Genomic DNA, 251,446 nt, shown 5'->3' with positions numbered 1-251,446 from the left:
CAGAATAAAGGCGCACAAATATCTAAGTCAACTTCAAGAAAGAAAGGGTGGAGAAGAGGACTTTCCTTACCAGCTATGAAGACATACTGCAAAGACATGGTAATTTTTTAAAAAGCGTGTGGGTGCAGAACCAGAAAAGTGGACCCGTGGAGCAGAATGGAAATCCCAGAGGCACAGCCAGGACTTTATGTACCTTAGCATCCCATAAAGGCCGCCCCACGAGGCATTGTAGAAAGGAGAGACTGCTGAGGAGATGGAAGGACTGAGTCTCCATACAGAGAGAAATAAACTGTATCCCTGTCCAATGTCACATTCTAGAGGAGATTCCAAATTCTCCAACACCTTTTATAAAAGCCACCTATGGCAGGAATAGAGGAGAGAGTCTTTATGAGCTGAGGATGCGATGAACTTCTTAAAACTTCAAAAGCATAAGCCACAAGAGAAAGAAATGAGGGGTTTCACTAGGTCAAAATAAATATTTTTGTTCAATGAAGGGCAATGTAGACAATATATAGTCTTTAAATGTCAGAAGAGGAGCAGTTATTTGCATAAAAATGATGAGGGGTAGGACTTAGAATATACAAGAAACTTTCAGAAATCAATAAGAAAAAGAGAGGAATCCCATCTGAGAAATGGCCAAAGGACAGGAATAGATAATTTGCAGAAGAGGAAACCCAAAGACTGACAAGAATATAAAGAGAGATGCCCAAACCCATTCATAACCAGATCATGGAAACTGAACAATAAAATGTATCACTTTACCTCTATTAGATTGGCAAAAATTGGGAAGTTGAGTAAAGTCAAGTGGGCCACAGAGCATTGTCATGCACGAGTGGTGGGAGCATGGGTTCCTGTAGCTGTTCCAGAGAATAGCATGGCACTACCTGGCTAATCTAAGTAAACGTACACCCGATGGCCTGGCAATTACATGGCTGGGTGTATTTCCCCAGGAAATCCACGCGTAGATCCAACAGTGCACACATTCGAGAGTGTTCTCACAGCGTTTGATGGGGGGGATTTGGGTGCCATCTGTGTGCCCATGGTTGGAGGGGGCTAGGTAAAACATTGGTTTGCAGACAAAGGGACACCATGCAGCAGTCAGAAACAAAGGAAGCTTCTACAGCCAGCAGCATAAGGCTGAGTGACCTAAGAAAGAGACAGAGTAAGACCTATAGCATAATATTACTTATATAAAATAAAAATCTGTGCACAGAAAACAATACACCTTCCAAAAGAATCCATCAAACCAAACATTAGAAATTAAATATATTTCAATGATTGTCTTTGGTAGGGGGAATGGAGTACGCAGACAAAAGGGAATATACTTTAAAGATAAAACAAGAGAAGGTACTTGTACAGATAAGCAAGAATATGCCATGAACATAAGAGTATGATTATCTTTATCTTCTGCACTTGAGGCACCGAAACAATAACAAAATAAGCCTATGTCTTCAGGTATGGCTTGATCCAGGCTCTCAATTATGTTCTAAGGGCTCCGTCGCTCTTTTTCCCTCTAGCACCCGTTCTGCTTTCCTCTGTATTGACTTCACTCTCAGGCAGGCTCCCTTCATGTGGTGGTCCCCAGGGATTCCAGGCTTATAGCCCACATGCTCAGCCACCCCAGCAAGAGGGTCAAGTGTCAGCAAAAGTCCCAAGGCTGATACCCATTGGACCAATCTGGATTACCTACATATCTCTGAACCAATCAGTTACTGGATCAAGGAGAATGGAATCAGCTGATTGGCTAAGCCTGGCTCAAGTCCCACCCCTGGAGATGGGGAGCGGGACCTAACCTCCTGAACCCCATGATCTGAAAATAGGGGAGGTTCAGTTCCACAAACATATGTATCAGGGCTCTGCTGTGGAGAGATGGGGAATCGGAGACTGGGCAGGAACAAGCAACAGGTCAGTACTTCCAACAACCTCCCGACCCGCATCTGGGAGGCTGGGCGTAGTTTGAGGAAGCCCCAGAGTTGTGCCCGCTGGAGCCACTGCAAGCGCCTGCTGTCAGCAGCGACCTGCCCTGGGCCTCCTGCCGACCCTCGACCCTCTCCTCAAGACCCTTGTCCAGGTCCCCGAACTCCTCACTGATGGGGAAGCCTGGACTCACGTCAAGACAGGTGAGACCTTCGGGGATCAGTAACTCTCCAAGTTCTCCCCTCTCCCCACGGCTCCACACCACACCACTCGTGCCTGCCCCTCTGTCTGACCGTCCTCGTGACCCAGCCCTACTCGGTTCAATAAACTCCTAAAACATCTTCCCCGTTAGCAGATTGAGGAGGGGATGCGAGGGAGGCAGTAGAGACAGTAGCTTTGGAGATGATGGAACGTTCTAGATCTTCATTATGGCTGAGGTTATAGGACTGTACACATTTGTCAAAGTCACAGAACCACACACCAAAAAGGGTGACTTTTACTACATGTAAATGACACCGCGATAAAACTGACAAATACAAATACGCAAAAATTTAAAATAAATTGTTCCCATCCAACCACGGCCACTTTCTTTTTCAAACACCTCCTCATCCTACACATCACACATCAGGAACCACTGACGTAAAAGACGACGAACATAAATATTTCTCTCCTGCTCCATTTTCCTTTTCTCTGTTCACCAATTTTCTTCTCATTTCCCCTCAGCACACATTTTCTTCTCTTCCCTTAATAGCCTCAAGCCTATAATTAGTCCGCTCCGATAATTCTTTTATCACGTGTGTTTTATTTGTAAAACATCCACTCCCACGGCAGCCACACAATGCCTTAATTCCCAAGTCACTGATCACCACTTTCACAGTTGTACAGTATTAATAATATCTTCTATTTTGGTAGTGATTTTTTTTTTTTTTTTTTTTTGGTCTGAGGAACAAAAAGTACTTTGCAGGCATTTTATATCCCTGTGAGGTAGTTAGGGAAGGAAAAGAGATTTTGCAGATGGAAAAACATAGGCACAGAATATACCCATTCACAGGGGGCCCTCCTGAAAATCTGCAGAATTCTGTATCCAACAAGAGGGGTCTCTTGGTATCTGGCCTCAGGAGCACCCACCCCCCACTTCTGCCTGCTCAGACCCCACCCCCTCCAAGCTTGAGCGGATCTAGGGTCTCCCCAGGCCCAGTCCTGGTGGGTGAAGGGCCAAGACGGGCATCTCTTTACGAGGCTGAATGCAAGATCTGCGCCTGCCCCCCACTCGGACACAAGAGGCTCTTCCTGGCAGTCGGGTGGGAAAGGACCAAAAATGACAGAGTAATGAGCACACATGGTGGATGGATCGATGGGCTTCTTTAAACCCAGGTGCTACCCTCCCTACATCCCCTGAGGTTGGTTTTCTAAACACACAGGACACCCCAACCAGGGGTACCCCGAGCCACACCCACCCCACCAGGTCGCCCTCCAGCACAAGGCATCCATCACCAGCACCCAGAGGCACTCACTGGGCCCAAGACGTAGAGCAGGGCAGAGTCTCCCAGCCAACCCTGAGCTCCCGGGCTCGTGGTCTTTCCCTTGGAAATAGGAGCGTTGCAGATGGAATGGGGCCATACTTGGGGAGGGAAGGCCCTCCTGCAATGCAGCCAGTGTCCTCATAAGAAGGGGGAGTTCTGGACACAGGGACAGGTGGACGCAGGAGAAGATGTGACAACAGAGGCAGAGAGCGGAGCGATGTGGACACAGGGGAGAAGATGTGACAACAGAGGCAGAGAGCAGAGCGATGCGGCCACAAGCCAAGGAGCGCCAAGGACAGCGGGCAAACACCCGAAGCTGGAAAAGGCAGGAAGGGCCTCCCCTGGAATCTTCAGAGGGGCACGGCCCTGCCCACACCTGGTTTTGGGACTTCTGGGCCCCAGAAGTGGCGATGATAGATGCCTGTTGTCTTAAATCCCCCAGTTTGTGGTACTTTGTTATGGCCGCCTGGGACTATATCATACCAGGTTGATAGCACCGGTCTGGTTTGCAGTGGCCCAAACCTCTGGTCGACAACTATAAATGTCAATGATAAGTAAAATGTGGAAGAGGAAAATTGCCTTTTAATTAGCAAAAGCAGTATGGCACCCCAAATCTTTCAAAATATGGATTCCAAGAAGTAATAATAATAAAAGTCATCTTTGATGCTGAATTCACTTTTATCGGACAACTAGATTTCATTTATTCCTTCATTTCTTTACAAGTATTTATTGAGCATCAACTATGTGCCTGGCACTCGCCCACTTCTAATACTTAAGACTCTCCATTTAGTTTTTTTTAATTTTATTGTGGTGACATATACGCAGTGTCAAAGTTGCCACTTTGTCCATTTTTAAGTGTACAATTCAGTGGCGTTAATTACATTAATTGGGCTGCCATTACCACCTTCCATTTCCAAGACATTTCCATCCCCCAGAGACTCTGTCCCCATTATGCAATAACTCCCCATTCCCCTTCCCCCAGGCCCCTGGGAGGCTCTAGTCTACTTTCTGATTCTATCAATTTGTTTGTTCTAGATTTTTCATGTAAGTGGAATCATACAATATCTGTCCTTTTGACTCTGGCTTTATTTCACTCAATGCAATGCCTTGAAGTTCCAGCCATGTTGTAGTGGTGCCAGCACTACATTCCTTTTTATGGCTGAATAATATTCCATCGTGTGGAGCCCAGAACACGAAGGAGACGCTGCACGTCACGGACTCCTCCTCTGGTGGCACAGGAGCCAGGCTGCCCCCAGCTCCTTGCATCAAGCTGGGGGTCAAAGAGGCATTTGTTGGTTTTTTAATGCATGCCCTCCGTGTTCCTTTCTCACGTCATCTCTCGCTTACATCATAACCCAGCACAGGAGGCTTCCAGCTGGAAGGGAGCTTGGGACACGGCCCCTTTTTGAGTAATTGTGTTTCTGGTTGACAGGGAGCTGCACAGAAGCCATCGTGCTCGAAGGCCCGGGGCTGAGAAGCTCTGCTCGTCCGACTCGGTGAGCGCCAGCTGGTCACCACAGCTGGGTCCCTGCGCTTGACAAGACTCTCAGGGTATCTGGAAGCCACCATTTCCAAATTAGGTAGGTGACTTGGGGTTTCAAGTTTCCACCCCAGCCAGAGGGGATTTTTATCATCGGGACTCAAGAGTAAGGAGTTGAGGCTCCAGGATGAGCAGGAGCCAGGGATGGGGCTCCCCGGGGACCCAGCCTCGGTGCTGCCCTCTCGGCGTGCCTGGGGACGCGGGAGAGGTGACCTCTGCCAGAAGCAGGCAGGGTTTGTCCCTGCTGTGCTCGCAAGGGCGGCTGACTGAGCTGGGGCCTCCTGGGACCAGCTCCACCTGCCTCGGGGAGAGCCCCCGCTTGGACGGCTTTCCCCACTCGCCTCCCAGGGCAAAGGCCTGTGCCAAGGACAGACATCGGACAGACACGGCTGCTCCCACTCGGCCATGAGATGGAGGGTTCCAAAAGCGAGTCGATGTCCGCTGCGTCTTGAAGGTGGCTGGCACACAGCCCCAAAGGCAGCCTGGAAACACGATTTTAGCTAAAGCCTCGATACTGCATGTCCTCGTTTGCTAATGCTGCAGAATGCAAAACACCAGAGATGGATAGGCTTTTATAAAAAGGGGGTTTATTTGGGTATACAGTTACAGTCTTAAGGCCATAAAGTGTCCAAGGTAACACATGAGTAATCGAGTACCTTCACTGGAGGATGGCCAATGGTGTCCGGAAAACCTCTGTTAGCTGGGAAGGCACGTGGCTGGGTCTGCTCCAAAGTTCTGGTTTCAAAATGGCTTTCTCCCAGGACATTCCTCTCTAGCAAGCTTGCTCTTCTTCAAAATGTCACTCACAGCTGCACTCTGTTTCCTCTCCTTGAGCCAGCTCATTTATATGGTTCCACTGATCAAGGTCCACCCTGAATGGGTGGGGCCACGCCTCCATGGAAATATCCCATCAGTTATCATCTACAGTTGGGTGGGGCACATCTCGAAGCAAACAACCTAATTCAAACGTTCCAACTTATTCCCCACTATTCTGTCTGCCCCACAAGATTGCATCAAAGAATATGGCTTTTTCTGGGGGACATAATACATTCAAACCACCACACTGCACATACGTCTTGTCATCACCATGGTCTCCTAACAGTAGCGGACGGGAAAACGCTTCTGTTTCCTTGGCACTGGTAGTCAGTGTCCTAATCTGGGTTTCTCTAGAAGCAGCACTGAGGCATGGTGTGCTGGTTTGAATGTATTATGTCCCCCAGAAAAAGCCATATTCTTTGATGCAATCTTGTGGGGCAGACATAATAGTGGGGAATAAGTTGGAACGTTTGGATTAGGTTGTTTGCATAGAGATGTGCCCCACCCAACTGTAGATGATAACTGATGGGATATTCCCGTGGAGGCGTGGCCCCACCCATTCAGGGTGGGCCTTGATCAGTGGAGCCATATAAATGAGCTGATTCAAAGAGAAGGAACTCAGTGCAGCTGTGAGTGACGTTTTGAAGAGGAGCAAGCTTGCTAGAGAGGAATGTCCTGGGAGAAAGCCATTTTGAAACCAGAACTTTGGAGCAGACCCAGCCACGTGCCTTCCCAGCTAGCAGAAGTTTTCCGGACACCATTGGCCATTGTCCAGTGAAGGTACCCGAGTACTGATGTGTTACCTTGGACGCTTTATGGCCTTAAGACTGTAACTGTGTAGCCAAATAAATCCCCTTTTTATAAAAGCCAATCCGTCTCTGGTGTTTTGCATTCCTCAGCATTAGCAAACTAGAACACATGGATTTGAGGGCTACACGAGGAGGGAGAGCGAGTTATCCTTCCATTTCCCAGCCAAGCAGACTGAGCCTCCAGGAAACAGAAGACGCTGCCCAAGGGCCCAGCACGTGTGTCAGCTACAGGCCTTCGTCCATAGGACCAGCTCGGCCCAGGGGTGACCACCCTGTCCTTGGACCTGCCCTGTCCCCCATCCTGGGGGCCACGAAGACCCCTGCCTCTTACCACAAATCCCAAAATGCACTTGCTTCCCCGAAACTTCCAGAATATTCCACATGCAGATAAAATACATGGCTCCTGAGATCACTTCTTCAAAGTCACTTTGACACAGTCAGGGCTTTATCTGGAGATGGAAGGCAGCCACCAAAACAGAGGACGTGTATTTTATGCAAGTAAGAGTAAGACCATGGCGTATGTCGAATGTACAAATCCCAAATAACCTATCTTCAACTCTTAGGGCAGTAAACTGCTGACTCATTTACTGTTACCCTTGTTGAAATATACCAAACCTGTGGATTAGAAGCAATGCTGGAATTTGTTGTCCATGGTTTTCCCCACTTCCCTAAAGCTTAGCATTTCAGACATTTAGGGGTCACATCACCAAACTGGCCTCTGTAAGGTTCACGTCCATTAACAGTCCCGCAGGGGCTCTGGAGGCCGGCTCAACGCATGGGACATACTTGGTAAATGTGTTTTTTAATGAGGGAAAACTGAATAAACTCGCCCAGCCTGTTTTGCCTTCTGTGCCAGGAGGGTTTCACACGCGTGACCACTCCCAGCCCGTCCCCTGCCTCCCTCCGGGGCTGGCCCTCTCTGGTTGTCCTACAATGACAGGTGCCACAGCGTCTCTTCATTTCCTTCTTCAGAGAGAAGTTTCTCATTCTCACAGATGGCTGCTCCCACATAATGCAAATAGTCACCTCTTCATGGCCTAAGAAGAGCATTTATTTAATCCAGCTGGCAGATGTTTTACATGGAAGTTTCCAGTGCAAACACGAGGACGGAGCCAACAGGTCGGGGACTGAACTGCTCCTTTACTGGGTGTTCACGTAACCCGGCGAGCCCCCACTGCACCGGAGGAGTGAAAAGGAGAGGGGTCAGGCTCAGGACCCAGGCTCAGAGGGAAAATATGAAGCCACCTGCCACTGCCTCCTTCCCGCCTGCCTTCCCACCACCATGATAATAACCACGATCCGTGTTTGCCCAGCATCTTGCTTCTTTTCAAAACACTTCCATATCCAAATCTCACCTGATCCTTACCACACCTCTGTGTGGGTAGAACACAGATCTGATAATCCCACGACATCCTGGCTCAGCCCCCTCAGCGAGGGCAGGGCTGAGCTTCTCCAGGCAAGCGAGCCGGCCGGGCTGCCTCTGGTGGCAGCCAGAATGCGAGGGTGTGCGGGGGTCCCCAGGCAGGGGGGCTATTTAGGAACGCCACATGCTGGCAGCAGCCGAGCTGAGATAGGCCTCTCCGGGCAGGGAGGTGGCCCGCATCCTGCAGGTGGGAATGGAAATTGGTTCAAGCTTTCTAAAACACCGTGTGTCCCCAGACCTGCTGGATTTGGAAACCCTGGGACAATCCAGTCGGTGGGAAAAATCAGCAGTTACATCACTGGATCCCAATTCCGGTTCTGCCACCCGCGGGCCTGGCGACCTTGTGTGGAGTGTCAGACGGCTCTCCGATCCCCGTGTTTTTCGTCTGTGGCTGGACTTTGGTGGTTTTCAGCCTTTAAGGTCTCAGGGCTTGTGATACAAAGACCAAGAGATCCACAGTCCTGAGAAAGATGTTTCCAGGTTCACAGACACGTACGGACACATTTGCAAATATTACAAAGCACTGGTTTGAGCCTAAATTTTATCTGGCACCAGTTAAGAGGTTCTGCTCCTAAACCACATGGTATCTGGTAGAAGAGCAGAAGGGTCCAATGCTTGAACCCTGCAATCAGGTAGACCTGGGTTCAAACCCAGCCTCGCTCGTCGTGTGATCTTGGACGAGTTGTTTAATCTCTTTAGGCTCCGTTTTACTCTACGTCTGTAAAATGGAACTAATAATACTATCTACTTTGGGAAACATGGGGTCATTGCGAAGATTAGATGAAATGAGACAGTCAGTCCCCATAAACATCAGTGTTATTGGGATCGTTCTCATTTAATGATGAAAACATTTACTCCCTGGCTAGTTAACTTAGTTACTGGATGCAAAAAAAAAATTGCCAAAACGTGAAAAATCCTTGGGCTAATCAAGAGACTATTTTAGAACTATATAACCTACAGATTTGGAATTTTCTATTCATTTTTAGCCCCACAATTTGTTAAGCTGCCTCCCCGAGCCCCAGCCCCTGGAAACACTAAGGGATTCCGAGTGAGCACCAGATGCACCTTCCTCATCCTCACCTGCCCAGCCCAGCCCCTCCTGCCCCGTCACATTCTCTCGGGTTGACAGTTTCTTGGCCACCAGCTCGTGGAGCACCAAGCCCTGTGTGTGGGGCCTGCCAGGAAACTCGAAACTCTAACCGTATGACTTATAATTCCACAGAACCCTGACAGGTGAGTTTTTGCTCCACAAAAAGGAGATGGGAGCTGTTTTGTCTTGCGATCCTATGATCCACTTGGAGTTTTTCCCCTTATCAATGTCAAGGCTAGTAGGCACGAACTCGAATGCTTACAGCAGCAAGGCAGCTAGCGTATCAGTGGAGACTCTGGGAGAAGGAATTATCCTCAGGTTTCAGTTTTGCGACTGCCCTTGACAGAGGCCTTGTGGTTGGGGACAGTGGGGCATGGTGGAGACTGAGGCTAACTAGTGACATGTGCTATGTTATAATTGGGAATGAGAGCCCAATTTTTCCGGATTCTCTGGGTTGTTTTTTGTTTTTTGTTGTTTGTTTGTTTGTTTTCAGAAATCCCCTAAATTTTAAAATATCAGCTTGATTTTTTTTTTTTTTAACACTGTGGGGTAAATAGAACATAAACTGCGGCCGGATTTGGCCATTGAACCATCATTTTCGTTGCGCCTGCTCCCCTCAGTCCTCACCATCACCTCCAGTGTGTGTGGACAGGGCAGAGTGGCCACAGCCACCGTGTGGTTGTCCAGGTGGTGCCCGGCCCAAGGGCACCCCATCTAGGAGACTGCCCTTTCTGTGGCAGGCACCCCAAGATCCACACTGTGACTTTCAGCAGTCGTGCAGCAGAAGGCAGTAGCAGGCCATGCGCTCCCAAAGCCGGGGTATCACAAAGCTTCCAGCAGATGAAGTAAACTGTCCTGAGGACTAGGGTGTCCCTTCCTCATTCTCACAGAGTTGTCGGAAGTGGCAGCAGCCCTGAAGGTGCAGAATATTGAAATCAATGACCCCATGCTTTCTGATGAGACTGCAAAATGGAAGTTCAAAATACAGAGTATCAGTGTGGTTAAAAAACAACCAGCATTCCTGCACTGCTGGTGAGGGTGTCAAGTGGTGCACCCCACCATGGAGACTGTTTGGCAGCACCTAATAAAGCTGAGCATGCAAATACCCGTGACCCAGCAATTCTTCTAGGTATATACTCAACAGCATGTATTTGCCTACGTGCACCAAAAAGCATGTACTACACCCAAGGGAACTGAAAACAGGGACTCAGATAGACACTTGTACACAAACGTTCTCAGCAGAACCCAAAGGTGGAAGCAGCCCAAGTGTCCGTGGACCGATGATGGATAAACAAAACATGGTCTATCCATGCAACGGGACATTGACCCCTGGAAAAAGGAATGACATTCTGATCCGTGCTACCCCATGGGTGAACCTCAACAACATGCCGAGTGAAAGAAGCCAGACCCAGCAGGACAAATATCATATGATCCTACTTACATGAAATATCTAGAATAAGCACACCCATGGAGACAGAGAGTAAATTAAAGGTTAGCAGAGGCTGGAGGGAATTGCTTAATGTGGACAGAGCTTCTGTTTGGGGTAATGAAAAAAAGTATTGGTGATGGATGGCAATGAGGGTAGCACGATATTGTGAATATAACTAATGCCACTGAATTGTGCACTTCGAAATTGTTTAAATGGCAAATGTTGTGATTATACATGTCTACAACCACAATATAAAAACAAGAGAGAGAGGAAAGAAAACCATCGCAGGCAAGAGGGCTGAATAACAGTGCAAGTGTCAGGAAAGAAAATAGTGGCCAAGAATAGGAACTCTAACATCAGGACACTTGGATGGATGCCGGACCCAAGCTCCACCACACACACGCACACACGCACACACACACTCACACACATGTTTACACTCAGGCACACACTTGCAGACACACACACACGTACCAGAAGATTCACAGGCTCACTGTAATAGCCCAGACTGGAAAAAGCTCACATGTCCATCAGTACAAGATAGACAATTGTGGTGTATTCACATAGCGGCAAAGCAGCTGAACAAAGAGCCTCTCCACACGCCGACAGGAACGGATCTCGTAAAAGTAACAGAGATCAAATGAAGCCTGGTGTGAAAGCAAACATCCTGTATGATTCACTTACATAAAATGTAAACAACACACAAAGCCAATCTCTGGTGTCCGAAGTCGGGCCAGCAGTTTCCCTGGGGGTGAGCGGGTCGTGGCTGAAAGGGGAGCACGAGAGTCTTCTAGGGGCCAGTCAGGCTGTTTCTTGGCCACACAGGAGGGTTCACCATGGGGAAATCCACCGAGCTGGGCACTGTGCGTGGTGCACTTACTGTGTGCATGTTATACTCCAACAAGCAAAGGTCAAAAGCAAGCGTCACGAGAGAGAGGGAGAGCAAACCACCAGGCCCTGGCACCCCCGCTGGGCGCAGCGCCCACGGCAGCGTGGCCGGAATCTGGCATGCTGTGCTTCTTGCAGTGGAGAAGCAGCTCCTTGGCATGGCCACGTCAACAGCAGACCGCCAGGATTTGGTGACGGGAATTCTTGTTTCTGCTTGCTGCCAGGCCAGGCTGGCATTTGCAATTAGAAAGCATGATCGGCCTCTTGTTTCCCAGAGGAAATGGAAATGCTAAAAGTTATCAGCCCATCGTTTAACAATTTATGACCATGGTGGGAGGTAGACGAGGTTGATTTATGATTCCACCCAGATGGAGCAGCCACCCGTCTCCCCAGTGCAGAAAGGGAGATGCTCGGTGGGTCCTGGGGGGCAGAGGGGCAACAGGCAGGAACCCCTTGGGGTCAACGGGCAGAGACTGGACGTCCCGTCTGCCATGGGATGACTGAGCGGACAGTGGGGGCTGTGGGGATCCCGTGGTCTCTGTCTCCTCCCCTGGTCATGGGGTGCTTTGCTTTTGCAGCACCTGCAACCCGCTTTCACGTTCCTTTGCCCACACAGCAGAAATGGAGAAAGGCCTGCAGTTCTCTGCCTCCTCTCCACTCGGCAGGGCCTCAGCCAGCGACTAAAGCCCAGCACCCTGGGGCCTAACTCGCTCTCCGGAGTCCCCCCCGGCTCAGGATGAGCCCCCTCTGAGGGACGGGGCCCCAAATCTCCCCCTTGTTCGCCTCCTTGGCCTCGTACTCCTGACGGACCTCCACGGGCAGCACGTCCTTCACTAGGACCTGCACGCAAACCCTCACCTTGGGGTCTGTTTCCGGAAAACCTGACCTAAACCTGAGTGGGGAAAATGGATTCCAGCATCTGGGAGACTTAGAAAGGTGAAGCGCACGTGGCGAGGCCTCCTGCAGGGGTCTGCAAGCTCCAGCAGGCAGCGTGCAACCACCGTCATCGTTTCCAGGATCTGCTGTTACTCGGGTTGTGGTGTTTTCTTTTGGGACACGGGCATACGTCCTCCCACCCGCCCTACACAGGGCTCCTGCCTCCACCGGGGCCTGGAACTCGGAGAATGCTCTTTCCGTAAAAGCAGCAGCAACAGCGGACATCAGTGCAGCACGGGGCAGCTGGCAAAGCAGTTCCCGGGAACACCTTCTGAGCCCGCGTGTTTCCAAACAATCGTTCTCAAAGTCCTCCGGGTCCTGGCAGTCTTCGTCCCATTTGGTCAGAGCTCACCCTTCGCAATCCAGGAGGCCCGGTTCAAATTCGGCACACCGCTTCACAACCTTGTGCTCACAAACGGGTTCCTGAAACCAAACGCTCTGCCCTCCGAATGTCCTCATCTCCTGAATGGAAACAAGAATGCCAACCCCTCAGGATTCTAGAGAGAATTACGAAAGATAATATTAAATGGCAAATATGCATTTGGGGAGGTGCCCAGCTGCATTAACCGTTAGAAAAATACACATTAAAATGACAAGATATCAATAACTCCACGTGCCCACTGGATTGCACAAAATAAAGTCTGCTGGTTTGTCCGATGTAGAGCAGCTGGTACAGTGTTAGGTTGCTGGTGGGTGCAAAAAGTGGAACCCCTACCTGGAAAAATATTTGGCAGCACCCACAAAAGCCAACCGTGCATATACCCTGTGCCTCGGAAGTTCCACTTCCCAGGAGGAATGAGGCTGTGGGCATCATCACCCACAGACATGCCCAAGAATGTCCACAGGACCTTGATTTGTAATAGGCAAAAGCTGGAAACTGCCCGCACGTCTGTCAACAGCCAATGGGTAGTTAATATGCGATATGGTCAGACAGTGAGGAGGGTGAGCACGCTTCTCCAGCCATAGGTGACTCTCACAGAGACACTGAGCAAAGATGCCAAAAAGAAAAGCATACACAGGTATGATTCCATTTAGACGAAATTCAAAAACAGGCAAAGCTAACCTGGGGTGATGGACGTTAGAGTGGAGGTGTGCCTTCGCCCGTGGGCTTCTGGGAAGGGGCTCCCTGGGAGTGGGTCAGGCGGGGCTCCCAGGTAAACAGGGAGGCAAGGGCTTTGTGAAGCTCTGATTCAGATGTGGTGTCTTCGCGACTGTAAGTTACCCCTCGATAGGAAAGTCGAGAGAACTCAAGTGTCCATCAACAGAAGGCTGGACAAACAAAATGCTGTCTATCCGTACAGTGGAATATTACTCAGCCATAAAAAGGAATGGAGTTCAGAGCCACGCTACAACACAGACAAACCTCCAGAGAAGCCGGACACAAAAGGACAAATAGTGTATGATTCCACTTATGTGAAACATCCAGAGTGAGCAAATTCACAGGAATAGAAAGTAGATTTGGGGTTCCCAGAAGCAGAGGGAGGGTGAATGGGGAACTATTGCTTGATGGGCACGGTTTCTGTTTGAGGAGATGAAAAAAATTGGAAAATGGGTGTGATGGTGGCTGCACAACATTGTAAATGTAATTAATGGCACTGAATTGTACACTTAAAAACAGTTAAAATGGCAAATTTTACATTATGTGTATGTGTGTAATGTTACTGCAATAAAAATAAAAGAGAGAGAGCGAGAGAGAGAGGAGAGCGAACTCCATCACAGTTGAGGGGGCTGAGTAACAGGGCAAGAGTTATTACAAGGAAATAAAATAATGACAAAAAACAGGGGTTCTAAAATCAGGACACCTGGGTGGATTCTGGGTTCTGAGCTCCACCAGAAAATGAAAATCTTTGTTAGGTAGAGAGACAGACAGAAAGACAGACAGACGGAGAGAGAGATAGAGATATATAACCACCATACATTCCTGGTTCTTTTTTCCTTCAAGGATTATTTATTTAAAAAGCGAAACAACCCCTCTGGCAGCCCTGCTGGGCACTGCAGGGAGGCCGGACCTCGCCCCGAGCCAGCAGCATGGCCACGTCGGTGCGCACTGGCTCCACGTGATGCCAGGGGACCTGTCACATGAGCCGGGGGGGCGTGTCCCTGGGGGATGCATCGGAAAACGTTCGTGCTTCTAGAGATCAGCTTCCTCGGTGGTGAGGAAGGCAAGGCCGGCTCGATTCCCAAACCCCCTCACTTCTCCGAGGCCACCAGGGAGCTCCAAGGAGGAAGGCAGCCAGGTTGAATGGAAGGACGAGTTCCGAGAGCACACCTCACAAGCTGTGTCTGTACCCACGGAAACATGGTAACAACCTAAGTGTCCATCAGTAGGGGACTGGTAAATAAATTAGGGTGGATCCACATGGTGGCCACTGGGTAGCCTCTTAAAATGGTTGTTTGCAAGTGAATTCTAAATTCATTTAGACAGAGAGGGATCTGTGCCTCCCATCCCAGTGTCATGAAAGCAGCTCCGTTTTTACCTATTTCATGAAGCAAGCATTCCTTTAAGATTTCTTTTATTTTAAAAAATCCAGAAAACTACTAGTTAGTTAAATATTCACTGTTATGAATAGATTATTAATGATAGTTCTCTCTAGGGAGTGGGATTACAGGTGATTTTGATTTTTCTTTTTTTTTTTTTCTCCTTATGCATATCCCCCCCCACTTTTTGAGCACAATAAATTTAAATGCATTGTTTTTGTAATAAGGAAAAAATAAATTATGGTATCAGTCTTCCTTGGTTGCAAGCCACAGAAAGTAAAAAACTAATCTAAGCGAAAAGAAATCATAGGAAGGCTCTTAGGGGTTGGGGTAGAGAACACAACTTGCCCACCCAATATCCATTCTCTCCCCCTTCCTTCCTAATAGAAGCCTGATTTTAGAGAGGAAATGAGTCCAGTTAAACTGCACTTCTCATCTTTCCTTTAAACTCTGGGTTATCAAGTGATATTTATTATGATAAGATATAAATAGAAGATTGAAATTCTGGGAAAGCTTTTTTTAAGTGACTGTCTACAATGACAATATCCTTTTGACTCTCCTCCCTTCCTCCTTTCTCCTGTCTGGAAGCTGGAATATCAACATGATGGCTGGTGCTGCAGCAGCAATCCTGTGGCTACTAGTTGGCCTTGAGAATGGAAGCCATATGCTGAGGACTGTAGAGCAGAAAGACAGGAAGATCCTGGGACACTGATGACATCATGGAGCCACCGGCCAGATGTGGGCTGTCTGGCTCTGATATTTAAGCCACTGTTGTTGTTTTTTTCTGCATGCAAATTCATCCATAATCGATCCAAGACTCACTGGATAAAGAAGAATCTGGAGAACCACACTTAGAAATGGGCAGCTTGAGACTCAAGAAGCACGAGCCAACCTTGAAGTTACAGATGGTGGCTCTCTTTCTTGAGGGTACAGCTGTGTTAATAAACTGTCACCAGTGTCCCAAAGCAAGCCACTCCCTTTCCTGGAAGCTAAGTTACATTAAAGGAGAAGAACAAACAAGTATGCAAATTTCCCTACTAAAAGTCACTCTTTGGAGATTTTGCTTGTTCCTCTTCTGATGATTCCACAGAGAAACTTACCCTCTCAGTGTCTCAAAATGAGACAGTTATGAGTAGCTGTGTCCCCATTCTCCATCACGAAGGAGAAACTGTCCACACCTCCACCAGGTGAGCAGCCCCAAGGTCCAAGATGTTCAGACAAGCCATGAAGCCCACCTCAGGCAGAAAGCTGGACACACAGTGGAAAATATCTAAATATGGCTTAACATAGTGTTTGCTAGGGAATAAAAAGATTGCAAAGCCCTTTGGAGTCCTGGAATCTCCATCTTATTCTAGTTTCCACAATCTAATTATTACCTACCCCTGCAGGGGGGGTGAACCCCTAATATTGGCATGTCCTAAAACAAAAGGTCTGAGAGAGAAACCGGTGAGGATGGAAAAATCTTCACTGTTCGCTCGCCTCTTTGTTCTTTTGCCCCACATTCAGCTTCCAGAGAAAAAGCATCCAGTTGGGTCTAGCTTGGTCTATCCGACTCCCCGTTGGCTTGGGGAGGGCAGAGCCACGATTATAACCCCTGCCTCCCTCCACTGGGCTGTATCCAGCGGGAAAGGGCTAGGCGGTTCCGCAAGGAATGGACAAATGGGGGAACCGAATGAAAGTTCCATTCCAGTTAGTCAAAAACTTGTTTTAGAAAGAACACTGAAGCTCCAGATAAGCAAGGCGACACCAAAGAAACACAGCCCTATTTTAAAAGTGTTCGAGTTTCCCGGCCGAGATGGATTACATGCTGAAATCAACCTGGAAAACAATGTGATTCTCTCGAGTCAGACAAAGATGAATGAAAGCACCCCTGACAGGAGTGAGTCCACTGTCGAAGGGAGGATGCAAGATGCGTATGTAACAAACAATGAAATGGTTGGTAAGGACTGTCAGAGACACATAGCCAGAGCACCAGGGGAGAACGGAGAAGGGGGCTATCAATTTTGACAGTAAAGATCCAGGCTTCCTGGAGGAGGTGCCATTTGAGTAGGACCTTTGGTAACGGCAGGTAATGAGGATGGAAATAGAGATTTGGGCCAAAGGGTGCAGAGCTTTGAATGCAATGCTGGATTTTTCTGTAGAAAATGGAGTGTTGTGGAAGGTGTTTGAGCAGTGGGATAATATGGCCTTATCTCAGCAGCGTAGAGATTACATTGCCCCAGTGGGAGGGATTAAAGGTTAGGAGACTGATAAGAATGTTATTGCAAAAATTCAGATAAGGGACACTAAGGGGCTGCTTTGGAGTGGGGGCAGCTGGGTAATGGGGAGGCAGGGCGGGCCCTTAGGAGCAGTTGGATGTCGGGGTCAGGAGGAAGGTGACCCAAGATTTGTGTCCTGGGCGGTCTCAGGTGAACTGGGGAATTCAGGAGCCGTGTGAAGGGGGAAGATGGGGAGGTCGATCCGGGTCAGGGAGAGCTTGGGATGTCTGAGAGACACCCAGCTGGAGATATCCTACAGGCAGATGGAAATCTGGGTCCAAAGCTCAGGAAGGAAATGTCACCAGTCGTTACCTTTGAGCACTGGAATTGTGGGTGTTTGTGCTTGATTACTTTCAGGATCCTTAATGAGCATGTGTTACTTGTATAGTCAGAGGAAAAAATACGCTATTTTTAAGAATAACTAAAGAGGAGACAGGTTAGGACGCCGGAGTGATGCCCGGCAGGGTGGGATTTGTGAACGGGATCGCAGAATGGGTCAGTTCAGCTCAGTCGGACCCACACAGTTAGACAGAACCGCCTTGCCAGGCTCCGGAGACCCTGCAGGACGTGGCTGCATCTGTGGCCCCAGCCCCAGAGAGCCCCAAGGAATGGGAAAGTGCCGGGAGAGGAGAAGAACAGATGTCCCATTTTTCAAAAAGCAAGGAAGGTACATCCATACAATGCAGTATTGTTCTGTGATAAAAAGGAATGAGCTATCAAGCCACAAAAAAAAAAAAAAAAATAGAGGGATCTTGAATGCAGACTGCTAAGTAAAAGAAGTCAGCCTGAATAGGCTGCATAATGCATGATTCCAACTAGATGGCATTCTGGAAAAGGCAAAACTATAGAGACAAGAAAAAGCTCCGTGGTTGCCAGGGGGAGGGCGGGGGGGAGGAAAGGTGGAGCACGGGGCAGTTTTTAGGGCAGTCAAACTGTTCTGTGTGATACTGCAGTGGGGATACATGACATGATGCATGTCAAATCCCACAGGACAAAGAGTGGGCCCTAAAGCAACATAACCAGGGACTTCAGTTACCAGTAACGTGGGACATTGGCTCATCAATTGTAACAAATGGACCACACGAAGGCAAGATGTTAACAGCAGAGGAAACTGGGTGGGAGAGCAGGAGGGGGAACTCAGTACTTTCTGCACAATTTTTCTCTAAACCAAAACTGCTTTTTTTTAAAATGCACTTTTATATATTTCAATTTTATTGAAATATATTCACATACCATATAAGATTGCTTTTAAAAATAAAGTCTATTAATTTTAAAAAAATCAAAGAAGGGCAGAACTCTACATCTATGTAGAAAAGGAAATTCATTTCCCTTACTGAGAGGGGAAGAAAGACTGAAGAGTGGTGTGTCTGGGTTTCAGCCAGACATTTGACAAAGTCCTCCTGGTCGTCCATGGACAAGTTAGACAAATACGGGCTGGAGGACGGTCAAGTGAGACGGATCCCCAAGAGGCCAGATGCCAAATGCAAAGCTTTGATTCACGGATCGATGTCAACCCAGAGAAAGGTCTTGAGACCTCGTAGTCCTCTCCTTGGCTCTGTCCTGTTTATCATTTTGTTTACCAGGGAAACAGATATTGGTTCCAGACAAGAGAGAATGGAAACCATCAAAACTCTCTGAACAAATAACTGGTATGTCTTCAGCGGTGGGAAGCTCCCCTCCCTGGGAACGTTTGGCAGGACCCCGGGGGCTCTCTTCCGTGGAAACTGAAGCCAACCAGGATGCACGGTTGTAGTAACGCCTCACTGCCCTTTCCAACTCCGAGAGGCTGTAAGTGCCCTTTGGATGGGACACGCCTAGAAGCGCCACCATCTTGCAGACTCAACATGTCTACAGCTGACCTCATTCTCTTATGCTGAAGACGGTTTGGTTTTGTGGAAGGTACAGATTCTTTACAGCCAGTCAAAACTGGGTTCCCTTCCCCACCCACCACAGTCCAGGGGTGCATTTGAAACGTGTCCCTGTTCCTCTTCCTCAGCCTGTAAAAGGCAGATTACACCTGCTTCACAGAGATGCGAGGGTTAATTAAGGACCTGTCTTGTAGTATTTCCAGCGTCTGGATCCACAGACACAAAGACAAATAAGTATTAAGCATCGATCAGGTTGCAAGCGTTTTGCTAGGAGCTGCATACACAACAGACAGTTCCATGCGTTGGTGGAGTTGACTATCTGAGAGATGGTCAACAATCCAAAAGACAATTAAAACCGGACTGACTAAAAGCAAAGAATATAAAATCACAAAGTAAGGGAGAGCCCTAGGAAAGAGGGAGAGTCAGAGGATGGTGTCTCTCCGAGCTGAGAAAAAGCTGTCCATACCGAGAGCCCTTCCACCTGCCACCCCATCGGTGATTGATTCCACTAACTCAAAGAGTTCAAACCCGTTTGCTCCGAGAGGGCATCTGCATCTCAGGATTCGTGCGCCAGTTTTCATTGGCACATGAGCACATTGACACAAACACCTGGTCCCCTTCGCCAGGGACCCCTCCCTGACCCTGCCAGCTGCCTCGCGGGGTGACACGGCTCTCCTTCCCCAGGTCACACGGGCACGTCACACTGGCATTTGGCTCCACGGCACCAACAGAAGCAGCCCACGCCCAACTGGGGGGCTTGGCAGTGTCTGGCACCTGAAACGAAGGGCTGTGCTTCTTCTCAGAGTCTCCATCTGTCTTGAAGAGTTGAGAATCCAGAGTCTGATAGTTCAACTAGCAAGTCAGAACGTTACTCTTGTGCTGAACATGCCGATATGCTGGAGGAGAACACAGAATCCCTGCGCGTTTATCAGGGTGAAGCTGGACACTCTGGGGTGGGGTTTGGGGGTTCAGCTGAGTTGGCCCTGGGGGCCTTCATTCTCTTATCTCCTGGAAGACTCGGGTGGACACGCTCCGGAAGGCCTGGCTTCTGCTGAATGAGCCCCTGCCCCAGCACCAGCCTTGCATCCCCCTCCTCATCCTCCTGCCACATGGGGCTCCCACCTGGCCTGCCCCCTCATACTATTTACAGGGACCCCACTCTCCTGAGAGCACCCCTCCCTCTTGCCGCAGCATTCCCTCTGCACCCACCCCCCAGCCCCCACCACATACGCCAGTTTGTAAACCGCCTTTCATGCCCGTTTTCATGGCTAGGTTCCAGTGTCCCCAATAAAAGTGGTGGCCTTTTGCGGGCAGGAGCCCAGCTACTGCTTCCCAGAGAGACTCAGGGTCCCCAGAGCCACCTCTCGCTCGTGGGAGACGCTTCATGGCAGAGGCCCCCATGGTTTGGGGCCATACCTACCGGAAGGTTTATAGCACTTTCCGAGTGACGTGATGTCCCATAAATTCCAGCTTTTATTGGCAAAAACTAGTTTGTTACGAGGGAGGGGGAAACAATAAAGAAACCCGTCATTTGTTCAGACGGGCATAGCCGTTTTCTTTCCACAAGTCACTGTTTTGGGTTGAATCGTGTCCCCCAAAAAGATAAGTCGCGGTCCTGAGCCTAGCACCTGTGAAAGTCACCTTGTTTGGAAATAGGGTCTTTGCAGACGCAACCAAGTCAAGACGAGGCCTCCTGGAGCAAGGTGGGCCTGGATCCAACACACCGGCCTCCTTGTAAGAAGGGGGCGTCCGACACAGATGGAGGGCGCCGGGTGGCCGCAGAGGCAGAGGCTCAAGTGCCGCAGCCGCTAGCCAAGGAGCGCCAAGGATGGAGGGCGGGCGACCGCACACGAGGGGGCGAGGAGGGCTTCCCCAGATCCTTCGAGGGGGCCGCGCCCTGCTGACACCTTGATTCGGGACGTCTGGCCTCCAGAAGGTGAGAGACAAGCCCCCTGGTTCGTGGAGCTTGTGACAGCAGCCCCAGGAGGTTCCCGAGCCGCCTGCTGCTTGTCCTTTATGTCACCCCCAACAAGGTCAGGCCCCCCTTCTCTCTGAGCTCGGCGCCAGATCCCCCACCCCTCGGCAGCGCGTCTTCCCAGGGTGGGGGCATCTGGGTGACCCGTCACCGTTTGTTTCATTTGCACTGTGGCCAGGTCCCCAGCCCTTGACACGTCACCAGCCACACAGGGGCTAATCAGTAAATGTCCCGAGAATGACTTCCCAGGCTGGCCGGTGGACGTGAGCCCCCAGCCACAGCGGTCCCCATCGCTGGCCGCGTCTCGCCTGGCTCAGGGCGGGAACCCCTGGGAGAGCCGCGGTGGCCCTGGACCCTGCTCACCTCCCGTCCTGCACTGCCACCTCCAGGGCGCTGGCTCTCCGGGAGAGATGCCAGCTCAGCCTCAGGAGCAGGGCTTCTGACCCGGCAAAGGCCAGGCCCTTTGGAATCGCTCCCTCAGTATCACCCAGGGAAAAGCCCTTTATTCCAAGCCCAGGTGCCCCCTGCGGGTCCCTGCTGTTGGCTGGCGAGGTCCCGGGGCCCAGAACGAGGCTGCGAGTGCCCGAGACGGCTGGGAGCCCTCAGTCCGAGGCCCAGCGAGAACCTGCTGCCACAGCTCCCGGGGCTGCAAACAGAGCAGCACAAGTGGCAGAAATTTGTCCTCTCACCGCTCGGGAGGCCAGGAGTCTAAAATCGGGGTGTTTTCTGTAGGAAAGAATCTTTCCCGGGCTCTTCCGGCTTTAGGTGTTTGCCGGCCATCCTTGGCTTCCTTGGCTCGAGGTGCATTGCTGCAATCCCTGCCTCCCCCTCTTCCCAGAGCCTTCTCCCGCTGTCTGTGCACCCACGTGCCCCCTTTAAAGGTTGTGTTGGATCAGGGCCCACCCTGCTCCGTTCTGGCCCAGCCGCATCTTCAAAGACCCTATTTCCGAAGAAGGTCACCTTCATGAGCCCAGGAATTCGGGGTTGAACATGCCTTTTTTGGGGGGGCAGAGGGCACGATTCACCCCATAACACCTGGGACCTTGTAAAATGCAGATTCCAATGCAGCAGGCTGAGGTGGGACCTGAGATTCTGCAGAAAGTTTGAGAAGCTCTGCTCTAGAACTCTAGTTCTCAAACCTGTCTACACCTGGGAACCACCAGGGAGCTTTAGAAATCCTGAGGTGGGACTCCCCAGAGAGCTTTAGTCTGAGCTGGGGGCGAGCTGGACAGCAGGGATGTCTAAAACTCCCCAGGTGATTCTAATAAAAAGCAAACTTTGAAAACCACAGTTCTAGAGCCTGAATCTACGTTATTTCCTACCCACTATTGCTAGAGTAAAATTAGAAGGCCTTCTCCTAGAGGTGTTTGGGGTGCCCATGCCGTAGGATTTAAATTCATGCTAACATTCGGACTGATGGACTCTCCTGTCCACTCTTCAACTCGTGTGGGACCCCCCAGTAGAAGGTTTTTAACAAATACGTCTTAATCTGATTCCTAAATCCACATGCTGACAACTGCTAAGCGCAGACCTCCAGGGCAGGATTCTCCTGGATTCCGACTCTGCTGTGACTGCCCCCTGGCGACTCCTCTGGGCTGTTTCACGGACAATCAAATCTCTCTCAGCCTCCTCAACCTGCAGATTTCATCGCTGCCCTTCAGCTGCTCAGGCCAAAACGCTGGCAGTCACCTTGGTCCCGGGCTCTCTCACAGCACCCCACATGCAGCACAACGGGTACCTGCAAAATGTGGTCCAAACTCTGGCTCACCTGGCCATATGGCACCCCTAGTCTCCCATCTGGGGGGCTGTGGCAGCCTCCTAGGGGCCTCCTGCTTCTGCCCTGGTCCCACAATCTGTTTCAACGAAACGGTCCAAGTCGTCTTTTCGAAAAAATAAGTCAGATCGTATCACAGCTTTGATAAAGCCCTGCAGTGGCTGCCCGCTTCTGTCAGAGTCAAAGGCGAAGCCCCTTGCCAGGGCCGGGGAACCCCTAGGGATCTGCGTGACGGCCCTCCGGCCAGCTCCCCGCCTCCTTCCCGCGTCAGCGCGAATCTCCATGCTCAGTTCTCCTTCAGGGGTGGCTGCAGCCCTCCAGACCCTTCGTCCCGCTCTGTTTTCTCTTCTCCAAGGCCTTAGCCCCTCCTCACGCAGCATTCGATTTACTTCTCTCAGGATGGGCTATTTGCTGTTTTGCTCCCCTAAGAGCTTGTTGGCTCTCAAGGGTGAGGCCCTCAGTTTGCTTTGCTCAAAAGACGAACCCCCGGCGTCCGGCCCTGTGCCCCGGCTCCTACTACATCGTTGTAAACATTTATTTATTTACTGTTTATCAACTGAACGGATTCCAGTTCACAGGCTCGTGGAGGTCAAATGCCCGGGCCACGTCGATTAAACAGTCTCCAGGAGTTAATAAAAAGTCTGCCTACGTGATGGTAGGACTGTGAGCTGGAGGCCTGGGTTCGAGTTCTGCCGTTATCGTTAATGAGCTAGATCTTGTGAATAAAACTGCTGAACTTCTATGGTCCCCATGTTCTCATTATTAAAATAAGAAGACTAAACTAGGAGATATGGTTCTTTTTAAATTAATTTTCTTGAATGAGTAATATTTGCCCATGGAACAAAATTCAAAGGGAACAAAACCCTGAACAGTGAAATTTCGGGCTCCCTCCCAGCCCTCTCCCCACAAACGACTGTCACCGCTCTCCTGAGTAGCCTTCCAGAGGGGCCCAGGATCTATGGCCACACGTGTACATCCTACCGTTCCTGGAAACGCTCGTGGAGGACGGCAAAGCCTGAGAACTCTTCTCCAAGTTTCCTTCCCAGGCAGAGATTCGAGTCCCTGAGTCAGAGATTTCTCAGCCAACACCGGCGTCTCTGCCAAATCTCGGATGCCCTGGCTTTCTCCTCCACTCGAGAGACGGAGGATCTGGCCACAAAGCTCTTCAAGAAGCCACAAGCTCCTGGGACCACACCCAGGCCTTCTTGGAAGCAGTTCCTATTGCAGAATGAGTCAGGATCTTTCTAAACTGCCGAAAACACCCTGATTTCAAGAGAGTTTCTTGTGTCTTCTAGTTCTTAAATCACTCATACAGATTTTGCACATTTTTTACTGAGCTTATTCCAGGGAATTTTCAGCTTCTAGCGTAAAAGGGACCTTTTCTTCCATTATATTATCTAAGGAGCTTTATTTGCATATAGGAATCCTACTATTTTTTTTTAAATATCGTGTCTCCAACTGCCTAATTGAGCTCTCTTATTGTTCATAACAGTTTTGCAGTTGACCGTTGGGTTTCTAGGTACAGATCATTAGGTGGGTCCTTTGTCCCAGGGCTTTTCAAACTGTCTGGGGTCTGGGACCACACTTTGGTCTCCTTCCCAGTCTGTTTGGTAAAACAGGTGACAAGTCCACTGAATCCACTCTTGGATGTTGTTAAAATGTTAAATTGCTGAAAATGTTCCTAGATGCTTGTTTGTGTTTTCTGTCCTTACCTCATTGCAGACGAAGAAACCGCTGGCAATCCAGGAGGGGCCTGCAGACCCCACTTTAGATCTCTTCTAGCTCTGAAGTTATCAGATGCCGGGATTCTAACCTACTCTGCCTGGCCGCATGTGCAGCTACCAAACTCTTACTACCGCAAGATTCTCTAATGTGATTTTGAAGCGAGGAGAAACCAGGACCAATGATTACATAGTACTTGGTTGTGTGTGTGCATATGCATGTGTGTGTGTTTACACACTTTTAATATCTAAAACCATGAGAAGGGCAAGAGTTTCCTCTTGTAATATTCCAGGACTATAGATTGATGGGCAAGGGGTTAAAAGGATTTTCTCCAAACTTGGGGGCTGAGCAAATTACAATTTGGTGGGGAGGAAACACTAAGTTTTTAAAAGTAGATGGCTTCTCTTACCACCCACGAGCGTCACACGTTACGTTAACGGCCTTATCGTTCCGTTCCTGCAGGAGAACAGCCTTCAGCCACCAAGGCTGGAGTCCCATAATTACCCGCTGCCCCACTGGCACGTGGCTCACCCAGCACGAGCAGAGCCTGGGACTCCACCGGTGAGGCCACCAGCAGGCCGACAAGCCCCTTGCAGCTCGGAGCCGGGTTTTCCTGTCAGAGCCTCAAGGTCCACAAGTCCTGGCTGGGCCTCCCAACCTGTGGGCCAGTGGTGCGAGACCCCTCGTGATATCTCTGGAGCACTTCCCAGGGGTCTTCATTCTAAAATCAACCATCAGTGCCCAGGAGGACAGGGGATGCCACCGAGGCCTGGCTGGCCACGTCCCCAGGGCCCTTGCAAGATTCTCACGGGCAAGCAGGCAGCACCGCTCGCCCCAGAGACAACTGTATCATAAATTGCCTCTCTTGTTTAAGTCCTCCTCTTATTTTTTTCCTTTCTTTCCCAATCTCCATCCTCCTGCCTAATTATTAGGCTTCATTCTGACAGTTTGTGATCAACACACATCCATTTAGCTCCTTTCAAGAAACTGAGGTATGGTATAAACACACACAATGTTTTGGCAGGAATTCTCTGCAGTGGTAGTGGTGGGGCTCCACCGTGGACTAAACCCTTGCACATACCACTTCCTTAACCCACAACGAGTTTGGGGGTTGAGGGGAGAGGGCTGTTGTCAGTGGAAAAATAATCCAGCCTTGGCTTGAGTTGTGGCTCTGCCGAACAAGCTGCTCCCCGTTTTTGCGCCTCTGTCTTCTCTCTGCTCCTCTGTAATATGCCTGGCATGTAGCTGGCATGTAGCGGGAGCACAGCGGTGGTGGTTAGGAACACTGAGTGCTTTCCATAGAGTCAGCGAACAAGGATTCATGGAATGCTGCCAGCGGGCCAAGACCTGGCCCGGGTGCGGCGAATACAGCCGTGAACGAGACGAGCAGGGTCCTCCAGAGCGGGGGAGACGGTAGAGACACATGCGAACCACAGACAACCGATTCCCTTTAGGCATCACCGTCATGTTCTACAAAGTCACACAAGGCTCAACAGGCAAATACTGAACGGTTGCTTCCCTGGGACACACGGTTAGGTTCCCGGGAGCCTCTGGTCACATTTTCATCAACCAGTCAAGACATAACCTTGCTCCAGGTGTGTCTGTACTGAAAGACAACTTATTTAATATGCATTGTTAGTTCATTGACAGTGACTCATGGCCAACAGCCCCATAACTTGAGCCTGAACGAGGCTAGTCTGACACACGTTTCCTCTGTCAGGCACGTCGCAGCTTTCTTGTGCTTAGAATGCTAGACAGCTCCTCGGCACTACACTCACGGGCCATTTCAGACAGCGAAATCACCCACCAAAAGCACAAAAATGCAAAAAACGGGGCAGTAACTAGACTGAGCAAAGGACACTTGTTGACAGCACATTGCCAAAATAAGGCAGAGCTCTGCCTGCCTCCACCTCACTTGGGAACCTGTGCATCGGGCGACTCACATTTTTCACGGCTCTGTGCTGTCTGAGAATGACTACGAAGCGCTATGAGTGTCGATTCGAGGGCTGCAAATCCATGCTAGCATTCGGCAAATTCGCAAATAACAGAACCCATGAATGACGAGGACCGACTGGAATACGAGCCAGTGATAAGGGCTGTGGAGACACGAAGCAGGGTCTGAAGTCGAGGAGGGTGTCCTGCTCCAGGTGGGACTGTAAAGAAAGGCCTCTCTGAGGGACGTTTCAGCCAAAGCCAGCAGGTCACGGGGCACCTAATCCTGTAGCTTCCGTCCATGTGGTGGGAGCAGAGCCGGGTAAGAAAGATACGGAAGTAAAAGGACCGGGCCTGCTACTTCATGAGGGTTGAGTCCCAGCACCTGCTCTGCTGTGTAACCTGGGAAAGTCCTTCTGCCTGTAAGTATCATTTTCTCCATCTGTTTAGCGGAGCTAAGATCACCTCTTAGTGACTTTAAAACATGGCTCCAAAAAATCTTTGACCTGCCTCCCCTCTCCTTGAACCTGGGCAGGTTTCTGATTGGTCCAACCAACAGAGTTTGACAAAAGTGATGCCACATGACTTCTGAAGACAAGCCTTGAAAGACCAGGTAGCTTCTGCCTGGCTCTCTTGGGAGATTATTTAAGAAGTCCAACTACACGCAGCCACCGTGGATAACCATATGGCAGTCCCTCGAGAAGTTACACATAGAATTACCATATGCCCAGCAATTCTGCTCCTAGATATACACCCCAAAGAATTGAAAGCAGGGTCTCAAACAGATACTTGTACCCCAATGTTCATAGCAGCATTATTCACAAGAGCCAAAAGGTGGAAGCCACCCCAGTGGATAAACAAATGTGGTCTGTCCATACAGTGGAATAGTATTCAGCTTCTAAGGAATGAAGTGCTGATCCACACCACAGCATGGATGAACCCTGAAGACATCACGCTGAGTGAAAGAAACTAGACCGAAAAGGACACACGTTAGATTCCCCTTGTATGAAATATCTAGAATAGGCAAATTCATAGAGAGAGAAAGCAGATTAGAGGTTCCCAGGGGCTGGAGGGGGGTGGGGTGGAGGGTTATTACTTAATGGGGACACAGTGTTTGTTTGGAGTGACGACAAACTTTGGGTCATGGATGGTGGTGATGGTAGCACAACATTGTAAATGTAATCAATCTCAATGAATTGTATATTTGAAAATAAAAATGGTTAATGGAAAATTTTAGGATCTATATATATATATATATATATATACATATATATATATATATTCATATATATGTACAGATCCACAATTTAAAAAATAATATAAAGGATGTCCAACTTCCCCAAGACCACCATGCCAGAAGGCCACAGGGGAACAGTCCCAGGGACAGCCCAGGACAGAGCTGACCGGCACATCCAGGTCGTGCAGTCCCCACCAACGTCTGGCAGCAACTACAGAAGACCCCCCCGCACCCCCTAGCAAGAACTGCCGAGCCCTAAACAATTCCTGGCCCACAAAATTGTGAGCCAAATAAGATGACTGCTGCTTTACCCTAGCAGATTGGGGACTGTTTGTTACACGGCTGTAGCAGTGGGCGTCCCTATCTCTCTGCCCTCCTGTCTTAGAACCTTCTCTTACTCCCTTGCTCCTGGCCTCAGGTCTTCTTTGCACCAAGCTGGTTCCTGCCTCCGGATTTTTGCACTGGCTGCTCGCTCTCCCCCTGGAAATTCCACTTGCCTCCTTCCCAATCTGTCTCCTTATCAGGCAGGTCTCAGTTCAAATGTCATCCCTGGGTGGTTCTTCAGGATCATCTGACCTGGATAAGACACCCGAACCCTGTATTTGCTTTACAGCAGTTACCACCATCTGATATTTTTTCTGTTTGTGTTTATTGACTGTGTCCTCTGCCAGAATATAAAGTCTGAGAGAGGAGGGCCCTTACCTGTTTTGATCACCGGGGTACCCCTGCTCCCAGTGTGATGCCTAGCACGCAGCAAGCAGCCATAAGTGCTCATGCCCCAGACCCAACAGCCATGAGGAGGGAGAAGGGCAACATCCTGCCAGTGAGAGCAGCGAGGAAAAGCCCCGAGGCCACAGGGGCTGGAGGAGTTCAAGATGACAGGGCTAGGGTGAGATAAGGTGGGGCCTTTTAGAAGAATATTGTACTTTTCTCCCAGTGTGATGGGAAGGGAACGAGCTCTGATTTGGGTTTGGTTTTGTTTGTTTATTAGTGAAGTTGTGGATTTACGGTATTCTCCTGTACCACACCACCATCATCTTGCAAGGTGTGGAACATTTGTCACAATTGATGAAAGCACATTTATGATTGTACTATTAACTACAGTCCATGGTTTAATTTAGGGTTCACAGTGTAGTGTAGCTCCGCGGATCTCTTTATTTTTATGTTTATTGTTACTATATAGATAGACTCTAACATTTCCCCTTTTAATCCCATTCAGATGGACACTTCGGTGCTAAGCGACCCGGTTTTAAAGGGTCTCTCCGGCTGCTACGTGCAGCCCGCCCGGGGGGCGTCCCGGGCCGAGGGGGGCAGGGAGGGGAGCGAGCCGCTCTCGGGCAAGTCCTGTATTCAACCTTCACAACCACCTTGAGCGCCCACGTTATCGGGGAGGCCCCCGGGCTCAGGGCGACGACAGGGCTTGTCCGAGGTCACAGCCGCGAAGCCTGGGGCAGGGCCGGGAAGCGGGGCTGGGGCGCGGGGTCTCGGGGAGCCCCCCGAAGCCGCCCCTCCCACCCGGACCCGGGTGCCCGCCGTGCGCAAGCGCAGAAGAGCCCGACGACGCGGCTGCAACGCGCACGCGCGGAAGATTCCGCTCCTCCGGGCGCGAATCCACCGACCCGGGGTTTGGGTCCCGCCGGGAACTGTTTATAAACACAGCGCGCGGCCGCCGGCAAGAGAGCCTGAAGGTAGTGGGGTCAGAGGTCAGGGGTCGGCGGTGACGGGGTCGCTGGTGCGGAGGCCGGCCCCACCGGGCTCGCGGGCTGGGGGCTGCGCGGCGTGGCGGGTCCCGCGGCCCCACGGCGGACCGGGGCTGGCGGGGGCGCCACGTGGTGCGCACGTGGTCCGTTCTCGGCGCGCCGGCGCTCCCCTCCCCCATGGGCCGGCGCCCTCCCGCGCCCCCTGGCGGCGCCTGCCTGCCCTGCACTTCGCGCGTGCGCACTCGGGCCAGCGCCGCCCCTGGGCCCTTCCGGTTTCCGGAGGGCCCCGCCTAGGTCAGTTGCCTCCTGGGGACAGCAGCTCGTTAGCCACGTTGTGGGGGTGGGACCCCGAGGTCATAGCTGCAGATAACTGGACGGGGCTGGACTTGAGCTGAGTTTCCGTGACTCCAAGGGCACGGGGAGGAGGGGAAGGGGCCTCCAGAAAACTACGTGGGTCTTGAAGCTGGGTTTGCCCAGCAAGCGGTTGTTTCGATGTCATTAGATACAGATTTGTCTGGTGTGGCTTGAGGGGCTGCACCGCTGCTTCCCGCTCCAACTTGATTTTAAGGATTTTAAGTTCCTTGAAGGCAGAGACCACTGATCCTAAGTCGGTGTCTGTATAAAATGCTCAATGCATATTTAATGATTGAATGAATGAATGCGCAGGTCAATGATTGTTAAAATGGTCAAGAAGTGTTTGGGCTTGTTATGAGCTTCTCCCTGATAAACGCTGCTGGGCACATCACGGCACTCAGTGAATGGTAGTTGTCATGGTTGTTGCTGTTACTATTTTTTAAACTTTGTACTCTTTTCATTCTAAGAAGATTCGGGGAGACTTACAGAAATTAAAAAAAGACAAGCAAACTTCTTCCTGACTTTTTCTGCCATTTTAGCTTAAAGGCCCAGAATCACATTTCCACTTCTGGTTGCTCTGAAAACTTAGTATTCTTAGGAATTTAACCACTCCAGCAACATCTTTTAAATACCTGCTGTGTGCCAGACACTGCTGCACGCTCTAAGCTGTCCGTGTCACATCTAGGTCAGAGGAAAATCTGAAAGTGGTTATACTATAAAGGAAAGCACGGAAGTTGTTACCCTAAAGGTCAGGCTGGTGGTAAATGTGCTGTGGGGCAGAAGTGGTGCATATGTATATATATTTATTATAATGTTTCATGGATATAGAGAATGTGTAGCATACCATTTACAAATAATGATAAACATACGTTAGTCTTTCTCGTAAATTCTGTGCAGCCAACTGAAGCATTCTTAACTTGAACAAGGGCTAAATTTGACTTTCAAGCCCTGGACTTTCGCATTTGCAGTTTTCCGAAGTGTAACTATTTCTTTAATTGCAGGTTTCAAACTACTGATGTGGAATCTCTTCCAGTTGAGAAGAGATACACAGTAATAATAATATAGAGTATTTCCAGCATATAGATACAATACATGTAAACAACCTCAAGGACATGGATGATAGTAAAATACTTAAGAAGTGATGACTTTTGAGACTTTGTTTTAAATTAATGTATTTCACTCTAAATTTATATAATTTAATTTTTAATTATGTCTATGTTTGCAGCCATTAAAATAAAATTCCTGAAAATCTAACATTTGGCTCTTGTGAGCCAGTTCTAATTCGTGACTCCCCTAAGTGGAGAGTGTATGTGTGTAAAATAGGCTCCTGGGCTGGTAGAGAACGTTCTGTTTCTTAGCCTGGGTTACGTTTAGGCAGACACACGCTAAGATGACCCGTTAGTCCTGCCTCTTGAATAATCCACCCTCTCCTTGAGTGCCGACAGACTTGTGACTTACTTCTAACCAGGAGAATACGGTGAAGTTGAAGGAATATCGCTCCCTTAACTGGGTTACGTTATATGACAGAAGTGCTGGGATGTCGCTTCCATGGTTACGTGCTGTTGTGTAAGACTCCGTCACGGCAGACGGGAGGCAGAGCCTCTCCTGCTGGCCTTGCAGAAGCAGACAGCCCTGGTGTGGGCTCCTATGGAAAGGGCCCCATGGAGGAAACCATGGGTGCCTCTGGGGGGCCTCCAGCCAATAGCAGGTAAAGAGCCAGCACCCGCAAGAAGAGAATCCTTCCGCCAACCGGGACGAGCTTGGCAGTGGACTCTTCTTCCCCGGCTGAGCCTCCAGGTGAGAGCACAGCCCAGCCTGCGGCCCAGAGAGCCCGAGCGGAACCCCAGCTCGGCCACACTCTGATGGAAGCCAGGAAAGCCCAAGAGGAGCCCCAGCTCAGCTGCAGCCTGACACAGCCCAGGGAGCCCCGAGCAGAGCCCCAGCTCGGCCGTACCGGATGGCAGCCTGGAGATCCCAAGCAGAGCCCCAGCTCAGCCGCACCTGGACTCTCAGACCACAGAAGCTGCAAGACGATAAGTGTGTATTGTTTTAGCCACTAAGTTGGTGACAATTTGTTATGCAACACTAGAAAACTGATACATAATTATTCACTAGATTTATGCTTTGCGCATCTCTCTGTATGTGTGTTACATTTCTCAATTTTTAAAATTTGGGGGGAAACTGTAAACATTAAAAATAAAAAGGGCAGGAAAGAACTGCACCAAAATGTTGGCAAGAATGCTTTCAGAGACTCTGGTGGGTTTTTTGGTTCACTTGTTGGCCCCAGATGAGCTCACTCTCCTGGCTGTTGGCTCCCTGGACTGGGATGAGGCTGTGGTCGGGAACCCGTTTTGAGGCCTAGGATTTTACCCCAGCTCTAACGCTCCTGCCTGTGTGTGCTGGTGAACGTCCATCTCATCTTTGCATTAGAGATGGTGGGGTGTGATGACAACCTCCTTGAAGTAGGCCTTGTTACATGGCCGGCATCCCCAGAAGCCCTCACTCATCCTGGAGCCGTCATGGGGTGGAGGCTGACCCCAGCCCCAGGGATGGGCCCGGGTGGGTCTACACAACACATGGTGAGCCCCTCTCCTTGCCAGTGAGTGGTTCAGGAATCTAAGTCAATTGCCGTACACCATTTCCCCATACCATTTGTGGAGGGCCGTGCATCCAGTTTGAAGGGGGATTTGGTAGGAGTTTCCAAAAAAGGTTTCCTGTCTCCGAAGAGAGAACCACGAGAAGAGACAGCCTTGCTTTTCTGGGTGGTGAGTGAGCGGGTGAGCTGTGAGAGGCCACTTTGCTCCCGGGCATCCACAGGAGGAGAGGGTCAAGCCATCCTGAAATCCTGCCTACACCCTGATCCCAGCTGTGTGGACTGGTCCACGTGGTCAAACCATGTGGAGATGCATTTTCTGTTATTTGTAGGGCTAAACTTGCATCCTGATTGGTGGGCCACGTAAAACCCTTAGCCAGGGCTGAAAAACTCGGGGTGGGTGTTGCACCGGGCATTGGATTCCACGTCTGAGCACCCCCGGAGTTGGGCGAGGTGGGGATGGCCCAGCAGCTGGCATTTTCCACATAGCTAGGACCTTGGGTGTCAGCTCCACGTGAGCCGCGGCTGCTTCCCAAGATTGAGCCATTTCTCACAACAGCCCCAGGAGGCTGACGCTGTCACCCCCGCCTGCCACTGGGCCGCAGAGGACACTGAGGCTCAGGGAGTCAGTCCTTCGCACAAGGCCACCCGGAAAATCAGGGGCAGGGTCAGGCCTCACACCCAGCTCGTCCACTTCCCCACGTCGGCCGCTGCTCCTGATAACCTATCAGTCAACACTTAAAGGCTAAGCTTGAAATTGCCGGGTGGTTATTTGCCTTCCATATTGTGTCTAAGAAGGTACTGGAGCCTAGGAGAGCCTCGAGACGTGCTGCCAAGCATCTGACTTTTAAACGTGCCTGGGACGCTTCTGTCCTGGAAGGCCCTCGGCCACTGTCGGGGCCAGGAATGCGCAGAAGGGCCTGGGCTGCAGGAAGGGGGACTTGCTGGGCTGGGTTGACCTGTGACCCCCCAAAAAGGCCTGTCCAAGCCCTGCCCCTGGTACCAGGCGAATGTGACCTTGTTCGGAAATGGGGGCTTGCAGGTGTAGTTGAGAATCCCGAGGTGAGCGCACCTAGATGCCAGGTGGGCCCTGATTCCTTATCAGGAAGGGGAGGGGATTTGAGACACAGAGACTCGAGGACGAGGTCACCTGAGGAGGGCGGCCGAGGTGGAGGGACAAAGCCAGGGAGCCAGAAGAGGCAGGAAGGAGTCCCCAGAGCCTCCGGAGGGCGCGGGCCCCCCACATCTGGGGCTTGTGAGAGAATGAACTTCTGTGTTTTAAGCCCCCCAGTTCAGCGGCCTAGGAAACTAACACACCCCCCGCTGGATTCTTACTCAGATGTGACCCGAACAGCCCTCGAACCCAGGGATAGATGCAGCCAAAGGAAGCTTCTCCGGGCCTTCGGGGAGCCCCATGGTGGTGGTTTCCAGGCCTGGGCAGCTGCCCATTGCTTTCCTTCCTCTTTTCACTCCCCTGGGCCTTGGCGACTTCCTCTCTCTTCCAAAGCCTCTTCTGTGGTCCTGGGAGTCCTGTTTACCTTCCCAGCGGGTCCCTGTTTGCAGGCCCCCTCTCCACGGAGCCCTCTGTCCACCCCTTCCCTGGACATTGCCGGCCCTGCCTCCTGCACCTTTGCCCTCGTTTGTGGGACATCACGAAAGAAAGCAAGTCTCTGGGCCCAGGTTCCCTGACCCCAGCCCAGAGCATGCAGCTGAGGCCTGGTGTCCCCCTGGGCCTGCCGGGCCCACAGGCTCTCCCTGGAGGTGAGCAGCCCCTGCCAGTCAGGCCACCCCCCCTGCAGGCAGACGAAGCCCCCAGACCGTGGCTGGTGTCATGAGGCTGGACCCATCTTAGGCCTGGGAGCTGGACCACGGGGGCACCTGTCAGGGCATTCTGGTCCTTTTCTGCCACACAAAGGCCTGGCTGGGTCCTGAGCTCTGCTGAAATCTCGAAGTGGCTCCGTATCCATCAGTGCCCTTGGCACCACGGAGGCCGGAGAGGGACTCACACAAAACCTCTTTCTAAGCAGGAAGAGCTTCCCAAGGCCAGAGCAGAAAGCTCCCACCCACCCCTCTCGCCAGAATCACAGAAACAAGATGCTTTTTTGCCCCCCAGACTCACACGAGTCAACTAGAAGAGCTCCTGGCTGCAAGGACAGGGAGGTGGCAGGGGGGGACAGCTCGGCGCGGACGGCAGGGTGGGCGGGAGGGGGCTTCGCCGTCACGCAGACCCTCCCTCATGTCATCCCAGAAACCAGAAAGACCCGAGGAGATGATTTTCATAAAGCAGACGTCTACCAGGAGGAGGGGAGGGAGAAAACCCAAATCACATTTCCTCTCCTCTTCAGGCAGAGCCTCCATCCCAACTTCTTTGTCCCTCTTTTTTCCTGACGTTTCCATTCGGCTCCAGCTAGTGACGGATCTGGCCTTGCTCGTTAGTCTGTGCACAGGAAGGGCGGCTTCCATGGCCAGAGCACCAGGCGGTCACTCCCCTGGGCCCGGGCCCCGCTGAACGGAGCAGCCGCCTCTCGTCCCTGCGCTGGCACTCCTCCCGGCCTCCTGATTTCTGTCCCTTTGAGTGGAATCACTTTCTTTTTCACATAATTTTGTTTTTCAAAGGCAGAGGGATCACTGATGAAATGAGTGCTCGCGTGCCAGCCTTGTTCGGAAATTCACGTTTCGGGGCAGAAGTTCATCCAGAGCAAGTGTGTCACGTCAGCTTGGCAAAAGCGATGAGTGAAGAGACAGTGATTCACGGAGCAGGCGGTGTCCTCGGCCTGGCTAGGCAGGGTGTGCGCCAGAGGACCCGCTGTGGCCTGCCCGGGACGAGGTGGGTGCTGTGGGCGCAGATGTGGCGCAGGTGGCTGGGAGGACGGAGGACGGAGAGCAGAAGCCGGGACTGCAGCGAGAGAGCGTCGCGCGGGAGCTCGGTGGCCGTGTGTGTCTGTTTGGGTTTTTTTACTCCTTGTTTGTGGACACTTGCGATGCTATTGTACACAGGTATCATTTTAAAAATTAAATTTTATTTTTGTTTGTTTCTGCTTATCATTTATTTTGTATAGTAGCAATCCAGTAAGTTTATTAAATTGACCGATCAATTTTATTATTTGTCAACAGAGTCTTGGATGTTTTAGAGGCACATTCAGATTGTCCATGAAAAATGGCAGCCGATACGCTAGTCTGATATCCGTGACTGCTGTATCGCATTGTTGTGCTGGCGAAGATCTCCAGGACGATGTTGAACAGAAACGGTGTTTGATGGGTGTCCTTGTGTCCTCCCTTCTGCCAGAGGAAAATATTTTAATAGATTTGTTTTTCTATTAATTTGGTGAAGTACAGTCTAATAGTCAAATGTTAAAAAATGCCTTTTTAAATCATTATTTCTTTTTAACCACAGTGCAATTACAGATGTCACATCGTCTACATTTAGGAATTATTTAAATAATACGTGGTAGATTGCACTGTTGTTCCCACCCCTTCACTGCCCTGTTTTAAAATTATACATCTCTGCATTCAGATGTTTAAAAAAACAGATAAATAGATGGGTCGGTAGGTAGACGATAGAATGACAGGACAAATGCAGCAATATATAAGTTGGTAAATCTGCATATCTGCAGAGGAAATATATTGGCATTCTCTGTATGGGTTTTCTACTATTTATGTAACTGTCCTGTAAGTTTGGAATTATTTCCAAATATAAGGTTTAAAAAAAAGACTGTGCATCCCCACCTTTTGTCACAGCTTTGCAGCTGCCAGGGGACGAGGTAGCGTGTACCCCACCTCGATGTCTGGGGCCTGGCCCTGACACCCACCCTCACAACCAGAGGATCCAGAAAAAGAGAAGCAAACTGAACCCAAAGCAAGCAGAAGGAAGGAAATAACAAAGATTAGAATGGAGATAAATAAAATAGAGAATTAAAAAAGCAAGTAGAGGGAATCAACAAAACCAAGAGTTGGTTCTTCCAAAAGATTATTGAAATTGACAAAACATGAACTAGATTGAGAAAGCATTCTAATAACTAAAATCAGAAATGAAGGGGGGATTACTACCAACCCCACAGAAATAAAAAGGATTATAAGATGATGCTTTGAACAATTGTACGCCAACAAATTGGATAACCCAGATGAAGTGGACAAATTACTGAAGCACACAAACTACCTACACTGACTCAAGAAGACATAGAAGATCTCAACAGACAAACAATAAAGAGACTAAATCAGCATCCAGTGGCTTCACCAGTGAATTTTACTGAATGGTTCAAGAAGAATTAACACCAATCCTGCTAAAACTCTTCCAAAAAAATTGAAGAGGAAGGAATACTTCCTAACTCATTCTATGAGGCCAACATCACCCTAGTACGAAAGCAGAAAAAGATACAATAGGAAAAGAAAATTATAGACAAACATCGTTAATGAATATAGATGCAAAACTCCTCAACAAAATACTAGCAAACTGAATCCAACAACATATTAAAAGAATTATACAGCATGATCAAGTGGGATTTATCCCTGGTATGCAAGGTTGGTTCAATATAAGAAAATCAATTAAAGTAAATACACCACATTATCAGAAAGAAGCAATAAAAACCACACAATCGTCTCAATTGATGTGAAAGAGGAATTTGACAAAATCTAGCACGTCTTCTTGATGAAAACACTTACAAAACTAGATGTAGAAGGAAACATCCTCAACACAATAAAGGGCATGTATGAAAAACCCACAGCTAGCACCGTGATCAGTGGTGAAAGACTGACCACTTTTCCTCTGAGATGAGGAACAGGACTAGGATGCCCCTGTTGCCAATGTTATTCACCATTGCACTGGAAGTTCTAGCCAGAGCACTTGAGCAAGAAAAAGAAATAACAGGCAGCCAATTTGGAAAGGAAGAAATAAGACATCCCCTATTTGCAGATTACATGATCCCACATATAGAAGATCCTAAAAAATCCACAACAAAGCTACTAGATTAATAAACAAATTCAGAAAACTGGTGGGGTACAAGATCAAAAAATCAGTGGCCAGTTGATTTTTGACAAGGGTGCCGAATCTACTCAATGGGGAAAGAATAGTCTCTTTGACAAATGGTTCTGGGAAAACTGGATCTCCATATGCAAAAAATGGCAGTAGACTCCTACCTTATACCATAAACAAAAATGAACTGAAATGAATCAAAGACCTAAACGTAAGAACTGAAACTATAAAACTCCTAGAAAGAAATGTAGGGAAGTATCTTCAGGACCTCGTGTTAGACAGTGGTTTCTTAAACTTAACACTGACAGCATGAGTAACAACAGAAAAAAGAGATAAATGGGACTTGTTCAAATTAAAGACTTTTGTGCATCAGAGGACTTCATCGTGAAAGTAAAAAGACAGCCTACAGAATGGGAGAAAATATTTGGAAACCACATGTCCAACAAGGGTTTAATATCCAGAAAATATAAAGAAATCCTGCAACTCAACAACAAAAGACAAACAGTCCAATTAAAAAATGGGTAAAAGACTTGCATAAACATTTCTCCAAAGATAAACAAATAGCCAAAAGGCACATAAAAAGATGCTGAACATAATTAGCCATTAGGGAAATGCAAATCAAAACCACAGTGAGATACCATTTCACACCCACTAGAATAGCTACTATATATAAAAAAACAGAAAACAAGTGCTGGAGAGGATGTGGAGAAACAGGAACACACATTCATTGTTGGTGCAGCCGCTGTGGAAGACAGTTTGGCGATTCCTCAGAAAGTTAGAGAATTACTTTATGACCCACCAATCCCATTTCTAGTTACATACCTCAAAGAATTGAAAGCAGGTACTCGAACAGATATTTGCACACCATTGTTCATAACAAATTCACAAGAACCAAAAGCTGAGAGCAATCCAAGTGTCCATCCACAGACGAAAGGATAAACAAAAGGTGATCTATCCGTTCGAAGGAATATTATTTAGCCATAAAAAGGAACCAAGTTCTGATACATGCGACAACATGGATGAACCTTGAAGACATCATGTTGAGTAAAATAAGCCAGATACAAAAGGACAAATATTGTATGATCTCAATGATACAAAATAATTATAAAAACTTAATTTATAGAGTCAGAAACTAGAATACAAGTTACCAAGGGGCTGGGTGGGGGTAGGGAATGGGGAGTTAATGCTTCATTGATGCAGTTTCTCTTTGGTGTGATTGAAGAGTTTTGATAATGGATGGTGGTGATGGGAGCACAAAATTGTGAGGTAATTAACACCACTGAATTATATATTTGAATGTGGTAAAGGGGTAATTTTAGATTGTATATGTTACTAAAATTAAAATTTAGACAAAAAACCCTAGGAGTGCACGATACAAGCAGTGAACACTAATCTAAACTATTGGCTATAGTTAATAGAATAATTATAATAATATTATTTGATCAGTTGTAACAAAGGTACCACACTAATGTGAGGTGTTAACAATGGGAAATCTGTATGTGTGAGGGGAGTGTATAAGAACTCTATTTTCTGCATGATTTTCCAGAGTTCTCTGAGAGCCTGGGCGCCATCCGGCTGCTTGGAGAGGGCTGCCCTCTGCTCGGGGAGCGTGTCCTCTGGGCACACACTTGGAAGGGATGTAGCTGCCCCTGCAGGAGGCTGGAGGACACATGTCTGTCCACGGTTGACCCTCAGACCTTGAGATCTAATGGCGTTTTCCCTGCTGCTTTTTGGACTCGTTTGGGACCCTGACCTCTATTTTCCCTTCGGTTTCTCCCTTCTGTGATGGGAGCATCTATCCTACGCTAGCCCCACCATTGTATGTTGGAATCAGATCACTTGTTTTCCGGGTTTCTTGGGGCCACAGTCAGAGGAATTTTGCCCCAGGATGGGCCACACCTGTAACTGATATCCGATGAGAACTTGTACTTAGCATTGCCGTGAAAATGACTTACGGCTTTGGGCATGTTGTGAAAGACTGCATGCATTTTGCCTGTGGGAAGAGCTGGCTCCCGGGGTTCAGAGGGTGGACTGTGGTGGAGTACCTTGCGGACCGCAGGTTGGACGTGGTCGTGGTCTTGCTGCACGTTCTGGTGTGCGTGGCCCCGTGGGGTCAGGGTGGGCGTCCGTCCAGATCACCGGAGCCTTTGCATGTAGAGCGAGAGCTGGACAGAGCAAGCAGCCACGCGAAGAGGAAGCTGGAAGAGCCCGAGGACATCGCCGTCGCATCACCAAGGCCACCGGCAGACAGCCCCAGAATGCTCGGTGTTCAGGGAGAAAGCACCGCCTTGCTGACCTACCTCAAAACCAGGGGCCAGTAAGTCTCGTTGTTTGAGCACCGCATCTCTGGTGTTTGTGATCACAGTCGGAAACGAAGACAGAAGGCAAGCCACTGAGCCAAGGGGTGACTTGCATTTTGAAGGAACTGCCCTGGATGCCGTGTGGAGATTAAACAGAAGGAGGGCAGGGAGAGAAACGAGTCCAGCCAGGAGACTGGCTATGTTGTGGCTTGAACTATGTCCCCCAAAAGGTGTGTTCAAGTCCGGAGCCCCAGAACCCCAGAACGTGACCTTATTTGGAAATAGCACCCTTGCAGATGCTACTGAAGTGAAGATGAGGTCCTGCTACTGTACGTCAGCCCTGATCCTCTAGGACAGGTGCTCGGGGAAGAAAAGGAAAGTTCAGACACAGAGCGAGACGACCCGGTGACAGCAGGAGGCAGAAACTGGAACCAGCCGGGGAACAAGCCCTGGGGCCATGAGAAGCTGGAACAGTGGGAGGTAATTCTTCCCTGGAGGCTCTGCAGGCAGCCCGGCCACACACACACACACACACACACGCACACACACGCACACGCACCTTGATTTCCAACTTCTGACCTCCAGAACTGTGAGAAAGTGAATTTCCGTTGTGATGGTAATTGGCTGGTGTGGAGTGGTGGGTTTCTCCTGTAGAGAGAGCCTGGCCCTTCCTTCTGCCCGCACCCTCGCCACTCCCCGATGTCTCCCTGATGTCAGTTCTCAAGCATCCTTACACTGTTGTTTTTCTCAGAGTGCCGTTAAGAGAGGAGGGAGGTATTTCTTCTACCCATGTGCATTAATCAGCTCCCACTAGGGTTATGGTGCGCAATCAGACTCGTTATTGGAGGATTCCGGATTTGCAATTCCACTTACTCACAAAAATGTATTTGCAAACCCCTCCGCCCCAGTTGATACGTGCGGTGCTTTCACAGTCATTTGCAGATGTGTGCAGAGAGGAGAGAAATCTGAGTCACCCGGCGCACCTTCCCAGCTGAGCTGGAGCCGGGCATGCTCAGCGCCTTCTTTCAGCCCTCCTACCATGGACGTGTGTCCTTCTCGTGGTCCGTTCATTGTCCTGCTCTTCACACTTTTTGTGCTTCTTGTGGGTGATTTCACAGTTTAAAACGGCCCCCAGAGTGGTGCTGAGGGGCTGTCTAGCATTCCTGAGCCCAAGAAGGCAGTGACGTGCCTCACAGAGAAAATCCGTGTTAGGTGAGCTTCGTCCGGGAGTGAGTTCCATCTTAATGAATCAACACCATCCACTAAATAAGGCGTCTGTAAACGGAAACCACCTAGAACAGGATTGTGCATTGATTTGGTTGATGAAAATATTGTTTCAGAGGCTCCTGGGAGCCTGACCCTGTGTTTCCCCCCCAGGCAGTGGTGCAGTGTTGGCCAATTCCGTGTTTGTGGTGACTTGATCAAATATAACGATTATGAATCCTGAGACTTGACTGTAGTAACAGAACCCTCCAAATGGTGGAGGCTTCCGAAATACAGAGGTTCACTTCTCACTCACGTTGCACGTTCTCCTGGGTCGGTTTCTGGCCAAGGGGTGGCCCCGGTCTGGGCTGCCGTGGGCACCGAGAGCCAGGAGAGGAGGGCGGTGGACCTCGGCATCTTCACACGGCTTCTGCTCGCACGGACATGCCCCCCCGCCCATGGCGCCGGCCACCGTAGACGACCTAGCGTCGCTGGACTTCGGTGGCACAGGGAGGCCGGCCTTCCCACGGGGAACACTTGGACGATAAATGTGACGTACCAAGTCAGGCCTCTTTAAGAGTGGGAACGTGAAAGACAAAGCAGGAGGCTTGAAGAAAAATGGTGTATTTAATTGGGACTCTCATTTGCCCCAGTGTGGGTCAAGCAAAACACGTGTGGAGGCTGCAGTGGGCCCACGGGTTCCATTTTGCAAGCTCCAGTTTAGTTGGACCCGCTCCTTTCCTTTGGATTTCTTAAACCATTGTTTGGGGGCCCCTCGCATTCCCCCACAAGAACCTGAGGCCAGAGCACAGAGGAGGTCTGAGTTCCAGCTCCAGCATGTGACAGGCTTGTCTCCGAGCCTGTTCCCCCACCTCTAAGTGGGGTTCTAGGGTCCCTGGAACCGGGAGATCCATTTCATGGCCAAACTGAGGTCCAGAGTTGGCTCTGCCCCAAGCAGGGCCAGCCCGTGACCCCAAGGGCCCCACCCTGCTCTGGGCGGTGTAGACCCTGCTCTCGCCACTCATCACTCGCAGCCAGCATGTTGGAAATGGGGAGATCAAATGTGGACCAGCCCCTCGGACGCGGCGTCTGGTGTCCAGTGATGGCCCTGTTCTATCTGGGGCCATTCTAGCCTCGTGGTCCCTGCCCTGTTGTGGTCGCTGAGTTTCTGGGTTTTTCCATTTCTCTAGAACACGTGCCCAGGCCCGGTGCACTTTCCGTTCTCACCACGTGTGAGGTGTGTCCTTGGGTTCCAGGCGTTGTCCCGTGACCTTGACCCGGGGGTGCCCACAGGCTGGGCCCTGGGCGCTTGGCAGCAGAGGCCAGTCTCCTCTTTCACAGACAAGGACGCCGAGGCTCTCGGAGCACAGGCGAAGCTGAGGCCGTACGGACAGACAGCTCCCGAGGGTGCAGCCGGGCTTGGAGTCGGGGCTGCCCTGCTCCAGAGTCCGTGCTCTTCCCTCTGAACGTGGCCCCTTCGCCGTGGCCGGGAACCCGCGGGAACCTGGGAGCACGTGCGATGCCCCTGCCACAGCCCATCCCACCGGGCCAGGCGCTCCTCTCCCGGAGGAGTGAGACCTGAGAGACGAGTTCCAGTCTCTGATTTGGGGCTGGCCGTGCCCACTCATTCTTCAAAGGTTAACAAAATTGAAATCTGGAATTTCTCATCATCAGACGTATCAAGAGTCCCACTTAGCATGTGGCGTGATCCAAGAGCAGTGGAGTCCCGCTGAGGTTACAAAACACCTCTAGAGCTCTGCTATTGCGAGATTTTCTTTTAATTAAAAAACAAATAACACTGTAATAGGAGAGGTGATTAAAAAAATGGCTCCACGGTGCGTCCCACAGAGGCGCTTTAAAAAAAAAAGCCACTAATGATCAGAAAGCTTCATTATTTTGCTCTATGGCTTGAAGCAAAAATCAGTGCCCTGAGAAGCCCCTCTCCACCCCAGTCTCAGCACAGGCTTTTATTTTTCCCAAACCGATGAGAGGATTGGGGGCAGGCTAAACCTCCAGCCTAACGTCAAAATTCAACAAGTGAAAATAGTGAGGGAGATTTGCCCTCCCTTCTCCCCTTGTACTCTCTTAATATCTCTTTCAAAGCACAATTTACAGTGCTTTGCAAAGAGTAATTGCTGAATGCATGCACTATACAGGTATTAAAAATGGTGTCCACTAAGAATTTTTAATATCGAATGCTTACCATGCCAAATGAGGTGCAGAAAGCCAGATGTCACCCTGAGTGTGAGCGTGTGTCCTGAAGGAAACGTGCAAAATATCCAGAGTAGTCCCAGATGAGGCTGTGCCTGGGTCGAGTTTTTTTCTCATGTATAGATCTTCCTACTTTTTAACAATGAACCTAAGTTGCATTTCTGATCAGAAAAAGTGTAGTTTTAAAAATGAAATTAACAGAAACTGGAACAATCTAATATTCTTTCTTGCCCGATGATTGGCTTCTGTGGCCGTGGGAGCTCCTTCCATGCAGTCCTTTCCTGCCTGCTTGTTGCCCGGTAACCGTCATTTTTGACCCGGCCCTTTCCTCGCTGGGACCCCGTAGCCGTGCTGCGCTGTGGGGCGATCTGGTGTGAAGTGATTTCAGACCAGGCAGTAATGAAACTACCGACCCCCCGCTTTATGAGGCCAGCACATTCCATTTCACAAGCGTTCTAGAAAGAGTCACACTTTGCAGATGCGCGTCCTCGCTTTGCCTCCTGCACCCAGCCGTGACACCGCTCCTTCTGCCTCTCTCGCCCGCGGCCATCCCCCAGCCTTCTGCTCCTTTCCCGGGTGTGGCGGATCCATCCGGGTGGCTGTGGGGGTGGGGCTGTGTCCCCCAGAAGGACACGTGGACGTCCCAACCCCAGTGCCTCCGATGAGGACCTGCTGGGAAACGGGGTCCTCACGGATGGATTTGGGCAGGTTAAGATGAGGTCATCCCGGAGCAGGGTGGGCCCCACATCCAACACGACTGGTGTCCTTGAACAAGGGGAGCGGAGTCACAGACAGACAGACAGACAGAGAGAAGACCCCTGTGAGGAAGGAGGCACCTGCTCCGGGACTGCCAGCCGCCGCCGGAAGCTGGGAGAGAGGTGGCCTCTGCCCTCCAGGCCGCAGGTGGAGCCGACACTGTTTCAGCCTCTGGCCTTCGCGACGTGAGACCACGCATGTCTGTCGTTATAACCCCGTTTGGGGAACTTTGTATGGCAGCTGTAGGAGACCCTCATCCTTTTTCCAGCCAGGAGATTCCGGTTTGTAGGGACATGGAGCCTGACACCCCCGGAGCTCACTGGTTCACCGGACAGAGGAGCAGAAGGAGGGACCCGCATCCTCGAAGGCACCGTCGGCCTACCCTGGACTGCCCCCCTCCTTTCCCGTCGGGTCCCAAGCCCTCTTCATGCCCCCACCAGGTCAAGTTGGGTTTTCTGTGACTTGCTGTTGAAAGCCTCCTAACGGCGTCCGTGCTTAGGTGATGAGCTTGCAGATACGAATTCCCTGTCTCCAGGCCGGGCGACCCGCGTGTACCGGGTTATTCAGAATGCACAGCTCACACCTGGGCACCTGGCGTGATTCCAACCAGTGCCCCGTTTGACTCTCAAAAGCGTCCCCGTTTCAGACGGTAAACGATACAGTCGTCCAACCTACAGGCTGCATCTGAGGAAGACTGGGGCTCTTCGGCTGCGGGGCACCAAGGTGAGGACGTTCGAGGTGAGCCTCGAAGGACAGGTAGGATTTCCCAGGCAGGTAAGTCGTGTGGGCAGAGGGCATCAAACGCTGTGGGGAACCGTGGGCAGTGGGCAGATTTATGGACAACCCTGTCAACCTGTCCTGCCTGCAAGGAAATGGGAGCAAGCGGACAGCTCACCCTGAAGGTCCCTGAAACTCCTCTGAGCGGAGCTATCAGAGGAGCTGCGGCAGAAGGGTGATGAGGCGTCTGTCTTCACTGTCCTCCACAGTCAGGTGAAAGCCCTGGAGGGCCCCCAGCCCCCGGACCCAAACACGTCATTTGGCAGCACAGGGTGGTGCTCCGAGTTACGGGAAGCACACGGGATGGGAGCTCTGCAGCACGCACCACCGTCAGCTGTGCTCAGCGCCCAGGGGTACTTGCAGCTCTTGCTGGCTTTTCAGCCGAGCAAAACAACTGCTGATGGGAACATAAGCAGAACCAGATTGGAGTCTTAAGCGATGTGAAAGTAACTGCTTTTTCTTAAAGCGAGGCTTCTTATATTGTGCATTAGACGTGACAGATTTTTGCTTTTCTTTGTCCATCTAGCAGACATGACGTTTGCTATAGGATAGCTGCAAGGCCCTCCGGCACGGATCATACTGGATGATAAAATACTGAAAATGTTCCTTTTAGATCAGGAACTTCTGAAGGATGCGTTTCTGTAAAAATTTTACTAGCGGTCCTAAGCACTATAAGGCAAGAAAAATAAGTAAATAAAGATATAAGAACCTGAAAATTAAAAACATAACTCTTTATTTGCAAATTGTGACTATGTATGTAGGAAATGCAAAAGAATCATGAGAATTGAACGAGGTTGCCAGATACAAAACTGGTTGTATTCTTATATGCCAGCCACAAACAGGAAATGATGTTTAAGAAAAGATGACATTTAAAGTAGCATCAAATATATGAAGTACCTAGAAATAAATGTAAGAAAAGTTAGGCAGTCTCTACAGCGAAAATTATAAAATCTCATTGAGAGACATTAAAAAGGACTAAATAAATGGAGAGATAAGCCCTTTTCCATGGATTGGAAAACTCAGTGTTATAAGGATGTCAAGTTCTTCCCAAATTGATGTATAGATCTAATGCAATCCTAATCAAAATCTCTCAGTGTTTTTGTTAAGGAACTGACGAGCTGTTTCTAACATTTACATGGAAACACAAAGTATGAATAATAGCCAAGACAGTGCCAAGAAGAACAAGGTGGGAGGACTTGCTCTACAGGATTTTAAGATTTATTTTAATACTATAAAATTTAATACAGTGTAGTCCTGATTCAAATATACATGAATATACCAATGGAACAGAATAGAAAGCTCAGCAACTGGTCTAGGTACATATGAACATTTAATTTATGACAAAGGTGGCACTGGAGAGCAGTGGGGGAAAGATAGATTTTTCAATAAATGCTGCTAAAACAATTTGATATTCATAAAAAAAAAATTTGAACCTCTAACGTATGCCTTTTGCAAAATCAATTCCAGGTGGATTAAGGAATTAAATGGGAAAGGTAAAGCTACAGAATTTAAAAAAGACATTAAAGGAGCGTGTCTTCATGAGCTTGGCGTAGGGGATGGTCTCTGAAGCCATTGAGACCACTAATCATGAAGGAAAACAATGACTGTGTTAAAATTAAGTTGTTCATCAGACTACTGCGAAAAAAGAAAATGAGAGTAAAAGGCCAAAGTGGTAGAAGAGACCCATCACGTTAACCAACAAGGATGAGTTTTCCAAGCATTTAAAGAACTTCATACCAGTAAGAAAAATCTGAGGACCCAGTAGAAAGTGGACAAAAGATGAGAACAAGCACTTGACAAAAGAGACCATTCAGTGAGCAGTAAGCATCTGAGAAGGTGTTCAACCTCCAAGTCATGCAACCACCTATTAAAACTATACTGAGACATCTTTATACCCTCCAGACTGCAGGAATGAAAAGATCTTGCAGAGTCCAGTGATGGCAAAGATGTGGAGTGGCAGGGACTCAAAAACCTCAGGTTGGGGTGAGGATTAGTACAATGGCTTTGGAAAATAATTAAGCTTTATGTAGAAAAGCTGAACTTGACATATCCTATGACGCAGCAAATCAACTTCTAGATCTACCATCTAGAGCAGTGGTTCTCCCACTTCAGCACGCATCAGAATCTCCGGGAGGGCTCCTCAGAACACAGATTTTTGGATTCCGTCCCCAGAGTGAGTCGGAAGCTCTGGGCTGTGAACTAGAGTCTGATTTCTAATGTATTCCTGGGTGATACTCATGCTTCTGGCCTGGGGTCCACAGTTAGAGAACCACCACCCTGGAGAAACTTGTGCTCATGGTACACCAGGATTCACGCACAGGAATATCCTAGAGTGATAGCTAAAAATTCCCACCAAGAGTCAGATGACAATCACAGTATAGTCACACAATGGCAACAAATGAACGATAGCCACATCGATGAATCTCCCGAGCAATTTGCATGGAAAAAGCCAGACACAAAAGACCACAGAATTCCAATCATGTAAAGTTTGAAAGCAGATATAATCAAATCCTATTATTCAGGGCTGCATGCATTGACGGAAAACTAAGGAAAAGCAAGGAAATAGTTATCACAGAAGTCGGAATAGTGGTTTCCTCCCGGGGGTTGGGGGTGGTGTGGTCAGGGGGACAGCGAGCCGGTTATTAAGTCATGGCCTCTCGGCCCCAAACCCACCCCACCATAAACTCTGCTTTGCAATGTTGGGGCGGGTGCACCCCACTTTGTTCTGCCAGCCGGCTCTTGCTGGACTCCTCCAGTGGGAGCACTAGAGGAGGCTGCCCAGCTGGGGGAGGAAGGAGGGCTTTCTCCTCCCGGCATCTTCCCGGTGGCCCTCGGCCTGCGTCCTGGTCCTGGGACTCGGCTGGCAAAGCTGCTCCCCCTCGGCAGCCTCACTTCCTTTCTGGAGCAGCAGCTAGAGCTCGTTTCCTGGTTTCCTGATGCTTCCAGAAACAGCCTCCTTGTGACCCCGGGGAATCACCAGGCTAGCCCCAGCGCAGAGGATGGATATTCCCATGGGAAGCAGCTGGCGGTTCTTTCCCACCTGCTCCTTGGAGTCCAGCCTATAACCGTCAGCCACGTGCAGCGATGCCGGAGGTCAGGCGACTGGCATCGCGGCTGTGACCATAAGCCAGGTCTGACCGTGGCCTCCCTTAGGACACGCCTGATTTTCTCATCTGAACAGTGATTCACTTCTGGCGGCCTGGAGAGAAGCATCGTGTCCGGTTGTTAGTGTTTTAAGGCTTCGATGGCTGATAGTATTTCTAAGCGTCAGTTGTATGCAGTGACCCTTCCCTCCAGGGGGCCAGTAGGCCCTGAGAGGTGGTCACCAAAGGGGCAGCTTTTTGCAAGCTCCACTTTTCCTTCTGTGTTTACAGGCGGGCCTGGACAGCTCTTTCTGAACAGGAATCAGGGTTTTAAGTTCCTAGTTTTGAGAGGGGTTCAGGATTCCTGTGCTTCGCCCTCCGGTTTTATTTTGTATTTATTTGGTGAGTTCCTCAAATATTAATTATTGTTTTATCCAAGGGTTCTTTATTCTAGGAGATTGCTTGGTGCCTGCATTGACTGTTATTGACTTGGAAGGAAAACGCTTGCAAGGGAGGATTTTGAATCTAGTGCATCAATGTGCGGACTTGCTCCAGTTTTAACAGTGAGCAGTTTATGCTTGATGTCATTAATATACATGAAAACTGGGAAGCAAAATTATGTTTTATCGATTTAAATCTGTGATTAACTTGCATGTTGTAAGGCTGTCGCAGCCAGATGGTTTTTTCCTTTGAAGCATTAATAGGTTAAACTGTATAGGAAAATACGATCAATAAATATTAGAAAACCAAGGGATGCTGGGCCATGCACATTTCACGTTTGCCTTGTGGCCTCACGGCTCCGCAGCGTGGCTGGAGGCCGCGTCTCTGCCAACTGCACACGCAGCAGCGGGCGGCTTCTCATCTGCTTCCAATCACCCCGGCAATGCGTGTTTAGAACTTCACTTCTTACAAAGGGCTGAGAGTTGGGCCATAAGCCAGGGCTTCTCGAATTCCATTTCCTTCTCTAGGATGTGAATTTCTGCATAGATGTGGGAAGCTTCATTTGTTTTTTCCTTTCCTCCCACTTGAAAACAGGGAATATGTTAATATGTATTTAGAACAGAGCAAGAAACAAGCAGTTTCTACATCCGACATGTAATTCACTGAAGCACGATTTGATTTTCTTTCATCGTCTGTATTTAATTCCATCTTCTTCCCTATCTAGAGCACTGAAGATTTCCAGCTGAACTCCTACGCTAGGGCCTTTTTTTAAAAATTTGTTTTAATTATAATATTAGTTTCAACCATGTGAAGTTAATGATAATTGACATTTGGCCATTTTGAATAGTGGTTGCAAATGATTCAACCTAATGATAAATCGCATATGCTAAGCTCTTGCTTCCTTGCCAGACCTTGCACCAAGCCCTTTATACACGTTATCCCCATTTTGTCGGGAGGTTTACATGAAGTGGGGAACTGAGGCACGTGGAGAGATGAAGTACCTTGTCCAGTTCGTAGTGAGCAGCAGAGCTGTGATTGGCACACGGGGTCTAGTAAACATCCGTATTCCAGCAGCTCTCCTGATCTCAAGGACAGAACCGTATTATCATCTGCGTAGGTGACAAAGCACTTTATAGAAAAGCACCAAGGGAGGGTGTTGGGGGTGACAAGTGTCCCCCCATCCGTGTCCACCTGGAACCTCAGAATGTGACCTCATTTGGAAACGGGGCCTTGGCAGCGGGAATCCAGTTATGATGCGGTCATAGTGGCTCAGGGTGGGCCCCAAAGGCAATGGCCGGTGTCTTCTAAGGAGAGTGGCAGAGGCGGGTGGGGAGAGGCCAGTCCTCAGCAGGAGCCGAGGTGAACCCGGGCCGCGTCAGAGGCTGGACGCTGCACCTGCACCCCTGCCTCTCCAGACGGGCCCAGAGCCCCGTCCCCACTCCCACCCGGGCCTGGGTCTTTCCCCCTGCCCCTGCCTTCTGTCCCCGTGAGGTGGGCAGAGGGCCTCTCCTTATCCCGGCTCCTGCAGGGGCCCAGCAGCTCACATAGGCTGTAGGTTAAAAAACAACCAGACAGAAGTAAATACCCGAAACCGTTGAACTGCAACCCAGTAGCCTTGACTCTTGAAGAGGATTGTATAACTAAGTAGCTTACAAGGGGTGACAGTGTGATTGTGAAAACCTTGTGGATCGCACTCCCTTTATCCAGTGTGTGGTTGGATGAGTAGAAAAATGGGGACAAAAACTGGGTGAAAAATAGGGTGGGATGGGGGGGATGATTTGGATGTTCTTTTTTACTTTTATTTTTTATTCTTATTCTTGCTTTTTCTGGTATAAGGAAAATGTTCAAAAAATAGATTGGGGTGATGAATGCACAACTACATGATGGTGCTGTCAACAGCTGATTGCACACCACGGATGATTATATGATATGTGAATATATCTCAATAAAGCCAAATTTTAAAAAAACAAGAAAAGAACCAGGCGACTTGCAGAGGCAGAGCCTCCCGCTCCTTTGCGCCTGGCTCTTCCTTTCACAGTCCCCGAGTCCTACCTGATTTTCGGGGCCAGCTGTCGGGCCCTTGCTGCACACCCGCCGCGGCCTGGGTGCCTGGTGTCCGCGAGGGAGCCCTCTGACGGCCCGGGAAGGGCGGGATCGCGAGCCCCGCTGCGCAGCGCGGGAAGGCGAAACTGAACGTCGAGGGTGGGACAACTGGCCCGAGAGCCCTGGAGGTGGCCGGGCTGGGGCTCGGCCCGGGGCCTTCGACGCTGCCCTAGCTCTCCAACCACCTGCTCTTTGCAGATGGCTGGAAATTATTAACCGAAGAGACGTTACTAAACACATCACAAGAAAAGCTTTCTGGATTCACTTCCTAGGGCCGTGGCAACAAATGACCACAAACCGGAGGGGGGCTTAAAACGGCAGAATTATATGGTCTCCCCATGCTGGAGGACAGACGTCTGCAATCCAGGTGTGGCAGGGCCAGGCTCCCCCCGAAACCTGGAGGGGTGAGTCCTTCCCGCCTCGTCCAGCTTCTGGTGGTCCCGGCCCTCCTGGCTTCTGGTTGTGTCGCCCCCGTCTCTTTGCAAGAAGCACTGCCGGGACCAAACACCTCCTTCACTGGGGCAGCCCTCCCAGGGGCTCCTATATGGGGGAGGCCGCTCCATCGTGGGGGACGCTGGTGGCCCCCTCCAAGCGGCTGTGAGAATCCCTGTCCCCTTCCACTCAAATGCTGGCTGCCTGTCACTTCACAATCAGGGGATGACACGGCCCAGAAGTCCTGAAGGACGGAGAATTCCCGTGAATCCACTTAAAACAGGAAGCAGAATGTTACAGAATATCATGAAAAAGGTATGATTCAGACTTTACCTAGAAAGATGACTAAACTAAGTTGTTTAACTTATACTTAACTGAATTTGGTTTACAAACACAGACCCGTGCTGATTGTTAACAGTTGTACTGAGATATAATTCACCCACCAGGTAATTCACCCATACGAAGTGTATAGTTCAGTGGTTTTTAGGATCTTCACAAAGTTTGCATCCATTACCACAATCGACGTTAGAACATTTTCCTTACCCCAGAAGGAAAGCCTGCACCCCTTAGCTCTCACCCCCACTATTTCCCCCAGCTCCCCAGACCTAGGCATGCACTCATCTACTTTCTGTCTTTATAGATTTGCCCATCCTGGACATTTCATGAAGTGGAATCATAAGGTGTTTGTCTTTATGTGTCTGACCCTTTCACTCAGCACAAGGTTTTCAAGTTTCCTCATGTTGTAATAGCTGTCAGAACCTCATTCCTTTTTATTGGCCAATACCATTCCATCGTATGGATTTCCCACATTTTGTTTATCCAAGGAAGGACATTTGGGTTGTTTCCACTTTGGGCCTATTATGAATAATACTGCTCTGAAATGTGTGTACAAGTTTTTGAGCGGGCGTATGTTTTCAGTGCTCTTGCATAAATATCTAGGAATGGAAACGTGGCTGATTCTTAGAATTACAATGAATTAACTGCATTTTGCTCTGTTTTCTGGTGTGCATGTGTTGGTACAGACCTGAAAAGGCAGCTAATGTTAGCAGTGCTTTGTTAGGTTTAATTTTTAGGTTATAACAACATTTCTTTTCCTTCACAGCTACAGAATGATGGGGTTTGGATAATGACTACTCAAAAGTGAGGACCCTGCAGCATTGCAAGAAGTTACCAGCTTTGATTTGGGAATGAAGGTCTGACTTTTTCTGTTCTCTCAACCCACTGCCATTTCCCTCGCTGGAGCCAGGCAGCGAGCTCGGCGGGGCCCTGGCTCGGCCCCTACGGAAGCAGTGCCCGTCCCAGTTTCCCACCGTGTCTAATAAAGAGGTGGGATGAATGGTAGAAATTTCTCTGCCGTCTCTGTCATGGGCTGTGTGTCCCCCAGGAACTTAGGTCTGCGTTCCAGCCCGGCTCCTGGAAATAGGGTCTCTATGGCTGTCATCAAGGAGTAGGTGGGCCCTAGATCCAACATGACTGGGTCCTCATAGGGAGTGGGGAGTTTGGGCAGACAGACACACGCACAGAGAAGACGGCCACATGAAGACAGAAGGAGAGACGGTGATGCTGTGAGAAGCCAGAGGACGCCCAGGCCACCGGACACCAGGTGACAGCACGGAACCAGCTCTTCCCAAGGATTTCAGAGGCAGCCCCGCCTTGCCGACACCTGGATTTCAGACGTCTGCCCTCCAGAACTGTGAGACAACACATTCCTGTTGTTTTAAACCACCAGTTTATGGAACTTTGCTAAGACGGCCCTGGGAAGACTAACATAGTCTCTTCCAAACAAGATGCCTTCCACTGAACAATTGGCTTGATTTTACTAGGGACAGTGAATCTGGTAACTGAACTTGTTTCCTTCTTTGTGTGGGCTGTTAGGAAGCTCAGAACTAAAACTGGAATCAGTCTCTACCACCTCTGTTAGACTTCGGTGGTGGGACCATACCCATGGCTTACTTCCATCTTTTCAGTCACTTCTTTCCCTGTTTTCCAGTTTCCTTATTTACTGATATATTTTTATTTTGATACGTTTATATTTGAGTAAGCCATCAGAAATGGTTTGTTTTTTAGTTCAGATGAACTTATCACAAGATACAATCAGCAAGAGTCAGACAGACTAGAGAACTCTATAATTAACAAATGACTCACTTTCATAAATAAAAGGAAAAAAGGGGGAGATGGAAGGGAAATATATAAATTAAGTGGGATTAAGGGAACCCTCATCTGTCGTTGTTAGAATGTAAAATTGTGCACCGCTTGGAATAACAGTTTGGTGATTCCTTTAAAAGTGAAACGTACCCTTAGTGTGTAGCCCAGCCCTCCACACCGAGGAGTCTCCCGGAGAGGAATGAAAACACATGTCAAAGACTACATGTGAAGGTTCCTACAGCATTATTCATAGAACCTAAACTGAAAACAACCCGTATGTCCACCAGTGATTGAACTGGTTTCAAAAAAGCAGCGGTGGTACATTCTTACAAGAAAGCATCGTCAGTAACAGAAAGGAACGATTTGCCGTTTCATGCACCAAGCCTGGAGGAACCCCAAAACCTTAGGTGAAGAGAAAGAAGTCAGACACAAAAGGCCACATATTTTATGATTCTATTTATAGGAAATCGATTTTTTAAAAAGAAGAAGGAACTCCAGAGACAGAAAGCTGCCCGTGGTTCCCTGGGGCTGAGCTGGGGGCGGGAACCGGCTGTAGATGGCACGAGGGAGCTTTGTGGGGTGACGAAAGTGTCCAGTACTGGATCGCAGTGAAGACTGAGCAACTGTCCACTGACGGTGTCTGCATTTTATGGTACATAAACTGCACCTCAATAAAGTTCTTTAAAAATGGAGACTTAAAACTGCCTGGAAATTTGATCATATTGTGGCATCTTTATTAAGAATGTTTTTAGGTGTGATGATGGCATCGTGGTTATGTTTTTACGAATGAACCCCTATCTTTTAGAGATACACATTGAATTGTACAAAATGAGATGATGCCTGGGATTTGTTTCAAAGCAATATGGGAGGGTTTGGGTGGAGGAAGGGGGAAACATGAAAGGACAGCAGTGGGTGACTGTTGGAGCTGAGTGATGGGTATGTGCAGATTTATTCCAGCATTCTTTCTTCTTTTGTATATGCTTAAAATGTTTCCATAGTTAAAACTTTAAAAAGATGAAGTTCAAGTCTTTAAAGAAAAATAAAGCAAAAAAAAAACAGTGACTCGGCCAAGCTCTCCACGGTCACTGGCTGGACTCAGCTGGACCAGATGTTTCCCCTCCCCTTCTGCCAACAGTGGGCAGCCTTTGTGTGCCACCAGCCGGAGTCTGCCTGGCACAGACCCAGCCTAAGCATGAACCCGCACCCTGCTGATCCGCCTCTCTGTCCCAGGGATTCCAATCCTGTAGAATGATGCAAGAAAGGGAAAAGATTGGAGCATCCTGGGAGAGCAGCTTTTGTGGCTGTCATCGGGGTTTTCTCACGCAAGGTGAGAGTTTATGCAGCTAACTGGAGCTGCCATTAAAGTCTTCTCATTGTGCCAGGGGAGGGGAGGTGGTCTCCCCATGAGGCGACCCATGAGGGAGATAAAAAGTCAAAAAGGCTGGTCAAAGTGGTAAATTTCTTCCACGCTTCTCTTTGCCATATTGGTCATTCCGTTGCTGTCTGCGTAGAAGAAATTAATTAAGCCCAGGGCTTTCTCAGCAATCTAGCTGTTTCCTGAATTTTGCCCCTTTACCTCCCAAATCAATATAGGTAATAATTACAAGTGAGCTCCATTGGGGGTTGAATTGGGTCCCCCCAAAAGATAGGATGAAGCTCTCATCTCGGTCCTGGTGAATGTGGCCTTATTTGGAAATAGGGTCATTGCAAATGGAATTAGAATAAGTTAAAAAGAGGTTGCCCTGGAGTAGGGGGCCCTTAATCCAGTCTGCCTGGGGTCCCTGTAACGGGGGGGGGGGGGTCCCAAACCCGAAGAGGAGATGGCCACGTGACGTGGTGGCGGAGAGTGGAGCAACACAGCTGCCAACCAGGGGGGCCGAGGATGCCAGCACCGCTGGGAGCCGGGAAGGAGGCAGGGGGCAGCGTCTCCCCCAGAGCCTTCCGGGGGAGCTGGGCCCCGCCGACACCCCGAACTCAGACTTCCAGGCCCCAGAGCTGGGAGGTGATAACTTCCTGTTGCTTCAGGCCACCCAGCTGGCGGTCCTCAGTGGCAGCAGCCCCGGACACCGAGAGGTGCATTTCCGAGTTGTCGGTGCCAGTCTGAGTACTTATCTGTAAGTATTAATTCGTTTAGTCCTTATAACAGCCCCACGCAGTATTATTATTCCCCTTTAACAGATAAGGGAGCTGAGCCACTTGCTCTGGACGCACCGTCGGGGAGCAGCGCAGCTTGGGTTTACACCAGCCGATGCGTCTGCAGGGGCCCGAGCCGTCAGCCGCCGGGTGAGTTTTCTCTCGGGTGAGTCCACCAGGGCCTGGCCGGGCCTTCCGGCTTCTTTTTCTGGTCGTGCTCAGCACAGAGAGGGAGCAGGCTGCGGGGGTGCCCTCCCTGTGGCCGGGTTACAGCTGAACCCACTGGGTCGAGAGCGTGACCTTCTCCCTCCAATGTTTTTCTCCAAGGCTGGAGCAGCTCCTTCTCTTTTTTAAAAAATCATTTCTTGAGGTGAAATTCACGTAACACAGAGTTAACCACGTTACGGTGCTCAGTTCATTGGCACTTGGTCCATTCACGATGCTGTGCAACCGCCGTCCCCATCGGGTTCCAGAGCCTTGGTTGCCTTTGGGTCTTGCTGCCAAATCCCCAAACAGCCCCGACTCCTGCGCTGTCTGGGACCTGGATCTCAGCTTTCTCTGGTTCTGCGAACCACCTGGTATCATTCCAGTAAATTCCCTTCTTGTTTAAGGTGGCCAGAGTTGGCTGCTGTGGCTTGAAACCGAAGTGCTCCATGGCAGAGCCTTGTTCACCAAATAATTACTGTTCTCCTTACACTTCCCAGCCCTGTGAGGTGAGAGCCATGGGCTCCAAACCCTTTGGACAGGAAATCTTACACCACTTCATCTGGGAGGTAAAAAGAGGAATAAAAATTACACCAAGACAACCAAGTGATAATTCTGCTGAAATTCAAAGACAAAAACACCTATTGGGATGGAAGACGTTTCATTGATTATAACAGTGCTGGCCAATCTGAACATGACGCGAGCCACAAATGTCATTTCATGTCTTCTAGTAGCTGCATTAAAACAGTAAAAAGGAGCAGGCAAAATTACTTTTAACAATGTATTTTATTTAACCCAATATATCCAAAATATTATCATTTCAAGCTGTCATCAGTATAACAATTATTGAGATATTTTGCATTCTTTTTTTTTTTTTTTCTGTACCACGTCTTCAAAATCCCACATGTATTTTGCCCTTACAGCACATCTCACATTGGACTAGCGACACTTCAGGTGCTCAGTGGCCACAAGCACTTGAAACCCAGGTGTGTCAGATATCCTTCAGGCATTTCCAAATGTATTTTCCTGAATTGCCAGCCCTTGAAATGCCCGCTGTGTCTGCCCAGCTGCAGCCTTCAGGCTCCTACCTAAAGGCTCCGGCTGAGGGTGACAGCCCAGGGGTGCCTCCATCGTGGGGGGTTCTTTGCACTGTGACCCCTGCTGGGACACAACTCTGGGCACAAGGAGCACCAGCCTCAGGCAGCCAGTTCGTGGACAGGGATCCTGGCAGGAGCGTGTTGCAGGTACAAAGGTGACCGTTAGAGGCTCACTCCAGAGGGGCTGGCACTGGGGGTACGAGAGAACCACATGGTGCCCTGGACCCCTGGGGTTTCCCTAACAAAGTGCCACCAGCTAGGGGCTTAAAACCACAGAAGTTACTGTCCCACAGCTCTGGAGCCAGAAGACAAGGTGTGGGCAGGGCGGGCTCCTTCAGATGACTCCCGGGGAGACCCCTTCCTGCCCCTTACAGCTTCCGGGGTCGCCCGGAGCCCTTGGTGCTCCTTGGCTTGCAGCTACCTCGCTGTTGTCTCATGGCTGTTTTCCCTCCATCTCCAGATTGTTCTCTCCTTACAGGGACCCCAGGCGTTGGCTTTCGGGCCCACCCATCTCCAGTGTGACCCCACCTTTACTTGATGACATCTGCAGAAACCCCACTTGCAGAGAAGTCACCTCCACAGGTGCCTTCTTGGATCTTTCCTGATGAGACCTCAACATATCTTTTGGGGGAACACAGCTCAAAACTTTAAACCCCCAAAAAGCTGCTCAACTGGGAACCTGAGGACCCAAAGGTGCTCCACTGCCCAGGGTGCCTGGTCTCACCCTCTTTAGCAGCAGGCATTTGTGGGTGCCAACTCGTGCCCCAACAGAGGGGTGATGGTTGCAACAGTGGTGGAAGCTGCATTGAGCACCAGCACCGCATCCAGCTCTGCTCAGGGCACTGCACAGGCACCAGCTCACTGAACCCCCTGAGCCTTGGGAGGGAGCGGCCCTCCTGACACCCTGATTTCGGGCTCTGGCCACACAACAGTGGGAGAACACGCTTCTCCTGTTTTTAGCCCATTTGTGGTCCTTGGTCACCGCGGCCCTGGGGCCCTCAGACAGGGACCCCCGTGGAGCAGGCCGTCTGCTGAGATGCGAGCATTCCTCGTCGCCAAGTCTTCTCACAAAGCACTCTCTCTGTAGGTAGCTTACACGAGTGGGGTTCCAAGTGGGCCACAGCCTCGCTGTGGCCGCCCTTTTAATCCTCCAACGACGCTGAGCCCATTTTACAGGACAGGAGACTGAGGCAGGCACCGCACCCCGCGGAGCTGACTGCGGGCAACGTCTCAGCCATCCCTGCCTGCTTCCATTCGCCTCCCCTACCAAGCCAGGGAGGGACGTGGTCAGATGGTTCCCACCGACACCGTCGGGGAACTGCCCGGCTGCTGGATCGCAAGTGGGGTATCAGCTGCCCGCATTCCACCCCCACCTGGGGTCTGCACCCTTGCATGCCCCCCACCCGCGCTGGATGACCACTGGGATTGGCGGGAATGGCCAAGCAGGCCCTCCGAGGCGAGGCCATGAGGACACGGCAGTTTCCTCGTTGCTCTTTCTCGATCGCTCGCTCTGGGGGAGGCCAGCTGTAAGCTCTGAGGACGTGGGTGCGGCCTATCCATGCGGAGGGGTCACCTGGCGAGGAACCGAGGCCCCAGCTGGCACGGCACTTGAGGGGGCCACCGTGGGGGAGGGCCCGCCAGCCCCAGTGAAACCGTCAGATGACACGGCCTGGCTGACAGCTTAACTCACGAGAGCCTGTGCCTCAACCACCCGGTCACATCGTCCCCACATCCCCGACCCACGACCCACGGAAGTGTGGACAATAAATGCCTGTTGATCTAAGCAGTAGTTAAGCTTGGGAGCACTTGGGTACACAGAGATGGGTACGTAACCCCAGCACTGCTCTCCTTTTCTCAGCTCCAACACCAGTCTAGTCTGTCAAGAGTGTTTTATTACCCAGGCTTTGGTCTGAACAAGTTTCCTGTGGTGTAGCCCCGGCCCCATCTTTCCTGGATTGGGGCTGAAGAAATATGCCCGCATTCTAGATGACAGAGTGGCTGGGGACAGGCTGTAAAAGAACAAGTAAATCTGCTCTGAGCAATCTGAGGGAATGGGGTGCATCTCGCATAGGTTTTCAAACTCTGGCCTCAAATGTTAAGGAAATGTTTATGTGGAGGATTACTCTGTGCCACACACACACACACACACACACACACACACTTTGGTCTCCCCGTCTTTTGCAGTGATACGAAACTCTGGTTCTTTGGGGTCATGGTCCCAGCTCCCATCACTGTGTGATGTGAACAGGCAGGAAGCTGTATTGGGGGAAGCAGGAAGGATCCCAGAAGGATCTAGAAGTGCTAGGAAGTGACCTTTGGTGGAGGGGAAAGGGAAAGAGGTGATGGAATCCCCAGTCTTTCACCCAATATTTATTGAGCTCCAGATTCCCTAAGATTCTCACTTGGACCTGCAGTGGTTGGGTTTTGAGGCTTCTCCCCAGCGTCATCCGCCTGCCTTCAGATCCGCCAGGGTCCTCTTGTGTGCTGGGCACTGTGCACTGCTGCCTCCTACGTATTTATCCAGGAACGGCGGACCAAAGCAAGGGCCCCACGTCACTTCTTTGGTGGGTCTTGTTGGGCAGTTGCTGTGGGCAGGCACGTGTTGCGTGGCGTGGTTTCCTGACTTTGGAGGAGAAAGGGAAGGAGGGGAGAGAGGAGGAAGCCCGGCTCCACTCCGTTCTCCAGAACTTTCTGCAATGAGAGGAATGTCCTTTATCTGTACTGTCCAACACGATGGCCATTACCACACGTGGCAGCTGAGCGCTTGAAATGTGGGTAGTGCGACCGAGGAACTGAGTTTTTAATTTTATTTAAATTAAACACTCCACTGAAATAGCCACATATCTAGTAGCTTCCAAACTGGGCAGCACAATTCTAAGAGCCTTGTTTTGGGTCTACAAACACAATCTCTCTAGTGATTTATTTCAAAATTTTAAATTAAGGTATGATGTACATAGAATAAAATTCACAGTTCTGCTAGTTTTGACAAATGCACACAGTCATATAATGACAGTCAAGATAAAAAACAGTTTGGTCACCCACTCGCACCCCAAAATTCCTGCATGTCGTCATGTAGTTAACCTCTCCCCACTCCTCTGGCTCCTGGAAATCCCTCATCTGTTTCTGTCCCTCGAGTTTTGCCTTTTCCAGAATGTCATATTAAAAAAAATCAAACAGTATAAAGCCTTTTGCATCTGGCTTCTTTAACTTAGCATGGTGCATTTGAGATCCACCCATGTTGTGTATTTCAGTCTTTCACTCCTTTTGACTGCTGCATAGTATTCCACCGTAAGGAGATACCACAGCTTGTTTCACCCTCTCCACCTGAGGTACATCTGAGTTGTTTCAAGTTTGGGGTGATTATGAACAAAGCCACTATAAATATTCATGCACACGGTTTTGTGAGAACTCCTAAGTTTTCATTTCACTTGGGTAAATACTTAGGCATGGGATTGTTTAGTCATACGGCAAGTACGTGTTTAACTTTATACTAAACTGCTGAACCGTTTTCTAAAGTGCTGGTACCATTTTGCATTCTTACAGTCTCACCCACACTTGGTATTGCCCATTATTTTTACCTTGGCTATGTTAATACGTGTGTAGTGATATCTCATTGTGGTTTTAATTTGCATTTCCCTAACAATTAATGACGCTGAGTACCTTCTCATGTGTTTATTTGCCATCCATGTATCTTCTTTGTTGCAGTATCTGTGCAAACCTTTTGCCTTTATTTTTTTTTAATTGATCATTCCTCTGGATGTTTTCTGGCCTCTTTTTAACACTGCCTGAAACATCATGTCTGAGTACAGTTTTCTTGTGCACAGCTTAGTGGCTTGGAGTTCTGTTCCTTTTCACTCTCTGCTGTCAGCACCGTAGATGTGTGTGAAGGTAAGAGTCTGGGTACCGTGGGACCCCAAAAGGCTGACTGGGTTTTCCCTTGCAAGCTTTTTATCTTGATTTTTGGGGGGGCAAATGCTTTGTGAAACAGCCTCCACCTGCCCTCTAGACTTGGAGGGGGTGACAGAAGAATTTGGTGGCTCGTATTTTGGTTCTTCAATAGTTTTATTGGCCCTTTGCTCGCCCTCTCTGCTGAAGCTGTCAAGATAATCCTACGACTTGCTGGTCAAGGAAGGAGGAACTGCAAACGATTGAAGAGGTTTTGAGGCTTGTGAGGCCACAGCAAGTCTGCCCTGTGAGCGCCTTGAGTTGCTGTCACACTGCTTCTTGCTCCTCGCGGAATCACCCAGGCTTTGTCAGCGTGTGCATGATTCTTTATGTTGAATAACGACAGGGTCAGGGTGCCTGGGAGCACATCATCCGTCCCTCTTGTCATCAGACAGACCTGCTGTTGAGTTTGAAGTCACCGCAGACCCTGGAGACTGTATATAAACCTTTTTGTATACGATGAGTATTTCTTGGATTCCTCTGCTCTCCATCTCCCTCCTTCAGCTGCTCTGGCCTGGTCAACTACCCAACTGGCCTCCCAAAGTCACCCTGACCCCTTCTAATTTTGGCTCAGCATGGCAGCCAGAGTGATATATATATATATATTTAAATATGTGGATCTGCACGTTCCCCTTTGGCTTAAAACCCCTCAGGACTGCCCATTGCTTTCGGGAGCAGACGCAAATCTCTCCCTGCTCAGGCTCACTCTACCCCGCCTGGGCAGCCGTCTGCCAGCGGCTCTGGGGTCCTCCACGCTGCCCCGCAGCTGGAATGTCCCCTCCCACGGCCCACCCCCTAATCAGCTCCAGCTCCTCCTCTGGGCCCTTCCTCTTCAGGTTTTCTTGCAAGTGGTTACTTGCCTCCCCAACACTACCTGTTTGTGTCCACATCCTCACCCACATGGGTATCCTTCGTTCTCTTTCTGTGAATATATATATATTCAATACTGGGGTAATTGGGTTAACATCCATTTCAACCTCAGGCTGGAAAGTGGGCAAGTGGGGGGGGGGGTTCCTGCCAGGCCCACCCAAGGCCCCTCTTGCTCGGGTGACTGAGTGGCCCCCTCGCAGCACGGCCGCAGTGGCAATTCCACACTTATTAGCAGGAGTTTTTGGTTAACCTCTGCATCCTCCACCAGGGCAGGAACCTTGTCCAGCTCCTCACACCCTGTAATCATGTCCTAAACGAGCGAAACAGGGAGACACGGCACCTCTGACGGGCGCCCGGCTGGATGCGCAGGCCGCTGAACTGATTGTGTGGGGATCGGCACGACGCCCAGATTTGCCATTTCCTCGGCTAAGGTCTCGGGGCGTCCGCGGCCCCCCGGAAGGCTGCAGGCCCTCGGGCAGGGGCGGTGTCCGCGCCCTGTAGCCCAGAATGGGGCCCGGACAGCCGGTGGGGACGTGCTGTGAATGCAGGGCCTCAGGGATCCGGGTGACAGAACGAGCACCCTTCATTCGGGGGCTCAAGCGTGGTCACCTAACTTAGGGTTGGGGGACGGGGCGACTCGGGCCCAGGGGACTGCTGTGGTCATTTGTCCTTTTCCCAAAGACCCAGGATCACAACTTCCAGGTTCGGGGGTCCCCGGGGTGGGGGTGGGGGGCAGCCAGCCGCGGGGGGCGGGCGCGGGGCGAGGGGCGAGGGCGAGCTCCGGGCCGGGCCGGCTCCGCTCCGGCCGCCGCGCGATCCGGCCCGGGTTTCCGCGCGCGCCGCCGCCGCCCGCCCGCCCCCCGCGGCCGCCCCGCCCCCGCGCCCCGCCGCCGCCGGAGGCCGCTCGCCGCGCCGCGAACATGGCCGAAGTCGGCGAGGACAGCGGCGCCCGCGCCCTGCTGGCCCTGCGCTCGGCGCCCTGCAGCCCCGTGCTGTGCGCCGCGGGCCGCCGCCGCCGCCTTCCCCGCCGCCGCGCCCCCGCCGCCGCCGCCCGCGCAGCCCCCCGCGCCCGCCGCGCCCCGCTCCCCGGCGCCGCCGCCCGCGCAGCCGCCGCCGCCCGCCCCGGCCCCGGCCCCGGCCCCGGCCCCGGGCGCGGCCTCGGACGCGGGCACGGCCCCGGCGCTGGTGGCGGCGGCGGCCGCGTCGGTGCGGCAGAGCCCGGCCCCGGCCCTGGCGCGCCTGGAGGGCCGCGAGTTCGAGTTCCTCATGCGGCAGCCCAGCGTCACCATCGGCCGCAACTCGTCGCAGGGCTCGGTGGACCTGAGCATGGGCCTGTCGAGCTTCATCTCGCGGCGCCACCTGCAGCTCAGCTTCCAGGAGCCGCACTTCTACCTGCGCTGCCTCGGCAAGAACGGCGTCTTCGTGGACGGGGCCTTCCAGCGGCGCGGCGCGCCCGCCCTGCAGCTGCCCAAGCAGTGAGTGCGGCCCCGGCCCCCGGGCCGGGTGCGGGGTCTCCGCGAGGCCCCGAGCAGGGCCCAGCCCCGGGCAGAGGCCGGAGGGTCCGCTACCAGGCGATCCCCGGGCCCGTGACGGGCGGGCACCGGAGCCCAGAGGACGGTTCCGGGCCCCCCGGGGCAGGAAGGGGAAATGCGAGGCACGCGGGCGCGCGGCCCGAGGAGGCCGGCTACGAGCCCTCGGCTCGGGCCGGGAAGCGCCGCCGCCCTCCCGGGCGCCTCGGTGGCATCCTGCTGCTTCCCTTCCCTGCGTCTTCGCCGTCCCCCTCCTTCCCGGATTTCCGCGTACGGTTTCTCTCCCCCTCTGCTCTGCCCCGGAGAGAGCCTTGCTTTCTGGAGCCCTGTGGACGGGGAGAAAGCCTGCTCGGTTGGCATTTCCTCATTAGGCACTTTCTTTCTTGTCTGTTGAGTAATTGCTTTGGAGGCCTCACTGGTGTTTATATTTTTTTCAGCGTGTTTCATGTTCAAGGTCTGCCATTTGGCTGTCGAGTTAATCACCTCGTTGGTGAGCGCCCTGAGTCGAGTGTTTTTGCTGGGGAGCTCTTGGGGAGCAGGGCTGGTTTCTGAGGACACCTCCCCTCTGGGGACTTGGTGTGTTTGGGTGTAAACACTGTATTGAATCATTCTCAGGGATTGGCGTATCCACGTGCATTTTGCTAAAATCTGGACTCACCTGATAACAAAGCTGTGCTGTCTGGTGACAGCTTGTGGGTAACCCACTGACTCCCTCCATTCCAGGCCATTAGACGCTTCTCTCGGCCAGTCAGTCATTCTTGTGGGGAAATGACAGACCAGCAGCTCCGTTCCCCTCTGCGGCCCGGGGAAGGCGGCTTCTGCCGAAGCTCCTTTATAAAGCGCAGGTTCTCTAGGTGCTTGAGATCTCTCAGCTCAGCAAGGGGTCACTTCCTGAATCTTAAATGAGATTCTCCTTAGTGTTTTCTCCAACTCAAGGGGAAAAACTTCAGCCCCTTCAACCCCCAAGGTCTTCCGATCACCTGCTGAACAGGCCACCAGGCTGCTGCTATTTATAAGGTACTGTTGGTGTACACTGTGCCCTGCAAAGTTATTCACCGAGGAGCTTGTGTTCATAGTGGGCGCCAGGGTTGTAGCTGGCAGGCTGGGCATGCAGCCACCTCCTGATATGCAGCTTCAGATGCCCCCAAAGCGTTCTCCCCCTGCCAGTCTGTTTTTATCTGACCTCAGCGGTGCTGTCAAGCAACATCCATGTGGCAGGAAAGTAAACTGGACAAGAACAGGGCTGATGGGCAGTAGGAGAGGCCTTGCGGGATGGCAGTGCCTGCCGTCTCAGAGGGAAACTGTTTGAGTCTGGGAGCTGTCATTGCCTGTGCACAGATTGGGTTAGCAATTTCAACAGTTCTGCTTTCCCTTTTATTTTAGAAAACGTAAATCCAAGTAGTTGCACATATATAGTTCCTTTTAGAGTTAGTTCAAGTTCCTTGGCCTACTATATTGAAAATAATCAGAAAATTTTAATGAGTTCAGAGCACAGAAGCTGTGTGTACATCGTCACCCCCAAATGGGAAGTCCATCACCGGCTTTAAGAGAATGACCGCAGTTATTGTGTCTTTTCTTTTAGGCTTTGGCACACGGTTTTGCTATTAATATTTGCTGGCAACAGTTGTCCAGGACTTGGAGCTTTTTGTGCATTGTGGTGACCTGCACACCCTTTTCCACAGCTTGCTTCGTCTGTGATCTTTCCATCACCAGCCCACGCTGGGTGACAGCTGTACTGGGTGGCATCTGTACCCACCCCCCACTGTCCTGGGCCTCCCCACTGCCCCTTTCAGCCTTCACTTTCTGCTCAGGGCAGCATGTGGTTAAGAGGGATGCTGGAATTTATACTCACTTGTTACTAGAAGGAAATCTTCAAAGGGCTTTGATACTTTTAATTCTTGGTAAGAAAAATAACTGAGCAACTTAGAGCTAATCTTGACAGGCTGCCTTGGGTGGCATGCAGTGGAATCACTCTGTGGCTTCCAGGGTGGTGGATGAGAGCTCCAACTTAGCACGCGGCCCAGGCGAGTGCAGAGGACCTTGTGGGCCACGGCTGGGTCGTTTTGTTTAGACCACAGGCTCCTTGAGGGCCGGGACCCAGAGTTCACCTTTAACCCCAGGGCACAGGGCAGGAACTGGCTGGAAATGGGTACCCAGCAAATGTGCTCTGTTTGTCGAACGGACAAATTAATGGAGAAATGAATTCACAGCTTCCATAGGAGAAACGCAAGTCATTGATTTAGCTTAGTTTCCTGAAATGAACCAAATCAGCATGGCATGGGGGAAAATAGGAGCAGCCTTCTTTGGTTTATAGGTGGGTGTGGTTTGTGTGTTTGTATGTATGTATGTAACTGTAGGTCTTTAAAGCATTTTATTTGCAATTTGAATTTTAAAAAGGAGATCCAAGGCCCCTTACTGGCTCTTTACCCCCTTTTTTACTATCTTTTTTCCCTGTTCTTTAACAAATGTGAATTATTTGAGTAATTATGATAAAAGCAAGATTTATGACTGTGGTAGCTTTGAGTGGTAGGATTTATGGGGGCTTTTTTTTTCTTTATGTTTTTTTGTGTTCTCCAAATTTTCTGCAATGACTATGATTAATTTCCTTTTAACTTTTCCTCATGGAAAAATTCATGTGTATACAAAAATAGGATAGCGTAATGAACTGCCATGTGCCCATCCCCCAGCTGCAGCAGCTTTCCTCCATGGCCAAGTGTGTTTTATCCTCATCCCCCATCATCTCTCTCCCCTCTGTTCCCCACCCTTCCCTCCAGTTGTAGTGAAGCAAATCCCAGATGTCATGTCATTCTGTCTGTAAATATTTTGATAAAATCCTCTAAAAGATAAGGACTCTTTTTTAAAAATTTAACCACAATTTCCTTTTCATACCATAAAAACTTACGGTTTCTTATTATCAGTGAATATCCAGTCAGTGTTCAGATTTCCTTTCCTGACTCCTGAATGTTTGTTGTTTGTTCTCACGTATTTATTTGAATCAGGATCCACCTAACAGCCCAAGCCCTGTGCAAACACTGTGATTGGTCGATGTGTCAGCTCTTTTTTTCTCTCTGCAGTTTGTTCACTGACAAAATGGGATTATTTGTTCTGTAGAGTTTCCCACGGCTGAATCTTACAGGTTGGATTCCCGTGGTGTCCATTTAGTATGTCCCTCTCCCCTGTAATGCCTGCAAATTGGTTGTTGGAACTAGAAGTTTGATCAGATTTGGATTTGATATCTTTGCCAAAACCGCCTCGTGGTGGTGCGTGCTTCCATCAGGAGAGGGTCTAGCCGTCTGCCTGTTCGTCAGCAGCTTTTGATGGCGACTACCTGCGTCCGTTAGTCTGTTGTCTCCTGGACTGTTTTGTAGTTGGCGTTGGCCGCTGGTGCTGATCCGACGTGGGTCTGTGCCCATGTTGAGGCAGATCACAGCTCCTGACTGTTGTGATAAACGTCACCAGTTGTAGCCACCACAGCGTTTTATAGGCAAACAATTGTTTAGTCCCTGTAAAAATTTACTGAGCATAGTTGCTCATTGCTGTTTCCAACTGGTCACTTGAAGAATATTGAATTAGTTAATAACCATTGTACAATTTGCTATTAGATGGAGCTTATTTTGAAATTACTCGGAAAGCGCCCGAGTTGGTGGAGACAGCCAGTGACCCCTGAGTTCCTGCTGCTGCGTGCTCTGGGAGCTGTGTGGTACCCTCCGCCCGTCCCGCCTCTGCCCCCAGCCCGCGGGAGCTACTGGGCCTTAAATGGCCCAAGGCGTGGCCTCCGGCGATGGTCCAGGGGCCACATGTGCTGGGCTTTGGCACTTGGGACAGGCGAGGGTATCTGGGCAGATCGGTCTCTCTCCGGGGCTTTAGCTGGAAGACGTGAAAGCTGAGGTCGCGTTGCTGTTTGCCTTCGTGGAGAGAAGCCACGTGCAGTGAGGAGGGAAAGCTGGGATGTAGCGGGGAGGCCGGCTGTCGGGAATGTGGACGGTAGGGTGGGGTGGCTGCGAGGGGCACCGGGAAACCTCTCAGGAGGTGACGTGACTCTCCGAGGCTGGCGTGGGGAGGAGCAGATGAGTTGAGAGAACTTCGAGCTGTGATGGTTGAACCTGGAAGCCAGAAGCTGGCGGAGCCGGCGTAGCGCTGGGTGGTAGAAGCGGGGTGCCCACCGCAGCCGGGATGCACCTGCAGAGGGTCGGGTGTGGCTGGCACGTGGCCTGTCTCTGGGCCTTGCGGGGTCCCGCCTGCTGCTGGGGGGCGGTTGTTGGGTGTCACACATGGAGTTCAACTGGTGTCTCGACCAAAACCCACATGGAAGGGCTTATGGGATTCCAGCAGGCTGGGAGCTAGGACGTTGGATGTATGTTATTAAAAGCATCTGCTAGTTTCTAGTACATAATTCATGTTGAAGTATTTGGGTTTATCACCCCTATAAAAAATTATATCATTTTAAAAAAATCAGTCTATAAGGAGGATATTTATCACATAGTATGCATTGAGTTCAATTTATAATAAACTTGCAAAAGCCTTTGCCATGTTGATGGAGGAATGGGATTGGTAGGTGCTAAAAGCATATAATGTAGTTTTTTTTAAATTATATTTTTTATTGTAGGATGTAACATATACATAGAAGTGATAACTTTTCAAGTGCAATGTAACAAGTAGAGTGCAAATTTCAGAGAATATTGTGGGTTACAGTTCCACAGTTTCAGTTATTTCCTTATTGTGAAATATAACATATATACAAAAAGATAATATCTTTCAAAGTATACTTTAACAGGTAGTTATATAGGAAATTTCCAAAGTTATTATGAGTTACAGCACCATAGTTTCAGTTATTTCTTTATTTTGAAATATAGCATATATATGAAAAGGTGATAGCTTTCAAATTAGAATTTAACAAGTAGCTATAGAACAAATTTCAGAGGATGCTATGTATTACAGTTCCACCATTTCAATTCTTTCCTTCCAGCTATTCTAGTACCTTAGCAAGTAAGGAAAAGAAAACTATATAGAGATTCCGTATTCTGTGTATAATGTAGAGTTTTAATGGAATTCTTGTTTAATGCTTTCAGAAAAGACAGTTATGTTTAAAATTGTGTGCTGAAATGAAACTAAAGCATTTGATTTGTAGATATAGTAATTTACTGTTTGCTGTTTTTGCATGTTGTGAATGTCAGGGGATAAACTTGCTAAAATAATGACAGCTCAAATTGTAGCAATGCCTCATTTCCATAATTATCCTACATTTAAAGCGTTTCATATTAAAATGAGAGGATTATATAAAATGTTTTTGACTTCCTGGAAAGTTGTATTGTGACTTGTTAGGAGATTGCATGATTTTCATTGCTGCTGTCACTTGTCATGAATTTCTGGTTTCCTGGTAAAGTGTTGCTGGTTAATTAAAAAGGGAAGAAACACTGAATCTGCGTCTGGGGACGTGTTTCGTGGGCTCAGCGAGGGGCTTCTTGATCGCCGCCTGGGGCTCGGTCTCGCCAGGCCTCTCGGCCCAGTTCTAGAAAGGTGACACAACACGCTGTCATTGGAGCCGCGCAGACTAGTTAACACACGTTTCACTTTGACATCCTAGTTTCTAGTCAGTCAGAAACTGCTTGCAACTGCCAGCCTTTTCTGTCCTAAGAGTAATTTCCAGCTGGTCATTGGGTGGAGATGGATATTTTATACATGACTTGATTAAAAGGAAACTTTTTTGCCCTTCATCATGTGTTACATTTCTAACCAAGCTGAGAACTTCCATTTACCCTGTCAAGGGCGCCATTCTCCCCTGACACCATGGAGCCCTGTCCCATCGCTGCCTGCGCAGGAGTCCCGGTGGCCTGGTGGCGCAGTGGCCTGGTGGCCTGGTGCCCTCGTGGCCTGGTGGTCCGATGGTGTGGTGGCCTGGTGGTGCAGTGGCCCGGTGGCGTGGTGGCCTGGTGGTGCAGTGGCCTGGTGGCCCGGTGGTGCAGTGGCTTGGTGACCCGGTGCCCTCGTGGCCTGGTGGTCCGATGGCGTGGTGGCCTGGTGGTGCAGTGGCCTGGTGCAGTGGCCTGGTGGCCCGGTGGCGTGGTGGCCCCGTGGCGTGGTGGCCTGGTGGCACGATGGCTGTGGAGCCGGCCCGGGGCCTCCATAGAGCTCATCATCCTCAGCCTCTGTCCTAATCTGCTGCCCTCGTTTCCGGTGGTCGAGTCTCTTGGGGCAGACCCTCAGGATAGTCCACTTCTACTTCCTTGGCTTCAAGGCCCTTGTGAGACCTTTAAACAGAACTGAGGGCCCCAGAGGGTTTTTATTAATGTGGGGTCTGTCGATATTTGCCAACTGAGAAATTTAAGGAGATAATTCATCAGTCTAAAAGTAGCAGCACTAAAAAAATTTAAAATTACTTATTTTTTATGAAAAAATAACTGTTTTCCCAAACAAAACAATTGAGGCGTGAATTTTTTTGCAAGTCTTGTTAATGCCTGATGGCTAGAACCTTGTACCTGCTTCTGCCTGTAGTTGGTTGTGATATCCTGCTTTGGTTGAAGTAAGTCAGCCTCGCACAGATCTGCAGTTGGAAAAGGGAGGAGAATCTCAGGAGCCTTTTCAGATAATTGTGGGTGTTCTCCCTTGACACCTCACCAAAGCTTGACAGTGGGGGGCTTCTTAAAGGTTAACTGCAATATGGAACCCAAAGCCGCATCAGTGAACTTTGTACTGTTACATTAAAGATCCACTGATCCACACTCCCTTTATCCAGTGTATGAATGGATGAGTAGAAAAATGGGGACAAAAACTAAATGAAAAATAGGGTGAGATGAGAGGATGATTTGGATGTTCTTTTTTACTCTTATTTTTTATTCTTATTTTTATTCTTTCTGGTGTAAGGAAAATGTTCAAAAATAGATCAGGATGATGAATACACAACTATATGATGGTGCTGTGAACAGTTGATTGTGCACCATGGATGATTATATAGTGTGTGAACATATCTCAGTAAAACTGAATTTTAAAAAAATCCATTGATCCAGTTTATGCTTGGAGTGAATAGTTTCCCACATGTGATTTTGTAACATCATGCCTTGGTTATTGGGAAAAGTGGTGACTGAGCTGTGCAGATCTCATAATGTTGATATATTGTAGTAGACAATGTAAGAAAATTGTGTGTGTTAATATCACCACTGATTTCTTCAGAAAAGTCTTCTAAGTATTGGGAAGCTGTCAGACTCATGGTGGTGGATGCAAGTTTTCCACATTGTAGTTTTCGCTTGAAAGCTTGAGTTTTCCAGTTGGCGATAAGTATTGTCAATTAAAGTGACAGACTCACTTTGTTCATTTTTAAGATGTCTGCCACATACCCAAATCCAAATTATGATTTTCCTCCAGTTGCTCTTTCCAGGAAAGAGGGTGGAGCTGACAGCCCAGACAGCGACCTGGGGCCCTTCCTGAGGCCTGCTTGGGTGTGTGGCAGGCGTCTCTGGGCATCCCCCTTTGCCACTCGAAGTGTGCTCGAGGAGCGGGGTGCAGTAACCGGTAACTTGTTCTGCTTCATCAAGCAACTTCTTAGGTGAAAGTGCCTTTTTTTTTTTTAATCATATCTTTTTATTGTAGAATATAACATATATACATAAAGGTGATAACTTTCCAAGTGCAATTTAACAAGTAGTTAGAGAGCAAATTTCAAAGAATATTAAAGGTTACAGTTCCACTGTTTCAGTTATTTCCTTGTTATGAAATATAACATATATAAAAAAAGGTATTATCTTTCAAAGTATGACTTAACAAATAGATGTATAGGAAATTTCCAGAGTTATTATGAGTCACAGTACGATAGTTTCAGTTATTTCCTTATTGCGAAATACAACATATGTACAAAAAAATATAGCTTTCAAATTACCGTTTAGCAAGTAGCTATAGAACAAATTTGAAAGGATGTTATGGGTTATAGTTCTACCATTTCAGTTGTTTCCTTCTAGCTATTCAAATACCCTAGCAACTAAGAAAAAGAGAATTATATAGCAATTCAGTATTCGTGATCCTTTGTTAAATTCCATCTTGTCTGTTGCTACCACTTTGTCTAGTTTAATCACTTTCCCAGTCTTCAGGGATGTCTAGGCAGTGACCACCCTAACCTGTTCATGTTGAAAAGGGGTGTTGACTTTATGAGCAAAGGGGACACATCTAGTTGATGTTCTTGAAGAGGCCATTGCCTCTGGGTTTTGGGACTTAGCTGGCATAGGAGCTCTCTAGAGGAATTAAGTTTTTGAAGAATAAACTTACTGAGTGAAACCTTTATAGAGTCCCAGATAGGGATGGAGATATTCTTTAGGGTTTGCAGGACTCCTGTTGACTTGGGCCTATCATACTGTGGTCACTTGGCATATCTTGGTGAGGCTTGCATAGGAGTAACCTCCAGGGCTCTATTTGAATTCTCTTAGAAAAGTGGCTTTTTTTAAAAACTGGGAGCTTGGGACCACGAAGGATGCCTTCACCCACCACTGGGCACCATGGCCCAGCTTCGTGCACATGATCTGCCCAGGTGTCAGTCCAGGGAAAAGGCAACAGCGTCCCGGCACTATATAGAGCAGCTTTGACCTCGCAGGTCTCTCGCGGGGGTTGGGGGCTCCCAGGGCCCAGCGGCCAGCCTGAGAATGGTCTTGCGGTCCTGCCTCTCTGGGTGCCCCCTTCTTGTGAAGGCCAAGGCTGCTCCAGTTCTCAGGAGCCAGCTCGCTGTCCCCCACTCTGTGTCCGGGGAGGTGGCGGTCTCGGGCCTCTCTGGCCCCCTTGGTGGCTCCTCCCTCGAGCCTGCTCCGCGGCCATCCGTGGACGGTGTCACTGCCCCGTGGGGTGGGGCACCCCGCTTCATTCAGTTTCGTGCCTCCCCCTGTGCCTGGAGGTAAAGTGCGTAGGAGATGCTTAGTTTGCTGAACATGCACCAGGTCAGTAGTGTGACCATCACAGTAAGGGGCTGGGTGCGGCAGCTATGGCTTGTGGAGCTTTTGGGCTTCTGAGATGTGACGGGGAGGAAAGGAATGGCCTTCTCCGTTGTTACAACTTGAAATTCATGATCAAGGCCTGTGACAGTGTGAGGTTCTCATATGAAGCAGACCGATTTGTAATTTGTGTAAAGCTGAGAGGAGCAAGTGGTACTTTTAACTACTTCCTTGAGCATTTATCAGTTTCCATGGTGAATAAACTTTTGAAAAGGAAAAGTATCTTTTTCCCTAGAGTTTGATTGGTAGCTAATCTTGATCTCTTGGAACCCAGCAAATCATGTTTTTTAAAATTGAAATATTTTATAGGAATAGGCTTTTTGATGTGGCTTAATTTTTTGTAATTTGTTTTAAAAGTTTAGTGACAGCATATTTTTACAGAAATGTTAAAGTCACTAATTTAGTCATTGGCATTCAGCCTTATTAGCATCTTGTCATATAATTTGGCTGAAGTTAGTAACTTTTATCTGTACAGTCAGTTCTTGAGTCTGTCAGGCATGCCGGTGCCTCTCGTCAGTTATTTCTGCTGTTTGCCCGGGGCGGGTGGGCTGGGGGCTTCTTCTCCCCTGGGGGGGGTCTCGGGCAGGGCCCCTGCTCCAGCCACAGGTCTGGGCCCCAAGGAGACACAGGGAGGTGGGGCGGTGGAGGAGGGAATTGCACACGAGGCCTCAAGTAACGCCTGTGCACAATGTGTGTTTTAGAAATATTTGCTTGAGATTTTTCATGAAACTCTTTTCTAGGCATGTTTTAAAAAAAACAACAACCTGTGCCACTTTCAGTAAATATAAAAATTCATTCTCCCCCTCCCCAATCTGATCTGAACCCTGGGTGATATTTTTCCCTCTGTCCTCCCTTCCTCCCAGTAAACCAGCGTTACACAGAAGATAATCTTATCCTCTGTCTGTTCCGACCAGCGAAGCAGACGTGCCAAGCTTTGCTTTTTGGGATTTGTGTTGCCGAGGCGGAAGGAACTTACTCTTTCCCATGTGAAATGTGCTCGGACCCCTCCCGTCCTCCCACAGCCTTGTGTCACTCCGCTTCTCAGATAATGCTGCTTTTTGGCAGCATATGGGATTCAAAAAATAATCTCAGAGCTTTGAGTTGGAGTTTCATGCCAAACTTGGATGTTAAGATGGTGTGTTTCGGTTTTATTTGCTGGTGGTGGTTCTGAGGGGCACCCGCGTGCCAGCCGTGCAGGGGACAGCGGCCTGGACGCCAGCGGGAGGTGGCCGCATCGGGTTGGTCGGACGAGCCCACGGAGGCAGCCCGTCCCTCCTGAGACCCAGACACAGCCCCCTGGTGCGGTTAAGGGCCTCCTGCGTCACCAGGAAGCCTGACTGGAATCAGCCGGTGAAGGATGATTTGTCAGCTTAGCGTTTGCTTCGCAGTTTCCATTGAAAAAATGTTGAGATGAAATCTCATGTTAGGGGATAAACGAGGCTACATAGAAAGGAAAATTGCAAAGTAGAAATCTATGTTCCCCTGCCTCTGCCCTTGGGGACAGACACCACCCCATCAAGGGGGACTTGCACGGCTTGGGGAGAGCATCTTCCCCTTGGACTCGCCACCTCCCCTTTGGCTGGATTCCGTATTAATCAAGAAGCATTTATAGCCCTCATTTGGCTCCTAACCTGTATGAAGACGCTGCTGAGGTGTTTTGATTATCCAACTTCCTTAGCAGTTAGATTTTTTTCTGTAACTTGTGGTGTGAATGGATTTTCCGGACCTGCTCACCCCTGGATTAGCCAACCCAGGATTGCATGCAGAATCTAGAACTCTCTGCAGTGACAGAAATGGTCCATGTTGCACTGCCTGGGACAGCTGCCACTAGTCGCGTGTGGCTGTTGAGCACCTGAAATGTGGCTCACGTGACTGAAGAGATGGATGTTGGATTTTGTTGGTTTCAGTTCATTTGACTTTACGTAGCCCCTGGGCTGCCGCTGGCTCTGTGGCTTGACGAGGGCACGGCCTCCTCCATCCCCGTTTGCCTCGGGGCACAGGCCTGGCGCCTGCCGTGCTCGTCCGGGCAAGAGCGTCTGAGGGCTGGGCTGGGCGCAGCACGGAGCAGACCCCCGAAGTCCAGTTGTCCACTGTGGTCACAGGTGTGGCGCCCTGCCGGCCCTCCTTCTTCCAAAGGCTCTTCCGAAACGTCTTGCAGCTGAAATGGTGGAAACTTGCCTCCATTTCTACCTCCTTGACTCCAGGTGGCCAGTCCCTCCGAAGAGCCGGGTGGAAGGCTTCCAGGCTGTCCTTCTGTTATCCTAGCCTTGGAGCCGGGGAAAACATGAAGGGAGCTGAGAGGTGACGTATATGGATGTAGACCGAGAGAGAGAGACAAGTGTCCTGGCTTGGGGGGATTTAAAAATACCCCCGAGGCCTGGCTCGCAGGACACAGAGAAAGTGCGAGCCCCCTGCTGCCTGCGTGCCTCACCCCTGCCCCCCAAGCTGCCTGCCATGGATGGTTTGGGTCCCGCCTTCCAGGCTGTGGAATCCCTCCGTCAGCAGTGGGCGCGTGCGCCTGTCTGTCCAGCTGGGGTGCTCGGCGTGTGCATGTCGGCGGCCCCGCTCCTCCGGCTGACATGCCGCCTGGTGTCTGGGCTGTCCCTGGTGGCTGGGTCTGCGAGAAGGTTCAGCTGCGTGTCTCCCTCGGGAAGCCGTGAGTCCCACCGGGCCCATGTTGCGTTCCCAGGGCCAAGCAGGGCACTTGGCGCTTGGTAGACACTGGAAACCAGACCGAGTACGTGCATAGTCATGACCTTCTGTGCCCTGCTAGCTGTTGTAGGGTAAGTTTTGCTCATGGAAAGTCCAAATGGGTGTTTCTGTTGGGTGGTCAGAAACAGCCCCTTCTGGTGGAGGCTGGCGGTGAGGCCTGCGCCGGCCTGGGGCCGAGGTCCAGCCCTCCGGTGACCCCCGGGCTGCAGGGTGCCTGCACCCACTGGCAGCTGGTGGGAGGGCCGAAGGGGGCGTGCTGGTGGGCTGGCCCGGGGCGGCGCGTCCACGTCCACTCACGTCGGGGGCCGGAGCGCAGCCCCAGGGCCGCTCCAGGGGAGGCTGGGAACCGAGCCGGGAACAAGGAGAAGAGGGCTGGTGAGTGGCGAGCCAGACCCTGCCCCGTCTCAGACCCGGGCGAAGGCAGCTGTGGGCAGACCTGCGGCCTCCGTCTTGGTGCTAAGGCTTTACTGGCACACGGCCACACCCGCTCGTTTACTGTGTCTGCGGCTGCTCAGCTGAGGCAGAGACGTGGGGCCTGCAGAAGCCTGAGGTGTCTATTACCTGGCCCTTCACAGAGACGGGGAGCCCACCCCTGCCCAGCGCCCAGGCTCCTTCCTTGTGAGTGCCTTTATAGTACTGATGTTCTTTCTCTCGGGCCCCTAGGTTTCCTGTTATGTCTCATCCTGGGTATTTTCTGTAATTGTTTTGGGGATGGTTAATGTGATGGGATTTTTTCCCTTTCTAAAGCACTAGTGTTTGCTTGTAGAAAGGCAGGCTGTGTGTGTGTGTGTCTGTGTGTGTGCATGTGTGCACGTGTGTATGTATTTATTGTTTGGTGTAGGTTTTATAATGCCTTTTTTTTTTTATTTTACATTTTGAAAAATTTTCAAGCTTCCAAAAACGTTGCAAGAAGTACAAATAACTCACGTATGTATTTGCCCAGATTTGCCAATTTTTAGCATTCTGCCACATTTGTTTTGGCATTCTCTCTAGATACATTATTTGTGTGTTTTGAATCTGTCATGCTCCTTTCCTCCTTAATACAGCAGTATGCATTTGCTGAGAATAAGGAGATTTTGCATCACCAGTCTTGTTATTAGATTCAGCGACTTCAGTTTTGAGACGATGTCTTTATCTAATCTGTAGCGCTTATGCCAGTTTGTCAGCTGTCCCAGCTGCTTCCCAGCATTTTATCCCCCAGGGCCAGGATGGAGCAGTGCATTTAGTTGTCATATTTTTGCAGTTGCCTTAATCTAGAACAGTTCCTAAACCTTCCTTTGGCTTTCATGACACTGACACTTTAAAGGAAAACAGGCCAGTTACTTTACAGAGTGTCTGGATTAGATTTGTCTGTTGAGACAGGATCCTGATTAGATTCAGGGTCAGCATCTCTGGCTGGGCCTCTAGATCGGAGGCATGTCCTTCTCAGCGTCATGCCTGGAAACGCCCCGGGTCCTTGTTGATGGTGTTAATTCCTGTCAGTTGGTTAAGGGGTCGTCTGGTTTCTCCAACCCGTAGTTACCTTCTGTGCTCTTGCAATCGGTATGTGGTTTGTGGGCTCCACACCAGCAGAAGGTGTTAGCGTCGTATGCAGTCGCTGTCCCCATAATCCTCAGGTGTGCGCGGAGATTCCCTTGTCATTTTCTTCCCACTGCTTTTCATCTCGCTTCTTTTCGTTGTCTTGTCGAATTGGGTACAAGCCCCAGCAACACTGACTTCCTGCTCTGAGGGTGGGCCCACTTCTTGTCCCTGCTTTCACAGGGGTCCGCAGAGGCCCCCAGACAAAGTGGCATTCGGGGAGCAGAGGGCTGCACGGCTCCCAGGGAGCTCCAGGACCCCGGGGTGGTGGTCCTGTGGGCGCGGGGCCCTGCTTTCTTCTCACTGCAGCACCCTCAGAGCCCCTCAGTGTGCTTGGCCCACGGTCACGTGCATTAAATACTCGGTGCCAAAATGAGTAAGCAGACGGAAGATCTGGGTGCAAAGCCATCAACTGGCCTAAGAAATGATGGGAGGTGACACGCGCTTAGCTTCTGAAAGATCTGGCCACGATGACTTACCCTCCCAGCCTCTGTTCTCCCCGCGAGCTGGACACCCTCCCCGCCACGGCCACCATGAGAACTCCCAGAGACGTGCTAGAGTGTTGACCTGCGCTCCTGCCGAAGGACGGTGCTAATCCGCTGCCCCTGGGAGAGGGGCCCTTCAGTCCTTGAGGCACCTGGGTGGGTGGGAACGTCTGCGCTGGTTTCTGCTGATCTGCGGGGGTGTGGGGGTGGTGGGGGCCCCTGGGGTCCAGCGCCTCCCTGTCCCCTGCCTGTGGCCGAGGCGCCTGGTCACTGACAGCATGTCTTAGGTGGCATTCGCAGTGGCCTCCAGGTGCTGGCCGGCCATCAGGGCTGGGATCCAAGCAGACTTAGTAGGGTTTTGTTTACTTCTCTCTTTCCAAGCTGCCTTTCCAGAGATTGGGAGCTCAAAGTACGGAGGATTTGAAAAGACAAGCTCAGGCTTTATCTTGAATTAGTTTAAATAACCTTTGTTGGGCGCAGAGTCCGGCTGAGCTCGGTCAGGCCCAGGGGTCGGTGTGAGACGAGCAGGCAGGTGCTCGGTGTCAGCCGGCCCGACAGCCCCTTCCTCAGGGTGGGATTTGGACGATGATCTGGGACCAGCAGGGCATATGGTAAAGAAAAGTTATGACTTGGTGGTGGAAGCACAGAATTGATTAAATAAGTCCACATAGCTTATAAGTCATTTTAAAAACACAGAAAAGTTTAAAAAGATAAATTGACAAGTACTTGTGCATCCACTAAGAATTGACAGCTGTCACATTGTGACACATGTTTGCAAGTCCTTTTTTAAATAAGGAAAACAGCCCATTGCAGAAGCAGCTGAAGTCCCCTTTGTCACCCTCCCCACCCCTCTCTCCTCCTCCTCTGGAAGCAGCCCCTCCAGGGACATAATTCTAGTCCTTTCTCTGACTTTCCTTGCACATGGATGTCTAAGAGTAGCACAGTGTTCAGTTTTGTGCAGGCTCTTAAATTTACTTAAATAGTGTCACGCAGTCTTCTTCCTTAAACTGTTTGTTTCCCACTCTTCCAAAGGGATTGCCTCATGGATGACACAGCCAGCCGCGAATAGCTGTGAGTGTTTCTTCATAGCCCTGATGTTGAGACAGAAATCCGTAACGTGGTTTCCCAGCCGTGCAGTGCTGTGCCCCGGGGCTTCCTTTCGGTCCCTCGAACGTGCCGCCTGCCTCCGGCCCCCGCCCCAGCAGGTGCACGTCTTCCACGCCAGGTGTCTCCGGTCCGGGATGGCGCTCCTGCCCCACCTCGTCCGGCTGGGTTCAGTCCCCAGGTCTCAGCTCTCGAGCTCTGGCCCGGATCTGCTGGCTCCTGGACGCCTCTGTTTGGACCAGAACGGAATCTGAACCATCGTCCTCCATTCTTTACACACACACCATGTCCACCTGGTTTCCAAGACCATTGGTTTTACTCTCAGTGGCAGATGGGTTTTGAGAGCTCACTATGTGAAACGCAGAGAGAGGAGACAGATGCCCCTTGCTCTTGGAAATCTTAAAAGCAGGAGGGAGCAGGCCACAGCAGCAAAAAGGCGCTGCGCAGTGTGATTGCAGATGCAGTGCTAAGTGCAGCAAAGAAAGTAAGATGGGGCCGTGGGGGAGGGTCCTTCAGGATGGGTGGAGGCAGGGCCTTGCCAAGGACACGACACTTACGCTTCGACCACAGTTGCGAGGAGGAGGCTGTGACGCGGCGAGTCCAGGAAAGACTTTGGTGGGTGGGAGGAGCGCAGCGTCTGAGGCAGGAGCGGGGCTGCTGCTGGGCGCGGGAGGAGAGGGCCGGGCCGGAGCCCAGAGCCCATCGGGCACCCGGGGGGTGAGGCGGAGCACGCTCACAGGCAAGTACCTGGGGCCTCTGCAGTGTGAGCTCCGTGGGCTCTGGGCACAGGAGGACCCCTGGTAGTGTCTGTAGACGGTGGCCTGGGAGAGAAGCATCCAGATCGGGAGGTCAGGGCTCGGTGAGGGGCCGGCTCTGAGGGTGCGCAGAGATGGGCCCAGGACGACCCCAGGAGGGCCAGAGGCCCTGACGCCACCGAGGGAACCTGCTCCCTGCGGCTGCAGGTCCCCAGCAGAGGGACAGAGGGACGGTCCCTGACGCTCACCTTCGGGAGCTCCTTCTCAGCGTTGCCCACTGTTGGCATGCTCGAGGGGGGACATGCAGGCAGGTGAAGCTGGCCATGGGGTTTGGCTAGGATAGAACAATAAGAAGAACTGTTTTGTTATGTGTGGTAAAACTAAAATCTTTATTATTAAAATTGGAATATCCGGGGAAAGCTCTGGGCAGGGAGGGGGACTGTGGCTCCAGAAAATCCCCAAAGCTACTCGGACAACTGGAGATGGCTTCAGTACTGGGGAAACATTTTTAGCCTCATCTTTCAGAATATTGTGACTGGGTGAAGCCTGCCGAGAGCTTCAAAGAGACTGTCCAAAGGGTGATTGAATTTGGGGCAGCAAGAAAAGTAGCATGTTATCTGAACATAACATTAAGGTTAGGAAGGCTAAATGCCCCCAGTCTCTATAAATATTGAAAACCCAGACGTTTTAGGGGAAAGTGTGTGTGCCAAGTGTGCTGTTTCCCTAAGGGTAGCTCTTGGTGTTTGGAGAACCGACGGCCACTTGCTGCATCCAGTGGCTCGGGAATAGACGCGAGGCCAGGGGCTGCGCTGCGCCCCAGCCTGCCACGGCCGCGCTGGCAGCATCCAGCCCGAGAGTCGCTGGTGGTGAGCGAGGCCCGGGACGGGGTGTTGCAGGAACAGCCAAAGTCGGCGTGCCCTCCGCGCCTCCCCGAGTCGGGCCGGTGTCCTCCCGGGAATTCTTGGGCGGCTGCTCCCAAGCCGGCCTGGCCGGCCCTTTCCCGACTGAGGGCTTGTTGCCGGCTGCCCAGTGCCCGCTGTGTGCCGGGACCGTCCTGGGCCCCGGGGAGGCCATGGTGACGGGCACACGTCGGCGGAGGGGTGGGCCCGGTGGAGGGCGAGGGGAGCAGCGGGTGTGACAGGGCTCCCAGCCGGCCCCTCCCCGGCCCCCGGGTGGCAGGGCCTGTGCTCGAAGGCGACCCGTCTGTTCTCCAGGTCCTTCCAGGGGCCCGGGAGAGGCCTGGGGGTGGACAGCGGCAGCCACAGCAGCTTCTCTTCCATCTGCTTTACAGTTTGGCCTTTCATGGAAGGTTATTTCCCGTAATATTTACTTATTATGAGTTAACGAGAGTGTCAGTTAGCAAATTTAATTTTTCTAAAATAAGATTGCTTTTGTTTTGCTTTTCAAGTGTCAGTAAGATCTGTGATGGGGCGTGCGGCGGTTTGAAGCGAGGCTGCGCTGGGATCAGCACGTGCTGTCTGGCTTGGGGTGGGGTCGCAGAGACCAACATGGAGGAGACCATGAGGAAGGGTCTGCAGGGAGCCAGCCAAGCAGGGGCAGTGAGGGGCGGCCAAGAGCCCAGAAGCTCCCCTCTCCCTCCTCCGCACGGCCTGGCACCCGTCGCTCCCACACCGGATCGGCCGCCCAGAACGTGTGGCACGGAGACAGTCCCTGCCGCGCCACGCAGGCGCCCGGCCGCTGCCCGGGGAGCCAAGCCTGAGGCAGGGGCTTCGGGTACCGGGCCTGGTCAGGCAGAGACGTCTCCATTCTGGGATTAAACTGTGATTAACCAGGTTCTCAGACCCCCCTGGGCCCCTCCAGAACGTACCAGAGCATCTCCTGGGGCCAGGGGGGGGCAAAGGCTCAGCTCCTCCCACATCTACCTGCTGGTGCCATCCGTGAACCCACCGACTCCTGAGGACGCACTCGGCCCGTATTTGGGTCGGTCGATTCTGTAAGCTCGCCACCGCCCTCTGACGCGTCTCAGACGCACTTCTCTCTAGGGCTGAGGATTGTACCTTGATTCTAACGTTTGAGGGTCTCATGCACAGATTTACATGTGTCTTTCCTAATCAGCCGTTTTATCACCTTTTTGATGATAACTCTTGGCAGCCTTCATCGTTTCAGCCTGAGGAATTGTAATTTCATTATGTTCAGTGTAATCAAAAAGGCCTGGGGGGTGGGAGTGAGGGTATGATATATTTTTAGCAAGATACCTGTGGAAAATGAGTAAACGTTTTAGAGTCAGTAACTTTTTAAAAGAGCAGATGTTTATCTCTCTGGAGGACTTGTCTTCCAAAATGACTTTTCCCAGAGGATCCCAGATTTTGAATATGATACAGTTAGCAGAAATGTAAGTGTCTTTTTCTTCTAAGCTTATTTGGGAGTTTATTTTGCCTGCCTGCATTCTCTGATTGTGCTAAAAGTCAGAATTCTTAAGTGTCATTTCTTTTTGTTGGAGCCAATTTTTAAATCAAAAAAAAAAAAAGAGTACACTTTAGCATCAGTGTTATATATCTGTATATACTTTACTATTTTGAACTTTTTTCTCTTATATACGCAACACAGTCTTGTAAGAAATTTGGAAGACACAGATGTCAAAAGGAGAAAGACTCTATAACCCACAGACAACTACCAATGCTATTTCAGTGTGTTTTCATGGTGTCCTTTTCCTTTATGGAAAAAAAAAACAAACCACCCTAGGGAGCATTGCAGAAAGGGCATAGTCAAGCGTTCACAACTGCGGGCCGTCCATAATCCTGCTTGGTAAAGGGCTGAGCCTGATTGTGTAGGTTAGTGCTCGTTTTGTTTTAAGTGGGTAGATTAGAGTTGCTCTGCCTCCCCAAGTTAGGAGTTGATCTCTCCTGACACGTGGGACCCTAATGCTTAAACAGAAGGGGAGCCCTCGGGGCTCAGCTCTGCAGCTGCTGCCGCCCACCCTGGTTTCTCTGACAACCTTTTATGGAGAAGGAGCCCCCCAGCCCCTCACCTTTCTTCATCCTGAGCCCCACCTTCTGGGTTGGGGCAGATGGTGCTGGTGGCAGCCAGAAATGTGATCTGTTTTTTTTTTTTCTGGATGGTTTTCAGGGTGGAGTGGAGAAGAGGTCAGGATGCGTGCTGGTTGGGTCTCCACGCAGAGCGCTTGGCACGGTGTTGGGGTGAGGGGCTGGCCCCGGCACACCCGCGCCCCCTGTGTCTGCATCCGTCTCCCCTGCCACCTGGAGCTGGTCACCTCCATGGCCGCCGCAGAGAGACCCTTAGCCCGGTCCAGTTAAGACGGCCGTGGGGAACCACCGGGGCATTGTAACCGAGCTCCGCCGCAGGGTCTCAAAACAGAAGCTGAACCCTATGGGCTTCCTGCGTTTCCGCGATGAAGACCCCACGAGGGCAGCAGGCGGAGCCCAACTGCGGGTAGGGGCCCTTTTGCCACCCCGTTTCTTCCACCATTAGGAATACCCGTTTTCATTGCGCACACGTGCTGCGGGGGCAGAGCCCAAACCACTGAAGGGCAGGGAAGAGGACGGGGAGTTTGGGACTTAGGGGATGGCTGTGTTGGGGGGAGCGGAGGTTGCTGGTAAAGAAATTGTCTGGTGCCATTTTTATTTAAAAACGAAAAGCCTGCTCTAATGAACAGGCCATGGGGGTAAATTTATGGTATTGAGGATGTGATTTATATAACAATTAAACTAGTTTAGTACATCCTGCTACTCTGCTGAAACCAGGCTTCTCCCTGGGTGGTTATTCAGTGCTATTAATCTGTTTTATGACCCATTTCCCCCAAATGGGTCATTTCTCCTCCATGGTATTAAGATATGTTTGGAGACTTGGGTCTCTGAGTAGTAGAGCGGCCTGCGGTATTGCTTGCTGCCTGTTCCGGTTTGCTAATACTGCCTTTTTGCAAAACACCAGCGAGGGATTGGCTTTTATAAAGGGGGTATTTGGTTACAAAGTTAAAGTCTGAGGGCCGTGAAAACATCGAAATGAAGGCATCAACACAAGTATATTTTCACCAAAGGAAGGTCAGTGGCGTCTGGAAAACCTCTGTTATCTGGGAAGGCACATGGCTGGCGTCTGCTTGCTCCCAGGTTATGTTCCAGCTGCTCTCTCAGCCCCTGTGCATTTTTCAAAATGTTGCTCTTGGGACATTTTGTCCTCTCTTAGCTTCTCTGGAGCAAAGTGTCAGCAAAAGTCTGCTTTCAATAGCCATCTCCAAAATGTCTCTCTGAGCTGCTCTCTCTAAAAGGTGCCTCTCAGCTGCTTTGAGCTCCTTCTGCTTGTGGGCTCTTTTGTAGGACTCCAGTGATTAAATCAAGACCCACCCTGAGTGGGTGGGGTACCACCTCCATGGAAATATCCAATCAAAGTCTTGCCCACAGTTGATTGAGTCACATCTTCATGGAAGCACTCAATCAGTAGGTTACAACCTAATCAAGATTAATATGTTTGCCCCCACAAGATTGCATCAAAGAACATGGTGTTTGGGGGGACATAATACATCCAAACCAGCACACCACCCCTTCCCCATGCTCCCTCCTTAGGAAAGGCCACTCACCGCAACCCCCCATGGTCCACACGTCCCCCACGTGGTTCGGGTTTACTGTGTGTGGAGCTGTGTTTACCGTGGCCCCCGTGGTGGAGGCGGGGACGTGGCTTTGCCCCTGGTGCGGGCTGCTGTGGCTCTCTGGCTCGCTTGGGACGTGCTCAGTGAAGGGCCCAAGTCTTCAGCCACAGAAGGGATTCTTCAGACTCTGCTTGTTGCTGATACACTACTATTTGTTTGGTTTGGTTTGGTTTCGTCCAGCCTGGCTGGGAGGTCCCTGAGAAGGGGGCCCTGCTGCCCTGTCACGGGCCACGTGGCACCTGTTCCCGCTGGCCTTGGGTCAGCTTTGGCCTCGGGTGCTGCTCCCTGAGGGGGTACGGATACCTGGAGGAAGGCCAGGCTGGATCCTGGAAGAGCCCCCACCTTTGGTAAAGGTCGAGCGGGTTGAAGTCTAAGGACTGTATGTTATCCAAGCTTGTGTTCCAAGTTTAGTTTGGTATTTTAAATGCCGTAAGAAGAGAGCTGACTGCAGTGTAACACACTGGCATTGTAAAAATAGAGCAATTTGCCCTGAACAGTGTAGTCTTGGACTTTGCTGTGATCTGGAGAAAGGGCCCCTTCACAGGCGGCGTCTCTGTGCCCGTAGTGGAGAGTGGAGCCCGTCTCCCCTTGGCACCCCCGGCCTGGAGGTGAAGGCCTGGCTGCCGTGGGGGCTGGGTGGGGGGCCAGGGGAGAAGCGCTGCTGCTTCCGAAGAGGCGGGTGAAGATTCTGACGTGCTGGGGTCAGGGCTTGGGCTCGGGCCCTGAACCGTGTCCTCTTGGGGGTCTCTCCGTCCCCTGTGCCTGTGTTCACGCTGCTCCTTCTGGAGAATGCCATTCCCACTCCTCAGCCCCCGGAGGACCCCACCCAGCCTTTCAGTCTGTTCACTCCCCAGGCTTGGCTTCAGCACAGGCAAACTAGGACCCCTCCCGGTCACCTCTTGGTCACGGCCCTGCCCACAGCACAGCTCGGGGCCGTCTGCTCTTTGACTGGACGAGGCCCTGCCCCGTCGGAGGAACTAGAATGGCCGGCCCTGGGCCAGCGCGTGATGCACGTTCCTCGGTGACAGGGCCCTCCCGGGACCTGTGCGGTGTGGGGCTGCTCGGTGCTGAGTCGTCAACAGATTTTGCCACAATGAAGTTTAATTCACATGATAACAATTTTTCAAGTTGTAGATCATGACATTGGTTTGAAAATCGGAGCAGTGATATTCCACAGCCTCATGCCATCCGGTGCATTCTCTGACTGTCCGGCCAACAGTCACCCATCTGTAAAACGGGGGCAGTGGTGGCTCCTGCCTGTGGGGGTGCGTGAGGATGGAGATGGCCGATAAGGGCAAAGCACTTGGACAGTGTCTGGTGTGCACGAAGTGCTGTTATTTTATGCTGATGCATTAACAGTTTCCATGGTTTTAATTTTATTGTCAAACAAAACATTTTTAGCAGTCAGCACTGTCGCGAGAGAGGACTGGCTGGGCCTGGTGGAGGGAGGGTCCGGTGTGGATGGTGTGGCACAGACATCCTGCTCACTGTCAGGTGGGAAGGCTGCTCAGCCCCATGGCCGGTGGGGAGCCGCTGGAGGCGTCCCCGGGGGCAGTGAGCAGCCAGAACTGGTCTCAGGACCTGGGGCCCGCAGCAGCTGCCCTGAAGAGGCACAAGAAGCGCCCCTGGGAGGGATCGGAGCCTGCAAGCCCCGAGCCGTCCCTGCTGGGGTTTCCTGCTCCTTGCTGTGGGCGCTGCCCATTTGCCGCAGGCCTGCTAGGCCGCCAGCGCCGTCCCCCACGTTCGACAGCCATGCAGCCCCGGGGCTCTGGCCTTGCCACCCTGCGCCGAACCGCAGACCGAGATGGCAGAGCTGTCCCAGCGCCACGGATGGCAGCCACTGCTGGGAGTCAGGGGGACGAGCCATCACAGGGACCTGTCCTGAGGGGGTGCAGGCCGGCCCTTGGCTTAGGTGGACCCCAGCCAGGGCAGCTAACCTGGGCACCAGCGAGCACGGGCTTGTCTGGTGGAGCAAGGGCAGGGCGGGCAGGGCTGGGCCAGGCGGGAGGGCGCCTCCTTTCCCGCCCCTTGCTTTTTCATTCCTCCTGTTCTATCTGCCATCTGATCTCCTCGCTTTCTGTGCCTTTGTGCCGTTGGGGAGGGGACGGGAGCAGAGACGAGAGTCAGCTCTGTCCCTTCCGTCTTTCCCCGTCGCATGCCTGGCGTGAGACGTTCAGGGTTTGAAGAGCGGCTCAGTGTCCTGTGCGGTAACCGTCGTGTGCTGTCCTCTGTTTGAAGTGATGTTTCCGGCATTTGGTTTCTGTCTCCATAAACATGGCTACTTCGTGTGGAAATGTGACAAGTGCTGGTAAATCGACGTCCGCTCTGCCAGGGGCTTGAGTAATCCAAACTGAGGGTTGATTCATCCCCCTGAGTAATGCAGTTTCCTCTTCTCTCGTTATTTTCCAGTACCTTCATCTTCATTAATAATAATTGAAAACGATTAAAGGGGACGTGCCAACTTTAGTTTGATTATTTACCCTGAAAGGGCATAAAGGAACAAACATCTCGAAGGGGTCTTTTAACTCATTGGTTCTGCCTCACAGATTCTCTTGGGAAAAAACGCTGATCACTGAGAAAACCAAACCGCCGCTGCCTGTGAACTCGGGCTTTATCGTCCTCGGGAGGACGGGCACGGCTGTGTTTGGTTTACGTGGACCAGCTGCCTGGCTCCTCCTTTTCCAACCCCAGAGTGTTGGTACCTGGCTAATCTGCTCCCCTCTCGGATCGGGGACATTTAGCTCTGTTTATCCTTCTGGGTGCATTCACATCCATGTATGATTAAACACTGCTCAAACACCAGGCTGAGGGCTCCTGACGCAGAGCAGACCCATGCGGGTAAAGTGCGGGCTGGGGGTGATCGTTTCTCGGTTCTGTTTATTTCCAGTTGATGAGAGGTGACGTTTATTTTTAAGGTGGGCTCAGTTCTGTGTGACTTCTGTAGAACTCCAAACTCTATACGGTTTTAAAAAGGGGTGCCTGGTGCCCTGCAGTCAACTGACTACACATGCAGAACTGCCAGGCAGATTCCCTGAGTGCAGGGAGTTTGTCCACGTCAGCCTGTAGCTTTCAGAGGTTTGTCTGTGAGGTGCACGCATCCTGAAATTGTCAGCGGGGAGGGTGCGGCCCGCTGTCCGGAGCCCTCTGTGCGATATCAGAGTCGTGGAGCGCGTTTCTGCCCGGCGGCCATCTCGGCCTTCTGCCTGCCAGGCCCTGCCAGGCCCTGGGTGCCGCCCTCCCCGCACCCAGTGCCCGAGGAGGGGCTTTCACAGCCACTGTCCTTCCTTTTGACTCCTGCTCATCTTCACGATGGTTTTTAAGTCACCTTTTCCCCCACCAAGATCTTGGAGCTCTGGAATGAGCTTGCTCTGTGACCTCAGGTCCGCGGAGGTGAGGCCGTCTCCACATCTGCAGCTTGCCTAGGCTTCCAGGGGAGAAGCTTTCCTTCCCCGGCCTCCCTCCCAGCCAGGGCTGGGTTTAAAGATAAGATCCGATTCTCCTCTGTCCCGTCTAACCTCTTCACATTCTTTTCTAAAAGCAGAGGTGCTTTTTTGTCGGTTTGTTTTGTTTTCACAAGGCACACTTTGCAAATTTTTATTAAAACAGTTTCTGAATAGGCAACATGTTTGCATAGTTCAAAACTTAAAAGGTGGGCCTCTCCCAGCCCAGTCCCCCCACCCAGATAATCAGCTGCTGATTTTTGTTCAGGAAGGGCTGAACATTGTCAGCCTCTTTCCATCCCAAGTTCTGTTTCCTTAAAGAAAACCAAGATTAACATGATTTTTCATGTGAACTTTCAGAAGTCTGTGCTGAGGTGGAGGCATCTCCTGACGTCCTGCGTCTTCTTTCCTCAGCACCGTCGCAGGCCCACCCGGCCATAACTGGCTTCCACGCAGGGGCTGGAGGTAGTTCTTCTGGTCAGAGGAGTTTTGTGACTGTCCAACACGGAAAATATTTAGGATTTCGCTCAAAGGGAGTGCTGATGGAAGTGTGAGATAGCATGCAGGTGTTTCATTTCAGGAGCGATCACAAATAATTGCCTCAGCTTGCCAGAACGTGGGCCCAGAGTGAAGCTGCCGCCTGGGCTGGGTGTGGCCCCGGGCGAGAGGGGCCGCCGGATCGTCTGTGCCCCAGGCCCTGTCCAGCCCTCCCTCGGGGTCCACCTCTGGCTGGTGGCAGGAAGCTAGAACGCCTGCCTGCTGAGAAGCCTTCTGTTTTATAGCAGTCAGCTTTTGGCTAGCACCACGCCAAGTTTAGGATGCATGAATAGGATATTTTTAAGTACTCTGGTGTTGTGAAATATGAGCCTTTGCAAGTTCTCTCAGCTGCTCTCTTTGCTTCTCCCTGTAACTGACCGAGGGGAACCCTGTCCTGCCCAGTCATTCCGCCATTCCTGGGATTGGACTGGTGTCCCAGAGCACAGCACGCCACCGCCGGGCTCTCCAGGGCTCTCCATCCCAAAGAGAGTTTCCCTGCGTGGTTTGCTCTTTGAAGATAAAGAGATCGAGTAAACACAGAACAAACAGTGACGGTCCTTCCAGGGCCCGGCCATAGGATGGGAGTTTCCAAACTCCAACAAAAGGCCACCAACATCAGGGATTTGCAACGAAAAGACTCAGAAATCTGGAGGGCAGATTGGGGGCCTTCAAGCAGAGGTTTGAAGAGTCGGCAGGGTCTAAACCTTGATATCTTCTGGGTGTGGCCTGGATTTCAGAAATTCCCAGTGGTTTAAGAGAGTACAGTAAACAGCTGCTGAGGCCAGTCTGCTTTTTTTGGGGGGAGGGGGGAGCCCCCATCTGTGAGGAACTAGCCCGTGTAAGTCCTGGCCCGCTCGGCCCCCCGAACCAGACCCGACTCAGGGTGCCTGTCCCTGCTCACCACTGTCAGTGGACCCGCTCCTGCTGCAGCCTGTGTGAGCAAGCCGTGCTGTCTCCATCTTGCACATTGGGAACTGGCTTAGAAGGGAGTGAAACAGATGCTTTCAGGGTTGGATTTTATGGATTATGTTAAGCTGATTGATTGATTATTACTATATAGTTACGGGGTATAAAAATCAAAACTGGCTGTTGGTTTGTGTGTGGTTTTCGTGGTGAAGCCTCTCTCTGGGTGCAGGGGAGGTGGTAGTACTGTGTGGGGCCGTGGGGGCATGCGGTACACCCTGGCCCAGGACCAAGGCCTCCGGACCCCCCGTCCGAGTGCTCCTGGGTGCTTCTTCCTCTGTGAAGGGAAGTGGCTGGACCGTCTCTGTAAATCCTGCTGATTCCAGAATTGTCGTCCCAGTGTGCTTCTGGTCCCACGTGCTGCCCGTGGCCCCTTTTGGAGTGACAGATTCTTACAGACTCGCAGGTCGTGTTGCTTGAGTCAATCCGGTTTGAATTCTGGTCTCAGATTTATTTTCTCTTGTAAAAGCTGCAGGATTTAAACATCCTCACCTTCCCTTCCAGGTGAATGCCTGCAGACACTGAGCTGGCTGTAAGCTTTTTTATTCTGTCCGCAGGCTATTTCAGCTCTCCTTTGGTGGGGTGGGGGGCGCTGCCGTCTGCAGCCCCGTCGCCAGTGGGTTCCCAGCTCCACACACACACTCCTGATTTTGAATTAATTTTAGATTCATAGGAAGTTGCAAATGTATTTCAGAGAGGTCCCCTATAGGCTTTGCCGAGTTTCCCCCAGTGGGCACATCTTCCATAATTACAGCACAAAACTAAAGCTAGGAAATGGACGTGGGACTGTGCGTGTGTGGATTCACGGAATGCGACCCCTTCAAGACACAGAGCCGTCCCCTCGCCACGAGGACCCTCCTCCCACCGCCCCGGCCCTGGCCCCTGAGCTGTGCTCCACGCCCATGTGACATAAACGGACCCGGACGGCACGTGGCCTCTCCACCCAGCACATGCCCCGAGGTCCTCGAGGTGTCTGCGTGCGGGTTGGTCGTTCTGTTTCCCTCCGGAGCAGTGTTCTGTGGTCTGGACGTGCCACGGGTCATCGCCCCTTCACTTCCTGGGGGTCCGCTGGGCTGTTTGCAGTGTGTGGACACCTGCTGCGGGTTGTGCCTGGTCGTGAGTTGCGTTTCTCTGGGACAAATGCCCTGGAGTGTGATTGCTGATCAGGTGGGAGTCATGTGTTTAGTTTTTCAAGAACCTGCCAAACTGTTTTCCCGAGTGGCTACAACGTTCTGCCCTCCGCCCAGCAGTACACAAGTGGTCCGGTTGTTCCACGTCCTCCCCGGTGTTTGGTTTTGTCACGATTTCGTCCTTGTGCTGCTCTGCTCCCATGGTCTCGGCCGGCGCGTCCCTGATGACTCGGAGGGTGAACTTCTCGAATGTGCCTGTTTGCATCTGTGTGCCCTCTTCGGCGAAATGCCTCTTCTTGACTTTTGCCCACTTTCTGACTGAACTGTGTCAGTTTTGAGAGTGCTTTACATATTCTGGATATGAGTCTTTTGTCGGGGATGTGGCTTGCGACCCTTTTCTCCCAGCGTATAGCTTTGCATCTTCTTAACAGGCTCCTTTGCAGAGAAAAAGTTTTAAATTTTGATGAAGTCCAGCTTATTGATTTTCTTTCTTTATATGGGCCGTGTCTTTGGTGTCACCTGAAAGATCTCTTCACCAGGCCCTCGGTCCCAAAGCTTTTCTCCTGTGTTGTCTGTTAGTTAATTTTGGCCTGTGGATGTCCAGCTGGCCCTGCACCACGTGTTGAAACAACAGCATCCTCCACGGGATTCCTTTCGCACCTTCTTGGAAGATCTGTTGGCCACACTCATTGGGGTTATTTCTGGCCCTTTATCCCGTCCCTTTGACCTGAGGGTCTGTCTCCTGCCGGCTCCTCATGGTCTCAATTTCTGTAGCCGTGCAGTAAGTTTTGAAATCGCGTGGACAGATGACTCCCACTTTATTCTTGGTCTGACTTATTTTCACTATTCTAGTTCCTCTGCCTCCCCATGCACATTTTAGGATAATCTTGTTCATACATACAAAAAATATTTCTGGGATTTTGATAGGAATCTCACTGAACCAGTAATTTCAGTTTGGGGAGTATTGACATTTTTTGACATTTTTACTAGGTTGAGACGTTCAATTCCAATGGACTATGCCTCTCCATTTATTTAGGTCCTCTTTGATTTCTTTCATCAACATTCTGTAGCTTTCAGCAAACAAGTCCTGTACCTATTTTGTTAGAATTGCAGCCAAGTACTTCAGTTTTTGCACATGACTATAAAGGGTATTATTTTTTTACGTTTCAGTCTCCACGTTTCATTTTAGTATACAGAAATTCAATTAAATTTTGTTGTTCTTGTGTCTTGTACCTTCACTGAACACAAACTCACTTATTAGTTCTAAGAGTGTTATTATTTTGTTGTTTTCTTTTGTGTTAAATTCCTTTGGATTGTCTGCACAGATTGCCACATCATCTGCAAAAAGGAACAATTTTATTTCTTCCTTTCCAATTTGTATGCTTTTTGTTTCCAATTCTTGCCTTACTGTGTTAGCTAGAACTTCCGGGACCGTGCTGCGCATCGCTGGCAGGAGCAGGGGAGCGCGTTCGGTGTCTCGCCATCAAGCAGGACGTTACCGTGTTGGCTGTAGGGTTTTCCTTTTGTTTTGTTTTGTTTTTTAAAGATCTTCTTTATCAAGTTGAGGGTGTTCTCGCTCCCTAGTTTTCTGGGAGTTTTTATTATGAATAGGTATTGAGTTTTGATCAGTGCTTTTTGTTTGCTTCCATTGATATGATCATGTGATTTTTTCTTCTTTGGACTGTTAATATGGGGGATTACATTGATTTTCAAATATTGGCCTAGCTGTGCAACACTGGAATAAACTGCACTTGGTCATGTTGTATAATTATTTTTATTTTTGTTGAATACTATTTGACAATATTTTGTTAAGAATTTTTTATTGTATGTTCATGAGGAACATTGCTCTTTGGTTTTCTTCTTTTGTTACTGTCTTTGTCTGGTTTGGGTGTAAGGTAATGGTAATGCTGGCCACATAGAATGAGTTGGGAAATTTTTCCTCTTCTGTGTACTGGGAGAGATGGTGTAGAATGGGAGTTAATTCTTCTTTGAAAGTTTGGTAGAATTCGCTAATAAAACCATCTGGACCTGGAGATTTCTTTTACAGCAGGTGTGTCTTTTTTGTTATTATTATTACAAATTCAACTTCCTTAATAGTTATAGAGCTATTCAAATTATTTATTTCATGTTAGGTAACTTGTGGCAGTTTTCGTGTTTTAAAATATTACTCCATTTCATCTAAGTTATCAAATACCTGTACTTAGGGTGGTTTCTGGTATTCCCTGAGTACGTTTGGATGCCTGCAGGATCTGGGGTGATCTGTGGCATTTCACTCTTGATTGAGTAATCAGTGCCTTTTCATTCTTTGTCAGTCATGCTGGAGGTTTATCACTGTTATGGATACTTTCAAAGAACAAGATTTATGTTTCACTGATTCTCTCTGTTGTTTTCCTGTTTTCTGTTTCAGTGATTTTTGCTTATCTGTTTCCTTCCTTCAACTTGTTTTGCATTTATTTTGCTCTTTTTCTAGCTTATTGAGTTCAGAGCTCAGATTATTGATTTTAGTGCTGTAGTTATTTACCTTCCAAGCACTTCTTTACCTGCAGATTGTGATACATTGTATTTTCATTTCCATTCAGTCCAGTATATCTTTTTATTTCTCTTAAGACTTCTTTGGCCCATAGATTGCTTATTAGTGTACTGTTTAATTTCCAAGTGTTTGAAGATTTTCCTGTTACCTTTGTGCTGTTGGTTTCTTGTTTATCAAGTCTATAAATTTTTTGAAACCTGTTTTATGGCCCAGGATATGGTCTGCCTTGGTGTACGTTCCGTTTGCGCATGAAGAGAAGGTGTTTGCTGCTGCTGGCTGGGGTGCTCTGTGATGCCAACTGGATCCTGCCAGGTGACAGTGCCCTGGAGTTCTTCTGTGTCCTTTTTGCTTGTTGTTGCTTGTCTCTGCGTTTCCTGTCGGTTGTTGAGAGGGAGGGGTTGAGGTCTCCAACCATAACTGTGGGTTTGTCTATTTTTCCTTTCAGTTCTATCAGTTTTTTCTGCACGTATTTTATAGCTCTGTTGTTTGGTACATACACATTTAGGATTGTTATGTTTTCTTGATAGATTCAGCCCTTTATCATTATATAATGTCCCTTTCTGTCCCTTTTTATTTTCTTTGCTTGAAGTCTACTTTATCTGGTATTAATAAAAAAGTCTTGTTTCTTTTCATTAATGTTTGCATAGTAGAGTTCATCTTTTCCTATCCTTTTACTTTCAACCTACGTGTGTCATTGTATTTAAAGTGAATTTCTTGTAAACAGCACAGTGGTGGTTTGGGTACATGTTCCCCAGAAAAACATGTTCTCAAACTTAATCCGTTCCTGTGGGTGTGCACCCATTGCAAGGGGATCTTTTGATGAGGTGACTCAGTTAAGGTGTGGCCCAGCCCAGTCAGGACGGGCTTCATCCTGTTACTGGAGTCCTTCACGGGCAGACCCAAAGACAGATGGACGGAAAGCTACGGGGAGCAAGAAGCTGAAATTCAGCAGACCCAGTCTTTGGGAAGAAAGCATCGCCTTGATGACACTTTGATTTGGGCCTTCTTTTAATCTCAAAATCGTGAGCTAATAAATTCCCATTGTTGAACCCAACCCATTTCATGGTATTTACTTGAACGGCCAATGTTCATAAGTAAAACACAGCATATGTTGTGTTATATTTTTATCCACTTGGCCAATCTCTGTGTTTTGTTTGGTGTTATTTAGAACATTTACTTTTATTATGGTTATAAAGCTTAAGTCTGCCATTTTATTTTTTTGCCTTCTGTTTTATGTTATTCTGCTTCTGTCTTCTTGTGGATTACTTAATATTTTTTAGAATTACATTTTGGTACATCTATAGTATCTTCAAGTGTATCTCTTTGTACAGCTTTTTTAGTGGTTGAGTGGTTATTCTAGGTATTATGTAACTCATAATTTACGAAGTCTACTGGCGTCAGTGTTTTACCAGTTCAAGTGAAGTGTAGAAACCTATCTCCCATCACATCTGTTTTATCCTCCCCCATTTATAATGTAGTTGTCTTAAATGTTTTCTCTACATACATTGACAACCACATTAGACGGTGTTGTAATTTTCGCTTCCACCATTAAATATAGTTCAGAAAACTCAAGAGGAGGAAGAAAGTCTATTATATGTGCCCATATTTTTGCTCTTCCCTTGTTCTTTCTTCCTTCCTGATGTTCTGTGATCCCTTCTTTTAACGTTTCCTTTCTCTCTAGAAGAGTTTCTTTGGCCAGTCTTGTTGGGCATGTCTGCTGGTGACATATTCTTAGTGTGCCTTCCATCTGAGAGTGTCTTGATTTCCCCTTCACTCCTGAAGGAATTTTTTTGCTGGATTTAGAATTCTGAGCTGACACTTCGTTTCCGCATTTGAAAGATGTTGTTCGCCTTCCTTGTGGTCTCTGATTTTTACAATAAAATCCTTGATATTCAAATTGTTTTTTCTTTACAGGCAATACATTTGTTTCTCTCTGGCTGCTTTAAAGATGTTTCTAGGTCTCTAATTTTCAGAAATTTGTCTGTGACGTGTCTTGGCATGGATTCCTTGGGGCTCTCCGGTTTGGGATTCACTCAGCTTGAATCTGTACATTTGTGGGGGGGAGGGGTTCAACTATTATTTCTTTGAGTACATTTTCACCCCACCCACTTTCTGCTGCTCTTTGGGGATTCTGATGACACACACGTTAGGTCTTCCGAGATTCTAAAAAATTTATTTTCAGTCTGCTTTCTCTCTGTTGCTCAGATTGGGTAATTTTTTTTATTGTTCTAGCTTCAAGTTCACTGACTCCTCTGCCCTTTCCCTTCTGCTTGGGCCCATCCACTGGAATTTTTATTTTGGCTATCTTAACTTTTTAGTTCTGTAATCTCCATTTGTTCTTTTCTGTACTCTCATATTTCTTTGCTTCTCGTGTATGCATGATGGGTTGTCGAAGCATTTTATGAGCTGCTCTAAGTCCTCATCACGTCCCTCTGGCCTCCGTGGCATCCCGCCGTTGGTGTCTGCTGGCCGTCTTCTCTCACTTGGTGTCGGCGCGTCCTGTTCGCAGTGTGAGGAGTGACGTTTTGATCGGAACTTGGACATCTGGGGTATAATGCCCGATGTCTTCAGCTCTTACTTACATCTTGTGCTTCCGCAGCCCTTCTCTGACACCGCTCCACTGGGCACGGGGCCCTTGCCCTTCCCGGTGGGAGAAAGGGTGCGTGTTGGTAGGGGTGGGGTCCTCCTTCCTGCTGGCGGGGGTGGGAGCTCAGTCTCCCCAGGGGGCCCCCACTGGCATGGGGAGAGAAGGGGGTGTGCGCCTTGCTGCTGCCGAGGGCTGGCTTGGGGAGGTCTGCCGTGTGCCTGGGCTGCCCCGCTGAGGTGGCCTTGTGGGCGGGCAGGAGCTGCCCTCGGATGAGTCGTGGGCAGGGAATGGCCCCAGCCTCCCCCGTGTCTCCTGTGGCGCAGCCCTCCTTCCCGCCACCCCCGATGTCCACCCTCCCCAGCAGCCAGACGCACCTGAAACCACCTGTGAGCTGTGGGGCGGGCTTTCCATTTAGGTGGCTCTTTTAATTGTCCCCAGTTAATGTTTATAATTTTTCTCCATAAAGATCTTGCATGTCTTTTGTTACTTTATTGTTTTATTGTTATCGTTATTACTGCCATAAGTTTCCATTCAAGTGATAATTTTCTGTGAAACTCCGGGTGCTTTTCGGTGCTGTCACGCAGTGGCTGATCTGTCCAGCCTGTCTGAGTGGCTCATTCTGAAGCCGCTGAAGCGCGACCCTGGCCAGGGGCTTCGTGAGGCCTGTGTTGTTCGTTGGAGCCCTCTCACGTGTTCCCGCAGCGGAAAGCCCCACAGAGTTCCCCATCCCGGCCTTGAGTTCCAGAGCCCGGCCCCATGGGCAGCGCTCCCCGAGACGACCAAATATGTTTCTTGTAGGCGGACGGTGGTTTGATAAAGTGGTTTTAACCCTAATCTTGAGTTGTCATTCAGCTACATTATGTAAAGAAATGTCCTTAAACTTGAGAATCCAAGAAACCCCAGCCCTCCACCGAGGAGGGCCCGTGGTTGGCTGCAGCCTCAGAGGCGATCGAATTTTGTTTACATTTCAGCAGGCATCGGCGCGGATCTCGTGTGCCCGACCCTGCGGGCTGGTGAGCGAGGACACTCTGCCCTGGTCGCGGTGACAGTGCACAGGGCCAGACAGGTGCCGACAGACACCCCCGTGCAGGGAGGGCAAGGACAGGCGGCCGTCGGGGCGGCCGGAGTGGTGGGAGGCGCGACACGGCTGGACCGGGGTCTCCAAAGGCTGCCCGCTCCGCGGGGGCTCCTCCGTCACCAAGAGGGTGGTGTCAGGCAGGGGGGGGGGGGCAGCGTGCTGGGACACCGGAGAGAAACGGCTCAACTTCTGTTTGTTTACTCATAACCTTTTAAAATGTTTGTCATGTTTTATAGTGTACCGATTAGTACAGAGGGTTGGATGTGATTTATGAATAAAGACGTCTTCCTACTTTGGTGGTTGTGCTGAGAGATCTTGCTGACGGGTGGTGCAGTTGGAGAAGCTGCTGGTGAGCACAGGTCCGGCCTGGAGTTCGGCAGTGGCGGTTGGAACGGTCGGGGGGTGGTGGAGGCGTTTGAGTTCTCCGGGCCTTGGGCCTTGGAGGAAGAAACTGGGCTTGCTCCTCGCAGGTGCGGCCTCCGCTGGGTCACCCGAGTGCCCTGCGCTGCGCGGTGGACACAGCACGGCACCAGGTGTGAGATGTGGGTGCCCATCAGTGCCCTCGACCGGGCGGAAATGCGGATTAGCTGCATCCCAGGCTTGTGGGGAAGGGGCTTTGGAGTGTCACGGAGCAATGAAAGCTAAGTAAGGAGTGAGCACACACTGTTTTCATTTTCATACGGAGCTTTGCTGCTTCGATTTGATGCCTCCCTGTCCCTCAGGGGCCTCATCCTGGGTCTCAGGGAGTAGCTGGAGCCCCCCGCCCTGGGCCCCCCGCATGGTGCCTTCTCCTGGGCTCTGGGGGGCTGAGGAAGCACCCCAGCATTCCACCGCAGCTGCCCGACAGGTGGGTGCGGGCCGGGGTGGTGAGCGTCTCGGCGGGTCTGCGAGGTGGGCCCTGCGCGGCATCCGGCTCCGCCCCAAGGTTCTGCCTGAGTCCTCGTGTTGGCCTCTGAGGGACGTCAGCCATGGCCCTTGGCCACAGAAGGTTCCTTGCGTGGATTTTCCCTGAGACCTTGGCCAGGTGATGTCACCGCCCCACCAGTGGCTGTGCCTGGGGAAGGCGGCCGTGGACCGGCATGCAGTCCTCCACTCTCAATGGGGCTGCCACGGAGGGGTCTGCCTGGCGCGGGCCGAGGGGTCACCTCGTACACGGGGTGCACCGTGTCCCTCCACCACCAGGGTCCAGCATCCTTGCAGGAACACGGTCCCAGGGACTAACCTGGGGTTCAGGGTGAGGGGTCGGCCTCGGTCCCGCATTGTGGGCCTAGGGTTGGCATCATCCCTCTGGGACCCTCAGCCCAGGCCCTGCTCGAGTCTGCGCCCCCTTCCTCTCTGGGCTTCACACCTCCCCCACCTCTGGAAGATTCTGAGCCCCCCGCCCCCCGGTCAGTTGGATGTTGGGGCAGAGGTCATGGGCCACAGCCTGGGAGACTTGTGTGACAAGCCCCCAAGGGGCCGCGGCGGCTGGGGCCCTCTGACCCTGAGCCTGGGGGCGGGGGCCCACACTCCTGCTCCTTAGCTTTGTGCCCCTGAGCTGACAGCTCGTCTCCCACGCCCCTGGCGGCGGAGTGGTGAGGACAGCACCTGCCGCGGAGGGCCCCTCGATAATGCCAGCACAGCGCGAGTTTGTGGGCGCTCACGGTTGTGTCGCTGGCAGGCCCTGCACACAGCCGGCCCCGGGCAGTGGCCTTTGTGCAAAGATGTTCCTGCTCTGCTCCTCGGAGGCAAAATTTGGCAAATGAATATGTTGGTAAATACTGCCTGAAAGCAGTGGCTCTATTTGTCTTCTTAAAGCTGGGCTTTTTTGTGTGTTCCAAGCTGATTTAATTTGCATTTTTCTTTCAAGGTCCATTTTTGAAGAATCTTGCCGAGTGAGGCACTTCCTAAAAATAAATCTAAAAAGCCCTTGTGCTGCAGCTTGTCAGGTCTGCACGTCCCTGCTGGGTTTCTGTAAACTGTATTCTCGCAAACGTGATTTTCCTTGTTGCCAAGGCAGGATCCCCATGGGCACAGGAAAAATAGTGAGTGCCGGTAGGGACTCGGGGATCTCCTTTCTCCCCTTCTCTCTGTCGGGCAGATGTTGTTCAAAATAACGACCATTAATTTTTAAGAAACCTAAGTGACCCTCTTAATTTTTCAGGGACGGTTGTTATCCGGGTTCTTAATTCAAGTGAAAGTGGTAGACATTGTGGAAGGAGCTCTCATTCCCCTGAATGCTGGCGCCGGACAGCGTTGGAAACGAGCGTTGGAAACGAGGCCTGCCCTCTGAGTGGTGATGCAGAGAGCAGTCTATATTTTGTTTTTTCTTCAGTAGAGAGCTCTGAATTGTTTTCCTTTCTGAAGCCAAGCAGTTTTGTGCAGAATGTGAAGAATGGGAGGTTTGTGTTGTTGCTGTGTGTTGAATGTGGCTCTCCCGCTTCTGTCACAGACTGCGGGCCAGGCTGGGGTCCCCCGCTCGGCAGAGACCCGGCTCCTGCTCCTACCACCGTCCTTGGCAAGGGGCTTCCGTTCGCACGGTGACCTCGCCGTCCAAGACGGTTGCTGGAGTGCAGGCCGGTGTATTTTCCATTCCAGGCTAGAATTGGGAGCAATGCATGATGCTTGTGCCCCCTGCAGGTCCTACCCATTAGGTCAGCCCTAACTGAATGTGAAACTTGGAAATGGAGTCTTTTAGCCGGGTGCGTGGCCACCCAGGAAAAAAACGGGACGGTTGAAGGGGACCCATATATCGGGTGGGCAGCCGTCGCCTGTGGCCGCCCTTGGGAGCCCGGCCCTTGTACGCTGTCCCTGGAAGGCACTTGCCCGTGATCTCTTCCTTGTGCAACGCCAGGTGGCATCCAGGTGCGCCTCCGCCTGCCCCTCCAGGTGATCCCGTCCTGTGTGCATTGTCCCTGCTCTTCCCACGGTGTACACTCCTTCTCCGAACCCGAACCCAGGTCATCCGTTTGTCGATCACGGTGGAGGGTTGCTGCTGCTTTAGCGTCGCGGGTCTCGGAGGACCCTCTCTGTCGCCCCCCTTTTGCTGTCGCGCGTGAGAAAGCACCAGATGACGGAGGTGCTGGCTTTGTCAGGATGGGGCAGGAGGGTGTGGCGAGTCATTTTCCACGGCTCCGGCCGCAGTGAAACCTGGATGCTTGCTTCAGGAGGCGGCCAGCCTGGGCGGACGCTGCCTCCGCCACCGCGCTCTCGCTCCCTCTCCCCCTGCCTCTCTCCCTCTCTCGCCGCCCCATCGCTTCCCCCATCCCCCCCCCACCCCAGTGCGGCTGCTTCTGACTCGGGCCGTGCCCCATCTTGCAGACTAACCAGCCAGGGCTTGTCCCTGTTCCAGGGCGTAGGCCCCTCCGGGATGTGGCCACGCGGAGCGTCCCTGAGCCGCACAGGCAGGCCCGCGGCTTCTCCGTCTCTGCAGCCTCCCGGGGCCCCCGTCCCCCTGCCAGGGGCCCGGTTCTGGGGGGCGGAGGGTGGCCGCTGTGCGCTCCTCCTGCTGCCCGGGGGGTGCCCCACCCGGGTTTGGGGTGTGCCTGGTCGGAGTTTCCAGATTAGGAAGGGCGGCTGGGCTGGGCCTGTGGGCTAAATCAGGGAAGCGATTTGCCCAGGCACTCGGAGACCCACAAGCAGACCATGGCTTTTTTGTTATTTTTTCCACCAGCAAAGAACTTTTGTAGCTGGGGTTGGTGTTTCACAGTTCTCACGCGCTCTCTCTCTCTCTCTCTCTCTCACTCTTAATGTCTCAATTGTATTTTTATACTCCCCAGTTTATTTTGAAAACTATCCTTTCTGATATATATCCAAATGAATTTGAAGTTACAGTTATCTCAAAATACCAGAAAATACCTGTGTTCTCCTATAAATGAAACATTGATTTAAAAAAAAAAAAAGCAGTTAACATTATTTAAGGACTTTAACATAATTCTCTTTTTCCAGTGTTTTTAAACAGTTTTTTTTCCTATTAAGCTAACACATTTAACATGTGGGTTATAGAGTGCATATAAAAGCAGATACATCTGTCAAAGTGAGCATTAGATAAAACAGCACACAGTGTCCTTTCTGGATACAATTAAATTTCCAGAGGCAAAGTGGTCTAAATGGGAGCAAAATGCTGACTTCCTTGTGAAGTAAACTAGATAAACAAAAATTAAGAATAATCAAAGATACTAAAGATTAATTTCATAAATCATTCTCTCTTCCTATCCTTTTAACATACAAGTGTGCACTGTGGGTGTGTGTGAATTAGAATGCGTCCACCCAGGGTTGCGAACTCCTCTGACTAGGGGTGTGTAATTCCATAAAAGGCCCTGGGGTGAAGAGACGAGGTGGCGTACAGGCGAATAGAGGACGTTTGTCCATCGAGTCACCCATGTCAACATACTGAAGAGGCAGGTGATTGAAAAGCCTCGGTGGGCTCAGAGCCCGACTTGGGCCTTAAAGTGAGGTTTTATTTCATTGTTTATTAGGATCAGAACCAAGCATATTAGATTGCTGGCCGTCACTGGATTAGCACCCTAAGGTTAAACGTTGGAAAGAAGTGGTTGTGTTTTCTGGTTTTGCTATTTTGTTCCACTATTTGCGCTCCTATTTGTTTAAAAACATTTAATGTACCTCATAAACTGTCTGAATCAAAGTTTTTATTAATTCTTCTGCCAAACAACATTGATTTCCATCTATAATTATTTTTTAAGATAAGAAACAGTCCACTGAAAAAGCAGCTGTGGCTCCGAGCTGGGGAACCTCGCACTGGATCGCCGGGGGGCCTGAGAGCCCTAGGACGTCGCCGGGAGGCGTTGGTCACCGCGGACGCCGCTCTGCTGTGGCTCCTCCGGCAGTGCCAGAAGTGCTCTGTGCGCCTGCTGCCGCGGCCTCGGGGTTGGAGTCCTTCCCACAGCCCGGCTCTCCGGTCACGAGTCGTTTCTGGGGCTCACGGCTCCCCAGGAGCCCCGTCTTAGCTGCACCCCCTTTTCTGGTCACACCCGTGTGTGCACCGCAGTCAGACATGGCAGCTTTGTGGGTCGCCTGCCGGGGCCCGTGACCCACGGGAATATCGGGCTGCTTCCTACAGTTTCGCCCTCGGCAATCAGGAGGGTCGCAGCACCGTGTGTGCTCTGATTGTCTGAGACATTTTGATCTGGAAACAGCCTCTGCGGTGGGTGATGGACACGCAGTCAGTTCCGGCCGGGCCCTGTGCAGCCATCTTCTCCTGCGGTTCTGGTTCTCTTCGGCACTTTGCTGCTGCTTTGGGGGATGGTGTCACGGGGGAAGACATCAAAATAAATAACTTCTACTGTGGACATTGGGTCTGTGCGATGAGGAGAGGAGTTTTTCATGTGCTTAGCCCACACAGCTCTGCTCTTGGCACACTCGTGCTTTCTTTGGAGAAGAACAAGACTCCTCCATGCGGGTCGGTGGGGCCTGGGGGTGCAGGGCAACCCCACCCCCACCCCACCCCGCTCCACCTTGTAGCGTCTGGTAGCGTTTTCTTGGCCATGGTTCACAAAATTGAGCTGGGGCCTTCCTGAGGGTCTGGAATCCAGAAACTAACCCAGAGCTTATTTCTATTCTGTTTCCTTTGCTCCATGTCCCATTCTGCCAGTCCCCCCTTTATGGTGCAGCAGCTCCCTCGTCCCGAAGTCTGCCTTCTTCCCCTCTCTTTTTAGGGGAGAAAATACCATCACAGAAGCCTTTGCCGCAATGTTTTTAAAATTCACAGATGTAAATATAGTAAAGGGTCCAGAGAAATGGAAGGTTTGCGTAGTGCTTGTGTAATAATAGCCAATATTAGTTTTCAACTGCTGTTATTACATCAGCATTATTGAATGTTGTGTTAATTGAGGTTTAGGCAAAAGATTCTCAAGTTTTTTCCCAGGAGACTGTTTCTCCTCTCCTGCTTTGGTGCTGATTTCTGGAGAAGGCCGTTTGCTGGGGAAGCACATTCCCAGTGTACACGAGGTTCCTACTCAGTTTGCAGATATCTCCTGTTGTCTGACCTGAGTCTTTCCACACCTCATTTTCATGCCTAAATACCCCGACAGGAGATGGAGGGAAAATTGTGTATAAAATGAAGATGGTCTTGGCGTCTGCTTTTAAATCAGACTAGTGTTCCAGTAGGACAGTACAGACCACGGGATGGGCCACTCCGCCTGTGAGTGCCCCTGGCTCACTGTGGGGCGCGTGGGGCCAGCCTAGAAGCTTCTGTTTCCCCGTGCACCGCTCTCCCTGGCTGCAGCCATGGCTCTGAGATGCTAAATCGGCCCTGCGGCCCACAGTCTGCATGAGAAAACGCAAGGCTCTTCCTGCCCTCTGGTGCCGTGTGTTCCTGAGTTGGTAGATTCCATTTAGCACAGTAGACGGGGCATTGTCGGTGTCCTTTCAAGGCCATCCAGAGTCAGAAAAGCCTAAAAACTCTGGTTTTTTGGAAGTTGCAAAGAGCAGAAGTTCTGACCGCCACCGTCTGTGTGTCCTTGTTGCTTGCCCCCTTGGGCATTTCCTTTGGCCGTGTACCGAGGTGCACGTTCCCTCCTAACAGACCTTAAACTCCCGGAAGATGTGTGTCTTCGTCGTCCTCACTCGTATGCGTGAGGAAGCCCGGGGTCCCATGTCGTGGTGAGAACAGACTGGCCTGGCCTCTGGGAGCCCACAGTGGGCCGAAGCCCACCCCGCCGTCCCCAGGGCAGGGTGGGAGGGGAGGCTGCCGCAAGGAGACGTCTGGCACAGGTTCCGGAAGGATGGGTGGCCAGTGGGCCGACCGGTGCCCTGTACTCGGTGCCAGTCGGGCCCAGCGAGCAATGGCTAAGCTCGGTTACTGGGGTCGGCCTCCGGAGAAGCTCTGTAAGGCAGCCTGGAGGGTAAAGGTGGAAGAGCAGCTCTCGTTTCTCACCGCAGGCTGCACCCCATAGCCTCAGCGCCTGCGACTCCCCCCCCCAGCCTGGTGCTTGTCCACCCTTCCCCTTAGTTTACACGTCAGCCAGGACGTGCAGGAAGTCAGCGGAAAGGGGCATTTCCAGTTGCACTTCAGGACTCCCGGGAGATTTGGGGGTGTAATTCCACCCATCGTGGCTCCTGTGTTTACCGAACTGGGCGTGTTTCCATGAGATCTCAGAGTTACCGGCTTCTCCGCAAACACGGGGCTTTTTCCCTTGTTTGATTTTTCAAACCGTAAAGTGATTCTGTGGGTGTTGTTTTAAATCTGGTAAATCCCCACGAAGGAATGCAGGTGGCCGTGGGGAGCCTGGCCTGGGCACCCCCCCATGTCTTCGCCGACCCTGTGCTGCCGGAGGCCCCAGGCATGGTGGGCAGCCAATGCAAGACGTACCTCGGTGGTGAGTGGGGGTTCCGAGCTGGGCCCTCCCTGTCCCCCGGCTGCCCACAGCCTGCCGGGGTCCTGGGCCGAGTTTCCCAAGTGCAGGCGGCTGGGGGAGTCCTCTCTGGCTGGATTTGGGAGCAGGTGGGAGGGTTTTGAAGAGCCCTCAGGAGGTCAGGACGTGCTTTCTGGACGACTGCCATGTGGGGCCTGCTGGGGGCTGGGGCCCCAGTTAGTGGGTGTCAGCAAGTCCCCAGGCGGGGCCGGGCGTCTGGGCAGTGCCCCTCAGCAGCCAGGTTCCGGGGTGCGGCTCTGCCCCCACCTGGGTGCCGGGCGAGGATTTCATTCTTAAAAAGAAAGCCCTGCTTTGGCCAGACTTCAGCCATGGTGTCCACTGCATTTGAGCCACTCGGGGCAGAGGCTTGATTATCCCACCGTCCTCTTCCAGATAGAAGCAGCTTTTCTGTCTAATTATAAAAATAAATAAATGAATTTCTTTACTTAAAAAAAAGTCAGGCCATAGAAAACTACACAAAAAAGAAAGTTAAGTCACTTGGGAAAGAAAAGCACTGTGGTGTCTATCACAGACACACACACACACCCCCACGTTACAGCTGAGAGTCCAGTACCCAGATATCCGAACTCGTGGCCCGAGATGGTGGCCCAGGGCCAAAGCCGCGGCGTCCCTGGTCCCCTGGCTCCCTGGCCTGCGCTGGGGCTGGTCAAGGGCCAGCTGGGCGTGGAAGGGCGGAAGGCAGGGGAGGGGGCTCCGCCCCGCACATGGCCAGCGTCCGTTGGGGTTCTCCGGGAACAGCTTCTGCACCCATGTTGGAGCCAGAGGCCTCACCGCGTCTGCTGCCTGGGCAGGGGTGGCTGTTGTCCTGTCTTCCCAGTGAGTCCGACTTCTGTTTCCCACTGCACGCTCGCCCTGTTCCCGCCCTTTTTGTTGGCGTTCCCCTTGCCGCAGTGCCCGGCCTCTGCCTCTCTGCACACACGGTTGCATTGTAGTCCCAGAGACACAAAGGCGCCGCAGCTGCAGTCTCCTTTGCTCATTTGTTGGGGTGTCCCATCAAAATGGACCAAGAACTTTTTAATAGAACATATTTTAGGTTTAAAAATTTTAAGATTGTCAAAATTGTTTGATTTGGGGATTTTATATGTAAAAGTGTCTTTCCAAACAGTTTTCCTAAGCAGTCTTACTTTTCCTTGGAGTTCTTACAGAACGCAGAGCCTCCGGTGCCTTCCGGCCTGGGAATCTCAGGCCTCACGTACATGAAAACTGCTTGTGGTCCCAGGAGCATCCCAGGAGGGGCCTCCTCAGGGGTCAAAGCCCAGGCCGGCGGAGGCCACGTGGGGGCCTCCAGGAGACACCCTGCGAGCGGTGAGCGTAAAGGCGCAGGTTGTTGAGCACGTACCAGCTTTTCCCATTCTTGAGTCTTTCGTTTCTTGAAGGTCGTGACGTGGACATTGAAGGAGACTGTGGAAGCAGAAGGGTCCCCTGTAATGCGCCCTCACTCTGGGCCAAGCCACGGCTCGGTCCTCGTCTAGTGACGGTACCGACGGCAACCCCGTGGCGGCCCCTGAGCCCCCAGCCAGGCGCCCTGCCTCGCTGGGTGCTGCCACCCCGCGCCGGAGCCTCTTTGTGCCGCTGGAGGACGGGGGCACTGTCCGATCTGTTACCCGCGAGCGGTGCGGCCCCTCGGGCTCGCCAGGTCCCTCCGGAAGGACCCATGTGGCCCAGGCGCAAACTGGTTCCTCGATCCTGGAGCCCGGCCACCAGGACCCGGCCCCGCTGCGTCCCCGCGGCCTCCCCTGCCGGTTAACGCACACCGTTGTCACGCTCCTCCGTGGTTTGCCTTTGCTGAGCGCCTGTCGTGCGCTGGCCGCCGAGTCCCAGCGCTCTGCTCTGGGCAGTTGCCCGGGAGCGCGCGCCCGCGACGTGGGTCCGGGGCAGTTGCCCGGGAGCGCGCGCCTGCTATGTGGGTCCGGGCAGTTCCCCGGGAGCGCGTGCCCGCGACGTGGGTCTGGGGAGGATGCGGGGCCAGGCCTGGCGCCGGGAGGGGCTCTGCTCACAGTCGCGCCCAGACCTCATGGAACGTTCCCTCGAGATCGTGGGGCCATTTTGAGATTTCTTAGAATAGCAAAATAAAATCAGAAAGAAAGTACATCATTTTGAAGCCCCCTAAGCAAGGTGGGTGGGCCGACTACCAAGGACCCCAGCCCCTGTCACTGCTCCTTCCCCACCAGCGTGTTTGGCTGTGATGCCTTCTCAGGTGCGGCCTGAGAAACCCCATGGGAGCTGGAATACTTTTACTTTTACTGGTCAGATGTTTTAAGGGCCATCTTGATATTTATATTTGTTAAAAAATTTGACTTAACAGAATGTTGAGATTTGTTAAAAATTGTTTATACCAGTCATTGTGAAAACCCCACGGGCCCCCTTTCCACCCCCTCACCGCAGCATAAAACCCCAACCTTGGGGCAGGCCTGGTAGTCCAGAGACCCCAGACCTCGCTGCAGCCGTCTGTGGCTGTCTCTGGCCATCTGTGACCGTCTTTGGCCATCTGTGACCGTCTCTGGCTGTCTGTGACCGTCTGTGGCCATCTGTGACCGTCTGTGGCTGTCTCTGGCCATCTGTGACCATCTCTGGCCGTCTCTGGCTTCTGTGGCCATCTGTGACCGTCTCTGGCCATCTGTGGCCATCTGTGACCATCTGTGGTCCTGTGTGGCCTTCTCTGGCCCTTTGTGACCATCTCTGGCCGTCTGTGACCGTCTGTGGCCGTCTGTGACTGTCTGTGGCCATCTGTGACCGTCTGTGGCTGTCTCTGGCCGTCTGTGACCGTCTCTGGCCGTCTGTGGCTGTCTCTGGCCGTCTCTGGCCGTCTCTGGCTCTCTGTGTCCTGTGGTGATCCTCTGTGCCCCCTGTCCCCACATCAGCCACACCCAGGCCTGCAGAGCTGGGGGTGCCGGCTGCCAGCCCCCACTCCCGCGGCTGGGGAAGCGTGCCCGTGGGCCCCTGCCCTGCCTCCACCCTGCGAGCCCTGTGCCTGCCCCGTGCTGCCCACCCCTGGGAGGAGGAGTGTCCAGCAGCCGCTCTCTGCCTTCCTCTGCACCCAGGACTGGGGTCTCTGCGGCAGGGTCCCCCGCTCCAGCAGGGGAGCAGTGCCGCCCGCATAGGGATTCAGGCCCTCAGATCAGATCCAAAGTGGAGCAGTTCTTAGTTTTTACAGCACTTTGCTGTTAATGAAGGGTTTAATTTTCATTTTAAATGTAAAATAGTTTACATACTTTAAAAAGCCAAATAGTAATACAGGTTTGAAACAAAGGTCTCCAGGTTTCACTTCCCAGGGAACTGCTTTTTAAACTAGTGTTCTGAGCGGCGACTGACTTTGTCGTCTGTTTTAGATGCTCTTGCCTCGTCCTCTCGAAGTGTGGGATCTGGCTGCCCACCACCCCTGCGTAGTCCCACCGCATGTTCCGGGGTGCCCTGGCCGAGCCCCGGAGCGCCCCCAGCCCAGCGCCCTTCTTGCCGCCCGCCGTGTGCCTTCTGCGTCCTGCCTGCTTTCCCGTACCCCGTGGGCTGCCGCCAGCTGGTCGTGAGGCCTCCCCTCGGCAGCTGGGTGGTGGCCACGGTGCACCTCATTCTCCTGGGCCTGCGCCCGCCTCATTCTCGGTGGCTGCGGCACAGCTTCTGCTGGGGCCTGCCCACCGTCCTCCTGGGCCCCTCTGGTTGGGACAGAGGTCCGGCTGTTGTGGCAGAGGGCAGACGGCTGGGGTGAGGTTTATTTCCCCTTCCGCAGCAGCCTCCCTATCAGCTGGTTCGGCAGCTCTGGCTCTTTCCGCTGGGTTGCTCTGTGCTCATGTCCAGTTTATGGGCCACTGTGGCTGCCCTGGTTCTGTCTGTCCACCTGCTGGCCTCTGAGAAGGGTGAGGGGAGAGAAGATGCTCCTTTCCTTTAAGACGTGGCCCGCTTGGGTCCCAGGGCCACAGTCCTCACGGGCGAGGCCGGGAACATCGCCTGCAGTGGGCGGCCCGCATCCAGCCAGATATGCCCTGCACATGGTGAGAGTGGACAAGGCAGCGGCCGTCTCCGCCTCGGCCCGCCCCGCAGCCACCCGTGGATCCATGCGTCCCCTTCCTCCACTCTCCAGAAGCGCTCGTCCCCTTCGTCCCAGGAGACCGTCCACAGTCCACCCACTCAGGGTCCAGTCTGCGTGGGGCTCCCTGTGGCCCCACGACCTGTGAACGAGAAGGACCGTGGGGGACGCCTGCAGGTGCAGTGGGGAGTGGAGATGGGAGAAGGCGGAGAGCACGCCCACCTGCGGAGCCCCCACCTGACCACGGCCTGACCCCGGCCCACTCCAGGCCTCCAGGCCCTTCGCGTCTGTCATTTCCACCTGCGGGGAGCCACCTGCGAGGGCTCCCAGGGTGCGGGCTGTTCACCCAGAGGCTCCGGCCTTTGTTTTCTGGTTTTGGTGCTTGCGGCTCCTCGGAGGCCGTCTGCATCCTGGGGGTGGCGAGGAGCAGCCCTGCTCTCTCTCTGCCCCTGGCCAGAAGTCAGCTGCTCGAGAAGGGCTGGGGGCCTGTGGGCACACTGAGGCTGCGTCCAGCACACACCAGCATCGCCTTCTTCCGAAGATGCCCACGCTGTTGCGGGGTCTGCTGCCCGGCGACCACAGGGGAGGCTGCCAGGGTGGCCTGCACGGCGTGTGCTTGTCCCCTGGATTTTGAGTGCAGTGACTGCACCACCCTGCTGCCAGCGGACACCGTGCCCGTAGTGGTGAGGACGCCGACAGCTGTGGCTGGAGCCGGGGGCAGTGCTGAGACGACCTGGGGACGATGGTCCTGGCCTGCGGTCTGGGCCCCGTGAGGTCCTCTGTGTTGAGCACGTTCTCCGGTAGCGTCCTGATACAGGGGAGTCCTTTCCAGAGTAACTGGTCTGTTGTTGGACCTCCAGGGGCTCTCGCTTTGCTCTGGACGTGCCTCCTCCTGGGGCCAGCGCTCGCTGTGTGGACACAGCCTCCCCACAGCCCTGGAGGGTACGGCCGTCTGCCCTTCCCGCTGTGCCTGGCTGGCCTGCCCCTCCAGGTCCCCCAGCACCCCCGAGCCCCATCGCTCTGCGTGGGCGCTGGCTTGCACATTGGAAAACGCACCTCAAGCGTCTGTGGTTTCTGTTCACATCTAAGAGCAGGAGCCCGGAAGCCGATGAAGGCCACGTGTGGGGCTGGGAGGCCGGGCGCGTCTGGTGGGCTTCCGGGGACCCACCGACGCCAGGTCCGCGGGCCGTTTCTCTTGGGCCCGTTTCCAGGGAGGGCGGCCGCACTCTGGGACCCAGCTTGGGAAGGTGCTGGAAGGGGTGGCTGGCGGTGGGTGCTATGCAGACAAGCACCTGCTGGCTGCTGCCTCGCTCGTCCTTCTGTGGGGATAGAGGAGGACAGGGAGGTGGGTGGAGGGGGCGTGGGGGAGCAGTGACAGCCCTGGAGATGATCTGTTGCGTTAATTTAGGAAACTTTCTGGAAGCTTTCACATGTACTTCCTTTCTCTTTGATTATTTCTTTATATCTAAAATGAAGTTAATTGGTTTTATATTTACACTGATGAGAATTCATTGAGCTATTTTTACTCTCCACAGCCTCCTGGTTGGTAGGGCGGGTGCTGGTTCCTGATTGAGGACCGGATTGAGGGGAGGGACGCGACTGCCCAGGTCAGCGGGGCTGGGGCCCTTCCTGTGCGGTGCTCGACGACCCCCAGCTGGACAGGGCAGCCTCGCTCCTCGTTTCCCGGGGGAAAGGTGCAGGGCTGCAGTAGACCCTGATTTGGGGGACTTTGGGCAAGAACTTTTTTTGAAAAACAGCTTTATTGAGAGGTTATTGACACACACACCATACGGTTAACCCGCATAAATTGTACAGTTCTGTTTTTGTGTCCTCACAGACCTGTGCAGTCATCGCCACAGTCAACTTTAGGATACCCTGTGGCCCCCCAAGGAAACCCGTGCCCAGAGCAGCCACTGCCCCCAGCCCCGGGCGGCCCTTGGCCACTTTCTCTCGGACCTTGAGGCCAGGATGCTTTCAGGAGCTCTGGGGGGCCTCTTCCGGGGGGGACGCTTCTCTGTGCGCAGACCTGCCCCGTCGGGCGCAGGAGGGGATTCGGGGAGCGAGTAGTCGGGGCACCCTGTGAGCCCCTGCGGAGACATCTGTTTAAAATTAAGTAGCATGCTGGTGGAATTAATTCCCTCCTCCTCTCCTCCCCTGTACCAGGCTGTCTGCCTCAGGATAATTTTTGGAAGAGTGAGTCAGGAGATGCTTTTGAAATTGCTGTTATGGTAAATACTATGAAAGTGGTTATTGTTTAACCTCAATTGGCAAGTCACTTTCTCAGTAGGAAATGGGCCTGCAGCATCAGCTGTGGGTGGAGTTAGATTTCGCTGCTGTGGGGTGCTGTGCTGTGCTTTACTGCACACTCAGCCTCAGTCCCTTCCACCTGGAAACCACCTTGGAGGGGCTCTCCTCTCCCAGGTCCCCGTTCTAGCCACCAGGAAGGTGGAAACTCGTGCGGGTCAGGAGGCACCAACCATTCTCCTTCCCTCCTGATATCACTTCTATGGGACCTGCACCCCCGACCCCGGGCGCCCCCGACCCCGGGCACCCTGACCCTGGGCACTCCGACCCCGGGCGCCCCCAACCCCGGGCACTCCCGACCCCGGGCACCTCTGACCCCGGGCACCCTGACCCCAGGCACCCCCGACCCCAGGCGCCCCTGCAGTGATGCCCAGCTGAAGGGTAAGGTGGGAAGGGCAGGGGAGAGTGGTCTGGAAAAGGCCTTCCTGCCCTCAGAGCCGGGGTCCCTCCTGACCTCTGCCGAGACGCCCCCGTACTGGTGCGGGGTCCGTTAGCCAAGGTCCAGGAGCTCGACCGGAGCCTGGTTCTTCTCTCCGGGCCGAGCCTGCTTCCTGAGGTGCCCCTGCGACCCTGCGACCCTGCCGTAGGCCCGGAGCCGCACCCTCTCCCTAGTCGGCCTCGATGGCTGTGCTGTGACTCCATCCGTATTAGCGAGGGGACTGACTGCAGCCGCCTTCGGCCTGCGGCAAAATCAGGCTGTTTTGTTAATTTGTAGTTGTTGGAGGAATTGGGTTAAAGAGGCAAATGGTAAACGGCTGTAGAAACCCTCGAAACGTCTGCCATTGTTACTGTCTTCATCGCGCTTTGTTCGAACGAGTGTGCATGTACCTGCGTGTGTGTACCTGCGTGTGCGTGTACCTGCGTGTGTACTTGTATGTGTGCGTGTACCTGTGTGTGTGTACCTGCACCTGCGTGTGCGTGTACCTGCGTGTGTACCTGTATGTGTGCGTGTACCTGCGTGTGTGTACTTGCGTGTGTGTGTACCTGTATGTGTTCGTGTACCTGCGTGTGCATGTACCTGTGTGTGTACCTGTATGTGCTTACCTGCGTGTGTGTTTACCTGTGTGTGTACCTGTATGTGTGCATGTACCTGTGTGTGTACCTGCGTGTGTCTACCTGCGTGTGTGTGTACCTGTATGTGTGCTGTACCTGCATGTGTGTGTGTACCTGTATGTGTGCGTGTAGCTGCGTGTGTGCCTGTATGTGTGTGTGTATCTGCGTGTACCTGTGTGCGTGTACCTGCGTGTGTACCTGTATGTGTGCATGTACCTGTATGTGTGTGTACCTGTATGTGTGCATGTACCTGTATGTGTGTGTGTACCTGTATGTGTGCATGTACCTGCGTGTGCGTGTACCTGCGCATGCACGTGCTATTGATTTGTAGGTGGAGCTCACCGTAGCCCGCTCAGTGCACCTTCTGGGAGCCCCCCGGGTGGCTTCTCTGCTCCATCCTCTTTCCTTCCTTCTCACTCTGTGTCTGACTCCTGGGCCTGGACAGGGATCCGCCTGAGGCTCACCACGGCTGGGTGATCTCCAGGACCGCCGAGATGAGAGCCTCAATGATGCAGGCTGCACCTTCTTAGCCCCAGTGCTGAGATTCCCACAGGGCTTTGGGGAAGCTGGAGGATGTGCAGATGGCACCAAGCCTTTCTTTGACTGTTTTAAATAGCGTTGGGTGACCATCCAGGCAGAGCCGTGGGGGCGCTGCCACCCACACGTCACAGCCCCCCAGCCCTGGTCCTGTGGCACCGAGGGTTCGTCTCCCGGAACTCTCCCACCCCGGGAAACGCTACCAGAATCCCTTTGTTCTGATTCCAGTTTTGGGGAAGAAAAGCCAGCGCCGAGGGACCCTGCAGGACCAGGGCTGCCCAATGGATGTGGGGGCTCTGTGAGGGACCTGCGCGGGCGGCACGTGCCAGGGAGCCCTTTATGAGCCCCAGGTGGAGGGAAGGGGGTTGCCCCCGCCTCGAGAAGGAAGCCCCATTTCCTTTCTTCACCGAGGAACGCATTTTGTCCCATCCTTAAGTCTTGTTTTTAAAATGTGTGGAGTCAAAGGGCAACCAAGTGCACGGGGTGTTAGCGCGTGTGTGGAAGCCTGGAGCCAAGTTGGCACTTAGACCCGACTGCAGACACAGAGCTCCAGCTGGGAGGAGCCGACAGCTTCCCACTGGAGCAGAGCGTTGCTCCCACAACTACAGGCCTTGCGGAGACGGGCGCTTGTGTACATGGTTTCGGCTCCCCCACTCCCCTCCCCAGCTACACTGGCCTTCTCTGAGCAGCTGTTGCAGGCAGCCTGTGCTGTCAGCCTCCTTGGGGTGAGCTGCTTCCATTGTGTCTCGTGGGTGACTTTCAGTGTGCCGGGTGGAGAACACCAGGCTTTGGGCGCTGGACATTTCCTCGGGGTGGGTGGACCCTGGGTGCTGTTCTCCTGTGTATGAGCAGGTGGGGCTGGCGTCTGCGACACCTGAGGCTACCTAGCACCGTGGCGGAATTAGATCTGTTGGCATATAGTTGCCTGCCAGCGAAGAATTGAAGCCCGTGGTTTTTAAGCCCAGAAGATAATTGAGAAACCGGCCCATTAAACCCTGGGTGGCACTGGTGCCCGCAGCAGGCACCGTGTGCTTTACGTCTTCTGGGTGGCATCGGGGCAGGGGCTGCCTGTAAACCTGTGCCCTGCTCAGATGGCGAGCCCTGTTTCAGGTTCCCCTTGCCTGTCTTGTGAGGTGTGAAGCCCCCCAGCATCTTCCAGCAGCTACGTCATGGCCAGGGGGTGGCTGTGTGTGCCGGGAGCCTCTACCCAGGGCGGATGTGGCTCTGCTGCTGGCACACCCAGCAGAGGAAAATCCAGGGCAGCATCAACCTGGATTTTTGTCAGAAAGCCCCCTAAGGAAAACAGAAAAAGGAGTATGGTGGGCACACGTGGCTGACCATTAGCTCGGAGTGACCGAGCCTGGTCAGCGCGCGCCTTGCAGGCCTGGGTGCCTTTCCCTTTGGTTTTCTATTCCCTGCCTGACGCTGCTTTCCCTCCCATTGCAGGTGTACTTTTCGGTTTCCAAGCACGGCTATAAAGATCCAGTTCACGTCACTGTACCATCAGGAAGAGGCTCCAGCGTCCCCCCTGAGGCCCCTCTACCCCCAGATCTCCCCTCTGAAGATCCACATTCCGGAGCCGGATCTCCGGAGCACGGTCAGCCCCGTCCCCTCCCCCACCGGCACGATCAGGTGAGTGGCTGCCCCGGACCCGTCCCTGCCGCGGGAGCACGTGGAGAGGGGGCTCTTCCGCCGGGGGTGGGTGGCCTGAGAGAGAGGAAAGTGATGCGGATGTTCCCCGTCTTGTGCAGTATTCAGTGGGGTTCTGGAAAATTTCATGTGAATGGAAATTTTGGAACTATTTCAAGTACATCAGGGGATGTGGCTACTTCAGTATAAACCTCTGGTGGGTTCTCTTATAGAGGAAAGAATCTCTACCTAATTAAATCACTCTTCCCAGCTGGAAATTTTTGTACAGTACAGCCTTGTAAGGCAGTGATTTTTTTAAAAGTAATGCTTGTAGACTGGGATTTGGTGTACTTTGCTTTTCTAAATTTCATTTGTGGAAATTCTTTGAGAAGTATTGAGATTAATTTAGATTTTGAAGAAAGGAAAGCCCTTCTCATGTTCTCATCTTGGCTTATTGTATGAAGACAAGTCCTTAGGGGGGTGTTTCAGGGTAGAAAGTGTAGAGAGTTCCATGCGACAAGCGGCTAGTTGAGCTCACAATTCAAACGACTGCACACGTTCCTCCCTCGCGACAACCATTGTGTTTCGGGAAATGGCGGAAGTCTTCAGGTGTATTTCCCATTTTGTCGTCCTGAACAGTAAGAAGACGTGGATGTGAGGGTCAAGATCTAATAAACTTAAGTGTTTTATTGCTTCATCAAGGACATCCTTCCACGCACCTGGCTGTGCAACTGGCCGTGTTCCTTTGTGGCCACATGTGGTCATGGAGGGTGCAGGTGCAGCCGTGTGCTTGCACCGATGCCTCGGCTCATGCACGGTGCTACAGCTCTCCCACCTTGGTTTTTGCACCAGCCATGCAGATGTTGACCCAGCACAAAGGGCAAATGGTGCCTTGATGTCATCGGGAAATGGTTTTGACCTCACTCACCACCCTGTAGGGGTCTCAGGGATTCCCAGGGGCACGTCTGTGAACCGCCCTTTGAGAACCCTGCTCCAGTTGGGCTGGAGTTTTGCTGCATCTGCATTCTCATCAGATGAAGAAGCCCCTTCCTTTACTACACAGCCATGCTCTTCTAGATCCCGTTCTGCACCCTTTAAAGGCTCAAGTTTAGCATTACACATCAGCTTATCTTTGTTTGGGGGGTTGGATTTCTCTCCCTGGTTTCACCACAATGAGTGTTTTACTTAAACTTTTTGTTTTCCTCCAAGAAATTTTATTTACAATTTAGGAGTCCTTTGCATTTGAGTTGCTTGCAGTTGGCTTCCTTTTTTCTACAACCGTTGAGTGGTGGTACCCTTGGCTTGTGGAGAGGACGGTTGAGGGGCAGCGGTGGGAGTGGGCCATGCAGCGCTCCGGCTGGGGGCCTGGGCCCTGGTCCGGCCATGTGTGTGGGTGGGTAGCCCTGGCCGGTGCCCCGAGCCGCGCTGGGCCCCTCTCCTCGTTTGTGGGCCCAGCTGATGGTTCTCTGGAAGGACGGGGCCCATCACGCTCTTGCTGAGGACGAGCCCAGGCAGACGCTGCTCGGAAGCGCACGTGCAGCGTTCCCTAGTCGTCACAGCTCCGTGGGGCGGCTGGCTTTTTCCTACTGTCGTTTCAATTTCTAGCCATAGCTCTGATCTAAACCCTAAGTTTAGTATGTGACCTCTTTGTTCTGTCAAATATTTAACTCACATTTAATCCAAACCATGAGTTCATGGTTCAGTTGTGCTGTGCTGAGGCTCTTACACTGACCTTGTGTATAATTTACACATAGATTTAAAAATTGTATGTAGTAAAACGGTGCAGCCACTTGGGAAAACGGTCCAGCAGTTCCTCACAAGGTTGAAGCAAAGGGTTTCACATGAACCATCTGATCCAGCAATTACCTCCTAAGTAGGAACCCAAGGAAATTGAAGACATCCGTCCACACAGGACCTTGGAGATGAACGTTCGTAATAGCTGGAAAGGGGAAACAACCCGAAAGTCCCTCATCTGGTGAATGGATAAATAGATACTCTCCATACAGTGGCATATCACTCGCCCCCGTAGGGACGGACCTTGAAAACATGGTGCTGAGGGAGAGAAGCCGGGCACGGGGGGTGGCGCACTGCGTGACTCCACTTAGGTGAAATGCCCAGGAAAGGCAAAGCCGGGGCGGCAGAAAGGAGATGAGCGGGGGCCGGGGCTGGGGGTGAGGGAGGGATGCTGAAGGACACACGTACACTCTCAGTGGAGAGACCCACGGGTGGTCGTGCACGTGGGGATTGTATCTCAGTGGTGTGGGGAGAAAACCCCATCTGCGTAACGTCACCCGGGAGCTTCCTGAAGCCGCCGTCGACACAGCCGGGAGCGGCCCGGGCACTGCCCAGGGTGACGCGGAGCAAGTCCAGGGCCTGCCTAGTACTCAGGCCGGCGCGAGGGCCATTCTCGTGTCCCCTGAGGTCCAGATGAGGTCACACCGAGACGCTTTTGAGGAAGGAGCAGGTTGCCACCTCAGCCTTAGAGGGGCCTGGGATTACTAGTGATGAATTTATCATCCACCAAATCAAAGCGTTTTTTTTTTTTTTTTTTTATTAAATTCAGTTTTATTGAAATACATTCACACACCATACAATCATCCATGATACACAATCCACTGTCCACAGTATGATAACATAGTTATGCGTTCATCACCACAATCTTATCTATGAACATTTTCCTTACATCAGAAAGAACCAGAACAAGAATAAAAAATAAAAGTGAAAAAAGAACACCCAAATCATCCCCCCATCCCACCCCGTTTGTCCTTTAGTTTTTATCCCCATTCCTCCACTCATCCATACACTAGATAAAGGGGGTGTGATCCACAAGGTCTTCACAATCACACTGTCACCCCTTGTAATCTACATTATTATATAATCGTCTTCAGGAGTCCAGACTGCTGGGTTGGAGTTTGGTAGTTACTTCTAGCTATTCCAATAATTAAAGCCTAAGAGGTGTTATCTATATAGTGCATAAGAATGTCCACCAGAGTGACCTCTCGACTCCATTTGGAATCTCCCAGCCACTGAAACTATTTCGTCTCATTTTGCATCCCCCTTTTGGTCAAGAAGATACTCTCAGTCCCACGATGCCGGGTCCACATTCATCCCCGGGAGTCATACTCTGCGTTGCCAGGGAGATTTACACCCCTGGGAGTCAGGTCCCACGTAGGGGGGAGGGCAGCGAGTTCACCTGTTGAGATGGCTCAGTTACAGAGAGAGAGGGCCACATCTGAGCAACAAAGAGGTACTCAGGGGGAGACTCTTAGGCACCATTACATACAACTTTAGACTCTCCTTTGTGGTAATGAGCTTCATAAGGGCAAGTCCCATGCTCGAGGGCTCAGCACATCAAACCGCCAGTCCCAGTGTTTGTGACAACATCAACACCAGTCCAGGTGAGGATGTCCAACACATCCGCATCTTCCCCCAGATCCTCGGGACTGGGGAGGGGGAGGCTGTAAATATATTTTTTATTATCTGCCCAAATTACTCTGGGTTGTGTCACTGTTTCACTCCAGCCTATACTAACCTACCATATCTCACTTCCTATTCAAAGTTCCATGCAGTTGTGGTGTTTGAACAAATCAACTGTAGAGTTGTACCGTTTAGAAAATTTAGATCCTGTACCAAATAGATACCTATTCCCTTGGTCTCATATGAAAGTTGAAGTTTTAAAACACAATCAGTTTCAACCTTTATCCTTTGGCCTGGCTTGCCCTGGTCTTAACCAGACCTGCTTCATTCATATCACTAATTGAAGTCTGGGCTCTTTTTCAGCTTTTTTTTTTTTTTTTTTTTGACAGTGGCTGTATGCACTAATACTGACATTCATATCTGCCGAGCTCTAGCTCTGAGTTTCAGGTGTCTCAGATATATGCATTGTTCCAGAGACCAATCAGGTTATACGCTAGGGGATCAGCATCTCAAAGTTTAGAGATAGGCATTACAATTCAGGGATAGAGTTAACTGCTGTAAGAGCTTCCAATCTAGGGACTATTACAATTATTGTGTCCACGTTAGGCTATGTTCTAAGATTCAATTCTGAGTTTACACATTGTAGTTAGTCCATATTGGTGAGGCATCATCCCTCTCACCATGTTTTCTCCAACACTTTTACTCCTATATATATATTTTCCTACAATTTTATAGAGTTATATTCACATACCATACATTTATCCACAGTGTACAATCAGTTGTTCATGGTATCATCATAAAGTTGTACATTTATCACCACAATCAGCACTTGAACATACTGATCACTACAAGAAAAATTGTTTTTTGTTTTTTTTTTTTTAGCAATAAGAAGAAATGATAAAAAGAAAAATAACATGTCATATAATACAATATACTACTAAGGACAGCAAATAACACCACTACCAAGAATCCCATATTACTCCCCTATATCCCCCTCTCATATACATTTAGCATTGGCATATTGCCTTTGTTACATTTAATGGAGGTATATTACAATGTTACTGTTGACCATAGACTCCAGTTTGCTTTGATTATGTTTTTTCCTGAATACCATCCCTTTTTCAAATTTCTACATGGTTGACATTCATTTGCTTTCCCACATGCAAAAACATTTTTATATTTGTATATTTAGTAACAGTCATTGGCCACTCTAGTTTTTGCCACGTTATACAGTCCCAGTCTTTATCATCTATCTTTACCTCTGGTGTCATACATTCTCCTATCCCACCTCTTTCAGCTTTACTCGCAGACATCTTTGTTCAGTGTACTTACAATACCGTGCTACCATCACACAGTATTATGCTATCTATTTCTGGATCTATGCAATCAATCCTAAACATTCTGTAGTCCTTCAGCATCAAATGGCTGATCTCTGCCCTCTTTCTATCTCCCGGTCGCCTGTGTTGTCAGCTTTTAACTTTTTAAAAAAGAAAAATGGTTTGTGCCTTGGGGACTTGATGGCATTAAAATATCTACTCGTAATGTTCCAAATAAAGAGGAGCCAACTGACTAAGATACTCAAGTGCAGTTGCTCTTGTGCTAGAAGGGAGGCAGTGGTTTGCAGAGGAGCAAAGAAAAAACGTCACAGCACAGTCGGCGGGTGTTGGCTGTAGCTGTTCTGAGGGCGCCGGGGGGGCTGGCGGTGGTTTCCAGCCCCCTCCTGCCGCCCCGAAACGCTCGGCGTCCGTGCCGGAGAGCACTTGTGCGCTGCGTGGCGGCCGTGCCGGGCTCCCTCACGTTCTGGCCTTTAATTAAGTGCTGCCAGAGAGGGACTTCTGTTCATATCCGTTGCTCTTCGCCAGCGGAATTCAATTGAGTGTTTGAAAACCTCAGAGGACCTTGAGGTTTCGCCTGCCAAGGTGTTTTTCAGTTTGAGTTTCTGTTGTGGGGTGTGGCCGGCGTGTTTACAAACACTCCCCTCCCTCCCTTCCAGCCTCCTCTCAGGGACCCTCCCTGGGCTCCTGGGGCAACTCCCGGAGGGGAAGGGCCGGGCCAGGTCTGAGGAGGGGACGCGGCTCCCAGCCCCTCTGCCCCTCCGACCTCTGTCCCTGTCTGAGAAGGGAGGCGGGGGCGGCTCCTCCCTCCCTCTTCCTCCTCCTGCCTCCTCCCCCTCCCTCCTCCCCTCCCTCCTCCCCATCCTCCTCCTCCCCCTCCCTCCTTCTCCTCCTTCCCTCTACTATCCCCTCCTCCTCCCTCCTCCCCACCTCCTCCCCCTCCTCCTCCCCCTCCCTCCTCCCCCCCCTCCCCCCTCCTCCCTCCTCCCCCCCCTCCTCCCCTCCCTCCTCCCCCTCCCCCGCCGTCCCCCTCCCCACGGCTTTCCTAATTTGGTGTGCCCTGGCCTGCCCCTCTCTGATTGGTCCGCCGGCGGCGTTGTCCTGCGGGTGGTTCCCTCTCTGGAGCTGGAGCGGGTTTTCTCCGGGACGGGCCTGGGCCTCCCCCGCGGGCAAGGTCCCCTCCCCCCTCCCCAGCGCCCTGCGGGCCCCCTCTCGCCTCCCTGCGGCTTTGCGGGCGCCTGTTCTCCCAGCTTGACGTCCTCCGCCCAGAAAATGAATGAAGCCTCTCTGCAATAATTCTCTGGTCTTAAGCAGCTTTTTTTTTTTTTTAATGTTTTCTCTTTTTGCTAAGAAGAATAAGACTGCTTTTGAGAGAATAAGTTGGTCGTTTTCTGGGTTTTACAAGAGCAGAGACAAGTCTGAGAAGCACTCTGTAGTCTAGAATTTTAAGAACACTGAGGAAATGAACAAGAGAAAAGCAGGGCCCAGAGAGGGCAAGATTCCAGAAACTGCTCCTTTGAGAGGCTTCCCTTGACTTTTCCAGTGTGGAGAGCAAAAATGAGAAAAGTGTATTTGGTGAAACTTGGCAGCGGTAAGCGGCGCATTGTGGAAGATGAGAGCCGAGCAGCTGCCCCCGGGTGGTGGTCCTCAGTGCCGACCCCACCCGCCCCGCTCCGCCCCACGCCTTGCCGGCAGCCTCGGGTCTGGGGTCCCGGGACCCCCCCGAGACCCTTGTTTCTCGGGCCCACGCGGGTCCTGCCCAGAGCGGGTCGTCCTGCTTGGCCGTGACTCGCCTGGCCAACCTGGGGGGACGTCCGGGTCGCGGTGTTGGGGGGCTGCCTCTGCCCCCTGCCCGGCCCTTTCCATCCACCCCTGGGGAAACAAAAAGTGCTTCCTCCACACAGAAAGGTTGGGCCCTCGTCCCTAAAGGACAGATTGTTCTTTTATTTCCCCCTTCTGCCCACATCCGTCCCAGGGATGTTTTGTGGTTCAAGACTGTGGAAAGAACGTCGAATGGAGCGTGATCCTTAAACCCGCTGCCCTTCCCTGGCATGCTGGTGGGTGGGTGTCACCTGGCCCGGCTCTCGTGTGGGTGTCACAGGTTGGTGTTTGGGGTGTGTCGTGGCTCACAGGTAAGGGGCTCGCGTGCCTCGTGTGGGCCTGTGGGGGCGAGTGGGCACCTGGCTGCGGGACCCAGCACTCCTCCCAGATTTCACGGACAGGACTCCTCGGAAGCAGGAAGAACCTGGCGGGGTCCCGGAGCTGGAGGAGGCCCCGCTGTGGCCGAGAGGCCAGGCCTGTTTTCAGAAACGTTAGTCATGAGGGTGCGTGCGTACGCGGTGGCGGTTGGCAGCGTGCGGGCTGCGTGGAGCGAGATTCTCTGAAGTGGCTCCGGACCCGCCGACCCACAGACGGAGCGGCCCCTACGGCTGTCGGCGGCCCAGCGGCCCGAGATGTTGTCCGGGAAGAAGGCGGCAGCCGCGGCGGCGGTGGCAGCGGCCGGGACCGCGGCCGGCCCGGGGACAGCGAGTGGCGCTGAGAACGGCTCTGCGGTGGCCGCACCGCCCTCGGGCCTGTCGGGCCCTGCTGAGGCCGGGCCGGGGGCGGCCGGGGAACGCACTCCCCGCAAGAAGGAGCCTCTACGGGCCTCGCCCCCCGGGGGTTTGGCCGAGCCGCCCGGGTCCGCCGGGCCTCAAACCGGGCCTGCCGTCGTGCCTGGGTCTGCCACCCCCATGGAAACGGGAATAGCAGAGACTCCGGAGGGGCGACGGACCAGCCGGCACAAGCGGGCGAAGGTGAGGCCTGGCGGCATCCCTCAAACAAATCCGGTACTTGGCTTCCCCTGAGTGGTCCAGCCCGGGTTACCCCTCTCCGCCCACGTCCCTCCCCCACCGCGGGCCCTGGGCCTTGAACCACAACCCCAGGAGCTGGACCAGTGGGTGAGAGGAGGGTCTTATCAATGGAATACGGGCGTCTTGGGGAAAGTGGGGACTGATGGGAGGTGTATTTTGTTCCTTATAACTTGTACACCTTTTCTTTTTCTTGATTGAAAAAATGGCTCCCTGACATGGAGCTGCAGTTGGCGTTGTTGGAGACGTCACCTTTTTGCCCTCAGGTGTGTTTGGAAGCTGTTTAGTAGTGTTTATGGAGTTTCTGCTGGTAGCACAACGGGGCTGTAGGGTGATGCTGAAGAAACCGCTTTAGCCACGGAGACGTAAAAGAAAGAAACTTTTTTTTTTTTTTAGCTGCGTGCTAGGAGTTTTCGTCTTAATCCATTCAACTGATCCTTTGCCATAGATATCTTCAGATAAGGTTCCGCTAGTTAATGTTTGATTGGCTGGCTGATTTCAGTTAATGAAGGTGACATTATATGGAAAGGAAAAGATTTGGCAACAGTTTTTACAGACAGTAGCTGCCTCATATCTGTGTGTGTGCCAGATACTGTATTCAGAGCGACATCACCATCTGAATTTTGCTAAACACCAACAAGCAGGTGTTGTTAGCCCCATTTTAAGAATGATTAAACTGAGACACACAATGTAAGCTACTTGCCTAAAGTTACACAACTAAGTGAATGGTGGAACTGGAATGTAACAAGGTATCGTTGGCACCCAAAACAAAGGAACACTTAGGACACCAAGAGTGTGCTGGGCACTGGGACTGTAGTGTGGCACAGACTTCAGATGCATGCCTTTTCCAGAGGTTTCATGGTATAGTGGAAAAAATGGAAATATATGTACATAAAGTTTTTAAAAAATAAGTAAATACTTAAAAAAAAAAAAAAAACACACACAAAACGTTAGTCATTTAAAATAGCTCCCCAGGACTTTACAATGTTGCTTTATGATAAGGGAGTATAAAAATCCTTGAAGACAGGTCTAAGAAACTTGCCCCTGTACATTTGCTTTCTCTTTCAGTTTTTCTGATTACAGGAACGCTGTGTATGTGTTATATAGAACTCAAGCATTCGGAAGCTGAAACACCCACAGTGACACTCCCCAGCCCTGAACCCCGGGTGCTTGTCCCCCAGCCTTTCTTGGCAGCTCATCGGACGTGACTTGGGTTTGTTTCGCTTCTCAGGAACGCAGGTGGGGTTCGCCTCCCTGGGTGGCGCCGTGAAGCCCCCAGCCCGTGCCGCTCGCAGGGGCGGCCTCTTTCCAGGGTGACCTCCTGGCAGAGACGGGCTGCGGTCCTCAGCTGCTTTCTGCAGTGTCTAAACGTTTTATGCCGAGGCCGTAGAATTCCCAGACTCAGTAACTTGTTAAAATATCAGCACAGGATCTTAGGCACAACAGAAGCAGCCCCCGAGCACTCATCCCTGCCAGGCACCTGCTCGGGACGTGCTGCACGTCGGTCATCGTCCCTACAGGGCCCTGTGCACCAGGGTGCGGGCAAGGAAACTGAGGCTCAGAGAGAGGCAGGGCCACCAGCAGGGCCGCTGGGCGAGTGTGCGCACACGGTGCTGCCACGTCCTGTCATCGCCTTGTCAGGTTACTTTTATGAAGGCCTTAGGCGCACAGCGTTTCAGGATTCACCAGATCCCACAGGCTGATGGGGAACAGGCAGGCCCTGCCGCGCCCACCCCCGACCGTCTCTACGGGATCTTCCGTGTCGGGCCGGGACGTCCGGGTAGCGTCCTTCCATGGCTGTTCCTTGGCTTTTCAGTTGTGGAAATGAAGGATTTACCTCCCCCTACCCTCCCAACAAAATTACAGTTTTTGGTTTGATTGGTGTGGGCATTTTCCTTATTATGACTCTGTGGGAACTGGGATGCTTAGCCGTTCCTGCCCTGCACTGGCGTCCGCTCCGCCTCGGAGACGGCGCTGCCTCGCTCTGTGTGTTGGATTCTGCGCCCCTGATGCCAGCGCATTCCTGCTGCCTGACGGGGGTCGCGCCTGCCCCCCGTACCGTGAAGACTCTCCTCCCGGACCCCGCCGCCAGCCCGCCTTGACTCGGGTCTGGGTCTTCTCCCCGTCGTCGCAGGCACCCCCACTCCTGCAGAGCCCTGTCTCCCTCACCCCTGGTTTGCGCCTTTGTCTCATTGGCGCACGTTCTCTGATCTCTTCCCTCTTCCATTCCCAGAAGTTGTCTTTATTCTCCATTCACTCCGGAGATCCTTCTACTGGACGGAGAGTTCTAGGGTGGAAACATTTTCCTTGAGTTTAAAATTGTTTTCTAGCTTCGGGCTAGCTGTTGGGAACTTGGCTGCGATTTCCCCAGGGGAACTGCGGCGGTCTCCTTGACCCTGGGGGCCACTGCTCAGGCGGCACCATTTCCTTCCGAGAGCCCCTTCCCAGCCCCGGGAAACCGCCTTTCACAGCTCCCCCGAGGCCCCCGCCCCACCCGTCTGCCTCTGCTGAGCTGGCATTGCTGGGTGGCTCCCTGAGTTATCTGGTTGACCCTCGTTTTCTTACCTTTTCTCCTTCTGTCCATCTCCTCTCACTTTAGTCTTCAGAGATTTTTTTGCATCTCTTTCCACCCTTCTAACAAATTTTAATTTCTGCTCTCTCTTTTTTTTTAATTTCTAAGAGCACATTCTTGTTCTCTGAATGTGCTTTTAATAGCATTAATATCCCATAGAGGTAACATCTTTTACCTCTTGGGGGATATTAATTATGTTTTGTTTTGAATTTTTCTCCTGCTCCTTGGATCCAGCCAGCTTCCTCCCAGCCCTTTCGCTTTCTTTGTTGTGCTTTGCTTCCTGTCCTGTCTGGTGGAAGCTTCCTTCAAACAACAGGTGATCCTTGGCCATCTGTTCACATTTAAGAAGCAGGTACTGAAAGCTGCATGGCCGTCCATTGTCCTGGGGGGGTTGGTGGTGTTGGGGGGTTTCCCTTGCGCACCCTCCTGGCAGCCGCGTGGGGGTGGCAGTGTCAGGGCCTGTCTGCCCCGTGGGCGGGTGAAGGCTGGTAGGAGGAGCGCTTGGCCTGCCTGGCCTGGCCGAGCCCTCAGGCCCTTTAGCTCAGCCTCCCCAGAGGGTCAGGTTCTCTTCCAGTTTTCTAGAAGACGGGTGGAGAGGGGTTTGAGCCCACCCTCCTATTTCAGCAGCACTCCCCCATCCCTGGGCACTCTTGCAGTTTCCACTTCCATCTTGGGGCCGTGGGATCTGGTTTTCAGGAGACTTCATAGAAGGACAGTGCTCAGCGGGTCTCCCCAGGCCTGCGGAGGCCCCAGACCCCCTCCCAGAGTCTGCCCGGCCTAAGAGCACAGTGTGGAGAGAAGTGGCGACTGCACGGCTCCAGGGCGGACTGCAGTTGGCTGCGCCAGCGCTGGGCATGGGCCCTTGGTCAGTTCTTGTTCTCCAAGCTTTGGCTTGTTCTCCATTCACACTATACGGACCATTCTGCTGGGGAGAGAATTCTAGGTTAGAAACATTTTTCCCTCAGAAAAATGGACTTGCGTTCTGATCATAGTGAGTCACAGAAATGTTTTCCCTGTCACACTGTTCCCTCTTTTCAGATATTTGTAAACATGCAATGCAATACTGTGCCGCTGCATCTCTGGCAGCCACCGGCGTCTCTGGACTGGGCTGAACCCGCAAGCAGGCAGCTGGCAGGACCGCCCAGCTCGTGGCCCGAAAAAGAAACGTGACCAAGGGATTTCTCCTCCGTAAAAGGGGAAAATAAATCTGTGACTAGTGCTCTAAAGTGCATGTTCAAGTTCGTTCCGTTTTAATTCTTAAAATGGAGAAGAAAAGGCGTTTGTTTCCAGGACGGTTGGACTTGTCGTCTGGCCTCTGCTGTCTTTGCCATCCCAGAATTCAGACTTCCCAGGCTGGGAAGACGCGGCCTCCTCACAGACATGGAGACGGGGGGGCCGGTGCCAGTGGGAGGCCGGGGTGGGCTGTGCTGGGAGCTGTTGGCTGCCTCCAAGGGCTGCGTGGGGCTGCTTTATTTTTGAGCATTCTTTTTCACATTGCTACCGTCAGGGAGCTTCTCAGTGCAGCAGGGAGAGTTCTGCGCAGAACTCTGGATTTCGGGGTGGCTTTCCAGGTGGACTCCGCAGGTCCCCTGTGACCCCAGAGCCCGGGGCCTGCCTAGGCCCCTCACCGCCCCTGCAAACCCGTCCCTGGACAAGTGTTTCATGGCCCTGGGTGCGCCCGGGGCGGCGGGCAGCGGCCCTCAGCGGAGACCAGCCTGTGGGTGCACTGTGCCCCGGTGCGGCCCCCTCCTCCAAGGCCAGCGTGCGAGAGGACAGCCCAGAGGGGCTTCTTGAGTAACTGGCTGCTTGTGGGGGCAGAAAGCCGTGCGAGCACATCCACAGTCCCCTCACCCAGGCACTGCTGGGGAAACGCTCCGAGTCCCAGCGAGCCAGGACACGGCAGAGCCATACGCTTCCCGGCCTAACCTGGCCCAGCCTGATGCTATTCCCGGAAGAGTCTGTCAGCATAAATCAGGTCCAGGGCTGTAAGAGTTGCAAAGAGAGGCTCTTTCCTTTTTTCCTGCTTAGGAGCCAGGTTTTGCTGAGAGTCGTTTATTATTTCCATTTGAAGTCACGCTATTGGGAACAGCAACCTTTTTTTTTGTGGGAGGGGGTTGCCTTCTGAGGTTTAGACATCAGTTTTCTGCACCCTTTCCCTGAGTAGCTGCTTGGAGAAGGCGGCTGGGCCTGCTGCCTTGGTTGGAGAGTCGTCATACTCGTCACGGAACCGTCACGGGTCGGGCAAGCATCCCAGCCCCCGTTGGCGAGCTGAGCCTCTGCCGCATGCTGCGTCCACCAGGCCGGCTTTTCCAAGCTGGCGCGAGGCTGGTTGTGTGTCTGTCTGGCCTCGGTGCCCTTGGGGGCTGAGGGCTTAGTGGCGTCCATCTGGGGCAAGGGCGCTGACCGACCCTGGGACGGGCAGGTCGACGGGGCAGCGTTGTGATCGTGCGCTGCGGCGCTGTGTCCGTTCGCCAGGACGCGGCATCAGAAAACCTTACGGGAAAAACCCACCACAGTCCGGTTGCGCTTCCTTCCATTGGGCTGCGGCTCGGTGCCAGGCATGGAGGTGTTTACTCCCCAGGTGTGGGTGCATTTGAGAAACCTAACGTGTCAATAAAAACGTCTTTCCTCTCCCCCTCCCCACCTTACTTCGTAAGCTTGGGTTTTCTATTTGGGGTTCAGAATTAAATTCAGAAAAGGCTGTTTTTGTGATTCAGCTTCCTACCTTTAAAAAGCTCATTTAATTTTGGTAATTAAAGTTTCTCTACTCAGAAGTGACACATCTTTACCAGCCTTGGGGATTATGGTGGAAAAGAGACTAAGAATCTGAAGTAAAGCCTTAAACTTCTGTTTGGCTCAACTGATTGGTTACAGAAAAGGAACAATGACCCATAATTGAACTTTCTAGATGAGTTGTTGAGTTTTTCTCAGTCTTTTGTTTTCTCAATGCAATTCTTTTCCCCGCTCAATATACCCTCCTCGAGCCCCTGCCCTGTGCCTCAGGGCTCCCGGGGTGCCGTGAGCGGCGGTTACAGCCCTGCATGAGGAGGGCGCCAGCAGGCGGGCGTTCAGGGGAGCTGGCCTCAGAGTCCGAGATGCGGGGCTGCGAGAGGGACGTTCCAGGCAGAGGACGCTGCAGAGACAGGGAGGGTCATGAGAGCGTGGCGGTGAGCTGGGAGCCACGGCCTCCGGGTGCCCTCGTGGGGGTGGCCCCAGGGGCTTACCCAGACACTACAAGGCCCTGGGCCTGGGCACTGCACTCAGCTTTGCATCAGGGGTGCCTGGAGGATGAACCAAAGGAGGGTGAGGGCAGAGGCCTGGCCTTGGCACAGGCTGGCGGGGGCTCGGCAGCGCAAGTTGGGATGACCTCGGGGTCAGCAGTTGGGACGATGACACAGATGCTCATTTTTTGGTTTGGCTTTGTGTCCTCACTCTTAGTGCCACAGCTGATTTGTAATAGAAATGATTTTCAGAATCAGACTCTCAAGTGGCTCGATAACCAAGGTCCGTCTGAATGAGAGGAAACAGGCCGGAGCATGTTGTCGGGGAGCAGGCATAGTGTTCCCTGGCCGGCGGGCACAGCCGGTCGTCGGGGCTCTCTGCTCCCCCGTCCACATGGACACCGCCGCATCCCTTCCCCGGGTCCAAGAAGCCTCCCACGTTTCATGCTGTGGACGTGGCCCTGATGCTCAACTCCGTTCTCCTTTCTCCGGCCAAGAAAGAGGGCGACTGGAACGCGGCCTGTCGCAGCTCTGCCCCGGGCTCCAGGGCCTGCCCAGCAGCGTGCCCCTCCGCTGGCACCGCCGTCTCTGACTTGTGGTTTTGCGGGGACTCTGCTTCCGGAGCCTTCTCCTGTGGTGCCACCTGGTGGGCAGCGTGAGCAGGCAGCTGGCACCCGTGTTCCTGCACCCGAGGCCGCCCCAGCCCCCGCTCTCCGTCCAGGGCTGACGTCTCCGCGCCCTGTGCCCACCACTGTCCCTGCCTGGCACTCTGTAGCGAGACCCTGGTGCAGTACTCCAGGGCTCAGGGCTCCAGCCGCCAGGCCGTGCACGGGCCAGAGTTTGCCAGCTCATTTGCTGGCCGCTCGCCGACCCTGTGTGGATTTGTCCTCTGGTTGTGCTTTTCCCACACTGTGGAGAAGGGCTCACGTGGTTTAATGGTATACGTGGAATGGGAAGGTGTCGAGAATTTCTCATCCCTCATTTGTCATCCAGCAGGGTACTGAAACTTTCTTTCCTACCCCAGGCTCCTTTTCATAATTGTGAATTTGTGTCTTCTCCTCTCTGCAGTGTTCCCAACTCCTGCCCAGCCAGTCCTCGTGGCGCCGGATCCTCGGGCTATCGCTTTGTTCAGAACGTCACCTCGGACCTGCAGCTGGCAGCGGAGTTTGCCGCCAAGGCCGCATCAGAGCAGCAGGCAGAGGCATCTGGAGGAGACAGCCCAAAGGTCACGCAGCACAGCCGTGCATTTCACACACATTGCAACCGGTGGCGTGTGTGGGCACCCAAGGCAGGCGGCCAGAGGACGAGAGACCTCAGGGCAGAGGAGGTCCCCGCGTGTGCTCCGGGACAGAGTGAGGCCCCCGCGTGTGCTCAGGGACAGAGTGAGGCCCCCGCGTGTGCTCAGGACAGAGTGAGGTCCCCGCGTGTGCTCAGGGGCAGAGTGGGGTCCCCGCGTGTGCTCAGGGACAGAGTGGGGTCCCCGCGTGTGCTCAGGGACAGTGAGGCCCCCGCGTGTGCTCAGGGACAGAGTGAGGTCCCCGCGTGTGCTCAGGACAGAGTGAGGTCCCCGCGTGTGTGCTCAGGGACAGAGTGAGGCCCCCGCGTGTGCTCGGGGACAGAGTGAGGCCCCCGCGTGTGCTCGGGGACAGAGTGGGGCCCCCGCGTGTGCTCGGGGCAGAGTGGGGCCCCCGCGTGTGCTTGGGGACAGTGAGGCCCCCGCGTGTGCTCGGGGGCAGAGTGGGGTCCCCGCGTGTGCTCGGGGACAGAGTGAGGCCCCCGTGTGTGCTCACTGCTGGCAGAAGTTCACTTTCTGAGGACCTGGGAGCTCCCCCACTTTCAGCTCTGATGACAATTGTCACATCAAGTTCTAATTACAGCCTTTGGGAAGAATGACTGTGTTTTCTTTCAACTTTGTATCTTAGTTAATTTCCATCTGATAACAGTGCTTTTTAATCAGTTTATAGAGGAGTTGAGAAATTTTTTACTTAAGTTATGGCTAAAACCTTTTTCCTTTTCTGGCCGTTCCTGGTTTTGTGCAAGCGCATGGTTGGGATAGGAGGCCATCAGCGTGGTTGAGTCCAGGTGCCCCATCCTGGGAAAAACGTTCTCAGTCGGCAGCGTGGGGCGAGAGCGGAGGGGGTCTCTCCAGGCTCACGGTGCCTTCTCTGCTTCTCCACAGGACGAGTCCAAGCCGCCCTACTCCTATGCCCAGCTCATCGTGCAGGCCATCTCCTCGGCCCCGGACAGACAGCTGACGCTCAGCGGGATCTACGCCCACATCACCAAGCACTACCCGTACTACAGGACCGCAGACAAGGGCTGGCAGGCGAGTGGGCTGCCCACGAGGCGCGACTGATGGGGACCAAATGCTGTTGGGGTGAAAGCCGCGGGGGGGTGGGTCGTGGGACTCGGAATCACCCAGAGGGGAGAGAGGTGTTTTCCAGTCCTGATCACCAGTGGTGAAGCCTGCATGTGTCAGAACCATTGCATCTAAGGGAATCTTAGGTTTTTTAGATTTGCTTTTGTGATGCTCAGAAAGCAAACGTTGATGCCTCGTCACCTTTTTATATTTGCCGTGCTATAGCCCTGTGCTAACTTGGAAATGCAGTGTGTGTGCTGTTTACATACAGCTTGTCGACATCTATAAATTGTGTATATGTTGTCTAGTGTTTTATTGGCCCCTACAACCTTTGTTTACATTCAGGTATAAATAATACATAGCACACTTGTTTATCTTTTATCCGTAGTTAATATTTTCAGTTTACCAGCTCATTCAATAGAATTTTCGAACTCGGCATGATCCAGTCGTACTTTGTCCCTGACATGCTTCTAGACTATAGCTTGTGTTTCTCTTGCTTTTTCTGTAAAGAATGGTGATGACACTCTCTGACATTTGATAGAGAAAAAATACCACTGTACTTTTGCGCTTTCCAGGAAAACACAATTACTTTGCCAACCTATCCCAATCCCTCCTAGGCTGGACTGAAAGGTGCTTTGGTCTTTCCTCTCTTGTGGGGTTTTGTGGCCTGTCCTAGATGATACGTGTTGCAGATTTGAGGCCGGCTGGGGTTTGTTTTCTGACTGTGTAGTAATCGGTGGCTATCCCTGCTTCCCTGCAGAATTCCATCCGACACAACCTCTCTCTGAACCGTTACTTTATCAAAGTCCCACGTTCCCAAGAGGAGCCTGGAAAGGGTTCTTTCTGGCGGATAGACCCTCCCTCAGAAGCCAAACTGGTGGAGCAGGCATTCCGCAAACGGAGACAGAGAGGCGTGTCCTGCTTCCGCACGCCCTTCGGGCCCCTGTCCTCAAGGTGAGCCTCTGCCCCGCGCTGCTCCTGCAGTCCTCGAGCTCCGGGCTGATCCCACTCCCCAGGATAGAGAAACTGGCAGTAGTATGTCCAGCACCTAAAAATGGCACCTTTTTGGAGAGAACGCTTCAGGACCAGTGGCCTTCTGTACTAGATAATGAAGTTAGTAGGTAAACCACTGACCACAAATCCAACATTAGCGCTTACCAGCTGAAGTGTACGTAGCAGCGTGAACAGCCTGTGCACATGTGGGGGTGCTGCTGGGGATAGGGGCGAGGGCTGGGGGTGCCGCTGGGGATGGGGGTGCCACTGGTGACGGAGGTGAGGACCAGGGGTGCTGCTGGAGATGGCATCTGAGCTTATGGCCAGAAGGCCCCAGGGAGCCCCTGCTGCCGGTGGACAGGGAGGGGGCTGGCCAGTAGCCCCCCAGTTTTTCCCTGGGTCCCCCGAAGCACATCAGTCCCACCTCCTGGGACACGCCCAGCTAGGAGAGGGAGAGCTGCCGCAGGGCTGGGCTTTCAGAAGTGCTTTCATGTGGAAGGAAAAGCAGTTTCTAGTGCTTTCCATTTCTAAGTTTTATTTCAAACATAATTACTTGAAAATCCATTTGAATCTCATTTCTGGTTCCTGGTCCTAGCTGTAGCACGTGGGTTAAAGTTAAGGATCTGTCATTGTGATTTCCAGTTATCTGATCAAAACAGAAACTGGAACAAAGGTGAGGTGTCATATGGCTGGGGTAGGATTTCAGAACACTGATCTGACACCCTCTGGAAGTTTCACCCGAGCCCACGTCTTCCGGAACACCACATTGCTGGACTAGGCCCGTGGAGAGAACGTCTGTTGACGTGCAGCATTCTCGCTCTCGCTGCTGGATCAGTCGGCTGGAGAAACAGTCACCGGGGCTTCCTGGGTGTGCTCTGCTGTCCCTGAGAGTCGGGGAGTCACAGAGGTGGACAGCTGGCCCGTCCTCAGGAGGCTGTGCGGGCAGATGGGGAAGCGGGTTTGGTGCTGGGAGAACTGGCAGAGGACGCAGGGAGGGAGAACCCCGCAGGCTCGGAGGATAGCGGAGGGAGTCGAGAGGCAGCCTGGGCCCGAGGCGGGAGGCAGTGCTGTAGGCAGAGGCCGCGTCTGTAGAGTGAGGCCAGGCCGAGACCCCCCGGTGGTGCTGAGACCTGGGGCCGGTGTCGCTTGGGAGTGAGCCACATGAGGGTCGGAGTGTGCGGGTCGGGGGAGAGGCTCAGCTCCCAGGTAGCTGGGCCGATGTTTGTGAGAGATAAAGGACGGGTCAGGAGTGTGGAGACGAGCGAGGGAGTGGCGGTGCCGAGGCTGCCCCTGGTGTGGGGAGCAGGAAAGCATGTTCCCAGCGGAGCTGCCGGCCCCAACGCGGCTCCAAGCAGCCCCTTGCCGAGGGGTGACTACGACGATTTGCCATCAGTGCTGCTTCTCACCCTGCGACTGCCTGTGGCTGGTGCCCACCAGCTGCCCTCCCACCGCTGCTCACGGCACCCCTCGCCTGGCGGTGGTGTCCTTGTTCGGATGCGGGTGCTGACAGTTCCCCTGAGAGGAAAGCTTGAGTCTCTGCTCCAGGGGTGGTTGATCTCGGCTGCTCCACCGCTGCCGGGCTGGCCCCCGTGGCCAGGGCCCGGTGATGGGAGAAGCAGCCTCCATGCCTGTTATTTGTGCAAAACACACAGTCGTGTGCCATGGCGGGTTCGCTCGACGTGGAGTTTCCTGGTGGGAAGTGTGCCCATCAAGTGGAAGGCTGAGGGAGGTGGACTCCAGGTTCCAGGGGTGGGGCCTGGGAGCTAATGCTCCCTGGGGATGGAGCTGTGGTTGCCGCAGTAAACATCGAGAAACAGGAGCGGAAACAAGGATGAGCCGCTTCCAGTGAGGACTGGCTGGTGTTTTCCAGAAACAAGTGCTCTTGGTCATAGCTTTTTCCAGGAAGCATCTAACAACTCGGTGTCCCCTCGTGTGTGGACGCCTCCACTCCCACCCCATGAGACGGGGCTCTCGGTGCTGGTCTGCGTTACTTGCCAGTATTGGAAGGTGTCCTGGGGCCGAGAGAAGGGCTGGAGGAGTTTGGGAAGGGGCCACGCGGGGCCTGGACGTTGAGGGCTGCAGGTCTTGTCCGTGTCCTTCTTGGGCTTGTCACACCAACCCCTTGACCCTTTCTTTTAGGAGTGCTCCGGCCTCGCCCACTCACCCCGGGCTCATGTCCCCTCGTTCCAGTGGCCTGCAGACCCCGGAGTGCCTGTCTCGGGAGGGCTCGCCCATTCCACACGACCCTGAGTTTGGGTCCAAGTTAGCTTCTGTCCCTGAGTATCGGTATTCCCAAAGCGCACCTGGTAAGGAGCCGTCCACCCGGAGCGGGGAGGGCCACCCGGAGCGGGGAGGGCCACACGCGCGGCCCTGACGTGCTGTGGCCTCTCCACACAGGCTCCCCCGTGAGTGCCCAGCCCGTGATCGTGGCCGTGCCGCCCCGGCCATCCAGCCTGGCCGCCAAGCCAGTGGCCTACATGCCCGCCTCCCTGGTGGCCCCACCGCCACCCTCCGGCCACGCAGTCCACGTTGTGCAGCCGGCGCCCACGGTGACAATGGTCAGGGTGCTTGCCGCCTCCACCGGCTCCGCCAACGGCTACATCCTCGCCAGCCAGGCCGCCGCAGGCACAGCCCACGAAGCCACGGCCACTGCCCTGCCAGACCTGGCCAGCGAGGCGAGAGGTAACCGGGCGTCCTTCCCTGGCGGCCTCAGGCCCCCTCATGTCCATCCTTGCCCCGTGGGCTTCCAGAGCTACGGCCGGGGCCTCAGGTGTCCTCCCCTCCAGGTGACCTTGAATTAAGTTTCCGGGACCTGCAGAAAATCAGACCCTAATACAACACGTTCTCGGGGAGGAAGAATAAGCCCGGGAGGCCGACCCCGTCCGAGCCCCTGGTGGGGACTGTGTAGAAGCCCTCGGAAGGGCAGGAGAGTTAATTCCTCACTCAGAGATTTGGATCCCAGGAAATTAATGGATTAAATATTGAAAACTGAACTAATACTGGAAAAGGGCCTCCAGGGGTGCTTTTAAACGGAGCAGCATCCCCTATTTGCTGTTTACTGGCTTGGTTTAGTCCCAGCACTCGTTCCTTATTTTCATGTCATCAAAATGAATAATGCTTTTTGGTGAAAAGTCAATTTATGGCTCTAGCAGCGAGTCATTTCATTCCAAATGTTACACTTTTTCCTCAGACTAAATGCAGGGTTCAACATTCTTAAAATGTTTGCCAAGTCCCTGTGACTGTCGTGGCTTACTTTTCACGAGGGCTCCTTCCTGAGGCCCCCAGCCTCACTCCCCACTTGGCGGGCTCGTCGCGAGGCCCTGGGGGGTCTGTGGCCTGTGATGCGCTCTGTGTCCCGCAGGCTTGGAGGAGAAGCCCACCATCGCGTTTGCCACGATCCCCGCCGCCAGCCGGGTCATCCAGACAGTGGCTGGCCAGGTGGCGCCCGGCGTCCCCGGCCACGCGGTCGCCATCCTGCAGCCTGCCACGCCGGTGAGCATCGGCCAGCACCACCTCCCGGTCCGGGCGGTCACACAGAACGGGAAGCACGCCGTGCCGCCGGGCAGCTTAGCGGGCAGCGCTTATGGTGAGGCACCGGCCCGCACACGCTGGGGTCCAGTCCTGGGGCGGTGCAAAGCGGGGCTTCCCCGTGAACCCGACGTGCGAGCAGCTCCCGGTTTCCGAGCCCCTGCTGCGTGTAAGGGAAGAGGGCGGCGGGAACCCCTCGTCCCCACTGCCCCGGGGTTAGCATTCAGTGAGGTGAGACAAAGACAGGGAGAAGGAGGGCGACTCAGCAGGAGACACGCAGCGAGCCGGGGCGGCGCCCAAGGGGAGGCAGTGGGTGGCTGGGGGCAGGAGGTGTTTGTGTCAGGTCCTGCCAGAGGCGGGGAGCAAGCCCTGCAGGGGCGCCGGGAGGAAGAGGGGTCCGGGGTGGGAACCACACATGGAACCCCAAGGTGGCCACCTGGCAAGCCGGAGGAGGGGTGTGGGACGGGGCGGGGAGGGCATCATACAGGGAGCAGGGTGGGCACTGGTGCGGGCTGGCATGGAGGCCCTGCCGGCCTGCATCCGGGAAAGTAAATGGTTCCCCACTGAAAATCTCTTCCTTCCATCCCCAGCCCTCACCAGCCCTCTGCAGCTCCTCGCCGCCCAGGCCAGTTCGTCTACTCCTGTGGTGGTCGCCCGAGTGTGCGAGGGGGCCCCCGAGGAGCCCACTGCAGCAGCCACCACCGCCACCTCCGCTGCCACCAGCACCCCCGCCAGCGCCCCCGCCGCCTCTCCCACCGGGGAGCCCGAGATCAAGCGGCCCCGGGTGGAGGAGCCTAGCGGGACGGTGGCCGCGCAGGCCAGTGTGATCGCAGCTGCCGGCCCCCAGGGCCCAGGGACCGGCGAGTGAGGCCGCCGGACGTGGGTGGAGGGGGTGAGACCCCCGGGGTCGTGGAGCCGGACGTGTCTCCGAGAGCGCAGCGAGCGTGGCCCACAGCTGACTGAGCACACAGTGCCAACGCGCCCGGCCGCGCCCTCTCCCTGGGCTGGAGCTCGCGCGCTACTTTTATTTTATCTCCTGCCTCTCCCTGTAGTTTAAAACAAAAACACATAAACAAGTTCAGACAACTGATTGTATGGTTCTGGGGGTTCTTTGTTGTTTTTTTTTCCTCCCTTAGCACCTCCTTTCTCCCCAAGCCTTTTTTCAAGGGCTTAGGGGAGAAGGTCGGGTCTGGAAGGCACCGCAGCAGACCTGCCCCCCGAGCTGGCCCAGCACCCCCCGGAGGAGGAGCCTGCTCGTCCTGGGGGCTGGCCCTGTGCCGGATGGAGGCCTTTTCGGGGAAAGGCTGGGACTCGGAACAAATCCCCCAGGTACAAGGAAGGGGAGAACCGCCGGGTCCCCAAAGGTGACGGCGCCAGGCTCAGTGCCACCCTGGAGGCATCGTGTGTGGCTGCCGGACCCCAGGCCTTTCTCGTTCCCTGTGGAGCCCAGGCTCAGCCACGCCTGCGACCAGCACAGAGGGGCAGCACACGGCGGAGGCCGGCCCCTGTGCGTCAGGTTCCCTCATGGCAAGAGGCCCTCGAGGGGGAACACGGCCACCACATCTGCTCACTTCAGGAAGGATCCACGGCTTCCCGTCTCGGGGTTCCAGGTAGAAAGTTCTCTGGATGACAGGCCATTGCAGGGCAGGGCCCCCTCATCCATATGCCACGCGTGGGGCCCAGGGCCGCCTGCCGTGGGGCACAGGTGCAGAAGCCAGCGGCCGGAGGTCCCAACTCGGCACGAGGTACTGGCAGCTGTGCGGCTCTGACAATGGGAAAGGGGTGGAACCCCCGTGTTCTCTGGCAGCCGATGCCCTGGCACCCGCCTGCTGGTGGGCACAGCAGAGCTAAGCTGAAGCTGGTCACGCAGCTTTGTAACCAAATTATGGTTCCATTTACCGCCCAGAACTCTACCGTTTTAAATCAGCACCGTCTTGTCTGCCTGGGGTCAGCGAGCAGAAGGGAGACGGCCCCCGGGCAGCGCAGCGAGTGGGGGTCTGTGTGCCTCCCCCGTGCGATACCTTTCTGATGGAGGTGGGACAGCAGCCAGGACGCACTGGCCGGGTGCCTCTTGGTTCCCAAGGCAGTGCCTGGCCCCTGTGGACACCCTCGGGCAGCGGGAGCTGTGTCCCAGGTGCACGCCTGGAGCTGAGCTGTTACATTTGTAGCCCACTCTGGGGAGAAGATTGTAGTTCCTCAGCTTCTCTGGGAGAAACTTTACAGGAAATATTGAGCTCATTTCTGGAAAGATTGGTTTTAGGCTTTGCTGAACACGCTGGTGGACCACGACTAGGATCAACGTCAGCAAACGGTGCACAGAACTGGAAGCACTTGCAGGGAAGTGACTTTCTTAGAAAGGCCGTCCTCAGCACGAAAGGCCGCCCAGCAGTGCCGAGCCCCGATGGGAAGCTGCAGAGACTGGCAGGCCCTGTTCGTGCCAGCAAGCCGGGGCAGCCAGGGAATGGGTGTCACAGCACGGGCAGCTCAGTCCCGGCCACGCTCGTCCCCGCTGCTGTCCTCATGGAGGTGCCGCTGGCCTGCCCCACGCCAGCCGCTTCTGAGGCGCTGAGCTTTGGATGGAAGTCAGCTCTCTGTTGACACCAGTGCCTGCGCCTGCCACAGAGTCCCAGAGGAAGGGGACGGGGTGAAGACACGGTGGGCCCTCTGTAGGCCCCTCCACCGGTGACCATGGGGCATGTATGGCATCTGTGTGGCCTGGGTGCTTCACGTGCATCCTCCTTGTTCAGCGTGTGTGGTGTGTGCAAGGGTGGGTGTGATGGAGGGCGGGCTCGGGCCCAGTCGGCCAGGAGCCTACCCTCCGAGGGTCTGCAGCCCACACCTTGTGGCTCCTCCCCCCTCCTGCAGCCCCCTTTCAAGGGGCGTAATGTTTGCTTTGGGACCCCTGACTCAGAAGCTCACTTTCACAGGTGGCTTGCACAGAACAGTTGGCCATGAAATGTCTCGTCCTCTTTCTGCCTCTGCCTGTTCTGCTCATCCTGGCTCGGGCCCTCTGGCCGCCCTGACCTCTGAGAGGTTTTGGTTTTGTCCATTAGTAGCACTGAGCCCACTGTCGACATCAGCGGTGGTACAAGAAGGGGGTGCAGGGGGAGCTGGGTGGCTGGAATGAGCGGAGGGGCTGGTATGTCTGTCGGCAGCATCCTGCCGTGTGGGAGTTGGTGAAGTCTGAGCCTCCGCTGGGTCTGAGTGAGGGGCACAGGGGAGGTGGAACCACCCGGACTTGGGGACAAGGGGGTGTAGGCTGGGCCTCGGCAGGGCCACCCCTCGGGGTTTTAAAGGACGAGCTTCCTGGCAGGTTTTTGGTTGTGCCTGAAACTGGTCACCAGAGGCCCAGGAGTGGCCTGTGCCCCATGGAGGAGCACATCCAGCCAGAGAGGCCGCCCAGCACCCTGAGCCGGCCAGGAGGCCACCGGGGGGCCCTCGGGCCTGTGACCCTGTGGGATGACTGTTTGTGCGTCTCATCTGGGCTGAGAGCAGGCCGTCCTGCCGCTGCTGGGATCAGTGCGGTCTGGCCAGGGCTGGCGTCACTTGGTCTCGGGTGACACCCTCCTCCTCGGTCCCCAGGGGCTCACGGCTTCCAGCTGGGGCAGGGCCTTGTGGCTACACTCCAAGGCGAGGCTGCAGCCAGCTCTGCCCACCGTGCCACCACCCTGTCCAGGGGCCTGGGTCCTCAGTTGCTCTATCACCAGGTGCGGAAGTGCATGCTGTTTGGAGAGAATGTGAACAGCTGGACGTTTCCCACCAGGATGGTAGCTTGGAGCACTGGGAACGAGTCAGGGCTGCACCAGGGGCTCCGGCAGCCACGAGGATGGCTGCTGGGTCGGTGGCACTTCTGTTGCTGCCACTTCTCAGAAGGGCTTGATCCAGGAGACGACTGAGCCTCCTCAGGGTTGACCGTCCGGAGTCCGTTAGCCGTCAGCAGTGGAGCAGAGCACTGAGGAGAGTGGCAGAAAGAGCTGGAAGGCTGTGGAGCTTGGTGTGTCAGTCCTTAGCGCTTTGCCTCTGTCTGTGTATTGTGCTCGCACGTAATATTTTGCTTCTGTTGAGGGCGGCAAGCGTGTAATTCAATGCCTCTGAGGGACTCACGTATACCGTTTATCTCCCCCGTTGTCTTTAGATGCTTGGCAATCGCACAGCCTTGAATTCCCTCCGAGGCAGGTGTGAGCCGGGCTGGCCTTGTGGGCACCTTGGTGGCACCTAGTGCTGGGACACGGCTCCCTTCTCCGCTTGGCGTGGACAGTGGCACTGTGTGGCCCCCGGGCTCGCTGGCGGAGGAGAGTGAGAGCAGCAGGGTCCCTGCGTTTGGCGGTCTCGGCTCACGTTTTGGGGTTTGCTGTTTGTGTTTTCTTTTTCTCTTACTTAAGAACAAAGGCACACGGGAAACGTGTAAGTGGGTTTCTGAGTGGCTCAAAGCAGCAGTCTGTGATCCTGAGGTGGGGTCTTTGAGCGCCTTGAAGCCAGGAGAGAAAGGGTTTGGGGCCCCCACCATGGCCTAGAGAGGAGACAGTGCTGGGGCCTCCCGTGGCTGCCATGGGGCTGTGGGCCGGCGCGGAGGGTGCGCGATGCGGGCCTTGGCACTGGCTCTGGCACCCTTCTGGGGCTGCGGTCCCGGCTTCGCCCTGGCCACTCGTGGCCTCTCAGGCAGCGTGTCACGGGGAGCTCCGCGCATCTAAGAGGCGGGCACGGCGGCTTCTCGGAGGGGCTTTGCTCTGGCTTTGGGGTTTTCCTGGAGTGTGGGACACTTCCTAATTTATGGAGACAAAGACCAGACCTCACTGAGAAAAACCACCACCTGGTTGAATTTGAGAAAGCCCTAGAGAAGCAGAAAGGGTTTTCCTCCGGCGTGTGGAGCCTGGAAATAACCATGGGGTTGGGGGCGAGTTCCCTGCTTCTCCTCAAAAGCTTCCACTTGTGCTTTGCCCCTGCGCGGCTGCATCTGGTGTCAGGAGCCGCCCCCGCTCTCGCCGCCCCCGGCTCCCGCGCGGCCCCTTCTAGAGCAGGCGCGCACCGAGGCCCACGTGGGGCCCGCGCCTCGGGCACCAGCTGGGGAGCCCCGGGGAGGTGGGGGCTCGCCGGGGAGGTGCTGGGGCGCCCCGCGATGCCCCCGCCCCGAGGCAACATTGTTTAACAAGAAGAAGTTAAACACTTTAACGTGCTGCTATGAGGACGGGCGCGCCCTGCCCAGGGGCCCAGCCGGGTGGTCCCTGCCGGCGCCCCCAGTGGCCGCCCTGGGCGTGGGGACCTCCGTTCATTTCAGGGGTTCCTGCTCCGCGCCTTGTTTTCCACGTCGAGGTTTGTAAATATGCAGGACTCGGTGCTCCTTGTCCGCTTCCTGTTTTCTCTGGGCTTTGCTCAGACGTCTGCTCTTCGCACTGTCCTTCAATACCAGAAGCTGCTGTGGGGTGCAGGGGAGAGTCGCGACGCAACAGCGGTGGGGGGGGCAGTGCATGGCCTCGCGAGGCGGCCCCTCTCACAGCCTGGCCTTGGCGCAGGTGGACTTCTGCCAGTTTGCATTTTCAGAAGGGCCTCTCCTTGTGCGTGTGGTTTTCCTGTTTGGTTCTGCTGCTCTTTCCGTTCCACGTTACACGACTGCTACCCCTGGAATTCTAGCTGCTTGGAAGAATGGCCCGTCGTGATACAACCATGAGCATTTCTTCTGAAACTGAAATGCACAACAGGCCCGTTTCACTGTTTAGGGAAAAGATTTTTACTCTTACGTTTTTAAAAAAAAAAAAAAAACCCTGCTGCCAGGCTGTCTGCTGTCGGCTCTCTGAGCGCCATGTGGGCACCTTCCCAGGGGCACTGCCGCCGCCCGCTCTGCTGCTGGGGAGGCCTCACCCGGGCACACCTGTTGGATGCACCATCCGGGGAAGAAAGAGCCGGGGTGGAGAGACTGCTCAGGTCCTGGGCGAGGGCCGGGTCCCAGGCCAGCTCCTGCGGCGTGTGCAAGGCTGGGCTTACCTCCCCCTGCAGGTGGTGGAAGGGTTATAGGGGCACACTCGGGGTGATAAAGCAACTAGAGAGAACCTCACTCTGCCCATCCTTTCCCCGATGCCGAATGTCCAGGTCAGCTGCTGGTGGGAGGCCGGACCACTACGTGAAATCTACCCAAGGACTGGCCTCGCCTGCGGGCTGCCGGTGCCAGCTGGCTCGTGCCAGAGGCTTCCTGCTGGAGAAAGAAGCCTTGCCTGGGCTCTGCCCGGCCGAGGGGCAGCGTGTCCGTAGCTTTTACGCTGGACTGAGGTTAAATCCCTTCCTTGAGTCAGTGAGCTTTGGGGATTTTCAGTTTCCTTGTCTTGCCCTGATGGCTGGACTTTGGGCTGCCATCATAGCTAGTTTAGAACATAGCTAAGGGAGTAGTCACTTTAATTTTAGGCATCTTTCTTTCTCTTGGGGAAGAAACCCCATTTAAAGGATTTCTATTGGTCTTTGCACTTGTTTGTCATTCTGGTACAGCTGGGAAATTGTCACCAGAGTCACCGTGGTTAAGCAGAGAGACGAGTGTGCACCGCAAGGCCCATGCCGCCCGGGCCCGTGGGCTGCCGCATCCCTGTGGGCTTCAAGGGCGACCGAGGCTGCCGAGTTCCCCCATCTGTTGGCCACTTTCCCACTTATTTTAAGAGTCAAAATAGAACCAGAAGAATCCTGGGTTGTCATTCTTTCCTTGAGAATCTTTTTTCCAGATGCTTTGACTATTTGATCCCCCCACGTACCAGAGGCAGTGGAAGGCACGTGGGGGCTGGGCCGAGGCTGGCGGTACGTGCCCTGAGTGCATTCGAGTGCTTGGCCTGCGGAGAAGGTCCTGTCCTCCCGGTGCCGTGGCCTTTCTTACCCACTCACAAGGGTGCCTGCCGTTGGAGCTGCTTCCCAGCAGTCGGGAAGAGCTGCCACAGCTGCTTAGGAACTCTGCCGGCCTTTCTGCACTGTTGGCTGTGGTTGGGGTGAGGCCTGTGACCCTGAGATGGGCTTTTCCCGTACGAAGTGAAGGGGCCTGGAAGGCCGGGACCCTGCACCTGCCTCCTCGAGCCCCGGCCACTGCCTTTCTGGATCAACTGGTGCAGGTTTGTTTTTTGTTTTTTTTTTTTTTAAGCAAATATTTTAAGTTTGGCCTTCCTTCCCTCCCTCCCTAACACACAAGGGGCTTTCTGAAAACCTTAACATACCTTAATTTATTGGGCTTGATTTCTCTTTCAGGCACAGGGGGAGGGACGGGAGACAAGGCCAACCACGGTGGCAGGTGCCCAGGGACCCCGGCAGGGGCTCCAGGCCAACCCTGAGGTCGGTTTTCTTACCAGAATGATAATTCTCCCATAAAAACATTCTGGGGGAGAGTATCGTGAGGGGCATGTGTGTACATGTGTGTGAGCGTGTGTTTTTACAGCAGCTGGCTACTTTTCCTACCACGCTTAGGAATCAGTGCGTGAGAAGCAGTAGTGCCCTGTCGGCGGGCACGGGGGTCGCGGGGCCTGTCCTGCGCTGCAGTCTCACCTTCCAGGGGTGGAGCCCGGCTGTGGGGACGAGGGGTGGCCCCATGGGGGGCGGGCACGGAGGCAGAGATGCAGACAGACCCCCTTCAGAGCCAGACCCACCCGTGTTTTCATTTCAAATGGGATACAGTATTTTTTTAATAAGGAGCCATACTTTTTTTTAAAAGCTTGAGATCTGAATGTGATTTCCAATTGTTATCAGACATTAATGTTTTAAAGCTATAACAAAGTTTAAAATTTTTACTTTTTTTTCCGTTTATTTTAACTGTTGTATTATCTATGAAATTGTATGTGGATGGGGAAGACTTTTTCTCCTCTTAGCATTTGTTTCTATACCCAGAAATAAAATTATGTATTAAAGAGATGGCACCGCAGCCCTGCGTGGTCCTTCTAAGTAGCTGCTGAGGGACACTGGACACAGGTCTCAACACACAGCCCCTCCTCCCGTGGAGGGGAGCCGGGAGGGCTCAGGGGCAGCAGCTCGCTCCCATTCACCCCCGGGACCCACTCCTGGGAGAAGCAAAGGTCAGGCAGCGTACCCGGGTACCCGTGGTCCCTGGACTCACCATGCCTGCAGCTCCAGGGATGGCAGGTAAGTCCGGGCCTGCCCCCCAGAGCAGGTGCCCCAGGAGAGTGGTGGGCTGCAGGACGAGGGTGGCAGGGCGGGCTGTGCGGTCAGACAGACCTGTCCCTTACAGCCAGTGGCTCCACTTCTGGAACATTCTGAGGATGAGACGAGGTGGCAGGTGGCGAGTGCCCACTGTGTGGACGGCTGCCTCTCCCCAGCGCCTGGCCCAAGGGTTTTCAGCCCTAGGTGTTTCTGCCTCAACCACCTGTCACTTGGGGCTTTTTAACAGTTTATTGCAAGCACACCTCTTGTTGAAGTATTGTTTACTGCCTTCAGCTGAATCAACAGCTTAATGCGCCAGCTTCGGAGCTCAGCTGTCCTCAGCGGTGGCCCAAGTTGGAACACTCCCTGCCCTCCTGCCGCTTCCACCACTTTCCAGGTGAGACTCTAACTAGAATCTAGTATTAACAGAGTCATTGTATTTTAACATTTTCACCAAGTAATAAGCAAGACTGAAGATGATAAAAAGATTCCTCCAGGGAGCTACATTGGCTAATTCGTTTTTTGGTTTTTAATATTTTGTTTCTAAGACACAAAATTTTTGCCAGTAAGACCTTAAAGCAACATTTTACACAGAGGTACACTTTTAAAGCAGGTCAGATGTGGTCCTTGGCAGCACTGCTTGGGTGTGGGGTGTGGGGTGTGGAGACAGGATTGTTCCCGGCCGTGGTAAGTGGTGCTCACCAGCGGGGGGCACCCGCCTCTAAGTGACGCCTTCAACACCGCCCCAGGTGGGAAGCCATGCCCACACCCCCCAGCAGGAGGAGGGATGGCCTGGGGGGGTTCCCAGCCCCCGACAGTGGAGGGGAGGGCACAGCTCAACCAGGCCAGCGCTCCTGAGTGGGAGTCAGTTTGCAAGGGCTTGCTGTTAAGTTTTCGGGAATTTGGGGCCTGCTGTTAAACATGGCCGTATTAAAAATGAAATTATGTAAACTGAAGTTACATTTAAAGCAAAGGTAATATGCCCTTGGGGCCCCTGTGGCTGCCCTCCTGTGGGTGCTTGAGCTGGGTCTGCGGGGCGGGGGGGGTGGGGTGGTGTGGGGTTTGGGGGTAGGGTTGGGTAATTTCCACCCGGAATCAGCACAGGGCACCCCCCCTTCCGTGGAGCCAGCTGTTAAATTCTCACCAGCACACCTGGGCTTACACAAATGTAGTCATTGAATGCATTTACACTCTATGTTTCACCTTAATAACAATTTTTTTTTTTTAAGCTATGGAACTAATATCTGAAGTCCTTTCCAGCTCTCAAATGTTGACGACCTAAATGGAGTCACCTTTGAATGGGATCTGTGTGCCCTGGGCTAAGGAAACCAGCAAACTCCCATCAAAGCATGTCGTCATGAGGCAGGTGTCTTGTGGCTTCAGACCCACCCCTCTGCACCCTGTTGTGACTTGGGCTGGGCGCTGCAGGCCACGCTCCTGCTTTGCTAGCTCCTACATTAGGCTCCACCAGTTCGGGGTGACGGAGGGAACCTGGAGAGCAGGAGGCGCGCCCCATCCCTGTTGACCTTCCGCAGCTCACTTGTAAGTGACGGGAGTTGACTGCATTTGCTGCATCGCGCCTCTGCAGCCCCTGCTCCATGCACCAGAGTCAGTGACCCCACCCCCTTCCCCGGTCTCCTTGGGGTCCCAGGTGCCTTTTCAATTTTTCAGGACCTAGTCACCAATTGTGTACGTGGCTGTGTGGTCTCTGCCTGCAGGCTGGACCCGGCCAACTGCAGCACACATGGGGTCACTGACTTCCCTTCTCAGTTGCCAGGCGCCATCACTCTTGGTCCAGTGGGCACTCGGGGCTGACCTCGTTTGGCCTCTCTGCAGCATCTGGAACTTGACCCTGGCCTCCCCTGGCCCTGAGACACCACACTCCGTTTCTTCCCACTTTCCCGGCCATTCCTCGGCGCAAGCCTGGGTGCAGCTGGCTTCACGTCTCTGCTCCACGTACAGGCATGTGACCTTGGGCACCCTGGCCAGAACTCACGGAGCCGCCCAAGGTGGGCAGGGGTCATTGCCGCGGGGCCGTGCAGTGGCCAGCGAACCCTGTGCCTCCTGCCAAGGCCACCCAGGACTAGCCATCTGTGCTCCCCAGGCTTCTCCGGGGCCCGCGGTTCCCCCACCGGCAGCATCTCCACTCGGGTGTCTCAGAACAGCGTGTCCGGTGCAGAGCGCGGCGCCCCGCCCTCCCCAAAGTCCCAGCTTCCCCACCGCCCCCTCCTGTCTTCCCTGCAGAGCACTGATCGCTGTTTGGCGCAACTGTTCATCTGTAAAGCTGGTCACTGTTCTCTCTGCTGGCTGCACATCCCGTGCAAAGCTGTGCCGAGCCGAGGAGGAACACAGAACGCACGGCTCTCTCCACAAGCCCCGCACCCTCTTCTGCCCCGCTGCAAGCGAATGCACCACCCAGAAGCCTGCTTGTTGCCCGGCATTTTCCCATTCCGCCGCGTCCGTCAGTCCCCACGCCCAGCCAATCCTACCCCTGACGGTCGCCGAGTCTGCCGAACTCCATCCTCGGGCCCCTTCCCTAGTCAGCACCCTTCCTCTCCGGGACCGCGGACTGCGGCCGCCGCCTGGCACACGCTGTGCCCCCAACCCTGTCTCCCCTCGTGGTCAGGCTCCCCGCGGCTCCTCCCTTCCCAGCCCGGCGCGTCTAGGCCACCAAAAGCCCGGCTATTTCCAGACCCTTAACAGCCTATCCCGTCGCCTCCACCCGGCCCCCCGGCCCCGGTCAGGCCCCTCCGCTCCCTCCAGGCCGCTCCCGGGTGGCGGCGGCTCTCAGGGACAGCGCCTGCGTCCTACGCTCCAGGGCGGAGGCCGCCTCCCGTCGGGCACCGCGGCGGCGAGGGCGACCCGGAAGCCGATCCCGACGTGCAGGCCAGAGGGCTGACGGCCCCGCCCCCGAGAGGCTCGCGCCGGAGCCCATTGGTCGGCGGCGCGCTCGCCCCGCCCCCGAGGCCTTGCTTCTCATGTGACGCGACCCCGGAAGTGCACGGAGCCCTCGAGCTGCGGCTCTTCACTGGGCGGGCGGCGGCGGCATGTTCACGGCGGGCGCGGTGAGCCTGCTCCGCCAGGCCAGGTGCGGGGACACTGAGGGCTCAGCCGGCCCGGGAGCCCGATCCACCATCCCTGCCCTCCGCGGGCCTTCCACCGCAGGGCCCGGGGCTGGGTCTCCGAGGCGGCGGCCCCCGAGTAGCGTTCTGAAGGCTGGTCCTGAAGCGGGGTGGGACCCGCTGGCTGCCTGGCCAGGGAGGCGGGGAGACCCCCGCGTCTGGCGGGAAGGGGAGTAGCCAGACGCTGTGAGTCGCTTCGGGGTGCGGGAGGACCAAGCCGCTGGCTGGAGAGCCCCGTGCTCCGGGCTGGGAGGGGCTTGTGGTCACAGAGACGGCTCTGGTGCTGCGGCCTGGGATGGAAGAGAAGTGGCCCACCGTCTTCTGGTCCAGCTGGCTCTGGACTCTCCCGCTAGTTGCTAGCTTCTCCTTCACCAACTAACCGGCCAGGAGAAAGCAGAGGGGAGGCTTGGACGAAAAAGCCCGACGGTACTTCATGACTAAGGGGTACAGGGGAGATTCAGACAGTCCAAGACCTATTGCTACTTGTTTAAAAGAACAAGCCCGTGGTAAATTTAAAAAAAAAAAAAATGGGATTCAGAGCTGGATCAATTGATGGAAAAGATGAGGCTGACTGAGGTGGCTGTGGTTATAATGGGGCGGGGTCTTAAATGAAGATTAGGTTCTGTCTGTGAACAGGGCGGAAGTCCTCCACAGTAGGAATAACCCTGGAAAACCTCTTCAGAGGAGTTTCCCGATAAGTGCACTTCAGTCTCTCTTCACTATTGGACGGGTGGGTAGTTTGCCTAGATTTAAGGGCTGTATTAAATGGAAACAGTTATCTTTGAATACCAGCCTCTTGTTCATTGTGTCGGTATGCTTTCCCAGAGACACCTGCGAGCCGAGACCCACTCCCAGCTCTACCAGGTGTTCACACTCACCTACTCAGGTCAGAAACCTGTGGGATGGAAAGGCAGAAGGCAGCCCTTCCTGTTTAAGTTTTTTTTCTGTCACTCTGCTGTGGGTGACTAGGTGGGTTAAGGGTACCATATGATTGAATTTCCATAAGTTAAATGCATGGGTCATATAGTTCCTCTCTGTTAGGATATTTTTTTTCTAATTTTTAATTGTGACATATAACATATATAGAACAATGATAACTTTCAAAGTAAGGTTTAACAACAAGTTAGCAAATTTCAAAGCATGTTACAGGTTACAGTTCCACAGTTTGTTATTTCCTTGTTGTGAAATATACATACAGAAAGGTGGCAACATTCAAAGTACAATTTAACTGGTAGCAATAGAGCAAATTTCAAAGAATGTTATGGGTACAGTTCCATCATTTGTTACTTCCTTCTAGCTATTCTAATACCCTAGCATCTAAAAAAATATGTATTTATATAAAGATTCAGTATTCGTAATTCTTTGTTGAATCTTGTCTAGTCTGTTGCTGCCCCTTCCTCTTGTTTAATCACCTTCTCGATCCTCAGGGACATCTAGGCAGTGACCACCCTGACTTGTTCATGTTACACAGATGTATTGACATTATGGGGAAGGGGCTGCATCTGGCTGCTGTTCTTGAAGAGGCTTTTGCCTCTGGGTTTGGGGAGTTATCTGGCATAGGAACACCCTGGAGGATTTAAGTTTCTGAAAAATGAACTTAGTGAGTGAAAGTTTTATAGAGTCTCAGATAGGGACCTAGGTATTTTGGGACTGCTGTTGGTTAGGGCTTGGCATACTGAGGCCATTTGGGATATGTAGCTGGAGTTTGCATAAGAGAAACCTCCAGGTTAGCCTCTCGGCTCTATTTGAAATCTCTTAGCCACTGTAATCTTATTTTGTTACCTTCCTTTTCCCCTATTTGGTCAAGAAAGCATTTTCAGTCCCTTGCTGCCAGGGCCAGGCTCATTCCTGGGAGTCACGTCCCACGTTGCCAGGGAGATTCACTCCTAGGAGTCATGTCCCACATAGGGGGGAGGTTAATGAATTTATTTGCCTATTTGGGCTTAAAGAGAGGCCACATCTGAGCAACAAAAAGGTTCTCTGGAGGTGCCTCTTAGGCATAATTACAGGTGGGCTTAACCTCCCTTTTACGGCCAGAAGTTTCACCAGAGCAAGCCTTAAGATCAAGGGTTTGACTTATTTAAGTAGGGGGTTCCTAATTTCACATAGCATATATTCTGTCCAAGGTAAATAGTCAGTGTCTCACATTATCTTCACTTAGTTGTACAACCATCATCACTCTCAATTTTGAACAACTATAACACAAAACACCCCACAGCTTTTATCAGCCCCTGATGATACATTCATACATACATACATAGTTATGATACATACATAGTTAATGTTAATGTAGTAGTGGTGAGGTATTCCTAGTAAATATAGTCTATACCATGCAATGGGTAGTTTTTCCAATATACTACTCTGTTGTTAACTCTTTGTTCCAGTGTCATACCTTAGAAGTATATCCTGCAAACATTTATATTTGTAGTGCTAATCTGTGGGATACATGCTCCTAAATAACCCCTTTCAATCCTGTTCACCTTCAATGCAGCACTGTTACTTATAATCCCAATAATGAACTATCATCACCCCGTCCATTCCCATACCTTTAAGTTCACCCTCATTATATCTGTACATATTAATCATTCCCCCTTACTAGCTTCTGTCTATCTCTAGGTCCCCAATATCCTGCATTATAAGACACTGATTTTACATTTTTCAAGGAGTTCACAGCAGTGGTAACTTATGATATCTCTCTGTTTGTGTCTGACTTATTTCACTCAGCATTATGTCTTCAAGGTTCATCCATGTTGTCATATGTTTTGGGACCTTGTTCCTTACTGCTGCATAGTATTCCACTGTCTGTGTATTCCACATTTTGTTCATCTCCTCATTTGTAGGATACTTGGACTGTTTCCACCTCTTAGCAGCTGTGAACAATGCTGCTATGAACATTGATGTACAAATGTCTGTTAATGTCACTGCTTTCAGATCTTCTGGTTATATACCAAGAAGTAGAATTGCCAGGTCGTAAGGTAATTCCATGTCAAGTTTTCTGAGAAACCACCAAACCGTCTTCCACAGTGGCTGTACCGTTACACATTCCCACTAGCAATGAATAAGTTCCAATTTCTTCACATGCTCTCAAGCATTTGTAGCTTCCTGTTTGTTTAATGGCAGCCATTCTTATTGACATGCGGTGATATCTCATTGTGGTTTTGATTTGCATTTCCCCGATAGGTGGGGAACCTTTTCATCTGTTTTTTAGCCATTTGTATCTCCTCTTTGGAAGCATATCTTTTCATATCCTTTGCCCATTTTATAATTAGGCTGTTTGTACTATTATCATTGAGTTGTAGGATTTTTTTATATATGCTGGATATCTGTCTCTTATCAGTTATATAGTTTCCAAATATTTTCTCCCATTGCGTTGGCTGCCTCTTCACCTTTTTGACAAATTCCCTTTAGGCACAGAAGCTTTTGGTTTTGAGGAGTTCCCATTTATTTTTCTTTCATTGCTTGTGCTTTGGGTATAAGGTCTAAGAAGCTGCCTCTTAATATTAGGTCTTGAAGATGCTTCCCTACATTATCTTCTAGGAGTTCTATGGTACTATCTCCTATATTGAGGTCTTTGATCCACTTTGAGTGAATTTTTGAATAGGGTGTGAGGTAGGGGTCCTCTTTCATTCTTTTGGTTATGGATGTCCAGTTCTCCCAACTCCATTTGTTGAAGAAAGTGTTCCTTCCCAGCTCAGTGGATTTGGGGGCCTTATCAAAAATCAGTCGACCATAGTTGTGGGGGTCTATTTTTGAACGCTTGATTCGATTCCATTGATCAATATGTCTATCTTTGTGCCAGTACCATGCTGTTTTGACTACTGTGCCTTTATAGTAGGCTTTGAAGTCAGGAAGTGTAAGTCCTCCCACTTCGTTCTTTTTTAAGAATGTTTTTGGCAATTTGACGCCCCTTTCCCTTCTAAATAAATTGGAAAGGGAAACTTGCTTTTCCAAGTTTGCAAAGTAAGTTGTTGGGATTTTGATTGGAATTGCATTGAATCTGACATCAGTTTCAGTAGAATTGACATCTTGATGTTTAGCCTTCCTATGCATGAACACAGATTATCTTTCCACCTGTTTAGGTCCTCTTTGGTTTCTTTTAGTAAAATTTTGTAATTTCCTGTGTAGAGGTCTTTTACATTCTTGGTTAAGTTTATTCCCAGGTACTTGATTTTTTTAGTTGCTGTTGTGAATGGAATTTTTTTCTTGAGTGTCTCTTCAGTTAGGTCATTTCTGGTGTATAGGAGCATTACTGACTTTCGCGCAGTAATCTTGTATCCTGCCATTTTGCTGAATTTATTAGCTCAAGTAGCTGTGTTGTCGATTTCTCAGGATTTTCCAAATATGCAATCATATCATCTGCAAATAATGACAGTTTTACTTCTTCCTTTCCAACTTGGATGCCTTTTATTTCTTTGTCTTGCCAGATTGCTCTGGCTAGAACTTCTAGCATGAAGTTGAATAACAGTGGTGACAGTGGACATCCTTGTCGCGTTCCCTATCTTAGAGGGAGGGCTTTCAGTCTCTCACCATTGACGACTGTGCTGGCTGTGGGTTTTTCATATATGCTCTTTATCATATTGAGGAAGTTTCCTTCAATTCCTACCTTGAGAAGTGATTTTATCAAAAAAAGGATGCCAAATTTTGTTGAATGCTTTTCACCATCTATTGAGATGATCATTTGATTTTTCCCTTTTGAATTGTTAATGTGTTGTAGTACGTTGATTGATTTTCTTATGTTGAACCACCCTTGCATACCTGGGATGAGCCTCACTTGGTCGTGGTGTATGATTCTCTTAGTGTGTTTGGATCAAATTTGCAAGTATTTTGTTGTGGATTTTTGCATCTATATTCATTAGGGAGATTGGCCTGTAGTTTTCCTTTCTTGTAGCATCTTTATCTGGTTTTGGTGTTAGAGTGATGTTAGCCTCATAAAATGAGTTAGGTACTGTTGCATTTTCTTCAATTTTTTTGAAAGAGTTTGAGGAGAAATGATGTCAGCTCTTTTTTGAACATTTGGTAGAGTTCCCCTGTGAAGCCATCTGGCCCTGGGCTTTCCTTTGTAGGAAGCATTTTGATGACTGATTGGATCTCTTCACTTGTGATTGGTTTGTTGAGGTCTTCTGTTTCTTTTTCAGTCAGTCTAGGCTGTTCATGTGTTTCCAGGAAATTATCCATTTCCTCTAAATTGTCTAGTTTGTTGGTGTATAGTTGTTCATAGTATCCTCATGATTTTTTAAATTTCTTCGGGATCCACAGTAATGTCTGTCCTCTCATTTCTGATTTTGTTTATTTGGGTTATCTCCCTTTTTGACTTTGTCAGTCTAGCTAAGGGTTTGTCAATCTTGTTGATCTCAAAGAACCAACTTTTGGTTTTATTCTCTATTGATTTTTTGTTGTTGTTTTCCATATCATTTATTTCTGCTTTAATCCTTGTTATTTCTTTTCTTCTGCTTGCTTTAGGGTTAGTTTGCTGATCATTCTCTAGCTTCTTCAGTTCAATTAGGTCTTTGATTTTAGCTCTTTCTTCCTTTTTAGTGTATGCATGTAGACCTATAAATTTCCCCCTCAGCACCACCTTCGCTCATCCCATAGGTTTTGATATGTTATGCTCTCATTTTTATTTGTTTCTAGATATTTACAGATTTCTCTTCTCTTGCAATTTCTTTGAGCCACTGATTGTTTAAGAGTGTGGGGTTAATCTCCACATATATATGAATATTCTGGTTGTTTGGTGGTTATTGACTTCTAGTTCCATTCCTTTAGGGCTAGAGAATGTGCTTTGAATAATTTCAATTTTTTTAAATTTATTGAGGCTTGTTTTGTGCCCCAGTATATGATCTATCCTGGAAAATGTTCCATGAGCACTAGAGAAGAATGTGTATCATAGTAATTTGGGATGTAATGCTCTATATATGTCTGTTAAGTCTACTTAACTTATCATATTGTTTAGGCTCTCAATTTCCTTATTGGTCCTCTGTCTGTCTATAGGAGAGAGTGATGTATTGAAGTCACCCACTATTATTGTAGAAACGTCTATTGCTTCCTTCAGTTTTGCCAATGTTTGTCTCATATACTTGGGAGCACCTTGATTAGATGCATAAACATTTATGATTGTTGTTTCTTCTTGGTGAATTGTCCCTTTTATTAGTATATAGCGTCCTTCTTTGTCTCTTAGGACATCTTTGCATTTAACGTCTATTTTGTCTGATATTAGTATTGCTACCCCTGCTTGCTTTTGGCTGCAGCTTGCATGGAATATTTTTTTCCATCCTTTCATTTTCAGTCTCTTTCTGTCGCTGGGTCTGAGATGAGCCTCTTGTAAACAACATATTGAGGGATCATACTTTTTAATCCATTCTGCTAATCTGTGTCTTTCAGTTGGGAAGTTTAATCCATTCACATTCAATGTTACTACTGTGAAGGCACTTCTTGAATCAACCATCTTATCCTTTGGTTTTCATTTGTCAGATCTGTTTATTCCCCCTCTTTCTCTCCCTCCCTCTCTCTCTCTCCACCTCCCTTCCCCTCCTCCTCTCTCCCCCTTTCCCTCCCCCTCTTGTTCCTTTAAGTTACCCTTACTAATACTTGTCAGTTCTGTGCCTTTCTCCAGACCTCACTCTCCTTTCTTTTTTTTTCAGCCAGTAGAGCTCCCTTTAGCATTTCTTGTAGGGCAGTTCTCTTGTTAACAAATTCTCTCAGCATTTGTTTGTGAAAATTTTAAACTCTCCCTCAATTTTGAAGGAGAGCTTTGCTGGATAAAGAATTCTTGGCTGGCAATTTTTCTCTTTCAGAATCGTAAATACATCATACCACTGCCTTCTTGCCGCCATGGTGCCCGCTGAGTAGTCAGTACTTAGTCTTTTGTGGTTTCCCTTGTATGTGGTGAATTGCTTTTCTCTTGCTGCTTTCAGAAATGTCTCCTCTTCAGCATTTGACAATTTGATTAGTATAGGTCTCGGAGTAGGTTTATTTGGATTTATTCTATTTGGAGTTCGTTGGGCATCTTTGATTTGCATATTTATGTCATTTAGAAGGGTTGGGAAGTTTTCCTCAACTGTGTCTTTAAATACTCTTTGTAGCTCTTTTATTCCTCTGGGACACCAATGATTCTTATATTTCTTTGCTTCATATTGTCTGTCATTTCCCTGAGATCCATTTCTGATTTTTCAATTTTTTTTCATCATTTGTTCTTTTGTGCATTCGCATTCAATTGTTCGGTACTCTAGTTCATGAACTTAGTCTTTCTTCTGCCTCTTCAAATCTGATGTTGTCTGTCTCTAGTATATTTGTAATTTGATTAATAGTATCTTATTTCTATAAGAGCTGCTATTTTTTAATTTACTCTTTCAAATTCTTCTTTATGCTCTTCTGGAGTCTTCTTGATGTCTTTTATGTCCTTAGCTAGCTTATTGAAGTTGTTTTTGGAGATTTGTGTGTATTTCTTTAATTAATTACTCCACACTCTTTGTCTGGTTTTTGATTTGGTTGTTTGAGTTGTCCATATCTTCTTGTTTCTCCGTGTGCTTTATAATTTTCTGTTGGCTTAGGGGCATTTGCGTATCTTGGTAAGGCTATTTTGGGAAGTGCAGAATTATCTGAGGATTTATGTATAATTCGGCAGAGCTGCAGCTTGCTGGAGTGTGGTTTCCCTGTTCCACCAAGGTGCTCGTGAGTCGCCTTTTACTCTCAGGCCGGCCTTCCTGAACTTGTCATACGCACTGCGTGGAGTCCACACTGGGTGGAAATCCAATCAGTGCACAGTTCTCCATGTGCTCTGGGGACTGCCAGCCCTTTGGCTGTGGGGTGGGCCCTGTGTTGTTTGGCAGGGAGTCCGCTCCAGGGCACAGTGGGTCTGGAGTTCCTGGGGCTGCAGCTGGACAACTCTGGGCCCCTGGGGCTGCGCCTCTCATATCCAGCTCAAATGCTCCGCAGTCCATCTGCTGTTCGCCTGTCAGCCTCTGGGGTTGGGGGCCCCTGGATCTTCCGTGCATTGCCCTCGCCTGTGCACTCCGTGGGCTTCTGTAGTGGAAGAGTAAATGTACCACGAGTCTGCTGAATCCCGAGTTCCCTCCCAGGATCTCTCAGCTGCGGGGCTATGAAGGGTTTTCTCCCCAGCCAGCTGCTGAGCTGGGTTCTCAGGGCGGGACAGGGAAAGCTGCTCCCTCCTGCACTTGGCGGCAGTCCCGGCCGAACACGCTCACCCAGTCCCCTCGGGCGTAGTCTCTGCCTCTCCGTCCACGTCCCCACTGTGTTATGGAAGCCCCGTCCGGCCAGTCGTATCTTGAACTGCTATTCTGGGGTGCATTCTGCCCTTTAGTTTTTTTCATGGAGGAAAAGTTGGCTCTGCCTCTCCTAATCCACCATCTTCCCGGAAGTCCTGTCCATTAGGATTTAAGAGAAATTAATAACCTCTCATTTATGTCTTACTAGTTTTCACTAGATACTTTGCTTTAATTAAGCCTGTGGTTTCTGGTGGTGTTTTAAAATAAATGGCAAAGGTTTGGGAGTTAGGATTTGGAGTAAATTTGTAGTTTCTCAGAAATAGGGAAATTTTTCAGAAATAGGTAAAGGGAGGATGAAGAAAGTTATCAGAAACAGCTCAGGATATAAGCTGAAGAGTGTATCAGCACAGTGGAGCACGGGTGGGGGTGGGCAGCAAGTGTCGGGGGGCCGCCAGGAGGAGACAGCACCTAGCTGGAAGCCCTGAGAGTAAGTGGTGAGTGAACCAGGTGAGGAGGACACGGAGGACACTCCAGGCAGAGGGTCCGTGTGCAGGGGCAGAAGCAAGAGGAAATAGAACTCCAAGGCTGGAGGCTGCAGGAGGGGCCAGACCTTTGTAGGAGTTTGGATTGCAGAGCAGCGGAGAGCCGTTGAAGGGTTTTGCACAGATTGGTCCTTTAGGAAGAGCCACGTAATGTGGAGGCTATGTTGGAGGAGGTCGCATTGGGTGAGGAGGGCTGCCGTGCTGAAAGAGTCTCCATCAGAACCGCAGGCCCTGGCCCAGTAGCTTCCGTGGTCTCCTTCCGTGTCATCACCCCGTTAGACGTAGCACCGGGCCAGTCCCCTCACCTTCCTGTCTCCTTGTCCTTGCCCTGGATATGCCTGTTCTTTTGTCTCTGGGTGACTGAGGCCAACTCTGGTAGTTTAAACAGACAGACAGAAACTTGGGGGCAAGTGGTGCTGGTGGTGAAAACAGATTCATCCCACAGCCTTCAGGAAAGGCAGGAGACCCGAGGAGCCACCCTGGGCCTCCACTCGAGGCTCCTTGAACTGTCTCGTCAGCTTTGTGCATGTTCCAGATGCCAGGTGTCCCCTGCCAAGCGTTCCAGCAAACTCTCTCAGCTTGGAATTCCGGATCCCTGCGCCCAAGCCTCTGATGGGTCCGGAATGGACTTGGCAGGCCCCTGTGGACCCACCAGCTGAGGCCCCGGGGGCGGGGGGGGATACCTTCCCAGAGAGACCCCAGGGGCACCCAGTCTGGTCACTCCTTGGCAAATAACGCTTTCCTGTCTTTGGGATGGAACAGAAACCGAGAAGCAGCTTTCCATTTTGAGACTTCGTTCGATATCTTAACATTGTTGTCAGTGCTCAGTGGACATTTTTTCAATTAAATAAATCGAGGTGTTAAAGAATGTAAGAGGCTTACCTTACACCCTGCCACAGTGTTTGCCCTTCGGTGTGTTCAAGATTTAACTCTTGTTCCCAGAAGTTAAATGCTCATTGAAGGATTCTTTTGAAAAGAAATTCATTTTGGACCAAATTTCCCTTTCTTATGAATGGGTTTCCTAAAGACAACTTGTTTCAGTTCTTCTGTTCACGGAATAGCAAAATCCAGAAGAGGGTTCGTCCCTGAGCAGGTGCAGAGTTACTGGGGCTGCAACTTCGGGGAGATGCATGGGGGGATGGTGCCTGGCCTTGTCTTTGCCAAGCGGGCTCTGTTCGCCTGGTCTAGGAGCCCCCCGCTGCGGCCCTCTCAAGGGATCCAGGCTGCCCACATCCTCTCTCTTGTTCAGGGAGATCCAGGATGAGGAGTTGCAGAAGTTCTGCTCCCGGGTCAGCAAGCTGCTGCAGGAGGACCCGGGGGCCGAGGCGGTGGACTCCCTGCAGAGGCTCTTCCTCATCATCTCGGCCACCAAGTACTCCAGGCGGTGAGCGTGAGGGTGTGCGCGCCGCGGGCGGAGGGAGACTTCTGAGGTGGGTCCCCCTAAACTGGTACCAGAGGGTCCCAGAATGGAGATGCCCATCGCTCTCCCAGAGGGGTCCAGCGGCTTTTCTGGTGACTGGGAGGGCAGCCGCAAGTTCCATGGGATGCCAGGAGCTTCCCGCAGGGCAGGCAGTGCCACCACCTGACTGGCCTCGTTTCCGCAGCCTGGACGAGACTTGCTTGGGCCTGCTGCAGGCCACCCTCTGCCTGCCCTCGTGCCCCGAGCAGCTCCAGGTCCTCTGCGCCGCCGTCCTGAGAGAGGGCGCACCCTGCCACCGCCTGGCCCTGTCGTGCGACTCCACCCAGGACGCCCGGCTGCTGAGCCTGGTGGCCTCCGTGCTGCTGGCCCAGGTAACCAGTGGGGCCCCTCCCAGGCGGCCGCTTGCTCCCCTGGCCCAGGAGAACCAGCGCCTCCCTGTGCTGCCCGGCACCCAGCGGGCTTTGCTCACTCCCAGCTGGGTTCCCTTCCCATCCATCAGTTTCTGGCATGGCCTCGTGTCTGCTGGGAACGCCAGGCACCTGGGGAGTCCGGCACCAAGACTGCCCCCAGCGCCTCCCTGCTCCCCTTGCCCCTCGCCCCTCAGCTCTAGGGACTCGGGCGCATGGCCTGCCGCTGGGGTGGCATTCCCAGGTCACACAAGAGCCCCTTTCCGGCTGCTTCAGGCCATGAGTCGTCACTGTGAGAGGAACTCCGTGGAGGAAATGGCTTCCCTCCTGTGAAGAAACTGCCCAACATGAGCTGACAGGAAGGCCAGGCTCTCGGGGGTCACGACACACCAGCCTGGGTGTGCAGAGTCAGTCCTCACCACTCACAGGTCCCGTGTTTGTGAATGCATTGACTCTCGAGGGTCTCTTACCCATCAGCACCCGTGGCACTGTGCGGTCACTCACGGGCATGCTCAGGTGGCAAAGATTTGGGTCATCCGGCGGACGCACCTGGCCCAGTGGACGAGGCGAGGCTCTGCCTTCTTAGCTCAGCTCAGACTGTCAAGGGCCCTTTCTGTGGTCTCCTAGGGCCACCTTTTTAGCAGGTTTGTGCTTTTTGTGGGTGATTTTGTTGGTGGCCCCCAGCGTGGTGCCGAGGTGCCGTCTGGTGTTCCTAAGAGCAGGAAGGCTGTGATGTGCCTGATGGAAGAAACACGTGTCAGGTTAGCTTGGTTCAGGCACGCGTTTTAGCACTGTTGGCCATGAGTTCCATGTTAATGAACCAACAGTCTGTGTTAAATAAGGTGTCTTTAAACAGCAACACATAACAAGTCGCATATTGATCAGTTGATGGAAACGCTGTCACCAGAGCCTCACAGGGCCCCAGCCCTGAATCTCCCCTGGGAGTATTGGTGGCAACTCGACAGGACACGACCACCATGAGTGATGGGACCGGCTGCCTCCCAGAAGGTCCCTGGGGGAGGTTCGGTTTGCTAACGCTGCCAGAATGCAGTATACCAGGAATGGGTTGGCTTTTACAATGGGGCTTTATTAGCTTACCATTTACAGTTCTAAGGCCATGAAAACATCCAAATTAAAGCCTCAGCAGGCCCAGCACCTTCTCTGAAGACGGGCTGCTGGCGTCCGGGGCACCTGTCACATGGGAAGGCACGTGGCCGGTGTCTGCTGGTCCTTCTCACTGGGTTTGGCTTCTGGCTTCGGTGGCTTTCTCCCTGACCTTCTGTGGGTCCTCGCTTAGCTCTTCTGGGGCTTTTTACTCTGAGCTCTCTCTGGGTGTTTCTCTCTGAGCTCTCTGGGCTTTTTCTGTCTTCTATCCTCATAAAGGACTCCAGTAAAGGATTAAGGCCCACCTTGAATGGGGTGGGTCACATCTCAATCGAAGCAACCTAATCAGAAGGTCCCACCTACACTGGGTCTGCACCCACGGGAGTGGATTTTACAAACGTGGCACTTTCTGGGGTATATAACAGCTTCAGACCAGCACAGGGGGGTTCTGTGTTGCCTTTTGGTGATGCCGGTGAGCCCCAGGGGTGCATGAGTGAACAGCATTCGAAACCTCCGTGTTCCTTGGACAGCCCTGCATCCACTGCAGCTGCCTGCAAAAGTGCCCGGAAGTAGAAAGAACAGCATGACAGACACCCGTCCAGCCCGTTAACCAGCACAGGCCAGTCTTGTTCCTGCTGCACCAACTCCCTTATTGTTGAGGACAAGTCACAGACAGCACAGCATCTGTACCCATTCCCCGTGCTTCTCCTAAGGGAAAGGGCCCTCCTCTCCCCTCCTCTCCTCTCCTCCTCTCCTCTCCTCCTCTCTGTGCAGCTTATTTGTTGTGCAGACTGGCGGGTTGTCCCATGGTCTGACGGCTGGAGCCTCCCAGGGTGGGTTCCTGGCTCTGCTCAACACACTGGTGCTGCTGGTTGGCACATGGCTCAGCTCCAAGGCGGGGGCTTCTGGCAGGCCTGTTCCAGGCCGCCCAAAGTCCCCCTGATGTCAGAGTTTTGGGTGCTCAACGTCCGGACCCACCAGTTCCTCAGGGCTGCCAAAAGCTCTTCTAATCTTATCCTGCCTTCGCTTCACAATTAGCTGACACCCTCTGTGAGCAAAACTCCCTTCACCTGCCCCCTGGTGCCCTCTGTGGAAAGGCAGGCTCTGTGCTGACACTCTCCCTTCACTTATCAGCTCTCACCCTCCAGAGATGACCCACTAGTGGCCGTTTGTCTTTAGCGTCAGTGAGAGCTCACCGATGTGAGCCCATCTGACTGCTGTAATCGGACGCTCAGATCCCCCTGGGGCCAAGGGCATCTGCAGGTGGGCTCCAGGGGCCCAGCCTCACCTGGCCTCAGCCTTTGGTTTCACAGCCCTCGTGCTGCTGCGTGTGGATGATGGTGTTTTAGCTCTGCCCCTGCCGTGGTTTCCAGTTCAGGTCCAGGATGGGCTTTCCTGGCCTCAGTGGCCTCACAGCCGCCTGGCACCGGTCTTATGGGTCGGAGACGGCAGACAGCCACTCAGCAGACGCATGGCCACCTGGGCCAAGTCTCCCGGTGCTGCTGGGAGAGCTTCGAGCACGTGGTTTTGTGGAGCACTGCACACCGTGGCGCCTCCTTCACTCTGCTGCAGAATTTTGTTCCACCTGCTCCACCTAAACACATGCCTGAGACATAAACCTCAGGTGCAGGGAGCTGGGGACTGTGCCTCCTGGGCGCTAGCAACACGCATGCAGGCCTTTGGGGTGCACCAGTGTGTGTGGTGTGGCCTGGGGGGTGCATTTGTGTGCAGTTGTGTGAGTATGGGTATGCATGAGTGTGTGCGTACGTGTACTGCGTGAGCATGTACATGTCTGTGCATGTGTGCGGCTGGTTCTCGGAGCACAAGGCCCTGGGAACTGGCTACGGTGCAGATCCCCCTCGTGGCGGCGGCCACCCACCATCCGGCAGCAGTGCCCAGGGACGGGGCTCACTGGGCCTCGGTCCCGCATGGCCACCCAAGCTTGAGGTGGCAGCAGCCTCAGCCTCCCTGCCCTGCGTGCCCGCGGCCCCGCCTTCCTGCCCTGCCTGCCTTCTCGTGTGCGGTCGGGGTGTCTGCCACGCACCCCAAGGTCTCGCGGAGTCACTGCTCTGGGCTGTAACTGTTACCTGGCTCGTGCCCATGGTGGCGAGGGTGTGTGCTGCGCAAGCGAGGCACCCCCACCCCCAGGGGCTCCTGAGAAGCGGGTGCCTTCAGGAGCTCTGGACAGGTTCCTGTGGGCTGGGGTGGGGGATCGCAGCGTCGGCCCGTGTTTGACTCGAAGGGTCGCCAGGACGAGGTCCGACGCGTGGCCCGGCGTGTTCTGGAACTCCTGGGCGGTCGGCAGCCTGAGGGGCCCAGTCTCCGGCACCTGCTGCCTGTTGTGTCGAAGGTCGTGCGCCTCGCCCCCGGAGTCCTCCACGAAGGTATGTGAGGCCGAGGGGCGGCCCAGAGGGGCTCGTCGTCTCTCCGCTCCTTGTCTGTGGCCGGCAGTTTGGACTGAGATAGACGTGCACGGGGGTGGGATGGGGCGAGGTGGCCTGCGGCCCAGGCACATGCCCAGGAGTCTCCCTGGCAACCCCCCAGTGCCCCAAGTTGGCCGCAGGAATAACCTGCTCCTCACAGAACCCCATCCCCCTGCAGACCAGGCCGCCCTGCTCAGCCGCAGGCTAGCCGACTGGCTCCGCCATGCCAGTGTCCAGCCGGGGCCCACGCCGTCCTTAGGAGGCTTCTTCTCCACGCCCAGAGCCCGGCAGGTGAGGCCCACGGACCTGCCCACGTGGCCAGCCGGACGCAGTCACAGCTGAGACAGGGGCCTGGGGTCGGTGGCTTCTGCCGCCGCGAACGAGGCTGTGCATGGCTGGAAACTGGGTTTCTCCTCTAAGTGCTTGTGTTTGGGGGGCTCATGCAGGGGGGCCGGGGACGGTGTCGCTCTTCTGGCGAACACGGGGTGGGCAGCTGCACACAGCACTGGGCCCAAGGACGAGGCAGGCGGAGAGCTCGGCCCTCAGCCCTGGCCTGCGCTCCCACCATGCTCGCTGCAGTCTCGGGGGCCTGCATGCCCAGGAGCCCTGAGCCCCGTCCCTTGCACCCCGCAGCCCGGCCCCATCACTGAGGTGGATGGGGCAGTGGCCACGGACTTCTTCACGGTGCTCTCCACGGCCCAGCGCTGCACTGAGGACCAGCGGCTGCATGTGCAGGCCTTCTCCATGCTGCGGACCTGGCTGGTGCTCGGCGGTCCCGCACGACCAGACACCCCCGACTCGGGTACCCAGGGCGGGCCGGGGACGCCAAAGCCAGACGGGCACTCGGGGACCTGATGGGTCACCAGGGACTGACAGTATGCCAGGGTCGAATGGGACAGACAGGGACACGGGTCAGCAGGGAATGGGCAGGGGGCCAGGGAGAGACGGGGCCCTGGGAATAGATGGGGCCCACCAGGGACACCAGGGCCAGGGGGCAGTGCTGAGGCTGGACCAGGAGGATATGGGATGATGTACAGACAGTCAGGGCTGGGCCAGGGACACTGGGGCCAGGCGGCCGGGCAGCAGAGGCTGAGCCCATGGGCCCGGGGACGTCCCCGCCTTGCTGGAGGCACCATCGCACCCAGCCTCTCCAGCCCTGGTCGCCTTCCGCTGATAGTAACAAGGGTGTGGAGAGGCAAGAGTTACTGGCAGAGGTTGACAAGGTCACTGAGGATTCTGCGCCCGTCACCTCTCAAGGATTAGGAAATCGCAGCTGACTAGCGGCCTAGGCGCTGCATGGGGGGGTCCCAGGCTTTGGCGCCAGCCTGCGTGAGCGTGTACTGCTGAGCGGGTCCTTGTTCCTCCACAGATGAACGATCGGAGCTGGAGGGCTCCACCACATCCGTGTTGTCCACGGCCCCCGCCGCCAGCCGCCTGCTGCCCCCCCAGGAGTGGCTCCGAGAGAAGGCCTTCGAGTACTGCCAGCGCCTCATCGAGCAGAGCAACCGGCGTGAGTGCCTTCGTGTCTGGAACATTCCCTCCTGGAGCACATGGCCGGGGCCGTCTTGTGGCCCTCTGGGGATGGCCTCCAGCCCCCGTCAGGGCCGCTCGGGTGGGCAGTGTCACCAGGAAGCCAGATCTCCCAGTGGGGCTCTTCGTTTCCGGGGAAATCTGAGGTTGCGCTGTTCTGGGAGGGTGTCCTCAGAACCCCCCAACACCCCTTCCACCCATCCTGGGCCGGCTCCTTTGTTGATGTCCTCCCTGGGGGACTGGGGGACGTGTCCCCGGGAGCCGTGGGGTCCCAGTGCCCCGCCCCACCCCACCCCCTGAGCTCTCAGGACACGGGCTGCTGCCCTGACTCAGCTCCTCGCCAGGTGCCCTGCGGAAAGGGGATGCAGATCTGCAGAAGGCTGTAAGTGCCAGGGCCAAGGTGGGTGGCAGGCGAGCAGCGGGCAGCAGGCAGCCCTGACCGCGCTGATTGGGTCCGGGGTCCCCACAGTGCCTGGTGGAGGCCGTGCTTGTCCTGGACCAGCTGTGCAGGCAGGAGCCAACTTTCCTCTACCGGACCCTGTCCAGCCTCAAGGCCCTGCATGGGCGGCTGCGAGGGGACCCAGCCCACGCCCAGGCCCTGCTGCCCATCGCCCAGTTCTTCCTCAACCACAGTGAGCTCTGACCACATTCCGGGGCGCCCTGGGGACCCCTGCCTGCCAGTCACGGCTCCCCGAGGCCGAGGCGCTGGCCTCACCGCACGTGCATCATGCTGTTTTGAAGGGCGGGTTCTTGCTTGGGCAGCTCTTTCCCTTTTTTTCCTGCTCAGGCCCTTACTTCCCTCAGGGAGTGCTGACGCTAGATGATAATGACCATTTTAATGAATTTTTCTAACAAAATAAGATGATGTCAACCTTGCATCAGTCTTAAGACTTTTTACCGTGCGCCTAGCTTGCCAGAAGTCAAGGATGCAGCACTTACTAAAGGATGTTTTGTGTAATTTGGGTCAGAGAAACTGGTGCCAAAGATGTTGGGAGCGGCAGATTTCATACGTGCAGGACTTCTCAGAGCCTTTAGTGTCCTCACCGTACTTGACTCATTTGACCCTGAGCCTTCCCGCGAGCCTCGGGTGGCAACAGAGAAGCATCTCGGGATGAGCTGAACTGCCCGTGCCGGGCTGTGCATGCTGAGTGGCTGGGGGGCCGGGCCTTTCAGGCGAGGCGGCTGCCGTGGACTCAGATGCCATCTGCCAGCACCTGCTCACCTGGGTCCCCGCAGAGCTCTTCCACTGCCCGATGCTGGCCTTCGAGCTCGTCCAGTTCTGCAGGGACAACCTTCACTTCCTCAGCAGAACCCCCAGCCTCCTCGGGCAGAGCTTCCCCAACCTCCTCAAGGCACGTGGCTCGTTCTCGGCCCGGGCGGGGGCCAGGGGACAGCGATGCCCTGGGGTGGCATCACGTGAACCTCGGGTCACCCCATTCTCCTCTTTCGTTCACACCACACGGGAGGGCCTTCCAGCCCAGGGGCGGCAGGTGGGAGAGCGGGCGGCTGCAGCCGCGACTGGTTTAGTTGTCGGTATGAAAGTGAAGGCAGAACCCTCCCGGGGAGTCCCTCCAGCCTCGGGGTTCCGACGAGGCGTGAGGAGTGCTGGTTTGCGGCTGCAGTCGAGGTCCCGCTCCCCCAGCTCCTGGCCTGGCACAGCCCGGCCCTCACTGCTGACTTCCTGGCACTCCTCCCGGCGCTGGTGGACACCCGCACTGCCGTGGAGATGCTGCAGGCGCTACTGGACCTGCCGTGCCTGACCGCAGCCTTGGACCTGCAGCTTGGGTGAGCCCTGGGCCGCCCGCCCCGGACCCTCCCGTGGCCCCTCCCCGCTCCGCAGTGTGCCTCGCCTCTCCTGCCCCGGCAGGGCCCCCAGAGGCCTTGTGCCCCACAGCCCAGTGCTCCCGGCTGGGCGGGGCCCTGGCTGCTCAGTGCCGTGTACTCGTGCCTCTCCCCACCCCCGAGAAGGGTGACCGTGACAGCAGGGGCCAAACAGGACCCCAGCTGCCTGTGCCTTAGCCTGCATCTGAGCCTGAACCCGAGCCCAGGGCCGTGCCCGAGCCGCCTCTGCTTTGCCCACAGGTCATCGCAGGGCGCAGCAGAAAGGCCCCTCTGGGACGCCTCCCCCAGGACCACCGGCTGCCTGGAGGGCTTCCGCGACCCCCAGTTCCAAGGTCTCTTCCAGTACCTGCTCCGGGCCAGGGCTGGGGGCGCCACAAAGAGGTGAGCCGGGCGCCTGCCCCTGGGGCTGGGGCACCCTGAGACCGGGAAGGGGGGCCCTGCCGGACGGCCTGGGGGGCAGCCCATGTGTGTCACGGCCATCCGGTCCCTGCCCTCAGCCCCATTTCTGAACTGGCTGCTTGTGGCGGACCCCCACACTTGCCCAGGGCTTGCCGGGCGCCGGGCTTTCCGTTCTGCTCTTTTCTTTTTCCTTACTGGAGCAGTGGAAGGCTTAGGAAGAGTGATGCTGAGAGCACAGCATGCCCCCCACCCCACCCCGCCCCACCGTCAGAGCCCTGCGCTGTGCGGTGGCCATCACAGCTGATGTCAAACCCATAACTGCAGCCCGTGGTGTATGCTGGGGGTCGCGTGTCCCGTTGTGTGGGTCTACGGTTTCCTTAAAGTTCTTACTCTAGTAATACGTTCACAACATGAGACTTACCATTGCAGTCACTGTGGTCTGTACAGTTCGGGGTGGTGATTATATTCATGACGTCAAGTGACCTTCACCACCATCCACGACCAAAGCGTTTTCATCCCCCCAGACAGAAACTCGACTAATTAAGCAGTAACTCCCCATTCCCCACCCCTGGTAACCTGTATTCTAGTTGCTGGCTTGATTAATTTGCATATTTTAATTTAATTAGTTTGTACTAGCGAGATCAGACAGGGCCTGCCTTTTTGTGTCTGGCTTGTTTCATTCACCGCAAGGCCTTCAGGGACCGTCCCCGTGGCCTGGTCCGAGCGTCCTCTGTTCTGGCCGAGCGATTCTGTGGTCTGGATGGCCACACTTGGTTTATCCGTGTGTCCGTCAGCAGACAGCCCGGGCTGCATCCGCCTTTGGCTCTGGTGAATAGTGTCGCTGGGAGCATGGCGTGCGGGATCGGTTTGAGTCCCAATTTTAGTTCTCTGCGGTGGATGCCTCAGAGTGGGACGGGCGGGTCACAGGGCACTTCTGAACCTCATTTCCTGAGGGAACCGCCCGTCTGTCCTCCAGGGCAGCCTTCCGCTTTCCCCTCCCTCCAGCAGTGTCCTCCCCGACACTGGTTATTTTCCGGGTCTCTTCTTTAGGATAGCGTGGCCTGGCACTTCACCGTGGGCATCATTTGTAGTCCCCGTGACCAGGGAGGCAGCACATCTTCTCATGTGCTTTCTGACCTTTTGGCTCCCTGCCTTGAAGGAATGTCTATTCACGTCTGCTTTGCCCATTTTTAAATTGGGTTACTTTTCTTTTTGTTGTTGAGTTGTAGGAGTTCTTTACATATTCTGAATATTAAACCCTTACTGGATATGTGGTTTCCAAATATTTTCTTCCATTCTGTTGATTGCCTTTTTACTTTCTTGATAATCTCTTTAGGTGCACAGTTGGACTTTGAAGTCCAATTTTACCAGGGTTTTTTCTTGTTTGCTTGTGCATTTGGTGTAAAATCTAAGAATCCATTGCCTAATAAAACATCCTGAAGACGCTCCCGTTTTCTTCTAAGAGTTTTATGGTTATAGTTCTTAGAATTAGGTCTTTGGTCCATTTCAAGTTAATTTTTTGTATATGGTGGGATAGCAGTCCACCTTCATTCTTTTGCATGTGGATATCCAGTTTTCCCAGCACCATTTGTGGAAGAGATTGTTCTTTCCCCATTGAGTGGACTTGGCATCCTTGTCAAAAATCAGTTGGCCATAGATGTGAGTGTTCTAGTTTGCTAATGCTGCCGGAATGCAAAACACCAGAGATGGATTGGCTTTTATAAAACGGGGTTTATTTGGTTACACAGTTACAGTCTTAAGGCCATAAAATGTCCAAGGTAATGCATCAACAATCAGGTACCTTCACCGGAGGATGGCCAATGACTCTGGAAAACCTCTGTTAGCTGGGAAGGCACATGGCTGGTGTCTGCTCTGGAGTTCTGGTTTCAAAATGACTTTCTCCCAGAACGTTCCTCTCTAGGCTTCAGTTTCTCTCCAAAATGTCGCTCTCCGTTGCTCTTCAAAATGTCACTCACAGCTGCACTGAGCTCCCTCTGCCCATCAGCTCATTTATATGGCTCCACTGATCAAGGCCCACCCTGAATGGGTGGGGCACACCTCCATGCAAACAACCCAATCCAAACGTTCCAACCCAATCCCCACTAACATGTCTGCCCCCCAAGACTGCACCAAAGAACATGGCTTTTTCTGGGAGACATAATACATTCAAACCAGCACAGGGAGGATTTATTTCTAAACTCTTGATTCCATTGGTCTTTGTCTTGTGACAGTACCGTGCTGTTTTGATTACTGTAGTTTTTATAGTAAGTTTTAAAATCAAGACGGGTGAGTCTTCCAATTTCATTCTTCCTCGAGATGGTTTTGGCTACTCAGGTCTCTTTACTCTTCTGTCTGAATTTGATGACTAGTGTTTCCATTTCTGTAGAGAAGACAGAATTTTGATCGAGATTGCACTGAGTGTGTAAGTCACTTTGGGTACAGTTGACATCTCACTAATGTTTAGCCTTCGAATCCATGAACCAACACAATAAATGTCCTTCCATTTGTTGAGGTCGTCTTGGATTTCCTTCAGCAATATTTTAGACTTCCATGTACAAATCCCTTATGTCTTTGGTTAAATCTGTTCATAGATACGTGATTCTTTTCAGTCACTATTGTAAATGGAAATTTTTCTTGATTTCATTTTCAGATTGTTCATTGCTAGTGTGTAGGGAAACCACTGAGTTTTGCACGTTGACCATATAACTCACCACTTCGCTGAATTTGTGTATTAGCTCTAGGGGCTTTGTTGTGGATTTGGGGGGATTTTCTATTTACAGGATCATGTTATCTGCAAATAGGGAAAGTTTTACTTCTTCCTTTCCAGTGTGGAGGACTTTTCTTTCCCTTTCTTACCCACTTGCTCCGGCCAGAGCGTCCTTTAATTACGTCACAGCCCTGTGCAGAAGGGGCAGCTACTACCCCGTTTTTTCAGGTGGGGAAACTGAGACTTAGCACACGCCAGGCTGTGGGAGACAGGCCCAGAGAGCAGGCCCCCGAGTCCCAGCTCTGCTGCCCACCCCGCTGTCTCAGTGGCCTCTCCTGACTGCTCCAAGCACCGGATGCCACCTCCCAGGAGTGGGCTGCGCCAAGGGACAAAGGGCGGGGAGAGCAGGGCGATGCCCACGAGGGGGTGAGGGAGGCAAAGGCGTGGCCTCCTTTGCTAGGCGCAGGGCCAGGTCTCCGCAGGGGGTTCAACACGGGACCCCGGCCCTTTTACCGTGGGCCCAGTCCTGCGGATTTGGAAATGGTGGGGGTCAGGGGTGGGGGCTGGGCGAGCTGCTCAGGAGCCGTGTGTTCCCAGGCTGGCTCCACTGCACCAGCTGCTGCAGCCCATGGCCAGCTGCGCCCGGGTGGCCCACTGCGCCCAGGCCGTCCCCACCTTGCTGCAGGGGTTCTTCGCCGTGGCAGCCCAGGTGAGCCCCAGGGAGGCCCCCTGCCCGCAGAGCTGCCCGCACCTCCCTCTTCCCTCGGCCTGCCCTCTCCCCAGTCCTTCCCAATTGAGGGGTGCAGACCCAAGGGTATGGGGGTGCAGGGCCTGCCTCCTCTCCTTGCTCCCCAGTTTGTTGACGGGGCTCTGGCCGACCAGCTAGTGCTGCTGTTGCTGGAGAGAAGCAACTCGCTCTTCCCAGTCCCAGGGTATGAGGCCCAGGTGCACAGGTACGGGCACCCTGATCCCCCACTCTTGGGGCCTCCACCCTTCCTGGAGCTTAAGGCCTCCTGGGCTGGGGGTCTCAGCTCCCCTAGGCACATCTCGCTGGCACCGTATATCCAGCATGTCCAAGCCCAGATTCCTGAAGGGCCTCATTCTGTCCCTCCAGCCCCACTGGCCCGGGCTGGGGCCCCCCTCCTTCTGTCAAGTCTGAGGCCCCTTCTGTGGTCTCCAGTCCCACTGCCTCCCCAGGCCTGGTTCTAGGCCCACGGCTCCCCTTTCGCAGTCCAGATCTCTCCCCGTCCTTCCTCTCCCAAATCTGCCACCTTCAGCGCAAGCTCCCCCTCCACAGAGCCTTCCGGACCGCCTTGCCCCAGGGTTCAGCCCTCAAGGGGTGAAGGGCATCCCCTGGCCAGACACCAGGCTCCTTTGGGGAGGGAGTGTGGGGTGGGGGCCCTGGCCAGAGCACTCAGCAGCCCACCCCTCACCCGGGCAGAGTGATGAGCTCGCAGCTCCTGGCTCTGTGCCGGCTGCGCCCGGCCCTGGTGGTGGACCTGGCCCGAGAGCTCCTCGACTTCGTGGGCAGCGTAGGAAGCGTCTGCAGCAAGGAAAGCGTGTTCACGAGTGTGGTGAGCAGCCCTCCTCCCCATCCCCTGTCCCCTCGGGGACTGTGTGGCACTGACACTCTGTCCCTGCCAGGTGTGGGCCATTGGCGAGTACCTGTCGGGGGCCTACAACAGGCGCTGCACCGTGGAGCAGATCAACAGGCTCTTTGAAGCCCTGGAGGCCCTGCTGTTCGAGCTCACCCAGGCCCGGCCCTCCGCTGCCCTCCCCAGGTGTCCGCCCCGCGTCGCCGCTGTGCTGATGACCACGCTGACCAAGCTGGCCTCCCGCAGCCAAGACCTGATCCCCAGGTGCCTGCCTGGAAGCAGGGATGGGGCCATACCGCCTCAGGGGCAGAGGACGCGGGTGAGGCAGAAGGAAGAGCTGTGTGTGGCCACAGGGGCCATGGGGCCCCTCAAATTGCCCCCAGACCTTCTCCGTGCCAGGGCCTGCAGCTGACCGCCCAGCCCTTTGTTCCTTGGTCCCAGGGTCTCTCTGCTGCTGTCAAAGCTGAGGGCCCAGAGCCCGGCCGAGCACTGCAGGGAGGACGTGGGTGCCGTGCACACGCGAGCCACGGAGCTGCTGAACCTGCTCAAGATGCCCAGCGTGGCCCAGTTCGCACTCTCGCCAGGCGCGGAGGTCTGCTGTCCCCGCTACCACCGGGACACAACCACGGCCCTGCCCCTGGCCCTGCGCACGGCCAGCCAGCTGGTGGAGAAGGAGGCTGCCTCCCGGGGTGAGGGGCCTGGCCAGGGTCAGACACCCTCAGAAAGGCTGGTCCAGAACATTCCGTGTCCTACCAGCGCTGTCTCCCTTCCAGACCCTGGCTTTTGAGACTGCTGAGTGATGGGATGAGAAAGGACCGGCCGGTGCCCGACGTGTGGCCTTCTGCAGGCTGGAGGGAACAGAGGCGTCCGCCAGAGTAAGTCCATCCTCACAGTGAGCGCTGCCCGTGCGGCCACCAGGTCTCAGAGCCAGGCAGGGGGCGCGACAAGGGCCCCACTGAGAATGTGAAAGATACTTTATTGAATCTATATTTCTCCATTAGAATCTTTAAACATAAAAGCTTTTGTAACAACACAACTGTTTGTATAAATAATAAATTAACTGTTAGGAGGCACCGTGCGTCTCGGTGACGACAACCCCTGCAGGAGCTGCCCTAGGAGTGGGGTGTGCGGAGGTGGATTTTCTTAGTCGTTTCCATGTCAGACTTGGCAACTAGAAACCGCATCTTCTTCCCCCCCTGGCGGATCAGGTCCACAGCTCTGGAAGCACGGGAGGGAGGGAGAGTGAGGAGGGGGTGCAAGAGGGCCTTGGTGACACTCTCCCCAGGAGCCCCCCAAGAGGGCAGGTGGGCACCTCCGGTAGCCGAGCCCCACCAGGCTGGCACCGTTCACCTCCAGGATGCGGTCTCCCAGCGACAGGCGCCCGTCACAGGCCGCAGGGCTGCCAGGGAGCAGGGTCTGGACGTAGAGCCCGGGGGCGCCCTGGGGTGTGTGCTGCGGACAGAAGCAGGGCTCTCAGCTCCAGGGCTGCCTCCAAGACGGACACCCTCCATCCAGGTTCAGGCAGCCACCCCACAACCCGGGCTCACCAGGCCATCAATGAGGCCAAGGCCCAGCCCCGAGGGGCCTCGCTCCAGCTCCACCAGGAAGACACAGCAGGACTCCTCGGGGCTGGAGCTGCGGCTGGAGGGGTCTCCTGGGTGGGCAAGAAGAGGGCAGGTGGGAGAGTAGCCCCTGGCTACAAGAGACCAGCCCCAGGCTCAGGACAGGAACGTGGGGTCAGCTTAGCCACCTCGAGCTCTGCACAGACCCAGCACCTTCTGGAGCCTCCTCCCCACAGTCCCAGCCAGTCCTGTCCCACGTACCGCAGTCTGCAGGGCATGTCGGCAGCAACGGGCTTCCCTGCCCCCCAGTTCCTGGGCTGCGTGACTGAGAAATGGGGACTCTGCAGCTCTACTCTCCCACCTGGGAGGTGCCATGATGAGGGCCTTGTTCACAGGTGAGGGGCAGGATTTTCTCACCTTTCGGAGCCATGCCCCACGGGCTGCCAAGTCCATTCCTCTGCCCTTCTGGGAGCATCTGCCCACAGGGGCCGCCGGGCTCGAGTTCGAGCGGGGTGCTGGGGGGTGTGAGCAGGCACGAGGCGTCCGTGGGCACGGGGCCTGCCTGGGCGCTCCCACGGATGGGTGGTCTTCCTGGAGGGCCCTGGGCCCAGGGAGCCACACCAGGAGGAGGCGAGTGTGCGGGGCCAGCTTCTTGGGTGCCCCTGCTCCTGGGGTCCAGGAGGTCCCCGGAAGCCAGGGTGCAGTGCCGGCCATCGGGGGCGGCATGGGCTGGGCCCTGAGAAGGGAGGGGCAGCCCGTGGCTGCAGTGTCCGGGTGCCACCGGCCTCATGCCCTCACCGGGGCCCCTGCTCAGAGTTGGCACCAGGCCGGGGGGTGCCTCACGGTCCTACCTCCTGGCCCCCCACCCGGCCAGAGGGCTCAGGACTGTCACCCCTTCTGCTCTGAAGGGGCCTCGATGCCAGCTGGGCCCCTCCCAATTACAGGGCTCTCTATGGTGAAAAATTGGAGAAACCTATCTTCAGATTCACCACATTTAGAAATAGAGCAGGTATGCGGTTTTTACTGCATTTGGGGAGCACGGCTGCAGCTCGGACACAAAACACACCACACCCTGCCTGGAAGCCAAAGGGTGGCTGGGGCGTGGCCCTTGGGAACGAGGGGTGCGAACTCCAGGGCATGTTGGGCACCTTCCTGCTCCCTGCCCCGTGACTTGAGGCGGAGCTGGGCCTGCATCCCCCAGACCACCCGCTGGGGGCTGCTGGCCAGCACCCCCATACCCTCAGGCCCCACCTGGCTCTGCAGCCCCTGCAGGAAGTGGCGGAGGTGGAGGACATGCTGGTAGAGGCTGTCGTCCACGCAGTCGGCCTCTGGGTCCACCTGGAAGCCTCCACTCGGCAGGACAATGGGGGGTGGGTTCTCGTAGGACTCCAGGACGGCCTCTGCGGGGGTGCGGGGGTCTGCCTGGGCAGGGCTGGGTGGCTGTACCCAGGGCCCCCCGGGGGAGAGCTTGCTCCCACCTCACAGTGGGCAAATGGGGGCTCCACCCGGGCCGGTCCCACCATCTGTAAGTCCTCCGTGCCCTCCCGCTGCCCGCCAAGGCAGGGCTACCTGGCTTGAGGGCGTCGGAGCTCTCCTGGGTGCCCGGCTCCCAGGCGCTCACGGGGCCCATGGCGGAGGCCAGCTGGTACCGCGTCAGCAGCCGGTGGAGCTGCGCCGGGCTCAGGGCGGGGAATCTGGTGCGCAGGGCGGCCCAGGGCATCTGTGCAACGAGAGGCCCCTTAGCGGGGTGCAGGCTCCCCAGAGGTGCGGGGCCAGCACAACCCCCACTCAGGGCCGCCCCGAGCTGAGTCCCCACATGCGGCCCCTGCAGGCCGAGGGAGCTGCCTCGGGGCTGCCTGTGAACGCACACCCCCAGCATGGACTCCAGATGAGGCCACTGGGAAGCCGAGGAGGGCGCACCCTCCACCATAGACCCTTGGCTCATGCAGAACAGACATGCGAGCCCCCAGCCATTCGGCGAAATTCAAACAAACGGCTCCAATTCAAACAAACACCCAGAGGACAGGTCCCCAGCTGGGCAGCCGCTGCGCCGTCACCAGGGGCTTGGCAGGACGCCCACCACGGCCAGCGACAGATGGTGAGTGGACCCCCAGCACAGCTGCCCCGGGCGCCCCCCTCCACCGGCCTTTGCCCCCAGGGCGGCCCCTCCACGCATGGGCACAGCTCGGCCAGGTGGCCTCAGGCCCGGTGTCACAGCCCTGCGTAAACACCGCCGCCACTGGGCCACGCGTTCCTTTTCCTGGACAACCTGTTAAGATTCCCAGAGTTCCTGATGGACTTCCGGGGGTCTGGCCTCACCTCCTCTGCCCGCATGACTAATGCACTAACTGAACCCAGACTGCTCCCCGATGCTTAGACGCAAGGATATCCGTGGCCACACCTTCCCGGAGGACCCCCCAAAGCCTCAGCCTGCTCGCGCGGGGCTGGGGCCACCCCTGCCTGACGCCCGACAGTCACCCTCAACCCTCCTTCACCAGAATTCAGGGTCTTCCTTCTTTTTTCTTGGTGCCCACTTTCCAGAACCTATTTATCGTTTCTGGGTCTGGCCCTCATTTGGTGAAACATCTTCCAATGGACTCCTGAGGACGGTGCTTTGAAGAAATGTGTCGACTCTGAGTCTTGGAAACTCTTCATTCCACCCTCACTCCTGACCAATAGTCTGCAGGTCTCGAATTCTCAGGAACGTGCGGGTAGCTCCTCGGTCGCGGCTTCCCATGCTGTGAGCAGTCTGAAGCCGCTGGGAAGCTGGTCTCGAGCTGGCTCCCCGGCTCTGAAGTTCACGGCACTGGGCCTCACGGGAGACCTTCTCCGCCGCGGTGCCTTTTCCTCCGGGTCCCCCGTTGGCTGTGCTGCGTTAGACACCAGGCCCCTCGGTGCTGGGCAGCTGCCTTGGTTTACCTTTGATCACATCCTCGCTGCCATTTTCTGGGTTCCTAATTTGGAGGTTGGGCCTCATAGACTGGTCCTTTAATTTTCCTTTTTCCTTTCTTTCTCACTGTTTCTCGATTCTACCGCCAACATCAGGAGGGCTGAGCTATGGTTATAAACAATGTCCTGGAGGAGCAGTTACCCACGTGTCCCGGCTGTGGGGATCCCTGGGGATCCCTCTGGTTCTGAGCACCCTGGAACCCTGCCTCCCGTCCCCGCAGCCCTTCCCAGGGGTGGTGCTGGGGGCAGAGCCCACAATCCGTGCAGCAGACCTTCCCGGCCGGAGCGGAGCCCACGTGGGTGGTTTCCTAGACTCTACCTCCCAGGCCTGCAGTGGAGTTCTCCATCTTGGGCTTTCCTGTTTTTAGTTTCCAAAATTTTGTTCTTATTCTCTTATTTGTAGCATCCTATTTTTTAAATGAATCCTAAATCTTCTCTTATCTCTATGAGAAAACGTGATTGTTCAAAAGGTTCTCTTCTCCCTCAACAGTCTGTTCCAGGGCTCAGCAAGCTCTGGCCTGGGGCCTGCATTTGGAGGGCCTCCATCAGTCAGGAATGCTTTTTACATCTCCGAAGGGTTAAAAATACGGATCTACGTGCACCACAACCTCTGCGGGCCACAGAGCCTACACCCACCCTGACCCCCGACAGAGCCACGCCGTCCCCTCAGCCGCCTCCTGCTGTGCTGTCCGCTGCCTCTCTCCCAGGAGCTTTCTGGAGCACACCTGCTGCTCGCTCCTGTTTTTGAACAGGGTGCAAACGCTCTGCCGGGAAGCTCCCAGCCTGGAGCTGGGTGGGTGTGGGACCCCCGGCATCAGCCTCCTTCTCTCACCTTGGCCAGCCGTGACCCCTCGGGCTGCTAAACTGGCACCCCCCGCCCCCCGCATGGATGGGGTGCCTTCCAGTGAGGCCCTGGCCCGGGTTTCGGCTGCGCCCGCCTGCCAGCCCTCCCCAAGTGCGTCTCTAGCCCGTGAGCAGCAGGTGTGCCCTGCATTCTCTCGCCAGCATCGGCCCCTGCCGGGAGGAGCTGGACCCTCAGCCTCACGGTGGCTCCCCGGCGCAACCGGCATCCCAGCGTGAAGTGGCTGCAGGCCCAGCGTGGCTCCTGGTGGCGCTCCCTCCGCGGCCTCACCCTGCTGCTTCGGCAGCCCCGATGCCTCTAAACGACTGGTCGGTGGCCGGGTGCAGGCTCACCACGGGCTCTGGCCCGCGGCACAGCTCTCAGGGTTTCGCACAATATCTGCTTTGCAAGCCCACAACTTCTCTAAGAGAGAAAGGAAAACCATCAAGCTCTTCTGTCCTGGCCCCATCTTCATCACCGTCCAGGGTCCCTGGTGCCACCAGAGCCTGCGGGCGGCTCGCTGTGAGCTGGGCTGCTTCTCGGGAGTCACCCTTCTCCGCTCGGCTCGTTACCCAGAGAGGAGGTGCTAGTTACCACCTGCTTTGTAGCTTCCAGAGTATCGCGGCTGTGCTGGTTTGAATGTATTATGTCCCCAGAAAAAGCCATATTCTTTGATGCAATCTCGTGGGGCAGACGTATTAGTGGGGATTAAGTTGGAACGTTTGGATTAGGTTGTTTGCATGGAAATGCGCCCCACCCAGCTGTGGGTGATGACTCTGATGAGATAACTTCCATGGAGGCGTGGCCCCACCCATTCAGGGTGGGCCTTGATCAGGGGAGCCATATAAATGAGCTGATGGGCAGAGGGAGCTCAGTGCAGCTGTGAGTGACATTTTGAAGAGGAGCCACAGCCAAGAGGGACACTTTGAAGAAAGCACAGAAGCTGCAGATGAGAGACAGTTTGGGGACGGCAGTTGAAAGCAGACTCTTGCTCCAGAGAAGCTAAGAAAGGATTAATGCCCCAAGAGCAACTAAGAGTGACATTTTTGAGGAACTGCAGCCTAGAGAGGAACATCCTGGGAGAAAGCCATTTTGAAACTAGAACTTTGGAGCAGATGCCAGCCACGTGCCTTCCCAGCTAACAGAGGTTTTCCGGACGCCATTGGCCATCCTCCAGTGAAGGTACCCGATTGCTGATGCCTTACCTTGGACACTTTATGGCCTTAAGACTGTAACTGTGTAACCAAATAAATCCCCTTTATAAAAGCCAGTCCATCTCTGGTGTTTTGCATCCCGGCGGCATTAGCAAACTAGAACAGTGGCTCTGCTCTCCTTGTAGGGGACGGAACGTGTCCCCAGCGTGGACCCCGCCCTGGTCTGGGTCCGCGTCCTGGTGTCTGTGACCCGCTGTGAACAGCATTTCTTCAAGACGCTCCCTGGGTCAGTGCGGGCTGACGATTCCCGGAGTCCCGTGGAGGCCGCGGGGGCCATGGGCTGGAGGGGACGGGGGAGGCTGCCGCACGCTTGGCCCAGCCTCGGGGTCGCGCAGAGCCGGCCCCAAACACACAGCCTTCGGGGACAAAGGCCCGATGGGGCCTCTGTGGCCTCAAAACCGGGAGCCAATAAACTGCCATTGTTGAAGCCAACCCCGCTGCGTGGTGTTTGTTTTAGCAGCTGGGAAACTACAACCCTCCTCGACTGCTTTGTCTTCAGGGACTTACTCCACGAAAAGCACCGTTGACTGCGGTTTGGTGGTGTATCAGGAGGGAGCAAACTAGATCCGTCTGTTCATTCTGCCGCCCAGCCCCAGATACACCCCCAGTTTCCACATTTTTTTAGTGAATAAATGCTTTACTTCTATAATGAAAAAGCAATTTTAAAGTCACTTCAGTAAGACGTATGTCCTGACACACAGGAGGTTCTCACTGTCTGCTGAGAGCATCACCACTCACGGAACAGGCAGGAGGTCTTGGCTCCGTCCCACCCTAGCCGTGTCGCAGCGCCTTCCTCCACCCCTACCCCACCCCCAGCCGACCCCACCTCAGGGTCCTTAGCCTCCGTCCCCCCTGCAGAGCCCCAGCACGCACAGGCCTGGGGAGACGGCCTGGACACCATGGGGGCCACGCTGGGCCTCCTGCAGGGGGTGTCTGTCCACAGCCCACGAGCCCACCCCAGGCACACAGGCTCCTGCCACGACTCCCAGCTGCCTCGGCGCCTGTGGCTTTGCCGGCCCTCCTACCTGGACGAGCTGGGCACTGGGCGTGGCCAGCAGGTTGAGTGTGCAGGAAAGCTTCTGGAAGAACTGCTCACCGGCGGAGCCGAAGCCGGCACTCTTCACCCACTCCAGGAGCTGCTGCAGGCGGGCACAGGCCTGCACCCCTCGGGGCCAGTGGAAGCAGCTCAGCAAGGGGCCTGGGGGAGCGGAGATGGGGGGACCCCAGGTCTGGAGCTGCTGGCCCTCCTGCCCCCACCCCATCCCCGTGGCCACGAGCTCGCCCGCTCCCACCGTGTGCTCACCCAGGTGGTTTCTGTGCCCCCTCGGCTAGGGCCCAGGTGCATGCATGGCTGCACCACCAGCCAGAGGTCAGAGCGGGCACCGAGGAAACCAACCCCTTCCCGGGCAGGGCCCAGCAACATGTGGAGGAGACAGCCCCTCGGCCTCCCCAGGACAAGGCCGCCCAGGCCCCCGGCTCGGGGCAGCTCTCCCTCTGTCCCCCTCCCTCCCCGAGGAAGGCCCTGGGACCCCTGCCAGGGAGGGAGGAAGAGGGGACCACTGAGAGGAGCTTCTCGGTAGGGACCCCCCAGCACAGCGGGGACGAGGTGGGAGGGCCAGTGCCTGCCCCTGCCTGGGTGGAGATCGAGGGGGCCTGCTCCACATCAGCTCACGGGACCCCCCAGGGGGATGTCACGGAGTCAACTCAGAGACCCCACCAGCCGCCCCCCGGGAGCCGGGCTCGCCAGATCACAACTCAACCCTCACACAGCCACCCTGGGAAGCAGGGTCACCGCCACAGGGGGGACCAGGGCCCAGCACCCCACCCCACCACGGCCTACCACCGTCCCAGGGGGGTCTGCCAGGACCCCTTCTCCAGCCTGTTGTTGGGATGCTCTCAGCAACTGTCCTCTGCCCCACAGGCCTCAGCCTCCACCACCACCCACCCTCAACATGGGCACCCCACTTCCCAGACCCCCCCAAAAGCCAGGCCCCCAGGATGGCCGTGGTGGCCATGGACTGCAGTGGGGGCAGTCTCAGCGCCTCCTGCCAGGATCACGGGGTCCCCAGCCGTGGCCCGAGGCTCCCAGGGGGCTGACACCCCGGGGCCCCCGCAGCGCCTCACCCTTGTCCAGGAGCTGGTTGAAGAGCAGGGTGCCGGAGAAGAAGAGCAGATAGGCGAGCACCTGGGAGGCCACCTCAGGGTGCAGCTGCGCCCGCCGCAGCAAGTCCAGGGCAGCCTGGTAGACGGCCACGACGCGGCGCAGCTCCTCGGGGAGCACGGGTTCCCCGCCCTGGCCCTCCCAGGGCTCCGTCTGGAAGGGGGGTCCCTCCAGGAGGCCCGGGAGGCAGACGTACAGGGCCTGGGGGGAGGGGGCAGCTCGCTCGTCTCCGGGGGCTGCCCGACCCCGCGTCCTGCCCGGCCCGATGACCTCGGTTTGTGGGACCCCCTGCCCAGGTCGGGGTTGCTGACCAGCCAGCCCAGCTGAGTTCCTCTGGCCAAGTGCCCACAGGGCCCACAGGAAGTGGCCACACCGCAGCGGACCCCCAGCTCCCCGCTCCTGCTCGGGGTGCCAGGGGCACGAGTGGTTCTGCCCGGCTGCAGCGTGAGGGGCTCGCCCGTCTTCAGAGGCGTCGCCGGGGCCCACCCTGGCTGGCTCCACAGGGCAGGGAGAAGGCAACGCCTCCACCCCCGAGCGTGTCAGGATGCCTGGAAGGGTGGGTGGAAGGTGGGCTGGGGCCACGCTGGGGGTGGGGCCCGCCTTGAACATGGGTGGCCGTGGGGGTCAGACCTGGCACCTGGCATAACCCAGGAAAGCACAGGCTGCCCGGAAGGTGGGTGGACGGCGGGCCCAGGCCGAGCCCATGCCAATCCCAGCACCACCGCGGAGTCCGCCCGGGCCTCATCCTGGTGGACGTGCTCGGCTCGGCACAGCGAGCAGCAGAGCCCCCGCCTGCAGGCAGAGGGCACCCCGCGAAGTGATGGCCCAGGCCCCCGGCCCCCGCAGCTCGGAGCTCAGGGCCCCTGACCCCACCTCCCAGCAGGGCTGCGGACGACGGCCTCTCGGGACAGCGGGCCAGGGCCAGGCTCAGCCACCACCAGCACCCACTTCCTCTCCCGGACGGTCCTCCCCAGAGCTGCTGCCCCTCGTCAGTCCTTCCAGGCGTCCCCCCGGGGAGTCGGTACGTGGATGTTCACAGGCAAGCGGCGGGGGGGGGGGGCGCCAGAGCAGGGCTGGCCTGGGCAGACCGCGGGGAAGGAGGGGCCGCCGCCCTCACCAAGGCCACTCGCTGCGCCCGGCCCCGCACGCCTTCTCCGGAGCCCTCAGGCACCCCGCAGGGGGCAAAGGGCCTCCCTGGCCTGGACGTCCACCTGCCCGGGCCGCCCTACCTTGGAGATGTAGTAGACGCACTGCTGGAAGGCGTAGAGAACGGTCTCCTCCAGCAGCGCCATGGCCTCCTCGCTGGCCGCAAGCGTGCAGGAGAGCAGCGACGCCTCCGAGCCTGCGGGAGACACAGCCCTGAAGCCAGCTCCCGGGGCACCGAGGCACCGGGCAATTCAGAGCTTCCGGGCGGCAGCACCCCAGAGGGGAGTGGGCTGCGGGATCGGGGCGGGGACACGGCGCTGCCTTCTGACGTCCCGGCACACAACCGACGCAGTGTGTGCCAGGAGCCAGTCCACAGCTCCAGGCCCGCTGCTCAGGGCACTGGGTGCCCGCGGGGCCCACCCACCCTGGACCCAGCCGGGACACTCTGCAGAGCCTGGAGGGGCCACCAGCCCAGGAATCTTCAGCTGCCAAGAAGGAAGAGACCAAAGTCTGCCCCGTCCCTCCTTTCTCCTGCCAGCCCAGCTGGGAGGGGCTGCAGGGGAGACCCTGCCATGTCCTCAGCAGCAGGCAGAGGGGGCCCCCCAAGATCACCAGGGAAGGAGGCGGGGCGATATGGCGGCATAGGGAGGTGTGGAGTTTTGTTAGTGCCTCAAAGCAACTAGTAAATGGCCAGGAATAACCAGTATGTAGTCCAGTACAACCGTAAGGGAACATCCGTGACTGGCAGCCTGGAATGGGGTGAACGGCCGAGAGCGCAGCATAAACTGTAAGTAAACCCCCGACCTATGGAGCTGTGTCCCTCCCCCGCCAGCACGGCAGGCTGAGTTGAAACACCTCCCTATGGGAAAAAGCAGCAGGTTACCTAGAGCGAAAGAAAGTAACTCAACCAAGCTCCAACTGCAGTTTTAATCAACCAGTCTGGACTACTGAATACACACTTGGAGCACAGATAAACCTGGAACAAACAGGAAAGGAACCCTGAAGTTCCTTCCAGCAGAGGAGAGACAGGGCTGATTGAAATAAAAATACATAATTATAAAACAGAGACTTTCGCAGTCCGCTGAGCTCAGAATACTGGGAAAGGGCTGTGTGCCCCAAAAAGGGCACTGAGAACTGGGCACCGACTGTGGTTCCTGATTGATAACTGAGGGGCTGGGGACTGGCTCTGAAAAGGGGATTTCTTTCTTTTTCCTTTCTTTTCCTCTTACTCTAAGTAGCCCATTAGAGAAAGCCTCAGGCATTTTCAGTCGTCAGCTCTGACCCAGGTAAGAGTGGAGTTAACAGAGTCAGAGAGACAAAGGATTTCAAGTGTAGCAGATAACTCCCTAAAGGGCGTATCTTCCCTAAGAAAAGGGGGGCGGGGCCCAGCTCAAGTGGCTGCCCTCCCTCAGAGAACCCAGACCCCACGGCATGGGGTAGGGGGACCAAAAACAACTTAAGCTTGGCTTCTGACACCCTCGGCCCCTGGCCAGGGCAGGGTCCACTGAAAATTAAGGGGACCACACCTCTTTACACCAGGGGAGCTGCAGGCTAAGTGCCACCTGCTGGGCAGGAGAGGAAAAGCACTGAGTCTAGAGGCCTCGTGAGAAAGTTGGATAACCTGCTCCTCAGGGAAACCTGACTCTGAACACAGCCTCCTCCTGAGACCTGGCCCCGTCTGGTCTGGGAAAACCTGATTAGGGTACTCAAGGAAACCAGATGCCTAGACAACAAAATATTATGAATCACAGTAGAAAAAAAAAGATATGACCCACTCAAAGGAACAAACACACTTCAAATGAGATACAAGAGTTGAAACAATTAAAGATGTTCAAATCTTCTAAATCAAATCAATGAGTTGAAGGAAGATGTGGCAAAAGAGATGAAGGATGTAAAGAAGACACTGAATGCCCATAAAAAATAATTTGCAAGCTTGAATAAACAAATGGCAGAACTTATGGGAACAAAAGATAAAACAGAAAAGATATAATACACAATGGAAACACAACAGCAGCTTTGAAGAGGCAGAAGAAAAGATTCATGAACTAGAGGACAGGACATTGGAAATCTCACAAATAAAAGAACAGATAGGATAAAGAATGCAAAAATAGGAGCAGAGTCTCAGGGAATTGAAGGACAACATGAAGCACATGAATATACATGTAATGGGTGTCCCAGAAGGAGAAGCAAAGGAAAAGGGGACAGAAAGAATAATGGGTTAAATAATCACTGAAAATTCCCCATCTCTTATCAAAAATGAAAACTACAGATCCAAGAAGCGCAGCATACCCCAAACAGAATAGATCCAAACAGACCTACTGCAAGACACTGAAAAATCAGATTATCAAATGTCAAAGACAAAAAGAGAATTCTGAAAGCAGCAAGAGAAAAGCAATCCATCACATACAAGGGAAGCTCAGTAAAACCATGTGTGTATTTATCAATAGAAACCAGAGAGGTGAGAAAGCAGTGGTATTATATGTTTAAGACACTGAAGGAGAAAAACCACCAACCAAGAATTCTATATCAAGCAAATTGCCCTTCAAATATAAGAGAGAGTTTAAAATTTTTCAGAGAGACACTGAGAGAGTTTGTAAACAAGATGCCTGCTCTACAAGAACTACTAAAGGGAGCACTACAGACAGGAAAAGCATGGAGAAACAGGTTTGGAGAAGAGTGTAAAAAGAAGACTATAGGTAACTGTAAGAAGACAAAAAAAAGAAAAATAAAATAAAACATGACATACAAAATCCAGAAAACAAAATGGTAGACAGTAGATATTACATTGAGCAAAATTACCCAGAAACAAAAGGACAAATACGGTATGGTCCCCCTAACAGGAACTAACTGATGAATGAACACTGCCAAGCTAAAGCTGAGAACACAGAAGATAGAAAGAGGGTAGAGATTGCGCACCTGATGCTGAAGGAGCACAGAATGTTCAACAGGATTGACTATATAGATCCCAGAACGGATAGCACAATACTGTGTGATGGCAGCTTACACGGTAAGTACTCTCAACAAGGACGAGTGTGAGTATGGTTGAAAGAAAAAGGCTAGGGGCATGGATGACACCAGATGGAAAGACAGAAGATAGACTGGGACTGTGTAACTTAGCAAAACCTAGGGTTGTCAATGATGGTGATTTAACGTTCAAAAACAAGAATGTTTTTACATGAAGGAGAACAAATGAACGTCAACATTGTAAGGTGTTGAAAATTGGATGGTACAGGGGAAAAAATACAATCAATGCAAACTAGAGTCTATAAGTAAGAGTAACACTTACCATGCATCTGTTAATTGTACCACAGGGAATATACCAAAGCTAAAGGTCTGTGAGGTGGATTATAAGGGAGTGGTATGGGATCCTAGGAAGTGGTGGTGTTGTCTGACCTTCTCAGTGTATCTTATTTTCCTCCTATCTTTCATTTTTTTATTCTTCATTTTTTTCCCCATCTTCCTCTTTCTTTGTGGAAGAAACGGAAATATCTTCATATAGGTTGTGGTGGCGAATGCATAACTATGTGATTATACTGGGAATCACTGTCTACTAAGGATGGCTTGTATGGCGTGTGAATAAAACTGTTTAAAAAACAAACAAAATAAACAGAGGGATACTTGTATGGTCAATTTATTCAAACACCATAACAACATGGAACCTTGAATAGGGGGCGAGATCTGGTTGGTGGGTACAGGTTAGCATGAAGCTCCAATACTCCCCAGAGTAATTTGGGCAGAGTATAAAATGTATTTGCAAAGCTCCCCTGAGGGATTGGGGGAAAATATGGATTAAACTTCCCCACCTGGGGAATTACTGATATTCTTGCAAGTATTGGGGACTACCAGTTTAGCAAGCTGAGCCCTTGATCTTGGGACTTGCCCTTATGAAGTTTGTTTCTGCAAAGGAGAGGCTAAGCCTACTTATAATTGTGCCTAAGAGTCACCCCCAGAGAACCTCATTTGTTGCTCAGATGTGGCCTCTTTCTCTCTCTCTCAGCCAACTCGGCAGGTGAACTCACAGCCCTCCCCCCTACATGGGACCTGACTCCCAGAGGTGTAAATCTCCCTGGAAACGTGGGACATGACTCCCGGAAATGAGCCTGGCCCTGGCATTGTGGGATTGAAAAAATCTTCTTGATCAAAAGGGAGAAGCAAAATGAAACAAAATAAAATTTCAGTGGCTGAGAGATTTCAAATGGAGTTGAGAGATCATTCTAGAGATTGTTCTTATGCATTATATAGATGACCCTTTTTAGCTTTTAGTGTATTGGAATAGCTGGGAGGCAATTCCTGCAACTACTGAACTGTAATCCAGTAGCCTTGATACTTGAAGACGACTGTATAACTATGTAGCTCACAAGGCATGACTATGTGATTGTGAAAACCTCCTGGCTCACATTTCCTTTGTCCACGGTATGGACAGATCGGCAGAAAAATGGGGACAAACACTAAGTGAATAATCGAGGGGCAGGAGGGGTGTTCCTTTTTAACTTCTTTTTTTTTTTCATTTTTATACTTATTTTTTGGAGCAATGCAGATGCTCATGTGGTGAGGAATGCACAACCATGCCAGACACTGAGAGCAGGGACTGCACGGTCCGGATGACTGGCGGGTGTCAGATCACAGCAACAACACAACAGACCACCGGGCTTTCACCAAGGGCGCCGGGTCCTCGGACGCGTGGCCTGGAGGAAGAGGGGCCTTCCCAGGCCGGGGGCAGGGGGCGGGGTGGGGGCGCAGGTCACGGGACCGAGCGGGTCGGGGATGCCGGGGGGGGGGGGGGGGGGGGGGGGGGGGGGGGGGGGCGGGAAAGGCGGGAGAACAGGCCGGGCCCACGGGGCCCCGGGCAGCGCCAGGCGACGAGGCGTCTGGGTCCTTCGGGGTCCGAGGGAAGGGGCCAAGGACGCCGGCTGCAGCGGCTTCCCAACCCGCCCACACGGGAGCGCGCGCACGGCGTCACCAGCGCGGCCCCGCCCCCCGACCCGCCCAGCGTGCGCGCCCCGGCCCCCCCGACCCCCAGCGTGCACGGCCCCGCCCCCCCCCCGACACCCAGCGTGCGCAGCCCCGGCCCCCCGACCCCCCAGCGTGCGCGGCCCCGGCCCCCCCCGACCCCCAGCGTGCGCGGCCCCGGCCCCCGACCCCCAGCGTGCGCGACCCCCGGCCCCCCCCGACCCCCAGCGTGCGCGGCCCTGGCCCCCCCGACCCCCAGCGTGCGCGGCCCCCGGCCCCCCCGACCCCCAGCGTGCGCGGCCCCGGCCCCCGCCCCGCCCCGCCGACTCTCGCGGGGCCCCTCCCCACAGCCGGGGCCTTCCGCTGCCTTTCGGGGCCGCAGGCGCAGGGCTGGGGCTGAGGGTCCCAGGGCCTCGGGGAGAGCAGAAGCTCCTCGGGCCCTGCACCGCGCAGGCGAGAAGGAAGCGAGGAGCAACCGGGAGACCCCCCCTAACCCCCAACCCAGCCGGGACCCACCTGCGGACTGTCCGCGGCCCGGGCCACCCTGGGCAGAAGCTGCTGGTGCCCCGGAGCCGCCTCTCTCGGTGCACTGGGGGCCCGCCCGACGCGCACCGCCTGTCTCCTCGGGGCTCCTGCACCCGGGCCCGGCCACCCACCAGGCAGGGCCACCGGGAGCCCCCCGGGAGCCCCTCAGGCCTGCCGTCTGCACAGCGCAGGGAAAGGAAGGCTCCATCTGAGCCACGGCCCAGCACAGCAGAGGGGGCTGAAGGCTGGGCGGACACTGGGGCTCCAGCCACTCCCCGCTCCGCTCCCACCCCTAGGACGCTGCCCCCACCCCCACCCCCACCCTGTCACCCCCACAGCAGATGTGCAGGCCCAAACCCACAGCTGCCCCGGAAACACCCCTTGCCCAGCGCCTCCGATCCACTCGTGTGTCCCGCAGACCCTGGCGTGCTCTCCCCACGCTCCATCTCTGAAATCGCCCACAGCTCGGGGCCTCACAGCGCCGACGGGCACAGCAGCTGACGGCACCGCTGGCTGTGGTGACCTCGCCGCCCCGAGCGCCTGGGGGGCCTGCCCACGAGCAGGGCGTGGCAGGAAAGCAGGGGACCAGGGTGCCGATGGGCTGAGGTGCCAGCACCAGTCTCGGGGTGCTTCCCACAAGACATCCTTCTCAGTAGAAGCCGCCCCCCAAACCCACCGCGGCGCGGGGCCAGCTTGGGGGCGGCTCGCACCTGAGGCGCTCAGCTCCTCCTCCAGGCGCTGCATGTAGAGCGGGCTCCGCTGCTGGACGAAGTAGAGCAGCTCCACGGCGTTGGCCATCCAGAGCAGGACGTGCTGCAGGTCCGGGGCCAGGTCCGCGAAGCACAGGCTGGACGAGGACAGGGGCTCTGGGCTGCGAGGGACAGGCGGAGCAGGGCAGGCCGGTTAACGGGGGCTGCCGCCACCGGAGGACGCAGGGTTAGGGGGACACGGTCACTAACAAGGGCTGGTCAGCCTGGCGATGAGCCAGGAAGGTAAAACACAGCTCTCGACGCCTGCCCGAGACACCAGAGGCACCTCCGCGGCCCAGGCCAGCACCCCGTGAAGGGTCTGGTACACTCCTGTTTTCAGAGTCTTCCCCTGGAGCTCAGATCATCACGTCGCCGTGAAACTGACAACAGCGAGTGGACGTACGAGCGTCTGGGGCAGGAGGGCAGAGGCTACGGCTGTAGAACCAGCGTCAGCTCTCGTCATTTACGTTTAAAAGGGAGTTAACAGAAACAATAAACAGCACTGACTACCCGGCTTGGGGCAGAAGGCAGGATGAGGCCAACATGACTACTGGAGCAGGGAGTCCAGAGAGCACAGCTGAAGAAAGCGAAACCAGGGGAGCAAAGCGCGTTACTCAAAGAGCCAATCGCTGGAAACGCCGAGAACGGCCGCGGCTCCCGGGGAGCTCTGCGCGGGGCGGACAGGGCTGCGCCTTCCCTTCCTGAGCCGGGACTCCCCAGGGGCTGGGCCGGGTCCTGAGCTCCAAGCCTCGGGCCGCCTTGGTGCGGGGGAGGTGGGGAACCCCACCTGGCACATGGGAGACGGCTGGGCCTGTGTGTGCAGCAGCCAGCGGCGGTCAGGGGCCGGGCAGCCCCCCAGGCCTGGCCCACCTCCCAGGGGGACTCGCCAGGCCAGGCAGAGGCACCAACCGAGCCCCCCTTTCCAAACGCAAATCGGACGCTCAGGTCCCGCTTTCCCGTCCAGGAGCACCTCACCATCAGCGAGCGCCAAGCCCGCACAGGCCTCCCCTGCGGACCATCGCTGGGAGGCGTCCAGACGCCTTTCACAGGGGCCAAGAGCCTGACCCAGGACTCAGGAGACCCACCAGGGACGTCCTTCGAGCATCCCAGGTACGCGGCTGCCCCTCGCACAACCCCCACCACCCAGCCCCATCGGCCGGGGCGCCTGCCTGCCGCGGGGAGGGGGACAGATGAGAGCAGTGGCCCCTCTGTGAGGCTCTGCCCACCCAGGCCTGGGGACAGGGTGACCAGAAGCCCCTGGAAGAGCCCAGAGGATGACTGTGGACGGAGTGCCCACCTGCCCACCTGCCAGGAAGCCCCCAGCACCTGGGCTGGGCATGGTGGGGGTGTCGGCGACAGCTGGGGGCTGGCATAGCCTGTCCCTCCCATTTTCCTGCTCCAGCCGAGCATCAGCCAGGCGCCCACGCTCCCTTCCCCAGGGGCCTTCTCAGGCCCACGGTGGCCCTCGCTCTCCCTGGCGCCATTGCCCTTCTGTCCACCAGGGAGGGGGCAGCTGGCCCGAGACCGGCCGCCCCATGTCTCCGCTGCTAAATGGGTCGCAGGCGCTCACTATGCGGCGCCGAGACTCGGATCCTTTCCGCTGAGCCCTGAAGCAGGGCAAGTTACACCGGGCGGCGCTCCGGCACGAACACCTCCGGACCCCTGACGAAGGACTCGTCTGGCTTTCGTCCGTCCGCCTTCTCGGTGTCACCCAGAACCGAGGGGCAGACGGGCGTCCTCTGAAGATGAACCAGAGTCGCTGCCCTGAGTTTCAGGGTTGAAGCCTGGCAAGACTGGCACCGTGCACACCCCAGGGCCACACTGGGGCACAGAGTGGGGCACAGGAGCCCCCCGCCTGAGGGTGCACCACCACGGGGACACAGCCCACCTGGCGGACTCTGCACCCGACCCGCTGGGGGCCAGGGAGTGAGACCCAGGTCCCCTCGAGTCCTGCCCGGGGCCGTGAGGGGCGCCCAAGGCCGCGGGGCCCCAACGGCGGGGTCAGAGCCCGGCGACCTCCAGCACCAGCAAGGACACACGACTCATCACACACGGCCGGGGGACGGCAAGCAGGCGCTGCCCCCACGGGTGCCACAGCTGCACCACCACAGGATCCCACGCAGGGTGTCTACTCTGGGAAGTGCCCACCCTGCAGAGGTGCGAGGACCGGCAGGGGCTGGGCAGAGCGGGGTGGCCCGAGATCCCGAGTGGGAAGCACCAACTGCACAAGGACATGGCCGGTGCCGCCCCACGGGGACTGGTGGCCGGGGCTGCGGGGGACCTGGGGGACGGGGTGCGGGTCCCGCCTCGCTCTCTGGCTGGGCACAGCTACACCTCCCCGGGGCTGTCCACGCAGGTGATTTAACACATGACTCCTGCTGGGGCTGCAGGTGAGGGGAGCCCCGGCCGGGGTCCCTAAGCGCCGGCGGGAGACGTGGGGAAAGCTGAGCTCTGGCCGCTCCAGCCTTGGGCGATGGGCACCCGCAGGGCAGGACGGGGACCAGAGGGAGAGTGACCTGGTGACCGCGAGGACAGGACGTGAGGGGGCCAGAGGGAGGCCGTGCGGGGAGGAAGGGGACCAGGGGAGCAGACCTCTGAGGACATCGTGACCCAAGAACCAACCGGGACGGCGGCTGGGGCGGCCGGGCCGTGGAGGAGCTGCCCCGGGTGCCCACACGACTTGGCACCGCGAGCGCTGTGAGCAGCTGACCAAGGGCCCTGGGAGGGACTCGGCGGAGGCGAGGCCTGAGGGGCTGAAGGGGACGATTGCGAGCAGACGCAAGAAGCAGGGAGGGACTCTTCAGCCCCCCAACTGCAGATCCAATCCCAAGTGCTCAGTGTGAAAACGCCGATCGCTGCCAACGCTGCAGATGTCGCCTTCAACTCGGGGGCGAGACTTTACACCAGTGCCGGCTGAGGCTCTCCGAGGAAGCGTCTCCAGAGCAGCAGCGACACCCAGCCGGGCCCGAGGCCGCTGGGCGCTCTGGCAGCAGGGCAGACACATCCCCTCCACCCTGACACACGAAAAGACGAACACATCGGGTGCAGCACCTTGAAGGAAGGGGGAAGGAGGCAGGAGAAAGGGGGCTTCTCGGAGAAGAGACGAGGGGCAGGGTGGCTCCACGAGCTGCAGCGGTGAGCCTCAGAGCCCAGCCCGGGGTCAAGGGCTCCGGCCCAGGCAAGGTCACCAGCAGGGCCTGGAGCTGACCCTCACGCCAAACCCATGGCCTCCACCCACTGGCCCAGGAAGCACAAGACCGTCTGTCTGTCTAAGCCCGTGGCAACGACGGGGGGAAAGAAAGGGTCGCCTGTGGGAAAACCCAACCCGAGGCCCATACTCCACGTGCCACGCGGGCAGTCGGCGCTGAGCAAGCAGCAGCCAAGGACTGACGAGAGGCCCCAGCAACGAAGCCCCCGGGGTGGGCCGCGGCAGGGAGCATCCCTAACGCAGAGCCCGGTCACCGCCGAGAAAACACCAGAAACGAACCACCTGGGGGAGCGCCAGCCGATGTCACCACAGGAGAACCACCCCAGACACTGCGACCCCAGAGGCGAGGCCATAAAGAAACGGTACCTCAAACAACTAAAAACATAAAAGAATGTACAACATAATGACTGAACAAAGCAGGATTCATTTTTTTAAACACTGGTTAAATTAAAAAGAAACCTAATAGTAACCTTAAAAATTAAAAAAAAAAATCACTAAAATTTAGGACGGCAGATTCCACAGCTGGGGAGGGGTCAGTGAATGGAGCGGCCGGGAGAAGTCGCCGAGAACGCACCAGAGAGAGGCGAGCAGGTGGGAGGCCTGGTTCAAACGGGGGGTCGCGGCCCCCAGAAGCCCCCGGAAGAGAGAGGAGACAGAGGCAAAGCCCAGTAACTGAGACGGCCGCAGCCTCACACAGACGACCCCATGGGACACGGGTAAAGACACAGAGCAACAAAGAGCAAAAAAGAAACCCTAAAAGAATGACATTAGACACACATGAGACTTCTCACCAAAATAACAGAGGCTAAAAAGTAATGGAACCACATCTTCAAAGCATGGACGGAAAAGAACTCTACTATTCAAGAGTGAGGGCAAAAATCAAAACGTTTTCTGACGCAAGGTCCAAGCGGGCTGGCTGCCCAGAGCCTCAGAGGAAGAGAACTCAAAGACGCAGTTCAGTAAAAGGACACTGGTCCTAAAAGCAGCAAACGGAACGCAAGACACAGTAAGGGAAAAAATGCTGGTCAGCGTAAGCATAATGGTAAATCAAAATAAGCACCTGTAACAAGGCTGATTCAGGAAATACGGGAATTAGAAATGAGAAGCTAAAATGCTACAGCATATTAAAACGAAAGTAGGAAATGGGGAGCGAAGTTGGAGCGTTCTAAGAGCCAGTGTTCAACAAAAAAATGTTGCTAATTTAAGAATTACTAAAACTTTGAAACCAATGGAGAAGAAAAGGTGGAACTAAAAGACAACAATCCAATCGAAGGCAGGAAAGTATGCAAAAGAAAGGTGAGCCAGCATGGTAAACAGATAGAAAAAACATATCCAAATAAATCAGTAACTGTATTAAATGTAAACGGATTAAACGTGTTCTTGAAACACCAAAACATGCAGGTTAGATATGCAATTGTTTTTTAAAAATATAAAACAAAAGGATTCAGAAAGATTGAGAGTAAAGGCATAAAAATTGTTTTTCAGGCAAATACTAAAAAAAAGAAAGATATGCTAGTCTGAATCTGTGATGTATCCCATAAAAGACTGTTCTTTAATGCAATCTTGGGGCAGACCTGTTGTAGGTGGGATATTTTGCGTAGGTTGTTTCCATGGAAATGTGACCCACCCAATTGTGGGTGGGGCTTTTGATTAGATTGTTTCCATGGAGGTGTGGCCCTGCCCATTCATGGGGGTCTTGATTAGTTTACTGGAGTCCTTAAGAGAGCTCAGGGGCTGATACAGACCCAGATGCTTGGAGATGCAGACAGAAGGACGTCTGAAGATGCTGAGTTAAGAGATGAAGCCCAGAGTTTCTCCCGGAGAAGCTAAGAGAGGACCCCTAGATGCTGAAAGAGAAAGCCACTGGAATCAGAAGCCGAAAGCAATGCAACCCGGGAGCAAAGGACCAGCAGACGCCAGCCACGTGCCTTCCCAGCTGACGGAGGGTTTCCGGACGCCATCAGCCTTTCTTCAGTGAAGGTGTCCTCTTGTTGATGCCTTAGTCTGAACACTTTACGGCCTTAGGACTGTAAATTTGAACCTTAATAATCCCCTTTATAAAAATCAATCAATTTCTGGTATACCATGTAACAGCAGCTCTACACGGTAGCTCTAGCAAACCAGAACAATTAACATTTAAAAGAAAAAAGGATCTGGGGGCAGTCGGAATTAGGAGGATAAGAGGGCCATCCCTTTAAGAAGAACAATTTAAAACAATACAGCCTAGTAGCTGTGCAAACCTTATTACAAAATATTAACACAAATTGAACAAAACTCACAATTCTTTAAAAGAAACTTGCAAATGCACAATCAAGTGGGAAATGGTAACATATTCCTCTCAGAATCAGAGAGCTTGAACTGACCAAAAAGTTGATGGGAATGGGCAAAACTAATCTATGTTGACGGTAATCAGAACAGTGATTACTGCTGGGGGTGGGGGGGGGTACATTGAATAGGGCCCAGAGGATTTTCTGGGTGACAGAAATGTTCTATATCTTGTTTGGGGTGATGGTCAGAACACTTGTTTTATATTTATCAACACTCACCAAACTGTAAACTAATGCCTATGCATTTCACCTCAATAAAAATCCTTACATGATATTTGTTAAAAGGAAAAAAAAATTAATGAAGATGGGGTCAAGAAAAATAAACAATAAACCAACCTGATCTAACACACATACACTGAACTCTACACAAAGAACAGAATCTAGGTAGTTTTTACGTAGACATGGAATCTTTACAAATTTGACCCACCAGGTGGCTGAAAAAGGCATTTCTAACAAAAGACAAAAAGCTGGAACTTTAAAAACCAGAACCTCTCATGATGCAAAGCCAAAAGTAACAAAAATGCAGCAGGAAAGCATATGTAGTCAGAAATTCAAAGAATTTTCAAAGCAATTCACAAATCAAGGAAGAACTTACAACAGAAACCACACAAGAATAAGGGCCTAATAAAGAGTTTAATGGAACAGAAATCAAAAAAAGAATAAACTGAAATAACAAAATTGGTTCTTCTAACAAAATAGACAAACTTCTGGGGAGATAAAGGGGAAGAAAGAGAAAACATATAATCATGATAGGAATTAAAGAGAGGAATAACTACAAATAAATTAGAAAAAAAATAAGAGAATATTAATAATGTTATACCAATAACTTTTTGATCCTGTGATGGACAGTTTTCTAGGAAAGTAAAAATTACCAAAATTAACACGAGAAGAAGCAGGCAATGGAAAGAAACATCAACCGTCAGAGAAAGGGGATCCGCAGACAGGGCCTCCGCTGAGGGTGGGGGGACGCAGGCCAGACCCTGGGGGCTGTGTCGTGGGGAGCCCCCACCTCCGACGAGCTGCGGCAGGGACTTTCCGTGCACCTCGCAACTAGTCAGGAGGCAGACAGAAAACAACCAAGGCACAGACCAATTTTACCTACAAATGCAGATGGGAAAACCTAATTAAAATAGCCAGACCTTGCAGCATTTAAAAAAAAAAAAAAAAAATCAGGCAGGAATTGATTCCAGGACTCAGGAAAGAGCCACCATCCCAACCTCCCAACGGACGACCACATCAGCAGACGAAGGGGAAGAGCCAGACGGTGGTCGCAGGGGCGGAAACAGCGTTCAGTAAAACGCCACAGCCAGCCACAAGGTTAAACGACGCACGACACAGAGATCCGAGGCAAATACGGGAAAGCGTCAATGAAACATCAGATCTGGGTGCGGGCTCGTGGCAAGAGAGACACTCTGCACTCTTCTGTATGTTTGAAGCGTCAGGATTTTAAAAAGGAAAAACGAGTATTCACTAGGGGTGGGGCCCTGACAAGGAAGGTTCTGGAAAGCGAGGCCGGAGCGGGTCTGAGCCCTGTGAACGAAGAAGGCGCGTCCCCCCAAAGGCTTCCAGCCGCACCTGCGCCCACGGCCCAGGAGAGCAAGGGCCACATGCACCCCTGGAAAGGCAGCGCCGCACCCCATGGCCGCCCCACAGCCACCCACACCTCGGGCTGCCCGGGCCTAGGAGGGCAGCGCGGGCCGAGGGCAGCCCCCAGCTGAAACGGGGCCTCTGCTCCCGGCCCCCGACTCCCCACGGGAGGCCCCTCCACGCCCGAACCCGAGGGGCTGGAAGCCCCTCCTCCGGGAGGCGGCGGTTTGCCCTCCAGGGTCTGGGGGCTGGAGCGTCCTCCCGGGCCTCCCGACACCGACCCAGCGTCCCTCCCCTGCCTCTGACGGGAAAGTGACCGCCGCGGCCAGCAGCGTCTGCACACGGACCCCTGGCCCACTCGGGAGAAGGCGTGGACCCTGGACGGGTGGCGGGGCCAGCGGGGAGGCTGTGCCCGGGCGCCGGGCCCTCCTTGACCGCAGGCCTCCCCGCATGGCCAGTGGGACGCACTCTTCTTAAGCGAGTGTTCGCTGAGGCCCTCACACGTGTGTGGTCATGATCAGACTACAGGTGCTTTTCTGGGTCCGGTTTTTGCTCAACACGGTTTTGAAGTTCGGCGAGGTGAGGTGGCTAAAGCCCACGGCTGCAGCTCACTCTCTTATGCTGCCCTGGGGGGTCCAGCACGCGGCTCGGGGTGCTTCCAGGCCGGGCGGCACTTCTAGAGGGGACTACCCAGGCACGGGGCAGGATAGCTTCGACTGCAGTAGACGCCGCCAAATGCTGTCCAAGGGGCCACGAGCAGCGGGCACGCCGGAGGCAGTGCTCCCCCGGAAGCCGGCAAGGGCAGGGGGCACTGCCCAGCCGCCAGCTTGGAGGCGTCCGTGCTCCTGAAGCAGCAGCTCGGTTTCAATCAGCTTTAAAACCGTTATTAGGGGAAGCGGAGGGGAGCAGAGGGTTGAGAAAGGACCCTGCCCACGCGGCCCTACTGAAGCTGCAGAGAAGCTCCCCAAACAAACAGCATCCCAGGGTGAGGAGCAGAGAAGGGAGCCGGCTGCCCGGGGCCGGAGGACAGAGCTGGCCCCGTGACGCGCTGCTGGGGGCCGGGGCGAGACGGCCATACTTACAGTTGCGCCTGCTTCTCCGCTAGCTCTTTGGTTTTCTCCTACAATTACAAAGAGAGAAAAAGAGCAAGTGTGAGGAAACCAGGGAAAGCCAAGAGCCGCCCAGAGGTGGCCTCGTGGGCCGGGACTCGCCCTGCGTGGTGCTGGGCAGTGCCTTCCCGTTCGTTCCTGAACACGAGCTGCACATTTCCTCCAAGAGGAACTTTCCACAGCCATCCGCCTCGCGTAACAAACCGGCACTCGAGTAACGGCGAAGGCAGGCCTGCGTCTCGCCAGCACCAGTGCACACCTCTGCTCCCTCCTGTCGCCAGCTGACCGGCCGTTCCGACATCAGCTGCACGGACAGCACGGAGGTGGGCAGGTGCTCGACCACTGACAGGCACACTGCACGCTGCCCAGCAGGGACTCGGGCTGAGCCAATGTTTTCTGTCCCTTCTAATCAGGAAATTATCCTTGCTTTGGAGCAAACGCTATCTGGCTCGGCTGCTGTTCTCAGAGGGTGTGCACATCAGCCTGCACGCTTCCCAGGAAATGAGGGCTCGGAGGAGGAGGGGCTGCTGAAACCCAGGAAGCCCATGGGGGCTGGCACCAGCCAGGGCCACCACTGAGCATTCCCACAGCGGAGACAGCCGGCTGGTTCCAACTTCTGCTGCCGACCAGCTGTCAGCCTCAGTTTCCCCAACGGTGAAGTGGGGGCCTTGCCATCCCACAGGGGCATGATGGGGTTCAGAACTCCGTGAACGAACCTCTGGATGCGACACCCTATATGGGCCTCTGCTTTGAGGAGGTTTCAAACACTTCAAGGCAGATTTTAAGACGAGGACTCCCTCCGCTTTCTGCACAGCCAGCAGCTTCCCTTCCCTGGTTCTACCCCGGAGGGGCCCGGCCCAGTGTCACGGAAGGTCTCCGGGCAGCTGCGCTACTCGGGAGTCCGGTCCCTGGGGTGGGGGCAGAGGCCAGGCCGGGAGGCGGGCAGCTTGCTCCACGCCCCTCCCACAGAAAGGCCGACAGAGCCCCCCGCGACCCGCCCCCCCCCAGGCAGTGCTTCTCACCAGGGGCCACGGAGGCACCCGGACACTGACAAAGCCTGGGGACACTGCTGGCTGTCACCAAGTGGGGGTGGGTAGAGGGTGCTGTGGCCAGGACCTGGGGTGCCCCCCAGGCAGCAGCTCCATCCCAGAGGAGAGTCTGCACCACCGGGCCTGTCCCCGCTACCGGGAGAACCAGAGGCCCTTGAGGCGGCTCACGACGTGGGCTCGGCCCTGCTCCCGCCTGCGGGGCCACGGGGACGGCGCCCCCCACCACCTCGACCTGGCCGTGCAGGGGAGCCAAGCAGAGGGGCCTGGGGGCTGGGCCTGGTTACCTGGGGGACAGGGGCCCTGGGGGGCGGGGGGCTCAGCGCCACTGACCCAGACGGCCTCGCGGATGAGCCGGGCCGCCCTGAGCAGCAGCCGGGCGAAGGCGCCGGGCGGGAAGCGGGCGGCCGCGTGCTGGGCGCAGAGGCAGAGCAGGAAGGCCGGGGCCAGCGGGGGCGCGTCCGCCCCGGGCTCCGCCAGCGTCAGGATCCTCCGCAGCAGCGCGTCCTCCGCCTCGGGCTCAAACTCCAGCTGCAGCTGCTGCCGCCGGGGCGCGGCCGGCCTCGGGGAGGGGGTGCCCCGGGCCTCCCGCAGGGCGCCGCAGGCCTGGGCCAGGGCCTGGGCGGGCAGCGGCCGGGCGGGCGCCACATCCTTGAAGAGCAGCAGGTAGTGGCGGCCGAGGCCCAGCAGGTCCCCGTGGTGCAGCCGCGCGCCCCGCCGGCCCACCGCGTGGAGGTTGATGGCGACGGACGCCCCGGGCGAGGGCTCCAGGACCAGCGCGTCCTCGGGGGGCTCACGGCCCGGCAGGCGGCGCCGGCGGATGGTGCAGTGCAGGGGCAGGATGTCGGGGGCCGCCAGGCTGATGCTGGGCCGGCTGGCGGGCGTCCTCTGGCCCACCGTGTGCTGCTCCCGGCCGAGCACGTACACCAGGCTGTCCTGGAACGCAGACGGGGCCTCAGCGACCGGGGCACCTCGGGGGGCACCTCGGGGGGCAGGCCCTGAGGGCAGAGGGGAGGGGTCCCCACGAGGTTCACCGGCTGCCCCCACCCTGCCCCCTTGGGACACCCAACTCCGTCCTGAGAGGCCCTTTCCCGGGGGAGTCTCATCACTGAGACCCGGGAGCCACTCCAGCTCAACATGGCCAGTGGCCAGGGGCAGCCGGCCCGGGGACTGGCCTCGCGGGGGTGGGGGTGGGGGGCCGGCTGGGCCTGGGTCTTCCTCACAGGCCGTGTGCCACACGGCACCGAGCTGCAGAAGGTGGGTGCCGGCACCCGGCTTCTTTCCTCGGCTGGAGCAGCCGCCCTGGGGCTGGTGTAACTTGGGGCCGGCGAGGTCCACACGCACTGAACACGGAAACACAGACGGAGCGGCCAGCCTCCGGGGACCCAGGAGGTGAGAAACGAGGGCTCGGGGGCGGGGGGCTCGCGCTGTGACCCCCAGGCCGGCCTGCACGTCCCGTGGGGTGGGGTCTCCCAGGGCCCCTCCCCGCTCACGTGCTGTGGGCTGTAGCCCTGCAGGAGGAGCAGGTGCGGGGCCTGCGCGGGGCTGGGGTGCGCCGGGCCCCCGTGGCCGCTCCTCTCACCGTCCTCGCCAGGTGCGCCCAGGCTGGTGTCGCTGGCGCTGCGGCGCAGCCGGGGTGACCACGGGGCCGGTGCGGGGGCCCCCTTGGTGCGGAGCCACTGCAGCCGGCGGGCCTGGGCGTTGATCCCTGCAGGGGACACGGGTGTGAGGGCTGCCCAGGCCCCTCAAGACCCCACGCGGAAGGGGTGAAGGGGCAGCCCTGGGCCTGGCAGCCACCGCCAGCCCCACTGCAGCCTTCCTCTTACCGCCCTCCCACCACCACCTTAACCGCCTTGGGGTGCAGCCCCCCACCTGCAGCACTTCAGGAAGCCCTCTCTCGCCGTGCCCACTACTAGTGCTCTCAGGAGGCCTGGGAGCCCCTGGGCCCACGTGGCGCCGGCCAGTGCACCAGGGAGTGTCCACAGGGCCAGGCGCCCCACTGCCTGCACCCCGGAGCCGCCCCGCCCCGCGGCCTCCCTACCGGGCCTCGGCCTCAGCAGGCCCCACACCGACGCCACCCCCAAAGCCCTGCTGTGGCCACGTGCGGTCCTCCAGCCAACCCGGGGTCAGGGAAAAGGTCCCTGGGAGAGGGCAGCTGGGATCAGGTGAGAGCACACCTACCGGGCGCCGGGCACAGGGGCTGGAGAGGACAGGGGCCCCCGTCTCACGAGGGGCACGGGGCGCCGCAGCTGCTCTCCCTCCCAAGGCCCCTTCCTCTCCAGCACCAGCGGGTCAGAGGTCACCCCACGCGGACACACGCCCCAGAAACAACACACAGCCGTGAGAATTTAAGGAACAGAGCCCCACACTGAGTCCTCACTGAGCCCTCTGTGGGCCCCTCACCACCTGGGCACCGCATCCCCCTCCAAACCAAGGCTGACCACGGCCCGAGGAGGGCCGGGCACGGGTGGATGAGCCCCCCTGCGGTGCCAGCAGGTGGCGGCCGGTGGGGAGACGGGGAGAGCCCCCGCCCCTGCCTGCCCACCCTCCTGTCCCCCATGTCCCCACCTGCTCCTGCCCCTGCCCACCCCTCCTGCCTCCCCCCTGCCCGCCACAAAGCCAGGCCCAGGAGACTGGCAGGGGGAACGGGGGGCCCCCACTGCCCTGCCCACCCCCAATCGTCAGGAACGCAGACCCCCAGCTTCTCGCATCCTTTGCACAACTGTGGACCCAGATTGGAAAGGAGAAAAGACAAAAGACCAAAAGACGGTCACGAGGCCCTGGCCTGCCCACTCCTAACTGGCAGAACGCGGAGTGAGGGTACGGACGCCACTGGGCGTGCAGCGGCTGTCCGAGTGGGCACCTTCCCCATGGCAGCGCCCACTTCCTGCGCCTGCCCGGACGTGGCCACCGGCGGGGACACTCCTGGGCGGGGGTGGAGGGGCCCCCGGTCGAAAGGGCTCCGCGACGCGCGCGCCCCTGCCACCCACCGCGAGAGCCAGGTGCTTTGTGCTCCTCCGCTGCGGGGCTGAGCGGCAAGGAAACAGCGGGTTACTGTCGCTCCCGGGACAGGATCTAGGCTCCAGGACCGCGCTGGAAGGAAAAGCTTGGCCTTCCTGGACACCGCCAGGTCCCTCTGTGGGTGCCCCGTGGGTCCACCTCCCAACCCCCCTCTTCCTGGAGCCCCCAGACTGCAGATGCCGCCGCTCGCCCCGGGCTGGGCCTGGGCTCAGAGGTGAGGCGGTTGGGACAGTTCTTATGGCAAAGCAACGTCCCTGCTTCCGGAAACTGTACTGAAATGGGGGAAATGAGACTATTGTAAGGTGGCCCCCGGTAAGGGCCGAGGAGACGCGGCAGTCGCTGCTGCAAACACAGAGGCCGGCCTGCCGCGGACGAGCCCTCCCGTCCAGGACACCCTTCCTAGGCTGGCGGAGGACACGGGGCTCTACGTCCAGCCAGCAATCCTTGAAACAGAATTATTCATAATGTACAAAAAAAAAATAAACCTACTTAGGGATAATTTGGCAGGTACCTACATATGATCCCGCCAGCCTTATTCTGGGCATTTCATTTAATTCCATTTCATTCTCATAAAATAACCCTACGAAGGGGCTGCGGCTAGGAGGGAACATGCCAGCCCCAGCTTTTTAAGACCAACCCTCCCACTGGAGGAAAAACTTCTGAAGAAACGTCCCCACCGCACCCCGCCCCACGCACCACGGCCGATTCCACCGGACGCTGCACCGGGGGTGCCGGCCGGAGCAACCACCGAAAGACGAGGCGACCGGAGAGGAGCAGGGAAGTAAAGCCACGTCTGTCCACGGATGGCACAGTCTTGGCGAGGGAAAACACTAAGGGATCCACAAGTGAGCTCAGGAAGGCACGGGACGGGGTCATCTACGCCGAGAGGGAGCAACTCGCAAACGAGAACAAACGCACTCACATGGAGCTCGGCAGCGGGCCCAGCCTACCCAGGCCGGGAGGACGTGCCCACGAGGGGACACCCGCAGGGAAAGCAAGAAAACATCCCTGCAGGCTCAGGGCCGACGGGACAGCCCCCGCGTGGGCTCTGCTGCTGGACCCCAGGGGGGTCTCGGGCCGAGCCCAGGCAGGGCAGGCGGCCTCAGCGTCAGGACTGCGGAGGGGCCGGGCGTCATGTCCTGCCCAGCTCTGTGCTCACGTGTCTCACAACTGCCATCACACTCACGCCGCACCAGCCTCCCCGGCATGCCACACGAGAGAGCACACCGTGAACTTCCCTGCTCAGCTGCTCTGCAGTCAACCGAGAACAGGCCGGGGCAGCTCCCCAGGCAGAGGGCAGGGGTAGGGCCCAAGAGCAGGGGGTGCCGGGCACCCACCCACCAGGCCCTCCACCTCCTGTGCGGACCAAGGCCGCCTGCCCGCCCTGAGCTGCCGCCCGCCCACAGGGCCAGGCCGTTCTCGACACCCGTGAGGCTGGCAGGGGCTGAGGGCACTGTCCCCCCCAGTCCCCCCGAGTCGCAGGCTGCTTGGGGGCGAGGGCGGACCCCGGTGCCCCGTGACGCCCGGCCCCGCACACCCAGAAGGCTCTGATATGAGGCCCGAGCAGCCCGGCTACCCTGCCCGTCCCCGAGGGAGCCACGGAAACCTGGGGGGACAGTGGGAGGATCACTCAGCTTCCACACTGTCTCTCTCAAGCTGGGGCCTGGGCACCGGAGTAGCTCACTGTGTTGCTTTAGTGAACTTTCTGTGTGCTTGGAATATTTCAAAATAAAGGGGAATGTAACGCGAGAAAATTACAGAATGAGAAACACAAATTTGAGTGAATAAACCTAGCACATCGGAAACGAAACGTGAACTAAAACGATGAATACATTTTTTTCTGCTGTCACATCAGCAAAGATTTTCAAAGAAGAGAATCAAAGGTGAGCGAGGACGAGGCGAGACGCACACGCTCGTGAACTGCGGGGGGAACCCAGCCCCACAAATTCTGAAACCGTGAAGGGATTTTGAACGTCTCTATCTCCCCACAAAGGCACCGCACGGTTAAGCCACCATCCTTCAGAAACCATCAGAAAGGAGTCGAAAGTTCCGTACAAAAAGGTTTACAGAAGCATTATTTATAAACAGAGAAAAAGGGAAACATTCTAAAATTTCAGTAGGAAAACGGTCAGCACAGCCCTCCATCGGCATTAAAAATGATAGTCACAACACAAGTCATGAATAATTAGGTAAAAACAAGCAAAAAGACAGAGAATATTCAACTCTAGATAGGCTGATTTAAATTATGGAAGAAGCTAAATGCATGTACTAGGAAAAACCTGGAACTTTTTGAAAAGCACAAAGCATTGAAGGCAATTCTTTCCCAGAAGTCGCATTCCTCTTTACCTTCCCCGTTTTCCAACTCTTCAACAACAGATGCGTTGTATTTTTTAAAGTGGGAGCAATTATTTTTTAAGGCATTTTTTATTGTGAACTTTATCATATATACATATAGTGATAACTTCCAAAGTAGGATTTAACAAGTAGTTAGAGAGCAAATTTCAAAGAATGCCACACTTCCACAATTTAGTTATTTCCATTATTGTAAAATACATAGAGAGAAAGGTGTTCGCTTTCAAAGTGCAGCTCAGCAAGCGGTTATGTAGGCAATTTCAAAGAACGTTATGGGTCATGCTTCCACGGCTTCTGTTCTCTCCTTGCTGTGAAGCCATTATTTTTTAAGGTGCTGAAAACCTGGCCCTCCTCATGAGGTCAGAGCCTCAGCAGGGGGTGCCACCCCAGCCCGAGAAGCAGCCGAGACCCCAACGGAGGTGACGGAGACCAGGCGGGGAAAAGGCCCAGCACCGGCGCCGCAGGCGGAGTGGAGCCGTCCGGGCCGTGCAGGGCCGGGTGCAGCACCAATATGCGCACGTGCTCACGTCTCCTAACTGCAAGCCCTGGACTCCGTCAGGTCTCCGTTTTGTTTCTGTTCTGAATGCAATCTTACTGAGAAACATTCACACAGCACATCCTCCTTCCAAAGTAGACAATCACATCTCACAGTGTCATCCTATAGTTGTGCATTCATCACCACAGTCAATTCTAGAACATTCTCATTACTCCCAAGTCTGTCGGGTTTTGCGAGGCAGTGACCAGGGCGTAAAAGGTTCAAACAAATGCGCGCCTCTCCCAACCACCAAAGAACGCCCCGTCCGGGACGCCCATGAGGCCCTAACGGCCGCGCCAGGCCCACACGCTGCCCGGGAGAGGGGTGCGCTGGGCTCCTCCGGGACCCCAGACCCAGACCCCCGGCCCCGGCGAGCTGTGCGAGAACAGGAGGGCATGCTTTATCTCTGCACGTGGCCCTGAAATTACCCGTCGGTCTTTCACTCTGAAGGACTCCACTGGCATTTTCCACAAGGCAGGTCTTCCAACAGTGAATGCTTTCAGAATTTACCTGGGGTTATAAAGAAAGAAATAAAACCAGTCCTTCAAAAACTCTTCTGGAAAACAGAAAAGAAGGGAACACTTCACAACTCATTCCAGGAGGCAGTAATGGTCTAACGTCAAGGAGAGTACAGGAACAGAAAACATGCACCGATGTCCCTGATGAACACAAAAATCCTCAACGAAATATTAGCAAATCAAATCCTGCAACATACAAAAAAGGACTGTGTGCCAATACTAAGTGGGATTTATCCCAGGAATACAAGGTTGGTTTAACTTCAGATCGATTAACGTAACAACGTATTAATAAAGGGCAAAACCATATGAAGATCTCGATAAATGCAGAAAGAGCATTTGAAAAAAGTCCAACATTCATCCATGACGAAAACTCTCAACCAGCTATGAAACAGGAAGGAGCTTCCTCAGCCTGATAGAAGACTTCTACCAAAAACGTACGTACTGGTGAGGGAGCAAACCTCTGCCCTGAAATCTGAGAGGGGAAGGACACCTGTTCTCGACAGCCCCCCCACGATGTCACCCTGGGGGCTCCGGCCAGAGCACGGGTGACAGAAGGGAGGTGCGGGCAGACAGAAGGAGCACAGCCTTCGTCGGCAGGTGGCGTGCTCCCGCACGCAGAAACCCATAAACAGTTCCGCAAGGTCACAGATTTCAAGTTCAGCATACAAAAATCAACTGTAGTTCTACATGCCACCAGTGAAAAATCCAAAAACGAAAGTGAGAAAATAATTCCATTCACCATACCATCAAAAGGAACAAAACGCTTAGGAATAAATTTAAGAAAAGCAGTGCAACTGTCCTGAAATTTCAATTTTTGGAAAATAACCACCAATATGGAAGACCATTGTTTACAGTTAGAAACTTTTATTAAATCTTACTTATCCCATAGGGTTTTCTTAATTACTGTAATTCAGCTTTGTCTTCTGAAAATTGGTTATGATATACACTTTATACAAAAATAGGTATCCGGAGGATCCAAGATGGCGGCTTAGAGAGGAGTGGAAGCTAAGTAGTCCCCATGGAACAACTACAAAAAACCAGAAACAACTAGTAAATAATCCAGAATAACTGCGGGGGGACAAACGAGACCATCCACTCATCATACACCAACCTGAATTGGGAGGAATGCCCGAGAACACAGCATGAAATCTGTAAGTAAAACCTGCGGAACCAAGTCGTGAGACCCCCTCCCCCATAGCCCGAGCTGTGGAGCCACGTGGTGCCAGAGAGAAGCTCTCTCCCAGCAAACGAATATAGCTCAGCTGAGCTCCAACTGGGGTTTTAATTAGCGAGTGTGAACTGCTCACTACAGGTATGCATCCCCAAAAAACAGACAGAGGCTTTGGGTGACAACTGACCTTGGAGAGCCAAGGGTCGCCTCAGACTAGCTCTGTTCCTTTTTCAAATCAGTTGAGAAAGCCTCGGCCATTTTCAGTTCCCAGTTCTGTGACCCAGACAAAGGTATAGCACAGGCAGAGAGAGAACACTGAAATGCTAATGACCTCCCCCTATCTATCTTCTCTAAGAGGAAAGGGGTGGGGCCCAGCTCTACTACCTGCCTTTCATTCAAAACTTACACCAGTCAAGAATTATAGGCTAATCTTTGCATCAGGCAGACAGGGTCCCTGCACAGCCCCTCAGCGGAGGTCCTAGAAGATCACAGCTGAGAAGGGGGGCCTGCTCGGAAAACCCAGGGACGCTACGTCAATGCTGGTGGTTTGTGGGTCAGCGACAGAGAAAATCTGGGGCAAAACAGAAATGAAGGCTTAGGCTCTTGCAACAGCCTTGCATCTCCAGGAACACTTGGGAGGTCTGAATATCATAGCAGCCCTGCCTCCCTGACCACCCAGACACACGCCCCTCATTCAGGGCAGACGGCTCCAACAACAAACCCAAACTGAGTTCACCAACTGAACCCCACAAAAATCATTTCCCCACACACCACAGAGACAGAGTTGGGGAGAACTGACTTGAGGGGTATAGGTGACTCACAGATGCCATCTGCTGGTTAGTTGGAGAAAGTGTACACCACCAATTTGTATTTCTGAAAATTAGATTGGCATTTTTTTTTTTTTTACAACTTGAAAGAACCCTGTCAAACAAAGCAAATGCCAAGAGGCCAAAAACAACAGAAAATCTTAATGCATATGATAAAACCAGACGATACAGAGAACCCAATCTCAAACACCCAAGTCAAAATATCAGAAGACACACAGTACTTGGCACAATTAATCAAACAATTACAATCGAGGAACGAAAACATGGCACAGGATATAAAAGACATGAAGAAGACCATGGAGCAGGATAAAAGGGACATAAAGAAGACCCTAGAAGAGCATAAAGAAGAAATTGCAAGATTAAATTAAAAAAATAGAAGATCTTATGGAAATAAAAGAAACTGTTGACCAAATTAAAAAGTCTCTAGACACTCATAATACAAGATTAGAGGAAGCTGAACAATGACTCAGTGTCCTAGAGGTCCACAGAACAGAAAATGAAAGAACAAAAGAAAGAATGGAGAAAAAAATTGAAAAAATCGAAAAGGATCTCAGGGATATGATAGATAAAATAAAACGTCCAAATTTAAGACTCATTGGTGTCTCAGAAGGGGAAGAAAAGGGTAAAGGTCTAGAAAGAGTATTCAAGGAAATTGTTGGGGAAAACTTCCCCAACCTTCTACACAATATAAATACACAAAGCATAAATGCCCAGCAAACTCCAAATAGAATAAATCCAAATAAACCCACTCCAAGTCATATTCTGATCAGACTCTCAAATACTGAAGAGAAGGAGCAAGTTCTGAAAGCAGCAAGAGAAAAGCAATTCACCACATACAAAGGAAACAACATAAGACTAAGTTGTGACTACTCAGCGGCCACCATGGAGGCGAGAAGGCAGTGGCATCACATATTTAAAACTCTGAGAGAGAAAAATTTCCAACCAAGAATACTTTATCCAGCAACACTCTCCTTCAAATTTGAGGGAGAGCTTAAATTTTTCACAAACAAATGCTAAGAGACTTTGCCAATAAAAGACCTGCCCTACTTCAGATACTAAAGAGAGCCCTACCAACAGAGAAACAAAGAAAGGAGAAAGAGATATAGAGAATTTTAACAGACATATATAGAACCTTACATCCCAAATCACCAGGACACTCATTTTTCTCTAGTGATCATGGATCTTTCTCCAGAATGGACCATATGCTGGGACATAAAACAAGCCTCAATAAATTAAAAAAAAAATTGAACATATTCAAAGCACAATCTCTGACCACAATGGAATACAAATAGAAGTCAATAATTTTTGAATTGTAGCTCCACTATTTACTTCCTACATGATATAAAATACACAAACTCTAATGACAAATCAGTGGTTTTGAACTCAATGTAAAATATGTAATTTTTGACAAGAACTACATAAAGGTGGGGGAATGGAGGAGTATAGGTACATAGTTTATGTGTCCTATTGAAATTAAGTTGGTATCAAAGAAAAACAAGATTGTTATGGATTTAAGAGTTTAATTTTAAGCCCCACAGTAAACACAAAGAAATTATCAGAGAATATGACCATAGAGATGAAAAGTAGAGTATGGGTTAAGAGAAATGGGGGAAGGGGCAATGGGGAGTTAAAAAATGAGTGTAGGGTTGCTGTTTGCGGTGAAAGGAAATTTCTAGTAATGGATGGTGGGAAGGTGATAGCATTACAACATTCTAAATGTGATTAATCCCATTAATGGAATGCTAGGGAGGGGGTGGAATGGGAAGATTTAGGCTATATATATGTTTCCACAATTGAGGAAAAAAAAAAGAAGAAGACAGTCTAAATAGATGACAGTTGAATGCCAAGGATGACCCTGGATGGGATCTGAGGATGGAGGACAGGTGGCTCAAAGGGACACAGTTGAGACATAAGAAAAAGGAAATATAGAATGTAAGCTTTGTATCATTGTTGAATCTCCTATACTTCTTAGCTGCACTTAATGGGATTGCATAAAAGAAGGTTCTTTGTTCATGGAAAGTGTATATGTGAATTATAGTGCATGTTCAAGGATGTGTGCAGCTAGCTCTCGTATGTTCAGAAGACAGAGCAATAGATGATGGATGATAGATAGGGAGGGAGGGAGGGAGGGAGGGAAAGAAATAGTGGTGTGACAACATGTTAAAGTTAGTGGATCGGGGTATCGGGGGGTGTCAGGTAATGCTGGAGTTCTGTGTATGGGGTTTATATTGTTTTTGCAACTGTTCCTATAACTTTGAATTTCAAAATAAAATGTAAAAAAAAAAAAAAAACTCAATAAACCTGTGAAAACTAAAAAAAAAGTTATCTGCCTACCTAAGGTTCTGTCTGTAGCTACCTGCTTTATTTGCCGAACTATTTTTAACAAGTGAAGTGTCTTTCCCTTATACACTGTGATGCAGGGGAAAGAAAGGAAAGGTCACTATTTACCCCAAGAAAAATGTATTTAATCCTATACTGACCCTGTCCCAAATTGTTAGATTTTGTGTTTAGAACTGGAAGTTCCTTAGCTGACTATGACAGTCACCTTCTGTTGCTGAAGGTGGGAGGCCATGGAGCAGGGCCTGTGATAACTTTGGTTGGCTGAGTCCCAATTTTTCCAAAACAGAGACAAATGGTAATAGTTTGTCCCTGCAGTTGCTATTCTCGGGTTCATATAACCACGTCCCGTTTCTGATACGAAGTGAGGGGTATCCTTCCCAGAGAAAGCTTAAGATTGGAACTGCTGCATTCCCTGTGGAAAAATGGAAATGGTGGAAAGTACTGGAAACAATCGTGGGGCACTGAGTTCAAACTGATAAGGTGAAAATGAAAATGGACTCATAAAACCGGAAATGTCCTGCATATGCCCGAATTGGGCAAGGTGTCAGAGATGGTATTGGAACTCCAGAGCAACTGGTATATGTTTTGTTGAAGTGAAAAATCACAACTCAACCAAAAAGGAAAATGCATCAAACATTTTCAAAAAACAGGATTTCAAAAAGGAAGAGGTTATTTTTTGTTTTATAATGTTTTAAATCCCAAGAAGGGTAGTTTTTGTAAGTTCCAGTTTTTATTCTCTCTCTTAAAATCTTAGTCACTGTTCTAGTTTGCTAATGCTGCTGGAATGCAAAACACCAGAAATGGATTAGTTTTTATAAAAGGGGTTTATCTGGTTACACAGTTACAGTCTTAAGGCCACAAGGTGCCCAAGGTAACACATCAGCAATCGGGTACTGTGCTGGTTTGAATGTATTATGTCCCCCAGAAAAAGCCATATTCTTTGATTTAATCTTGTGTGGGCAGACCTATCAGTGTTAATTAGATTGTAATTCTTTGAGTGTTTCCATGGAGATGCGCCCCACCTAACTGTGGGTGATGACTCTGATTGGATAATTTCCATGGAGGTGTTGGCCCGCCCATTGGGTGGGTCTGAATTAAATTACTGGCACACTATATAAGATCAGACAGAAGGAGCGAGCTGCTGCAGCCAAGAGGGACACTTTGAAGAAAGCACAGGAGCTGCAGATGAGAGACAGTTTGATGACGGCCATTGAAAGCAGATTCTTGCTCCAGAGAAGACAAGAGAAGACAAATATCCCAAGTGCAACTAAGAGTGACATTTTTGAGGAACTGCAGCCTAGAGAGGAACATCCTGGGAGAAAGCCATTTTGAAACCAGAACTTTGGAGCAGATGCCAGCCACGTGCCTTCCCAGCTAACAGAGGTTTTCCGGATGCCATTGGCCATCCTCCAGTAAAGGTACCTGATTGCTGATGTGTTACCTTGGACACTTTATGGCCTTAAGACTATAACTGTGTAACCAAATAACCCCCCTTTTATAAAAACCAATCCATCTCTGCTGTTTTGCATTCCGGCAGCATTAGCAAACCAGAACAGGTACCTTCACTAGAGGATGGCCAGTGGCGTCTGGAAAACCTTTGTTAGCTGGGAAGGCACATGGCTGGCGTCTGCTCCAAGTTCTGGTTTCAAAATGGCTTTCTCCCAGGATGTTCCTCTCCAGGCTGCAGTTCCTCATCAAAATGTCACTCTCAGTTGCTCTTGGGGTATTTTTCCTCTCTTAGCTTCTCTGGAGCGAGAGTCTGCTTTCAATGGCCATCTTCAAACTGTCTCTTATCTGCAGCTACTCTCTCAGCTTCTCTGCGTTCTTCAAAGCGTCCCTCTCAGCTGCACTTCAAAATGTCACTCTCAGCTGCACTGAGGTCCTTCTGTTTGTCAGCTCATTTATATGGCTCCAATGATTTACTTCAGACCCACCCTGAATGGGTGGGGTAACACCTCCATGGAAATTATCCAACACCTCCATGGAAATTATCCAATCAAAGTGATCACCCACAGTTGCGTGGGTCATCTCTCCATGGAAACATCCAATCAAAAGATCACACCCTAATCAAAAAGATGAATCAATCTGCCCCACAAGACTACATCAAAGAATATGGCTTTTTGGGGGGACATAATACATTCAAACCAGCACATTCCACCCCCTGGACCCCAGAAAAACATATTCTTTCCAAATATAAAATACATTAATCTCATCACAATATCACAAAAACTTAAATCACTTCAGTAACAATAGTTAAGTACAAGATCCCATCAAAATCAATTATAGGCGTGGTCAGTCCTAAGGCATAATTTTCCTTTAGCTGTGGATCTGTAAACTTAAAACAACTTATGTGCTTCCGGTATACAAAGGAGGGACATTCAAAGGAGAAACATTCCCATTGCCATAAGAAGAAACAGTAAGGGAAACAGGGTTAACAGGACCAAAATAATTCCTAAAACTCGCAGGACAGACTCCATTAGATTTCAAAGTCTGAGAATCATTTACAGAATGATGTTGCATCCTTGGGGCTTGAGAGAGCGGGAGTCTAACCCTTCCTAAGGGCCTTTGTGGCAGCCCTTTCCTCTCCAAACACTGGGGTGAGTGCTCCAACATATCCACACATTGGGGAGACCACCTTCTCAGCTCCACCCTCCTCAAACATCGGGGCAGCACCCGGATTCCCTTCCATCTCCAGGGCACATGCTCAACCCCTTCAGAACAGTGGGGTGGCAGCCAGGCTCTCCCCAATTCCCTGGGAACGTTCTCCACCCTCTTTGGGACGTGGGGTGGCAAAACTCTTCTGGAGCATCGAGGCGGAAGGCCCACCCTCAACCTCTGGGGCAAACTCACTCTTTCCATGCATGTGGGCCACTCCGCTCTCCCAGCCTAACACCTCTTGACTCCAGACCTCAACCTCCATGGCTCTGTCTTTGAAGAAATTACTCCTTCAATTTGTTCCTTGTCTGTCTCCCCCAGTCCAGACCAGCAGTGGCTCTGTCTATAAAGATCTTGCAAAAATTCTGTTGGCTTCACATGAAGCACACAGGGGTCAAAGCCATCAGACAATAGGACTTTCCACAAATCCTTTCTGCTTAACTCCTTCTCCAATATTGGCTTGCACTGAAATGGCACTGAAATGGCTTGCACTGAAATGGTTACATGTTTGCTTATATTTTCATGTTGGGCTGTAGCTTCTCGGGTTTCACCCCCTGGAAGCCCAGAGTTTTTCAGGCCATCAATTCCTGGTTTCTTTGAAATCAAGAGTTCATTTCTCAGCTTATCCCCGTCCTCTTGCATTTTACTATAAGCTGCAACTAAAAGCCAGGCTACTTCTTCTACATTTTGCTTGGAGAGCTCATCAACTAAATATTCCAAGTCATCACTTTCAAATTCTGCCTTCCATCCAACACCAGGACTCAATTTTGCCAAATTCTCTGCCACTTTAAAACGAGGATCGCCTTTCTTCCAGTTCACAACATCATTCATCATGTCTACTCAAGGCCTCATCAGAAGTATCTTTAGAGTCCATATATCCACAGTCTCTTCAAAGCAGTTTAGGCCTTCCTATCAAGCTCCTCACAGTTCTTCCAGATCTTCCCCTTATCCATTTAAAAAGCTGTTCCAACATGTTTGGTATTTGCAGACACAGCAGCACCAGCACCCCACTTCTCTGGTACCAAAATCTGTTCCAGTTTGCTAATGCTGCCAGCACACAAAACACCAGAAATAGATCGGCTTTTATAAAGGGGGTTCATTTAGTTACACAGTTACAGTTTTAAGGCCATAAACTATCCAAGATAAAGCATCAACAATCTGGTACCTTCACTGGAGGATGGCCAATGGCGTCCGGAAAAACCTCTGTTAGCTGGGAAGGCACGTGGCTGGCATCTGCTCCAAGTTCTGGTTTCAAAATGGCTTTCTCCCAGGACGTTCCTCTCTAGGCTGCAGCTCCTCAAAAATGTCACTCTTAGTTGCTCTTGGGATGTTTGTCCTCTCTCAGCTTCTCCAGAGCAAGAGTCTGCTTTCAACGGCTGTCTTCAAGCTGTCTCTCATCTGCAGCTCCTGTGTTTTCTTCAAAGTGTCCCTCTTGGCTGTAACTCCTCTTCAGAATGTCACTCACAGCTGCACTGAGTTCCCTTCTGTTTGTCAGCTCATTTATATGGCCCCAGTGATTTAATTTAGACCCACCCTGAATGGGTGGGGTAACACCTCCATGGAAATTATCCAATCAGAGTCATCACCCACAGTTGCGTGGGGCACAGCTCCATGGAAACACTCCAAGAATTACAATCTAATTCACACTGATACATCTGCCCACACAAGATTACATCCAAGATAATGGCGTTTTGGGGGACACAATACATTCAAACCAGCACAGTTACCCTATATTTTAAACATCTTGGTGCATTTTAAAAATCCTAATTGGTGATTAGAAATTCTTGACAATAGGACTCTATTTTGGATTCTATACTTAAAAGGTAGTATCAGCATCTCACTTTTGGGGATCTTAGCTCTAATACACTATGATAAGCATGTTATGCATATTTATCTGAGGAGGAAGCTGATGTTTTGCAAAGCAATCTCTTTTTTTGTTTGTTTGTTTAATCCCACCTGTGTGGAATGTGGCTGGTGAAAAATAATAGCTGTAATTAAAAACACATGCATAGAAAATGATTAAATCCTCCAAGAAGGTTTACAAAAGGGGAAAGGCTGTACTTCTTAGGGAAAAAAAAAATTCAAGGATAAAACCCTCAAATATTTTACTCTTCATCCTGTCTTCCCATTGGGACTATCATGGCCATATTCTAGACTACAGTAAGTTTTAAACTGGCCATATTTTCGTTTCGGTAAGTTGATAGGTAAAAGACTATAAATTATGTATATGTTAAGAGAACTTTAAGGAGGGATCTACACTCAAAGTTGTTTTTGTATATTTAAATGCTTAGCTTTATTTTTTGTCAAGTGCTGCATACTCCCATATTTGTGTATAATCTTATTGATCAGATGTTTAAAATTATTTCAAATACAATATTAAAATAATATTATAAAAGTAAAAAAAAAAAAAAAAACAAAAAGAAACGCAGCACAAGACTCCTACACGGAAACCTTCAAAACATTAAGGACGCTCTAAGCCAGTCCGTGTCCACAAACTGAAAGAAAACTATGAAGATGGCCATTCTCAAAAAATAAAAAATAAAACTAATGAGGCCAGAGGAGGAGAGAAGGAGGTGAGGCAGGGAAGCCGTGTCCTCTGCGCCGGCCTTGACCCCTCCCGGTGCCGTCTCCGTCCCTGCCAGGCGGCTCTGGGCCAAGAGGGGCGACGAGCTCAGCTCAGCAGGGAAGGCTCTCGGGGCGGCTGCCACCCGCACCCCAGCTCTGCCCGGGCCCAGCCCTCCACCCCCGGCCCCCTGCCCTCGCTGCCTTCTCCTGACCCCCCTGCAGAGGCCTGGCGGCCCCAACCTCAGTCCCAGGGGTCCTCTCACCTCTGGTGTCCAAGCAGAAAGGAGAAGCCCTGCCTACTTGGTGCGGGGCAGCTGCCCGTTCTCTCCAGCACCAGACAGCTCCCCCGGCCCTCCTGGGGTCTCGGTTGGCAAGCATCAAAGCCCCCCTCATCAAAGCCCCCCTCCTCGATGTCTGTCCCTTACCACAAGTGAGAAGTTCCCCACCCCACGGCCCTGAGGCAGCGGTGGTGTCGGCCTCCCCTGGCCCCAAGCCCGCTCAGGGCCCCTCCTCCCCAGTTCCTCGCGCCCACGTCTCCCACCCAAGGTCTCTTCAGGGGGCACGAAGCCCAAACACGCCCCTGCCCTGCAGCCTCCCGGGTGTGCATGGGCACGATTCCATAAACCCGAGGGCTCATCAACGTACATTTTTACCCCCATGATCACTAGTGAGCAGGGTAATGTTTGGAAACATCCCAATAAACTTCCTTTCTCAATAATATATATATATATATGTATACATATGTAAAAAAATGCTACAACAGGGATGAACCTCAAAAACATTGTGTAAGTGAAAAAGTCAGGTGCAAAATCATTATTGTAGGATTGCGTTTACATGAAACGTCCAAAAAGGCAGGTTTACAGTCAGAAAGCTGATCAGGGGCTGCTGGGGCTGGTGGTGGGAACTTGCAGAGGCACAATGAATCTTTCTGATGATGGAAATGTCCTGCGACTGGACTGGGGTGACGGCTGCACAACTCTGTAAATTTCCTTTAAAAAAAATCTCTGAATTATATACTTAAAAAGGCAAGTCTTATGGTATGTAAATTACACTTCAGCAAAACTGCTTGAAGAACAGACATATTTCCTAAGTCCCAGAGCCCCTGGTAATTGGAGGGGAAACAACATAAGCACTGGAGCAGGGCAGGCCCACAGGGGAGCAGTCTCCAGTGAGTCTCCTTGGGTGGGAGACGTGGGCGCGAGGAGCTGGGAGGGGGGCCCTGAGCGGGCTTGGGGCCAGGGGAGGCCGACACCACTGCTGCCTCAGGGCTGGTGGGGTGGGGACACAGCTCCCGGGCCTTCTCATCCGTCATCAGACCCCCTGCTTGGCTTCATTTCTCTGTCACTCCTTTTCTCCCTTCCATTCTCCAAAGCTCCCTCGGAGGTGCAGGCTTGGGGACCGCTAAGGCAAGCCACAGCTCTGGCCCACCCACGCTGGCAAATCGAAAGGGCACCCTCCCCCTATTAGGCGGAAATCACAGAAGAGAAAGTGAAGCAGAAGTAAACTTGCCTCCCACCTCCCACCTCAGGGGACCTGGGGAAAGTTGCCTTGGCACAAATCAAATGGGGGTCCAGGGGAGGAAAGAGCTCCTCAAGAAACTATAACCGGATTTCTATAACCGGTTTCCGGTGGCCCAAGAAACCTCAAGTTGCAGCTTCAGTTTGAAAGCCTTGAATTTTTCAAGGAAAGCTAGCAGGGCCAGAGCTAAGGGTAACTGAGCAGCTCACAAGGAAACGAGGCACCCTGAGTAAGAACCAGCGGAAACAACAGAAGGCAGGAAGCACAGCCTCAGATACTGCAATTCCTAGACACAGGTTATAAAACTACACTTTTTGTTTTGTTTTTTAAATTCCACAAACTACATGATTTTATTTAAAAAATTCAACCCATTGCTTACTATTGCCCATGTCCATTTATGTATTCCTCAGTTACAGCTCCTGTTTTTCAAAATAAACATCCAGGAAAATGTACTTAAAGCAAAGTATTGTTACTAAATATCCCATGGATATAAACTGCTAATAGTATGGGAAAAGGGCAAAGTATAAGACAATACAAAAGTATCACAGACAATAGCTTATCGATATAATCTTTCATCAGTGGGATTTTCTCACATAGTAACCGTTACTTGTGATATGATTTCATTTACAAAACTATTATTCTTTGCTGTCACCTCGGCTTTCAGCTGTTTTAACGTCTCTGTGATGTTTTCCTCTAACATTCCAGTAAAGGCCACTTGCTTCACCTTAGAGAAATTCCCGAATAATTTTTTCACCTTGCTTTCTTTCTGGATAGCATCTCTTTGCTGCTGGGTCTGTTTCATCACATTCTTGAGATTTTCCAATACTCTGAAACTCCTCCGGTTCCAGGGCTGTTTGCTCAGCACAGTCTACTACCCTCCGGGGAGGTGAGCAAGCTCTGCAACGTGCATCTGAAAGCCTGGCTCACGGATACCTGTCTTCACCTGGTAAAGCACAGTTAGGGCCCCTTCAGTGGTTAGTGCTGTGACAGGCAGATACTAACAGGTGGCATCTGAGTGACCAAGGCAGAAAGGTCAGGCAAATGGGCTCCCTCTCTCTTCACCACTCGCATCCCACCTCCCAAGAACTCGTCCCTCCCCCAGTGAACGAAGTCCCTACAATAAAGTCTGATGCCACCTCAAAACACAAACGAACAACTCCGTGCTTAGAGGGTCGCCACCTTCCTGTGTACAGTGAGGACGTGGCTGGGGCTGTGGAACCGTGGCCCATGGCATTCTTTGAGGTTTGCTCTCCAACTATTTGTTGAGTTGTGCTTTGAAGGTTATCACTGTTCTGTGAGTGTGTTGGATTTCACAGTGAAAAATGCATTTAAAAATTATACCTCAATAAAGCTGTTTTTTAAAAAAACTACATGTACACTGAAAAATGGAGGAGAATGGCAACACCATTTGTCACAGAGTGAAATATGAAACAACTGAAGCATGCCTCCCCAGTGGAGCGGATGTAATGTTATATCCAATAGCGTGCTTCCATCCGGCCATGCAAGTGCACGAGGTACACAAGCAACAACACGAACGAATCTCACGAGTACGCTGAGAGGCAGGAGAAAGGAGAAAGACGACGTACCATTTGATTAGGGCACACGAACTTCAAAATCAGGCAGAACTGAGCTCTGTTGTTTAGGATGCATCCATACACAGTGAAAGCAGGAAGAGAAGCAAGGAATTATCATCACAAGGTCAGGGTATGGGTTTATCTCTGGAAGGAGACAGGGGTGCCTGGAGGGGGCACGTGGAAGCTGTGTTCCACTTCTCGACTCACTGGAGGTTGCTCATCCGTTAAACTGTCCACTGTTTTATGCACTTTTTTTGTAAAGGGGAAAAAAGGAAGGAAAAGGTTCATGGTGGTCTAATGGGAGCTGGGATCCTTGCTTTTTATTTTTACATGGTTCCAATTCCTGAAGATCGACACGTCCTATTTAGACAATCAGGAGGAAACACAGCGAAGGTTTGTGCATGGTGTGGGGGAGCAGACCTTCCCAGGCTCCCGGGGTTGTGGACTCTGTTCCCCAGCACTCAAACGTCTGAGGCCTCTCCCCCACGCCTGGACAGCCAAACCCTGCGAGAAAGCTGTCTGTCCGCAAGCATCCCACCTTCCCACCACCTACCCAACAGTCCACGTAACGGGGCAAGGCTGCAGCCACTATGGACACGAAAGCTTCTACCGAGCAGCTTCAAGACAATTACAGACAGAGGTGAGCAGTCGCCCCTCTCCCACCCGGAAATAACAGCCATCCTGACTTGGGGGCATAATTCCCAGGTAAATATTTACATTTTTACCATATACGGAATATCATTAAAATAGGGATATATCCACACCTTACAGATCTCTGAAAAACACATGCTTCACTTTACTTCTTTTCAACCTCTGATTTAATGGTTCCTGTCACACCTGTTCTTTCCCCACTTGCCTTTCGGACAGCTTCACGTTGGGGAATCCATCCATCTGCTCTGTGTGGCGCGGGTCTGTTCCTTTTCATCGCTGCATGGTACTCCATGAAATGTGTCACATGTGCCCATTTTCCTGGGGAGAGAGGAGGGGGCCAGCCTCCCACGAGGCCCCTAATGACCCCTGTCCCCAGGAGCACACCCCTACGCAGTCTCCCCCCACAATGGGCAGAGCTGTGTCGCAAGGACTCTGCAGAAAGGGGGTGTGCGGCTGCCAAGTCGGGTCACAAACGGCCCGTGCCGTGCCTCGCTCCCCGGATCACCTTCCGGGGCACCCTCCAGGCAGCCCGAGGGGAGGCCCCTGCCAACCCCCAGCAGTGACCTGCCAGCCTGTGGGCCTAATGTTGAGTCACCCTGGCCTCCCAGGGAGCCAGCAGGCTCAGGATCAGACATGACTGTTTAACATACATTTCTGGCTGGGGTGTGGTTTTCACACCCACATTCATAATCAATTTGATGATTTTCCTTTATCTTACTTCTCTTGTCTGGTTTAGGTATCAAGGTTATATCAGCTTCACAAAATGTTTCTTTTTCTGTTATCTAAATAGTCTGGTGTGTAAGACTGAAATAACCCATCCTTCAATATTGGAAAGAACCGGCCTATGAAAAAACCATGGGTCTTGTGTTTTTGCTCTGATTTGTTTTGGTTTGGGTGGGTAGATATTCAAGCCACTCAACTTCTCTCGAGGTTATACATCTATTCAGGTTTTCTATTTTCCTGAGCGCATTTTGGTAGGTTCTATTTCTCTAGGAGATTGCCCATTTCGTCTAAGTTTTCAAATTTACTGACAGAAAGCCACTTGTAAGATTCTCTTTTTTACATCTCTATCTGCAGTCACATCCCCTTTTTAATTCCTAAGATAGTTTATCTGCACTTTCTTTATTTCTCATCAGTTTTTCTAGTTTTGACTATCTTATTAGTCTTTTCACAGAACCTATTTCTATGGAAATGTGACCCTGCCTATTCAAGATGAGTCTCGATTAGTGTACTGGAGTCCTTAAGAGAGCTCAGGGGCCAACACAGACCCAGACGCTGGGAGATGCAGACAGAAGGACGTTTGGAGATGCTAAGAGTGAAGCCCAGAGCTTGCCTCAGAGAAGCTAAGTGAGAACCCACAGATGCTTACAAATGCCATGGGAGATACAAGCAAGGATGCACAGGAGCTGAGAGAGAGAAGCTAAGACAGAAGCCCAGAGACATTTTGGAGAAAGCCACGGAAACCAGAAGCTAAACCCAGGAGAGGCCCAGCAGACTCCGGCCATGTGCCTTCCCATGTGACAGAGAAACCCCAGATGCCATCAGCCTTTCTTCAGAGAAGGTATCATCCTGTTGATGCCTTAATTGGGACATTTTCATGGCCTTAGAACTATAAATTTATGATCTAATAAACTCCCATTGTAAAAGCCAGTCCATTGCTGGTATTTTGCATTCTGGCAGCTTTGGCAAACTGGAACAGATATCATTTTGGTATTGTTCTCTAAATTAATATTTCACACATACGAAAGCTCAGACTAATAATAAAGTGAATACCATCTCACCTACCAGCCGACCAAAACGAAAGCAGCTCCATTCTCACTGTCCCCTCCGACGGCACCCTCCTGCCTTCTCCCTACCTCTCGCCCACCAAAAGGAACGACTACCCTGACTTCTGTGTTTAACATTCCCATTTCTTATTTAGAGTTTTATCACACATTTCGGTAACCCTAAATTACGCTTCTCTGCTTTGCTTGTTTTAAGCCTATGAATCGCAGTCCGGCACGCTCTATGTATTTTTCTGCAGTTTGCTTTTCCTTCAACATTGAGATTCACCACGTTGAAGCACGTGGCACCACGTCATTTAGTTTCACATGTTACAGCAACGTCTGCAAGGCCACCCCACTACCTCTCCCTCCTGCCACGATGGGTTCATGGCTGGCTTCGAGCTTTAGGCTGTTACCAAATGCTGCTATGAACACTCCACGGCAGGTCTCCTGGTTACCCATGGGATGGAGTCACCAGGAAACTGCTTCCCAACTCTTCTGACACCCTGGCACATGCAGGAAGTGACAGTGACGTGGCCCACTGGAGGAGCGTTAGAGGCACGCAGAGTCCTGGACAAGGCTGCAGGCCCCGAGACCCTAGCTGCCCCGAGGGCACAGGGGGTCAATAAGGGGACGCCTCCCTGAACCCCCATCACAACAGCAGAGCAGAATAATTGCATCACAGGGTATCTGTCAGACACGGCCCAAGTGACCACCAAAGCGGTCTAAACAGCGGGCATGCTCATCGGCACCGGGCCGGGCGCTCGCTGCCCCTACCCTCGCCAAGCCTGGAGTCGTTGGACTTCACTCTTTGTGGGGGGAAAAAAAAAAGTCTCGCTGTGGTCTTAATTTGCATTTTCCTTGCTACTAACAAAACTGAGCATTCTTTCAAGTTGATTGGTCATTCCTATTTTTTCTTCTGTGAAATGCCCATGAGTTTCTTTTGCCCATTTTTTACTGAGCTGTTAGATCTTTTTCAACACATTTTTTTCTTACATCCTTAACATATTCTGGATAGTAATCCTGTATCAGTTTTTCGCATGGAAAATATTCTCCTCCCCCTACATGGCCTGTTTTCACTTCATACTAAATGTGACGTACAGAATCTTTAATTGTATCAACCTCTTTCTTTGTGGTTGGAGCTTTTGTTGATTTCTACCTTACTGTTCTGGTCAGAGAGCGTGCTCCATGACGCAGATACCCTGAAACATGTTGAGGCTGACTTCATGATGCAGTGTGTGGTTAGTTTAGGCCCATGCCTGTTTGTTTTCTAGGCTGCTTAAGCAAATACCAGGAAACTGGTCAGGTTAAGCAATGGGAATTGATTCGCTCACAGTTCTGAGGCCGAGAAAATGTCCAAATCAAGGCATCACCAAGGTGATGCTTTCCCCCCAAGACCGTGGTGTTCCGGGGCTGGCTCCCCTGTCCCACGGCAACGCACAGGGGCGGCACCTCCAAGGCGCTCCCTTCTCTCCGGGTTCCGCTGACCTCGGCTTCCAGCTGCCTTCTCCGAGGATCTCTCTCTCTGCCTGTCTGAATTTCATTCTCTTATAAAGGACTTAAGTCACCTCATCAAAACGTCCTACTTAAAATGGGGTCACACCATTGCAATCGATTAAATTTAACAATGTTTTTCTGGGGTACACAGAGCTTCAAACCACCACCACGCCCAACGCTGACTTAAGAATAACACGCTGCTCGGTGGCTGGACAGAGAGTTCTATGATGTGGATGACAGCTGGGGGGCGGGTGGGGTGGGTGACAGATCCGGCCCCGGCCACCTGGTCACTTTCACCCCACAGAAGCAGAGTGAGTAGCTACGACAAAGACCCTATGGCTCCCAAAGCTGAAAATGTTTACTACCCGGCCCTTCCCAGAAAAAGCTCGCCAAACCCTGCCCGAGCTCATGAGCTCTGCGCAAAAACTTCTGCTTCCCTCCTATTTTTTGTCTGTTTGACATCAGCTAATAAAAGAGCAGTTTTAAAGCCCATGATAATGACAAACTTGGCATTGCTGTTCATCTTTGCTCTATTTGTTATTGTATGTTGAAGCTGTTAGGTGCAAACAAGTTTTAAACTGCTCTATTTTCCTGGTGCATTATTTCTTCTCTCTTAAATGCAGTAATTATTTTCACCCCTAGTAATTATTTCTGTTTTGAAACCTTTGTTTGATATTGTTACCATGTCAGCTTTCTTTTCCTTAGCGTATCTTTTTCCACTCTTTTATGTCCTTGCATGTTGGGTGTGCCTCTTGTAAACAAAACAGCACACAGCTGGACTTTGTTTTTCCATGGACTCTGACGAGCTCTGTCTTTCATTCGGGAAGTGTGGTCCATTTATAGTGGCGACAGATGTATTTGGTTTCATTTCTATCTTCTTAGATTGTACTTTCTTTGTACTCTATTATTTTTCTATGCTTTGTACCCTTTCCTTTCTGCCTTCTTTTGGATTAATACTTTCTAATTCTACTTTTACCTTTAATGATGTGCAGTTAGCACATTTTAGGGTTTTGCCCTAACATTATAAAAACACGCACTGTAAATTTAATAAGATCAAAAAGTTCATAGGTACCTCTACCTTCCTCCCCAACTATGTAAGAACATGTGAACTCTTCTCAATCTCCTTCCAATCTAAACGTCTTTATTGTCCAGTACTTTGCTTTCACTTGTTTGCTTGCTGTTTGTTTTTATAGCATTTTTAATGGAGAAATACATTATCTGTTTGTGAAATTGCACTTGAAAAGTACAAGTAAAGATACTATAAAACAAACTCTAGTCATGAGAATTACGTACATCATATTAAAAAATGAAGTCTGATATTCAGGTAATGAAAACTAGAATTAAAAAGTTCCAACTTTCCAGTTTGGTAAAGTGGTGCAGTTACATGAAACATTTAATATTTTTTTCCCCAATGTGTAAACAAAATGGGCAATTCCGTTCTAACACCATAGCCACTCAAAATACACAGACACCTTACACGTTTTATCTGATCTTATGATCGTGGTGGAACAAGGTGACTGCACAGGGTGAGGACCTGGGAAACAAATATTGTATACCAGACATCAGAAAGTCGTGCTGAAAAGAGAGTCTCAATTACAGCAGAGACTAAAAGGGGAAAGACTACATTCCAACCTTGGAAAACTGATCCAGAAGGAAAGGGGAAGAGTTTAAGTAATTACAATTTAACGTGAAAAATGCACACGTGGAAGAAAGGAGCACCATGGGGAAAGGGGTCAGAACCAGGCTAACTGGAAAACTCCTTCAGGGTTGCTGTCCAGGTTCAGAAAGACCCAGGTTTCATTCACCTGTATCTGGTACGCCTCACGCTTCTGCTGCTCAATTATGAGGGATCTTTTCATTTATTTATTTAAAAGAAATTCCTGACCTTTTGATAGGATAAAACAAAGGAGTTTTATCTTTGACCAGATGTCCAGTGCTTGCCAAAAATTATTTTTTTGTGTGTTTCTCTCTGTAAGATTTACTGATGAATTTTAGTAACCATTTACAAATAAAAGTTGGTCTAAAATTCTGGGGAAAAAATGACGTTTTGCCTATATGTTTAAAATGGGAAATTAATCTTACTATGAGCAGATGTTCTGTGGGGAATACAAAACTTCTCACAAGTAGAGATCAAACAGCTATCCCAGACTGAGATGTTTCATGGGCACTACTTTTAGTAAAGTCTTAGCCATGGAACCAGTTTAGGGTTTTGTGCATGTAGCCACAGGAATGCTGGTTTCACATCATGGTTAAGAAGATACTAGCATTCCGGTTTGTTTGTTTTTCTTTAAACAAAACAAAACAAAACATACAAGCACATCTTGTACATACAAGCAAACAGAGAAAGGGGAGGCAACACGCTTTTCTGTTTTGGGACAAATGATTAAGGAGAGAAGAATGTAGAGCTTTGTTAGCTCAAAGAAAACATGTGTGGTGTGATCGCTGATTGTACGCACTCTAAAAAAATTCTGTAAGTAAAACCAGTATATCAGTTCTGAATCATGTTCCATCAAGACCAGAGACTTACTAATTAATCTTCTTTCAGTGTCAAATGTATACCCAAGAGTTGGCATTTCATTTAAAGGCTTACAGGTACCTCCTAGGGCCTGAACTAGATGTACTTTTAAGTGTCCTCTGATTTGAAGATTAAAGGTAAAGAAAACACTTCAGAAAAAAATTAAAATCCATTAAGCTGAACAACCTTTCTACTCTCTAGCAAAAATATACATAAAAGCACATCATCAGCATGAGGCCATCTTATACCAGGCTGTATTGCAAATTTTCCCAACAATGTCTCAAAAATCAATCCAGTCCCAGTGTCAGGCAGGGGAACAAACAGAACTAGAGGGCTTTTTCCCCTCTCTAATTTGTAAGGGCAGCAGTCCCTTCAGACTGATAGCTGAACTCCCTGACACGTTAATGACAGGACTTCCGCTCTCAAGATCAGCCCAGTAAGGGATGTTACCAAATGAACCTACAGCTGCTTTGGATCAGGTCTAGCCTGGTGCCCTCCACGCTCTGCTCTTAGCCTCCGAGGAATACAGGCTGAGTTGGCAGCTATTGTGTACGGACCCTTGAAGTGGTTGTTACCAGTTCAATCTCAGTTTTACTGAATTCTTGATAACAGGAATAGGATTTGCAGGGAGAGCAGGGAGGGATAGAGCAAAAGTCCAGCCTGGATGTTTCCGTTGAGGCCAACAGAGAAGCCGCAGTCTGAATCGTCACTAACTGAGTTGTACACGTCTCTTTGCCGAGTGGTTCCTCTTCTAATTTGGTTTCCTTGGTCCCTTCCTCTTTAGGAGGTGAGAATGTCCTCTAGACTCCCACTAGAGGTTTCGGTATTATCGCTGCGTTTCCTGAAGGCCTGGGTGGATGGTTCACCAGATGTGTGGAAGAAATGACTCTGGCGACCATGGGCACTGGCGATGGCGAAATGGCCAGCCGTGCAGCAGTCTGAGGGACGCTTTCGCTAAATGCAACCCCCGAGCTTTCGCAGGAATTTACTTGTGGCACAGAAGCTTCCGTGGCCTGGGTGCTGGTCACAGGTGCTGCCAGCACGGCTGGGGCAGGACTGTTTCTGCCCTGCGAGCCGCCCGCCAATGGACTGGTCTTCACAGCGCTGGGAGGAGGCTTGAGCATGCCGTGATCGCCGTCCACAGTCACGTCGGGGCCGTTGTCGTTCAAAGCTGTCAATCTGACACCTTCTGCTTTCTTTTTCTGAAGCACATGATTAGGCAGTAGTTGATGAAGCTCCTTTCTTCTTAAATGCATGGCAGCAATTTTCATATCCATTTCAAACATCTTGCTGTTTATTGCTTGCCTATAGACCGTATCTGTGAAAGACTGAATATCATAGGTGAGATCGATACTAAGGATTTCAGAGTTTTCTGGTTTCTTTAACACTAACCCAATCACCCACATGGTACGAAATTCCTCCTTGTCAGGATTTTCTTTGGGTGCTGGAAATGACTGGGGATTCACATGTGCCAGCGTAATAAATTCATTCTTCTCCAGGCTTCCAACCAGGATTCGGATTTTTGATTCTACCAAGCCTACCCATTCGAGATGTTGTTTTTCGGTCGGTGAACTTGCTAGAAGTACAATATAATGCTTGTACTTTTGAAAGAAGTTGGGAGCCTCAAAAAGCTTGGACCACTCTGCCCTGCTCAGCAAAATCTCATGTGTGAGAGCAAGGCCTTGTTTAAATTCCTCAATCATGACCATCCGCGTGGAAACGGACACATTATACGTGGAGTTCTGCTGTGGGTAGGCCGGCGTAATTATAGGCATAAGATGATACCTATCACTGGGATTTACCCTTGGGTCCCACATGGGCAGATTAAAATTCCGTTCTTCCGGCTCTTTCAACAGTACTGGATTGGGCCATTCCCATTCAGAAAACACCAAAAAAAACTTCCGGACAAGAGTGGATGCTACTGCATTTGGATAAAGCTGGCAAGTTCTTGCTACTAGCATAGCCCAGGAAACACCTCCGAGGAAGCCTAATATATTGGAATAGATGCTGCGGCATTTGGCCCACAGTTTGACAGCTCTCAGAGTCAACCTGAAGTTGTCAATGTTCGGAACTAGATGTAAAATTTCATCAGTCACCCGGCAACCATTAAGACTTCTGATGCACCTAATATCTAAATTTTTAAGCAGACTGTCATCTCGCAGGTCTAAATCTTCTGGAATAGTCTGTAGTGCCAACCTTGCAAACAAAATATCGATCTCTATCCCATTAAAACACAGTTTGATAACTGGTACAAATGCCTCTTCCACCGCCCTTAAATCTTTCACTTCTTCCTGAACTTTCAACTTATCATAGAAGGAGGTGAAAAAGTCGCTTCGGTCAACGTGCCGCGGCGCCACACACAGCGCATCGATGTCGGCGCCTTTCGTGTGTACTCCTAATCTGTAGGACCCGAACGTAAAAATTTTTCCTCCGACATTGTCAACTACAGCCTGTGGAAGACTCCTGCTCTGGCTGATCTCCCGTATCCACTCCTTTACCAGGTTATTTAATTTTTCCAAAATTAAAATCCTGCGCTGCAGTTCCTCTTCCTCTTCAAAGACCCCGAAGGGCTTCAGGGTTTCGATTAATTTCTGGGTCAGGATGCAGTCAGTCTCCTTGGGGGCGGCCAAACTGACGGGAGAGGAGATGCCGTAGCGCTTCTGCGGAGGCTGCGTCTGCGGGGACCCCTGCGGCGGACCGGGAAGCGGCATCATGGCTAGCGCCGGCCCCGCCAGCCCGCGGCGGCCGCCCCGCTCATGATCCGCCGAGGCGGGAGGGCGGGCTCCCGTGGGCCCCGGTCCAAGCCCGCTCCGCACCGCGCCCGCCGCCTCAAGCGCTCCTCCTCCTTCCCCTCTGTCCTAACATGGCGCCCGGGCTCCAGCGCCCCGGCGTTCTAGAACGGGCCACGCCTGCCCCACGGCGCCTGCGCGTGCGCCCGCCCAGCGGCAAAGCCTCACGGGAGAGGTAGTTTTACGGGTCGGGCCGCCGGGCTCCGCCCCCCGTCCTCTCACACTTCCGCTGGCGGCTTCTGACGGTGGGGATGGGTGGGGACGGGCTCACCTGCCAGATCGGACGTTACTTCTGTTTCGTAGATTTACCAGGTCGCCCAAATATTTCTTTGCTCATCATTTCTTCTTACATTTCTTCACATCTCAGCCCCACTACCTTTCTGGGATCATCTTCAGATCTCCTCCTCCTCTCCCCTTGTACTGAGAGTCTCTTGGTGGAAACTTACTCCAGTTTTGCTTTCTTTTGCCCCATTCCAGGACGATGGTTTCAGTGAGGGCTATAACTCTACATGGCAGGTATCTGCATCCCACCCTTTGAAGACAGGGTCCTGCCCTCTTGCGGCTTCTCCTTGCAGAGAAGTCTGCCTTCAGGCTACCTGCTGCTCAGCCGCCCTTTCTCCTCCTCTATAGTTCCACCGCCGTGTCTGGGGTAAACTTCCTTCCCTTTATCCCGCTCAGGTTACGTGAGCTTCATGAGTCTGAAGACTCGTGCCTATTGTTTCACAAACTCTGGAAAATTCTCAGGCATTATCTCTTGGAACGTGTCCTCTCCATCGTTCTCTTGATCTTCTCCATTGAGATATGTGATGCCCTCCTTCTCTTCTCCAGGGCTCTTAACCCTTGTCTTTCTGGGTGATACCAGATGTGCCTCTCAGTTCACTAATTCTTTCTTCAGCTATATTTAGTCTGTTGTTCAACCCATCCACTGAGGTGTCCATGTAAACAGTTATATTTTTCATTATTAGAAGCATAATCTATCTGGGTCTTTTCCAAATCTTCCCTGCCTTTTTGAGTGACATTCTATTCTTTCCTATTTTCCTTCTATCTTTTATTTCTTTGAGCATTGTAAACATGGTTATTAAATATTCTATAACTATTTCAACCCCTAATGTTCTTGAGAATCTAATTCTACAGTTTGCTGTATTCTGACAGCTCATGGAGAGTGGCACTATCTCCAGTGTTGTAACTGTGGGCGCTGAGCTCATTTTGGGTGAGGCTTGGGAAGCCCGTGTTGAGGATGTGTCCTTCCAAAAGGACTTGCCTTCTTTCTATCAGACATCCATGTGCACTGTCAAGTTGATGTCCTGTAAATTTGCTTCTCACCCAGGGATTATCCAAGCCATATAAGCAGGGCAATTTTGAACCCCCAAGCACATGTGAGAGGAGGCGAGGCTTTCAATTCTATGGAAGAAGTTGTTTTGTTTTGCTTCCCCCCCCCCCCCCCAGAGCCCAAGTTGAGGGAGGTAACGTTCCTTGTCAGTCACCTTTTACCACGCGGCAGATTCTGCCTATTCTGTCTCCTCAATGAGTGTGTTGACTTGCGAGGCTGCCAACTCCCTACCTTTTAAGGTTGCAAGACTTTATGTCTCTTTCTTGGGCAGCTTTGTTAAACTTAAATTTCTTCATTATCAAGACTAGCAAATGCCTCCAAAACAACTACAGCTTCAGAATCAGCTCTCATTTCAAGGTCCCTCTTTTTTCTTTTTTCCCCTCGAACCAAATGATTTCCTTTGTTTCCATAAATACTCAGTGAGGCATTTAAAAGAGATTTGCTATATTTCAGGTACTTTATACAGAAGAATTTTCCGGGATAAGTAATCCCCAATTTTGCTAGAAATAAAAGAATCTATTTTCCAATCCATGTAAATGACTTTGCACTCTCAACATTCCAGCAAAACTGCTACCAGTCAGGACTCCAGGACTTCCGTGTTGCTCAATCTGACAGACACGGTGATCTCCATCTTGGCCTCAGGACACCACACTCCGTGTCGTCTTGTACATCTGACTGGCTAGAGCTGCTCACGTTTCCACACTGAGCCCTCAGTTCTCTTCCCTGTGTAGACACTCACGACATGAGTCATCTGACAGTTCCCACAGCTTCACATCTCACCTATTTACAGATGACTTTAACTCTTTATGGTCAGCTCAGACTCTCCTCTAAACTCCAAACCCTTTTTATCTGACTGCCTATTGCACACCTCCACTTGGATATCTGAAACATGACAGTCTAAAGAGAACTCTCTCTCTCCTTCGTAACCCACTTCTCTCTCAGCAGTCCCCTTTTAGTAAAAGGCATCTCCTTCTACCTAACTTCTTCTGCTAGAAACCTGGGAGTTGCTCTGGACACCTCGCTCTTCCCCATCCTCACAGCCAATCTGTTTCCAAATACTGTTGATTCTACCTCCTGAACATATTCAAATCCACCCCCTTCTCTCCACCTACACCTACACAGCCCTGGTCCAAGCCATCATCAATGCCCACCTAGACTTCTAGAATAACCTAACTGATCTCCCATTCCTGACCTTCTCAAAACATTCTCCACCTTGGAGCCAGAGTGGTCTTCTGACCCCTTCAATGGCCCGATCACACTTAGGCTGAAATCCAAAACACTTGGCACAGCCAACAAGACCCAGGCTGATCCCTCCCCGACTCCAGCCTCGCTTCCCACAACTTGCTCCCCATGCTCCAGTCACAATGGCCTTCTTTCAGGGCCTTGAATTTACTCCGTTCTCTCTCAGCCCTGGGTATGTGCACAATGCTGTCCCCGCTGCCCCCAAAGTGCCAACAGCCCAGTGCGCTCCACCCGGCCAGGGCCTGCCATCTCGGAGGTGGACTTCCGTTTCTCCTCCTCACAGAGTTTCCCTATTCCCCTTCTGAATTCGCGGCTGGACTTCGCTCCCACGGCGCACGTCACAGTCTGCGACCGCGGGTCTTAAGAGTGGCTGCCTTGGTGACCTACCAGACTGTCAGCCCCAGGAGAACGTGGCCCACTGTCTTGTCCACTGCTGTATATCTGGCCCCGGCCATGTAACACACAGTAGCCACTCAGTAAATATTTGCTAATGAATGGAGTAACTGAGAAAAAAAAGAAAACTCTTTCTCCTTCAAGTCACTGGCAAATCAGTAGCCAGAAGACACTGAGTTTTGATCAGTGAGGGGCAGTCTCGCACCTGCACTCTGTGATGGCTGAGAAACCATCTGACGGCTCCCCATCTCACAGCTACGCACACGAGATGGCCGCAGAAAGCGTCCATGCTGCGTGACCCCGGCACTCCACCTCACTGTGACACCTCGGATTTGGAAGTCTTTCCAGGGGAGACTTATTGTGGGTCGGGGGCTCAGGCTCAGTGGCTGAGGAGGTGGAAGAGCCATGCAGTGAGGCAGGCCCTTGTCGGGTCGAGGGACTTTAGAGGGGCTGCACCTGGCAGTGCTGGCAATATTAAGTGTACATTTACCCTACAACCCAGCAATCCCGTTCCAGGGCGAATACCCCAGAGAACTCGCCACAGGCCCACAAGAGGCTGGCTGTGCCCTGTGCACCCCAAAAGGAGGCAGATGCAACTTGGAGGCCCGTGACCAGGGAACCAGCCCCAGGAGCCATGTACTCAACAGGAAACCAGGCATTGGTCTGAAGCAAAGAGCCGGATTTACATGTAGCACCACAATTACAGACACAGTATGAGTGAAAAAAGAAACCGTGAGACGTCCCATTTATGTAAATTAAACCTGCGGACAAAGCGACACTGTTCGTGTCTCAAAGATACATAGGTGTCCAGGCATATGGAAGGTGAACCAGAACAGTGTTCACTATATGCTCCAGTGGGTGTCTGAGGGGAGAAGGGAAATGGAAAAAGTAAACAGTGCTACTGACCCACCAGGGCATGTGCCAGGAGGTTTAGAAAGAGCTTGTTTCTGCTGCACCCTCTCCGCTCCCCCTGGTCCCGCAGGGGAGACGCTGGCCTGACCAGGCTTCCGGCTGTGGCCATGGGGCCAGGGAGACTGTCACAACCTGAACTGTGACCTCGTGGGTCTCTACTAGGGAAATGATGTACGTGGCAGACTGGGGATTAGCGATCCCCAAAACGCTCACGACCAGCTCCCGAGGCAGCCATGTGCGGGGAGTGAGGCCGACCGTCTTGCGACGCTTACCAGCCATGAAGGTTTCACCTTCTGCAATTGCCCCCATGTGGCAGTTTCCTTTTTTTTTAATTGAAGTTTTATCTTTTTTTGCTGATTGTTAGTAGTTTATTTTATTCGAGTTAATCCCAGTTTCAGATATTGCAAACATTTTCTTCCGGCGTATCACCTTCTCTTAATTTTATCCACAGTGTCCTTCGTGGAGCAAAAACTTTAAATTCTGATACAGTCAAATCCATCTACCTGCCCCCCTTCCGGTTTGTGCCCTTCAGGCCTTCTTTTTTTTTTGGCTCTCTTTTGGCTGCATCGCCGTCTTTGCCATTTCAGTCCTTCATCCACTGGGATCCACTTTTCTTCTCCGTATAGCTGGAGCCACCATCCCAGCACCACTTCCAGATGCTCCCCCACCCCGTCCCCATGGGGGCCAGCAGGGCCCTGCCCCTCGCTGCTCCTGCTCCCGAACCAGAGAGCCTGAACTTGAGGGCTTCGGGGTGTGCCCGAGAGCTCGTCGGGTCGGCCTCCCCCACCTTCTCTCTCACTGGGGGTGTCTGTGCGCCAGCACCCTGCCGCCGAGACGGATGCACAGGCTGCACAGGCGCAGCCGGGTGAGGAGAGACCCGGCCTCCCCTCCTGCTCGCACGCACGGGGCTTCCACCCCAGGAAACGTTTCCGCCACCCTACCCTTTGTGCCGGTGTGGCTGTATTATGCAGTCTTGTGCAGGCAGACGTATTAGTGTTGATTCGGCTGTAACCTATTGATTGTTTCCATGGAGATGTGACCCATCCAGCTGTGGGTGAGACCTTTGATTGGATAGTTTCCGTGGAGGTGTTATCCTACCCATTCAGGGTGGGTCTTGATTTAATCGCTGGAGTCCTATAAAGAAGTTCACAGACAGAATGAGATGCCGCAGCCAAGGGAGACACTTTGAAGAACACACAGGAGCCGAGAGTGGAGCTGGAACACAATCTGGGATCAGAAGACAGCAGCCACGTGCCTTCCCAGCTAGCAGAGGTTTTCTGGACGCCATTGGCCTTCCTTCGGTGAAGATACCCTATTGTTGATGTGTTACCTTGGACACTTTATGGCCTTAAGACTGTAACCCCCTTTTATAAAAGCCAATCCATTTCTGGCATTTTGCATGACATTTTTGCAGCATTAGCAAACCCAAAGAACCTTCAAGAACACCAAAGAAGGATGCTTGGCGAGTGCTCTTGGGCATTGTTAGTGGATTATCTAAAATCAGGGGAGACACTACCTAACATGATTTTAAATGTATCCCCCCAACTCTTCCAGCCAACTTTTAAAAAGTTTACAGCATAAGTCACAGTTTGAGAACCAGCAGATATTAACACAGTTTAAATGTTACTATGAACATAGTTAACGTGTTAATACCTCTTAGAAAGGCTGCAAATTACTAAACGAAAAAGTAAGGCTCTACTTCCAGGTAATCATCAAAATTTCACTTTTATGAATGCCTGTTTTGAGACAACTTTTTGGAGAGGATGACTCAGGATTTTGGAATTTGGTGCCACATAAAAAGGTCTCAAGAACAGGTCAATTAGTTACACCAGCTAGACAGAAACTGTGTGGATAATGATTCTTTTTTTAAATACATTTCTAGAAATTTAAATCAATTTCAGTGAAGCTGTAAAGTTTTGGAAAAGAAGACTGTATTAAGTGACAGTGAATTTATAAAACCACTTATAAAACTTATGACAACCACAAAAATACACTCTCACATTTTAAGGATCCCAATTTTGAGCAAAATGTTAAGGAAAGTCGAGAGTTTTGCATTTGGGACCACAGAACCTGAGGGCTGAGAAACCTCTGGTATCACCTCGTCCCTGTGTTAGTTCCCCACAGCTGCCATAACCAAGGGCCACAAACGGACTCAAAACCACAGAGATGTCTCCTCGCAGGGTTCTGGAGGCCCGGAGGCCGAGACAAGGTGTCGCAGAGCCGGTTCCTTCCGGAGGCTCCGAGGGGCACCCGTCCCAGCTCTCCTGGCTCTGGGTGGTGGCCAGCCTCAGCGCTCCCTGTCCTGCAGCCACTGCCTCCCCCATCGTCACCTGGCAGTCGGCCCTCTGGGTATGTCCGTGTGTCTGTGCATCCTACCTCTTCTTATAAGGACACGGGGGGTGGGGTTTAAGGTCTGCCCAAATCCCACAGAACCTCACCTCTATCCTCACCTCGATTCCATCTGCAAAGACCCACTTTCTAAATAAGGTCACCTTCTGGGGTTCCGGGTAGACATGGATTTTGGGGGCACACAGCCACCCACCCCCATGCATCCCCTCCACCCACTCTCTGAATCCCTCTGTGATGTCTCCCCTGAGCCTGCGTCCCCCCAAGGAGCCCACTCCCCGCCGCTGGCCGGCACGCTGTTTCCCCACGCCACCCGAGAGCCCCCCCGCCTTGCGCACTTGCCCACACTTCCGCCAGCTCGTCTCACGTTTCAGTTTCATGGCAGTTGTGCTACCAGCCCCCCGCCAGCCCCCTCAGTGGCTCCTCATAGAACGTGTCTGGAAGCTTCCTCGACGTTCTGTCCATGAGTTTGCCCACAGGCCCCCTGCCGACACTGCACCTAAACTGCAGGTTATCAGTTTTTAAAAATCCAGGCGGTCAACTGAAGGTGGTGGAACTGGCTGGGACAAAAGGGCCAACAAATGTCCATACAAGTTCAGTCACTTTTCTTGTTTTAGATTGGTGGGAAAAAAATGTTTGGGGGTGGTTTGTTTCTAACCAAACCACAAACAAAAGAAACGTTCTCTACCGTGAGTGGATCACTGAGAAGTGCTGAAAAGGAAGCCTTCCCAGGAGGAGAAACACGTTTTCAGGAGTGCCTGGATAACGAAAGAACAATGATCCAGACCCCTGCTTCGTGCTAGGGTGGGAGTTACCAGAGTCCGACTGGAGGGGAAGGAGGCACTTTTGAGAGGAAGGGAGCCCCGAGGGGAAGGGAGCCCCGAGCAGGCCGGGCCAGCACCCCAGGACGAGAGTGGCAGCGCCAGCGGCGCGAGGAGAACCCCAGGACGGGCGCTCAGAGAGGACGGTGGCCCCGCAGCTCTCCCTCTGTCCTCCCCCGAAGGAAAGGGGCTCCCGCGCGGAGATGCCGCGCCTCTGCAGGGCTGCCGTGCCAATCCGCATCAGCCCCTCGGGAGAAGCTGAGCGCGCTCCTCCTCCACGCCGGGCGCGCGAGATGCAAGACGGGGAGCTGGGCAAGCCCGCGGGCAGCTCCCAGAACTCGGCGGCTGCCCCGAAGGCGGTTACGGAGTGAGGACCCTCGATCCTAGGAAGTGTGCGTGGGGAACGGTGCGTTCGAGGAGCACGGCATGCAAGCTGCTCTCAAAGGTTCAGGAAAAAGGATGACTGACTGACTGACAGATCAACAGACAGACCAATGGAGGAATGGACAGATAATCAGAGGGATGGATAGAATGATGCAGAAACTGGGAGAAAACATTACAATTGGGGGATCTGGGGATCTGGGTGGGGGCTATGTTAGATCCCTCTGTAGGGGTTGTGTGTTATTTTTGCAATTGTCCCGTAAGTTTGAAACTGTTTTAAAATAAAAAGGTAAAAACTGAAAGCCATCCGGCCGCTGTGGCCGTGCTCCCGGCTCGGTCTAGCCGGCAGAGGCGGCCTCGGGTCACGGAGCCGCCACGACTCCCTCCACCACTTTTCAAAGAGCAGCCGAAGCGAAGTGGGGAGCCCCGGCCCCCACAACTGGAGCCACACCCTGAGGGTGTGCTCTGCATCTCTGCCTCCTCCAGCTCGGGAGGGTGCCAGGGAGAAAGGAGCAAGGACCCCATCGGGGCAGTCTGAGGGTCCCGAGAAGGCACCAGCCGCCAGGCCCCACGATGAACGAGCCGAGGCCGGTCGACGGAGCCCCCACGGGGCCAACCCAGGCTCCCCAACAGGGCGATGGGGCCCCGGGGGACATTGGGCCACGTCTGGAGACCCTGTTGCTGCCACAACTGGGGTGGAGGCTCCCGGCATCTGGTGGGACAGCCCCCACCGCGAAGGATGGTCTAAACCAACCCTCCCACCGGGAAGGAAGGACGGACGGACGGACGGACAGACGGAAGGACGGAAGGAAGGGCTCCCTAGGCTCGGTGCAGAGGCGAGTCCTGCTCCTGCCGTCACGCACGTGCCCCTCTCTCCTATCCTCCCCGCACCACACACCGGGCCATCCCCACTGCGCCTCAGGGACCCTCCTGACCTGATGGCCGCTGCCCAGCCCACCTGCCCAGCACCGGCCGCCCCAGCAGACACCCAATATCTTGACACCCTGGAAATCAGGGAGACGGCAGCTGCGAAAAGGTGATGCTTAGGGGAAGCAGAACCCAGTGCTGCCCGGTGCAGCACGTGGGCGCCAAGCAGGGACCCGCGAGGGTCTCCCGGAACCCCTCGGGCGGTGTCAGTCATGCCCGCGCACCAGGCTCTGGCTGCAGTGCTGACAACCCGGGTGGCCCCAGGGCGAGGGCCGTGCTGACCCACCATGCCTCCGGGGTACACGGCCCAGGGCCACCCCATCCTCACTCGCCCCTCCCCACCCAGGGCGCAGGGCCCAGCCCCCCTTGCGTTCGCAGGAAAGAAGCGGGGGACAAACCCAGGGCCTCCCTGGCCTGCTGCGGAAACAGCCGCACTAAGTGACAGAGTCGCCACCCCGACACCAAGGACAGCGAGGGGCACAGGGAACCCAGCCCGGGGCCACCCCGCCAGGGGACCCGCAGGAAGTCCCCCACCCTGTACCCCAGACTCCAGCACGGGCGGCCCAGGGAGGCCGAGGGAACGGGGTCCAGGAAGGGGGAGAGGGAGAAGGGGGTGAAGGGGGGTTGCAGTGTGGTCCAGTGGGGCAGAGCCCGCTCCTCTCCCCACCCTCGGGGCCCCGAAGCAGCTCTGCATAAGAAGGGGCTGGATTATGGCTCAGCTCCTTCTGCGGCTGAGACGATGGGAAAACCTGAGACGTGTGTCAGGGACACGAGCAGAGGCACCTGCGATTACAGACAGGCTGGACCAGAACCTACACACGGGGACTAATCCAGAGAGCCTGTGAGCAAGTGTGACAGCGGGGAGTGTGAGTGTGCACGTGAGTGTGAGAGCATGTGTGTGCGTGCAAGTGTGTGCTTGTGCACACGTGAGTGTTTGCCTTTTTGTGTCCACGCGCCCACGTGCCATCATAACCACCCATGGCAGACGCAGACCGAGGCTCCTGCCCTGCCTGGTGGCTCTGCCCTGAGCCGGACGGAGCCCTCCCCGAGCACGTTCCCAGCGTCCTCCTCGGCTGACCCAGGGCCGCGGGCTGGGCGTGGTGTGTCCACTTTTGTACCTCCAGGGCCTGGCACTTTGCCAGAGGCAGCAAAGAGGCTCAATGAACGGTCTCGCGGGTGAAACCTGCGGCTCCGTGGCGGGCACCTCCACAGACAGGACAGCCCTCTGCGAACCTCAGCTGCGCTGGCTGTCCTGGCACCGACAAGGCCGACAGCCAGGCTGGGGAAGGGGAGCCCAGACGGCCAGAGGAGATGGACAGCAGGGAAGGAACGGTGGGCAACACCCCTGCTTTGAGCCCCGCAAGTGTCCGTAAGCCTGGCCGGGATACGGGATGCCTGGTTTGAACGGTAGCAGCAGGATGCGTGGCCCGGCTGGGGCGGCTGTCATATCCAGGCGACGGTAAACAAGGCCCGGTCCTGTCCCACTTAGCAAAGAAAGCCCTGGCTGGCGCGGCCAGGAGCTCCGCTCTCCTCTCAAAGGCCCCTTGTCCCCAGGCGCCTGGCTCCCCACCCCACCGGCTCCCCCCCAGCGGCTGCCGGGACTTTGCTGCAGCCCTTTTAGGGGAAGTGGAAGGGGTCACAATGAAAGACCAAACCTCCAGGGGCAGTGGCTGAAGCGGTCAGGGGTGCCCAGGGGCAGGCACCAGGGGGTGCTGGTCCCAGGGGACATGGGGACCACAATAAACTCAGCTCCAGCTGGCCCGCGCCTGGGACCACCACGTGCGGCGATGGAGGGTGCCTCCCCCAGGGCCCTGTTCCCGGGCTCCCACCCCAGCAGGCCACCGCCAACGTGTGCCCAGCAGACGGGGCACTGCGAGTGCAGCAACGGGCACGACAACAGAAGCCACCGTCCTCTGGGCGCCGTGCTGAGCACCCACAGGACTCAGGACAGAGGCGGGGGCCTCCCCACCCCCGGGTCAGGGGTCTCCCCACCCCATCCCACGATCAGGAAGCTGAGGCACGGGTGGGACGCAGTGCACCCGAAGGCACGCGGAGGACCACTCTGCGGCGAAGCTCCAGCTGCGGGACCCCTGAGTGGGGGACACAGCAGAGCCAGGCACAGAAGTGGGGGGCCCAGGCTGAGAGACCCCAGCCCCCCAAGTCCAGCCACCCTGCTCGTCCCATCCCGGGGGAGTCACGTCCCTCAAGAACAGGCCCAAGTCCTGGGCCCTGAGCCCGTGACCTTTTCGGAAACAGGCTCTCTGAAGATGCGGTGAGTTCGGATCAGGGCACGTGGATTAGGGCCGGCCTGACCCAGAGCACGGTGTCCGTGTCAGAAGGGACGTGGGGAGACACAGGAGAGGACAGGGACGGGGCCCACGGATGGTCAGTGTCCACCAGACACCAGGAAAAGGCAGAAGAGACCCCCCCGGAGGCCCCACCAACACCCCGCGACACAGAAGGAGAGCAGACGAGCGCTCACAGACCCCAGGACACACGTCTCAGCAAGGACCCGTGGCCATCTCGGCCCGGAGACACCACGAAACCAGGTGACGAGTCTCACCGGGCACCGAGCCCCCGTCACGTCCCGACAGCGTCAGCAAGCAGACCTCCCTACACAGAGCAGTCATTCCTCAGGGGACACTACGGAAGGGGCAATGTGGAAGACATCTAAGAACCTTCTGGTGTTCAGAAAACGTATTTTTCACAGCACATGTATGTTAAGACAATTGAAGTTCCTCACCCGATTTAATCGTAACAAAGATAAAGCAGGGGGCAGACCCCACCGCGTGCCCGAGTCCTGGGCCTGGGTGCCAAGCGGCCTGGCTGCTGTGCTCAGTGGGCCCTCAAGGATGGCCCCCAACTGCCCTGGGCACCCTCAAAACCTGTGCCCCCCTGACCACTGCACACCCAGATGCACCCCAGGCACCCCCAGGCCACTCAGGGCCTGGCCTCGGCAGGCCTCCTTCTCCACCTTTCCACTTGCTCACCCACGTACCTCACACCCCATCTGAGGCAGGAAGGGGAGGTGTGCAAGGGGTCTCGAACCTGACGTTAAACAAGCCGTGCACGTTTCTCTCCAGACAACGGGCTGGATAAGGACCTGATTATGCAAGACGGATGTGGCCTAAGATATCACGAGAATATTAGGAGCCGCTAAACACTGCCAGCAGGCACCTGCAGTGACACAAGCCACAGGGGTGCCCTTGCAATTTCCAGAGTGGCCAGAAACAGGACATTCAAGAGGAGTCTATGAACGTCCCTAAACAAAGACTCCTCTTCCCCTTGTTCAGAAAAAGCATGCTCTCCTACGGTTTTCCACCGTGCCGCGGCCCCCCTCCACCCCCGCCTGGGCCAGCCCCGGCGGCGGCCACGCCTCGGTCCCCCTCACCTGCTGTGACAGTGTCCACGTCCTTGGCGGCCAGCTCTTCCACGTCCGACTTCTTTCTCAGCTCGAACCTCCGGGATAAGCCTTCCCGGGGCTTCCAGAACTCCTGGATCAAGAGCGGCTTCTCGTTATCGGCAAACACCCGGAAGCAGGCGGCCTGCCAGGGCTGCCCGGCCTCCCCAGCCTGGCCCACGGCGTCGCACAGCACGTACTGGCCGGCACGCGCGGGGTCCACGCCGTAGCGCTCCAGGGCCTCCCGCACCAGCTCCTGGGCGCTGGAGCGAGCGGTGGCCAGGACACTCTTGTAGTGGGTGCCCGAGCAGACACTGTCCCCGAACACCTTCAGGATGCCTGGGGCCGAGAGCTGCGTGGAGAGCTCGGCGGGGTCATCGCCGGCGCCCAGGCCGGAGAAGGCGGCGTCCGGGTCCCGGTACCTGTGGCTCAGCGTGCGGGAAAGCATGCTGGACAAGAGCCGGCCCTGCCGCTTCAGCCTGCTCTTGCTGGGGGGAGACATGGCGAGGTGAGCCCCATAGAACATGGTGGGAGCGTCTTCCTGGGCAGGGACCGAGGGCTCCAGCCAAACGGGGGGCAAGGTTGCGACCTGGGGGAAGAAGTAAGACAGGTGAAGGCCGCCCATCCCCTGCACCACGGGCAAACAAGACAAGGTACACTAACAGGTCACGCAGTGCCCGGTGCCCCAAGACAGCCAGCCCACATGCCCCCGGAGGCTGGCTCCCAACAGGTCCCACCGCTGAGCTGAGGACACGCAGACAGCCAGCGAGGAAGCCAAAGACAGGGCAGGTCTGAACGGGCTGAGAGGCCCTGCCAGGAGAGCTGTCACGAGGGAACGTAACGGGATCACCCAGAGGTAGGCCATGCACCACCAGGGGACCCGGGCTTCCGTGAGGACTCAGTAAGCCGCACCCAAGGGCCAGTGCCCAAGAAACAGTCAGTGGCCGGCGACAGGGTGTTCACTGCGTTACGGGGTGCCAGGCCAGCGGGGTCGGCTTAGCCTGGTCCAGGGCAGGCCCACCACCCAGGACAGGGGTCAGGGCAGGGGAGCTGCACCCCAAAAGGGGAGAAACAACTCGGAGGGCAAACCCTTCACCTCTCTGCACCTACCCCAGCCGGCCTCACTACTCCACGCTGCATGGGTGGGAAGGGCCTCCCACGCACCCGGGGGCCAGGAAAACTGCCAGGGCTCCCACCCGGCCGGACGCTCCCGGGGAGCCAGCCACCAGACACTCCACACACAACACCCCCATGACACGGCACAGGAGCCTGGTCCCGGCTGGAAGGAGACGCTTCTCTGGGACAGCGGCACAAGGTCATAAAGGGCTGCCCAGCCCAGGGTTCGGGGGGACGCCTGGAATGTGGGCAGTCCACATCCCCTCGAGCCCCATCCAGGCCAGAGAGAGGCAGACCTGCTGGGGGGGGGGGGGGATGGAAGGCAGCCCTGGCAAGCCTCGAGGGCCCTAAAGTCATAGCTCTAATGCATTTACAACCTTGAGAACTTACTCTTTACAGTGTTCTAAAGAGACATTTTATCAGCCTCCCTCACAAAGCTCTGTGGGGTCAGAGGGCAGAAAAGAGGAAGATGGTTCTCCCCTGTGTAGAACCTAAGGCCCAATGACAAATCAGGGACTCCTGAAAAACCGTGCACAGACCCCCATAACTACACCTCACTTCTACACTCATCTTCTCATCAAGGACAAAAGCAGAGACTAACTCATCCAGGAGAAAAGTCTATTTTCTGGAAGGCTCTGCAAACAGTGGCCTAGATGCAGTGAAAGCGGAGCTGGCGCCTGCCAGCTGAAGTCAACCAATACTCTCCAGTCCTGGCTCGCTGTGGCCCCACAGCCACGGAAAAGGCTTCTGGAAAGGAGGCAACGGCTGGCGAGAACAGCTAGGGAGCCCCCCACGGGGACCCTGAGCAGGGTAAACACAGGAACTGCCCCAGCACCATGACTGGTGTCTCTCCTAGCTGCCCCCAAGCTTCACTCACCCCCACCAAGGCTGGCACCAGTGGGGGTGACAAGCCAACCTGCCATCCAGTGACTCAGGATCAGCCCCAATCTGCCATCCCCACGTGCACTGCCCCAAGGGGTGGGGGCTGAGCCCGCCCCTGGCCCGTCACCCACCACCCAACAGTTACAACCTCAAGACCTTACCCCACGCACCAGCTTCCTGAAGACCAGCTCGCGCAAGCACAGCTCAGTGCCACGGACATTCCCGTGGCTGGTAACAGGCACAAAGTACACAGGAGTTCTCCCCTGGCATCAGTGAGTAAAAACCACAAGGGGGGAGATCCACCAAAGGCGCCACGTCCCTCACCTACAGAGCATGAAAGGAGTCTCCTTGTTGAATCCTCGGAAGCCCCAGATCTGGCCAGGGTGTCCCCAGCCCTGTCAAAGACCTCAATTTCATGCACAGCAAAAGCATGGCCACGGGGGGCTCCTAGCACCCCTGCATGCCACGCCAACAGCTGCACCCCACTCCCAGTTCAGCCCAAGCCTTCCACGGTCAACCTCAAATGGAGTCCCTGGAATCCAAGGGGACCACACCCCTGCCAACAGCCCCTCAACCCGTGCTTATCAGGCAGCCCTGAAAGTTACGGGCCCTGCTTCCAACGTCACCTGCACGCACCTCGCAAGACTGTCTGGGCCCAGCAGCCTCTCGGGGGGCCTGGCATTAACTGGCGCAGCCTTCGAGTGCCCACTCACGCATCCCTCCCACCAGGTGACTGGCAGCTGGGAAAGCCTCTGCCTTTAGAGATGATGTGGGACCCACATTTAAATACGAGGCAGAAAACTGCAGAAACCAGCTCCAGGCAGGAGAGCCACGAAGTAAGCACGGGAATCCTGGGACCCCAGGGAGGCATGAACTGGGATCTGGTCTCCAGGGGCGGACCCAGGCCTTGGAAGGTGTGAAGCTCATACAATTCTGCTTTAACGAAAAAACAGATAAAATGACAAATACAAAACTGCCAGGCCCCCTCCCAGGGCCCAGAAAGTTCCTTCATGCCCCTGACGTCCACCTGCCGGGCCACCTTTCCCCAGCGTGGCATGCACAGTCAGCAATATCAGGGAAAGAGAGAAAAGGTGAGAAGAGAACGTGCTTCCTTCCTTCCCAGGACCCCTGTGAGCAGAGAGCCCACCTAGTCTGCACTTCTCAGAAAGCAATTTTCTCTGTAAAGTCGCATCTCCCTGCAGCCACCGAGCAGGGGCACTACTGAGAGCTGGCACGTGCTTACACGCCATCATTAGGGACTGCACACTGCACCCTGTGTGTGTATGAAACGACCAGGAATTTATTCTTTAAAACGGGCGAGAGGTGTGTGGGAAAATCCCACTGAGCAGGCACTGGGTAACTAGATGTTTTTCTGGACGTGACCTGCCTTTTCCTTTCCTGCTCAATCCCTTCTCCTCTCGCACACACACTCTGAGAAGTCACCGGCCCAGACAACCAGAGGTGTGTGACGTCTGCTGAACGTTTTTCTCTTGTTCTTACAGAACAGTCCAGGTTCTGATGCGAAACAAGCCCCGGTCACACCAGCGGGCGCAGGGCACGGGGTCAGTGCAGGGCTGACCAGATGGGCGGAGGGACATCCCAGTCCCCGTGCTAGCATGTGGAACCCATTAGGATTTCCACCAGGAAAGCAGCTCTGATCCGTCCCGCCTGCTGTAAATCCTAGCTCTACAGCTCCAATCAGGGGGAGGCTTCGAAGGACAAAAACAACTGAACCTGACTTAGTTCGGTTACACCAGTCCCTGGAGAGGGGCTGACTTCTCTCCCAGCGGGCAGGAGAGCTCGGGCGCTCTGGAATGCAGACCGGGCAGGCCCTGCTCACTGCAGACACCTGTGGGCGCGCTCCTGGCACAGTCGTCCCATCCACTCGGATTAATCGAACACTCGGCAGGTGAAGAGGCTGGGCGGGCTTCCCGCTGGGAACTAGGCCAGTGTCTTCCGTGGGGCGTAAATGGCGAGGGGGCCCGCGGCCAGCACCCACTTTCTCGGGTGCAGCGTTTCTCCCGAGGGGCGCAGAAAGGGCTGGAGACAGCGCTCCAGCTGGCGCGCGGGGCAGCCCCGCGTCTCCGAGCAGAAGCAGCAGGCCGCGGCGCGGGCGGGGGTCCCGACGCCCAGCCGGGTGGGAAAGCGCGCGGGCCCCTCGCGCCCTGCGCCCCCAGGGGCGCCGCCGGGGAAACTGAGGGCCGGGGGCGGGCCCTGGCCGATGGCCCGGCGCTGGGGTCGCAGCCACCACCCCCACCTGGGAAATGCCCTCGCGTGCGCCCCGTGGCCCCGGCCCGAGAGCCCCCGGTTCCCATGGCAACGGAACAAGCCCACACCCGCCCCCAGCACCCCAATTCGCCGCGGGGAAATGCCGCAAGCGGGCCCCGCAGCCCCCTACCCCCGCCGGCGGCCGAGCCCCGAGCACGCCGCCCCCCGCGTCCCCCGCGTCCCCCGCCGCCGCCGCGCTCACCTCCCGCGCCGCTCCCACGCGCGCCGCCGGCCGCGCCCGGGCGGAGACCTCCAGAGCCGACCCCGAGTGCCGAGCGCGGCGCCTCCTGCCGGCGCCCACCGGACGGGGCGGGGCCTACGAAAGGGGCGGGGCCTACGAAAGGGGCGGGGCCGGCCTGCGAAAAGAGGCGGGCTGCGCGCTGGTGCCACCTACCGGCACTCAATAAGCCCTCGAGGGGAGGGGCGAAGATCTCTTTGGGGGCGGGGCATCGACAGGGGGCGGGGGCTCGCGGGGAGAAGCCGGGGATCAAGGGGAGGGGTGGAGCCACCGGCCAGAGGACACGGGCTGTGGCTGGCGCCTCCTGCCGGCGCCCAACGGACAAAGCTGAGCCTCGCGGGGAGGGGAGGGGCGGGGCCACGCGGGGAAGGGCGGGGCCGGCCGTGTGCGCCAGCGCCTCCTGCCGGCGCCAAATGGTCAAGGCGGAATCTCAGGGGGAAAGCAGAATGGGGCGGGGCCTGCGCGGGGCTGGGGCGGGGCTTGCGTGGGACCCTTGCACGCTGTCTGCAGAAAGGTGGGCTGTGGGTTCCCTCCACCAAAGCCGTCCGAGGGAAAATAAAAAGGATGGAGCCGGCTAAGGCCAGCGCTTACTGGCAGGGCCGGGCAGAGCCAAATAAATACCTTAAGACCTCGAGAGGGAACGTGGGCTGTGCGTTTCACTCTCCCCTACAGTCTGTCCCCCACCCAGCATTCAGAATTCTAAAAAGGCACATCAGGTCATGGTACCCGTCTTACAAGGCTGCAGTAGGGTGCCAGGCCCAATCTGGGTGCAAGGCCTCGGATATTAACATGTCCAATTCAGAGCCTCGGACTGAAGCTTCTGTGGTCAGCTCATGGGACGTGTATAGTAGTGACCCCATTTTTTATATCATTTTATAGTAATGACTATATTCACGATGAGGAAAGGGGAGCGGGCATTTAGTGAGTACCTGCTGTGTGCCAGCCCCTGCCCTAGGGACTTTTCCTCAGGCATCTCATTTAAAGCTCACATTGCTTCTCAGGAGGCAGTTGTCATCATCCCCACTTTTCAGATGAGAAAAGAGAGGCTCGAGAGGACAGATGACGATTGGTAGAGCCAAGATTTAATTCCAGGACTGCATAATTAATAAAAATATCCCCATGGACCTTTACTGGATTCCCCCAAATACACACCAACCTCCCCACCCATCCTGGAGTGGGAGGCTGTGGACAAATTGCTCACTTTGATATTTCAGTTCAGGTTCAGCAAGCCAGGGGCAGCCGTGAAGGGGCAACTCTCTGGGCTGGGAGGAAAGCCTGGGTTTAGGCCTGGGTTTGCCTCCATGAGCCAGGTCCATCTCCCCTGTCAGCAGGGGTTGGCCCAGTGTGGGCTGCTGTCTATTTTTCCAAATAAAGTTTCATTGGAACACAGCTACACCCATTCACTTACATATGTCTATGACTGCTTTCACACCACAGAGGCTGTGCAGCCCAAAAAACCCAAAATATTCTCTATCTGGCCCTGTACAAAAAAAGTTGACTGAGCCCTGCTCTTCCAGCTCTGGTATCAGCAACTGTTTTGTGCTACCATGCTGTTTCACCCCTCTGTGCTTTGCTTGGGCTATTCCCTCCACCTTGAAACGCCTTTCCCAGCTTCCTTCACCTGGCTAATTTCTAGTCAATCTTTAAAACTCAGATCAGGTTCCTTCTGTGGCTGCCGAGATGGCCCCCAGTGCCTCACCTCCCGGTCCGTGTGCCCTCAACCCATCCCCTCCCACGGCGAGGAGGACTGACCTGTGTAACCAATAAGATATCACAAAAATGACCAGGTGACTTCTGAGACCAGGTAATACAAGATGCTGAGGCTTCTGCCTTTGCTGTCCCTTGGATCACTCACTCAGAGGGAAGCCAGCCGCCATCTCCCGAAGCCCTCAAGCAGCCCTAAGGAACTAAGTCACCATCCCTGAGAGGGAGCCAATGTGGGCGTGGGTCCTCCAGCCACAGGGGACCTCGGATGACGGCAGGGAGGCTGCTCCAGAACTCCTGACCCACTGAAACTGCGTCAGATAAATATTTATCACTGAGTTAAGCCGCTGAGTTCCAGGGCAATTTGTTACGCAGCAGTAGATAACGGATACATTTTATCTGGCAAGCCCTCTGTCTGTTTCCCAGGGCTATGTAACAGAGGACCACGAACCGGGGGGCTTAAAACAGCAGGCATTTCTTCTCTTACTGTTTTGGAGCCCAGTAGTCCCAGTGTGGGCAGGGCCCTGTTCCTTCCAACAGCTCTAGGGAAGGGCTCTTTCTTGCCTCTCCCAGCTCTTGGTGACCCCGGGCGCTCCCTGGCTGGCAGGAGCTTCACCCCAGCCCTGGTGGCACCTCCCTGTGTGTCTCTGAGTCTCGTCTCCTCGTCTTATTAGGACCTCAGTCGTATTGGATTAGGGCCCTCCCTACCCCAGTGTGACCCTCATTACATCTGCAAAGATCCTACTTCCAAATAAGGTGACAGGTGCCAGGGTTAGGGTTCAAACAGACATTTCTGGGGACACAATTCAACACATAACACCCTCCCTGACCCCCAGACTAGGCTGCACACCCCTCCTCTGTGCTCCCACGGCCTGTTATTCTTTCCTTTCTTTCAACCAAGTCTGCTTTATATCAGATTAGGTTCTTCAAACATCAATCAGATGTTACTCCTCAGCCTAAAATCCTCTAACAACTTCCTTTTGCACTTAGAATAAAGTAGGGCTTACAAGTCCCTCTTCTAACTGGCCCCTGCAGACTGCGCCGATCTCTCCCCGGGCCTCTCTCTCTCTATCTTGCAGCCCCAGCCCCACCAGACTTCTGTTTTCAAGCACAGCAAGCTCAGTCCCTCCTCCAGGAGATGTGCCCCGCTGGCCCCTCTGCCCAAAATGCTCTACCCAGTGCGTTTTCATGCTGGCATCTTCTCATCCTTAGAACTCAACTCTGCCCCATTCTCCTGGGTGTCACCCTCTGGTCATTCTCCATCTCGTTACCTATTTATTTAATCCGTAGCCCAGTATTGCTATTTAAATGTATTTGTCTGTGTGCTTCACACACACCAGAATTTGTGTCCCATAAAGGCCTCATCTGTCTTGTTCACTGCTCTACTTGGCACCAAGGAGGTGCTCAATAAATAGTTGTTAAATGAAGAAACAGATGAGTGAATAGACTTCCACCCACCTGTCTCACCTGGAAGCCTCTCAGGGGCAAGCACCAAGTTCCAATCATCTCCGTATCCCAGCACCTGGCACATGGACAGGTGATGGAAAAAAAAATTAACTAAAAGGTCTTTGAACTGTTGGGATGAATATCTTTGGAAATTCACCAGGACAAATACGGAGAGTTGAGCTGCCTTCCTCGGCCACCAGGGGGTGGCAGAGTCCTGGGACTAAGGAAAAGATCAACTGAGCCCAAAAGAAAAGCAGCTGGCTAAGGTCAAAAGGTACATAGATATTCCCAAGGCATGGCTGGTCCAGGGGGGACCAGAGGAGAGGAGAGGCAGTGGCAGGCCAGCCTTTCCTTCGAAGACTGCTCCATCCCTCTATCACCACAGGGGGCTGGCAAAACAAGTGATTTAATTGTTGGATTTTGAAGCTTTGGGTTTGGTCATTCCTTGTAAACTCATCAGACAAAAAATGAGCAATTATTATCTTTCTTCCCACATCTTACGTTGAACAACTCATTCAACGATTTGGTACCTCTTGGCACTAGTAATGTATGGAGTACTGGGGCTACAGAGACAGAAAGGCACCCTCAGGAACTTACACTCTGGTGACCAGTGAACAGTGAGCAGATAATTATAATACAGAGAGATAAGTGTGTACTAGTCAGCTAGTGCTGAAATAATGGTGTGTAACAAACAACCCCAACATTCAGATGCTTATAATAAAACACATTTTATTTTTCTTGCTAGAGGGTCCACAGGTTGTCTGTGGCTCTGTTGGATTTGCCTTGGATTGGCTGGATGTGAGCTCAGGCTGCAGTCAGGGGTCAGCTCTGCCCCACGTGTCTCCTCCTTCTGGGTGCAGCCCTTACCAGGGACATGTCCTTCTCACGATAGACTGCAGAAGTGCAGGAGCTCAAGCCAAACCAAGCTAGCACGTGTGAAGCATCTGCTGATGTCACATCTACCAATGTTTCATTGGCCAAAACAAATAGCATGGCTAGGCCAACACCATGGGGCAGGGCAGTAGACTCCGTGGAGATGAGTTTCTGTGTCAAGATGCGGAGGAAGGAAGAATGGTGGGCAAATCACACACTCGACCACATCACACTAATATTTCTTCACAACTAATATTCCTACCACACAGAATTAAACGCTGTACCAGCACTCCATATAGTTAGCATTATTGAGTCGGTCCATTTTAGAGACGAGTAAACTAGAGTTTAAAGCAATTATGTTATTTTCTATAAAGGTCACACAGGTAGGAAGTGGGAAAGCTGGCATTCAAACCTCCAACAGTCTGTAAGAGGGAACTGTATCATTTGGGATGATGCTGGATAAGAGGGAGAAATCCCACAACTTCGGTGGCTGAGTACAACAGGGGTCAATTCCTCACTCGTGCTAAAGTTCAAGATGAGTGTTCTGGATTAGTAAGTGACCAGTATGATGGCCGAGCAAGGACTCGGGACCCACTCATCTCTGGCTCTGCCTGCCTTTCAGGACTCAAAATTCTCTAAATCCAGGCCATCGGGGGGGAAAGAAGAAGAGGTTTATATGCAGAATGTTTTACAGGGTCACATGTCATTGATTGGATTACTCTCAACTGCAAAAGAATATGGTAAACATATCGCATTGCACGGGGCCCAGCAAGAGCAGGGATGAGATGTGGTGAGCGGGAGCCAGTGTGCTCTGGAGTTGCAGGCCATGTTTTGGTAGAGAGAAGATGGAGCAGCTGCTTAATTTGTAACCTCCCCATAGGCAGAGCTATGCTACCCCCCACCACACACACACACACACACACACACACACACACACACACACACACGCGCTACTTCCCATCTCTAGCCACAGGTTCCAAATGGGACCCAGGCCACCCTCCCAGTCACCATGATTGGCTCAGTAAAATGTGCCCCCCAGACTGCGGTGGCCATTCCCCTGGTAAGTAGAGAAGCTGGTCTGGTAAGACAAAGCCAACACCCAGAGGAACATGAAGCCAAGAAACTGCAAGCACGACCTGCCAGCATTCGGGTTCCTGGCTCCCATCATCCATGGCCACCTCATCCCGGCCCTGCTGGGCTTCGTTAGCCAGAGTCCCCTTTTCTTCTTGAGCTGTTGGGTTTCTATCACTTGCAATCAAAGTGACATGACCAGCCATCCATCAAGGAGTCCAAACTTGGAAGTCGAGGGGCAAAAGGAGGCACACAAGAGTTTTAAGCGGAAGAGTGACATGGTCCAATTTGTACATTAGAAAGATAGGGGAGGTCCAAGTCTGGAGACAGAAGGGGAAATCAGGAGCCATTGTGATGGTCTTGGGGGAAGATAACGGTGGTCTAGACAAGGTATGGTGGTCCTAGGGGAAGATAACAGTGGTATGGACAGGGGGCAGTGGTGATGGGGAGAAATGGGCAATTACGAGTGATATTCAAGAGGCAGAACTGACAGGATTTGATGGTGGACTACTGGGGAAGAAGCAATAAAAGGCAGGACTCAGAGATGATGTCCAGATTTCTGGCTTTGGTGAGTGAGCAAAAGGCGCAATAGAGCAGAAGCAAATTTAGAGGAAAGTAAAGTAATTGAAAGCAGGGACTTAAACAGATCCTTGCATGCTAATGTTCACAGAAGCATGATTCACAAGAGCCAAAAGCTGGAAGCAACACGAGGGTCCAACAGAAGAATGGATCAACAAAATGTGGTCTATCCATGCAGTGGAATATTAGTCAGCCATAAAAAAGGAATGAAGTGCTGATCCACACTACAATGTGGGTGAATCGTGAGGACATTACGTAGAGTGAAATAAGCCAGACACAAAAAGACAAATAGTGTAAGATTCCACTTACATGAAATATCTAGAATAAGCAAATTCATAGAGAAAGTAAATTAGAGGTCACACAAGACCAGAGGGGGATGGGAGAATGGGGACTTATTGCTTAGTGGGTGCCGAGTTTCTGTTTGGGGTCATGAAAAAGCTTTAGAAACAGATAGTGGTGATGGTAACACAACATTGTGAATGTGATTGATATATCTGAATTGTATAATTAAAAACGGTTAAAATGAGAAATGTTGTGTGATACATGTTACCACAATGATTTTTTTTTTAAGTAGGGGTAGAAAAAGATCCTATTTTGATATTATTCAGTTTGGAGTTTATATGCATTTTCTGATATAATCCAGTAGGCAGTTGGCTCTGGTTCTGCGTAGTTCAAGTGAGATATGTGTGTGGAAAATACCGACTCATCACCAGCATATGAATGAGAAACAAAGCAATGGGTAGTGAACTATTCAACTGAAACAATTTTTTTAAAAATGGTTTCAATGCTATTCAAAGGGATCATGTTAAATCACTTTATTCTTGACTGGTTTGGGTCTGTTCTGAAGAACCTTGAACCACCTTTCCTTAACTGTCAAAAAGTTTGTTTTCGTTTTCAGAAATCACCTACCTCAGTGGTTATTAAACTACTGCAGTGCAGAAACCTCTGGAAATTCTAGAGCTCTTGGGACTGGGAAGATGTTGAAAGGCTATTATATTTCAATCCATGCATGAGTTAGGATCAAGTTCACTAGTCAAAAATTTGACTGTGGGATACTGACACAAGATAAAATCATAAACACGACCACATGTTTGTTCTGAAGGAGCAAGTTGTTGAACCAAACATGCTTGGTTGGGTCTGAAATTTCCTTGATTTGTTGACTGAGCATTCGTTAGAAGGTGCCATTTGGTTTATGATGCATGTGTGAGAGAAATAAGATTAAGAAAATGCTATACGTTAATGTTTTTTAATTGAGAACTACAAACAAGTGGCCGTTTTTCAAATTGAGGGTAACAAGCCTTGGTCCAGCTGGAGGTCTTTTTTCCATTACCCAAGTAAAGAAATGTGCGGGAGCCCCTAATTTAATCCAATGTCCTCACTTTACGGATGTGAAACCAAAGCCAAGAGGGCTAACGAACTTGCCCAAGCTCCCAAAATTTAGTTACTACTAGATTACTTCCCTCTTGTATAATCACATTCAAAACAACGTGCAAGCAGGATAGGTAGGAAGTACTAACAGTAGTTGTTTCCGGGTGGTAGGGTTTGTGACAAATGGCAATTTCCAAAGATACTCACGCTAATATATATTCTGTCCCAAATGCTCTTCTTACAATGTGGTGTTGACTCCCCTTTTCGGCTGGTGGAAGGGGTCAACGTTCCCTCCACTTGAACTTGGGAGAACCTTCTCAGCTGCGTTGACCAATGGCATATAGCAGAAGAGACGATGCGTGATGTTCAAGGCTAAGTCATAAACACCATTACGTCCCCTGCCTCACTCTTTCTCTCGAGACACTTGTCTTGGACCCCAACCACCGTGGTGTGAGAAGGCCCAGTCCCTGCAGAGCACACATGGGTGGGCTAGTCAACTGCCCCAGGTAGGCCCCCAACCAGCAGCCAGTACCACCCCAGAGGGGCGAGCAAACGAGCCTTCAGATGGTTCTGGCTCCAGCCGAGGCCCGGACACAACCATCCCCACCTCACCCCATCTGAATTCCCGACCCACAGACACCATGAGCGATGCTGAGGATTATTCCTGCTGTAAGCCATTATCTTGAATTGTTTGTTACGCGGCAATAGATAACTAATACAGGGTTTTTAATTTTCTTTACACTTTTCTAAATATTCCAAGTTTTCCACTGTAAGCAGAGATCGCTTTTATAAAAATAATGGACAAATGTTATTTTTAAAAAGACATTTAGGCAACAGTGAGGCATCTTGAGTTTTTATTTACTTAAGTTCTTTCTACTCTGCTGGAAACAATAATATTCACTGGAAGGATTATTCTTCTTAATACAAATGTTTATCAAATACTGTGTTAATATAAAATATCAATTTCACAAATACAGAAATGGTCCAATCCCAGCAGGACGTTTAAAAACAAAATCGTGCCGCAGATGCCATCCTCAGGCACTGCAGACATCACAGGTCTGTAAAAGTTAGTATCAAAGACACTCAGAGAGCTCCTGTTTCCCCCAAAGAAAGGCCTTCTAAAGCAGCAGGGCCTGGCCCCACAAAGGAGCAGAAAGCTTTCTTTGTGAAACCTGGCAACATAAACAGAGCCTGAAATTTGAAATGACTCGCAGAGGGAGAACCACCGTTCCAAAATCGCGGTGACTCTCACCTCCCTCTTTCCTTCCCATCCCCACCTGAGCTGATGCTCACACACATTCAGGGGGCTGCCCAAGGCCCCTCCCCCAGATTACAGAGCCTTAACCCAGACAAGGGACCATAAAATCAGGTCTTGCATGCCTCTCCGTGGGGTCAGGGTTCTGGGTAGGCAGATTCTCAGAAGCCCTGAATCTCTTTCTCCTCACCTGTCCCAGTGTCACCTTGGGGCACCTTGGCTCCCCCAGGTATGGCCAGCTGACCCCCATGATCAAGGCCAATGGGCACTAAGCATCGATTCCCAAAAACCATGGCTTTCCAGGAATGGACTGTTGAGGGCAGTATTTCCAGAATGAATGGTCCAGACCCACTTGTAGGCCGTAAAATCAATTGAGTCAGTTGCAACCAGTAACTTAAAAAAGAAATGAGATGGGCTGGGAGAGCACAGGTGACGTGGATTGAATTGAGTTCCCTAAAAAGATACGTTGAAGTTCTAACCCTGGTTCCTGCATACATGACCCTATTTGGATTTAGGGTCTCGCAGATGGAATCAAGTTAGAATGAAGCCATTAGGATTGGGATGGGTCAGGGTTCTGGAGGCCGGTGTCCCTGTGAGGGGAGAGCTTTGAGGACAGAGACGCCCGGGGAGAAGGCCAGAGACAGCGGAGGCAGAGACGGGGGACGCGGCTACAGCCTAGGAGGGCCAAGGATGGCCGAGGACCCCACCAGAAGCTGAAGAGGCAAGCAGAGACCCAGGCCTGGAGCCTCCAGAGGGAGTGTGGGCCTGCCAGCACCTAATTCCAGACTTCTGGCTTCTAGAGCTGTGAGGGAATCAATTTCTGGCGTTTGAAGCTGCCCAGTTTGCGGTTCTCGGTTACGGCAGCCCCAGAGGGGCTCGGGCAAGAGGGCAGGGGAGAGAATCTCGGAGCGCATCCCAGAAATAAGTCCTGCTTCTGTGAGCAATGCAGAAACGGGAATCACGGTGTAAAATGAATGTAGTACTGTGGGTCTTAATCAAAACGATGTGAAAAGCACGGCTGTGGGGAGGGAGACGGCAAGGGGCAGCTCCCCCTGCACCTGGAGCCTGACCCCAATGAGGAAACGGGTAGGTGTCAGGACTCATGGCTAAACCCTCCCTCCCTCTCAGGGCTGCCAGGCTCCCACAGGGCGTGGCAACACCCCTCGAAGCACCCCAAAGAGGCCAAAAGCCCATCACGGGGCCAGATTTGCAAAGAGAAAGTTGTCAGGACATTGGGGGGCTGGGGGGCCGAGAGATCTCGGGCATAACCCTGTGATATCCAGTACACGACAACACCTCGTCTGACAGATCCCAAATCCCCAACTGAAATCATCAGGAGGATAAAAACAGGCACCTTTCTATGTATGGCTCCAACATCCTTTTTAAAAAAAAAAAATTGCAATATTAAGGTATTTAAAAGTCCCTTTATCTTGTAGGTGCTGGGTGGGGGGAGATGTCTCTAGGAGAGAGCCCCCAGCAGCAGACAACCCAGAGCTCAGGCTCAAGACTGCCGTGGCCGAGGGAGGCTTTGGGTATAAAATGTCTGTTGTGGGTGAACTGTGTTTCCCAAAAAGATATGCTGAAGTTTTAACCCCCAGTAGCTCAGAACATGGCCTTATTTGGAAATAAGGTCACTGCAGATGGACGCGAGACTGGGCTCCCTGCAAGAGGAGGGGCACGGAGACAAGGCACGCGGGGCCACGGTGGCCCCAGGCGGCGGGGACAGGGGTGGGGTGATGGCCGTGGCCATGGGGCGCCCGGGACGGCGGGAGCCACCAGGAGCCGGAAGAGCCAGGAAGACGCCTCCGTGGGAGCCTCTGGAAGGACTGGGCCCTGCCCGCCCCTGGATTTCAGGCTTCTGGCCTCCAAATCGTCTGCAGTTTTAGGCCCTGGCATGTGGCATTTTGTCACAGCTCCTGCAGGAAATTCAGACGGTGACCTTGCGGCTCCCTGGGGTGGCCTAAAGGAAGGCGCAGCTGAGGACTCAGCGTTTTCATCCTCAGACCTCCCAAAGCTCAGGCAAAATGGACAGCGCGAGGGCATTCAGCAGCCGGGAGCCGGAGCCGAGTCGGGGGCAGCGAGGCCCAGGTGACGCCAGGGAGAAGGCCCAGAGCCCAGCTCTCGGGGGGCGACACGGCCTGGTGCTGGAGGAGGAGGAAGGAGGTAGCACCCACTCTGGGCCCTGCCCCGGCCCGGCTGGACAACCTGGGCCTATCGCCTAATCCAGCTGTGCGGCCTCAGTTTCCCCATGTAACATGAGAACAGTAACTTCATCTTCCAGATCTGGGGGGAGAACTGAGAACACAACTGTGAATATGCCCGTGTCAGTAAGTGCACGTATTAGCTATCACACTGACGAAGAGCAGGACGGAATGCAGAAAAGTGGACGTGGGGTGCAGGTGGAAAGGGGCCAGTGCTGATAAAAAAGGAAAAAAACAAACAAACTCAGATTTGTAGCATTTGTCACCTTAAGCCAGCAATTAAAGATCTTTGCAAAAACTTAAAACGGTGCCACTCTTCTCCCTAAATCTTTCTTGTTTGTTAAAAATATATATGGTTATTTGAATAGAAAAACATTTTATGTTAATAGGTAATGGATTTGTTATCTTTAAATGAATTGAATATTTTTAAACGTTCTCTGTTTTAATTCCTGGTATGATAAACATTAAGAGAGAAAGCCCACCTAAACAAAAGATCTTTGGTGTCTTCAGTAATTTTTAAGAACATGGAGGGGTCTGGAGACCAAAAGGTTTGCGAACCACGGTTCTACCGGCAAACTTTCTGCGACGATGGAAATAGTCTGCTATCTGTACCGCCCAAAATGGTAGCCACTGGCCGTGAGTGGCTGTTGAAGTTACTGCTTACTGGGGACAGTTTCTCTTTGAGGGGATGAAATGTGGATTATATGATTGAGGAACTAAAGTTTTCATTTCATTTCATTTTAATTAACTTACAATTAAAACTTCAATAGTCACGTGTGGCCAATGGTTAACACACTGGACAGTCTAACTTTCAGAGGATTCCTGGTGGTTCTGTGTCCATTTGGGATTCCTTATTTTTTATTTTCCACCTTGTGTCTATCAGGGGCATCTGTTTATGGAGAAGGGTCCTGGCAGGTTCCTGGGGGTGCTGGGTCCACAGCCCTCTCCCCTCCCTGGCTGGGGAGAGCCCCTCCACACCCACCCAAGCCAGCCCAGCCCCAGCTCAGGCTCTGTGCTCATCCCAGAGAGAGAAGGGATCTGCCCAAAGTCACACGGAAGCAGGAAGGTGAGAGGCAGGACCCAGGACCCCTGGTTCCCACCACGGGCCATTTCTGCAATGCCCCCAAAAGCCTCCTGGTTCTGTTCCAATCAACCTGGACACAAGGAAATACAGACCCAGGAGCCACACGACCGGACAGCTGTGGGCTCCCTGCATCCACCTGCACATGGAGAGCAAGGGCCAGAGCCAGGGCTGGCGTTTCCTCCCTCTCGGACCGGTTAGACAGGCCGGGGGCTCTTTGGATGGCTGCGAACCTAGGCTGCCAAGCCAAGAGAGGGGACGGCAGGCGCAGGGGCAGCAGACCCCTGGAAAGACAGGAAAGACAGGGGAGGGAGGGAACGCACGCTGGACGGGGGTCAGGCAGATCGGGGCTCCAGCTGCAGCCCTAGGCCAGCCGTACACCCCGGCAGTCACTCGATGGCCCTCAGCTGCCCTTGCTGGTGCTCCCGAGAAACGAGCATCCTGTAAAATCCTGGGTGGGACTGCAGTGTGATCCAGTCCAGACGTGTGGGGCCCCGTCCAACACGGGTCTGTGCGTGGGGCTGGTGAACGAGGACTTGCACCTTTTGTTACAAACTTCGGGGCCCACGAGGGGCTGAAGCAGAAATGGAGCCCACCATCACCCTGACGATTTGTCCCACAGGCTGGGAACCCCAAAGTGGAGCCCCCCGTGCCCCAGGAGGAAGTACAGTGGAGTGGGGGAGAGTGCAGCCCGCCGTCAACATGGCTGTCATTTCCCAGCTGTGTGCCCTTGGGCTAGTCCCTTAACCTCTCTGAGCCCTAGTCTCCAAGTCAGCAAAATGGGCCACACCTACCTCACACGGAGGTTGTAAGGACCATGTGAGTTACACTGTGCTCAGGACACAGCAGAGCTCAGGACAAGTTAGTCAGAGCTCGGTGTCATGGATGGCCTCTGTACACACACAGGCCGCTGGGGGGTCCAAGTGGCAAAGCTAGTAAAGCAGGTGGAAAAGAGGCAGCAAGAAGTGGGAGGGAACCTGGACCCTCGGCCTGACCCAGGGGCCTCATCTATAATGCGCAGGGCACGGCCTCAGGTGAGCTCTGAGGTGGGACTTCCCAAACCAGCCTGAGCGTGAAAGCCACCTGGGAGTTCTCCAGAAAATTAAACACAGAATTCCCAGATGACCCGGCCGTCCCACTCCTGGGTCCATGACCAAAAGAAATGAAAGCCGGGACTCTGGTACCTGTTCACCAGTGTTCACAGCGGCTTTAGTCACAACAGCCAAAAGGTGACGCCACCCACGTGTCCAGCGACAGATGATGGACTGCGAATGGGGTCTATCCGTACAGTGCAATATTATCATTCAGGCACTAAAAGGAATGAAGTCCTGACACACGCTACAACGTGCATGAACCTTGGAGACATCACATGGTGTAGAAGGAGCCAGACAAAAAAGGACAAATGTCGTATGATTCCACTTACATGAAATATCAAGAATAAGCAAATTCATAGAGACAGAAAGTAGATCAGAGGTTCCCAGGGGAGGGTGGAATGGGGAGCTATTACTTACTGGGGACAGAGTTACCGCTTGGGGTGGTGAAAATACTTTGGCAAAGGAAGGAGGTGATGGTGATTGGTATCACTGAATTGTGTACACGTTAAGTGCTGTATATATGTTACATAAAAATTAAAAAAAAAAATCTGGGGAGCTTGCTGGAAATTCCAATGCCTGATTCCCCCCAACACCTACTGGCTCAGCATTCCAGGGTGGGGAGCATGCAAGTGCATTTTTCAAACTTCCTTGGGGTTCCCAGGGAGCCTGGCCCAGACCCCAGGGCAGACAGCTGCTGGGACTTCCAGCAGAGACGAGGGCTTCGGCTCTGCAGCTGGCAACAGGGACAAGTTCTGGGCCCTGACCACAGTCTCTAATTTACAGGTGGGGAAACTGAGGCATGGGGGGGTGAGGGACTCGCCCGAGGCGGCATGCTGGTCAGTCCAGGGTTGGATTCGGACCACGTCTGACTCCTAAACCGGAGTTTCCACGTGTCTCGGTGACACTGAACGGGGACCTTCGGAGAGGGGTTTGTTCTCACCAGCTCCAGGTCCCTGCTTCCCTGGCCGTGGGCTGGCAAGGCTGCATCTCCACCCAACTCTGCATTCGGCAATGTCACATGGCGGCTTGAAATCAGCCATGGTGAGAGTATTTACACCATGGAAATTGGCAAATGCTACAAAGCAGGGCTTTTTTTTGTTATTATTATCTAAATTAATTTTTTGGAGCCCGGCTTCCCTCCCACAGCACTGGGGAGAGGATTTGGGGAAAAGGAGCTTCCTGGGAAGCAGCAGGATCTGGTTGAGGAACACAAGGTCTCGGCTTCACATCTTTGCCTGCCAATTAGAAGCTGTGTGCCTGTGGGGAAGTCACCAAACCTCTCTGTGTCTGGCTTCCTGCTCTGTAAAATGGCTAATGATCCCTTCCCCACAAGGGGCTGTGTCAACCCACAGAAACAGTGGCTACTAAGCCACCAGAGCAGAGGTCGGTCCCCAGAAGGTACTCCCTGCTCCTTCTCTTCGCAACCACCGTGTACCTCACCTGGGACATCAGTATACTCAGGCAAAAGTGGCTGCTGGAATTTTCCACAGCTCCTTCCGAATCCCACAATGCCCTTCCCAGAGGCTGCGTTTCAGCATCTGACTTGGTACACGATGGCAAATTCACCAAGTGCCTCTTCCTCTAGGTCACTGGACCCATGCCCAGCCTTCGAGCTCTAATGGCTCCCTCTTCACACTTGCGGTTCACAAAGCTGGTGTGGGCCCCACAAGCAGCCCCCCACTCCAACCCCCGATAGAGGCCTGAGCCCAATCGCAGGTGCTCAGCCACGGGGTAGTGAGCAGTGTCAGGACCCAGGAGAACACGCCAGTGTCCTCACCAGCCTGTCCACAGCAGGAAATTCCACCATTAGGCATTCATTCCTTTGAGTATTCCTTTGGGTTTCCCTCTCCCTGTGGAAGAATGCCGCCTTCATTCTCAGGGGTTGCTTTCCAAGTAGACAGCTAAATGAATGTGTAGGAGTACATTCACAGCCTTTCAGCTTTTACAGAATGATACAGAAAAGAGAGTTTGGTGGAACCCTCTGGAAAACCCAGGACTGCACCAGTTCTGTAAACCTTCAGTACCATCTAACTCACCCCACTGTGTAAGGCCCAAGGTGGCCTTACCTCAGCTCCTGGCCAACTTACAATCCCCAACTCTGTGTCCTCTGCTCCTCCCAGAGCTTTCCTAGGGATTTTCCCATCCTGAGCCAGATGCTGACGGAATGGAGGCTTGCACTGCTCACACCATGCACACAATTTCTAATCAGGCAAGAAAGGCAGCTCTGGCCCAGAGAAGATCCTAGAATCTGGACTATTGATTTAACTCACCCCCTGGGCTAGGAAGCTGCCGGCCCTAGGGCCAGCCTCGAGCAAATTCTGCTCTGGGCCTCAGGGGGCAATCCCCTCAGCCAGCCAGGGCGCCCCCATCAGCACGCACGCCTGCTCCGGCTGGCCCTGACACTGCCAGTTTACCAGCCGATCAGGACAGACGTGGAGCGGGAAGTCCGAGCGTGAGTCTGCTCCGTGGGCTCTCTGCTCCCACCTCCACCAGCCTTCTCTCCCTAACGCGGATCACTGGTGGAGCTGAGCCCCTTGTGCCCCCACAAGCTCCCACCCCACACCTGGCAATGCCCACCTCCCTCGGGAGCAGGAGCTGAAGGGCCCGGAAGCTCAGGCGGGCCGGTCTGCTGCGGGCTGCTCGCCTGGCTCCTTCTGTGAGGCAATGCCAGGACCCAAAAGTCCAGGGAAAGACAGGCAGTGCTCACTGACGTTTGAGTTTCCAGTGGGGTGCCCCCTCTGCCCCATGCACCTAATGCACCCCAAGAATGCACCCAGGATGGTGTCTTACCCACAGGAACTTCTTTTCCTTTCCTGGACTGTTTGTGATGCACCTGGAGAAATGGAGTCCTGAGAAACTCACTTTCTGAATGATGCTGGGGAACAGGGAGGGTTGATGGGAAACGTGTCCTAAATTAGAGCTGGGAGAGGAAATGCGGTCTGGGCCCTTCAGGACACTCTCTGGTGTCCTCAGCAGCCCATCCACGATTGGAAATTCCACTATTAGGCATTCATTCCTCTGGGTCCTACACAGTTTCCCACACATCTGGAAGATTGTCGTCTTTATTACCAGGGCTTGCTTTCCAAGTAGACGGATAACTGATCTCATGAGGACACCAGGCTGCTGAAGCATCAAGCAACCCTGGAAGGTGCTGCCTTACTGTCCCCACCTTACAGCTGAGGTCACTGAGGCTTGCGGAGGTTAAGCAAACTGGCCCAAACTCAAAAAGAGGGTTGGGAAGGGATGGATGCAGGTAGCTTGGTGACAAAGGACAGGGCTCAGAGCTGTG

General features: G+C 53.1%; 5 protein-coding genes and 2 long non-coding RNA genes across 31 annotated transcripts; 4 read left to right on the top strand and 3 right to left on the bottom strand.

The window, feature by feature from the left end:
- Positions 1–29,186: 29,186 nt before the first annotated feature.
- LOC119517553 lies at positions 29,187–59,293 on the top strand. Of its 5 annotated transcripts, none has more exons than XR_005213551.1 (4): positions 29,187–29,303; positions 51,640–51,730; positions 54,861–54,965; positions 56,577–59,293. It is a non-coding gene; the product is annotated as an uncharacterized LOC119517553 (long non-coding RNA). The 5 variants fall into 5 exon arrangements; XR_005213552.1 differs by having other exon boundaries at positions 53,818–54,965; positions 56,595–59,293; XR_005213550.1 differs by having other exon boundaries at positions 51,640–54,009; positions 56,595–59,293.
- LOC119517554 lies at positions 35,263–38,165 on the bottom strand. Its single transcript, XR_005213553.1, has 2 exons — positions 38,054–38,165; positions 35,263–35,541 (listed from the first exon to the last, which is right to left on the bottom strand). It is a non-coding gene; the product is annotated as an uncharacterized LOC119517554 (long non-coding RNA).
- A 2,543-nt stretch (positions 59,294–61,836) lies between the features above and the next one.
- Positions 61,837–137,921, top strand: FOXK1 (forkhead box K1). Its single transcript, XM_037813952.1, is given in 10 exon segments — positions 61,837–61,935; positions 61,937–62,406; positions 111,681–111,866; positions 126,325–126,481; positions 127,436–127,582; positions 128,376–128,569; positions 130,748–130,914; positions 131,006–131,290; positions 131,970–132,194; positions 132,727–137,921. Coding segments are annotated over 10 exon segments (2,193 nt in total). The 5' UTR covers positions 61,837–61,851; the 3' UTR covers positions 133,005–137,921.
- A 3,687-nt stretch (positions 137,922–141,608) lies between these two features.
- Positions 141,609–143,150, top strand: LOC119517187 (translation initiation factor IF-2-like). The gene is made up of 3 exons (XM_037813756.1): positions 141,609–141,613; positions 142,174–142,260; positions 142,496–143,150. Exons 1-3 carry the CDS (start codon positions 141,609–141,611, stop codon positions 143,148–143,150), a joined length of 747 nt encoding a protein of 248 aa, XP_037669684.1.
- Positions 143,151–143,236: 86 nt separating this feature from the next.
- AP5Z1 (adaptor related protein complex 5 subunit zeta 1) lies at positions 143,237–172,786 on the top strand. Of its 13 annotated transcripts, XR_005213513.1 has the most exons (21): positions 143,237–143,339; positions 153,387–153,521; positions 153,742–153,928; positions 157,311–157,452; positions 157,670–157,782; positions 158,125–158,293; positions 158,861–159,001; positions 159,366–159,403; positions 159,491–159,653; positions 160,195–160,373; positions 160,664–160,806; positions 161,104–161,244; positions 164,567–164,678; positions 164,825–164,922; positions 165,411–165,543; positions 165,614–165,883; positions 166,006–166,253; positions 166,338–166,439; positions 169,076–169,224; positions 169,668–169,812; positions 170,566–170,701. XR_005213513.1 is itself a non-coding variant. In XM_037813943.1 (20 exons), exons 1-20 carry the CDS (start codon positions 143,299–143,301, stop codon positions 170,655–170,657), a joined length of 2,796 nt encoding a protein of 931 aa, XP_037669871.1. In that variant the 5' UTR covers positions 143,237–143,298; the 3' UTR covers positions 170,658–171,667. The 13 variants fall into 13 exon arrangements, 9 of the variants coding, with proteins under 9 accessions (XP_037669871.1, XP_037669872.1, XP_037669875.1 ...); XM_037813943.1 differs by lacking the exon at positions 169,668–169,812 and having other exon boundaries at positions 170,566–171,667; XM_037813944.1 differs by having other exon boundaries at positions 169,668–170,706.
- On the bottom strand, positions 166,521–235,555 carry RADIL (Rap associating with DIL domain). 9 transcript variants are annotated; one of them, XM_037813939.1, is made up of 16 exons: positions 235,450–235,555; positions 230,973–231,570; positions 192,432–192,646; positions 192,162–192,281; positions 191,272–191,874; positions 189,866–189,903; positions 181,623–181,783; positions 175,521–175,633; positions 174,255–174,492; positions 173,156–173,328; positions 168,696–168,846; positions 168,378–168,526; positions 167,544–167,862; positions 167,112–167,218; positions 166,877–167,016; positions 166,521–166,782 (listed from the first exon to the last, which is right to left on the bottom strand). In XM_037813939.1, exons 2-16 carry the CDS (start codon positions 231,505–231,507, stop codon positions 166,677–166,679), a joined length of 3,168 nt encoding a protein of 1,055 aa, XP_037669867.1. In that variant the 5' UTR covers positions 231,508–231,570; positions 235,450–235,555; the 3' UTR covers positions 166,521–166,676. The 9 variants fall into 9 exon arrangements, 8 of the variants coding, with proteins under 8 accessions (XP_037669867.1, XP_037669863.1, XP_037669865.1 ...); XM_037813935.1 differs by having other exon boundaries at positions 174,255–174,839; positions 181,623–181,778; XM_037813937.1 differs by having other exon boundaries at positions 166,915–167,016; positions 174,255–174,839; positions 181,623–181,778.
- On the bottom strand, positions 216,863–219,154 carry PAPOLB (poly(A) polymerase beta). The gene has a single exon (XM_037813953.1). The coding sequence runs from the start codon at positions 219,152–219,154 to the stop codon at positions 217,241–217,243; it is 1,914 nt and encodes a 637-aa protein (XP_037669881.1). The 3' UTR covers positions 216,863–217,240.
- Positions 235,556–251,446: the final 15,891 nt, after the last annotated feature.

This window comes from Choloepus didactylus, chromosome 21, assembly GCF_015220235.1.
Source record: "Choloepus didactylus isolate mChoDid1 chromosome 21, mChoDid1.pri, whole genome shotgun sequence".
NCBI lineage: Eukaryota > Metazoa > Chordata > Mammalia > Pilosa > Megalonychidae > Choloepus > Choloepus didactylus.
The sequence above is the reverse complement of the archived record's forward strand: the minus strand, read 5'-3'. Positions and strand labels throughout refer to the sequence as shown.

Excerpts from the sequence above, each read along its gene's own strand:
- AP5Z1 (XM_037813943.1), top strand. The coding sequence starts at position 143,299 with ATGTTCACGGCGGGCGCGGTGAGCCTGCTCCGCCAGGCCAG. Across the intron at positions 157,453-157,669 it reads CCCCGGAGTCCTCCACGAAG|ACCAGGCCGCCCTGCTCAGC; the intron begins GTATGTGAGGCC and ends ATCCCCCTGCAG. Across the intron at positions 165,884-166,005 it reads CTCAGGGGCAGAGGACGCGG|GGTCTCTCTGCTGCTGTCAA; the intron begins GTGAGGCAGAAG and ends CCTTGGTCCCAG.
- PAPOLB (XM_037813953.1), bottom strand. The coding sequence starts at position 219,154 with ATGATGCCGCTTCCCGGTCCGCCGCAGGGGTCCCCGCAGACGCAGCCT.
- LOC119517187 (XM_037813756.1), top strand. Across the intron at positions 142,261-142,495 it reads AACTCACGGAGCCGCCCAAG|AGCACTGATCGCTGTTTGGC; the intron begins GTGGGCAGGGGT and ends TCTTCCCTGCAG.
- RADIL (XM_037813935.1), bottom strand. The coding sequence starts at position 231,507 with ATGTTCTATGGGGCTCACCTCGCCATGTCTCCCCCCAGCAAGAGCAGG. Across the intron at positions 192,647-230,972 it reads CGTGGACACTGTCACAGCAG|GGATCAACGCCCAGGCCCGC; the intron begins GTGAGGGGGACC and ends TGTCCCCTGCAG. Across the intron at positions 168,527-168,695 it reads CTCCGACGCCCTCAAGCCAG|AGGCCGTCCTGGAGTCCTAC; the intron begins GTAGCCCTGCCT and ends GCACCCCCGCAG.